General features: G+C 42.9%; 3 protein-coding genes across 14 annotated transcripts; all 3 read right to left on the bottom strand.

Moving 5' to 3' along the window:
- Positions 1–6,975: 6,975 nt before the first annotated feature.
- On the bottom strand, positions 6,976–188,562 carry herc2 (HECT and RLD domain containing E3 ubiquitin protein ligase 2). 12 transcript variants are annotated; one of them, XM_080732028.1, is made up of 93 exons: positions 188,462–188,562; positions 187,369–187,483; positions 183,629–183,722; positions 182,059–182,190; positions 168,736–168,958; positions 165,841–165,941; positions 159,078–159,219; positions 157,311–157,415; positions 156,269–156,440; positions 155,008–155,181; positions 151,648–151,665; positions 150,026–150,214; positions 146,207–146,358; positions 144,574–144,731; positions 143,701–143,814; positions 134,876–135,127; positions 133,126–133,319; positions 132,128–132,328; positions 130,776–131,004; positions 130,153–130,277; positions 129,293–129,507; positions 128,262–128,446; positions 127,590–127,745; positions 125,194–125,379; positions 122,740–122,916; positions 118,409–118,512; positions 117,335–117,485; positions 115,402–115,607; positions 114,456–114,588; positions 112,092–112,219; positions 109,231–109,263; positions 108,898–109,060; positions 107,407–107,540; positions 105,144–105,326; positions 103,377–103,513; positions 101,843–101,994; positions 100,650–100,841; positions 99,094–99,281; positions 94,592–94,784; positions 92,014–92,196; positions 90,343–90,527; positions 87,564–87,711; positions 85,986–86,182; positions 83,889–84,119; positions 81,729–81,867; positions 80,582–80,728; positions 80,101–80,243; positions 78,467–78,734; positions 77,465–77,607; positions 76,820–76,918; positions 76,502–76,670; positions 75,484–75,609; positions 74,559–74,667; positions 73,505–73,644; positions 72,667–72,857; positions 72,179–72,284; positions 71,472–71,563; positions 70,301–70,476; positions 67,230–67,341; positions 66,438–66,519; positions 62,481–62,715; positions 61,511–61,688; positions 58,479–58,560; positions 58,047–58,218; positions 57,469–57,613; positions 50,884–51,109; positions 50,117–50,288; positions 47,488–47,668; positions 46,811–46,954; positions 46,044–46,235; positions 44,256–44,409; positions 43,636–43,743; positions 41,264–41,395; positions 39,836–39,994; positions 38,892–39,010; positions 37,649–37,774; positions 36,591–36,746; positions 33,629–33,943; positions 31,680–31,894; positions 30,244–30,421; positions 29,184–29,345; positions 27,726–27,817; positions 26,334–26,473; positions 24,884–25,071; positions 23,050–23,247; positions 21,863–21,946; positions 19,462–19,603; positions 17,014–17,208; positions 15,458–15,570; positions 11,504–11,694; positions 10,644–10,749; positions 8,769–8,981; positions 6,976–7,286 (listed from the first exon to the last, which is right to left on the bottom strand). In XM_080732028.1, exons 2-93 carry the CDS (start codon positions 187,438–187,440, stop codon positions 7,014–7,016), a joined length of 14,535 nt encoding a protein of 4,844 aa, XP_080588154.1. In that variant the 5' UTR covers positions 187,441–187,483; positions 188,462–188,562; the 3' UTR covers positions 6,976–7,013. The 12 variants fall into 12 exon arrangements, with proteins under 12 accessions (XP_080588154.1, XP_080588156.1, XP_080588155.1 ...); XM_080732030.1 differs by lacking the exon at positions 109,231–109,263 and adding an exon at positions 42,177–42,201 and having other exon boundaries at positions 41,264–41,370; positions 108,898–109,093; XM_080732029.1 differs by lacking the exon at positions 109,231–109,263 and adding an exon at positions 41,929–41,953 and having other exon boundaries at positions 41,264–41,370; positions 108,898–109,093.
- Positions 188,563–192,358: 3,796 nt separating this feature from the next.
- LOC308286213 (signal recognition particle subunit SRP68-like) lies at positions 192,359–194,167 on the bottom strand (the record flags this gene model as incomplete). Its single annotated transcript, XM_080727175.1, has 1 exon — positions 192,359–194,167. The coding sequence occupies one exon, from the start codon at positions 194,165–194,167 to the stop codon at positions 192,359–192,361; it is 1,809 nt and encodes a 602-aa protein (XP_080583301.1).
- A 38,572-nt stretch (positions 194,168–232,739) lies between these two features.
- On the bottom strand, positions 232,740–233,135 carry LOC308286204 (histone H3.3 type 2-like; the record flags this gene model as incomplete). The annotated part of the gene is made up of 1 exon (XM_080727163.1): positions 232,740–233,135. One exon carries the CDS (start codon positions 233,133–233,135, stop codon positions 232,740–232,742), a length of 396 nt encoding a protein of 131 aa, XP_080583289.1.
- Positions 233,136–234,967: the final 1,832 nt, after the last annotated feature.

Below are 234,967 nucleotides of genomic sequence, written 5' to 3'. Positions count from 1 at the left end.
GGACGTTGTGGTCATTTTAACACAAAGGATAGAGGTCTCCTAGTAAGACGCCTCAGGGCGACAAGCGACGAGGTCGCGCCATGTCTTGGCCGTCTGGGCAGTGATGTATATTGGACCAGTTACCCATTATGGAGACCCCTGGTACCCATATATGGAGATCCATGTACTGTATATGGAGATATGCTGTGAGACCCCAAACATGCTTACTCAGTTTTTCGTTATGTGAAAATCCTCATACAATCATGCATACAATCTCTTTTATGCCCATACATAGAAATCCCTGTCTGAACCAGCCACCATATATGGGCATTCCCATATGAAGTCCTGTTAGATATGGGCTTGATGACACCAGGGATCTCCATATATGGGCATAAAAGAAATTCTGTTAGAGAGGTTCGCATGACATCACAACATACAATCCCTTTTATGCCCATACATGGATATCTCTGTCTGAACCAGCCAAACAGATATGGGCTGTCTTCCTCCATATATGGGCATTCCCATATGAAGTCCTGTTATTGCGACCGTAGGTCGCAGTTTAGTATGTGAACCGTCACAGCCTGACCGTATCTCTGTCTGTCTGTCTGTCTGTCTATAACGCCTGACACTGTGGTTCCCCTGACAGGTCGCAATTAGCCAGTAGCTATGCCCCTCCCCTAAAAGCTTTTGTCCAATGCTAGCTTAGCAACCGGCAGCTTGCCAAGGCTGTTGCCAAGCCAAACCTTGGCAAGCAGGAAGTTATTCTAAGCTAGCATTGGACAAAAGCTTTTTGGGAGGGGCATAGCTACTGGCTAATTAAATACAACTTAAAGACAACAAGAATATTGTTCTTTGCACAGGTTGTTGGTACATTTCTATTGACAGCACAGAAAATATATGTGCTTACAGCTGCAATCCATAACTCTGGAGAATTAAACCCGTTTTTTTAGGTAATATTTGGCCAATGTTTGACCATTTTTTTTATATTAAAGTCTGTTGATTACTACTAAAAGTCCTTAAATTGTCAATTTAGAACTGTGCAGATACCCTGTACACTTACACATACAGTATGTCGGTTTGTATACTGTTGAGTGAGAAAACAATGTTGCACATTAAGAAAATCATTAACCCCCCCCCCCCCCCCCCCCCCCCCCCGCCCCTGGGGGTCCCGAGACTCCCGACTCACAGTTTGAGAACTACTACATCATTAGGCCATGGACCTCAGAGTAAAGCCCTTGGCACACAGGCGCGTTTATCTGCAGGGATAAAACGGACAATTTCATTTTTTTAAAAGAAAACAATGATTCTCTACGACCTCATGCACACCGGATCCGAATTAGCCGTGCGACGAGTGGCTGCGGCCGTGCGTTTTTTTCTCGATCGAACCCAGTTCGATTTGTGCGTCTTGTCGCATGCGGTAAAAAACTCATCACTTTTATGACTCCTTTTGGGATCCGCAGCGCCGATTCCGCACAGCATTGCACACCAAATCCAATGCGTTTTATTCATACAGCAAACGGAAGAAACGCAACTGTCCTGTGTGCAAAGGGCTTTAGAGACCTGCAAGGCTCCATTCGAATGAACACAGACCTTTAATTAAATGGCCATTTGACTCCTAACTAATGGTTTAGCTGGGAACCCCTGGAACGCCCCCAAGCACCACATCGGCTACTCATCTCTCACTCTCTCTCTTTTTCCCGCCATCTGGAGCTGGGCGGACATGGCATTGAGAAGCACCTGACTCCCACTAGTGTAGTATTCTTTGTGATTACAGTATTCCTGAGAAAAAGAGCTAAGACTACAAAGAATGCTAATGATTTTTAAGCCAAATTAAGCCATCTTAAAACACAGGGTCTTTTTTTTTTTTTACCCTCCGCCCACTTCTCATGGAAGGCTGCACGTGTGTGTGTGTGTGTGTGTGTGTGTGTGTGTGTGTGTGTGTGTGTGTGTGATTGAGGGGGGGGTGGTGGTCTTCTCTCTCTCTCTCTCTCTCACACACACACACACACCCACCCACCCACCCTTGTTAGCACCCCAAGAGAGCTTATTAGTGGCTGATACACAAAGAATGCGTGGTGCTGTCTGTGTGTAGTATGAACAATGAGACAAATTAGAGAGAGGGTTTTAAACACTTAAACCCTGTATACTTGGTTGATCAGAGTCCCCTAAGGCAGTGGTTCTCAACCTGTGGGTCGGGACCCCCAGGGGGGTCGCCAAATTAGTTTGGGGGGTCCCCAGATGATTGACTTAATGTGCAACATTGTTTTCTCACTCAACAGTAAACAAACCAACAAGTTTTACTGTATAGAGGGTATATGTACGTTTCTAAAGTGACAATTTAAGGAGTTTTTTTACCTACCTCTAAAATGACAAATTAAACATTACCCAAATTGTCGTATTGTCAATTGTCAAAACCATGTCATACAAAATGTAATTGCCTCAACTCTTAGTGCTCGTCAGGGTGGGGGCTCCCTAGTTAAAATATGATTATTTTGGGGGTCGCACCCTGAAAAGGTTGAGAATTAACCACTGTCCTAAGGTGTCTGTACTACTAGGCCCCCGCCTTCTTTTCCATTGCACCAAATATCTTCACTGAAAACAGTCAGTGTACATGCTCTGTTGTGAGCTTGTAGATCGTCTATTTATTGTTCTCTTCTGGTTTCAACTATTGTATTGCATGTATATATTTTTATTTATTTAAAGGTGATACACCATGCATTTAAAAAGTCTTTATGTCATATTGTTTATGTCCCAAAAACGTTTTTCAAAAGGTTTGAGGCTAATTACCACTCCTGAATAGAGAGCCTCTCTCATTTTTGAATGGCTCTCAGAGCATTTCAGCTTCTCAAAAAAAATCTTTCACAATCGGCAGCAAATCTGGACAGCCTGTTTTGAGAACCCGTGGGATACTTTTAACCTTCGCCTTCTCAAAACCAGAGAAAGACACAACGGTCAGAAATGGGACTTTGTGAGGATAGAAGGTGCTAGTGGGACCCCAAAAAAAGGTTTTAAAATAGGAAAAGTGAAGTTTCATGGTGTATCACCTTTAAGACAGTGTTGATTTTTATAGCTAATTTTGATTTAGTTTTAGTTATAGTCTTTTGAATAAAATTTATTTTAGTTTTAGTCATAATTTAGTCACCTGAAAAGTATTAGTTTTCGTCTAATTTTAGTCGACTAAATCTACAGTTGATTTAGTCAACTGAAATGTATTTTGGCTGGCCTTGATGGCATCGTAATGACTGATTTTACACTTGGTTACATGCTGAAAATAGCAGATCTACAAGCTCACAACGCGCTTGTAGATCTGCTATTTTCAGCATGCAAAGCTTGAGAGCAACCAAACATAAAATGACTCTTTTCTCCACTAGTCCCTCCCTAACGTTTTAGTCTAGTTTTTATTTTGTTGACGAAATTGTCAATATGTTTAGTCTTAGTTTTAGTCATCACAGCTTAGTTTTTATTTAGTTTTCGTCAGTGAAAAAAATGCAGTCGACAAACATTTTTAGTCATAGTTTTAGTCGACGAAATCAACACTGATTTAAGACCACCACATTTCCCTACAGAAACCCATCATCTCCTTGGAGCCTGGACAGGGCAGAGTTCAACACTGAGGTAATTATGGGAGATTTCCTTAATCCCCCAGAGCTGACAGGAATGTCCCACATCATCGTACTGTGACGTATGAGATATTCCATCCAAACATTCTGTTCTAAGCCAAATCAAAAGAGTGGAGAACAGCTCAAATTGAAACGAATCTCTGACCTGACAATTGGCTCCAAATTCCTCTGAGCACATTGCAACACTAGATATTATGTTGAATCTATAGGGTTGCAATACCTCCCACAGGCAGCCAATGCATCCAAACAGTTTATTGCTATCTGATTGTATTATACAACATCAAACTCACCAATATTCACCAGGTTAGCATTCACCAGCGTTAGTTTTACTGAGGTTAGGGTTAGAGTTAGGGTTAGGTTAAGGTTAGGGTTAGGGTTAGGGACTGTAATGGAGCGCTCCCTACATCCGGTTCAGCCAATCACAAGCTTCAAAAATGGGTCCATAATCACGCGACAGGCAAAATCTTTTTCTGAAAGAGATGACTTGGAACAAGTTGGAAGCCATTTTTGTCTCGAGTGAACCAACACACTCTGGTCAAGACAGTCAGTCGTGGTATTATCACACTCTTCTAGAAAGTTCACAGGCTTGAGTTTACTTTACTTTGTATCCTATAGGCATCACTCCCTCAGTCCCTCCAGGAGATAAACACGACCGTCGTTCGTCTTCTACTGACTGGTTTGTGTTGAACTTCAGTCTTCAGCAGCGGCGGCGGACCGTACACGCAAACTACGCATGCTGTGTAGGGCCCCGCCGACCAAAAAGGCCCCCCACCGCCCCCTCCTCAGCAGAAAAGAACTACTGCTGCATGGTTAATCGTTTTCAAACCGAAATCGCGATGCGAAATCCCGCGATTAGCCACGGTTTCTCTGCGGAGTAGACTTCCCAAGCAATATGGAGACGTTTTAATTTTTGAAATCCCTTCATAATTGACTAAGGAATGGCACACCACTGAAAGTGAAAGTGAATTTGGCACAGTGGCCACTGTGCAGGACTCTGCCAGTGCGTGGGAACTAGGGGTGCTGCAGGTGTTCCAGCACCCCATGGGGAAGTTTTCATTTTTTTATTTAAATAAGAAAAGAACAAATCAAACATAGCAAAAATACGTTGCCTGTTGTTGTCGTTTTTTATTTATTCATTTATATATATATTTGTATTTATATATATATATATTTCCATTATAAAATGGATTAAAAAATTATAAAAAATATTAGGCCTATTATTTTTCAAACATAGCAAAAATACGTTGCCTGTTGTTGTCGTTTTTTATTTATTCATTTATATATATATATTTTATATATATATATATATATATATATATATATATATATATTTCCATTATAAAATGGATTAAAAAATGATAAAAAATATTAGGCCTATTATTTTTTCAGGAAGGCCCCATAGCAGAATCACGCTTAGGGCCCAGAAACGGCTCTGGTCTTCAGTCATATAGGCCCATTAAAACGACCATGCATCTTCATAAACTGTGGATGCATGAAACAAATAAGCATTCATATCACGCACAACATAAATTAAACGTGTAAATGTATTGCAATTGCACACATTAGGATGTAGCCTACTGTAACAGCAAACCTCAACAAGTGCACAAACTAAATGAACCTTGAAAACATACCTCGCTAGTCGCTACTTGCCCTCCCACGTTATCTCAGACTTGTTGAAGTGCAGCAGCCCGACTGAGGTGAAGGTCAATTAAACTTCGTCGTACGACTGGAGGTTGTATTCTTGACAAATACCTGTCTGGGGATAGCACGGCAACAATGGTGATCAAAAAAGTAAATCAAGGAACAAGATTCCTGGGCAGAAGCTCCACTTTTTTCAACAAAAGTGCCCCTCAGGACTCTTGCTGGGGCCCTCATTCAGTCCCACTTTGACTACGCTTGCACCTCATGCTACTCAAACATCAAAAAGCCACTAAAGACTAAGCTCCAAACCTCCCAAAACAAACTGATTCGACTACTTCTCGACCTGGGGCCCATGACCCATGTTTCTCCCACACATTTTGCTAGCTTAAGTTGGCTCAGCATTGAAGACAGGGTTAAACAAAAACTAAAAATGGGATTGACTTTGAAAATAGTCAACACAAATCTGCCCTCCATCCCCTCAGTACCCGCATATCTGACCAAACATCTCCAAAAACACCAGAGGGAGCGCACACAATAATCTGATAACACAAACCCATAAGACAAATATGGGTAAATTCTCCTTCTACAACACTGCCACCCAGGTGTGGAATTCCTTAACTACCTCCCTTAAAACATGTAGCTCGCTGGCATCCTTCAAAACTGCCCTGAAAACTCATCTTTCAGGAGGCCAGAGAAGGAGGTAGTTATCACGTCTCCCATAGACAGGCGAGAAGTGAGCACACACACATGCGTGCGCACACACACACGGTAGATTTGGAACTATCCGATTAACAACCTCACAACATGCCGCAATACGACAAATTATAAAAGTGAAACATTTTAACAACAAATGGTGTACAGGGGTCTGTGGCAAAACAATATATTCAGATGGGTGCCCATGGCCAAATACATGTTAATGTGGGGGGCTTTGACATAAAAAGGTTTGAGAACCACTGCTATCTCTAGCTTACACACACATTATTCCAAAAATTCAGCAGGTAACAAATTAGCATTAACAGACAACGCAAATTGGGGCCCTCAGTCTTTTTAAGTTAAATTTATTAACAGAAATGTATTAACATTTAATATGCAGGAATGAGAACCTTTCGTGATTACATGGCACAATCATATTATATACATTCTTTACGGAGACAGTGCACAAACGTTGGTGTTGGGGGAAGGGGCGACCTTAAAACGTCCCTTCAGTGGGGTTTCTGTTGACGTGAGCTGAGTGAGAAACACTGATAGTTTGCGTTTGTTTAAGTTAAAAAGGTTCTTATAAAGAAACGTCTGCAAGAAAACGATAACACTACTCATTCGTCGCACACCAAGTTTTTCTATATACAATCTAGGGACAGGTAATTCACGCAAACTGACGGGAGATATCTACCACAGTGCTAGGCTTCTTTGAGAGCCTCGAATTCTTTTTGTTTCTTTTCATCATTTAACTCTGGAAACACGACGGAAGTCTGGAAACACGAAACATGTTTCATGAAACACGAACCGACACGTGTGCAGCCGATTTCTCCCACTTTAAAGAAACTAAAAAACAATAGCAAGACCTATGTTTCTTCTCCAACATAAAAATGCTTTCAAAGCTAATTGCACGTTTTGTTTATTTTTCTTCCACCTCACGTTTTTTTGTTTGTTTTAGTCTTAGTAGAATGCAGGTATGAACGTGTGTATTTAATACGTGAGATTAACACAGTCTTTTTTTCCTTTCTTCTTTCCCCCCCCCCCCCTCAGTGGCAGTTTATTGGTTGCACCGCGAGCTCAGTGCCCGGTCAAGTAGTCTTGGGTGGAGTCCGAGGCGAAGGAGTCGGCGTCCTCGTTGTCGGAGTCCTCGCTGCTGTCGTCGGCCGCCGGCTCGCCGGACAGGGCGATGCGCGCGTAGTCGTCCGTGTCGATGGACTTGCAGAAGTGGATGGCGTACTTGAGCTTCTCCTCCAGCACCTGCTTGCACGAGTACCTGGGCAGCTTGAGCAGGAAGAAGCAGGTGTAGGACTCCGGGAGGAAGTGGTCTGGCGGGTTGTACTTATCCAGCACCTAGAGTACAGCGGAGGCAATGGAAAGAGTCACACGTTGATCCAGCCTGCATTAAAGCAGAAATAAGCAGTTTTCTGCTGAGCATAAGCAGGAATCATGCAATTGCTTATTTTTATTTTTTATTTTTATTTTATTATATTCAGGCGGCTAACAATGCTCCCTAAAAAAACCTAGTCTCTGTGGCGCTTCGAGGAGCCGCACTCTACCTCCAAAACTAATATTTTATCTGTAAGAAGCTCTGTCATTAGCAGCTCATTGGTGCATGAACCAGCCGACCAGGGCTAAAAGGATTGACAGACAGGTCAACCAATCTGAACAAGAACAAGAGGTGGTCCTGATTGGGCTGTTATTTTGGATGGGCATCCAGTTTAATCGACCAATGACAGAACTTCTCACAGATAAAAAATAATAGTTTTGGAGGCAGATTGGAGCCCCAGGAAGTGTCACACACACAACATCTTCCTAAACTTTCTTTAGGAAGCATTGTTAGCCGCCTGAATAAAATAAAATAAATTAAAAATAAAGATTTTCTTTTTTAAATAAGCAATTGCATGATTCCTGCTTATGTCAGCAGAAAACTGCTTATTTCTGCTTTAATATCGTCCTTGTCGGGTGGAACCTTGTACTGTATGTCCAAAACAGTTTGTTTTGCATTTCTCATTTTAAAAATGATCTAAACTAGTGAAAATAGCCGATCTACAAGCAGCACACAACACCTGGCACCGCGAGGCGTTGTGCGTGCTTGTAGATCTGCTATTTTCACTAGTTTTGTGCGACGGTCTTGTATGATGGAGCAGGGCTTTACTTTACGAAAAGAAACGTACAAACTTGAAACTTGGAGATACAAGGTTTCTGCCCGACAGTGACGCTATGTACATTTAGATAGGTGAACATCCACACAAAGGGTTGACTGAAAACTGTTTAACCAGTTAAACCTACAAAAACACACACAGGTGTCGTGAATGAATAGATACATAATGTTTTGGTATGCCAAATAGGGGAAATAGACGAGCTCACGCATCAGCTATTTTCCCAAAATCTTCAAATAGTTTTACATACCCGTATTTTCCGGACAATAAGGCGCACCGGACTATAAGGTGCACTGTCAATGAATGGTCTATTTTCGAACTGTTTTCATATATAAGGCGCACCGGACTATAAGGCGCACATAATAGACGCTACCGTTGCGTTATGCATCCAACAGATGGAGCTGTGCTAAAGGGAATGTCAATATCAATGAATGATCCATATATAAGGCGCACTGTAGTTTTTTGAGAAAATACGGTATTTGGGATATTTTTCTAAAACACAATCCTTATGATGGTACAAAATATTTTCAGATCAGGGATCCGCTGCGAAATACAAGTTAATTTGTGGGTCCACGACATGAAAACGTTTGACAACCACTGCCTTAATTGTGACTTGTGTGTCAAACCATCATGGCGGTGGTTTGGCGCTGGTCTGGCGCTGCGGATGGCTCACCTGCACGACAAAATCCCGCCCGCGGAAGTCAGCGATGGTCCGGGGCAGACGCGTGCGTCCCCAGACGAACCTGAGGAACAGAGACCTCTCTGTGTTGGAGAAGGACTCCATGACCTCCCAGAACCACTGGATGAGCGGCGCCGTGGGCTCCACGCCCTTGTAGGTGGCCACCGACTTCAGCAGGTGGAGAGGAATGTCAGGGCTGCCACACACCTGGAGGGAGGGAGCAACGGTTCATCATTACACCGGTGATTCTTCGATTTCAAGGACCCCCGGTTTGATATGCATCAAGCCATACATGGGCAACTTGCGGTCCGAGGGCCACATGCGGCCCGCAGGTTGATATCGGAATACTGATATATTATTTATTGTTGCGACCGTAGGTCGCATTTACGACCAAAACCTCCACCGGCTGTCCGTCTGTCTGTGAGTCAGTCACACTTTTGCCCTGCTCATATCTCCACAACCGTTGCCCCCATCCATGCCAAATTTTGCACACACACTCCTTACCTGCCAAACTACAACCTCCAAGGACCCCCGGAGCTCCAGGGACCCCCAGGTCCCTGGGGGACCCCCAGGTGTAAAAAAATGTCCCTCCGTGAGTCAGACGTCACACGTCACACTTTTGCCCTGCTCATATCTCCACAACCGTTGCACCCATCCATGTCACATTTTGCACACACACTCCTTACCTGGCAAACTACAACCTCCAAGGACCCCCAGAGCTCCAGGGACCCCCAGGTCCCTCGGGGACCCCCAGGTGTAAAAAATGACCAAATGTGCAAAAATGACCAAATGACCACCCCAACGGGGCTGCTCACGGGGAATTCCTGGGGACCACCCACTCCTGGTGCTCCAGAACGGATGCAAAAGTGGTGGCGCCCCCAGTGGAGGACCCCCTCCACTGCAGCTCACATAAAATGCCGTAACTCCGGCTAGGAGCGTCCGGGAGAGCCGGGGCCGGTACCTATTTGTCCGCCAAGGCAACGCGGAGACCCCACCCCTCATTTCTCACATGCCCCTCTTCTAGCGCCACCTTCAGGCCGATTTTTAAAACACATTTTTGGACACTGCTCCTACAGATTTTGCCCTAAAATCACGCAAATCACTACACAGCATGTCTACACTCATCTCATCAACATGGATCAGGAAGATTTTGGAAAAACACATTTTTGCCCTATTTGTGGAGATAAGCGACCTACGGTCGCTTATCTCCCGATTAGGGAGTCTTACTGGTTTTAGCTGTTCCAATAGAGGGTATGCGCAGGCATAAAGTGAATGGCAAATCGAGTGGCAAAGAGAGTTTAACGTTGTTTAATGCAATCAGTTTTCACATGGATGTGAAAACTGATATGTTGATTAATGTGCTCTGTCCCTGACAAATAAATAAATAAATAAATTGGACGTTTCTGTTTGGATGTATGGGCTGTCAAGGCCAGAAAGTAGTTTCTTGCCACTCAATAGGCTTTCCCGCATAACTTACGGGTATGATGATGATGCGCATACCCTCTATTCCAAACATGCAAACATGACCCTCATTTATTACTTCAGTCTATATTAGTAGCTTTTTTTAATGTCCAGTGTAGTTAACATGCAGTAAGTACAACTAAACGCATTTGAAGTTAAATATAAATTCTACTTTTTCCAATTCAAAAATTGAAAAAAAAATATATATATATATATATTCAGGATTCAAATAAAAAAATAGACGATCTACAAGCTCAAAACTTGTAGATTGGCTCTGGGAAGAAACGCTTTGCACCGCGTTTTTAAGCTTGCAGATCTGTTACAACGCTGTAGTACGATCATATGAAAAACACAAAAAGTTAGAATATGGCGAGAGGAGATAAGGGACAATGTGAGCAGTGTGTTTACCATGGTCTCCAGCTCGTAGCCGGTGAACAGGGAGAGCAGGGGAACAGGCACCACTCGAGCCATTCCCTCCCGCACGGCTGACACCTGCTCGTCAAACTCATGGAGCCTGCAGGGAACACGACACACACACACACTCAGTGGGGAGAAACACAGCTGCAGAGAGACATGCTAACGAATGCATGCGTGTGCGTGGGCGCACACAGACAATCTAGGCATTTAGCTGATTCCTTTATGTGCAGTAAAAATCCTAAGTGTTCATTTTAATTGTTAATCCAGGAGATATTCTGTTTTGTAGTTTGGTGACATGTGGTCCCATCCAGTGCATTTTAACTCATTGACTGCCCTATCACCAGTTTCCCCGAGTTATCCCATTGCATGTTTGACCCCCATACCAACCCCATCTTTGCATTTGAAGAAAACATAATGGCTGCTATCTTATGAATGCCTGAACGGATTTCCAGCAGGATTCTTTTGTTTGAAAGCTGTGAACAGCGTGCACACACGTAGTGCATGATCTATGCATGGGCGTGCATGATCCGTGCACTATGAATTACATGGAAGTCTATGGAGACTTGTGGCATCCTGGCACTTTGGCAGCCATTTTTAAAATGCAGCAAATGAGTTAATAATACTGTACAAATGTCTTGAGCTCCATTCCGGATATGCTGCTAGTAGCAGTAGCATACATTTCAGCTCATCTTCTTTCCCGCTACTACTGGATTAACTCTCAATGTGGTTTAGATAGATATGGAATTCAAATCATAAAGGTTATTTTAGGTGATAAGTGTTAATCACTGCACACACTCAAGACACATGTTAATTTGGTTCAACTGAAAAAAAGAAACCGCGTAGTTTCTCACCTGTAGTTTATTGCTAGGCGAACGTACTCTGCCCGGTTCTCCAGGGTGATGTGAGAGTATTTGGAGCTGAGCTGGATGTCCTGGCCGCTGGCGTTGGGCACGGTGAAGGGCAGCGTCATGGCCTCAAACTCCTCGGCCGTGGCCTCGTTGTCTCGGATGTACATCAGGCCCGGGATGAAGTCCTTATCCACCTGAGGACGCGGGAAGCACGTCAGCACTTTGTCCTTTGTGTGTGTGTGTGTGTGTGTGTGTGTGTGTGTGTGTGTGTGTGTGTGTTTGTTTGTTTGTTAGCGCAGTGGTTCTGAACCTTTTCAGGCCGCAACCCCCAAAATGATGATATTAGAACTGGGGACCCCCCCCACCCTGCACAGGCACTTGGAATTGTACAACAATTAGGTCGGGAGTGGCTTATTGTCGGTATCAGCCGGTAACACGCGGGAGTCTGTCCCCGTTACAATGCGCTAGACCCCTGGGAGATGGACTGCTGAGGTGGAGCGCCACACCTACCATCAGCTCCCAGTACTTGCCGCACGACTTGCCAAGCCGTGCTACTCATACGCTGAGTTGGCGGTGCCCGGAATCGAACCCATGACCTTGTGGGCCAAAGGCGAAAGCTCTACCGACTGAGCTACCCGGGCACTTTTTCAATTGTAGGAGTTGGCATTACATTTAGTTTGACTCAATCTATTCCATTGTGAAAATAGCCGATCTATATGCTCACAACGCCTCACGTTGCGAGGCGTTGTGAGCATGTAGATCTGCTATTTTTCACAATTTCTGCCTCCAATTTTTTTACAATTTTACCAATGTTTGACCAGACTAAAAAGTCTTACTAGTAAAGTCTTACTAAAAAGGTCTTTAAAGTCCTTAAATTGTCCATTAAGAAATGTGCAGAAACCCTGTATACACATATACTGTATGTTGGTCTGATTACTGTTGAGTGAGAAAACAATGTTAACATTTAGCTAAACATCTGGGGACCCCCCAAAATAATGTGGGTACCCCACTGGGGGTCCCGACCCGCAGGTTGAGAACCATTGTGTTTAGCGCACCAGGGTTATTATAGACGACTTCTAAAAGTAAAAGGGAAAAATAAGAGTGCCAACTGAAGTCAGAAACGAAACAGAAAAGGTACTGCAGTACTTGGGTAAATGTACTCAGTTACTTTCCGCCAGTGGCGAGCGTGTGTGCTGGTCTACACGTATGCGTCACTGCATTGTTTGGTGAACTCAAAACAGAGGAGTCCTGTGTTGTTGCCAGTCTTGTGTTGGGTTCTACTTCCTGTGTAACCTTTGTTGATGTCTCAAGGCAAGAACCGCTGAACAAACGGCATCTTTGTGAGAAAACGTTAAGACGGTCTCAGATGATTGCAGCGTGAATGCAGGAGTAGGGCTCACGCCAGCCGGGGAAATAAAAAGCCTAATTTGAGCCTGGTAAGACTACTGTAGTAACAAACCGAATTCTTTGTCCATTCTGGGGGGAAAAAAGGTACAAGCGTCATTTGGTGTAGTCATATGGAATCATTTTGCCCGCTAGATGTAGATTACTGTACATCAGGGGTTGGCAACTTCGATGACGGTGAGGGCCACAATATTTCCAATTTCACTCCAGAGGGCCACAATGCATATTGCTACGTCCTACTTTGTTATTCTAGTATTGCATAAAATAGAAGCAAAAATAGCAGATCTACAAGCTATTTTTGCTTCTTTTAAATTGGAATCCTGAATTATTTTTTGTTATTTCTTAACTCATTTAGTGCTCCAGACATGAACGGGTTAAATGTCCAGCGTGCCTCTCGCAGGCTCCATACGCAGCCATTATCTTATTTTGAAGGCCAGAAGTCCATTGCGTAAACACTTCCGGGTTGACGTCATGACGTCATTCAACGGAAGCCTTCGTCACCCCATGCCGTTGCTAAAATGGCCGATCGTTGCCTTTGTTATTATGTTATTGTAGCGAGAATCTAATGCCATCATTGGCTTTAAAAGTGTTGTTTGGAGAAAATGGACATCAAAGATGGGATCCACCGTCGGCCTCCATGTTATGGGATTACTATTTTGTGCACGTGGATCCGTGATGATGAAACTGACTGTAGGGTAGGAGAACCGGCGTTACTCTATATACAGTATTTTACGCGAGTATACTCGGGATCGGCACTCTAAATACTTGAGTATTTTTAACGAGTATACTCGGGATCAGCGTTAAATGAGTTAATTGGAATCCTGAAATGTAACATTTTGATTTAATTTCAAACGCATGTTAACTTTATGAACCTACATACAAATACATTAGACATAAAATATACATTTTAATACTACTATACTACTGATCATTAAGCTACTAATATAGACAGAATTAAAGCAGGTCATGTTTGGAATAGTAACAGCTGAAATCAATAATATATTCAGTATTCCGATATTAACCTGAGGACCGCATTAAGTGAAGGTGGGGGCCGCATGTGGCCCCCGGGCCGCCAGTTGCCCATGTATACTGTACACGACGAAAACAAATAACAGAAAATCGGTAAATAATTATCCTACTGATCTAATTATTTGTCCGATTGCTAGGCCTGGAGTGAAATCATTGAACACCAAAACTGAACCAAATCCAAAAGCACTAATAATGGCTGCTAAAGGTACTAAAGCTCCCTATAGAAGAAGGTTGACTGATCACGAGAGTCTCGACCCTTGTCAGTGAGCAATGAACTGAAGTTGTAATCTGAGCAGGAATGTACAGGAATTGTACGCCTTTTACAAAACCGACTTGCATAACTGATCATGTTAGGTAAAAAGATAAACATTCCATTCGTGCTAAAGGTGAAGGCGGCCAGAGAGAAGCCTTTTTCTTTCCCTCCTAAAAAGAACGGACGTTTATGTGTTTCCGATTATCCACTTGACATTCAAACCGCGGGAACCCCAGTGTCCCTATTTGTGTGGCTAACATTTGTGACCGAACACAGCTGAGGGCTAGTCATTGAATTTTTTTTTTTTTTTTTTTTCATTTTCATTTTTTAATTTCATTTCAAAGCTGGGAATCATGATATATTGGTTGTGAAGATTGACCCAACAGTTTTGTAGATATAGCTTATAGAGTTATGCCATGCAGAAATACCAGATCTGAGAAATTCAGCCTTTTAGATAAAATGTAACCTGCAAAATGTGAGGTTTCTCTTCACATTAATTAAAAAAAGTCTTATTTACATGCAGAGTTAAGCTCTGGCGTTTAAGTGAAATGAAGCCTGATATTTATGAAATGCTTTTGTGGCTTTATCACATTTTAGAAAAAAAAAAAAAAAAAAAAAGTAATTTCAGGGCTGGTCTAAAGCTGTGCTTTCCGAAATGACTGCCCCTCTGCTATGCTGGGACACATTTGGTTGTGAGCATGTGGTAGCGCCTGTTTTCAGGCAAAGAGATTTAGCGTGGAGGGAAATACTTGCCCGGGACCCCGGGCAACTAATTATATAGGGTTTAAGTGGTTAACTGAACAAACCCACACAAGGACTTCTGGACAGGTGTCAGGGCACGACGTGGCACGAGAAGACGTTTGGGATTGGGATAATTCCCGGTGTTGAGTCAGAGGAGCACACGCACACGCACACACACACACACACACACACACACACACACACACACACACACACACACACACACACACACACACACACACACAGTGTGCAGTATGTCATCGTTGTCGGGTGGAAACCTTGTATGTCCAAAACCGTTTGTTTTGTATTTATCATTATTAAAATGATTTAAACCAGTGAAAACAGCCGATCTACAAGCACACAACGCCTCGCACCGCGAGGCGTTGTGTGCTTGCAGATCAGCTGTTTTCACCACTTTTGTGCGACGGCATTGTATGATGAAGCAGTGTGCTTTACTCCCATTGACAAATGTGAAACTTGGCAGATACGAGGTTTCTGTCCGACAGTGACGTGATGTGTATGTACTGTACCTCACTGAGGTCAGCGATGGTGAGGTTCATGCCAGCCAGCTGCTTCCACACGGGCTCTGCCAGGTTGAGGCTCAGGGGGCTGCCCGTCCGGATGGCGATGCCCAGGAGCACTCCTGTAGGGACACCAGCATCCACCATGACACATTCCTGCCTTCATTCCTTTCATTCAATGAACTGTTCTCACTCTAGTCTCCAGCAAGATGTACGTAGAACAATGTGAACACGCACAATGTTTGTTCTTGAAGATAGCCGATCTGCAAGCTCTACACAAACCAATGCAAACATTGCAAAATCTGACACTGTGTGTTTGTTTTTCTTTTTTTTATGTCAACTTCTGTGTTGATTTTACCATTTGAATTAGGAAGTTGTGAGCTTGTAGTAGGGCATTCACCAAATATTAGAATATTCGAATATCAAAGTCACTATTCGGCGTTGTTCTCCGAAGTCGAATATTCGCTTGTTTTTTATTATTATCGTTTTCTCTTTTAAAAATATACAGTTTATAAAGCTTGGCTAGATAGGAAGTCATAAGAATGAGTTGTGAATGAATTTGTTAATGCTCTATACCAGGGGTTCTCAAACCTTTTTAGGCCGTGACCCCCCAAATAAACATATTTGAACTGGGGACTCCCACCCTGACAAGCACTTGGAATTGTGGGTATTACATTTAACGTGACTCGGTTCCGCAGATAAGTATTGTGAAAATAGCAGATCTACATGCTCACAACGCCACGCAACGCGAGGCGTTGTGAGCATGTAGATCAGCTATTTTCACAATGTTCGCCTCTTGCTTACTTAATATTTGACAGTTTGGCCAGTGCTGTAGAATATTCGACTATTCGAATACTTTGAGGTCGAATAATTCGAATACTAAAAATCACTATTCGTGAATGCCCTAGCTTGTAGATCAGATAATTTCAGCAAAGAGATTTGGATTACAGGGGAGGGAAAAGGAGGGGACCACATCTAGACCCCTAACGACGTATAAAGCGGTGTTGATTTCGTTGACTAAAACTATGACGAAAAATGTTTGTCGACTGTGTTTTTTTCACTGACAAGAACTAAATAAAAACTAAACAAAAACTAAGCTGTGGTGACTAAAACTAAGACTAAATATATTGACAATTTCGTCAACAAAATAAAAACTAGACTAAAACGTTAGGGAGGGACTGGTGGAGAAGAGAGTCATTTTATGTTTGGTTGCTCTCAGGTGTTGCATGCTGAAAATAGCCGATCTACAAGCACACAACGCGTCGTGCTGCGACGCGTTGTGAGCTTGTAGATCTGCTATTTTCACCACACAACCAAGTGTAAAATCAGTCATTATGATGCCACCAAGACCTGCCAAAATACATTTTAGTCGACTAAATCATCTGTAGATTTAGTCAACTAAAATCTTATGATATTTAGTCGACTAAAATTAGACTAAAACTAATACTTTTCAGGTGACTAAATTATGACTAAAACTAAATTACATTTTATTCAAAAGACTATGACTAAAACTAAATCAAAATTTGCTGTCAAAAACAACACTGGTATAAAGTGTTTTTGCGTACCCAGGAAGCGGAACATGTTCATGTGGAGGAGGGTCTTGGCTGCAGGGTTGAGCAGGAAGCAGTCCCTGTTGGCCCCCGACTCGTCGCGGCCGTTGGGGGTGACGATGAGCAGCGGGGTCAGGCCGTTCTGCAGCTCCTCGCACATCTCCGCGATCGACTCGCTGTAGCCGCCGCCGCAGTCGTCCACCGACTCCCCTGGTGGCAGAGACAGGGATTGCATCTCGAGACTGAACGTTTTTTTTTTTTTTTTTTGTCAGGCCAAGCAAGTCCCAATCTGTGATTTGTGAATTAACCCATTTAGACCGAGTACGCATTATTGTGTATTATTATTTTATGCTTTAACGATTGTAAAAATAGCAGATATACAAGCTCACAGCGCGGCACTGAGTGCCGCGCTGCGAGCATGTAGATCTGCCATTTTTGAAAAATCGTGAACATTTGAATTTTGACCCGATTTTGACCCGATTCTATAAGTGTCTTTTGAATCCTTCTAAGGTTTTTTTGAAAAACCTATGTTTCTATGTCAGTGGCACTCAAACTTTTTCATGTGAAGGACCCCCAAAATGATATGTATTTGGCCACGGACCCCCATCTCAAAATATTTAGTTCCACCCAGAAACAACATTTTAGTTATTAACGTTCGCTTTAAAAATACATATTCAAAGATTTGCACACATGACTTTTTCAAAAATAGCAGATCTACGAGCGCCGCGCTGCGAGCTTGTATATCTGCTATTTTTCAATAGTCAAAGCATTAAATAATTCTACGCCTAAATGGCTTCACATGAAACAGCACTAGAGGCATTATCGTTCTAAACCTACTGTATGTTCCTGGTGTTCTATGTCTCGTACAGCTTTTTTCCAAAAATATTTTTTGGACCTCCAAAAATGTATTTTGAAAAGGCAGTGAATGAGTTAATAAACACATAATTGCAACCGAAGGTCGCAGTTTACTATGAGAAATGTCACAGCTTGTCCGCGTCCGTCCGTCCTTGTAGACGTGTACAATTTTTTATGGTCTATAGGTTTCCGCTCTGACGTCACTGTGATGTCAGGGAAACCACTCTACCAGAATGGGTTTGCCTGCTCTGACATCACGCTCTGGCTTCACTGTGATGTCACACTAACAAAATCCCCTTTATGCCCATATATGGACATTATGGAGATCCCTGATGTCCAAATCACTGTGGCGCTTGTCACCCTGAGGTGTCTTACTAGTATTATGTATATTTATGTATTGTCTTGAATGTATGCATTGACCTGAGCAAAACATTTTTTCCCTTGTGGATAATAAAGACAACTAATGTAAACATGTATAGTTTGACCTACACTTTATTAAATACCTATTATATTAGTGTAGGCCTGGGCTTGACTTTACCAGCCGCATGGTGCAGAAATCAGTCATTGTCTGAATAAGAAAATGTAATCCATGAGAGATGAGATCCATGAGAGCAAAAAAAGAAAACAAGTCTGGTGAGGACATGCCCGCAGGCACATCTCACAGTGGTAATAAAAATACAACTAACAAAACAAACAACAACAACAAACTAGAGCGCTGTGGTATACAGACATCAATGTCTTGTGTAGAACACCAGAGCACACCAGGGGTTCCGTTCTGCTGATCATTCATCAGACGCGTTTACAGAATGGGGGGGGAGGTATTGTGGAAGAACAATCTCAAAGAGAACACCAGCACTCACAGAATAGTCCTTAAAGGGTATTTTTTATTTTATATTAAGGTCGGCAAGGTATGCTGCAGAGCAGCCAGCAACAACGAACGCGTTTCGGCGTTACGCCTTCATCAGCGTTGTATACTGTGGGCTTGGGAAGTGTCACATTTTATAGTGTCCTGTAGGAGCGACAACTTCCTTCGTCCGAGTAGCCAACATAATTATTATGTAGAATCCATATGCACAGGAGAGACAGGCCATAAAGCTACAATCTGGACGTTTTATGTCCATCGTCTCTCTCTGCCATCGGTCACTGCAACAACATCAGTACACATGGTGTCCAGTCCAGTGCACACACACCTACTGTCCACCACTAAGTGTCCTACCCAACACCACAGCACATCGCCGTTGTTGGGTGGAAACCTTGCATGTCCAAAACCGCTCGTTTTGTATTTATCGTTTTAAAAATGATCAAAACTAGTGAAAACAGCCGATCCACAAGCACACAACGCCTCGCGGGCGCGAGGCGTTGTGTGCTTGTAGATCTGCTGTTTTCACCAGTTTTGTGCAATACTCTCGTGCGATGAACAAGGCTTTACCTTACGGAACAACGTACAAATTTGAAACTTGGGAGATACGAGGTTTCTGCCCGACAGTGACGGTATCTAGGCCGCTGGTTGTGTTGCTACTATCGTAGGGGGATTGATTTGGAACGACCGCCCACACGGTTTCTTCTTGACACCCTGGGTGTGCGGTGTGTTGGCGGTTGGAACCTTACCCACGAACTTGACCTTCCAGACGCGGTGAGGCAGCAGCAGGCTGTCGGGGCTGAAGGAGCTCATCTTGGCACACATCTGACCGAACACGGACTTGGTCCCGTCGGGGCCCGCCAGGCCTCCTTTGCTGCGCGAACGCTTTACCTGGACGAGTGGAGAGAGAGAGAGAGAGAGAGAGAGAGAGAGAGAGAGAGAGAGAGAGAGAGAGAGAGAGAGAGAGAGAGAGAGAGAGAGAGAGACGGGGGCGTTGGGAGTGTTTTTCTTTTCTCAGCAGGGCTGTCACAATTGTTACATAATCGTCAAATCGCGATTATTTGACATAAAGCGATTATTTTTCATAATCGTCATAATCGTTTCCATGTTGAAAAATGTTCATATATTTTAAATAAAAGTCCAAAATAGTGGAAATAGCAGATCTACAAGCTCACAACGTGAGCTTGTGAGGTTGTGAGGTTGTAGATCGGCTATTTCTACTATCAATGTTCTTTTTTTAAGTATAAAGTTGTCAAATATGTCAGTAATTTCTTTGTATATTTAAGTTATGTGTCATATCTGCCATGTGCAACTTCAAAGCCTAAAAGCCAAACAGAAATGTAACTGTCAACGACAAAAACAATTAAATCGTTAATCGCAATTATTTGAGTGACAATGAATCACGTATAATGTCATAATCGTGACAGCCCTATTTCTCGGCTGACAGATTATTGTGCAAGATAAATACAGTAGCTGCGAGCAGCACTGATGGACGTGGATTTCCTGGCTTTGACAGGCCTCTCTGCAACGCTCACAGCCAGAGCTTCCAGGAGGGAGGGTGTGTGTGTGTGTGTGTGTGTGTGTGCGTGTGTGTGTGCGCATGCGTGCGTGCGTGCGTGTGTGTGTGTGTGTGTGTCTGAATATTTGGAATACCTGACCGTAGGGCTGTCACAATTATTACATAATCGTCTAATCGCGATTATTTTTCATAATCGTCATAATCGTTTCCATGTTGAAAAATGTTCATATGTATTTTTTAAAGTAAAAAATTGTGGAAATAGCAGATCTACAAGGCAAGCTCACAACGCCTCGCGTGAGCTTGTAGATCGGCTATTTCCACTATCAATGTTCTTTTTTAAGTCTAAAGTTGTCAAATATGTCCTTCATTTCTTTGTATATTTAGGTTATGTGTCATATCTACCATGTGCAATTTCAAAGCCTAAAATGTAATTGTCAACGACAAAAACACAATTAAATCGTTAATCGTACTTATTTGAGTGATGATTAATCGTCATGTAGAATGTCGACAGCCCTACCTGACCGGTTTGCCTTGTTATTTCTTTCCGTCTTTATTATTCTGCTCTTTCCTGAAAACTACAAATGATGGAAGCTTTGTCCAAAAAGTATTCCTGTGACGCGACAGAAGGACATCTCTGATAGTGACATCAAAGGAAAAAAATCACACCAGTGTGAACTGAGCGGTGGAGGCCTGCACACCTTGAGGTATATGCAGGGGTTGAGGTATACAGTATGTAGTAGAAATAAAACTATTGGAAATACTCAAGTAAAGTACAAATACCTTAAAAGGATCCCTGGCTAATACGACAAATGTGCCTTAATACATTTTTTACATTGTAGCTATAGAGGACAATTATAATGTATTAAAGCATATTTGTCGTATTAGCCAGGGATCCCTTTAAAATGATCTAATCCAACTCTCTAAAGGGCTAGTGAAATTTCTGTGGGTGTTGGACTTGTGTTGACCTCAATGACCCTTGACCGATTGACGCCTTGCTGTGTGTGTGTGTGTGTGTGTGTGTGTGTGTGTGTGTGTGTGTGTGTGTGTGTGTGTGTGTGCGCGCGCACGCGTGCGTGTGTGTGTGTGATCATAAGAGGTATTGCCAGGTTGCAAGCCAGCCAGCCAGCCAGCCAGCCATGGATATAGCGAAACAGAGGAGCAGTCTTCCACCGCTCAAAAAAAAAAGATGTTGCTTTTTATTCAACGTTTCGGTTGTTAGAACTTCATCAGGACAGACAGTAAAATTGAAGTTGAAGGGGTGTGTGTGTGTGTGTGTGTGTGTGTGTGTGTGTGTGTGTGTGTGTGTGTGTGTGTGTGTGTGTAGGTGCAGCGGCCTGGAAATGATGGCTAAGCGGAGTACAGTCTACAGATCCAGACAGAGGAACCGCTGCAGACAGAGCGGATCACACAACACACGCACCCACTCACTCACCCACCCACCCACCCACCCGTACCAAAGAGACCACATGATCATAACTCTCTCAGTGAAAAACCCTGTTAAGAGCGGCGCGCCACAGTGAGAGGCGGGGCTAGGAGTGTTGAGTACAGTAAGTCGGTAGGAGGCTCGCAAACCTTTTCATGTCCACGGGATTTGTGAAAATAGGGGGAGGGGTCACATGACCAGCGCATACCTGGATCCTGTTGAGTTCCACCACGGGTCCATGCTGTCTGTCTCTCACCATGGTGGCCTGGACCACCTTCCGGAAAGCAGCTTCCTGTTGACAAAAAGTATTAGTAGTATCTACAGGGTTCCCACACATTTTTACCAATGAATTTCCAAAACCTTTCCAGAACATTTAAACCAATTTCCAGGCCTATATAAGTCATTTAGCGCAATAATGAGTCTCTTACTCCTACACGAGTAATGCCCAAAGACAGGCAGTGTAGCACAAATAAAAAATACAATTGTAGCCAGCTTGATTCGGGTCCACTTTAGCCAGTCTTTATAGTTTTCATTTGTAAGCCACATATTATTGTGTGTGTGTGTGTGTGTGTGTGTGTGTGTGTGTGTGTGTGTGTGTGTGTGTGTGTGTGTGTGTGTGTGTGTGTGTGTTCTTTATATGGCTGCAACTATTCATTATTTTTGTAGTGATTATTTTATCAATTACTTTTTCGGTAGGCAAAAACAAGACGTGAAAAGTCAAATTGGTTTTGTTTTGATCGACCTGATCATTAAGTCTTCATGCCCTATTTTATACTTTGTCTAACACCACCACAACCCAACATACTTCATTAGGGATCTATATTTGGTCCCCTCCTTCCCCCCCACCCCCTCTAATCCAAATCTTTTTTGCTGAAAATAGCCAATCTACAAGCTACAGGCAGAATGTCAAATTCATTCCACGCAAACCATTACTAAATCGACAATATTCAATAATCCAGTGTTTCTCAACCTTTTTTCTGCATGGGCACACTTTTCATGTCCCAAGAATCCATGGGCACACCAACATAATACAGGGGTGTAAATATCGTCACTGTCGAGAAGAAACCTTGTATCTCCCAAGTTTCAAATTTGTATGCTTCTTCGCAAAGTAAAACCCTGCTTCATCATACAAGGCTGTCGCACAACAGTAGTGAAAACAGCAGATCTACAAGCACACAACGCCTCGCGAGGCGTTGTGTGCTAGTAGATCGGCTGTTTTCACTAGTTTAAATCATTTTTAAAATGATAAATACAATACTGGCTTTCAAGCAGTTTCAAGTGGCACACTTGACCCTTCTCAGGGGCACACCAAAGGTCCCCAGGCACAGAGGTTGAGAAACACTGCAATAATCAATCAAATTGATTAGTCCGATGAACCACTGCGCCTCCGCCCACCTTGCCCTGGGAGATGAGGATGCCTCGGAGCGTGTGGAAGCCCACGGAGGGTCCGTGGGCCGTCTGGCCCAGCCGGCCCTCCAGGTCGAACATGGGGATGCAGGGGCAGAAGAGCTCGGAGATGTGGTGCAGCAGCAGCAGCCGGTTCCTCAGGCCCAGGATGGAGATCTCCTGGAGGTGGTTGTACTCCATGGGCACCTGACACACACAGCCGACAAGACTATCGTTAGACTTGAACTGCTTTAACCCATTTAGGCCTAGAATTAGAAGGATTCAAAAGACACTTATAGAATCGGGTCAAAATTCTAATGTTCACGACTTTTCAAAAATAGCAGATCTACGAGCTCGCAGCGCGGCACTCGGTGCCGCGCTGTGAGCTTGTATATCTGCTATTTTTCAATAGTTAAAGCATAACATAATGAAACACAAAATGTGTACCCGTTCTAAATGGGTTAATAACACAACAAAATACTATTCAAAATATACAATATTTGATGTAATGTAAAAGGTTAGAGTTGGTGTCTTGCACAATAGCTTATCTTTTAGCAGCAGTTTACAATATATTTGCAGGTATAATGTGCAGATACAATGTCTATCCCAACAGCAGCAGTGTTCAAAAAGGAAATCAACCACATAACATTCTTCTGCACTCGGTTGCAGATGCTGTACTGCCATCTAATGGTATAAAGTATACATCTTTATAAAACATAATTATATCTTTGGCAGTGAACATTTCCATGTCAACGCCCTCCTAAAGTACAGTACGAGGCCGCTGACCCCCATTTGAAAATATATTCTGTGCCAGGGACTCCCATAAGAGAAGACGTATCCAATTTTCAAGCATAGCCGATCTACAAGCTCACAATGCGTTTTGAGCCTGTTAGATCTGCTATTTTCGAACAGCCGAAAAAGGAAATGTTTAAACTGTTCCTCATTTTGCTGGGGACCCCCACCCCCCCGGAACCCCCTCACCTCCATATGGTGATGTTATAGACTCTATAGAGCAGGGGTCTTCAGCAGGGGGTCCGGTACCCCTAGGGGGTCCTCAGAGTTACTACAGGGGGTCCTCCAAATCTTCCAATCCTTTTTATTTGAACAACTTGAACCCTACTGTCCATATTCTGAGAACTGTAGCCAAAAATAGCTGATCTACAAGCTCAAATCGCATCGTCTATTTTTGGCAAAGAGCTTTGGCGTAGAGGAGAAAAAGAGCAGACTAAGTACAGAGTGAAAGGTCATGTTTATTAAGTATTGACGGTTCAAGTGGTTAAATATCTGGAAACACAAATTGAAATGAATCCAAAATACACTGAAGATTGTGCTGTCAAACAATGAAACTATATGGAATCTATGAACAGGTTGTGGGGGTCCCTGCTTCATCTCTCTCTCAACTAAGGGTTCCTTGGTCTGAAAACGTTGAAGACCCCTGCTATAGAGGGTAGGTGCGGGGCCATTCCTAAACCTGCCATTCCTACGCACTGCCATTCCTACGGAGGCAGTGACTACCTAACCCAAACCCTAACCTCAGTAGGAATGGCAGTGGGTAGGAATGGCACATTTAGGAATGGAGAACTGACCCCGGTGCATGCATAAAGTGAATGGCAAATCGGGTGGAAAAGTGAGTGGGAAAATTAGTTTAACGGTGTTTAATGCAATCAGGTAGAACTTTTCTGTTTGAATGTATGGGCCGTCAAGGCCAGATAGGAGTTTTTTGCCACTCAGTGGGCAGTGTGCCTGACAGTGTACAAATGGAACCAAATGAACCCTCAGGGGGAGACCTTGTTTGAGAAACACTGCTCTACAGTGTTCAAAAAGCACAGGCGAGTGCCCCTACCTGGGCTGGCAGCTTGCCGGCGTTGGTGGGCTTGCTGGTGGACCAGGAGAGGGTGTGAGCCGAGCCGCAGGCCACCCGGTTGATCTTCTTGCCCTGCAGGGCGGCCACCAGCCGTGGCCTCTGGATGGCGTTGGTGGTCCCGTCACCCAGCTGGCCCTCGTCGTTGTCGCCCCACGTGTACACTTCTCCTGAGCCAAACGCAGACAACACAGCTTTCCACGCAGCCCAGACAGACACACAGTGCAACACAAGGCTAAACGGAAGCCCAAAGTGGACGACATGATTGCTGAGAAAACTGCAGTTTGAGGAATAGTGTAAAAACGTGACAGGCAAAATCCAACACTTTTAGTTTTCTGTTTCAAAAGTAAAAATTCTATATTTCTAATCACTGCTATAGAGCATCGCAGCGGAAGTGGTTTACTGGTCGCACTAAAAAATCTCCCATTCATTTTCCGCATAAACTTTTACAAAAATATTTATAACAATTATGTTAAGCCTAGAACCAAGCCATCCAGGATTGCAGTGAATCATGACGATAAAACATTTGATCCTATGTGAAAACATATTTTAATATTAAATTATTTGATATACTACATTTAATAAATGCCCTTTGTTTAGCGATTTTCAAAATGTTCTTTTCATAGAAACAAAGGTTTTATCGTCATGATTCACTGCAATCCTGGATGGCTTGGTTCTAGGCTTAACATAATCGTTATAAATATCGTTATAAATATATATATTTTCGTGAAAGTCTATGAGGAAAGTGAACGGGGTATTTTTTTAGTGAGACCAGTAAACCACGCCCACTGCGATGCTCTATAGTGTGTTTGTTAAGAAACCCGGTCCAGCTGTTCGGTAAACCGAAAATATAATTTCAGGTTAGGTCACCAATTTCATCAGGACACAGAAGTTCAGAAAACCCCATCTCCAATTTGATAGTTATTTTTTCCATTATTTGTTTTGTTTCAACACTTTGTTTTGTCTAAGGTGTATTGTATGCAGTGTTGATTTTGTCGACTAAAACTATGACGAAAAATGTTTGTCGACTGCGTTTTTTTCACTGACGAAAACTAAATAAAAACGAAATAAAAGCTAAGCTGTGATGACTAAAACTAAGACTAAATATATTGACAATTTCGTCAACAAAATAAAAACTAGACTAAAACTTAGACTTAGGGAGGGACTAGTGGAGAAGAGAGTCAGCGCGACGCGTTGTGAGCTTGTAGATCTGCTATTTTCAGTCATTACGATGCCATCAAGGCCTGCCAAAATACATTTTCGCCTAAAATCTTATGATATTTAGTCGACTAAAATTAGACAAACTAAAACTTTTCAGGTGACTAAATTATGACTAAAACTAAATGACATTGTATTCAAAAGACTATGACTAAAACTAAATCCAAATTTGCTGTCAAAAACAACACTGATTGTATGTGCTTGGAGTTCCTACCATCCTCCGTGCAGCACACGCAGTGGAGCGACCCGGTGGCGATGGCGATGACCTTCTTCCCCTGCAGGCCCTGGACCTGTCTGGGCCTGCGGACGTGGTCGTCAGAACCATGGCCCAGGCGGTGGTAGTCCCCTTTACCCCTGGGTCAGCAAACAGGCACACACGCGCACACACACACACACACACACACACACACACACACACACACACACACACACACACACACACACACACACACACACACACACACACACACACACACACACACACACACACACACACACACACACACACACACACACAAAACCATGACTCCTGTCCTCATCTCTATTAACTCATTGATTGCCAAGGCCCGAGTTTCCTGAGTTATTACAGTAGTCCCAGGCTGCCACAGGCAGAGTTTCCCGAGTTGGCAGCCATTTAAAAAAAGAAAAAAAAAAGAAGAAAAAAATGCCTAAAATGTATTAGGCATGATCGCAATCGCGAAATTGCATGTTTAGCCCCATAACAAACACATCTTTCAAAATGGCAAAATGTTTGTTTTGTCTGACTTTGAAGGCTTCTATCTCATGAATGCCTGAACGGATTTCCAAGCGGATGTTTTTGTTTGAAAGCTGTTAAAAAGTACTGCACATATATCTAGGCAAAATTGATCCGTGCACTAGAAATTTAGGAACGTGGCAGTGAGGAACTTGGCGGCCATTTTGAAAATGGCAATCAATGAGTTAAGCCTGATTTATACTTAGTTGTGCTCCGGTACAAAGACTAATTTCTGCTACTAGTCAGGGGATATTAATAATAAAACCGGGGAATAAATTCCTTACCAAACGATTTCTTCACCAATATGTTCGTAAAGGTGTCTAGTAACATATCTAACAAAGTTTGAAATTCAAAATCCCTAGGAGAATCTTTGACAGCTAGGGTAACTTTGGGTCTCATTCACTTACTATAAAGGAAAAAATGACTCCCAAACAATCTGCTTTAAGTGGGATGTGAGGTGTCCAATTAGGTGTTTTTAACTATTCTGAATCCATTGCAAGTATTTGTTTTACACGAAAAACATTCCTTGGGCTAAAAATATTATTTGACATATAATCACAATTATTTTGTCATAATCGTTTCCATGTTGAAAAATGTTCATATATTTTCAAAAATTGTGGAAATAGTCGGCTATTTCCACTATCAATGTTCTTTTTAAAGTATAAAGTTGTCAAATATGTAATTTCTTTGTATATTTAGGTTATGTGTCATATCTGCCATGTGCAACTTCAAAGCCTATAACAGAAATGTAATTGTCAACGACAAAAACACAATTAAACCGTTAATCGCAATCATTCGAGTGACAATTAATCGTCATGTAAAATGTCATAATGGTGACAGCCCTTCACATACCAGGTGTAGACAGCTCCAGACTTGGTGAGGGCCACTGAGAACTGGGAGCCACACTCCACCTTGACCACTCCCAGGCCAGTCAGAGAGTCGATCTGCAACCAAAGCATACTCAGTCGGATACTCAGCCAATCAGCTGAACCACTTTCAAAATGTCGTCCCTATTTTGGGCATGTCACTATAGGCACAAAAAAAAGCGCCTACAATTATATGCCCAAAATAGGGACACCAGGTTGAAAGTGATTAACCTCCAATATACAACAGCATATTGAGTAATATGATTACAATTAAAGGACAACTTTGTTTTTTTTTACAACTTTACAACTAGATTGTAATAAGAGAAAAGAAAAGGTGAGTGTTTAAATGTTTTCCTTGACTTCGTTGACTGTCGTTTTAGCAAGTTTAACGTGTGCGTGGGGGGCTGAGGGCATGCGTACAAGTGGCTAAAATATGTATTTTTAGACACAATAACCCGGCGATTTCTTTATTACTATTTACAGTAACACTACTAGCCCCAATAAGTCACATCTGCCCATGAAAGATTGCGGTGCATCTTGGGAATGGGCTTACTGTGTGTAAAAAGACATATTGATCCACTTGTACGCATGCCCCCAGCCACTGAAATCAAAATCATTAAAATCTCTACAGCAATAGAAAGGAGTAAATTAAAACATTTTAAACACTGATCCTTTATTTTCTCTAATTACAATCTAAAATATGGACCCTTAGTTTAAAAACATTAAAATGAGGCATTTAGCACTAGACTGTCATCTACAGAAGTGTAAGATCTGAGAAGATGACACGAACCCCAGTCAGAAAGTCAGATGAGTAGAATGCAAATGGAACAATGTACCCAAAGAAAGAAACTAGGGATACTACCAGACTATAATCGTGTGGTATGCCTAGAGGCGGGCGATATGGAAGAATACAATATCACAATATTTTCCCAAGCTGTATCATGATACACGATTTTATCACGATTCTTTTTCACATTGGTTTTTATGGTTATTTCTTATTTTACAAGTTACTTGACAAAAACTAGACTCTCTGGGTTCCTTTTGGGAGGTCTAAATTGAACTTTACAAGTATGTAACTCTGACAGAATACAAATGAAACCAAATGGACCCTTACGGGTCCATTTGGTTTCATTTGTATACTGTCAGAGTTAAGTGGAGACCTTGACATTTTAAAGTTTGAGAACTACTGATTTAGACCAAAATGCAGGTTTAAATGAATTCTGCAATGAATCTCTGTATTAACGATTAAACAGGATTTTTTTACAAGGCTCCATCAATTGTATCACGATATATACAATGTCTCTGAAAAGGCATATCATGGAGACATTGTATCGTCTCAACGATAATTATCACCATATCGCCCACCCCTAGGTATGCCCCAGAACTGTCATAAAAAAAACGCAAGGCAAAAAGTTGCAGGCTCCCGGTGGGCGGTGCGTGTTACCTTCATGGGCACCTTGCAGCCGTCGCTGCCTCCCCGGCCCAGCTTGCCGTAGTCCCCGTCTCCCCAGGACCAGACCATGTCGTCGTCCGTCAGGCACAGCGTCTGAGCGTCGCCGCTGCCGCACGCCACATCGATGACCCGGTGGCCCTGCAGCGCATCCACCTGGAGGGAACACACACACACACACACACACACACACACACACACACACACACACACACACACACACACACACACACACACACACACACACACACACACACACACACACACACACACACACACACACACACACACACACACACATTTGCTTCATCTCTCCAAAATAATCATATTTTAACTGAACCCCTCCCCCCACCACCCTGACGAGCACTAATAGTTGAGGCATTACAAGTTCTATTGTGAAAATAGCAGATCTACATGCTCACAACGCCTTGCAACAATTTCTGCCGCTAATATTTGACAATTTGGCCAATGTTTAATTTGTCATTTTAGAGGTATTAAAGGAGCCATTGTCAACTTTTTCTTGAAAAACGGATGCTAAAATAAAAATAATATTTCGAAAATATTTTATAAAAAAATAAGCTTCATATATGTGTTTCTATTAAAAAATGACCACAAAAAGCGTAACATAATGATAAAATAATCATTTTGGCCATTGTCAGACCGACACTTTGTTTACATTCTAGTCTATAGATTAGGATGTAAACAAAGTGTCGGCCCTACAATGAAAAAGTTGACTATAGCTCCTTTAAAAAGCCACTAAAAGTAAATTGTCACTTTATAAATGTGCAGATACCCTCTATACACTTAAACTTTATGTTGGTTTGTTTACTGTTGAGCGAGAAAACAATGTTGCACATTAAGTTAATCACCTGGGGACCCCCCAAAATAATTTGGGGACCCACCTGGGGGTTCTGACCCTCAGGTTGAGAACCACTGGTCCAGCAAACACAGCCAGGTTCTGTTGCCATAAATGTGGCGTGGACAAGGCCATGTTGACAACAATATTCTTATATATTTCGAGAAAATATAGTAGAATCTCGTTGGGACTACGGACCAGTTTGGGTTTGAGCTGGTCCTCGCTGTCTCCGTGGCCCAGCCGGCCGTAGCGTCCTTTGCCCCAGGTGTAGAGCTCTCCGCTGGCTGTGATGCAGGCGCTGTGCGCCCCTCCGGCCGCGATGTCCACCACCTCCACCCCCCTCAGGGACTCGATGACGCGAGGGCGATCGCATGGGCTGAAGGACAGAGAGGAGTTACGGTCACAACAACAGCACAATCCGTACCACGTCGATGATGTCATTGGTAGGCATGTTTCTGAATTGTCCACAGCCCACCTCTGACTGAGACGGAGTGAGTACAGAAATGATGCCATCTTATAGTGAGCCTTAGTACAGACCAATTATATGAAGATATGGTTGAAGACATTAAAACCAGGAAAGGACAACACCTTTTGCCATATCACGATACTCACAATCCCAGATGATAATATTGTAAATATTGTAAAAACATGTATTCTTTTATTATTTTATTTTATTTTTTCTTCTTTATAACTGCATCTTGTTTTCTTTCTTGTTATTGATGATATCCTATGCATAGTATTCTATCCGTAGGTCTTTCAATGTTATATGAGATAAAGTGGTTCCTGTGTAAATACGCCGTAAAGCTTAGTAGGATCTCCTTTAAGTTGACCTTGTACCAGTTAACTGTACTGTCATTAAACAGTTTTTGTTCCTATGTAAACTTCTAATAAAGTCTTCAATCAATCAATCAATCAATCAATCAATATGTAGTCTCTCACCAATAACGATATGGATATAATAACATCACTGTCGTGCAGAAACATTTGTATGTTCTTCGCTAAGTAAAGCCCTGCTTCTTCATACAAGGCTGTCGCACAAAAGTAGTGAAAACAGCCGATCTACAAGCACACAACGCCTCGCGGGTGCGAGGCGTACCCGCGAGGCGTTGTGTGCTTGTAGATCTGCTGTTTTCACTAGTTTAAATCATTTTTAAAATGCTAAATACAAAACGAACGGTTTCGGACATACAAGCTTTCCACCCGAAAACAACCAACTGCCCAGGCCTGCTGCTCACCTCCTGTTCCCGTGGCCCAGCTTGCCGTCCTCCGCCTCCCCCCAGGAGTACACTCACCTCCTGTTGCCGTGGCCCAGCTTGCCGTCCTCCGCCTCCCCCCAGGAGTACACTCACCTCCTGTTCCCGTGGCCCAGCTTGCCGTCCTCGGCCTCCCCCTAGGAGTACACTCACCTCCTGTTCCCGTGGCCCAGCTTGCCGTCCTCGGCCTCCCCCTAGGAGTACACTCACCTCCTGTTCCCGTGGCCCAGCTTGCCGTCCTCAGCCTCCCCCCAGGAGTACACTCACCTCCTGTTCCCGTGGCCCAGCTTGCCGTCCTCCGCCTCCCCCCAGGAGTACACTCACCTCCTGTTCCCGTGGCCCAGCTTGCCGTCCTCAGCCTCCCCCCAGGAGTACACTCACCTCCTGTTCCCGTGGCCCAGCTTGCCGTCCTCAGCCTCCCCCCAGGAGTACACCTCTCCCTCTGAGGACAGCGCCAGGCAGTGCTTCCCCCCGGAGTTCACTGCCACCTTCCTGATGAACACGTGCTGGATGGACTCCAGCAGGGTGGGGGTGGACACGGACTCTGTGCCCCCGATGCCCAGCCGCCCTCCGGCGCCGTACCCTGTGGCATACAGCTGAGGGCACACACACACAGCGCCACAGGAGAACACATCAGTATCGAACACATCGTACCCCGTGGCATACAGCTGAGGGCACACACACAGCGCCACAGGAGAACACATCAGCAGATGATATGTGGTGCATTTCCAAAGTGCTTTACAATGTGCATTTCATTCACCCGTTCACACACACTTTCACACACAGACGGCATTGGAAAGCATACAATCACTGGTGTAAAGTAAAGGGCTCTCCATACTTCGCTTGACTTGGTGTAAGTGATTTTCTTTGGTTCAAATAATGTATTATAAGAAAATAATAGAACCTTTTTAACCTATAATGTTTTGTTTTAACCAAAAACTATCACTTACCCTACTATATAAAATGTATACCGTATATAAACATCGCAATTAGATATTTTCTCAAAATCATTCAGCCGCCCTAAACCCACATTTTTCTTTTTGACTAAAACTATTGACTAAAACTGGACTAAAACCTATGTGTGGATTCGTCGACTATAACTTGACTAAAACCTTTTGAGTTCTCGTCGACTAAAACTAGACTAAAACTATCAGGGATATAAATGACTAAAATCTGACAAAAAAAAAATAAGCATTTCGTCAAAAAGACTAAGACTAAGACTAAATCTAAAATGCCCGCCAAAAACAACACTGGCAGCCAGGAAGAACTGCGGGTCGAACCGGGAACCTTCAGATTCCAAGACGGCCACTCTACCTCCTGGGCCACAGCCGCCACCTAAATGTTTTAGATTATATAAGTTCTTGACTAGTCGGCCGACTCGGCCCCTGTATTCATACTGTTGAATGAATATTGTTTTACAATAAAGAAGCAGTGTACTATGCAGCCGACTAGAGTGTGGAGATGGTGTGTACAGTATTTGTTCAAAGGCCTGTCACAATTGTTACATAATCTAACACATAAGCTACTATTTGACATAATCGCAATTATTTGGTCATAATGGTTTTCATGTTGAACATTTTTTTCATATATTTTCAAACATTTAAAAAAATAGTGGAAATAGCCGGTCTAGAAGCTCACAACGCGTCACATTGCGACACGTTGTGAGCTTGGAGATCGGCTGTTGTCAAATATGTCAGTAATTTCTTTCTATATTTAGGATATGTGTCATATCTGCCATGTGAAACTTCAAACCCTAAAAGCCAAACAGAAACGTAATTGTCAACGACAAAAAATCGTTAATCGCAATTATTTGAGTGACAATAATGAGTACCTGAGACGAATAACAGTATAAGTTCATATTTGAATGTTTTTTAATATATATATTTTTGGATTTATCAGACTGTAAACCACAAACTAGTCATTTTTAATCTGTTAAATTGTTAATGCAATCCCCCCTCATTTTGTTTAATTGTCGGTTTTAATGTTATCTGCTCCCTTTGTCTGCTGAATATTGCTTGTACGGACTTAGACTGTTGTTCCACAAACTGCTGGAGATATACTGTTTTTCCACTTTCCATAAGTATTATGTCTTATAATTCCTAATATATATGAGTTAAGTAAAAAAAAATCTAATTCAACAAAATGAGAGGAGTACATTAAGACTTTAAGAGATTAAAAACTTCTAATTTGTGGTTTACAGTCTGGTAAATCTAAAAAATATCTAAATCCGAAATTTTAAAATACAGACTTAAGAGTGTTATTCGTGTCAGGTACTCAATTAATTGTCATGTAAAATGTCATAATCGTGACAGCCCTATAATACTCCTCACCTTCCCGTCCGCGGTGACGGCGAACAGGGTCTGCTCCCCGCCGATGAGCTGCACGGGCCGCAGCGTGGCCAGGGCCTCGGTGGGGGTGGGCACCTTGACCTTGGCCCCCTCGATGCCCCCCAGCTGCCCCCGGTGGTTGTGGCCCCAGCCGTAGATGGTGCCGCTGCCGCCCGCCGAGAGCGTCCAGTCGTCGGGCCGCCGGTTCATCCACTGCACCAGCTGCTCGTCCTGCTCGCGCTTGAACAGCTCGTGGCTCTCGTGCAGGCCGTTCATGCTCTCGTGGTCGGCCATCAGCTCACGGATCTTCTTGGTGACCTTGGAGAGGATTTAGGAGTGGGCAGGTCAATTATTGATTGATTGATTGATTGATTGATTGATTGAAACCTTTATTTATTCTCGAAAAGAGCATTGAGGTTCACCCTCATTTGCAATGCTGACGAGATTACACAAACACAAAGATCAACAGTTAAGACATACAAATACACAACAACAAGAAATAAAATGAAACATCATAGGGAAATAGTAGGTTAAAAACAATTGCATACTGAGGTAGGGAGATTTAAAAGCATGTTATTAAATTGACCATAGGATATTGGAGGTAACAAACCAACATGAAGTTTAAGTGTATAGAGGGTATATGCGCATTTCTAAAGTGACAATTTAAGGACTTTTTAATACCTCTAAAATGACAAATGAAACCATTGGTCAAATTGTCAAATATTAGTGGCAGAAATTGTGAAAATAGTCGATCTACATGCTCACAACGACTCGCGTTGCGAGGCGTTGTGAGGCGTTGTGAGGCGTTGCGAGGCGTTGTGAACATGTCGATCGGCTATTTCACAGTTAAAATATGATTATTTGGGGGGGTCGCGGCCTGAAAAGGTTGAGAAGCACTGATTTATGGCGTGATAAAATGTTATACCGAATGGTATTATGGTTTTTTATGGTACTTTAGTCTATTCTTTGACATTTGGGGTTACATTAAATGACAGTTTATATTATACTGTACATTATCATATTTTCTTGTAATACATTATACAGTGTTATCTCATAGGGCCTATATGTGTTACATTGTACTTTACGTTCTGTAATGCAAGTATATTATGCAATGACAGATTAACCGATGGCACTATATGGTAATTTAGCCTATATTGTATATAAAGATGTCCAATTGAACGATGACTGCGGAAAAATGGAAAGTTTACATAAAAAGACACAAAAAAAAGTGCCTCATAAAAAGTGACACAAATTGCCTCGCATTTCTCCAAGTGCAGAGGAAATTGGATAAATGGAGTGGAAAAGGGATTACAGAAATTCTTCTGCCCAGGCCAGTGTGTGATGTCTTAACCCATTTAAGGCCTAGAATTATTGAATGCTTTAACCAGTGAAAAATAGCAGATATACAAGCTCACAGCGCGGCTGCGAGCTTGTAGATCTGCTATTTTTGAAAAAGTCGTGAAAATTTGTGCAAATCTTTGAATATATGTATTTTCAAAGCGAACGTTTGTAACTCAAATTTTGCTTCTGGGTGGTCCCTGGAACTAGATATTTTGAAATGGGGGTCCGTGGCCAAATAAATATAATTTTGGGGGTCCTTCACATGAAAAGGTTTGAGAACCACTGACACAGTAGTCTCTCAAGAACAGACTAACTGAGCTCCAGTCAAGTGAAAAGGACGTTTTCTTAGACGATGGCTGGCCAGATTGCTGACATAGAAACATAGGTTTTTTCCAAAAATCTTAGAAGGATTCAAAAGACACAAGAACTGACGCCACTGCAAGAACCGAGGGTTCGAGGGTTCTCGCAGCGCGGCACTCGGTGCCGCGCTGTGAGCTTGTATATCTGCTATTTTTTTATATTTAAAGCATAAGATATTGCGTCATAATGTGTTCAGGCCTAACATGCAAGCTGGAATGGAGAGCTCAGCCTGTTATATTTATTCTCCGTCGCGCGATGGCGTCGCTTGCCGACAAGATGGGTTCTCGTCGGCAAGGGAAGCTGTCTGTCACACAACAGATTTAGCTTTATTGACCAATTAAGGGTTTGCAGGTGTAAACAGGGTGATTTCTTTTTGTAACTTCTCCATCATTGGTAGTTTTCAGGAAATGGAGGAAGAAGAGCGAGGCAAACAGGATAGAAACAGGTCAGATGGGGTGCCCGCTGGCCTGGTGGTCAAGGCGCGTACCACATACTAGGCTATGATGCCTGCTGGCGTCGCCGGTTCGATTCCCGATCCGGACGACCTTTGCCACATGTCATTCCCCATCTCTCTCCCCATTTCCTGTCAGTCTACTGTCCTATCAATAAAGGCATAAAAAGCCCAAAAACAAATCTTAAAAAAAAAAAGAAAAAAGAAACAGGTCAGATAATCGTTAAGTTCCTGGTATGGTAAAGAGAACAATATACATACATGCATAGTGTACATAGACATGCAGTCAGATATCCCAGATATTCATGAGAATTGCAATGGTATGAGGCAGTTGTAAAGAGGCAGCATGTATGGTAATATTACTAATATGTACATGATAATATACAGTATTAAATATTGTTGCCGTCTGGCAGAAACCTCATCTCCATATTTTTTGTAAAGTCATTCCCTACTTTGTTATACTACAGTGTCGCCAAAAGTAGCGAAAATAGCCGATATCCAAGCTTAAATTGACACGTGACACATGCTTTTGCACTCTCTTTCTTTCCTAAGTCATTATTACTTATTATTTTATCTTTAGATGTGTTGTTTTCTGTTGTTCTGCTTTATTGTATATATATATCACTGCATTTTCTGTAAGGATGCCGAACAAAAATAACTTTTACTCTTACGTATGTACCTGTACAAAAGACGTAACAATAAAGTACAACCCTTGAACCTTGAACGTGTTAAGCTTATAGATCGGCAATGTCTTCCTTTTTTTTCCTGAAAAGTAACATTTTTTTACAGCGACGGCATGCAGTTTTTGCTCACCTCATCGAGGAAGGGTCTGGGCTGAGGGCTCCTCTTGTCCAGAGCTACGGCCACTCTGGAGGCGGTGCAGTAGCGGCGGAACCACGCCCACTTGTGCGTCTCCGCACAGCAGGGGAGCGTGTCCAGCTCCAGGTCGCAGGCGAGAGCCACCAACACCTGGACGCCACGAAAACATTAATGAGGCCCTGCGACAGCTCACAGCTCGTGAGTCATTACGGCAGTGTTTCTCAACCTTTTTTTCTGCATGGGCACACTTTTCATGTCCCAAGAATCCATGGGCACACCAACATAATACGGGGGTGCAAATATCATCAAGAAACCATGTACCTCCAAGTTTCAAATTTGTACGTTTCTTCGCAAAGTAAAGCCCTGCTTCATCATACAAGGCTGTCGCACAACAGTAGTGAAAACAGCAGATCTACAAGCACACAACGCCTTGCACCGCAAGGCGTTGTGTGCTTGTAGATCGGCTGTTTTCACTAGTTTAAATCATTTTTAAAATGATAAATACAATACTGGCTTTCAAGCAGTTTCAACCGTAATGATTACGGTCTCAAACATATGGCACTACCCTCTAAACAGTGGTTCTCAACCTGTGGGTCGGGACCCCTAGTGGGGTCCCCAAATTATTTTGGGGGGGTCCCCAGATGATTAACTTAATGTGAAACATTGTTTTCTCACTCAGCAGTACACAAACCAACATAAAGTTTAAGTGTATAGAGGGTATCTGCACATTTCTAAAGTGACAATTTAAGGACTTTTTAATACCTCTAAAATTACAAATTAAACATTGGCCAAATTGTCAAATATTAGAGGCAGAAATTGTGAAAATAGCCATGCTCACAACGCCTCGCAAAGCGAGGCGTTGTGAGCATGTAGATCTGCTATTTTCACAATAGAACCGTGTTATACAAAATGTAATGCCTCAACTCTTAGTGCTCGTCAGGGTGGGGGGTCCCCAGTTAAAATGTTATTATTTTTGGGGGTCACGGACTGAAAAGGTTGAGAACCACTGCTCTAAAATAAACTAAAGTAAAAGGACAACATTCTGAGCGTACCTTGAAGAAGGGGCTGTGGAGCAGCTGCTTGCCTCCCCTGACGACGGGGTCCTCGTACTCGTACTGCCTCTGCAGGGCCTCGGGTAGGCCCTTCACGAGGGCGGCCAGCGCACTGCCTGTGAAACTCTGAGAATAAAAGGGATCAAAGGTTTTCATTAAAGGTGATACACCATGAAATTTCACTTTTCCTATTTTAAAACCTTTTTTTGGGGTCCCACTAGCACCTTCTATCCTCACAAAGTCCCATTTCTGACCGTTGTGTCTTTCTCTGGTTTTGAGAAGGCGAAGGTTAAAAGTATCCCACGGGTTCTCAAAACAGGCTGTTCAGATTTGCTGCCGATTGTGACGTCATCTGCCGATTGTGACGTCATCAAAAAAAAAAAAAAAATCAAAAAAGTTTTTTTTTCAAAAAAAAATTAAAAAAAAAAAATGTTTTTCAAAAAGATTTTGAGGGGGGTGGCGCAGTTCAGGCCAAAGGTGGTACTGCAGCTGAAATGCTCTGAGAGCCATTCAAAAATGAGAGAGGCTCTCTATTCAGGAGTCGTAATTTAGCCTCAAACCTTTTGAAAAACGTTTTTTGGGACATAAACAATATGACATAAATACTTTTTAAATGCATGGTGTATCACCTTTAACCACTTTAAAACGGGCGTCAGAATTTTTAATGTCATCATAAGCGTGAAAATTCAGAGAGCGGAAAAATAGCAGATTTTGCGAGCCTGTAGATCGGCTATTTTTACTGTTCGGCACCATTATGATGAAGTATAAAATAAGTGCTTAAAAACGTGGCCGCGATGTTTGACGCGTTAGTTAGGGAACGTTAGCCGAGTCTTTGACCAATCTGGGATCTAAATGCTTACCGATAGTTTTCTTCACAAATGTGTTCATAAAGGTGTCTATCACTCCAACCTGACTCCCTTGGGAAACCTTTTGGGAGCCAATCAAAGTTGGGGTCCCATTGACTTTACTATACAGGAATATAATAAAAAGTAGCACGTGAGGGGTCAAACTAGGGTTTTTCATGATTCTGAATCCAATGCAAACATTTGTTTTGCACGAAAAACACTCCTTGAGCTAAAAACGGCGCCCATAAAACTATGGTTTAGTTATGAGTCATCACTTTTCACCTTTATGAACACAATTGTGAAGAACGATATTGGTAAGCATTTAGTTCCCAGATTGGTCAAAGACTCGGCTAACTTATAGCAGCTTGTTCCTCGACAGTGCGATGGGTGGAACTCACCATGGAGCGAGCCTCGCCTTCGCTGTCCCCCAACAGTCTGTTGATGTTGATGGACTGGCCATACTCTGTGGTCAGCAGCTTGCGCAGTCTCTGTAGGGCCCACATCCTATGACCAGCAGCTATGGAGGGGAACAAACCATTAAATCAACCAAACACGACACAACTTCATCAACTACAATCGGGATATTATCTGTACTTTTGCCATATCACTATCAAAGTATAAAATAGGGCATTTATTTATGAAAAAAAAAAATAAGATGAAAGATGGAGATACAAGGTTACTGCCAGACAGCGACGAAAAGATACAGTATATCACACTTTCTTGAACATTTCAGTCATTGTGTAATGTTTTACAAAATACATTTCTTACGGCCATCTGTGTGCTATGCATCTAGTCTCAGTGTGTTTGGCTACAACCTTTACACAACGGCTGCCGCCATTCACTTATGCTTTATTTTGAAGAGCCCTGGAAGCTTCGTGCGTGTGCACGTGTGTGTACACTGACGATCCAGGAAGGAGATCTGTTTGTTTACAAACGGTCGCGAAAACTAAAATCCTAACCGGGGCCGACCATCACGGCATAGCGTCGCCGTGAAACAAAGCGGATCTCGGCCTCCTCTGCGTTATTTGCACCTTATTCAGAGATACAGCCGTTTTTATGTTTCAGCATAGAATAGGAGTCAATGGATAATGGCCGCTCTCTCCGTTGCTTCTGGCTGCGTTGCGTCATGACGTATGCAGTTTTTTCTTTCACCAGCACCCGTAGCAAGCGTCTGTTGCCTGGTTACCAAGTTAACCCTTAACTCGTCTGTGGACGAGTTTGGCTACCGGGGCAGCCGTTGTGTTAATGGACATTCTATTAGCACATTATCCAACCAGACTTTATTGTACAGTACTGTAGATCAATGCATTTCCAATGGACCGGGCTGAAAAGTAGCTCCTACCCAGGGCACTGAGCTGTGCGCAGGCCGCCAGCGAGGCGGCCAGGCGGGGAACGATGCTCCTGTTGGAGGCAAAGTTGAGCCTGAAGTCCAGCAGACAGGTGACCAGGTCCATGGAGGGGCAGGACAGGATGCAGCGGTCTGACAGCAAGTCTTTAGGACCTGCTCACACAAGAACACAATCAATGGGTTTCATGTTGTGAAGCCGGGCTAAAACTCCAGTCCTCCAGTGTTGCAATAATAGTATTTCAAATACATTCTGAGACTTGGGTTGATTTATCCTAGCCATGGCATCTTTTATGTTATGTATGCATCCCCCCAATTAACTCTCAAATACCTGGAACGCGCCCGGGTTGCGTTAGATTTGAACCACTTTAACCATTAGTTTATGCTTTAACTATTGAAAAATAGCAGATATACAAGCTCACAGCGCGGCACCAAGTGCCGCGCTGCGAGCTTGTAGATCTGCTATTTTTGAAAAATCAAGAAAATGTGTGCAAGTCTTTGAATATCTTTGACCCGATCTTTGACCCGACTTCTAAATCCTTCTTCTAAATCATGCTGTTCTCAAACTTTTTCATGTCAAGGACGCCCAAAATCACATTTTTTCGGCCGCAGACCCTTATCTCAAAATATGTTGTTCCAGGGACCCCCCAGAAGCAGAGATTTGAGTTACAAAAGTCTGCTTTGAAAAATATACATTGAAAAATTTGCACACATTTTCACGATTTAAAAAAAAATAGCAGATCTACAAGCTCACAGCGCGGCACACATTTTTCAATAGTTAAAGCAGTCAATAATCCTAGGCCTAAATGGGTTAAATATACTGTACGTCCAGTGGTGTAAAAAGTACTTACATTCCTTACTTAAGTAAAAGTATCAATACTGCAATGTAGATGCACTCTGTTACAAGTGGAAGTCCGGCATTCACCATTTACTTGAGTAAAAGTACAAAAGTATTGGTATCAAAATGTATTAAAAGTCCCAAAAGTAAAAGTAAGCTACTCATTGTGCAGAATGTCCCATTTCTAGTTATCAAATGTATAAAAATATTTTGAAAATAGCAGATCTACGAGCTCACAATGCGATGCATTGTGAGCTTCGAGATCGGCTATTTTCAAATGGCCAAAATGTATATACAGCTGAAGTGGTTATAATGTATGTTTTGTAATAATAATACAAATCTACAAAGTAACTTAAGTTTTCAAATGAATGTAGTGGAGTAAAAGTACAATATTTGGATCCGAGATGTAGTGGAGTAGAAGTAAAAGTATTGGAAATTGGAATTACTCAAGTAAAGTACAAATAACTCAACAGTGTACTTAAGTACAGTACTTAAAGGTACTTACTAAGTAAAGGTACTTAGTTACTTGTGTACGTCGACATTAAAAAGTCAAAAGGTTTGTTAGCATGTGTTGTGAGTTTGCTCACCGGCAGCAGGCATGATGGGATAGACGGTGAAGCGCCAGCCCCAGCCGTTGACAGAGCCGTCGCTGGTGAACTTCCATTTGAGCTCATCTCCTGGGATCCTCAGCTCACTGGACCAGTCAGACCACTCCCGACCTGGAGAACAGGCTGCATGTCAGAACATAGAGCATACATGGACCAGTCGGACCACTCCCGACCTGGACAACAGGCTGCATGTCAGAACATAGAGCATACATGGACCAGTCGGACCACTCCCGACCTGGACAACAGGCTGCATGTCAGAACATAGAGCATACATGGACCAGTCGGACCACTCCCGACCTGGACAACAGGCTGCATGTCAGAACATAGAGCATACATGGACCAGTCGGACCACTCCCGACCTGGAGAACAGGCTGCATGTCAGAACATAGAGCATACATGGACCAGTCGGACCACTCCCGACCTGGACAACAGGCTGCATGTCAGAACATAGAGCATACATGGACCAGTCGGACCACTCCCGACCTGGACAACAGGCTGCATGTCAGAACATAGAGCATACATGGACCAGTCGGACCACTCCCGACCTGGACAACAGGCTGCATGTCAGAACATAGAGCATACATGGACCAGTCAGACCACTCTCGACCTGGAGACCAGGGTGCATGTCAGAACATAGAGCATACATGGACCAGTCGGACCACTCCCGACCTGGACAACAGGCTGCATGTCAGAACATAGAGCATACATGGACCAGTCAGACCACTCCCGACCTGGACAACAGGCTGCATGTCAGAACATAGAGCATACATGGACCAGTCGGACCACTCCCGACCTGGACAACAGGCTGCATGTCAGAACATAGAGCATACATGGACCAGTCAGACCACTCCCGACCTGGACAACAGGCTGCATGTCAGAACATAGAGCATACATGGACCAGTCGGACCACTCCCGACCTGGACAACAGGCCACATGTCAGAACATAGAGCATACATGGACCAGTCGGACCACTCCCGACCTGGACAACAGGCCGCACGTCAGAACATAGAGCATACATGGACCAGTCGGACCACTCCCGACCTGGACAACAGGCCGCACGTCAGAACATAGAGCATACATGGACCAGTCGGACCACTCCCGACCTGGACAACAGGCCGCATGTCAGAACATAGAGCATACATGGACCAGTCGGACCACTCCCGACCTGGACAACAGGCCGCATGTCAGAACATAGAGCATACATGGACCAGTCGGACCACTCCCGACCTGGACAACAGGCCGCATGTCAGAACATAGAGCATACATGGGCAACTGGCGGCCCGGGGGCCACATGCGGCCCCGGCCTTCACTTAATGCGGCTTGCAGGTTAATATCAGAATACTGTTATATTATTAACACATTGACCGCCATTTTAACATACCTCCGTACTCCCACCTGCCATTCGTCTCCATAGACTTCCATGTAATTGGGTGTGCACGGATCATGCACACCCATGCCTAGATAATGCACCACGTGTGTCCACATTGCTCACAGCTTTCAAACAAAAAAATCCGAATGGAAATCCGTTCAGGCATTCATGAGATAACAGCCACTATGTTTAACAAAGATGGCTGCCAAAATGGCTGCCATGCTTGAAAGATGGGGTTGCTATGGGGGTTAAACATGCAATTTCGCGATTGCTATCATGCCTACTCCATTTTTGGGGGTCAAAAAAAAATTTTGATTTTTTTTTTTTTTTTTTTTTAAATTCTCGGGACTATCGGGCCTGGCGGGGAAAGACATTGGAATAATCTCGGGACTATCGGGCCTGGCAGGGAATGAGTTAATTTCAGCTGTTATTCCAAACATGCAAACATGACCCACTTTTACTTCAGTCTATATTACTAGTACTGTATTTATAGTTGACATAGGAACATATAAATGCATTTGAAATTAAATAAATGTTTAACTTCTCAGGATTCCAATTCAAAAATAGCAAAAATAGCAGATCTACAAGCTCAAAACGCGTCGCACTGCGATGTGTTTTGAGCTTGTAGACCGGCTATTTTCTGACTGTATATGCATTGTGGCCCTCTGGAGTGTGTGTGAAAATATAGTGACCCTCTCCATCATCAAAGCTGCCCACCCTGCCCTGATATAGAGGCTCATCTACTGTACAGTATATACAAGTGATTCTCTTCTAGAACATTTTTATTTCAAGGGCCCCCAGTGTGATATGCATTAGGCCACAGAATCCAATTTAATTATATATTTTCTCAGGGACCCAAATCTGCACTAAAATCGTTTATTTAACTAGGAGAGTTGTAGACCCAAAAGGGTCCATGTGGACCCTTAGTAGTCCCTGTATCCGATATTATTTGAGATACAGTGCTTATGTGATTTCTTGTCACCTGATCGGACAGAAACGATCCTGTTGGCTCCATCCATGATTGTCAGTGGATCGTGGCGTCTCTCTGTGGAACACTGACGGTCAAATTCCACCCTAAGACCCTCTGCACCTGCAACATTTAAACAAGAACTACATAAGAATAATGGCTTTCACACCAGAACACATGAGCTGGGATTACATACAGGACTGCCACGGTGGACTGGGATCAAGCAGGCGGAAACCAATGTTGTAAATGATTCCTCTTATATAGTACCTGAGACGAATAACAGTCTAAGTCCATATTTTAAATGTTTGGATAAAGACATTTTTTTGATTTACCAGACTGTAAACCACAAACTAGAAGTTTTAAATCTGTTAAATTCTTAATGCACTCCCCCCTCATTTTGTTGAGTTAGATTTTTTTACTTAACTCATATATATTAGGAATTATAAGACATAATACTTATGGAAAGTGGAAAAACAGTATATCTCCAGCAGTTTGTGGAACAACAGTATAAGTCTGTACAAGCAATATTCAGCAGACAAACGGAGCAGATAACATAGATAGTCAAAAACAACACTGGGGTGGGGGGGAACAAAAAAACAAAAAGTAAACTTATTCTCCCCTGGAGCTTAGCGTACCTGGGATCTTGACGGTGCCGCTGGTGGAGGTGTCGTCGGTGTAGGGGTGGCTGCTCTCCACCACCACGGGCTGGGAGGACAGACGGCCGCTCTGAGAGTCCGTGGCCACGTCCTCCAGCTCCGTGACGCACAGCTCCAGCAGCATGTCGGCCACCTGCACAACAGGGGCGGCACAATGTGGGGACTGAGTTACTACAGTTTACAGTTTAGGCATTTAGCAGACGCTTTTAATCCAAAGCGACTTACAATAAGCAGATAAAACATCACAATAATAAACAAGATAATATGTCAGTACATCAACAGCAATATAACAAATGCAAAAGGATATCTATCTAGAAAAAACACAATATAATCAGTAAAGAAAAAAAGTTCTAAAAACCTAAAAACAAATGCTAACTAGCTTCATGTATGGTCATTGATTTTTCAGTAGTGCTAAGGGTTTAGGTGGAGTCTGAAAAGGTGAGTCTTCAGTCCACGGCGAAAGCTAGCGAGTGAGTCCGTTAATTGTTCTAAGTGCGACAGGGAGTTTATTCCACAACTTGGGGGCCAGGAGGGCAAACTGTCTCGGACGAGTGGATTACTAGGGCCCAAGATGGAGGGGCCCTTAATTATTTTATACTTTAGCTATTGAAAAACAGCAGATATACAAGCTCACAGCGCGGCGAGCTTGTAGATCTGCTATTTTAGAAAAATCATGAAAATGTGTGCAACTCTTTGAATATGTATTTATTTTATAAGTGGACATTTGTACCGCAAATTTTGTTTCTGGTGGGGGGGGTGTCCCTGGAACTAAATATTTGAGATGGGGGTCCGTGGCCAAATACAAATCATTTTGGGGGTCCTTCACATGAAAAGGTTTGAGCACCACTGACATAGAAACATAGCTTTTTCAAAAACCTTAGAAGGATTTGAAATATTCAAAGAACGCATGCTAATTTGGCCAATGTTTACAGTAATTTGTAATTTTAGAGGTATTAAAAAGTCCATAAATTGTAACTTTAGAAATGCCCATATAACCTCTATACACTTAAACTTTATGTTGGTTTGTTTACTGTTGTGTGAGAAAACAATGTTGCACATTAAGTTAATCATCTGGGGACCCCCCCAAAATAATTTGGGGACCCCCCCCTGGGAGTACCAACCTACAGGTTGAGAACCACTGTTCTATGTTGTTTATTCTAACTTTATTTAACCCATTTAGGCCTGAACACATTATGACGCAATATTTTATGCTTTAAATATAAAAAAATAGCAGATATATGAGCTTGTAGATCTGCTATTTTTGAAAAATCGTGAAAATTAGAATTTTGACCCGTTTCTATAAGTGTCTTTTGAATCCTTCTAAGGTTTTTTGAAAAACCTGTGTGTCAGCAATCTGGCCGGCCATCGTCAAAGAAAAGGTCCTTTTCACTTAACATTGAGCTCAGTTAGTCTGTTCTTGAGAGACTACTATGTCAGTGGTTCTCAAACCTTTTCATGTGAAGGACCCCCAAAATGATATGTATTTGGCCACAGACCCCCCATCTCAAAACATTTAGTTCCAGTGACCCCCCCCCCCCCCCCCCCCCCCCCGAAGCAAAATTTGAGTTACAAACGTTACCTTTGAAAAATACATATATTCAAAGATTTGCACACATTTTCACGACTTTTTCCAAAAATAGCAGATCTACAAGCTCGCAGCGCGGCACTCGGTGCCGCGCTGTGAGCTTGTATATCTGCTATTTTTCCAATAGTTAAAGCATTCAATGATCCCAGGCCTAAAATGGGTTAAATAAATAAGTGCATTACCTGTGGATAGGCCGTGCCCATGCCAGACAGCACAGCAGACAGCACGTCTCGGCCCTTGTCTCCAGAGCGCAGGGACACGGCCAGCTTCAACAGGTCCACCATCACACGCGTGTCGTCGGGCACCAGCAGGCTGGTGAACTCGTCCAGGTACTGGGGCTCCGGACCCACCACCTTGTTCTGACTCTCAGAGTCCTGGTACAGCATGTCCAAAACATCATGAAATGTTCAAGGAGTGAGTTAGGTTTGATTGGTGTTGCCTGGCCCTGCATGAGCTTGAGCTATCAATAACAGGACAAATTGATGTCTATAATACATGATTGGATTAGGGATGGGACAATATACGATATCATTTTTTCACTCTTTACCAAATCTCTTTGGCAAAAAATAGCCGATCAACAAGTTCACAACGCGTCTCGCCGCGACGCGTTGTGAACTTGTAGATCTCCTATTTTTTGGCAAATGTTCCACCCCAGGATAATTGATTTTGATTATCGCCATCACATCGTAAATCGCGATTTCTTTGGTCACAATAATCGTGAAATGAAATTTTCACATCGTCCCATCCCTAGATTGGATAACTGCTATTCAATTGAACGCATGCTAAAATATGACCGACTTCGTGAGATGGCTTTAAGTACAAACACAGGGTTGACGACCAAAGACGGGTCGAGCAAAGCTCCAAGTTATGTTCATAGACATTGAAGACAAGAAATACATATAAAATATATATAAATGAATATGCGAGAACTCGCAAGATCAAAACGAACCTCTTTGGTCTTTGTCATGGTTTCAGCGATGATGCTTGCCGCTCCGGGGTCGTCAGTGACGGGGATGAAAGGTCGCGAAGACGCCCCGGACGCAGACGGAGTCACGGCCGATGACGGGGTGACAGCGTCCTCAGAGGAAGGAGGCTGAACGCAACATTGTTAATGTTAATTAACATGAATGCATATGTTTTTTAACACTTTACTTTAATTGCCTTAAATTAGCTTGATTTACCATTGTGCTCAAAATTATTCATTGTTTCATCAGATGTGCAACCTGGCCTGAGTTGACTTGCTGACTGTGATTAGAGCAGTTAGAAACATGGCAAAGTCTAAGGAATGGTCAGAAAAGTTCAGTGAAGAGATTATTGCTTTGTAAAAAAAAAGAGAAAAGGATATAAAAGAATTGCAAAGGCACTGAATGTTCAAAAAAGTACAGTTTAGAGCATAGTTCACAAGTTCTAAGTTAAAGGAACAGTGGCTACACTAATAAACCTAATTTTCAGAGGGGGTTGAATCATTTCGAGCACAACGGTATACTTAGTCTGGTCATGATTTATACCATCGTATGACGGCATCATGCCGCTAAAATATTTGGAAAATTCTGGAGAAATTGATACACCAAGTTGAAAGTGGTTAGCAGAGAGTTTTGACTTGTATGGCACAGTGACTCTCCTCACCTCTCCCTTCTTGTCCTGCCAGGGGTTGGGGCTGACCCGTTCCTCCGCCTCCGGGGGGACGGGGGGGCCTTCCTCGTCGCTCAGGGTTGAGGAGGAGTCGGATGGGGGGATGGGCGACGTGGAGGGGCACTCCACCGGCACCATCATGCAGGCTGGCATCAGGGCGCCCACCACGGCATCCCTGGGTACACCAAATACACACACACACACACACACACACACACACACACACACACACACACAGATTTTTTTTAACATAGTAGATGTAATTTCCTGTGTTCTGGTGAATTTTGGGAGTTTGATACAAAATCCAGGAGAAATCCAGGAGATTTGCCAATCCAGGAGACTCCCATAAGTCTATGAAATGAACATTTCTGTGGTGCCAAGGCCTTGTATGCTGTCTGTGGTTCTTTTAAACTGTTTTTAACTGTTCTTAACTTTAGATACATTTATTATTGTTATTTATGTACCGTTTTTAATTATGTGTTTTATGGAGCACCCCCCAACACAAGTTTTTCACAGTGCATGTACTTGTACATTCCCTTGTGACAATAAACATCTTGAATCTTGAATCTTGAAAAACACACACACACACACACACACACACACACACACACACACACACACACACACACACACACACACACACACACACACACACACACAATTAGGGCATTCACCAAATATTCAAATATTCGAATATCAATGTCACTATTCGACGTTGTTCACCGAAGTCGAATATTCTTTTTTTTTTCTCTTTAAAAAATATATAGTTTATAAAGCGTGGCTAGATAAGAAGTCATATGAATGAGTTGTCAATGCCCCTGGTGGATGAATTTGTAAATGCTCTATACCAGGGGTTCTCAAACCTTTTTAGGCCGTGACCCCCTAAATAAACATATTTGAACTGGGGACCCCCACCCTGACCAGGGTTGTCAACATTGGACTGTCAGAATCCAGGAGATTTATTTTTGGGGGGTGCGCGGAACTCCCCAACCGGGGTCTGGGGGGGGAATTTTGTGCATGTTTGATACATTTATCAGGCTTACTTTACTAGCATGTGTACAATTTCAGCCTAATATGCCAAATGTAGGAGTACAGATCTGATGACAGAAGCAAAAGGACATCTTTAATAATGATTTCTCATCTTTAAGTCATTGCTTAAGTGAATATCTGTATGATCTTTCTTGCATGCATTGCCCCCACCCCTAAAGCGGGGGGTCTGGGGGTCCTCCCCCAGATTTTTTTTAACATAGTAGATGTAATTTCCTGTGTTCTGGTGAATTTTGGGAGTTTGATACAAAATCCAGGAGAAATCCAGGAGATTTGCCAATCCAGGAGACTCCCAGGAGAGGGGTTCAAAATCCAGGAGACTCCTGGGAGATCCAGGAGAGTTGACAGGCCTGACCCTGACAAGCACTTGGAATTGTAGCTATTATATTTAATGTGACTTGGTTCCGCAGATAAATATTGTGAAAATAGCAGATCTACGTATCTGCGTTGTGAGCATGTAGATCGGCTATTTTCACAATGTTTGCCTCTTGCTTACTTAATATTTGACAGTTTGGCCAGTCCTGTCGAATATTCGACTATTCGAATACTTTGAGGTCAAATAATTTGAATACTAAAAATCACTATTCATGAATGCCCTAGTTACAATCAGTGCATCCCTGGGTATACCCAATACATACAAGTACTGTTACAATCGCTGCATCCCTGTAAATAGTGGTAATAGGCGATCTACAAGCTGACAATGTGTCACGATGCGAGCGGCTATTTCCACCGTCAATGTTCTTTTTTACGTACAAAGTTTCAAATATGTCAGTCTTTACTTTGTATATTTAGGTTACGTGTCATATCTTCCATGTGCAACTTCAAAGCCTAAAAGCCAAACAGAAATGTAATTGTCAACGACAAAAACACAATTAAATCATTAACCCATTCAGAACGGGTACACATAGTGTATTATTATTTTATGCTCTAACTATTGAAAAATAGCAGATATACAAGCTCACAGCGCGGCACCGAGTGCCGCGCTGCGAGCTTGTAGATCTGCTATTTTTTTAAAATCGTGAAAATTAGATTTTTTATCCGATTCAATAAGTGTCTTTTGAATCCTTCTAAGATTTTTTGAAAAACCTATGTTTCTATGTCAACAATCTGGCGAGCCATCATCAAAGAAAGTGTCCTTTTCACTTAACTGGAGCTCAGTTGGTCTGTTCTTGAGAGACTACTATGTCAGTGGTTCTCAAACCTTTTCATGTGAAGGACCCCCAAACTGATATTTATTTGGCCACAGACCCCCATCTCAAAATATTTAGTCCCAGGGACCCCCCCAGAAGCAAAATTTGAGTTACAACCGTTCGCTTTGAAAATACATATATTCAAAGATTTGCACACATTTTCACGACTTTTTCAAAAATAGCAGATAGATCTGCTATTTTTCACTGGTTAAAGCATTCAATAATTCTAGGCCTAAGTGGGTTAACTGCAATTATTTGAGTGACAATAATCGTCATGTTAAATGTCATACTCGTGGCAGCCCTACTGTACCTACAGTGCAGTGAACATTTATTGACTGGAGCTCGTGAGTTGAAGGAGTGAAGATGGAGTGCGTCTCCGTTCCTACCTGGCATACATGATCTGCAGCGCTGACAGAACATGGATCAAGGCCTGCTGCTTGGCCAGGTTGCCGTCCAGAGAGAGAAGGATTTTGGCCAGCGAGGGCCTGTTGGGCTTCACGCTGCTCTGACCGCTCATCTTGTTGCTCACTGCAGATGAATCACTGTCGGACTGGACGCCTGTAGAACGCCACACCGCAATGCACAGTTCACCACAGTGTATTTCAAACCAGTGTCGTTTTTGACAGCAAATTTTGATTTAGTTTTAGTCATAGTCTTTTGAATAAAATGTAATTTAGTTTTAGTCATAATTTAGTCACCTGAAAAGTTTTAGTTTTAGTCTAATTTTAGTCGACTAAATATCATAAGATTTTAGATTCGCCTATAGTTGATTTGGTCAACTCAAATATATTTTGGCAGGCCTTTCCGACCGGTAGAGGGGCACGGAATGACTGCTGGACTGAATATATCAAAACTTCTTTTGGGAAGCACAAACGTACGGGGCACACAATTGACAGGTGCTTGTGATTGACGTGTGGTGATTAATCACACCACCTGTGTGATTGTGTGCCCCCCGTACAAAAAACTCATCAATAAAGTAATCGGCAAAGAAAATAATCAACAGTGGCAGCACTGGTCTAAAGGCTACTATTTTTAATATACTATTAAGTATAATAATTCCTCATAACAAAGTCACTATTGTTTTAGAGTTAGGTTAATATGCTTTTTTATTTTTTGGTAGGAGGCTGCCTTAGAAGAAATGTAGCTGCAGTACCTAAGTAGGAGGCTCCCAGGGAGTCCCTGGCGGTCTGGAAGAGGACGGGCTCGTGCACAGAGGGCGTGGTGACGTCCACGGTGGTCCAGGCCACGCTGTGGGAGGAGCCACAGGCCACGCGGGTGATCTTCTGGCCCTCCAGGCCCTGCACCAGCGTGGGCTTCCTGTTCACCGTGGTGGTGCCGTTGCCCTGCTGCCCGTGGTCGTTGTCACCCCACGCGTACACCTGCCGGACCAAGACAGAACACTTTAACCCAGTGGTTCTCAAACTTTGAAACTTCAAGGTCTCCCCTTAACTTTGACAGTGTACAAATGACAAGACTTGTGAGGGTCAATTTAGACCCCCATAAAGGAACCTAGAGCAGTGTTTTCTCAACCTTTTTTCTGCATGGGCACACTTTTCATGTCCCAAGAATCCATGGGCACACCAACATAATACGGAGGTGTAAATATCGTCATGGTCGGGCAGAAATCTTGTTTCAAATGTGTACGTTTCTTCGCAAAGTAAAGCCCTGCTTCATCGTACAAGGCTGTCGCACAACAGTAGTGAAAACAGCAGATCTACAAGCACACAACGCCTCGCGGTGCGAGGCGTTGTGTGCTTGTAGATCTGCTGTTTTCATTAGTTTAAATCATTTTTAAAATGATAAATACAATACTGGCTTTCAAGCAGTTTCAAGGGGCACACTTGACCCTTCTCAGGGGCACACCAAAGGTCCCCAGGTACAGTGGTTGAGAAACACTGACCTAGAGAGTCCCTGAAATCCACTTTTGATAACCACTGCTTTAAGACCACAAAAACAACAACGGGAAAGAAAAACCCCTCCGAGGACAGAGAGGAAAAGAATGGTTCTGAGCCCAGTCTTGTAAAGGGGACAAACATTGAGTGACTGCCTGGGATCATAAGAGGTGATTTGCTGGAGGGTTTTGAAGTGGTGAGTGAGGTTTTTAGCTGGTCAGCAGGACCAGCTCTTTAAACAGATTACATTGTCCTGAGACATTCAGGGGACCTAGGGGACCTATTTGCCGATTGGCTGTCCATGTCACATGGTCACCGAGCTCATGATCCATTGGCCAGGCCCTCCAGATCTGTACTGCTGTAATGACATATTTTGTCCAGCAGGGAGCACCATTCCTTCACACTGAGGCGGTGCCTGTGGCCAGCCTGCTTGTGATAAATGAAACAGAAGAAAAGAGAGGTCTATACTTGAGTAAAAGTACAAAAGTATTGGCATCAAAGTACAAAATGTTTGTATGATTGCTTGTAGATCGGCTATCATTCTTTGATTTTCACAAGTCATTGTTGACATCATCATCCATTTAAGCTTTATAATTAGCTTCATACTAACATTAACATTATTTTTCTTCTTTCAATTCTAAACGTAGAGATTAGGTTATGAAAGGAAGGTGATTAGGTGATGAAAACTAGCAAAACTATAGCAGCCATTCACTTTAATCAACGCGATGCATCCAATGTAATTGTGATGAGGATGTCAAACAAACGTTAATCACGTCGTATTTAATTATACTTCATCTGTTACAGATGATTGTCCAAATAAACCGTACGTTATTTAGGGGGTCTTTATACCAGGACGATTGGAAACGCTGCCGGTCTCGTTTTGGATTTATTACCCAAAAAACGTCGCGTTTACACCTTGTTGTTGTTTCGTTTTTCTGTGTTTATACTACAAGTTGACAACGCATGAATTCAAGCAAAATGTGTCATGTTCCCAGCCTACATAGGCCTATACTGTGTATTTACCCTTCAACTATAAAATATAGGCCTATATTGTTTTTAATGAAACATGCTTTGTAATTAGGCTATGCTCCCAAATCCATATTATTATCATCTGTTCGCATATTCAATGAGTCCCGCAAAAGGAGGTTTTTAGCGAGGTGAAGTGAAACACCAACAAAAGTCACCTGGAAGATGAAGGTCGGAACATTTATAGCCTATGGAGCATATTTCTGGACATTATCTACGGGGATGGGCTATATTAAGTGAGTTCTGTCTTCTAGCTGCAACACAGAAGTATAACGCACCATGCGAGGCAACTAACGGAGTAGGCTAGCCTACAGAGGCACATATGGGTATGGTAGTCTACCATACCTTGATTACAAGGGAAAATAATAAAATGTACTTCTTAAAATAAATTCATCATGCCTGTTGCTAAGTATTGGCAACATGACTGTCTTGCATGCGTGCCTTGCACGTGCAAGACCAGACAACAGTCATGTTGCCATACCTTAGCTCTTACTGAACTGACGCACTGCACTGGGATGCGGCGCAATGGAGGATGATGTGCCGTCGCCGTTGCAAAATAAACTAACGGAATAAATTAATGAACTGACGCCATACGCCACTGGCAGTCTGTTATTTCACTGGAAGTCACAATCATAGCCTTCCGTTATGGCTTTAAGTAAATTGCCTAGTTTGGAAGCAACATGCGTGCCTTAAGAGGAGGCTAGACGCACTGGAGAGAAAAAGCGACATGATTTCTTTGACTGGAGGAGAGGGAGCGAGGATATGGAGGAAGTTTTTGTGATGGTCTCTGACTGACTGGACAGTTATGTTTATTCTGTCTGTCTGTCTGTCTGTCTGTCTGTCTGTCTGTCTGTCTGTCTGTCTGTCTGTCTGTCTGTGTCTGTCTGTCTGTCTGTCTGTCAGCAAGACTCAGCATATTACAATAACTCACTCATTACCTGAAGTCCGCTGCGTCTGTGATGTGGCGCGGTGCATGAAGAATTAATCCAGTATTTTTTGGTGAGAAGTTGAAAAAGGGGGACGCAAAATAGTCATTAATCATAGCTTTGCTTAGAATGGAATACCATAGCCTAATGGTTTAATTTAACTTTGCGGAGAGGAGAGCTGTTGCAACTCCGACAGGCCAGCTAGGGTACCAGCCCAGGTGCGACGACTTGTGCGTAATTAGACATTTTTAAAAGGCTTTCATATAGACTACTCCTGACATTTTTCAAATGAGGTTTGTGCTAATAGATCACTGGGTTATTTTCTGGGTTTGAATTAGGCCTACAACAACACAAATAATAATAATACATTTTCGGTTAGTCTGACAGACTGACACTTATATGCAGCAGGGGAAGGGGAGCAGAGGAGGGGGTGCTATGACATCATCGCACTCTCCCTCACGGCCGAATTCCGATATTACACCGTTGCGAAACTGATGCGAAACCGCAGAAATGCACTTTCAGAGCCGAATTCGGAAAAGTATCGGTTAGGGTCATGAAACCGCGTCTCCGTGTGTCAAAATGGCCGAATCAATAGTAAAAACTATCGTCTACAAAAAAATCGACCTCATGTAATGACCCCCTTAAACTGTGAGCCATTTATAGACAATATGCAGTGTTGCCCTGGGCATCGTTGTAGGCTGTAGTAGGTGATGTGTCACACCTTCTGCATACCATCTGCATTAACATATGAACTGAACGAGTATGCAAGTTGTCAATGATTTAACTCTATGACCATGATATGGGCTTTGGTGTGAAGTCATGAAAATATCGTACCCTACACAATTTACAAAAGCAACACAAAGTACATTCATTGATGAGCTGCTTCTTCCTGTCATCTGATCAGTGTCCACACAGTAGATTAATTCGAGTTGCATTTTAATATCAAATGAAACAGAGCAAAAACGATGTGCTGAATGAACCAATGCGAGTCTTTGAGAATTACAGTTAGTATCTTCACAAATAATGAGCACATTTCTAGAGACACGGTAACACATTCATTGTACTAAATGACAAGAAAGCATATATTTAGAACGATATGTAGCAGTGAAATACCACAAGATTTTGGAAAATGCCTACAATCAATACACTTATTTGAACACCTTGGTTACATTAAGTTCTGCATAATGCGTACTTTCTGCTTTTGGTACATTTCAATACAAATACTTTTTATACTTGTACTCAAGTAAATTTTGAATACAAGTCTTCCACTTGTATGATACTTAAGTAAAGAATGCGAGTACTTTTCCCACTACTGCCTAATAAGCATGCTAGTTTTAGTAAAATCAGACATCACAGATAGATTTATAGAGTAATAGGCTATATGGCAACTGTAAACTTAGCAGGAGTCCTCCAGGCTATGGGGGAAAGTAGCTGTTGGAAAAAGTACTCAAATGTTTTACACTTGTTTTTTTAAAAGTATCTTAAAAGTATCAATACTGCACTGTAGATGTACTCAGTTATAAGTAAAAGTCACACACACACACACACACACACACACACACACACACACACACACACACACACACACACACACACACACACACACACACACACACACACACACACACACACACACACACACACATACACGGGGGGGGGGGAGTGACAAAATTCATAGATCTAGAACACAGACTTCATAGATATAGAACACAGAATATGTACAGTACAGTACAGTGAGGTACAGTATACAGTACAGTAAAGTACAGTAAGGTAATACGCAGTTATTACTGTTGTTTGAGCACGCCCGAGTTTTTTCAAAACTTTTTTTTTCCAAAAAACATTTTTTTCCAAAACTTTTTTTTTTTCAAAAAACATTTTTTTTTTTTCAAAAAACATTTTTTTTTTCATCTGACCAGCTTATATATTGACTGTGTCAATTCTTGTTAAACAAGGACGTGGGAACCGTGGGGCAGGGAAGGTCAGGGTTGCTCGGGGGAGTCGAGTGGAGAGTAAATCTATCAAACCCACCACGATGGGAGGACAAACTGGCACATCTGGAAGGGTGCCACGGCCGTAAAAACAGACTGCTGTGTAACGCAGTGGGTTCTCTAACTTGTTTTAAAACATTTCAAGGACCCAGAGTTTGGTATGCATTAAGCTGCAGACCCAGAGATTTAGTCAGGGAAAACTAGCAGAATATCTGTCAAATCTGGGAATAAATTCCTTACCAAACAATTTCTTCACCAATGTGTTCGTAAAGGTGTCTAGTAACATATCTAACAAAGATTGAAATTCAACATCCCTAGCAAAATGTTTGACAGCTAGGGTAATTCTGGGTCTCATTCACTTATACACTGTACTATAAGGGGAAAAAAATCACTCCCAAAAATATGCTTTAAGTGGGATGTGAGGGGTCTAACTAGGTGTTTTTAATAATTCTGAATCCATTGCAAGCATTTGTTTTGCACGAAAAACATTCCGTGGGCCAAAAATGGACCCCATACACCTTGTGAAAAGTGACGACTCATCACTAAACCATAGTTTCTTTTGCGTCTGATTTTGGCCCAATGAATGTTTTTCGTGCAAAAAAGAAAATGCTTGCAATGGATTCAGAATAATTAAAAACACCTAGTTAGACCCCCAACATGCTACTTAAAACATATTTTTGGTACAGTGTATAGTAAGTGAATGAGACCCAGAATTACCCTAGCTGTCAAACATTTTGCTAGGGATGTTGAATTTCAATCTTTGTTAGATATGTTACTAGACACCTTTACGAACACATTGGTGAAGACATTGTTTGGTAAGGAATTTATTCCCAGGGTTTTATTAAAATTCCCTGATTAATTGTACTCATGGAAAACCAAATGGACCCGTGCCGCTGGCGGTCCCTGGTGTAATTCTGGCTCAGGCACGTGCACACATAGACATCAAAGGGGGCTTGAGCCCCTACCCTTATACCCGTCTGTAAAAAGACCATGAATGCAGTTTTTACTATGGTGAAGAAAACGCACGTGCCCTCTTTCCATGCAATACCCGAAGGCAACATTCAAGAGAATGGCCTTGTCCAAACTCTTATGTTGAAAAGAATTGCCCTCTGTGTGGAAATCCATGCCGTTACGCCACATCTCTAGTATCGACTTGATTATGCTTACAGTAGTTCAGTGTGGTATCACACACCAAAATAGCCAACCTCCAAGCTCACAACGCGTCACAGCGTGAGCTTGGAGGTCTGCTATTTTCGATATTTCCACCAAAAGCCCTTTTGGAAGTTTTAGCCCCTGCCTCTCTAAAATTCTCTGCACGTCCCTGATCAGTACCAGGGACGTGCTGGCCATTGGGAAAAGCGGGACAACTTCCGAACAGCCGGTTCATTCCCGGGACCGTCCAGGCCTGCCATTAGGAAAAATATTAAAATAAAATGTCGGCCTTCGTTCCATTTTGGGGGCTGGGCGGCCAACAAAGTAAATCGTCACTGTCGGGCAGAAACCTCGTATCTCGAAGTTTCAAATGTGTAAATTTTTTCGCAAAGCAAAGCCCTGCTTCATCACACAAGGCTGTCGCCCAAAAGTAGTGAAAACAGCAGATCTACAAGCACACAACGTCTCGCGGTGCGAGGCGTTGTGTGCTCGAAGATCGGCTGTTTTCACTATAGTTTAAATCATTTTTAAAACGGTTTTAGACATACAAGGTTTCCACCCGACAACGACGAAATATAACTCATGTAATTGGCCCACTGGCTTGTCACTTGTCATGATCTGAAATAGCAAATCTTTGAGTAGCAGCAGCGCTATGGAGAGAGATCTCTCTCTATAGCGCACAATGAGGGCCTCTACAACTCTTTTTCCCGGGCTGAATCAGGGGCCCAGCACGTCCCTGGTCAGTACTACTAACCTGTCCCGTCTCTGTGACGGCCAGGCAGTGCAGCGCCCCCACGGCAACGTGGACGATCTTCTTGCCCCGCAGCCCCTCCACCATCTGGGGCTTCCGCACGTGGACGTCTGTGCCGTGACCCAGCCGGAAGTAGTCACCTTTACCCCTGGGTTGGGAAGCAAGCAACGGTTACCCATGGGTCGTGAATCATTTGTTCTACAGCCGTGACCCGTACCAGATTGATGGTTTCGATGCGGAGTCTACCGATGTTTTAACCAATATTACACATGTAAGTGAAAAATCTTACATTTGATTGAAGTTTCTATATGAATATTTAACTTATAAGCAAACAAATAAACAAATACGTTGTTGCTTGGTAAAAAATATATAATCTGTATTTATTAGCTATTCTCAAAAATAGCTAATCTACAAGCTCACAAGGCTTCGCAACATAACATATTGTGAGCTTGCAGAACTGCTTTTTGAAAACCTTTTCACTAGTAACGAAATGTCCAAGACGCCAGGTTGAAACAGGTGAAAAATTGCCAAAATTATATATCTGCCATGGAACGACATGACTTTTACAGAAATCTTCTCACCAGGTCCACACCACTCCGGATTTGGTGAGAGCCAGGGAGAACTGGGCCCCGCACTCGATCTGACACACGGCCTGCCCGTTGAGCCGCTCGATGTTCTGGGGGATGTTGCAGCCCTCGCTGCCTCCGCGGCCCAGCTTCCCAAAGTCCCCGTCCCCCCAGGAGAACACCAGACCTGGAAGAGGCACAAGAAAAAAATACTTTTTAATTAATATCTTGTAGATATGTTGTCCGGGGATAGGGATGTTAATGTTTAAGTAGCCTGGCATGACCAGATTAATATCACTGTGTAGATATTAGTCTGGAACTTTGGTGTGGAAGATTCATTTCCTAGAGGCGGTTACAAACAAATTCAAACGTCACATAAAAAAAAGTGGGCTCTGATTGGTCACCCACAACTCTGGGGTGAGCGAAATGTTACGTTAAGAGCAGTACCTTCATCAGTGAGGGCCAGTGTTTGAGCGTCGCGGCTCCCACAAGCCACCTGAATGACCCGGTGACCCAGAAGCACCTTCACCTGCAACACAAAGACATCAACTAATGCCATGCCCTCCATTTATACAATATTTAATGTGCGTCCGGCTTTACATTGTACAATGCAGAATATAAATCAGATAGAATAGACTCTAAGGCAGGTGATCGCAGACAGCCACACAACTAATAGGTCTTCGTTGCATGGTCAAGCCATTCGGTACCGTACATCCATTATATACTGTGTGTTTCACAAACATAAGGCTGCATCCCATTTTGGGTTGCGGTCGTGTTATGGGTCGCAAGTAAGTATCCTAATTCAAAGATTAAAAAAATATCTCAAAAGGATTTCAGGAGAAAACCTCCATAGGGCCGCGCTGTATATGCGCAACCCTTCCGCAACTGTGATGCGCGTCATCACATTCGTGCGTGACATGAATATGACCCGGATGGAGTTAGCTTCCATTACCTACAGTATAGGATAACGCTAATGTTAGAAGACCATTATTCGGCCATTTAGCCGTAAAAAAGGTTTTTTTCTCTTCCATAAAAACATAGATTTGAGAAAAAGAGGTTGAACGTCAGCTGGATTCAATGGAGAAAATCGGCGGCGCGATGCTCTCAGTGTCTAATATGAACAAACCGCGGTCAATGGACGGCATGAATGGGAGGCCCCGACGTTACGGTAAGGCCTAACACTGCTAATGTAAAAACAGTGCCGGTCCCGGACTAGTCCGGGAAAGGCACATCAGATTGCGGAGGCCATTCCCGAAGTAGTCCGGGTCTCCGGGAAAGGCATCAAAAGAGTTAAGTAAGTACTGTATCACATCACAATGCATCCCAAACTATTTTGATTGATTCCCAATTGTCTTAATAAGTTTGGGTCCCTGGGAGGGTAACATGTCATTAGGTCGAACACCCTTTGGATCGACCACCGAACTCTAACCCAAACCCTAATCCTAACCTCAGTAAAACTATGCCTAACTCTAACCCTAAACCTAACCTCAGTAACCTGCCGACGCTCGCGGGTGATTATCTAACCTGCCGACGCTGTTCGACCCAACGGGAGTTCGACCTATGGGGCAGTCCCCCCCTGGGAGACAACAAATTTCTCTTTTGGGTCTCGAGCTGAAAAAGTCTGGAAACCCCTGATCTATACAGTAGATGCAGATGTACTAATACCTAGGGATGGGTACTGAAATTCGGTACCGGGACAGAACCGATAAGGACATGACGGTTCCTGGGTACCCAAAAAATATATTTACTTTCGGTACTGCTTATCGGTTCCTAGACGCACCATTAAAAAAAAATCACACCCGTGTGAAGTGGAGCTGTGTGTGTGTGTGTGTGTGTGTGTGTGTGTGTGTGTGTGTGTGTGTGTGTGTGTGTGTGTGTGTGTGTGTGTGTGTGTGTGTGGATCATGTGTACCGATTTTTGTGACAATTGAAGAAAATATGTAGGAAAAGGAGCAAAAAGTGTGTTTTGGAGAAAATTCAAGATGGCGGAAAATCTATCATGGCGCAAATGGGCGTGGCCTATATGGGGAGATGCCTCATGACCCAAGGAATCCAGGGAAAAAATATTTTTAATTTTCCGAACTACGGTTCAAGAGTTACAGGCCAAAACGTAAAGTGGGGTGTTATAGCGCCACCATGAGGCCAAATGACACAATTATTTTTTATTTAATCCTTGAAATCATTATGAACCTCCTCTCCAAGTCTTGAAACTGTAGCCCCTGTGGTTTGCGAGAGACAAATAATTGAATGTGAGTTTTTGCGATTCCCATTCTAAGTCAATGGGGAAAATTAATTCACTAATAAATTAATATCAATTAAACTATAGAACCTTTCTCTTAGAAAAGTAATAGCCCACGATTCCCGAGTAAGCCGGTCGATTTGACATATGGCGCGAGTGTTTGGTGGCAAAACTGTGGGACTAGTGGCGTGCCGAAGTTTAGGAAGTTCAGGCTACATACACACAGACACACACACACACAGACAGACAGACAGACACACACACAGACCCACACAGCCACGTATAGGGAGCCTGTGTTTCACACAGCTCCAAAAAAAAGATGTGCTATCCGTTCAAAAAAAGGCTTCATGATTACATTTTATATATCTTTTGACTATCTGTCAGGACCTGTCCCCGGTTCCCGAGGCTAAACTAATGTGAGTTACGTTACAACTTGTATTCCTCCAAACACACACAGACACACAAGCACACACACAATCGGGGGACAATTTCGTTGCCACTCAGTCAACAACAACACTGACTGGCAGCGGTAGCGATGCTAGCAACATTAGCAGCCCAGCCACCAGTACAGCTGAGCCCCGTATAGCCACAGAGAGACCTGAGATGGAGACGAAACATTTATGACAGCGTGGGATTCATCTGAAAGACTGTACGGCAACAGCTCTTGTGTGAATGCGGACCCCCGTGCGACACTGGGTGTCTGTGAGTCCGACTGCGTCTCTCTCGCTCGCTCGTCGAGTTGTGTTCTGTTGTCAAATCTAAGCTGGCAAATCTAACACTTCCGGTGGCCGATCTCTTCAGAATAAGATATGTTGCGCTAGCAGCAATAAGACTTCCAGATTTCTTAAGGCAATAAGACTTCCAGACGGTGGTCGACTTCTTAATCTCTTCAGAATAAGAGTATCCCAGGAGACATTGAAATATGATTTCATTTGCATGATTCATTAAAACTGTAAATTAAATGTTTAAAATTAAATTAAAAAATATGTTTTAGATGATTCATTAAAACTGTAAATTAAACATTAAAATTAAATAAAAAGATTATGTTTTTGTGTAAAAAACCAAACCATTTTGGAACCGAAATAGGAACCGTTAGAAACCGGAACCGATAAGCAGAACCGGAACCGGACTCCAAAAAATCCAAAGGATACCCATCCCTACTAATACCAGAGTACCATGAGTAAATGCTGGGCAAACGCACACACACACAAACACACACACACACACACACAGACCCCTACCAGTTTAGGCCTGAGCTGGGTGGTGTTGTCCCCGTGGCCCAGGCGGCCGTACTCGCCCAGCCCCCAGCTGTACAGCTCCCCGCTGGAGGTGATGGCTGCGCTGTGAGAGCTGCCACAGGCGATGTCCCGGATCCGCTTGGTCTTCAGGGCCTCGATCAGCCTGGGCTTGTCACAGTTCCTGTAGGAGGTGAAGATGACCACGGAGCATTAGCGCATGAGTGGTCCTCAACCTTTTCAGGCCACGACCCCCAAAATAATCATGTTTTAACTGGGGACCCCCCCACCCTGACGAGCACTAAGAGTTGAGGCATTACATTTTGTGTAACGTGGTTCTATTGTGAAAATAGCCGATCTACATGCTCACAACGCCTCGCAATAGATCGGCTAATTTCACAAGTTCTGCCTCTAATATTTAACAATTTGACCAACGTTTAATTTGTGAGAAAACAATGTTTTCTCACAGTTTTTTTTGCTCAATCTGAGTTTTTAGATATTTTAGTATTTCAGCATGCTACATCATGTCCCAAACAACAATAAAATAAGATCTGGTTTTCCCAGAGGTGAAATGGTCCTTTAAGGTATTCAATGTATGGTTTCATGTCTCACAGCATAGTTGAGGATATAGTCAATCCTGAGAAGAACTGTCTCCGGTTCTCGTCGTAAACACTGGATAGTCAGCCTATACATTATAATTTGATCTGTAATTTTGTCTGTTTTTCAGTATTCTATTGTGTTTGTGTACATTGTTATTGTTTTTAAATGTTGTTGACTACTCTATGGACCCCCTGTGTGCCTGGAATAATAACGTTTTAATTTAACCCATTCAGGTCGGGAACACATTTTGCTGTTTGGGAGGGGCTTACAGTATGTACAGTATGTAGCAACATATTTGTTTTTGTAGGCTAATTTCTGATTTAGCCCTAACCATAGGTTAGGCCTAAATGGGTTAATTGAAAGGTTTACGACGTACATTCTGCTGAAGTGTCCCAGCTTGCCGTCGTCGCCCTCGCCCCAGGAGAAGACCCGTCCGTCCACGGTGAGGGCCATGGCGTGGCGCCCTCCCGAGTGCACCGCCACCTTCTTCACCACGTAGTTACTGAGGGCCGTGATCTGCCGGGGGATGGGGATGGTCCCGCTGGACAGGCCCAGGCCCAGCCTGCCGTTGGTGGCCTCTCCGCACGCAAACACCTTCCCTTCCACCGTCACTGGAACAGCAAGTTAACCCATTTAGACCGGGAACACATTATTACTTTAACCATTGTAATTAGTGAAAAATAGCAGATATACAAGCTGCGAACTTGTAGAACTGCCATTTTTGAAAAACCATGGACATTTGTGAAAGTCACATTTTTGACCCGATTCTATATCCTAATCAGGGTTTCCGCTAGGCATTTTTGGGGCCGGCCACCGTGGCCGGCAGGATTATATTTTACCGGCCAATCAATTAATTTATCGGCCATATTATATTGAACGTCACACGTGTTTGCAGATGAGATACTGTATGTGCATGGTGCACATAATAATAACCCCATTTTATGTTAGCGCTGGGCTTCCTTAATTGCTCTTTATCACAGATGCAATTGCAATCTGTTCCTGAGTTAACAAAATAATATCCTAACTACTTATGTTATGTAGTAGTATAAAGAAGTGAATAGGTTAAAATGGGCGCGCAACACAAGCGAACCGTTTGCGCGCCCTGCCACACAGTACGTGGCCTACAAATTAATAAGTTAATTGTATGATTTTGGCTTCACCGTCTCATTAAACCTTAATATGCAAACACACAACATTTGTTTTGTTTTGTTAATGTTATGTTGGTGCAAGGAAGGTTACTAACTTGCCTCTGTTGCTTTGACCACGATGGGATCACATCCATGCGATCAGAAAGTCATTATAATATCCACGATTCCACAGAGTTCGGGTCCCTTTTTCATTATCGTCTACTCTGGGTCCAGCTTGGTCTAGAACCCCAGTTCTGTTCTGATTATAACACTAAAACCACGCTGTAGACCTCCGTGAGGTGCCAACTTGATAGCCTTACATTAATGCGCTCCTGCAGGACTTCTGCATTGTGACGGGGGGATGTCTGCAGGGCTCCCTGCAGACATCCCCCCGTCACAATGCAGAAGTCCTGCAGGAGCGCATTAATGTAAGGCTACCAACTTGACGGAGCTGTGAAACGTGATGTGTGCTTCTCCGTAAGGCCGTGTGCGTGTCTAAAATAGCAGACATACAAGCTCACAGCGATGCGCGTTTCGACTTGTTGTGAGCTTGAAGCTCCTATGCACGTAACATAGAGATGGGATTTATGGCTATTTGAAGTGAGCCGGATCTCTGGGATCCGTTCCTTTCAAAGAGCCGTTCAAAAGACTAGCGTGCTTTTCCCACTACAGTGAACCGTTCATTTCAAAGAGCCGTTCAAAAGACTTGATTTGTTCGCGAAAGTCCCACCTCTAACAGCGCAGCATGAAGCAGCTCCGCTGTCGTCAGACTCACAGAAGACAGAACATGATACAAATTTAAAATTATGATAGGTTTTAATGGTTGTAGCTTTACTACTTTAGACAAATAATTATGTGAATAATAAGATTAAATGATAAAATAGCCTAAGAGGCATTTTCCCAGCCGGCCACGGTGGCCGGTGGACTTTATAATTACCGGCCAATGAAACATTTAACCGGCCAATGGCCGGTAAATACCGGCTAACGGAATCTCTGATCCTAATAGGTTTCCGAAATGCCTATGTTTCTATTAGGGATGTCACCGAATAATCGATTTTCGAATATTCGTTCCATTAATCAATATTCGATTTTAATATTTCATAATCGAAAATCAAAAAAAAAGATTTTTTTTTTTTTTTCGTTTTTTTTTTTTTTTTTTAAATACTATTTTTTTGGCTTAGTTAGTTAGTTTAAACCAAAATATAGAATATAGGCTAACAATAGTATTAATGATAATAGTAAATGGCCATTGATTTATTATTCACACCAGCACCAACTGTAAACTGTGTAGAGTGAAGGAGCACAGCAGAGTGGCAGCTGCCTGCTACACACTCTCCTCCCCCCCTGTCTCAGACACAGGTGTGATTGATTCAGGCTTGATTGTTTGGTACTTGGTGGCCATCATCAAAGAAAAGGGAAAACAGCGCCCTCTGTATTGTAAAGCATCACAAAATCTGTTCTTGAGAGATTAGGTGAACAGTACACTGGCACACTAAAAAGAAAGATGAAGAGTAGTAGTTAGGCTACCAATTACCTGAAGAGCCATGTTGTACATATGTAAATGTGCATTGAAATCCAGAAGGAAAAAACGTTTTTTTTTTTTTTTTTTTTTTTTTTATAAAAAAAAAATAATAATAATTAATTATCGATTTTCGAATAATATTCGAATATTGCTATAGAATAATCGATTTTGATAAAGGTCCATTTTTGACATCCCTAGTTTCTATGTCAGTGGTGCTCAAAACATTCTCATGTGAAGGACCCCCAAAATGATATGTATTTGGCCATGGCCATCATACAACACTGATGAAGGCTTGACGCCGAAACGTTGTGCTTTACTCTGTGGCGTGCCATGCCAACTTGTAAACTTAAATAAAAGTGCCTTAAATGACGATTTTCTGTGAGTGCCGGTATTCTCTTTTAGAGATGTTCTTGTAAAAGTTACTTTCCCGACCGTGCACCCAGTTAAAAATGCTCAGAGAAGTGGAGATGAATTGGAGTTGTGCTTGCTTCCTTGATGTAAAGATGTTTTTGGCCATGGACCCGCATCTCATAATATTTACTTCCAGGGACCCCCAGAAGCAAATTTTAGAGTTACAACTGTTCACTTAAAAAATACATATAATCAAAGATTTTCACAAATTTTCACAACTTTTCAAAAATAGCTGATCTACAAGCTCGTAGTGCGGCACTCTGTGCGCACTATGTGAGCTTGTGTATCTGCTATTTTTCAATAGCTAAAGTATAAAATAATTACACGTCTTAATGGACGTACAGACATACGAAGTACAGACATACGTGCTGAACACACATTATTTTTCTTTATTTGACAGCAATAGTGGTGAGAGCCAGGAAACACAGAGAGAGAGAGTAGGGGAATGACAATCGGCAAACGGCCCGTCAGTCTGGGAATCAAACTAGGGAGTGGGTCAGGGTCGCTAGAGCTGGACTGGGTTGCCCCAAAGTAACCACTTTGAACATGGCAGCCCTGTTTTGGGCATGCCATTTTGTTCATAAAAAATAAAAAATAAAATAAGCTAAAATAGCTGATCTACAAACTCACCGCGTGTTGAATCATGAGACGTGAGCTTATAGATAGGCTAATTTCGCAATTGGTTAAGTGTTTAGACTAGAGCAGCGGTCTTCAATGTTTTCAGGCGCCAGGGACCCCCAAACCGATGGGGAGATTGAGCAGGGACCCCCTACCACCTCGTAGGGTTGGGAGGCCGGGGCTACAACATATTTTTATTTTAAACATACATGTAAGGTAGACTACAGCGAGCAGGGTGGCACTACCATTTCTAAACATAGTACTTAATATTATCAACAATTTGCACAGTAATCATGTATGCAAGCTATTCAAAATGGACAGAATCATGATTTATTCTTAAAAAGATTGAAAATAAAAAATAAAATAAAAAATAACAATTTCGTGGACCCCATGCAGTACCTCCGCGGAACCCCTAGGCGTCACGGACCCCCTGTTGAAGACCTCTGGAATAGAGGAAGCGTGACAATGCAACATAGTGAATATTGACCCTTAAGTAAGGTCCATAAGTAAGTATTGTGATAACACACAACACGCGTGTGTGTGCACACACACACGCGCGCGTGCACGCACACAAGGGGGCATTTTCCAAGGAACATGAGCCCACAGGGTTCCTCAAAGACACCATGGTTTATGCATACTGTTGAGACCCACTCACCTGCAAACAGGCTCTTGGAGCCTCCGGCCACTTGGACCACATTGAGTGCAGACAGGGTTTCAGAGAAGGAAGGCACCTTTATCTGTGAACGACACCCCAAACGGTCCCAAGATGAGTGGACAGAAGAGGGCTTTATTAGGAGAGATCATCATGCAGCCATGTCATAACACAGTGGTTCTCAACCTTTTCATCATGCAGCCATGTCATAACACAGTGGTTCTCAACCTTTTCATCATGCAGCCATGTCATAACACAGTGGTTCTCAACCTTTTCATCATGCAGCCATGTCATAACACAGTGGTTCTCAACCTTTTCATCATGCAGCCATGTCATAACACAGTGGTTCTCAACCCTTTTCAGGCTACGGCCCCCAAATTAATCATATTTTAACAGGGGACCCCCCCACCCTGCCAAGCACTAAGAGTTGAGGAATTACATTTTGTATAACATGGTTCTATTGTGAAAATAGCCGATCTACATGCTCACAACGCCTCGCGTTGCGAGGTGTTGTGAGCATGTAGATCTGCTATTTTCACAATTTCTGCCTCTAATATTTGACGATTTGGCCAAAGTTTAATTTGACATTTTAAAGATATTTAAAAGTCCTTGAATTGTCACTTTGGAAATGTGCAGATACCCTCTATATATACTTAAACTTAATGATGGTTTGTTTACTGTTGAGAGAGAAAACAATGTTGCGCATTAAGTTAATCATCTGGGGACCCCCAAAATAATGTGGGGTCCCCATGCACCCACAGGTTGAGAACCACTGTATAACTGTACAGGCTGTACCTTCGATCCTTTGAGGCCTCCCAGCTGGTCCTTGTCGTTCAACCCCCACACAAACACCTTGGTCCTGATGGTGGCGGACGACTCCAAACCTGACAACTTCTTCCTGGCAAGACTGGGATGGAGAAAGGAGACACACGCTTAAAGCTGCAATCCATAAGACTGGGATGGAGAAAGGAGACACGCGCTTAAAGCTGCAACCCATATCCACGTGTTTCTGAATAACACGTTATTTTAACTCATTCCCTGCCAGGCCCGATAGTCCCGAGATTATTCCAATGTCTTTCCCCGCCAGGCCCGATAGTCCAGAGAATTAAAAAAAAATGGAGTAGGCATGATAGCAATCGCGAAATTGCATGTTTAACCCCCATAGCAACCCCATCTTTCAAGCATGGCAGCCATTTTGGCAGCCATCTTTGTTAAACATAGTGGCTGTTATCTCATGAATGCCTGAACGGATTTCCATTCGGATTTTTTTGTTTGAAAGCTGTGAGCAATGTGGACACACGTGGTGCATTATCTAGGCATGGGTGTGCATGATCCGTGCACACCCAATTACATGGAAGTCTATGGAGACGAATGGCAGGTGGGAGTACGGAGGTATGTTAAAATGGCGGTCAATGTGTTAAACAAGCTCACAACATGCGACCATTGTGACAAAGATAATTGCGATTAGACGATCATGTAATAATTGTGACAGGCCTACTGACAGGTGGTACTGCCTGCAGGTCAAAGTTCAATTTCTCCCCTGATCAAGCAGCCGTGCTCTTTTAGGTCAATGACAGAAATGTTGGCACTCGAATGGGGGACCGGATTTGAATCCTGGTTTACACATCACAGATACACATCGCAGATACACATCGCAGATACACATCACAGATACACATCGCAGATACACATCACAGATACACATCACAGATACACATCGCAGATACACATCACACATATACATCGCAGATACACATCACACATACACATCACAGATACACATCACAGATACACATCGCAGATACACATCGCAGATACACATCACAGATACACATCACAGATACACATCGCAGATACACATCACAGATACACATCGCAGATACACATCACACATACACATCACAGATACACATCACAGATACACATCACAGATACACATCGCAGATACACATCACAGATACACATCGCAGATACACATCGCAGATACACATCACACATACACATCGCAGATACACATCGCAGATACACATCACACATACACATCACAGATACACATCACACATACACATCACAGATACACATCACAGATACACATCGCAGATACACATCACAGATACACATCACACATACACATCACACATACACATCACAGATACACATCACAGATACACATCACAGATACACATGGCAGGTGCCTGACGACATGCAGCAGAGAAGCACCTTAGTCATTCATTTTAACCAGTGATCAGTATCAATTAGCAGTTGGGGACAATTTGCCACTATTTTGTGGAATAGTGAGAGACGCGCGTCCTATAACCGCTGGGATCACTAGCCTATAAATGGCCATTGCAGATGTTTCTTTGAATTCTTTGAATTCGCCCGGTGACACTTCCCAAGGCCCGCCGACAAATCCCTGCTTCCGAGAATCACCTGCAGGGACGTGCTGGCCATTGGGAAAAGCGGGACAACTCCTGAACGGCCGGTTAATTCCCAGCCGGTCCAGGCCGGCCATTAGGAAAAAAAAATAAAATAAAATGTCGGCCTTTGTTCCACTTTGGGGGCTGGGCGGCCAACAAAGTAAATCGTCACTGTCGGGCAGAAACCTCGTATCTCCAAGTTTCAAATTTGTAATTTTTTTCGCAAAGCAAAGCCCTGCTTCATCATACAAGGCTGTCGCACAAAAGTAGTGAAAACAGCAGATCTACAAGCACACAACGTCTCACGGTGCGAGGCGTTGTGTGCTTGTAGATCGGCTGTTTTAACTAGTTTAAGTCATTTTAAAAAATGATAAATACAAAACAAACAATTTAGGACATACAAGGTTTCCACCCGACAACGACGAAATATAACTCATGTAATTGGCCCACTGGCTTGTCACTTGTCATGATCTGAAATGTCAAATCTTTGAGTAGCAGCAGCGCTATAGAGAGAGATCTCTCTCTATAGCGCGCAATGAGGGCCTGTACAACTCTTTTTCCCGGGCTGAATCAGGGGCCCAGCATGTCCCTGATCACCTGGCTCCATGTGAACCCACGGCACACAGGGCAGCTGGTCCGAAATGTCACTGACTCCCCGGAGGACAATCGCTGTGTTTGTCAAACTGCCATGGCTCAAGCCACGGTCAGGACCAGCCACGAGCGCTGGCACAAAAAAAAACCCTGGTTTGCTCCCCACTGCTGGCAAACAGCAGAAGGAGCTTAACAAGGTAAATACATTCAACTTTCTCTCAGTGGCGTCAGTTCAGAAAAAGCTAAGGTATGGCAACATGACTGGTGTCTTGCATGCGCGCGAAGGACACCAGTCATGTTGCCATACCTTGGCTTAGCAACAAGGCATGATAGATTTATTTTAAGAAGTACATTCTATTTTTCCTACGGTTTCTTGGGCTGGATATGGCAGCCTGGAATGGTTGTTCAAGTGCAGCTAAACTTGGCATGTTAGTAAACGAAACGTGCCACAATTAACAATAATGAATTGCACCTGTGCAGCTAACTTGCGGTCCCCTGGGAATATAGGCTACCATTTTGTCAAGATGGGGAGAATACAAGTGTGGAGAATATAATTATAATACCTTGTTAAAGTGACCATTTTGTTACATTTTGCATTTGTAGTTATTTTACTGTAATTTAACAACATAATAACCAGAACAGATAGACAAAGAGACATTCATGGATTTACATTTAAAAGTAACTTCTATTTTCCCCCCTGGACCCAGGGTATGGCAGCTGCATACCCATGCCATACCCAATTGACACCCCTGCTTTCTCTCTCTCTCACACACACAGTCCTTCAAGGGAGACAAACACAGGGTACACACTACACAGATGAGACATCTGGTACATATGTACTGGCGGGTCCAACCCTACCTCCCGGTGGCCGCTTTGTCATCGTCATCTTCCTCGTTGTCGGAGGCCAGGAAAGGGACGGTGGCCAGGTCTTCGTCCTCCGCTCGGATGCGCCCCACAATGCCGAGGCTGTGGATCTTGCAGTCTATGCCGGAGCTGCGGCACTGCTTGATGGCGATCTCCATGTATCTGTGATACTGGGAGGAGATGAAGAACAGGCCAGCTAAGGAAAAAGGTTTCGTTGCTAATTGCGTGTTACAGTAGGAGGTTTAACCCATTTACGCCTGAAAAATATCAAAAACAAATCCTCTAAATCCTAACCCATGTATGTAAAGTATTTGACCAGAGACCCCCATCTGAAAAGAATTTGTTCCAGGGACCAGGAGAAAGAAGGATTTGCATTTCAAATGTCTGCTTTAAAACATACACATTTGCACACATTTTCACGATTTTTCAAAAATAGCAGATCTACAAGCTCGCAGCGCGGCACCAAGTGCCGCTCTGTGAGCTTGTAGATCTGCTATTTTTTAATAGTTAAAACATAAAATAATGGTTAAAGTGGTGAAACAGATATGGGTACCCAGTTGGCACTGTTAAACCTGGCATCTATTTTGGTCATGTCATTATAGGCTAAATCTTTTAAAGCGTTTTCAATGAATGGAGAATTGTACGTATGAAATACGGCTTAAAGCTGCAATCTGTGACTTTCATGTCTGCATCAGTTCCATTTGAGCTTCGTGCAATACCACTCTTCAACCAGTAGGTGTCCTACCTGACCACATGGTCTACTCTAAATGTCTCCATAGAAGAGTTAGTGTTAGTTATATTTTTTTAACATACTTTACATACAGATTATTTAACCCATTTAGACCTGAGGCAAAAAAAAAAAAAAAAAAAAAACACCTTCAAAAGTTTTCTGAAATTCTAGCACACAACGCCTCACGGTGCGAGACGTGTGCTTGTAGATCGGCTGTTTTCACTGGTTTAGTTAATTTTTTAAATGATAAAATACAAAACTTACGGTTTTGGTCATACAAGGTTTCCACCCGACAACGACGATATACAACATCAACTACAGGGGTTCCCGGATTGAAAGGTATAGTTACGTATTGGTGTTCCAGATCTAAATGGGCTAAAAACAAAAGTTATGGATAGCAGCTTTAAGTGGTTAAGTCCACTTCATTCACGGTACCTCAGTGCAGTCGTTGAGAAGAGGGACGGTGGTGTCTGTGGGGTTAATGTTGATCGTCTTCAACTCGATCAAGTTGTTCAGAGAGCTGCCACCTAAATAATACAAAATAATAACAAAAAGGGTAACATGTAATTAGGGGTGGGCCATATGGTGATAATTATATATCGTTGAGAAGATACAATGTCTCCACGATATGCCTTTTCAGAGGTATCGTATATATCGTGATACAATTGAGGGAGCCTTGTAAAAAATCCTGTTTAAGCGTTAATACAGAGATTCATTGCAGAATTCAATTTAAACCTGCATTTTGGTCTAAATCAGTAGTTCTCAAACTTTAAAATGTCAAGGTCTCCCCTTAACTCTAACGGTATACAAATGAAGCCAAATGGACCAGTAAGGGTCCATTTGGTTTCATTTGTATACTGTCAGAGTTACATACTTGTAAAGTTCAATTTAGACCTACCAAAAGGAACCCAGAGTCTAATTTATGTCAAGTAACTTGAAAAATAACGATAAAAACCAACGTGAAAAAGAATCGTGATAAAATCCTGTATCGTGATACAGCTTGGGAAAATATCGTTGATATTGTATTTTTCCATATCGCCCACCCCTACATGTAATGATATACACAAGATAGGCCAATAGGGAAGTAAGAATAGTGTAACAAGTCTGGGGGATTATGAGGGCGAAACCCCTCGATTCCTTACCCGACACGACCACCAGTGATGGCATGTAGCTGCTGTCCGCTGGATCCACCACCATCTTCAGCTTGTGGACCAGAACATCTGGAAAGAGCTCCAGACGAATCCAGTGCTGCAGAGAGAGAGAGAGACGACAGCACCCTCAACCACTTAAACCCTATACAACGTTAATACAGAGATTAATACAGAAAAAATAGCAGATCTACAAGCTCAAAACGCGTTGCGATGCGATGCGTTGTGAGCTTGTAGATCGGCTATTTTTTGGTGAAAAAAAAGACTGTATCAAGTACGTTTATTAAAAGTACCTTTTACCAGTTCACCAAAGTGGTACCGGCTATGCAGCTCGGCAAATAAAAGGTGAATTGAACCCAGTGCATGACGGAGGACGATATCATGATAAATTACATTTCCACTATAGGATTATCGTGAGTGTTTTTTTATCACGATAAACGATAATATCGCGTATGTTCCCATCCCTAGTTGGGATGTCCTACCTTCCCCTGGGATCCGGAGGACTGCCAGCATTGGTCGCTGCAGTCGATGAGGCGCGAGGCCTGGTTGACGGAGGACGACACGTTGAGGCTCTTGACGGCGCGGGACCATTCGTCGATCAGCATCCCGCGCTGGCTGCTGTGGTGTTTCTTCAGCTGTTTACCAGAGCGGCCGCAGAACGTCGGAGACTGGCCTGGTGGTGGAGACATGACACAGGTTTGATACCCGCAAGAGGAGCCAGCACTTAAAGTTATACTATGCAACTTTTTCAATTAAACAAAATCTTAAATTTGATCTAACTATTAAATCGCTAAAGTTTTAGAACACCCACTCCGTGAATTTCAGCTCCTAAAGCCTTCTGTAAATATGTTTTCTATGATTCTGGCGAAAAACGGCCGAAAAAAGCAGACGCGACCGCGGTTTGCTATATAGCTACTGACCACTAGTTGAGCAACTTACACAGTATAGCTTTAACCACTTTCAAATCTGGCCTATTTTGGGAGTCATTATAGCAGAAAATATTGAACATTCAAGTTCAAAGATACGACAGCAAAAACAATCTACAAGCTCGCAATGCGACTTTCTTGAGACTGACACTTGTCTTGCATCATACTGCTATGCATCATATGACCAAGTATATAGGGCTTAAGATGTTAACTATAACAACAGCATCATCTTAACAAATACAGTACTGTAGCTCCAGAGGAACCGCTATTTTGCAGATTTTACTCTTTTCATATTTCGTATATTTTGGCCTTTTTTTCTATATTCTACCGCCTTCTTATCTTCTGACGCGGTTTCCTGGATTCCTCAGGCAGTTTCAGTGAACACGTGACTCACCTGGCTCGTTGATTCTCCCGAAGGAATGCCGGGTGTTGTGTTTGCGCGTCTTGAAGCAGTTTTCGCAGAAGTCGAAGTCGTCGCAGTTCCTGCATTTGAACCGGGGGCCGTTGATGGGGAACATTTGGCAGCCGTCGCACCTGATGAAAACAAGGTGATTTGATTGTAGAGATGGGACCATATGAAAAGGTCATGATGTCACAACTATTGTGACTGAGGAAATTGCGATTTACGATGTTATAGCGATATAAAAAATATCCCCAACATCCATAATCCTGGGGTGGAGATCACCGTGAGATTGTAGATCAGCTATTTTTTGTCAAAGAGATTTGGTTAGACGGTTGGAAAAAAAAGACTGTATCAAGTACGTTTTACCAATTATAGGGGCCTTTTCCACCAAAAGAACCTTGGTTCAAGAACCGGTGCCGTTCAACTTTCTTGGAACCTTGGTTAGTTCTTGCAAAAAGCTCACCTCTGGTTCATCCCATAGGCTGGAGAAAGAACCGCGGTTCTTTGTCGGTGGAAAAGCACCCATAGAGGGTTGAGTAGTACCAGATATGCAGCTTGGCAAATAAAAGGTGATTCCTGTGCATGACGGAGGATAATTTCACGATAAATTTTTATCTCCACGATACGATTATCGTCCCATCCCTAAGGCCATGGCTACACGGAGCTGGATATTTCTGAAGCTAGACATTTTTTTGTGCTGTTGGGGCTTGCAGCCACATGAAGCTGGATATTTCGGCCGCAAAGCTGGATATTTTTTAAACCGGATAAATAAGTGAAGACATTGAAAAATATCCAATTCACTGGATCCGTGTAGACATGGAACCCGAATATCTCTGAAGACTTTACTGTGTGTGTGCTTGTTAGACCTAGATATCTTTGTCGTGTGGACCTAGATATTATTTTTTTTGGATATCTGAAAAACCGGGATATATGAAATATCCAGCTCCGTGTAGCCATGGCCTCAATTGTCAAGGTGAGGTGATTTCAAAGAGGGAACCTGGTGGTTAATGGGTGAACACTATGAATAACAGAGAACCCCTCCTACCTGACTCCAGGGTGAACGCTTGGCACCAGCTCCATCTCAGACAGCAGCCCAGTCCAGTGGGACTGCTGGGGGAAGTCCACGATCACGTCCTTCCCGTTGGCACTGAAAGCTGAACCCAATCCAACACGTAGTTTTAGTCGCAGGTAGGGCTGTCACCATTATTATGACATTTTACCTGACGATTAATTGTCACACAAATAATTGCCATTAACGATTTAATTGTGTTTTTTTTTTGTCGCTGAACACTGGAGTATACGAATACAAATGACATTTCTGTTTGGCTTTGAAGTTGCACAGGGCAGATACAAAGGAATGACTGGCATATTTAATGACTTTATTCTTTATACATTTATAGTGGAAATAGCAGATATACAAGCTCACAACGCATTGCGATGCGTTGTGAGCTTGCAGATCTACTATTTCCACTACTTTTTGAAAGCGTTTGAAACTGTATGAACATTTCTCAACATGGAAATAATTATGCAAAATAATTGCGATTACCTCAAATAAGTGCGATTAGATGATCATGAAATAATTTGGACAGGCCTAGTCGCAGGCACTGCCTGTAAATCTGAAAATCCACCCTCTCAGAGCAATTGTGTGAATGAATTAACATCTATTGAGAAAGGATGTGGTATTTTTGTTTTATTGTGTGTCGTTGATTCTTGGTATCAATTGATTCCTTTGGTTTTAATCCATCTGTCATGTTTCTGTCAAATTAGAAATGGCAAGTTTGTCTGAATAAAAACATCTTTACGAAAAATAAAATAATGTTAATTCAACAATTCAGTTCAGTTCAGTCAGAAGCCGTTATACAGCCGATAAATCCAGTCACGTAGCCTTTTTCTCATCATACAGATGATGACAGATACAAAAATAGGAGAGCATAACCCGGTTCTTAAACGCTGAGATGGGTTTACGGTACCTTTTACAACTCCGACACTCCTGTGCGTCACCGAGCCCCACTTGTACTTTGGCGTCGTCACCGTGGGTTTGACCCTCACTTTGTCACCGATCTTGATATGTGACGGGGAACTCTGTGGTGGGAATCCTGGAGGACCACAGCGTAAATGACATCACTTGGGATTCAAAAAGGCAAGCAGCCTTCAGAGGCATTTAAAAAATGACCATTCAGGGACTGTTCAGGGAAGACACAACAAACAAGCGCTCCCTTATCCACCTCTTTCCGCGGGAATTTACTGGAGAATTTTTTGCACCACACTTCCGGTTAACAGCAGACATACAAGCTCACGTCGCGTCGCAGATGCAACCGTTGTGAGCTTGTAGATCACACTCGGAAGCTCCGTGCAACTTCTGCGCAATGCACGATGGGATGTTGGAAAGTTGTGGATACGACTTATAGGTTAGATCAGAAGCCATGTTTACTAATCCCATATCGTCTCTGTCAGGCAGAAGGAAACCTTGTATGTCTAAACTTTTTTTTTTTTTTATTATGTAAGAAAATTACCTGTACTTGTTATTTAGTCACACGTTCTGGTTAACAGGGTTCCCACACATTTTTACGAATGAATTTCCAAAACATTTCCAAAACTTTTCCAGAATATTAAACTCAATTTCCAGGACTATATAACAATCATTCAGTGCAATAACGAGTCTCTTACTCCTATGTGCAATGCCCAAAGACAGGCAATGTAGCAAAAATAAAGCGTGCTTGCCACAAAATGGACCTTGGCGTGCATGCGGATCGTGCACGATGGACACGCACTCACCCACTGACGTCAAAAGGTAAGAAAATCGTGTCAGGAAACCCTCAAATTCTTTTTTTTTTTTTAAATAGCCGGTCTAAGCAAAAATAGCATGTATACAAGCTCATAGCGCGGCACTCTATGAGCTTGTATATCTGCTATTTTTGAATAGCCAAAGTATACAAAATAATGGTTAAAGTGGTTACGTGACACAGAGTTAATAATCCCAAGGCTTACCAAGGAGCTCAGTGTGGATGTAACGGACCCAGTATGTGCCTCCCTTCTGCTGCCAGTCACACTGCACGTTCAGGTCGTGAAGGCCGTCCCTGTCCAGCTTGATCACTTTGCCCGCGTCTCCCTCATACACCTCCTCATACGTCCGGCAGCACTTCACCATCATGCCCACCTGCACAGAGACCACCCAACCGGCTGTCAGTCACACTATGAATAATTTCTGCAGAAACGCTTTGCCTGGATGCTCCGATTTTACGCCAAGTTGAAATGGTTTGTGCTGCAGCTTCCTGAGCCGTTCACAAGGCGGTTGGTTGCTCTCACCTGAATGTTCTCTCTCACGTACACGGCGTAATCGTCGTTGGACTGGAAGTCCGATCTCTTCTTGAACGTCTGGCTCTCTGTAACCACCGCTCCCGCAGGCTGACCAGACAGGAAACATTACACATTCAGACATCATCCTTTTTTTTTACAACGACAACTGGACAGGATGATAGGGCTGTCCCGATCATTACATTTTACTTTACAAATATCTTTTTGTTTTGTTTTACATGGAAACGATTATGACGATTTTGCAAAATAATAATAGATAATCAGGCGATTACGTAATAACTGACAAGCCTTCAGGCTGAGTGAGAGGTGACATAACTCAGTGGTTCTCAACCTTTTCAGGCCGCGACCCCCTATATAATCATATTTTAACTGGGGACCCCCCCCACCCTGATGGGCACTAAGAGTTAAGGCATTATATTTTGTATAACACGGTTCTAGTTGCGAGGCGTTGTGAGCATGTAGATCGGCTATTTTCACAATTTCTGCCCCTAATATTTGACAATTTGGCCAATGTTTCATTTGTGTTGAGTGAGAAAACAATGTTGCACATTAAGTTAATCATCTGGAGACCCCCCAACATCATTTGGGGACCCATCTGGGGGGTTTATGTTTATGATAGAGGTCTTAAGGTCTTACCGTGGGGAAGACTGGCTCCACCTCCTCCATCTCCTCCAGCACCTCTTCATCAGAGTACTCGTCTGACACCGTGTCGGCGTCGGACAGCTCAGTGACCTGGATGTCAGGGTGGTCCAGCAGCCAACCCACCAGGGCCTCCACGCCTGCAAAGCACGTCCACACAGGCACAGAATGAGACTATATCACTGTGTGATGTCTTCTAGCAACTGCCTGGCATGTGTTATCACCACTAACTAGTCCCCTGATAAAATTAAATAAAAAGTATCATCTCAGATGAGAGATTTTCAGACCAAAATCCTTTGGTCCTCTCCTAGTGGTGGCAGGTGGCTAATGCCTGCTAGCAAAGAGAGTACAGGACATAATGTAATAATACAAATGTTGCCCTAAAATCCTGCAAAGAGGTACACAGTATGTCTAGAGTCCTGTCATCAACATGGATCTGTCCCATGTGGCGCCACCATCAGGCCGATTTTTTTCAAACACATTTTTGGACACAGCTCCTACAGATTTTGCCCTAAAATCACACAAAGCGGTACACAGTATGTCTACTTACAGGCTTATTTGTGTATACATGTGACCTGACGGTTGCTTATCTCCCGATTAGGGAGTCTTTCTGGTTATAAAAATGTGTTTAAAGCTATCTAAAGGTCTACAAGAAATGATACGATGAAAATGTCATCATTAAAGGTCTTTGCACACTGCTGCGTTTCGGAGCGTGCAAATACAAAAAAATCAACCTCACGTTATGTCAGTCACGTTTGCACACTGCCGCCCGTTTCGCGCACCACTCGGTCCCTTGCTCTCTCTATCTCTCTCTCTCTTTCCTTGCCCTGAAAAACGCATTTCGCAACGAAAAACACAGCAGTGTGCAAAGGCCTTAACAGTGGAAACTGCAACATTGATGAATTGGAAACAAGCTAAGTGAACAGTTATAGCGTATCCCTACAGTCACACTATCATGAACACCATAATGAACTTGTGTCGTAGGACCCCAGCCAGTACCTGGCACCCCAGAGGCGCTGCCCGTCGTCCCAGACAGAGACTTGAGGGCAAACTCGATGTTCTTCCTCTGGAAGCCCATATCCATCAGCTGTAGGACGATGGGCAGAGGGGGGGTGGGGGAGCTCTTCTGCTTCTTCTGCCGGGGCGGCCTGATGTGCTGCACCGTGACGGGGGTGGTGGCCTCGCTGGAGCTGCTCTCCTCGAACAGCGGAGAGGAGGGGTGCGTGGACTCCACGGCCAGGTACTGGCACACCGCCAAGGCTGCGGCCTGCGCGTACAAACACGTGCGTTAATGGTTGGCGGGTGAGAGAGTTACGGAAACGAGGAACTACCTGAAAAAGGTGTGCAACTCAAGGTTCAGGTTTCACATACTTGGCAATAAAGCTCCGCTCCGTGATTTGTTTTATCACATTCATTCTTGAAGCGGTTGAACTCTAACTGGAAATAAGTCTTGAATTATTGTACATCTTGACTCATTTACCGCCCCTCCCGATTGTCCCGATAAAATCCCTTTGTTCCTCTCTGCCGGTCCCGATAATCCCGAGAGATTAATATGCTTTAATCACTATAAAACATTAAACAGTAAAATCGCTGTTTTATCGGTAATCGGTGCCTAATCGCCCGTCCGGAAGTGCTTCCGATCAGTTTCCGTATCCGGTCTGGGGCGGGACTATTGCGCAACTACCATTAGCTTCCGTGTAAACAGTAGGAGACGGAGCTCAGCGATAGAAAGGTATTTTTTCAAGCGGATTTTTGTATTTTAAAGCTGGGATCGACTCTATACACACATGGAACATGATCTGTGCACAGATGGTGCGCGATGTGCACGCACGTCCCCACGTTAAACGGTAAGGACGACGCTGTGATTTGTTTTATCATATTCATTCTTCAACCGGTTGAACTCTACCTGGAAATAAGTCTTGAATTATTGTACATCTTAACACAATGGAAGCCAAGGTTTCTAACATTTCTAGCTGTTGCTGCTGCCGTCGTTCACTTACGCTTTAATTTTGAAGAGCCTCGGAAGCTTTGTGCGTTCTTTGCACCTTATTCATAGATAAAGCTGTTTTTATGTTTCAGCCTAGAATGGAAGTGTATGCAGCCTAGATCCTCCATTTTGTTTCTGTGCGTATGGACCAGGGTCTTTCACAGGGTACACAGAACGGATGCAGCTGCACGTAACCAAGTTAACCCTTTGTCTCGTTGAGGGACGAGACAACTTAGTTTTGGCACAGCGACCTCCAGTGGCCGTATCTCGTTACTGAACGAGTTTGGCCCCCAAGTTGTTAAAATACCACCTCCGTTCTTACGCCCATGTTTAGAAACATTACCAGAAACATAAAGAAACGTTTTACAGCCATAAAACAAAGTACAAATACAAATTTGTATCAACTAAAGAATGAAAACCTACTGCCGTTTATTCTTTTGGTGGCAGGGTCACCCCTTTGTCTACGCTTGATTACAATTGAATTTGAACTTTATTCATGTCCTGTGTGTGTTTATTCTTTTGGTGACAGGGTCACCCCTTTGTCTACGCTTGATTACAATTGAATTTGAACTTTATTCATGTCCTGTGTGTGTGACTAAGGAATACACACAGGATCTGAGTGTTTGGGTCCGTCCCACAGACTCACCTCCAGCTCCTGCCTGTCGAAGATGGCCTTGATGGGGGAGGGCTGGGTGGCGGCAGTGAGCAGCTGCTGCAGGAGGATGAGGGGGGGCAGGGGACCCTCTGGAGACAAGTCTCCCACGTCTGGAGACGACACCACTGGGTCCTCTGTTGGAAGAACACAGGACAGAGAGGACTGACTGCTACTGCACTTCAGCTTTTCTAAACTTTTACCTTTTGAGTCATCGACACAGCTCCCTGCAAACCTCCGAACTTTCTACCAAACTGTCCTCGATACATTTCTGGCACATCTGGCACACACAATAAAAGAATATATCACGAGCACCTTGAATGGACTACACCCAAAGCCTAAACCTAACCCTTACCCTGTACTCGAAATATCGAGATTTTGCCGTTTGTTATTATCACCTTGCCGGACTTCATTTCCGCCAAGAAGTGAGCTACAGCCTTTATTCTCCCTGGCGCTGTGTGATTGATTCTCTTACCACTGGGGTTGGGTCCTGTGTCCTGGACGGCCGGCTGGGACAGGATCTGTCTGAGTTTGTCCTGGTGAGAAAGCAGGGCCCGTGCTGCCTTGAGAATGTACAGTCTGAGCTGCTGGCAGCGGAGCAAGAGGATGTCCACCTGGTCTACTGAACACACACACACACAAACACAGACAGTAGAAAACAGTAGAAAAGAAATAAGAAATAGAGAATATAAAAGGTTTAAACTAATTCTAGGGTAGACCTACTCTATTGTGGACCGACAAGTCCTACATGATCACATGACTTCAACCACTGTTTCAATTGACCTTTAAAAGCTGAAAAAGTGGGGATCTCCCTTAGGGGCCTTTTCCACCGGCAAAGAACCGGTTCCAGAACCAGTGCCGGTTCAACTTTCTTGGGAACCTTGGTTCGTACTTGTGAACTGTTTCCACCAGATTAAACCATGATTGAACCAGAGGAACCAAGGATTTTGTGGTTCCCGTTCGGAACCAACTTTTACGGTTCTGAACCAACTCCGGTTCTCGGTGGAAAAGCGCACCTCTGGTTCATCCCATAGGCGGGAGAAAGAACCAGAACCGGTTCTTTGCCGGTGGAAAAGGCCCTTTGGTGTGACAGGGAGCTCGTTCCACTATTGACAACCTTTAATGGACAGGACATTTTGACTAAAGGCAGAATTTCTGCCACTTATTATTTTATTTTTTTAAGGAATCCTGAGGATCCCTGGAACCAACTTAGGGGCCTTTTCCACCAAAAGAACCTTGGTTCAAGAACCCCTGCCGTTCAACTTTCTTGGAACCTTGGTTCGTTGTTGCGAACCGGCCGCGAACCGGCTTGCTTTCCACCAGATTGAACCAGATTGAACCAAGGATTTTGTGGTTCCCGTTCCGAACCAACTTTTACGGTTAGGAACCAACTCGGTTCTCTGTGGAAAAGCTCACCTCTGGTTCATCCCATAGGCGGGAGAAAGAACCCGAACCGGTTCTTTGCCGGTCGAAAGACAAAAGACACTTAACCTTTAACAGTCCCCGGCCCCCTGTGCACTCATCTGAGCTATCTGAGCAGCCATCTGCTGTGTGAAGCAGTAAAAGTCATTTGCCCTCCCCCTCCCCGGGGACCAGAAAACACTCCCTTTCCTGTCCTGTACCTGTGAGACCTCGGCTGAGGGACTTCTTCATGCGTTGTTTCTCCAGCTTGCTGCCTGCTAGGTTGACCAGCTGAGCCCACACTGCCAGCATGGGCTCCGTGAAGGGCAGGTTCTGCACACTGAAGGACACCACAGGCAGCTAAATGGAAAACAAACACATGTCATGGCATCAGCACGGAGGTCCAAACGTGCAACATGCATGTTTTGTGACTCACATAAAGGTACGTATGATGAGCAGGGCTCTGCAATAATTCCAGTTTACCAATATGATGTAGGCCTGTCCTCTAAAAATCGACGCGTCGTTTTAAGCCCCCGGAATCGACGCCAATTGTTTGAGTCGAGCCTCAAAAATATATAATTTTTTTTATCACACCAGTATACTGTGGTGCGGTATGAGAGCGCTGGACTGTGACTGTCATGTAATTCTTATTGAGTTCATACTTCCTACTACTAGAATAAAATCAGTTCACGTGACTTGAAAGTTGCCTTGATCATATAACAGGGAGCTCTTATTTTGAAGTTAACCGCTTGGAAAGGAAATGCGTCGACGAGTTGTTATTCTACTTGAGAGCTGGCCAAAGAAGCAGCAGAGCCAGTGCGATGCGCTTTCACTTTCACTGCCGTGGGTGTGTGGTGGTTGGACTCAGGCTGAGGAATAGCGACGGGCGAACTGTTTTCTTTTTATTATCTCGCACCAGATCGGCAACATAGCTCTTTTGATACAGCAGCGGTGCTCTGAGAAAATACAACTTGTGGAAATAATACACGACATGCTGTCAAAGAGATGCATTATTCTCTCCTCCGTTGTTCTACTCTGCTCCACAATTCACAATTACGCACGGCAAATTACGCACGGCTGGACGCAATCTTATCTTCATTAATGTCCAGTGTCCACCGCTATCATGTCTCAATATGCACGGTAGTTCATGGATCTAATTCACTTTAAAGGCTTAAAACATATTGCTGTTTTATTGTATTACGTTGACGTGGTTTAAAAGCTTAAAGCACCACTTTTTTTTCTCTTTTTTTTACATAAACGATTCGTCGACGCGTCGGATTAACCCCCGCGACTCGAATCGACTTGATAAATCCTGCGTCGAGGACAGCCCTAATATGATGATGTCTTTTTTTTTTTTTTAAGATTTGTTTTTGGGCTTTTTATGCCTTTATTGATAGGACAGTAGACTGACAGGAAATGGGGAGAGAGATGGGGAATGACATGTGGCAAAGGTCGTCCGGATCGGGAATCGAACCAGCGACACCAGCAGGCATCATAGCCTAATATGTGGTATGCGCCTTGACCACCAGGCCAGCGGGCGCCCCATATGATGATGTCTTTAATGGAAAGTATCAATATTGGATTACTGAAAATGTGTTTGATGTATCTTTCAAAGACAGAGAGTTCCCTCTCTCTGTTGCTTTTCTCAAACCTGTGTTATTCATAAGATTGGCTGCAGTAAATAAATACTTATAGTATTAAACATGAGGGTCTATAGATCAGTTGTGTATTTAACCACATGAACACTTGCATCCCCATTTGGGGCGTGTCATTATTGTCAGCACGACAACATTTGGCGACAATAGTAGATCTACAAGCTCACAACATGTTGTGGCGTGACGTGTTCTAAGCTTGTAGATCTGCTATTTTCGGTGAAAAGATTTATTGTATGTGTAAAAAAAGGATGGGGCAGAGTACAGACCCCTGGGGGAACTTTAGAGAAATAGCATGGAGACTACAGACATTTGGTAGATATATTTTGAGATAGATATTAGCACTGACTGAATGCTTCACTGTCTTCGCATACATACAGTACAGTATGTGATGTTAAAGTTACATTTCAAGTAGTATGTCGCCCAATAAATGTATGCAATGCATCACAAAAAAGCTGATGTTAAAGTAATGCTGATAGAAGACACACATTAGATTGGAAAAAGAAATCGTTGAAAATGCTTAGAAATTAATTCCCTCATTTTCCACAAACTTTAACACTCTTACGAATCACAAACTATCAGGGATTTTTTTCAGTAGGGCTGTCACGATTATGACATTTTACATGACGATTAATGCGATTAACAATTTAATTGTGTTTTTGTTGTTGACAATTACAATTCTGTTTGCGGCAAATGACTTTGCCCGGCCCCACACGAACACCTGCGTACCGGTTTGAGTTGGCTAAGCAGGCACACACGGCAGGTCCGCATCTCGTGGAACTGGACGGTGATGCGTCCTTTTGGCGTGATCCGCGTGACCGTTCCCTCTCCGTACTCCTCGTGGACCACCTGACCTCCCAGCCTGAGCCGCCCGTCGATCCCCCCGATCACAGCCAGCACGGCCATCAGGCTGCCCACCCGGGGACCCTCCGACTCCGGGAAATACTCCTCCAGGAAACACTGTGAAAAGAGCAGTAGAGGGAGGGGTCTTGTGTTCATAGAAATCACAGAAACAGGAGACAGGCCCTATGTAAGGGTGGGCGATATAGTGATAATTATCGTTGAGAGGATACAATGTCTCCACAATATGCCTTTTTAGACGTATCATATATATCGTGACACAATTGAGGGAGCCTAGTAAAAAAATCCTGTTTAATCGTTAATACAGAGATTCATTGCAGAATTCAATTTAAACCTGCATTTTGGTCTAAATCAGAACTTCTCAAACTTTAAAATGTCAAGGTCTCCACTTAACTCTGACAGTATACAAATGAAACCAAATGGACCCATAAGGGTCCATTTGGTTTCATTTGTATACTGTCAGAGTTACATACTTGTAAAGTTCAATTTAGACCTCCCAAAAAGAACCCAGAGAGTCTAGTTTTTGTCAAGTAACTTGAAAAATAACCATAAAAACCAACGTGAAAAAGAATCGTGATAAAATCGTGTATTGTGATACAGCTTGGGAAAATATTGTGATAATGTATTTTTACTTATCGCCCACCCATAGCCCTATGGGCCTCATTGCTCGGCAAGGCTTACTTACTTAAAGGAGTAGTTAAAAGGGAGTTTTAGAAGACAATAATTTCAATAATTACGCCCATTGATTCCGGATGGGGACCCAAATGCATTTGGGTCCCCATCCTCAATCAATGGGGGTAAATATACTATAATCAAATTTTTGTCTTATGAATGCGAAAAATACAAAAGAATATTTTCGAACTCAAGTCTTCATGGCATGAGTAATCAGTAGAAAAAAAAGTAATTTTGGGGGAGAACTATTCCTTTAAGCCCTAACCTAGCCATAACTTATTACTCTTGTAGAGTGCTTTTATGTCGAATGCAAAGTATAAGGTGCTCACCGCATTGACCAAACTGTTCTCTAGCAAACAGGCAACACTGCGACATGTGTCAGTCCTAACCCACATTTTGGTCAAATTATATTATTGCTCGTTGAGCAGAAAAGTGATGACAAACTATTTTAGTTTGACAGTTTGTCTGAATGTTACTCTTATCAGAAGTTGTCCACCAGAGGGTGCTAAAGTATCTCAACTATGCACAATAATGTCAAAATTGTGGAGCAGTCTACATCTTCTGTATGAAAGTTAAATATAGAAATTACAGTACATGTGTCATTATAACCATTATTTTCAGCTATACCAATTGTACTAATCTTACTAGATGTTACACATTATGTCCGACTCCCTGACTCAAAGCCCAGTTGTTCTAGATCAGGGGTTCCCAAACTTTTTTGTCTCAGGGCACCCCATAAATATTTTTTTAATCCGAGGCACCCCTACATTATCATTTTCACTCCCAGCAGCTTATATTTATAGCATATCGTCGTTGCTGGGTGGAAACCTTGTATGTGCAAAACCGTTTGTTTTGTATTTATCATCTATAAAATGTACTGAACTAGTGAAAACAGACGATCTACAAGCACACAACGCCTCGCATCGGCTGTTTATACTAGTTTTGTGCGACAGTCTTGTATGATGAAGCAGGGCTTTGCTTTACTAAAAGACGTACACATTTGAAACATGGAGATACCAGGTTTCAGCCCGACAGTGACGATATTTTAGTGATTATGTTGTGAGGAAAACATTGAGATAACAGCCATTTTGGTTAGAACTGACTGAAAATAACTTTGTACTTCAAGTTTAAAATGATACTAAATATTTTTTTAACTGTCCAAATAAATTCCAAATATTATCAAAGTATCTCGCGGCACCCCTGGACAGCCATCACGGCACCCCAGGGTGCCCCGTCACCCACTTTGAAAACCCCTGTTCTAGATACAGTTTCAGATGACATGTCGATGCTTACGGCCTCAGACTGGCGTCCCGCCATGACGTCAGTGATGGAGCTGAGCTGGGTGTTGATGTAGTCGTTGATCAGGCCGTTCCATTGGCCCAGGGAGTGCAGGGTGCGCAGGACGGCCACGATCTCCTCCGCCAGCGTGCTGCTGTGAGTGGCTGTGAGGGAGGCCTGGGGGCGGGACTTCCTCCGTCGCAGGGAGCCCTCTGTGGCGGGCGGAGAGCAGAGGTTTGACAGACGTAGATGTATAGATTCCACATATCTGTGCATGTGCGCGTCTTTCCCATCCCAAGAACCATCTGCCCAATACCCTTCACAAAGTGCAGTGTCGAGTGTGAAGTTGGTCAGATCAGTGGTTCCATCACAATTACATTCAAATCAGAGCAAAAAAAACATATGTAATGGGTATTCTATAACTAGAATAGTCTCGTGTAGCCAGACGACTATTCCACAATCTCCGATTGCTATATAGAGTCTGGAACTGCAGCTTCTGAAATCCGAGTAACGGAAGCTGGCATTTCCGTTCCAAAAATATAATTTCTGCTAAGCAGCAAGCTAAATAATGCTTAGATGACTTTTATTTCGATAAGGATAAATGTGCGGGATTGTGCGTGATGGTAAAAACTTAACAGAAGTAGGGAGGAGGCTTCACTTCCGCTTTATCCCATACTCATGATTAAAAACTTCCGTCTCCCAGACTGTATAACGGGAGCAAATTGTGGAAGTCAACAGTCTGGCCACGCGAGACTATTCTATAACTAACGTTGGGCTGGTGTGTGTACCTCTGAGCAGAGCTAGGTCAGAGGAGCAGTTTAACCCATTTAGGCCTGAACACATTATGACGCAATATTTTATGCTTTAAATATAAAACTAGACCAGGTCAACCTGGTTGTGCCAGACCCCCTGTCTGTCATCATCATTTATGACATCATGCCTTTTGTAGGCATGTCATCATCATGTCATCATCATATATACCCTTTATATAGAAAAGGGACAGACCGACATTTGCTTATGTAGGCCTACCCATTTCATGGGTCTGGCAAAAATAGCAGATATACAAGCTCACAGCGCGGCACCGAGTGCCGCGCCGCGAGCTTGTAGATCTGCTATTTTTGAAAAATCGTGAAAATTAGAATTTTGACCCGATTCTATAAGTGTCTTTTGAATCCTTCTACGATTTTTGGAGAAAACCCTATGTTTCTATGTCAGCAATCTGGCAAGCCATCGTCAACGAAAAGGTCCTTTTCACTTCAACTGGAGCTCAGTTAGTCTGTTTTTGAGAGACTACTATGTCAGTGGTTCTCAAACCTTTTCATGTGAAGGACCCCCAAAATGATATCTATTTGGCCACGGACCCTCATCTCAAAATATTTAGTTCCAGGGACCACCCAGAAGCAAAATTTGAGTTACAAACGTTCGCTTTGAAAATACATATATTCAAAGATTTGCACACATTTTCACGACTTTTTCAAAAATAGCAGGTCTACAAGCTCGCAGCGCGGCACTCGGTGCCGCGCTGTGAGCTTGTAGATCTGCTATTTTTCACTGGTTAAAGCATTCAATAATTCTAGGCCTAAATGAACCTACCTCTGAGCAGAGGCAGGTCAGAGGAGCAGGTGCTCAGCAGGCTGCCCAGGAAGCCAAACAGCTTCTCCACCAGGAACTTCATGTCCTGAGAGCGCTCCATCTTGTCCCAGGACGGCAGCACCGCCTGCAGCAGCCGCAGCGCCAGGATCTGTCCAGAACACACACGTTGGTCAGGGACAGGGATGGGACGATATGAACGTTTCATGTCGCGATTATTGGGACAAAAGACATCGCGGTTCACGATATTATCGCGATGATCAAAATATCCCCGACATCCATTATCCTGTGGGCGGAACGTTTGCCAAAAAATAGCAGATCTACAAGCTCACAACGCGTCACAACGGCTATTTTTTTGGCAAAGAGATTTGGTAGAGAGTGAAATAAAGACTTTATCAAGTACAAACCCTCTATAATTTGACCAATTATAGTACAAACCCTCTATAATTTGACCAATTATAGATGGTTTAAATGGTACCGGATATGCAGATCTGCAAATAAAAGATGAATTGATCCCAGTGCTTGACAGAGGATAATTTCACAATAAATTTAAATCTCCACGATACGATTATTGTGAATGTTTTTTATCACGATAAACGATAATATCGATTATCGTCCCATCCCTAGTCAGGGATGCCAGCGGCACAAAGTCTTCATTTAACTCTGAGAGAGTACAACATGGAACCAAATGGACTTGATTCTATTTGTACTGTACACTTACAGACTTACAGACCCGAAAGGGTCCATTTGGTTCCATTTCGTACACCCTCACAGCTAAATTAACAGCGGACTTTAACGTATCGCAGAAAGGATCTTCCTCTTAGCACATTCCCTGCCATTTAACAATACCTTCGTACTCTCATATGCCCCTGGTCTCCATAGACTTCCATGTAATTCATAGTGCACGGATCATGCACACCCATGTCTAGATAATGCACCACGGGTGTCCACATTGCTCACAGCTTTCAAACAAAAAAATCCGAATGGAAATCCGTTCAGGCATTCATGAGATAGCAGCCATTATGTTTTCCTAAAATGTAAACAAAGATGGCTGCCATGTTTGAAAGATGGGGTTGCTATGGGGGTTAAACATGCAATTTCGCGATTGCTATCATGCCTACTACATTTTTTGGGGTAAAATCTTTTTTTTTTAAACAAAAAAAAAAAGTGAAATTCTCTGGAATATCGGGCCTGGCAGGGAAAGACATTGAAATAATCTCGGGACTATCGGGCCAGGCATGCAATGAGTTAGTATGCATTTAGTTGTGCGCTATCAAGTATTTTGATATAAGATGTATTCTCGTATTTTTGTGTGTGAGATCAAAGAAAGTGTGCCCATATTTCCAACAACAGCTGTGAACTAGTAAATGTTTAATAAATATGACAGGATCCACCAATTTCTTCTATGATTATACAGCTACAGTACTGTACACTATGGCTTTATGCCAGTTTCATTCTGGTTGCCCTCTAGTAGTCTATCTGATGTAAGGCCTCTTCATCTAGTCATAAAGAGACTTCAGGTGCTGTACTGCTCAAGGACCTCTATCTTCAATACTAACTTTGAATAAACCCTCGATCACGCTATCACAACTAGTAAACACCAGATGGCTTAGCCTTGCATAAAATGAGGTTCAGGATCAACTCACATAACAGATGTCATCTCTATAGAACAGTAAAGCATGCATAACGTGTAGCAAACATCGACAATCTATCGTGATGATGTTTCAAGATGTACATTCAAAATCTGATGTTGCTGGATTGCATGTACAGTTCAGACGTCAGTGAATAACCCGTATTGATTTCTGTAAGACCATGTGTAGACTGTGTGCACTTCATTTACTGTCCATAGGGAGGACAAAAGGCCCTTGTGGACAATCTGAAATTTAAACTATTGGACGTTCTCCCATAATAAGAACACAGCCTTCCTCTGTTCGTCTGTGGAGAGACACTGACTGAATGCTTCACTGTCTTCTCATACATACAGTACAGTATGTGATGTTAAAGTTACATTTCAAGTAGTATGTCGCCCAATAAATGTAGGCAATTCATCACAAAAAAGCTGATGTTAAAGTAATGCTGATAAAAGACACAAATTAGATTGGAAAAAGAAATCGTTGAAAATGCTTAGAAATTCCCTCATTTTCCACAAACTTTAACACTCTTACGAATCACAAACTATCAGGGATTTCTTTCAGTAGGGCTGTCACGATTATGAAATTTTACATGACGATTAATGCGATTAACAATTTAATTGTGTTTTTGTGGTTGACAATTACATTTCTGTTTGACTTGTAGGCTTTGAAGTTGCACATGGCAGATATGACACATAACCTAAATGACTGACATATTTGACAACTTTATACTTAGAGGGGTACTGTCACCTAAAGGGGTGTCTTAAAATATGAGTTAATATTTTTATGATGTCATTGTGGGAATGCGCAATTATAAGCCAATCAAATTAATTGACTGTACTTAAAACTACTTACTGTACTGGTCAGCTGTTGTTGGGGAGCGAGGGGCAGATTACACTGTGACTGTGAGTTTTAGACTATTTCAGACCGTTTTCAGAGAGACCACATGACCTACTGTATCATACTATTATAATTTCGGGGCGTGTCAGCGGGCCTTTAAAACATTGATAGTGGAAATAGGCGATCTGCTATTTCCACTATTTGGGAAAATGTTTGAAAATATCTGACTTTTTTTTTATGACAAAATAATCGCAATGAAACGATCATGTAATAAATGTGACAGGCCTAGACACATGTTCCGTTGAAGCCACCTGTCTTTGCAGCGTGATGGCGTTGAAGGACTGGTGTCCCTCCACGATGCGGATGAGGAGGCCGATCCAGGCCGACGTGCTGAGGGTGCTGCACATCTGTGGCATCAGAGCCATGCTGCGGATGAAGCCCAGCGTGCACCAGCTCCTGTGCTGCTCCCGAGACACCAGCCTGTGGGACGGGCAGCCTGAAGACAGGGAGAGGGGACACGTTAACGAGACACCAGCCTGTGGGACGGGCATCCTGAAGACAGGGAGAAGGGACATGTTAACGAGACACCAGCCTGTGGGACGGGCAGCCTGAAGACAGGGAGAGGAGACACGTTAAAGAGACACCAGCCTGTGGGACGGGCAGCCTGAAGACAGGGAGAGGAGACACGTTAAAGAGATACCAGCCTGTGGGACGGGCAGCCTGGAGACAGGGAGAAGGGGACACGTTAAAGAGACACCAGCCTGTGGGACGGGCAGCCTGAAGACAGGGAGAGGAGACACGTTAAAGAGATACCAGCCTGTGGGACGGGCAGCCTGGAGACAGGGAGAGGGGACACGTTAAAGAGACACCAGCCTGTGGGACGGGCAGCCTGAAGACAGGGAGAGGAGACACGTTAAAGAGACACCAGCCTGTGGGACGGGCAGCCTGGAGACAGGGAGAGGGACACGTTAAAGAGACACCAGCCTGTGGGACGGGCAGCCTGGAGACAGGGAGAGGGACACGTTAAAGAGACACCAGCCTGTGGGACGGGCAGCCTGAAGACAGGGAGAGGGGACACGTTAAAGAGACACCAGCCTGTGGGACGGGCAGCCTGGAGACAGGGAGAGGGGACACGTTAAAGAGACACCAGCCTGTGGGACGGGCAGCCTGGAGACAGGGAGAGGGGACACGTTAAAGAGACACCAGCCTGTGGGACGGGCAGCCTGAAGACAGGGAGAGGAGACACGTTAAAGAGACACCAGCCTGTGGGACGGGCAGCCTGAAGACAGGGAGAGGAGACACGTTAAAGAGACACCAGCCTGTGGGACGGGCAGCCTGGAGACAGGGAGAGGAGACACGTTAAAGAGACACCAGCCTGTGGGACGGGCAGCCTGGAGACAGGGAGAGGGGACACGTTAAAGAGACACCAGCCTGTGGGACGGGCAGCCTGAAGACAGGGAGAGGGGACACGTTATGGTCCGTCGCACGCCAGAGGTGGCCAACCTACAAGCTCACAACACGCCGTGTCCGCCGCGTTGTCAGCTTGTAGGTCAGCTGTTTTCGCTGTGCGAGTAAATATCAACCGGGCTTTAGAACGAGAGCACTACCCATAACTGTGGGTAAATCATATATTATATATCATACATTTTGGTGACTATAACCACTTTCAACCTGTCACCCCTATTTTGGGCAAATCATTCTAAGTGAAAATTGTAAAGACATAGTCAAAATCTTAAAGAAGTGAAAATAGCTGACACAACAAGTTCAGTCTGAATAAAAGCAGAATCTTGACAAAAAAATTACCTTTAAATAAAATAAAATAATTGGTGTTACCGCAGTCATTTTGACCCAAGTCTGTGCTTGCAATATTTAATATAATAATTAACCAATGTGTATTGACATTCCAGATTTCACATGCAGTATGTGAAAAATACAGCGACAAATAATAAAACAATAACCCAAAGGAGAGTTCAATGTGTTACCTGACTTGTCGTTGGCTCCGCTCTCCACCAGCACTCTGAGCAGCCCACAGAGGGTGCGCGTGGCGTCTGTCTGCAGCACCTCTGCATAGATGCCCGCCGACAGGGACAGGGTCTTCAGCAGGTTGACTGTACTGGTCAGCATCATGGCCGTGGGGTGGTTGCTCTTCTCCACTGGCTCCCCTTCTGGAGAGCAGAGACAGATAGATAGATACCTTTATTATCCCACGGGGGAAATTCAGTTGCCCAGAGGCAGCACAGCAGTTAAGGTTACAAGTTACAGAGAAGTAAGAAAAGAAAAGAGTACTGTAGTGTACAGTCCAAAGAGCAAGCACAAAAAAAAAGATAAATAAAACATAAAGTGTCGAAAGCTATTGCAAAAAAAGGAAGAAGAATAAATACATAAAGTGACCACGAAATATTCAACGACAAAACACGGAAAAAAGATATAGAAAAACAGAAAAAAACGAGAACCCTAAAAAGGTGCCAAGCCTGGCAATAATAATAGTCCAAAAAAATTGAAGAAAGGACGGGGAAAAGGTAAGAAAAAACGAAAAACAAAGAAAAACTGCTGAGCTGAAACTAAGCAGCGACTGCCCACGAAGAAGCGCGCGGTCAGAGACTAAACTAATCAGCATTCATTCTGCCTAGATCTGATAATGGGACTATGGCCTGCTGGGTGCTGGTGCCATACACCAAGAATAGACGTTCTACGGGCTATTTTTTAGTATAATTCTTATCTTCATTTTTATCTTCATATAACTGGTCCTCACTAATGCTCCTTAAAAGAAGGTACACTATCTCATTAACCCATTTAAGCCTAGAATTATTGAATGCTTTAACCAGTGAAAAATTGCAGATATACAAGCTCACAGCGTGGCACTCGGTGCCGCGCTGCGAGCTTGTAGATCTGCTATTTTTGAAAAAGTTGTGAAAATGTGTGCAAATCTTTGAATATATGTATTTTTAAAGCGAACGTTTGTAACTCAAATTTTGCTTCTGGGTGGTCCCTGGAACTAAATATTTTGAGATGGGGGTCCGTGGACAAATACATATCATTTTGGGGGTCCTTCGCATGAAAAAGTTTGAGAACCACTGACATGGTAGTCTTTCAAGAACAGACCAACTGAGCTCCAGTTATGTGAAAAGAACCTTTTCTTTGACGATGGCAAGCCAGATCGAAACATAGGTTTTTCAAAAAACCTTAGAAGGATTCAAAAGACACTTATAGATTTTTATACTCAATAATGTGTACCCGTTCTGAACGGGTTAAAAGAAGGTACACTATCTCATTAAAGGCCTCTCTTCCTGCAAAGAATCCATGACATGACACCATAGCGTCATGTCCAGGAGGTGTACTTGTACTTGTATCAAGCTGCTTTATGCTACAGAAACAGAAACCTGGCGTACAGTATGGGCCACATGGCTCGGGAACGTTTGGTTCCCGAGGCTACTTACTGACTTAAAGGCCTGTCTAAGAGTCCTGGTAGGCAGGCATGGTGTTTACAGAATAAAGGCCTGTCTAAGAGTCCTGGTAGGCAGGCATGGTGTTTACAGAATTAAGTGTGGCAGAACAGAAACATATTGTTACTGGAATTCACGGAATATTACACTTGCACTGAACAGTAGGGCATTCACGAATAGTGATTTTTAGTATTCGAATTATTCAACCTCTAAGTATTCGAATAGTCGAATATTCGACAGGACTGGCCAAACTAACTGTCAAATATTAAGTAAGCAAGAGGCAAACATTGTGAAAATAGCCGATCTACATGCTCACAACGCCTCGCAGATATTTATCTGTGGAACCGAGTCACATTAATACCTACAATTCCAAGTGCTTGTCAGGGTGTAGGTCCCCAGTTTAAATATGTTTATTTTGGGAGTCACGGCCTAAAAAGGTTTGAGAAGCCCTGGTATAGAGCATTAACAAATTCATCCACCGCATTGACAAAAAAAAAAAAAGAAAAACAAATATTCGACTTCGGTGAACAACGTCGAATAGTGACTTTGATATTCGAATATTTCGAATATTCGGTGAATGCCCTAGTGAACAGTAGATGAAGGAAAACGACGTCGAGGGGGATAAATGTGACTGGGCATGAGACTGGGGCAGTCATTTCGGAAGCCACTACTTTAGACCACAGCTGAAATTACATTTTCTTTTTTTTTCTTTTTTCTAAAATGTGATAAAGCCACAAAAGCATGTAATAAATATCAGGCTACATTTCACTTAAACACCAGAGCTTAACTCTGCGTGTAAATAAGACTTTTTTAAATTAATGTGAGAGATCGGGACATAATTCTGTTGGTTCTCCCAAATTTAGAACTTGAATATCTCAAAAGTAGTATTTCAGCATGGCATCATTCTATAAGCCATATCTTCAAAACTGTTGGGTCAATCTCCACAACCAATATATCATTTTGTAGCTATGATTCCCAGCTTTCAAATGAAATGAGAAAATTAAAATGAAAAAAATTCAATGACTAGCCGTCAGCCGCACTGGGACACAAATGGAGGGCAGATGTTGGTGTGTGAGCACAGATCAAGTTTTTCATTTTGATTTGGCAGTGTGCCGACCTGTGTCGTCCTCTGTGTCAGAGTCCTCTGTGGCGGGCTGGGTGGCGGGCGGAGGCTCTGCCAGTTTGAGGTCATACTTCCCCTCCTTGCCCATGCGGTAGGAGTTGGTGCTGCTGGTGTCCCACTGGACCCGGATCCACCCGTCCTCGCCCAGCTCCCCGATGACCCGACCCAGCCCAGGCGCCGGCCCGTCCTGTAGCCAAGAGCATTGTGTCAATTATGTTGTTGAAAACTGTGGCGACAAAATGTTCGTCAAATCGCTCTGAAATGGATCCCAACAATATCGTTCACCACTTTTGTTTGTCATTCAAGTTGTGTTGTGGTAAATCTTTTGGTAATCTTTATCGTTGTCGTTCTTGGCCCATTCATCCAGTAATTATCAGTGAAACACTGGTTCGTTCAAGTATTAACCAAGCTATAAGCTCACTAATGCTATTCATCTACAGCAGTGGTTCTCAAAGGGGACTCCAGGGACTCTGTGGGTTCCTTTATACAGTAGGGGTCTAAATTGACCCATACAAGTCTGTAAACTCTGACACAAATTTGTACACTGTCAGAGTTAAAGAGGTGGTGCCATGATTTCCCCCCCCATATAAAACATGATTATCAGGTATTATGATTATACTAGGAGGAAGATCTTTTCCAAAAAAGTATACAGAAAGAGTTAGAATTGGGTTTTTATTCATTAACTCTCCTACTGCCAGATTATTAGGGCCCGAGCACACACAGTGTGAGAGGACCCTATTGTAATTGCAAAGATTCTTATTATTATTATTCTTCCCCCTAAAGAATCGCGTTTTTGAGGCGCAAAACGTACTCCAAAAGTTGCGCAACTTTGCAAGCACATCACAAGTGGCGAAAAATTACCTAATAAAAAAAAATGAAAGGGGGCGTGGCCTAATTGCGCAACAGCGCCCCCTACAAAATTTCAACGCAACAGCCCCACTATACGGTTTCACCCACAAGTACGAAATTCGGTACACATCTGTATCATGTCCGGACTCACAGAAAAGTCTCTTGGCGCCATGTCCGAAACCAAACAGGAAGTCAGCCATTTTGACTAATTAGTGGCGTTTTGGTGTATTTTTGGCCGTTTTCACGTGTCGCACTTTAACAAACTCCTCCTAGGGGGTTAATCGGATCAACTTCAAGTTCGCTCGGGATACTCAAGACACCTTAACGATGAAAAGTTGTGCGAATCGTGAGTTTTCGTAAAACGGCGTGCCCGTATCGAAGGGTCAAACTTCCTTCACCAAACAGGAAGTGCCCCCTCTTCTGATTGGTCCTTACTTGATTGTTCCTTTTTTTGGCTGTTACTCATCAACCGTTTATCGTACAGAGTTGTGGGTGGTATCATATGACTTGATTAAGAGTCCTTAACCTTAATTGACGCTTCCTTCGCCAAACAGGAAGTGCCCTTCACCAAACAGGAAGTGCCTCTATAACTCATGAACCGTTTGTCGTACAGACTCGCGGCTGGTGTCATAATTTTTTTTTTCTCAAAAAAAAAATTTTCTCAAATTTTTTTTTTCTCAAATTTTTTTTTCTCAATTTTTTTTTCTCAAATCTTTTTTTTCTCAAAACTTTTTTTTTCTCAATTTTTTTTTTCTCAAATTTTTTTTTCTCAAAACATTTTTTTTTCTCAAAACTTTTTTTTTCTCAAAAAACTTTTTTTCGATACGGCGTGCCCGTATCGAAGGGTCAAACTTCCTTCACCAAACAGGAAGTGCCCCCTCTTCTGATTGGTCCTTACTTGATTGTTCCTTTTTTTGGCTGTTACTCATCAACCGTTTATCGTACAGAGTTGTGGGTGGTATCATATGACTTGATTAAGAGTCCTTAACCTTAATTGACGCTTCCTTCGCCAAACAGGAAGTGCCCTTCACCAAACAGGAAGTGCCTCTATAACTCATGAACCGTTTGTCGTACAGACTCGCGGCTGGTGTCATAATTTTTTTTTTCTCAAAAAAAAATTTTTCTCAAATTTTTTTTTTTCTCAAATTTTTTTTCTCAATTTTTTTTTCTCAAATCTTTTTTTTCTCAAAACTTTTTTTTTCTCAATTTTTTTTTTCTCAAATTTTTTTTTCTCAAAACATTTTTTTTTCTCAAAACTTTTTTTTTCTCAAAAAACTTTTTTTTAATAATAATTCCCGAAAGTAAATCGCGTTTTTGAGGCGCCAAACGTACTCCAAAAGTTGTGTAACTTTTTACGCACATCAGAAGTGGCAAAAAATTACGTAATTAAAAAATAATAAAAGGGGGCGTGGCCTAATGGCGCAACAGCGCCCCCTACAATATTTCAACGCAACAGCCCCACTATACGGTTTCACCCACAAGTACGAAAATCGGTACACACCTGTATCATGTCCGGACTCACTGAAAAGTCTCTTGTCGCCATGTCCGAAACCAAACAGGAAGTCAGCCATTTTGACTAATTTGTGGCGTTTTGGTGTATTTTTGGCCGTTTTCACGTGTCGCACTTTAACGAACTCCTCCTAGGGGGTTAATCGGATCAACTTCAAGTTCGCTCGGCATACTCAAGACACCTTAACGATGAAAAGTTGTGCGAATCGTGAGTTTTCGTAAAACGGCGTGCACGTGGCGAAGCGTCAAACTTCCTTCGCCAAACAGGAAGTACCCTTCGCCAAACAGGAAGTGCCTCTATAACTCATGAACCGTTTGTCGTACAGACTCGCGGCTGGTGTCATAATTTTTTTTTTCTCAAAAATTTTTTTTTTTCTCAAAAACATTTTTTTTTTCTCAAAAACATTTTTTTTTTCTCAAAAACATTTTTTTTCTCAAAATTTTTTTTTTCTCAAAAAATTTTTTTTCTCAAATTTTTTTTTTCTCAAAACATTTTTTTTTCTCAAAACATTTTTTTTTCTCAAAATTTTTTTTCTCAAATTTTTTTTTCTCAATTTTTTTTTCTCAAAGCATTTTTTTTCTCAAAACATTTTTTTTTCTCAAAATTAGTTTTTTCTCAAAATCTTTTTTTCTCAAAATTTAAAAAAAACTTTTTTTCTCAAAAAACTTTTTTTTTCTCAAAAAACTTTTTTTTTCTCACAAAACTATTTTTTTCTCACAAAACTATTTTTTCTCAAAAAACTATCGTTAAAGTGCAACCCGTGATAACGGCCAAAAATGCGCCAAAACGCCACTAATTGGTCGAAATGGCTGACTTCCTGTTTGGTTTCTGATTGGCTGCTGGCCTTGTGACGTGGGTAGAGCTGCGAGGGCCCGGGCATCGCTGCTTGCAGCTTTAATTTATTTATTTATTGGGTCTGGTGCCATCAAAAAGCGGCTTACCTTTGCGACGTTATAGTAGATAGACAGACATTTATTTTTTTTTTTTTTTTTTATTGTGCAATAGTGCACTTTGGTCTGCCAGGCAGCAGAGGGCGGCGTCATGCGAGAATGAATGTGAATTTGCCTGTTATGTGTTGAAGAAGAAGAAGACCAGTCACTGGCCACAGAGCCTTACAGCCAGAGGAAATCAACAAGGAAGTGAATTGTGCTCCGTTGATCTAACGCATAATGGATTTTTTACACCATCACCGCGGAAAATGTGTTTACAGTAGACGGCCGCGCGACCCCTCATCAGCTTACAGTCATCAGACGAACGAACCGAACGAGCGCCGTATTGGCATCGAGGTTCTGTAAAAAATGGGGCGAACGTTAACGTTCAAAGCGTGGGGAGAGTTAAGTTCATTAGTTCATTAAGTATGCATGGATGGCATGGTGGGTGGTGACCCAGCTGATATAGCCACACCCCACAGTGTTGGGTGAATGGTAAATAGGGGAGGAGTTGATACTGTGACATACTTAGTATCTGTGTTTTTTAACTGACACTTTTCACCACAAGGCGGCAGCCTCCAAGAGAAAACAAACAAATACTAAGAGAATACATCATTTCTCAAAAAAAAACACATAAGTACTTTCAACCTCCTAGACACATGAAAAACAGAAAAAGTACAAAACTATGGCACCTTCTCTTTAAGGGGAGACCTTGAAATTTGAAATGTTTGAGAAACACTGATCTACAGTTAATGTAGTCTGGGATCACTTCACTTTACAGGGTTTGATCCGGTCGGGAGCGGAAACCACTTTACGTCATGTTGTAGTCCTAGACGGACTACGCTTTGGCCGGAACTATCAACCGGATTCAGTTTTAACCCAAAATATTCCCCTGCACCCAAGGACATACTTTTAGGGCCGACCTAATAAACACCTTGATGAGGCGTAGTTTTGCTTTCGAAAAATTCGTTTGGTATGTGCATCTTTTAATCCAACTCGTAGCGACTGGCAAGACTACGTAGCATTTCCAGCATTTTAAAAGGGATTGGGGAAACAAACGGAGGGAACCAAATCAAAGCGACGCCGCTTCTAGTGGTTTCCGCGCTTTAGGCGGAAACCAAACGCTCTGTTGTGAACGAACACCAGGCTCTCTCTCGGGAGAAAGCCTGGTAGGCGAGGTTACAGTTAATGTATTTAATCCAACTGACCTGATCTCCCCATTTCCAGTCCAGTCCTCTCATGACTCGGGTGCCGATCTTCATCATGGCGGCCAGCTCTGGGCCGGAGGCGGGCAGCGGGGCCGGAGCGGCCTCCTTCCTGGACTCCTCCAGGACGGTGGCCGAGCCTCCGTGTGCACAGAGACTCTGGTCCTCATCACTGCTGTCTGTGCTGGGACCTGAGGACAAAACCAAACCACGGCATGTGATGATCCTCCTCTGGTCCTTCACAGTGAACGATAACATACTGTACAACAACGTGAATACCTGAAGATGGGTTGTGTTCTTTTTTTACACTGGAAAATGCTGCGTCGTCTTTTGATCGGTTGATTTGGTCTCAGGGCCGATGCATACTCCACTTTTAGAGCATAATTTATTTCGGTTCGGTTTGGGGAGTCACAAAATCTCTTCGTGGCACCGAACAGCTGAATTAATGACGGTACCCGCTCCCCCAAACCTCTGAATGACGTCATACTGTGGTTTGGACAGAGCTGAACCGAAATAAATTTGTCTCTAAAAGTGGAGTATGAATCAGCCCTTAGTCATTGATTAGTTGTTTTTGCTTTTTCCCCATACAATTATCCAGTAGCTATGCCCCTCCCCTAAAAGCTTTTGTCCAATGCTAGCTTAGCAACTGGCAGCTTGCCAAGGCTGTTGCCAAGGCAAACCTTGGCAAGCAGGAAGTTATTCTAAGCTAGCATTGGACAAAAGCTTTTTGGGAGGGGCATAGCTACTGGATAATTCTCTTTTAAAACAAAATTATTGTAAACTCCAGATGCAACCCTTAAAGGAGTTGTTCACCCCCAAATATGACTTTTTTACTATTGATTACTCATGCCAGGGAGAGTTCAATAAAACAAATTGTAATTTTCACATTCCTAAGACAAAAACAAAGGTCATATATAATACATGCATGTATTGTAAGCTAATTATTGTCTTAGGAATGTGACAAATACAAAAAAATATTATTGAACTCAAGTCTCCATGGCATGAGTAATCAATAGAAGAAAAAAAAAAGGTAATTTTGGGGGTGAACTACTCCAGTCTATATATCTTTCAATAGCCAGTAGCAATTGTGAAATCATCAAATCAGAATGTTCAGTTCTCAATCTCATCAACCTGCTGGTCTCTGCATAACTAAGTATGCAACAAACTGAGTAAACCAAACTGATTTGTCCACAAATTCCTACAGTTTGACTATTAGTCAACTAAGAACTTCTTTAGTCAAGGATGTCCCTCGAATTTAATGTAATGCTGCAGTAATGCGATGCAAAGTGTCTTGTTCGCAGTCTTTTGCGTTAAATGTCTTCTTGTTGGACTGCCACAATACAAGATGTCGAAGAAAAACCTTATGTACTGCCAAGTGTACACTTGGCAGTTAAGTGAGTGTGATGTCTCTGTAAGTGGAGCATTGCTTACCGATGAGCCTGAGTATGCTCTGTGTGAGGGTTAGACGCTCACCGATGAGCCTGAGTATGCTCTGTGTGAGGGCCAGCATGCTTACCGATGAGCCTGAGTATGCTCTGTGTGAGGGCCAGCATGCTTACCGATGAGCCTGAGTATGCTCTGTGTGAGGGCCAGCATGCCGGAGTTGAGCAGCAGGCTGAGGCTGTTGGCTCCGTGCTTCAGGGACAGCATGTGGATCATGGCCAGGAGGAAGCGGGCCTGTGGAATGGTGCCGAGACTCGGGCCTGCCGGGTTCTCGTTGGTGATGGTCTGCAGGGGAACGGGTTGCACGCCTGGTGCAAGAGGGCAAAGATTCACATGGACGTGCTTTAGCTTGGGTTATCTTCTGATGAGGCAGCTACGGGTATATGATAACCAGTTATGTACGGTACAGTAGATCAGTGGTTCTCAACCTTTTCAGGGCGCGACCCCCAAAATAATCATATTTTAACTGGGGAACCCCCCACCCTGACGAACACTAAGAGTTGAGGCATTACATTTTGTATAACATGGTTCTATGGTGAAAATAGCAGATCTACATGCTCACAACGCCTCGCGTTGCGAGCATGTAGATCGGCTATTTTCACAATTTCTGAAGACTTAAACCTTATGTTGTTTGTTTACTGTTGAGAGAGAAAACAACGTTGCACATTAAGTTAATAGTTCTACTGCCATATTTATTATGTATTTATTTGTGCTGGTGCCATCAAAAAGTAGCTTACCTTTGCGATGTTATAGAAAATTATCTATGGATTATTTCGAAACATAATCTTTTTCAATGGACACAAATATCTGTACTGTAGCCAAACTGACGGCAGGGGGAGCCTTATGCAAGGAATGAATGTGCTTTCCGTCGTTCAGAGCGTAGAAATGCATTTTCTAGATCAGGTCCACAGAATACAGCCAGGAAGTGATTTGGGACTCCATTGATGTTTTCGTGTGGTGGAAATTTGAGAGCAGTGTTACGGGAGATGTTTTTACTGTACACACCCGCGCGACCCCTGTAATCAGCTTACAGTGCTCAAACAAGGTAAAAGAACGAGCATTCGTATTGGCTTTGCGCTGCCGTCAGAATTGGGACAAGCGTTAACGTTCGAAGCAGTAAAAGAGCTAATCATCTGGGGACCCCCTCAAAAATAATGTGGGGGCCCCCCTGGGGGTCCCGACCCACAGGTTGAGAACCACTGCACAACAACTACGATTACCAGCTACTGTAAGTACATAAGATTGCCAGCTATGTATATGTGACCAGTTTATTTATGAACTATGTTGTCTACCGAGGCCTGCTGCTCACCCAGCTCTTTGAACTTGACGCTGGCCTCCAGTAGGATGTTGCGGACGTTCATGATGGCCCAGGAGTACAGCTTGCCGAAGGTCACCTCCAGCAGCATGCGGTTGAACGGGGGGATCAGATCCACGTCCTTCAGGCAGTCTGACAGAGGCTCGCTGGCAGCCACGGATCAAACATTAGAACGGCTCATCGCCACAGGCTTAACCGACATAGCTGCTTTCATTATGTCATTAACAGCGTTTTATTTGGCCGAGCAGACATGCGTTAAGAGAATTTTAGTTACCAAAGCTTTTGTTGGAAAATGTATGCTACATCTGGACTATGATTTGGCCAATTCCCACTATTACACTGACATCCGTACTAGGTTTTCCAAAGTTTCAAAAATAACAAAAAAAAGCCGTTCCACAAGCTTATAAATCGACTACTATTTGTTGTACAACTAAGTACAGGGGTTGACACTAAGGTCTCAGAGGCACTTGCCTGTCGGGCAAAGTACAGGTCATGTTCTACTTGCCCAAAGGTCATGCCCACTTGCCCGAAAAGTAAATCGTCCATTATAAAATGATAGCTAAGATTTTAATTACTGCTCAATTTAACACTTATTTCTTTACTTTCTGGGGCTGTGCAATAAAAAATGTCATACTGTACCTTGATACTTAAATACCAAATACCTACCTACATACTGTAGCTATGATTGAATGTCTATGGTTTCACACTTGTTATTTTACATTTTTAAATGTAGCAACAGTAAAAACAGCACATTATAGGTAAAAAGTGCTCTTATTTTACATTCCACAGACCAGAAGAAAGAGTGCGCTGGCCATGTTCAGGTGTTTAGACAGATATCTGGTGTTGTGTTTATAGACGGTTGCATCCCCTCTCAAATGAGCACTTGCCCGGTCGGGCAACCTGAAAGCAAACTTCACCTGCCCAAAGGTTTTATTTACCTGCCGGGGGCAGGTGGGCAAGCCTTAGTGTCAATGCCTCTAAGTATATACAGTACTGTAAGCAGGGTTCCCACACATCTTTACCAATTACTTTCCAAAACTTTTCCAGAATATTTAACCCGATTTCCAGGACTATATAACAATAATTCGGCTCAATAACGAGTCGCTTACTCCTATGTGGAGTGACCCACGAAATAATAATATTTGAACTGGGGACCCGGGCACTCTGACGAGCACTAAGAGTAGAAGAATTTTGTATAACACGGTTTTATTGTGAAAATAGACGATCTACATGCTCACAAGCATGTAGATCTGCTATTTTCACAATTTCTGCCTCTAATATTTGACAATTTGGCCAATGTTTAATTTGTAATTTCAGATGTATTAACAAAATCAATAACCAAAGACAATGCATAGCTATTTTTCCAGGACCTTCCAGGACCCTTAAACTTTTCCAGTACTGGAAAAATATTTTTCTAATTTCAAAATATTTCCAGGAATTTCATGACCGTGGGAACCTTGTGTAAGGTTTGGGTAATTAGAGTGCTTAGACAAATAGTATGATGTAAAGTGAAAGCCTGTTGACCTACCCGATGTTGGTCCCTTCTGGTATGACCCTCTGCCAGCCACACAGCATGGCGTACTGCACCGAGGGCAGCAGGAAGCTCTTGGAGGCCAGCTTCAGCATGGTGTCAATGCCCTCCAGACGAACCTCCGCCCGCTCCAGCTGTGGGGTGACGAGAGGCAGGCATGTTTAACAACTCTGTCTGGGATCCTTCAAATTTTAAGGTCTTCCCTTAACTCTGATAGTGTACAAATGGAACCAAATGGACCGTTCCATTTGTACACTGTCAGAGTTACAGACTTGTATGGGTCAATTTAGACGCCCACAAAGGAACCCACAGAGTCCCTAGAAATCCAATCTGAGAACCACTGATTTAGAAGGCTACTAACGAATCTCCTCTCCTCTCTGCCCCCCCACCCAACTAAACCATGTATCTTGCACAAAAATGAATTTCACCCACTGATTTACACCTGTAAACCTGTGATGTGACCTACAAACGGATAGATTTAGAGTCAGGCTTCAGCTATATATTTGTAGTTTATTTGCTGCATTTACTTTTAGTGAGTTTCTTTTTGTAGAGATCGTCACATATTCCTAGTGTGTATGTGCTAAATTATATATGCAAATTTCCTCTATTATAGGATCAGGAACGAGTACCTGTACATCAGAGGGATGATGTTAGATGTTTTGGAGATAAAGCCAGAGAGGCCAGACTGTGATGGTTATATCGGTAGAGGGATGTTGAGGTTGGAACTGACAGGCGATTTATGGATGTAGTGAAAGAGGACATGAAGTTAGTTGGTGTGAGAGAAGAGGAGGCAGAGGACAGGGTGAGATGGAGGTACAGTAGATGAAAGGAAAAGAAGAAGAAGATATCTACGTGTATATTTATTGATTGGAACTGAAGCCAACTCTGCAGAAGTCTCTAGACGGGTGCTACACCAAAATGTTACCTGTAGTGCTCAACATCAGCAAGAGTACACGTTACTAACAAGAATCTGTATACTGGAATATTAAGGGTGAGCAATAAAATAGCAGCCAGGAGAATGAGACTTGCAGGACACTGTCAAAGACACCAGGAGCTGCCAGCCAGCAACACATGGGCACCGGTCACGAGGACGTCCCACACTAACATATGTGGATGTACTCAAGAAAGACGCAGGAGAGAAACGGGATGACTGGAAGCGAGGATGGAGGGCTCGTCTGAGGCAGGGGCATAGTACTGCCGATTTAAAATGACTCCAATACGGAACTAAAACTTCCTATGTTTGGCCGCTAGTTGCACTGTTTTCCCCCCCGGCCGATCGCAAAAAGTATTGTTCTCCATTGGATCCCATTCATTTCCCCCTTTCGTTTTCAAACCTTAATTAACATTTTCATGAATACTGTATGGTTCCTATCGCTAGTTAAAAATTGCCTTTCAATCACCATCATATTCGTTTTGTCGAAATGTGGTCCAATTTATTTTAAAATAAATGATAAAGTTGCGGGGGGGCGTGGCCAACTAAACTGATACCAGCCGGCTGTGTTCTTCTTCGTGTGCTGTATTTCGGGAGGCTCCGACCACATTCTCCCATGTATCCCTGCGGTGCACATGACCGTTGGCAGCCAATAGCATCTCTGATGCCTTTACAATTCTATGATGGCTACACCCATTCCAAGGGGTAGAATAGGGCCATTTGCGTGGCATAGAAACCAATGGCTTCGCATCGTCCATATTTTTCTACAGTCTATGGTCTGAGGACGACCTAGAGAGATTGACTCAAATGAAGTGTTTTTAGATGAAGCTCACCTGTTTCAGGAGACACTTCCTCATCTTCTCCACGTCGAGAGGTTCTTCTTTCAGTGCAAACTCCACTATGGTGGCCATGAGGCTGGACTGAGAGAAGATGCCCTGAACGCTGTGCTTCAGCCACCTGTACTTCTGAACACTGTTCACCGTGTTGTTGTTCAGGAGAGGATGCCACTTGTCCTGCTGTGAAAACATCAAAGTAACAATGTTAGGTTTCACCGTTACATTGTTCTGGGTCAGTGGTTCTCAACCTTGTCAGGCTGCGACCCCCAAAAATAATAACATTTTAACTGGGGACCCCCCCACCCTGACGAGCACTAAGAGTTGAGGCATTACATTTCGTATAACACGGTTCTAGTGTGCAAATAGCAGATCTACATGCTCACATGTTGCGAGGCGTTGTGAGCATGTAGATCGGCTATTTTCACAATTTCTGCCTCTAATACTTGACAATTTGGCCAATGTTTGGCCAATTTGTCATTTAAATTGTCACTTGTGTGCAGATGCCCTCTATACACTTAAACGTTATGTTGGTTTGTTTACTGTTGAGTGAGGAAACAACGTTGCACATTAAGTTAATCATCTGGGGACCCCCCAAAATAATTTGGCGACCCCCCTGGGGGTCCCGAGCCACAGGTTGAGAACCACTGTTCTAGGTAAGAAATTGTATGCAAGAATAATTTGCCTCAAACACGAAAATGGGAAACATTATGGCATGTAAATCCTTGAATGTGATGACACCTTATGCAAGGACTAATTCATCACCTTCGCTGATGGACAGGTATCAAGAACATGTTCATTAGTAACACAGCCTAAAGACCGATCACACCTTCAGTGTTGACAGATAACGCTGAATTACCAGGTCCTCGACCAGTAAGACTCCCTAATCGGGAGATAAGCGACCAACGGTCGCTTATCTCCACAAATAGGCCAAAAAAATTGTTTTACCAATTATCAAGACATACGGGCAGTTGACAGTTTGCCATAGTTACTCATTGAAGTTGAATCTCCATATATGGAGATAACCTACGCATCACACTAAGTCTGACCTCACCAGCCCATATTTGGGCATGAGCAACTTATGTCTCCATATATGGAGATATGATGACATCACACAGTCCTCAGCCGATGATGTGGCGTGATGTCATACAATACACAAACGAGCCCTACAGTATAAAGGGGCAATTCTTGCCAGGAAAGAAGCATTTCTTCGACTCAGACCTTATCGCCAGGGTTGGCTTATAGCAGCTGTCGGTAGGACCATATATGGATTCTGTTAGTGTGGATCTCCTAACAGGGCATCATCTGGGATACAATCCCTTTTATGCCCATATATGGAGATCCCTAACAGAATCCCTTTCATGCCCATATATGGAGATCCCTAACAGAATCCCTTTTATGCCCATATATGGAGATCCCTAACAGCATCCCTTTTATGCCCATATATGGAGATCACTAACAGCTAACAGAATCCCTTTTATGCCCATATATGGAGATCCCTAACAGAATCCCTTTTATGCCCATATATGGAGATCCCTAACAGAATCCCTTTTATGCCCATATATGGAGATTCCTAACAGAATCCCTTTTATGCCCATATATGGAGATCCCTAACAGAATCCCTTTTATGCCCATATATGGAGATCCCTAACAGAATCCCTTTTATGCCCATATATGGAGATCCCTAACAGAATCCCTTGTATGCCCATATATGGAGATCCCTAACAGAATCCCTTTTATGCCCATATATGGAGATCCCTAACAGAATCCCTTTTATGCCCATATATTATGGAGAAATCCCTGCTCTGAGTATCTGACATCAGTGTGATGTCACCTGTTTATGCCCATATATGGAGATCCCTGCTCTGCATATCTGGTTGCTATGGTAAACAGTTGGTTGCTAGGGTAAAAAAACATGGTTGCTATGGTAAACAGTTGGTTGCTAGGGTAAACAGTTGGTTGCTAGGGTAAAACCATGGTTGCTAAGGTGGTTGCTAACGTACACTAACAAACCAGCAACAACAGACTGTTGCCACAGCAACGTACACAAAGGTTTGTGTACACATGTGGTGTGATGTCATACTGATGCGGAGATATGAGCAGGGCAAAGGTGTGACGTGTGACGTGTGACCGACCGACCGACCGACCGACCGACCGACCGACCGACCGACGGTGGAGGTTTTCATAGTAAACTGCTCCCTGACGGTCGCAATAAACACATAATGCCAAAACTAAAAAAGACCCAGAGAAAGGGAACACGCACCTTGGGTGTTTTGCTAGTGGGTGATTTCCTGTCGCCAGGTGTGGGGTTGACGGGGACGTTCAGCTCCTCTTCATTGGTCCCTTCATTCTCCAGCTTTGGCTCCTCCAAGTCAGCAGACTCTGACTTTTTAGGCACTGAAGTTGAAGGCAATCCAACACATCAATGTCGACAAACAACAACAACTTCATTGTATTGGATATTGAGATTTGGCCCATGAGGCTAATGCAACCATGTGGTCCATCTCTACTGGCGATATCCCTATAGTTACCACTCAAACCCTATATATCGTCGTTGTCGGGTGGAAACCTCGTATGTCCAAGTTTCAAATTTGTACGTTCTTTCGCAAAGTTATCCCTGCTTCATCATACAAGGCCGTCGCACAAAAGTAGGGAAAACAGCAGATCTACAAGCACACAACGCCTCGCGGTGCGAGGCGTTGTGTGCTTGTAGATCGGCTGTTTTCACTAGTTTAAATCATCTTGAAAATGGTGAATGCAAAACGAACGGTTTTGGACATAAAAGGTTTCCACCCGACAACGACGATATAGTAGTTGACTGGAGTCCCCAGCGACACTGTCGGTGCCTTCCTTTTTACGCTTGGCTCTACACTACATATCTTTGTAGAAAATAGCCAATCTACAAGCTCATATTGTAGAAGGGCCATGTTGGCCTCAGAATAGGGGTGATAGTTTTCAAGTGGTTAACAACCCATTTAGACCTGAGGCCCATTCTACAGATCGTCTCTGTCGGGTGGAAACCTAATATGTCCAAAAATATCACTTATCAGGATTCAAATTAAAAAAATAGCAAAAGTAGCAGATCAACAAGCTCAAAACATGTCGATTCGTGCCACGCTTCGAGCTTGTAGATCTGCTGCTTTAGATCATTTTGTCTTGTATGATGAGGTAGGGCACTAATTTACGAGAAAAAAACACAAAAATGTTAGAAAATGAAGATGGCGACAGCAACAAAATGCCTTCTAAATCCTAACAAATTTCTGAAAAATGTTGCTACGATGTATAGCTAAGATCTAAAAAATGCCACAGAATGGTTTCCAAGTCTAAAATGGATAATATATAAGACAAGATGGGTTCACTGGGTAATGGGTACCAGAGCACACGAGCGGAGTGGAGTGAAGACAAAAGCCGCTCCGCGCTCCAGAGGGCTCTTGTCCCACTCGATCGTCGCTCTGGTCGGCCACCGGGCCGCTCCGCTCCCCGCCGCTCAACTAGATTTCCGCATCTCTCGCTCCGCGCTCGCTTCACGCTCCGCTCAGGGCCGTCAATCAGAGTCAAAAAAGTAGTTTCCTACCATGCCACTGTTTTGTTGGAAACATGCGGTGCGCGGCCCCAAAAGGATCGGCTCGGAGCGGAGGAGGGTCGGCGCTCAGACCCATTATAAAAGTCGCTCGCTCACGCTCAACTAAAAAACGTCTCGCTCCGCTCCCCACACCGCTCGCGCTCCACTCCGCTCGTATGCTCTGATGGGTACCTCTTTTTTTCCGGCGATCCCTGATGAGTTTCCGCGTGATCCTCTTCCAGCGGGGCTGCGAGCTCAGCAGCTTCAGCTTGGACACGATGGACAGGTCGTTGCTCACGGCCGGACGCAGCTCGTTGAACAGGAAGCGCAGTCGCTCGATGACCGGGGCGCACACCTCCTTGTAGGACCGCCCCTGCTCCTGGTGGGTCTGAGGGTCCAAGCATATCATTAACACATTAAAAGATGACCGGGGCGCACACCTCCTTGTAGGACCGCCCCTGCTCCTGGTGGGTCTGAGGGTCCAAGCATATCATTAACACATTAAAAGATGACCGGGGCGCACACCTCCTTATAGGACCGCCCCTGCTCCTGGTGGGTCTGAGGGTCCAAGCATATCATTAACACATTAAAAGATGACCGGGGCGCACACCTCCTTGTAGGACCGCCCCTGCTCCTGGTGGGTCTGAGGGTCCAAGCATATCATTAACACATTAAAAGATGACCGGGGCGCACACCTCCTTGTAGGACCGCCCCTGCTCCTGGTGGGTCTGAGGGTCCAAGCATATCATTAACACATTAAAAGATGACCGGGGCGCACACCTCCTTGTAGGACCGCCCCTGCTCCTGGTGGGTCTGAGGGTCCAAGCATATCATTAACACATTAAAAGATGACCGGGGCGCACACCTCCTTATAGGACCGCCCCTGCTCCTGGTGGGTCTGAGGATCCAAGCATATCATTAACACATTAAAAGATGACCGGGGCGCACACCTCCTTGTAGGACCGCCCCTGCTCCTGGTGGGTCTGAGGATCCAAGCACATCATTAACACATTAAAAGATGACCGGGGCGCACACCTCCTTGTAGGACCGCCCCTGCTCCTGGTGGGTCTGAGGATCCAAGCACATCATTAACACATTAAAAGATGACCGGGGCGCACACCTCCTTATAGGACCGCCCCTGCTCCTGGTGGGTCTGAGGATCCAAGCACATCATTAACACATTAAAAGATGACCGGGGCGCACACCTCCTTATAGGACCGCCCCTGCTCCTGGTGGGTCTGGGGGTCCAAGCTCATCATTTAGCACTTTCAGTTAAAGATGTGATGACACGCCCCGACAAATCTACATTATGAGACAGTAGGTCACGTGGTCTTTCTACAAACAGTCTGAAATGGGGGCAGGACCGTATCACAGAGTGACTGCGTAGTAATGAATTTATACTTCGTCCGTCGTATGCGCACATAGAAAATAGACGATTTACAAGCTCACACCGCGTCGCGAGCTTGTAGCACGGCTATTTTCTGTGTATGAGCCGGGGCTGAACAGTCAACATCTACGTGCTTCTAGTGGAAGAGACGGCAGGACATGGCCGCTAAAAGTGTTCCAGAGCACGGGAGGAGAATGTTGGACCCTCCATACTAATCTCTGACAGCTTGTTTGTAGAAGACTTTTTTTAGCGGTAAATATGCCATGAAGTTATTTGTTGATAACCTGACCCTTTCAGTACAGTAACTGCAATAAATTAATTTGATTGGCTAATATTATAGATGATGTCAAGTTGGGAATATGCCCAACTAGACGATTTACCTTTTTTTCATAACCACTTTTTTTTTTAGATTAGTTTTTTTTGGGGCTTTTATGCTTTTATTGGATAGGACAGGAAAATGGGGGGAAAGATGGGGAGTGACATGCGGCAAAGGTCGTCCGGTTCGGGAATCGAACCGGCGACGCCACCAGGCATCCATGCCTATGTGGCAATGCCTAAGTGGTATGCGCCTAACCTCGCCTACCAGGCTTTCAGAGAGAAAGCCTGGTGTTCGTTCACAACAGGCCGTTTGGTTTCCGCCTAAAGCGCGGAAACCACTAGAAGAAGCGGCGTCGCTTTGATTTGGTTCCCACCGTTTGTTTCCCCAATCCCTATTAAAATGCTCGAGTAGCCTAGTGTGGTCTTGCCGGTCGCTAAAAGTTGGACTAAAACATGCATATACCAAACTAATTTTTCAAAAGCGAAACTACTCCGCATCAAGGAGTTTATTAGGTAGGCCATAAAATTATGTCCTTGAGCGCAGGGGAATTATTTTGGGTTAAATCTGTTTCCGGTGGATAGTTCCGGACAAATTGTAGTCCTTGAGTACTACAACATGACGTTTTGTGGTTTCCGCTCCAGACCGGTTACAAACCCGAAAAGTGAAGTGATCCCAGACTAGTATGCGCCTGGACCAGTAGGCCAGCGGGCACCCCGTCATAACCACTTTAAGGTCACAGCACAACGCCAAAATGTGCAAAATATGTGTTGTAAGAGAATAACAAATCTCAGTGTACCTCAAACTAGGTTTTGGTCATAAAATTACACCTTGAAGTGGTCATTAATTTGGTGGCAGCTTAGGCCTTTTTAGCCTAGAAACTGAATTAAAGACCTGTCCCCACCAAGTATGAAACATTGGTGTACAGCAGTACGTAAACACTGTGTCGTGCAAAATCGTGTTTTCTTACAAAGCAACAAGTCCTTTAAAGCCATGCTACTCCTTGTATAACAAATCAGTTACACAGAAGCTGGCTCCCTCACGTCATTAAAGATTCAGAAGAGCACTCGTATTACTGCGCCATCATCCTTAGACATTGGACAGCTCTCAAGCCAGATCTATACTTAGTCGTACTATAGAGCGTCGCAGCGGAAGTGGATTCCTGGGGTCACTTAATATTCCCCATTCATTTTCGCCATAGACTTTTACAAATATATTTATAACAATTATGTTAAGCCTCGAACCAAGCCATCCAGGATGGAGGTGAATCATGATCATATAACCTTTGATCCTATGTGAAAACTTATTTTAATATTACATTATTTGATATACTACATTTAATAACTACCCTTTGTTTAGCGATTTTCAAAATGTTCTTTTCATAGAAAAAAAGGTTATATGATCATGATTCACCTCCATCCTGGATGGCTTGGTTCGAGGCTTAACATAATTGTTATAAATATTTTTGTAAAAGTCTATGGCGAAAATGAATGGAGAATATTAAGTGACCCCAGGAATCCACTTCCGCTGCGATGCTCTATGGTGTCCTGTGTTGAAAATAGTCAATCTACAAACTCGCAACGTGTCATGATGCGACAGGTTGTGAGCTTGTAGATCTGCCATTATGGGCACAGGACACGCACGACAAGTATAAATCAGAGTTGACAAACACACACACCGTACCTTGATTAAAGAGCACTTGGCCTGGTACACCATGCGGCACACGTCAATCACAGATTTGGGGAGGGACCGCTGCTTCCCCTGGTCCACACCCAAGGCACACTGATTGACAAGTGAGAGTGCAACATGACCTGTGGAACACATAGATAGCATGTTGTTAAGACCAGTGGTTCTCAACCTGTGGGTCCCCAAATTATTTTGGGGGGTCCCCAGATGATTAACTTAATGTGCAACATTGTTTTCTCTCTCAACAGTAAACAAACCAACATAAAGTTTAAGTGTATAGCGCTCTACACATTTCTAAAGTGACAAATTAAGGACTTTGTAATACCTCTAAAATGACAAATTAAACATTGGCCAAATTGTCAAATATTAGAGGCAGAAATTGTGAAAATAGACGATCTACATGCTCACAACGCCTCGCAACGCATTTAGATCTGCTATTTTCACAATAGAACCATGTTATACAAAATGCAATGTCTCAAGTTCAACTCTTAGTGCTCGCCAGGGTGGGGGGGTCCCCAGTTCATATATGATTATTTTGGGGGTCACGGCCTGAAAAGGTTGAGGACCACTGGTTTAGACAGATGCTGGGGTTCATTGTTTACCTGGTATCCTAGTTTCCTGAGGTTCTCTTTGCATTATATTTGTGTGATTATGACTTTGTTTATTCTAAATCGCTCTGGATAAGAGTGTCTGCTAAATGCCTACATTTTAAATTGTAACAAGTGTTCTGTCTGCGAACGAGAAAGCATACACTTGATGCCTGCTACTGTACATAGCTTAACTCATTAAAAGCCAACCCCGCGATGTCGCGGGAAAAGTAATAGAGTATCTATAGTGCCATCCACGCGATGTCGCGGGAAAAGTAATAGAGTATCTATAGTGCCATCCACGCGATGTCGCGGGAAAAGTAATAGAGTATCTATAGTGCCATCCACGCGATGTCGCGGGAAAAGTAATATATTACTGTAACGGCGAGTAAAAATACCTAGTACAATGGCCGACGCTCCGGAGACGAAATCCGCGCTGATTTGTCATCATCACGGCTCCACGAGCACACAATAGTCATCCCATAACATTGAGGTGGACGGCCGATCTCATCTTTAATGTCCATTATCTCAAAACTACACTTTAGAAGCTAGGATGGAGGCAGATGCTCGCTTATTTTACACAGTTATAAAAGCTCCCGGTCGGCCATTACACAACTCCACGTGGACACGCATCGGTTCCGGCGCACGATCCGATGACGTCAGACCGGAAGTACTTCCGGTCTAGACTTCTGGCCTTCAAAATAAGACAGCGGCCGTTAATGGGGCCGGGAGGGGGCACTCTGGACCCCCTAATCCGTTAATGTCCTGGGCTCAGAATGAGTTAACAAGGTGGTTATAGATATGGAACGGTTTGTTATTGTTTTTTCCTAGAAGAGAACATTTTGGTTGAGAGACAAATAGATAAAGCAAAAAGGTTGTGTCTTACAGTGTGTATGGCAGGTAATTTATTTATTTTGAGCCATCCCATGAATCCCACCATAGCTAAATTTGTAAAAATCGCATTCATAAAATTGCTGTTCTGAAATGTTGATTCACGTATACACGTATCGCAATACCTACGTGTGTGTGTGTGTGTGTGTGTGTGTGTGTGTGTGTGTGTGTGTGTGTGTGCGTGTGGGTGTGTGCGTGTGTGTGTGTGTGTGTGTGTGTGTGTGTGTGTGTGTGTGTGTGTGTGTGTGTGTGTGCGTGCTATAGTTTACCCAGATCTTGGTGTTTGAGGATGCTATAGTTTACCCAGATCTTGGTGTTCGAGGATGCTATAGTTTACCCAGGTCTTGGTGTTTGAGGATGCTATAGTTTACCCAGATCTTGGTGTTTGAGGATGCTATAGTTTACCCAGATCTTGGTGTTTGAGGATGCTATAGTTTACCCAGATCTTGGTGTTTGAGGATGCTATAGTTTACCCAGATCTTGGTGTTTGAGGATGCTATAGTTTACCCAGATCTTGGTGTTTGAGGATGCTATAGTTTACCCAGATCTTGGTGTTTGAGGATGCTATAGTTTACCCAGATCTTGGTGTTTGAGGATGCTATAGTTTACCCAGATCTTGGTGTTTGAGGATGCTATAGTTTACCCAGATCTTGGTGTTTGAGGATGCTATAGTTTACCCAGATCTTGGTGTTTGAGGATGCTATAGTTTACCCAGATCTTGGTGTTTGAGGATGCTATAGTTTACCCAGATCTTGGTGTTTGAGGATGCTATAGTTTTACCCAGATCTTGGTGTTTGAGGATGCTATAGTTTACCCAGATCTTGGTGTTTGAGGATGCTATAGTTTTACCCAGATCTTGGTGTTTGAGGATGCTATAGTTTACCCAGATCTTGGTGTTTGAGCAGGCAGCAGAGCAGCAGGCGGCCGACCTCCTCAACAGGATGCTCCAGTGGGAAGGTGATGGGGGTGATGAGGTGATACTGCTTACAACAACGCTCGATTTGGCATAGGAAGTCCTGCAACGGACAATACACACACGAAAAAGGCAACGTGTAAAACGCTTGCTTGTCATTCCAGACTGCAACCCCAAAGTGAAGGCAAGGGGTGTCCCGCCCTCTTCTCACAGTAAAATGTATGGAAGAGATAACTTTTCCGTAATCGTTTAACATCTGTCTCACTTTTAGATTTTAACCGTTATTTTATACTTTAGGTATTCAGAAATAGCAGCTAATAGCACGGCACCGCGTGCTGCGCTATGAGCTTGTAGATCTGCTATTTTTGAAAAATCATATAAATGTGTGCAAATCATTGAATATATATTTTTCAAACTGTAACTCTAAACTTTGCTTCTGGGGGTCCCCGGAACAAAAGATTTTGAGATGGGGGTCCGCTGCCAAATTCATATAATTCTAGGGGTCCTTGACATTAACCACCACTGATAAACGGAAAACCATTAGGATTTAGAAGACATTTTCAGGTATTCTTCAGGTCTTAAGGACTTTGCACACAGACACGTTTTTTTTTTTCACAGTGAAAAAACTGAAGATTTCATTTTTTTAAAGAAAACAATGATTCTCTATGACCTCATCCAATTTACCATGCAGCAGGTGGCTGCGGCAGTGCGTTTTTCCCCCCCCGATCGAACCCAGTTCGATACGTGCGTCTTGTCGCATGCGGAAAAAAACTCATTGACTCCTTTTATGACTCCTTTTCGGATCCGCAGTGTGGATTCCGCACAGCCTTGCACACCAAATCCAATGTGTTTTAATCATGCAGAAAATTGCGCCGGTGTGCAAAGCTCTTTAATTGGTTAACTGCCACATACACACCTTCACAGTGTGGTCCTGAGTGTTGTTATCAGCGATGGCCTGCAGGAAGGGCTGTGCGTGGTCACTGAGGGTGATCCTGCGGGAGTACAGCTTGGTCTTGTCTGGGTTGGTGGAGCTGCAGTGGTCCTCGTCCTTCTCCTCGTTGTAGTTGTAGTGGATCTGACTGGTCTGGAGGCCCCCGGAGAAGATGGACGACTGGAGCCACTCTGGAGGAGGCATGGGGAGGGGGGGCATGAAACAGGTATGAGTGAGTGAGTGAGTGAGTGAGTGAGTGAGTGAGTGAGTGAGTGAGTGAGTGAGATATACACGTAGATTGTGGTGATGAAGAATCTGAATAACTGCCACAGGAATCTACATCTTTCTCTGGCAACTACTTTATTGCTACATCACGTGTGAATAAAAACAACAACAAAAAGAATGTCTTTTCCTCAAGTTTTCAAAAACCTAAAAGCTCACAACGCATCACATCTCGACCCGTAGATCGGCTAGATGGAGCATAATTCTGCTATTTGTGAAATGCTGTATAAAATGGGTTAATGAGACTAAACGATTTAGTTCATTATAAGAAATCTATTATTATTATTTTTCTGTGGCGATTCACTGATAAAATATACACGTGTTTACATTTATACAAATAAATAAAAGCACTTCTCGTTTTGACACTTTTGTTGCTATCAATTAAATCCCTTTGAAGGTCCGCGATGCCATGGTCTCCATAGACTTCCATGTAATTCATAGTGCACGGATCATGCACTCCCATGCCTAGATCATGCACCACGTGTGTGCACGCTGTTCACAGCTTTCAAACAAAAATATCCGCTTGGAAATCCGTTCAGGCATTCATGAGATATCAGCCATTATGTTTTTACATTATGTAAACAAACATGGCTGGCATGTTTGAAAGATGTGGTTGGTATGGGGGTTAAACATGCAATTTCGCGATCGCGATCATGCCTAATGCATTTCTTTTGGTCCGAAAAATGTTTTCTTCAAAAACGGCCAAAACTCGGGGAAACTCGGGATTGGCACCAAACAGGTTAATCTAATACAGGGGTGGGCAACTTTGATGATGGCGAGGGCCACTATATTTCCACCTTGAGGGCCACATTGCATATTGCTACAGTACATCATACTTTGTCATTCTAGTATCTCATACAAAAGAAGCAAAAATAGCAGATCTACAAGCTCAAAACGCATTGCGCTGCGAAGCGTTTTGAGCTTGTAGATCAGCTATTTTTGCTTCTTTTGAATTGGAATACTGAATTATTTTTTGTTATTTTTTAATTGGAATCCTGAAATAAACATTATGATTTAATTTCAAACACATTTGGTTAGGTAGGTAAGAGGTAGGTAACTTAGGTAGGAGCGCAACCAGCCAAGAGCTGTATCCCCGATGCCAACCCAATTTTTCAGGCGGTCAATTAAAATAGAGTGATCCACGGTGTCAAACTCAGAGCTAAGATCTAAAAGTAATAAAATCGAACAGTCTCCATCGTCAGCAGCACGAAGAAGGTCATTTGTGACCTTTAAAATAGTTGTTTCCGTGCTGTGACAGGCACGGAAGCCAGATTGAAAATCCTCAAATACATTATTAAAATTCATAAAAGAGATCAACTGATTGGACACAATCTTTTCTAAAATTTTGGATAAAAATGACAAGTTAGAGATAGGCCTAAAATTATCTAAAACTGAGGGGTCCAAAGTTGGCTTCTTGAGGAGGGGTTTGATTAGAGCAGCTTTAAGACTGGAAGGGAACAGACCAGTGGACAGAGAGCAATTGATAATAGTTAAAATATTAGGTCCAATTATATGTAAAATCTCTTTAAAAAATCTAGTTGGGATAGGATCCAGGGTGCAGGTAGAGGATTTCATGTGGGATATAATATCCCCTGTAGTGTGCATGTAAGCCAAAGCGGACTCTTGGTGAACTCACTGGCACATTCTATCTCCATGGCGGACAGCGGGGTGCTCATGGTCAGGTAGGAGGCGTGCAGACCCAGCAGCAGCCCCAGGTTCCTCTCCGTGTCGATGAGGGGCGAGGACAGACTGCTGAGGTCTGGGGTCGTCACCGTCTCCTGGTTGGGCTGGGGACGACAAGGGGCAGTTAGAGAGACCATAAACTGCTTCTGGAGAACATGTTAACCCATTTAGGCCTAGAATTATTTGAATGCTTTAACCAGTGAAAAATAGCAGATATACAAGCTCACAGCGCGGCACAGAGTGCCGCGCTGCAAGCTTGTAGATCTGCTATTTTTTTTAAAGTCGTGTGTGCAAATCTTTGAATATATGTATTTTTAAAGCAAACGTTTGTAACTCAAATTTTGCTTCTGGGTGGTCCCTGGAACTAAATATTTTGAGATGGGGGGTCCGTGGCCAAATAAATATCATATTGGGGGTCCTTGACATGAAAAGGTTTGAGAACCACTGACATAGTAGTCTCTCAAGAACAGACTAACTGAGCTCCAGTTAAGTGAAAAGGACCCTTTCTTTGACGATGGATTGCTGACATACTGTATAGAAACATAGGTTTTTCAAAAAACCTTAGAAGGATTCAAAAGACACTTCTGTTCGTGCCCCAAAAATGTGGAACGCCCTTCCCAAGAGCATCCGACAAGCGGATACTATTACATCCTTCAAATCTAACCTTAAAACATATCTGTTTAGAAAGGCATTCCCCCCCCCTGCCCCATTAAATTTGCACATTTTATTTGTTGAACTTTGTATACATTTTGTGGATAGATCTGTTGTTTTTATTATTTTGAACTTTGTATACATTTTGTTGATGGATTTGTTGTTGTTTTTATGTTGCATCCTTTAAGTATGGCCTTTTTACCTTAGAAGGTGCTATATAAATAAAGTTATTATTATTATTATTATTATAGAATCGGGTCAAAATTCTAATTTTCAAGATTTTTCAAAAATAGCAGATCTACAAGCTCGCAGCGCGCTGTGAGCTTGTATATCTGCTATTTTTCAATAGTTAAAGCATAAAATAATGCCTCCGTACCTCCATGTATTGGCCGACGCAGAAGGCCTGCATGGATTCCCTGGTATCCTCGAACTGCAAGGCAGCTTCCAGTGCCACCACAGGGTCCTCTCCCGCGAACTGGGCTGTAAAACAAACATACTCTATTAGAAGCTTCCAGTGCCACCACAGGGTCCTCTCCCGCGAACTGGGCTGTAAAACAAACACACTCTGTTAGAAGAATCATGGCTTTTAAACATTTATCATCAATGTATTAGCAGACATCCCAAGTCTCCCGGATGTTGCGGGAGTCTCCCGGAAATCAGCGTCTCCTCCCGGACACCCGCGATCGAGTGGCACTAAACCTCCCGGAAATCCCGGCCGCTCCCGCAAGTGCTTGCCATATCCGCCTGGATCCGGTCTGGAACCGGATCTGCGACCCGTGATGCAAATAAATGTGTTCTCATTCGTCGTCAAACTGTCAATCTTGCAGCCTGTGCGACGCACGGCAGCCTGCAGGCAGGCTGTTGTGTGTGTGTCACTGTGAGAGTGACAGAACTTTCTCCCAAATAGGTAAGAAATACATCATGCTATAAATTAACCTGATTATATTAAGCCTAAAATGGTTCGGCCGCCGTGCAGAACCGTTTTTAACGTTTTTTAACCATTTTTAACCGTAGAAAAATTAGTAAAATCAGAGAAAAAAAAACGATATTTTTTCGCGCGCACGTGCACAGGGGACCTCCCGGAAATGCTGATCTCAAAGTTGGGATGTCTGTATTAGTTGAGTCTCTTCGTCTTGTGCAAAATGTCTGCAGTGCAAACCTGCTCTGAATCACACAAGGTGATGAGCCACGCAACTCAACTATGCACACGTCTAGGTTTCCTTTATGTCGACTAGGTGCGACTACTTAAACGCCGAAGTCAAAACTAAGCAATGTATCCTAGGACTCAAAGTCTTTATACACCGGGAACCATGACAAATCAACACTCCGAAAATGCATCTGCAAATGTTTCGCATCAAGCTATTCATATAGTTGACCCCTCATTCATACAGTTTGATGCTTTTATTTGTGGTGAAAATTGTGCCGAATAAGAATTGTGTCGCTGGTATTGCTGCGTAACTTTGCCGTTCTGTGGATATACTTGTGAGTCACAAGTATGACACAAACAACAGCTCAAAAATATATATTTTCGTCCCAAAAAACAACGCCCCCGGTGTGTTACTGTAGGCCCTTTTTTAAATCCACAAATATTTGTATCATAATAAGATTATAGCAATGCTATTGGGGAGAGTAGTGTCATTACGACGTTCGATAGTTCGAAGTCACATTCGTCCGACGGTGGTGAATGCTAACCTGGTGAAATGCTAACCTGCCGACGCTCAGTAAAACTATGCCTAAACCTAACCCTAAAACCCTAACCCTTAGTCAGCCTAACGGGACATCGAAATATCGAGATTTGACCATACTTTTGAACCATGCCCCACAATATATGGTGACAATTTCATTTCAGAAGCTCCCTACAGATCAGATCAAAATGTCAACTGGAACCATATGATACGATTGGATTTAAAGCAGTGTTGATTTTGTCGACTAAAACTATGACAAAAAATTTGTGTTGACTGTGTTTTTTTCACTGACGAAAACTAAATAAAAACGAAATAAAAACTAAGCTGTGATGACTAAAACCAGAGATGGGAAGTAACGAAGTACAAATACTTCGTTACTGTAACGAAGTACATTTTTCAGTACTTTGTACTTTACTGAGTATTTATTTTTCTGGGTACTTTTTACTTTTATCCGTTACATTTTCACACAAGTATCTGTACTTTTACTCCGTTACATTTTCAAAACAGGCTCGCTACTTTGGTTTTAAATGAATGTTGTGCCGCTGCACGGCAGATGAAACGAAACAATAAAATACTCAAGTAGAAATACCAGTAGCATTGTCGTAAGCGGATCCATGCTGGAGTTCAGGGAACTCCAGCATGTTATGCTATGTTCAGTCGTAAGACGGTGGTGCGCATCGAAAATAGCAGATCTATAAGCTCACAGCGCTGCTAACCGCGACGCATTGTGAATTTGTAAGTCTGCTGCAGGTCTGCTGACACCATTTCCGCATACAACGTCTCACAGCCAATCAATGACTCCTATTTCACGCATCCCTCTCTGTGATTGGATGGGATACTGTCCGGCTGTTGTTGTTGTTATTCAACGTGAAGAAAGTTGGGTGAAAACAGTGGCTATTTATTACGTTTCTGTTGGGAAATAAAAGCCAATAATCTGATTTAGGAACGCTGTATCTGCCTTTGATTACAATGGCAGCACTGATAAGTTTAACACCAACAAATAGGTTCAGTGGCGATTATGGAATATTTACAACATCTGAAAGGAAAACTGCACACAACACAAGGCAGAAGGAGATATGCATGATGAAGGCTTACACACGCTATTTCTACAAAACGGTAAGCAAAAGGCAGTCCTTATAAAGTGGCTTGTTTAAGCCATTGGTTCTCAAAGTGGGGTCCGGGGACCTACAGGCGTCCTTGAGGGAGTTCCAACCCAGGGGGTCCCCAGCTAAATGATAGTTAAGAAACCAAATGGACCCTTATGGATCTGTAGAGTGTACACAATTGAAATACACCCCCTTGCAGCTAAATGCTAGTTTGGAAACAAATGTACAATGGGTCTGTAACTCTCACAGTGTACACTCCCAGAGTTAAATTAACATTGATTTTACCCAATAAATGGGGGTCCGTAGCCTAATGCATGTCAAACTGGGGGTCCTTGGAATTAAAATGGTTGAGCAGTGATGCTTGGTGGTCCATGGGCTAAGTAATAAGTGTCATTTTGGGTGTCCTTGACATGAAAAAGGGGTGTAACTTGGTGGGCGCTGGTGCTTCTCACTTGTTTAGCCTCGGATCAAGACAGTCTTGTATCGAGGCTGGTTATGGATTGTTATGAGTAAAACGTGATTTTATTTATTTTTTGATGGGAGAACGGAAGCTGGTCGTTCTCAGCAATACATCTATTTCTTATATATGCCTACAGTACAGTATATGTACATTATACATTTGGCCATTGCTTAAAAAGTACCAGTCATTTGGATATAAAGCTATTAGTTTTTCTTTATTTTGTTAGTAGGAATACTTTTGCCTTCTGTGTACTGTGCCTGTCTATGAATAGGATGGGGAAGGTGTACGCTATACTGTATTTTAACATGGTGGTACTTGGAGAGACAAATATTTTCTGAGTGGTACTGGTAAAAAAAATAAGGTTGAGAAACTGATCTAACCTATTATATTTTCTGAACATGCAGTAGTTTGTGTGAATTACAGTATGTGTACAAGTGGACTATTGTGTTATACAGTATGTGATTCTTTAAAATTAGATATTTTATGATAAAACTGTTAACAGTCATAATAAATTGACTAACTGAAAGTAAATAGTAGTTACTTTTAAAATTGCAGTAATCGAATTGCGTTACTGACTACAATTTTTTGGGATCGTGGGATATGTATAGGCCTATATATTTTTTATATAAGTGGTACTCAGTCTAAAAAGGTAGAAAACCTTTGCTGTATTTAGATTTCACATCATAGTTTGGAAACCAATCCTGGGCCAGTTTTTGGTGGGGATCTTTTAAGTTTATTATCCTTCAAATTCTATTGGCTTTGCACAGAAACATACGGTAAAAATACTTTTACTTTTACTTTAAAAGTACTTTTCAAAGCCTGTACTTTTTACTTTTTACTTGAGTAATTATCTGAATGGAGTACTTTTACTTTTACCAAAGTCGTTTTTTTCACAAGTACTTTTACTTCTACTTAAGTACGGAATGCGAGTACTTTTCCCATCTCTGACTAAAACTAAGACTAAATATATTGACAATTTCGTCAACAAAATAAAAACTAGACTAAAACGTTAGGGAGGGACTAGTGCTGAAGAGAGTCATTTTATGTTTGGTTGCTCTCAGCTGAAAATAGCAGATATACAAGCTCACAACGTGTCGCGCTGCGACGCGTTGTGAGCTTGTAGATCGGCTATTTCAAGCACGCAACCAAGTGTAAAATCAGTCATTACGATGCCATCAAGGCCTGCCAAAATACATTTTAGTTGACTAAATCAACTGTAGATTTAGTTGCCTAAAATCGTATATTTAGTCGCCTAAAATCTTATGATATTTAGTCGACTAAAACCACAACTTTTCAGGTGACTAAATTATGACTAAAACTAAATTACATTTTATTCAAAAGACTATGACTAAAACAAAATCAACATTTTCTGTCAAAAACAACACTGCTACAGATCAGATCAAATGTCAGCTGGAACCATATGATACGATTGGATTTAAAGGCCTTCAGGTCCTACCCAGGATGCTGTTCCCGGCCAGGGACTGGGACTGGGCCTGGAAGTCTTTGATGTCGTAGACCTTGCCCTCGATGACCGTCCAGAAGCCGCCGTCCTTGTTGTGGTTCTCCAGGTCGGCCTTGCGGATGAGGGACACCTCCTCATTGTTCCTGGAGCTCTGACCCGAGAAGAACGAGCCTGGAACCAGGTAGAGCAGGGGAAGGTTACAGTCAAATCCGTTCTCAACATTTGCCCATCCTCACAACCTAATCAGAATGGGGTAGTGTGTGTGTGTGTGTGTATGTATGTGCATCTGCAACTCCACGTTCAGCAGTTGTTCAATTGTCTAAAAAACATAATACAAAAATCAATAACGCATATTCCTTGCTGACCATCAACTTTTCCACCTTCATTGGCCTCATGGTGGCGCTATAACAGCCCAGTTTACGTTTTGGCCTGTAACTGTTGAACCGTAGGTCGGATTAAAATTATTTTTTCCCTGGATTCCTTGGGTCAAGACGCATCTCCCGATATAGGCCACGCCCATTTGCGCCAGGATAGATTTTCCGCCATCTTGAATTTTCTCCAAAACACACTTTTTGCTCCTTTTCCAACATATTTTCGTCAAATGTCTTAAAAACCGGTATACATGATCTATGAAGCCATGCGATAAATATAGTCAAAGGATATTTCGATAGTCCATACCGTTCGTTCGGAACGCGCTTCCAAAGTTAGCGGGAGGGGCCCGTTTCGCAAACAATAGCCATAAATCACAAACAATAGGTCGAGTCAACACTGAATTTCAACCACAGGTCAGGGGTGGCATACTCAACGAATCCCCAAAAGCATTTCCACTTCGACCCCTAGGGGGCGTCACAAACGCGCGAAACGTAACCGTTTCGTGCCAGAACGCGTTTTTCACAGGGGCCGATCCTCTCACAACGAAACGCAGACGACTTGGCGGATGGTCTCACAGTCCAAACCGCTACACAAGGTCGCGCATGGCGGTGAAGGCCGCGCAGCGGCCTGAACTCTAGACTTTTGCGGCCCAAAGGGCCGCAAACTTCTAGTCCAAATTATTAGGAGCAGTGGACTCTAATTTGCCTGGCTCCAACCAATAGACCCGCCCACTCTCTGAGTGGACTGCTTCTCTTGGTCTGGAAGTGGCATATGACGCGCCTCTTTCTATCGGTGTCTTGGCGCACCGACCATTGGCGACCAATGAAATCAATGCAAGACGGAGGAGGGGTGGGTCTAACTTTTGAAAATCAACAGAAACAGTGGAGGGAGGGGTGGCTCACCAGAGATCTTAACACATCGGGTGCCCCTGGATTGCCCCATTTATCCCCTCTTGCTGCCAAGGCCCACCACCATTGTATTGAATCCGGCCCTGCTGCGTCAATGCATGCGTCATGACGTCACTTGGTCACATGAGCACAGACAGGATGTTATTGTGTAACTTACTGTATGGGCCAGTGTTGATCATAGCTGTTCATTGCCGATCAAAATTTGGACATTTTGCCGCACCACGCCACAGTTTTAGCCATAAAACAAACATCAGAGATAAAGGGCGTTAAAGATGGGGAAATGCATTGGAGTATACGGAGAAAAACGGCCGCGCGATGCTCTCAGCGTCGACTCGAAACGACTAGCGGCTAATAGGCTACATCCAGGCGCAGCCCCGACCTAACGGTGAGATTTAAAGTTAATACTGTAAATACAGTAAACACGTCAACGCGTCGTGGAACTCCAGAGACATCAAAGAGATTGGCGTGTAGACACCTCGTGGGCACCCGCTGAGTTAATTGCTCCCTTTGAACTTCAAAGGGGTTTTGAACTGCAGTCATTGATTGAGCCATACAAGTGTAAATAGCTCGTTAGTGCTTCACTCTAATCAATGAAACATCAAAGACAACAACTTGATTCCTGTCATACAGGGGGAGGGGGAATGTTTTGTGTACACAAGTCAAACACAACCCCTCCCACCAGATCTCTAGTTTTAAATCCCCTCCCCTTTTAAATCAAATAGAATAGGGACAACTTCAGACTCAAGCTCCAGCGCAGAGTCTGAAATCAGGCTAGACTCTAATGGCTTTATTGTCAGAATTTGCATTAGTTTACATTTTCTCCAAAGTCATGAATTTACCAGTATACTTTGGAAAATGGTCAGCAGTAAGCATACTGTTGGTATGGTCCTTTAAGGCAGTGGTTCTCAACCTTTTCCAGTGGCGACCCCCAAAATAATCATACTTTAACTGTAGCGACGCCCGGGGCTCACGCTCATCTCGTTTCCAGACGTCTCCAATTTGTTTAATGTATGAAGTGAACTCACAATGACACACATTACGGCAATTTTCACAATTTCTGCCTCTAATATTTGACAATTTGGCCAATGTGTAATTTGTAAATTTTTAGGTAGTTTCAAGAAAGCCTGACAACACGGAGCTCTAGGCCTGAGTTAGGAGTTTTTTTTACCCATAATGCCCGGCCAGGCCAGGTCCTCGTTGTCGTCCCTCTCGTGTCCCGGGGACAGGTGGTTGTAGCGGTCCAGGTGCTCCAGGAGACCGGCCAGCAGAGGGATGGAGCCTGTCTCCTGCATCAGGCCCGCGTCCATGGTGAGGAGCAGGACGATGGACACCACCAGCTCAGGCAGGAGGACGCCTAGATGACAAGAACCATGTCATGGTTTATTGTAGAGAAGTGGTTCTAAAACGTTGAACCCATTTATACCGGGTACGCATATCTGTGTCGCCACTTTAACCATTATTTCATGCTTTAACTATTAAAAAAATAGCAGATATACAAGCTCACAGCGCGGCACCGAGTGCCGCGCTGCGAGCTTGCAGATCTGCTATTTTTGAAAAATCGTGAAAATGTGTGCAAATCTTTGCACTAACTAGCATTGACTGCTTTGGTCTCTTTTTTGTAAGACACTTTATGTATATATACTTATATTTAATTTGCCCCCTCTATTGATGCACCTTCTCTTTTTGGAGCTGTGTGAAACACAGGCTCCCTATACGTGGCTGTGTGGGTCTGTGTGTGTGTGTGTGTGTGTCTGTCTGTGTGTATGTAGCCTGAACTTCCTAAACTTCGGCACGCCACTAGTCCCACAGTTTTGCCACCACACACTCGCGCCATATGTCAAATCGACCGGCTTACTCGGGAATCGTGGGCTATTACTTTTCTAAGAGAAAGGTTCTATAGTTTAATTGATATTAATTTATTAGTGAATTAATTTTCCCCATTGACTTATAATGGGAATCGCAAAAACTCACATTCAATTATTTGTCTCTCGCAAACCATAGGGGCTAGAGTTTCAAGACTTGGAGAGGAGGTTCATAATGATTTCAAGGATTAAATAAAAAATCACACCCGTGTGAAGTGGAGCTGTGTGTGTGTGTGTGTGTGTGTGTGTGTGTGTGTGTGTGTGTGTGTGTGTGTGTGTGTGTGTGTGTGGATCATGTGTACCGATTTTTGTGACATTTGAAGAAAATATGTAGGAAAAGGAGCAAAAAGTGTGTTTTGGAGAAAATTCAAGATGGCGGAAAATCTATCATGGCGCAAATGGGCGTGGCCTATATGGGGAGATGCGTCATGACCCAAGGAATCCAGGGAAATTTTTTTTTTTTTTTTTTCCGACCTACGGTTCAAGAGTTACAGGCCAAAACGTAAAGTGGGGTGTTATGGCGCCACCATGCGGCCAAATGACACAATTATTTTTTATTTAATCCTTGAAATCATTATGAACCTCCTCTCCAAGTCTTGAAACTCTAGCCCCTATGGTTTGCGAGAGACAAATAATTGAATGTGAGTTTTTGCGATTCCCATTATAAGTCAATGGGGAAAATTTATTCACTAATAAATTAATATCAATTAAACTATAGAACCTTTCTCTTAGAAAAGTAATAGCCCACGATTCCCGAGTAAGCCGGTCGATTTGACATATGGCGCGAGTGTGTGGTGGCAAAACTGTGGGACTAGTGGCGTGCCGAAGTTTAGGAAGTTCAGGCTACATACAGACACACAGACAGACAGACAGACACACAGACAGACAGACAGACCCATACGGCCACGTATAGGGAGCCTGTGCTTCACACAGCTCCAAAAATAATTGTGTCATTTGGCCGCATGGTGGCGCCATAACACCCCACTTTACGTTTTGGCCTGTAACTCTTGAACCGTAGGTCGGAAAATTAAAAATATTTTTTCCCTGGATTCCTTGGGTCATGACGCATCTCCCCATATAGGCCACGCCCATTTGCGCCATGATAGATTTTCCGCCATCTTGAATTTTCTCCAAAACACACTTTTTGCTCCTTTTCCTACATATTTTCTTCAAATGTCACAAAAATCGGTACACATGATCCACACACACACACACACACACACACACACACACACACACACACACACACACACACACACACACACACACACACACACACACACACACACACACACACACACACACACACACACACACTTTCAAATGGGGGTCCGTGGTCAAAAGTATCTAATTCTAGGGGGTCCATGACAAGTTTTTCAGAAAACCGTTATGATCTAGAAGACTAGAAGAAGTGCATGATTAGGCCTCGGACACCCTTACAGGGTTCCCACACATTTGACAATTTGGCCAATGTTTAAATTGACATTTCAGAGGTATTAACAAAATCAATAACCAAAGACAATGCATAGCTATTTCTTCCAGGACTTTCCAGGACCCTTGATCAATTCCAAAACTTTTCCAGTACTGGAAAAATATTTTTCTAATTTCAAAATATTTCCAGGAATTTCATGACCGTGGGAACCCTGCCCTTAACTCGGAGAGTGTATATAATATCGCACAAAAGATATCTGAGGGGAATTACCAGTCAGATCTCCCTCAATGACGCGGGACACTTCGGCAAAGTGGCGATGGCCAGTGAAGGCGATACTCGTGGCTACGGGGAGGATGTCTCCAATGTGAGTGCACAGCAGGGCGATGTACTTCTTCAACAGGGAGCCCACGCCCAAGAGCTCTGGGTCTGTAGCAAGAAGGATGGCAGGAAATAAACCACACATGGAGTCATAGACATTCCTGCAAGTGGAACCCAATTCTGTAAGTCCAGAAGAGTAGGGCTGCCAGGATTATGACATTTTACATGACGATTAATTGTCACTCAAATAATTGCGTTTAACAATCTAATTGTGTTTTTGTCTTGGACAATTCTGTTTGGCTTGTAGGCTTTGAAGTTGCACATGGCAGATATGACACATAACCTAAATATACAAAGACATTACTGACATATTTGACAACTTTATACTTAAGAACATACTTAAGAACATTGATAGTGGAAATAGCCGATCTACAAGCTCGCAACGCGTTGGGAGCGTGTAGATCTGCTAATTTTGAAAATGTATGAAAACATGTACATTTGGAAACGATTATGACAAATTAACCGCGATTATGTTAAATAATTGCGATTAGAGACGATTATTATGTAATCATTGTGACAGCCCTACAGAAGGGTAAATTGTATTAACACCAGTATGACACTTACTGTATCCGTTGGTGTTCTCTGTGCCGTTGACCCCCAGATACAGCTTGCTGACCAGTAGCCTCTGGAATCGCAGCAGCAGGTCCAGAGATGCAGAGCGCTCCTTGCTGACCTGCTCCGCGTCTAAACAGTTGGAGATACGGCGAGCCACGTCCTTCAGCCTTGCGATTGTCTGGGAGGCGATGTTCCTGCGGATGACGTCACCTCTGTTAACATTGCTAGAAGCTAATCGCAGCGCTGGCTGTTCATCGTGGCTCAGAATGTCCTACAAGGTGGGTCATGAACTTGAACATAATCATATCGCCCCTAGGAATGCAAATTATCGATTATAATTCATTAATTGATAGTTGATAACTTTATAGATTAATGAATTGATAAGCAAAGTTTTTTAGGACCAAATGGAAAGTTCTTGTCCGAAACCAAAAATTAGTGCAGAAACATAATTGCCTTGATGTACAGTATATAACATTAACAAGCGTCAATGAGCTTCAGCAGGACACAGACACACACACACCTCCCCATTGCAGTTCTCTAGTCTATGGAGTGTCTCATTTCTCTGCAAAAGCCCTTGAATATGATGGCATATGATTAAGGATTACTGTGATTATGTTAAACTCACACACACCATACCTTTAACTTTCACTAGGCAAAAATAATAATAATAAAACGATTAATTATAATTGTTTATTTTAATCAAATAATTTCTTAACAGCAATTAATCGATAGATCAGGGGTCTTCAAAAAGGGGTCCAGGACCCTCAGAGTTACTACAAGGGGTCCTCCAAATCTTTGTGTGATAGAAACCTTTTTTTCTTTAACCACTAGCTTTTTTCCCCATCCATATTCTGAGAGATTAGCCAAAAATAGCAAATCTACAAAATAAACTGACGATCGTGCTGTCAAACAATGAAACTATATGGTATCTATGGGTTATGGGGGTCCCTGCTTCATCTTTCTCTCGACTAAGGGGTCCTGAAAACGTTGAAGACCCCTGTTAACATCCCTAATCGCCCCAGTCAAAGATGCGGGTGTACCTCAGTAGCTGCTGCACCAGCTGCACCAGCGGCAGGCTCTGCTTGCCGGCCGACTCGTAGATCCCCGTGTTGATGAGGTCTTTGTCCAGCATGGCGCGGCAGCGGTGCATGGTGGAGGCATTGGCCTCCTGCTCGTCTATCTCCTTCTCCTTCTGCGCCTCCTTTTTGGCCTCAATGTCCTGGTGTGAGGAAGATGATTTAACCAGTAAGACTCCCTAATCGGGACATAAGCAACCGTCACGTTGCATACACAAACTTTAGAAGGCAGTCGTAGCCAATCAGGAGGGACTATGGGAAATGGGACAGATCCATGTTGATGACATGACTTTAGAGATACTGTGTACCGCTTTGCATGATTTTAGGTCAAAATCTGTAGGAGCAGTGTGTGTTTAGCAAGAATCTGCCTCATGGTGGTGCTAGAAGAGAGCTGTGTGAGAAATGAGAAACGGGTGGAGGTTGTGGTTTGGCAGCCAAGGAGTGTGTGTGCAAAGTTTGGCATGGATAGGGCCAACGGTGGCGGAGATATGAGTAGGGGCAAAGTGTGACTTGACGTGACTGACTGACTGACAGACTGACTGACTGACAGTCGGTGGAGCTTTTCCCTAGGGTCCCTGTTCTGGACATGATATGCAAACTTTGGCCAAAATAGCAGATCTACAAGTTCTGAGTGCAATTTCAGTTAAGTTTCTTTACACTGTATTGCCAGTCAGAATACACAGAATCACCTAAGGGTGACATGATTCCAGTGAGGGTCATTCCGGTGTCATGCTACTGCCACAGGGCCGTGGTTTCTAAGAGGATGAACAGAAGAGTCAGTGTATTATGAATAAATCATGTGACTCATGCATCAACGCACTGACCTGGATCTCGGCGGTGATGGCTGCGTTCAGCGCAGACTCCAGCCCTCCGTCTGCCATCAGGCTGCTGACCAACAGGTCGATCATGAAGCGGCGCCCGGGGCTCACGCTCATCTCGTTTCCAGACGCTGAGGAAAGACCAACGTGTTAGTGACTGCTTCGTCGCCAAGTTGTTTAATGCAGTCGTTCTCAAACTTTGAAATGTGAGGGTCTCCCCTTAACTTTGACAGTGTACAAATGGAACCAAATGGACCCGCTTCTGTTTGTACACTGTCAAAGTTACAGACTTGTAAGCGTCAATTTAGACCCTCATAAAGGAACCTAGAGAGTCCCTGAAATCCACTTTGAGAAGCACTGGTTTAATGTATGAACTCATAATAATTACATTTGTTTCTTTGTTTTCCTTGAGAGAATATGAACTGGTAAAATGTCTAATTATTTCTACAGAATAATAATTCACAGCAGTTTTGTCCCCAGTACATTTCAAAACAACAAGAGATCGCCTACTTTCAGCTAAGACGTTTGGTGTACAAGGAAAAAAGGAGAGGGCCATGCATACCTGGGGGAACCCATTCAGTGAAGCACTAGCTTTTTTCCCCCGTGTCATAACAGCTTCAAGTGTTCACCTGCGTTGGGTAGGAGTGAGGACAGAGCTCTGGCTCTCTCCTCAGCGGTGGGCAGCAGCACAGACCAGCCGCTCTGGAGGACGGCCTGGGCGGCCGATTGCACCGAGTTGAGCACCCCGGCGTTGCTGGCCAGCATCACCACCGTCTGCTTCAGGTTGTTGAGCAGCCCGCTGCCCAGGCCCAGGCCCAGCTCCTCTGGGTCCACCTGGTTACTGATGGACGCGTGGAGCTGGAAGAGGGTGGAACAACTGGTTGAACTTAAGCAGAAATAAGCAGTTTTCTGCTGACATAAGCAGGAATCATGCAATTGCTCATTTTAAAAAAATATTTACATTTTATTTTATTCAGGCGGCTAACGATGCTTCCTAAAGAAATGTTGTGTGTGACACCTCCTGGGGCCACAATCTGCCTCCAAAACTATTATTTTTATCTGTGAGAAGTTCTGTCATTGGTCCATTAAACTGGGTGCCCATCCAAAATAACAGACCAATAAGGACCGCCTCTTGTTCTTGTTCAGATTGGTTGACCTGTCTGTCAATCCTTTTAGCCCCGGTCGGCTGGTTCATGACCAATGAGCTGCTAGTGACAGAGATTCTTACAGATAAAATATTAGTTTTGGAGGCAGACTGCGGCTCCTAGAAGCGCCACAGAGACTAGATTTTTTTAGGGAGCATTGTTAGCCGCCTGAATATAATAAAATAAAAATAAAAAATAAAAATAAGCAATTGCATTATTCCTGCTTATGTCAGCAGAAAACTGCTTATTTCTGCTTCAAGGCACTTTCACACAGAAGTCCGATGTCATTTTTAATTTGATCTGTGATCTTGGGTCGGCGCATGAGCCTTCCCATAGGAGGAAATGCTGACTGGACGAACTTAGACAAACACAGGAGGATTGAAACCCCTAGTTCCCACCTTTAATCTGACTAAACCTAACCTGGTGGTAGAAACACAGTAGGGATGGGACGATAATCGATATCATCGTTTATTGTGATTGTGAAAACACAATAATTGTATCGTGGAGATTTTAATTTATCGTGAAATTGTCCTCCGTCATGCACTGGGCTCCGTCATGCACTGGGATCAATTCACCTCATATATACCACTTAAACCGTCTATAATTAGTGAAACGACCGGGAAATAACGTACTTGATACAGTCTTTTTTTTTCACTCTCTACCAAATGTCTTTGCTCGCAGCGCGGCACTCGGTGCCGCGCTGTGAGCTTGTATATCTGCTATTTTTCAATAGTTAAAGCATAAAATAAGATACACAATAATGTGTACCCTTTCTAAATGGGTTCAACTTCTGACTAAACATAAGTTTGGCAGTAGAAACGCAGCTCTTGTCTAACCTGCAGTCGGAGCAGGTTGAGCGTGGCCACCACCATGCACTCCTTCTCCTGTGGAGGAGGCCAGTCGGAGCTGCCGTCCATCCCCTCGCTGACCTGGCGCAGGAGCAGATCCAGCTGCTCAAAGGTCATGGGGCACACGTCCACCACGAAGGGCACCCTCTGCCCCACCGACCACTCCGAGCACGAGGACCAGGCGAAGCTCTGCCAAAAACACATGGGGTGGGGGGGGGGGATGTTCAAGTATTTTCGTGTAGCACAGATGGCTGCTGGAGCAGGGAGGTTTTGAAGGTGTTGCCGTGATTTTATTTGGGCCTAGTTAAAGGTTCTACACCATGCATTTAAAAATAATTTATATAACATTGTTTGTGTCCCAAAAATGTTTTTCAAAAGGTTTGAGGCTAAATTACCACTCCTGAAGAGCCCCTGTCATTTCTGCCTGGCTTTCAGAGCATTTGCAGTACCACCTTGTCCTGAGTGGGAGGACTGCGCTATTGAGCCAGTTTTGGCCCCACACTCCTCCCCACCTCCTGCTCAGCAGGCCTGCCCACCCCTCCCCAACCCTCTCCCAGCTCCTCCTGCCTCCTTCTCAGGCCTGCCCACCCCTCCCCAACCCTCTCCCAGCTACTCCTCAGCACAGCGGTAGCAGTAGGCCCCGATTGTGATGTTACAATATCGGCGCTAAAATCAGACGGCCCGTTCTGAGACCTGCTTACATAGATCTGCCCATAAACTGAGAAAGACACAATGGTCAGAAATAGGACTTTGTGAGGATAGAACGTGCTGGTAGGACACCAAAAAAATACATACAAATTGGATAAAATGAAAATTCATGGTGTAGTCCCTTTAACCCATTAAAGTGGCAAAAATGTAACGCAACACAGATGCGTTCCAGGTCTAAAGAGTGTGTAACGTATGTGAGGGGTTGGTAAAAGTATTTTTAGTGTATCATAGATGGCGTGCTGGGGGGGGATTAGCGACTGCAGCCAGGTTGTGTTTACCTGTCCCGGGCCGCAGGAGATGCCCACAATGTGTTTGGAGTTGAGCCCCGGCAGTGCTTTGGGCTGCTTCTTGTTGGAGAACAGCGTGTCAAAGTGCTGCAGCTTGTCGTTGCTGCCCCAGCTGTGCACCTCCCCGTCCTCCGTCAGAGCCAGGCAGTGTGTGGAACCCACAGCGATGTCCACCACCTTCTTCCCTGTCGTGGGAGAGAAAAGAAAGTTACATTACAAGCTCAACTTTACCATCATGTCATTATAATACAACAAATGACTATTGTGTGGCCAGACAGGTCTGAGGTCTGCTGTGGAAACTGGACAACAGGGGCATTGCTGCCTAACCCATTTAGGCCTAACCTATAGTTAGGCCCAAATCAGAAATTAGCCTACAAAAACAAATATGTTGATACATACTGTACATGTACTGTAAGCCCCTCCCATACACTAAAATGTGTACCCGGCCTGAATGGGCTAATAGACCCCATGGACAGTCATTTGGGATCAATATAAGTAGGAAAATGAGCCTACATGTATGTTATTTAGTGCGGAGTTGTCCTTTAACCACACATGAATCCTAGCAACCCTGTTATCAGTCAAACATTTGGTGAAAATAGCAGATGCGAGCTACTGTGTACACAGAATGTGTACCCAGTGATCTCTTGTGTATACATTGTACATACAGGATAACAGTACATATTATACACCAACAATGTACGGGACATATATGGGCGCATCAGCTGTTCAGAAAGCTGACAGCCTGTTGAAAGAAACGGTTACTGAGACGGGTGGTGTACGAGTTGATGCTCCGGGAGTGTTTTATTTACATAAAAGAACACAAGCTATCCTTTTTGCAGCGAGTGATGTAAATGTTATGAAACTGTGGTAGTTCTGTGCCAATGATTTCTGTTGCTGCCTTTAAAAGGCCTTTGTAGCAGTCTGTGGCCCTGATATGAGCAAACATGTTGCTAAACCAGGCAGAGAGAGGGCTAATATTACCGCTGCTACCAGGTGCATTCTGGGGGAAATTGGCACACAATTATGTGCCAAAATGTTTGACGTCGAGACGTAATGACGTCACGAACGACGTCGACGTCCATTGAACCCTATTGTAGACACCAGCGGCGCGCTCTAATGCTCGTGCATGTACTGTACCCCAACTGAAGTTCTAGCTTTGGCCAGTAGGGCGGCCGCTTCAATGTTTACAAGCCGTTCTGGGGGCTTGGTGCACACACACAGACTAGAGCATAGGTCTTCAACAAGGGGTCCGGGACCCCTAGGGGGTCCTCAGAGTTACTACAGGGGGTCCTTCAAATCTTTGTGTGAGAGAAACTTTTTTTTCCTTTTTTATATTAACCACTTGAACCCTAGTGTCCTTATTCTGAGAACTTTAGCCAAAAATAGCAGATCTACAAGCTCACAACGCCTCGCACTGCGAGGCGTTGTGAGCTTGTAGATCAGCTATTTTCGGCAAAGAGATTTGGTGTAGAGGAGAAAAAGAGCAGACTAAGTACAGAGTGAAAGGTCAAGTTTATTAAGTATTGACGGTTCAAGTGGTTAAATATCTGAAAACACAAATTGACATGAATCCAAAATACATGGATGATTGTGCTGTCAAACGATGAAACTATATGGAATCTATGAACAGGTTGTGGGGGTCCCTCCCTGCTTAATCTCTCTCTCAACTAAGGGGTCCTCGGCCTGAAAACGTTGAAGACCCCTGTACTAGAGGGTTCCCCGTCGTCACGGACTCACTCACCCTGCAAGCTGTCGAGCAACTTGGGATAGCGGACGTGCTCGTCCGTGCCGTGGCCCAGGCGCTGGTTGTCCCCTTTGCCCCAGGTGTACACCTGGCCGTCCTTGGCGAGCGCCACAGAGAACTGGCTGCCGCAGCACACCTTCACGATGTCCAGGTCCTGCAGCTTCTCCACCAGCTTGGGCGTCTTGCAGCCGTCGCTGCCACCGCGGCCCAGCTTGCCGTAGTCGCCGTCGCCCCACGACCAGACCTGACCTGCGGTCCCAGGGAGAGAGAGAGAGAGAGGACGATGTTTGAATGGCAAAAAAAACCTAACCCATTCAGAACGGGGTACACATTATTGTGGGCTCGCCTGGAAGGCGAGCACACGTATGTTATCTTCATTATTGTGGGCTCGCCTGGAAGGCGAGCACACGTATGTTATCTTCATTATTTATTTATTTGTTTATTGTGGGCTCGCCTGGAAGGCGAGCACACGTATGTTATCTTCATTATTTATTTATTTGTTTATTGTGGGCTCGCCTGGAAGGCGAGCACACGTATGTTATCTTCATTATTTATCTATCAGTCAGTCAGTCAGTATCCTCAAAACTTTGGCGCGATTCATCTCTTAAACGCTTACACCTTTCAACACCATTCAAATTTTTATGTGTTCAGCTTACTGAGGACACGTGTGCTTGTACTTTTGGTTTTGAAATGTTTTGTAGTTTAATTATAAAAAAATAAAAATGTTTAACTTTAAGCACCCAATGCATTTCCAATGGGTTTAGTGAGTGGGGAGAGAGTGAGACAGAGGAAAGGGACCCATGTTTATATTAAGTCGCTGTGGCTGCAATATTCACACTTCAGATATGCTATTTATATCAATGCGTTCACACAGGTCTGCTGTCTGATTTGATCCAAATGTCTAAGCTGTGTGATGTATAAAACTATAGTTATAGTTAAAACTATAAATAAATGTCCCTCTCCACTCTACTGATTGACACAGCTGTGATTAAAGGCTTGGCTGTCATTGGCTGTTCTGTGGTGATGTAGCCTTACATAAGTCGGACCTGCAGTGACAATGCGAAAGTCTCGGCAGAGACGTCTTAATGTAAGGCTAGTGGTGCTGCAAAGTAACCAAGTACATTTACTCAAGTATATACAAACAAGTACTTGTACCTACAGTACAATTTTTAGGTACTTTTACTCTAATTTCCATTTTTGTTACTTATACTCTACTATAAATACAGCATTTGACAGCTTCAGTTACTTTTTATTTAGCAGATTTTATTATTAATAATAATAATAATTATTAACACGCACGCACGCACGCACGCACGCACGCACGCACGCACACACGCACACACACACGCATACACACACACTGACACACAAACAACTGTTACTGTGTTACTGTGGAGACGTTTGCTTGTATTTGTCTTTGACACATGTTTTGTAGTGTTTTAGAAATTTAACTTAAAAAGAATAAGGTTCCCGGGCGATGGGCTTTACAGTATATATCCTAGAACCCGCAGGGGCACTCTGTGTGGTTGTTGTTGGTTGTCAGGGAGATATCACAACCAATGCATTTCCAAATCAGACGATCAACCGAAGTGGACCCACCTGGCAAAACCACACCCCAAACACTTTAAAAGCCATGAATTTCAGCCTGTCTGCATTTGAATCCTAGTATATCCCATATGCATTTGGATCAGCATGTCCCGTACTGTATACCAACTTTTACTTTACACTTTTGTTACTTATACTCCACTGCAATTGCATTTGGCAGCTTTAGTTACTTGTTACTTTGCAGATTTTATTATTAATACAAAACATACGGTAGATGAATCACGTAGAAGCTGATCTACAATGTGACATTGCGACATGTTGTGATCTTGTAGATCTGCTGTTTTTAAAAAGCTTGTCAATATTAGGACCATCTGCGTACTATTACTTTGATGTGGTTTGCTGGTTTGCAAAGTGTAGTTCAGGGACCCCTAGGACACACACACACACACACACACACACACACACACACACACACACACACACACACACACACACACACACACACACACACACACACACACACACACACACACACACACACACACACACACACACACACACACACACACACACACACACACACACACACACACACACAGGTTCCCCATCTTTCTTCCCAGGCTTTAAACAGCCATAACTTCAGTTCCCAACATGCTACTGGTCTCGAACTTTTGTTGTTGGTTACCCGTCCACATTATATTTTAATTTTATTTTGATTTAATTGTCCATACCTTTAAAGGACCAGGTCACCTCTGGGACAACCAGATCTTATTTTATTGTTGTGTGGGACACGATCAACACAATCCTGTAATTTCTTGTGTTCAATCTGTGTTTTTAGATATTTTATTATTTCAGCATGCTACAACTGGTCATATGATGCTTTGTAGCATGATATTGCATCATCTCATGCATCATATGATGCAAAATGCATCATATGACCAGTTGTAGCATACTGAAATACTAAAATATCTAAAAACACAGATTGAACACAAAAAATAACTCAACATTGTGTTGATCGTGTCCCCACACAACAATAAAATAAGATCTGGTTGTCCCAAAGGTGACCTGGTCCTTTAAGTTCATGTAATAACACTGCTTGTCTACATTGTATTTGCATTACCATTTTACGTCAGTAAAATGAAAGAGAGCATTGCCTGGGAACTTGACACTTTTACTATTATTGTTTTGGGTTGGAATCGAGCCCACACTGTTTCGAAGGAACAGTATTTCTAGTTTATAGCTATATGTGTATCTCCTCAAAACTTTGGCGCGATTCATCTCCTAAACGCTTACACCTTTCAACACCATTCAAATTTTTATGTGTTCAGCTTACTGAGGACACGTGTGCTTGTATTTTTCTTTTTGAAATGTTTTGTAGTATAATTATAAAAAAATAAAAATGTTTAACTTTAAGCACCCAATGCATTTCCAATGGGTTAGTGAGTGGGGAGAGAGTGTAGACAGAGGAAAGGGACCCATGTTTATGTTAAGGCGCTGTGGCTGTAATGTTCACACTTCAGATATGCTATTTATATCAATGCGTTCACACAGGTCTGCTCTCTGATTTGATCCACATATCTAAGCTGTGTGATGTATATATTCTGAGTTAAAACTATAAGTGTCTATAAATGTCCCTCTCCACTCTAATGATTGACACAGCTGTGATTAAAGGCCTGTCTGTCATTGGCTGTTCTGTGGTGCTGTAGCCTTACATAAGTCGAACCTGCAGTGACTTCCGCATTCTGGCTTTGGGATAGCTGCAGCCCCAACGTCACAATGCGAAAGTCTTGGCAGAATGCGTCTTAATGTAAGGCTAGTGGTGCTGCAAAGTAACCAAGTACATTTACTCAAGTATATACAAGTACTTGTACCTACAGTACAATTTTTAGGTACTTTTACTCTCATTTCCATTTTTGTTACTTATACTCTACTATAAATACAACATTTGACAGCTTCAGTTACTTGTTATTTTGCAGATTTTATTATTAATTATAATAATAATTATTAACACGCACGCACACACACACACACACACACACACACACACACACACACACACACACACACACACACACACACACACACACACACACACACACACACACACACACACACACACACACACACACACACACACACACACACACACACAAACAGCTGTTACTGTGTTACTGTGGAGACGTTTGCTTGTATTTGTCTTTGACACATGTTTTGTAGTGTTTTAGAAATTTAACTTAAAAAGAATAAGGTTCCCGGGCGATGGGATTTACAGTATATATCCTAGAACCCGCAGGGACACTCTGTGTGGTTGTTGTTGGTTGTCAGGGAGATATCACAACCAATGCATTTCCAAATCAGACGATCAACCGAAGTGGACCCACCTGGCAAAACCACACCCCAAACACTTTAAAAGCCATGAATTGCAGCCTGTCTGCATTTGGATCCTAGTATATCCCATATGCATTTGGATCAGCATGTCCCGTACTGTATACCAACTTTTACTTTACACTTTTGTTACTTATACTCCACTGCAATTGCATTTGGCAGCTTTAGTTACTTGTTACTTTGCAGATTGTATTATTAATACATAACATACGGTAGATGAATCACTCTAATTGTAAGAAGCTGATCTACAATGTGACATTGCGACATGTTGTGATCTTGTAGATCTGCTGTTTTTAAAAAGCTTGTCAATATTAGGACCATCTGCGTACTATTACTTTGATGTGGTTTGCTGGTTTGCAAAGTGTGGTTCAGGTACCCCTGAGGACACACACACACACAGGTCCCCCCTCTTTCTTCCCAGGCTTTAAACAGCCATAACTTCAGTTCCCAACATGCTACTGGTCTCAAACTTCTGTTGTTTGTTTACCCGTCCACATTATATTTTAATTTTATTTTGATTTAATTGTCCATACTGTTAAAGGACCAGGTCACCTCTGGGACAACCAGATCTTATTTTATTGTTGTGTGGGACACGATCAACACAATCCTGAGTAATTTCTTGTGTTCAATCTGTGTTTTTAGATATTTTAGTATTTCAGCATGCTACAACTGGTCATATGATGCTTTGTAGCATGATATTGCATCATCTCATGCATCATATGATGCAAAATGCATCATATAATAATAATAATAATAATAATAAAACTTTATTTGTATAGCACCTTTCATGACATGAAATGCAGCTCAAAGTGCTTTACAGAGCATAAAATGAAGCACACGTGCTTAACAGAGAAAAAGTAAAATAGAAATAAAAAATACATAAAAAAGAGATAAGTAAAATGATTACAATAAAGCAAGAAAAAATAAAAGCATAGAACATTGAAGAACAATTTCAGAGCCGTGCGGACGTCAATAGCAGCATAGGGATTAAAAAATTTAGCTAAAAGCAAGAGTAAAGAAATAGGTCTTGAGCTGTGCTTTAAAGCTATCCACCGAGGCTGCCTGTCTTAGGTGTAGTGGTAGTTTATTCCAAGCTGTCGGCAGAAAGCTGCTTCACCATATTTTTTATATGTCATTGTTGGCACCTCAAGTAGGTCTGCACTAGAGGACCTGAGTGGGCGGGTTGGAACATATCTATGCAGGCAGTTATAGAGGTACGAAGGTGCCAGACCATTTAGAGCTTTATAAACAAGTAAAAGAATTTTAAAATCAATCCTAAAAACAACCGGGAGCCAGTGTAGCGACGCTAAAACTGGAGTAATATGTTCTCTTATCTTAGTTTTTGTTAAAACTCTGGCTGCTGCATTTTGAACAAGTTGTAATCTGTCAGTTGTTTTCTTTGGCAGACCAGAGAGAAGTGCGTTGCAGTAATCAAGCCGAGAGAAAACAAAAGCGTGGATCAGCGTTTTTGCATCGTTCAGCGACAGATAGGCTCTAATTCGCGCAATATTTCTAAGGTGAAAGAATATGACCAGTTATAGCATACTGAAATACTAAAATATCTAAAAACACAGATTGAACACAAAAAATAACTCAACATTGTGTTGATCGTGTCCCACACAACAATAAAATAAGATCTGGTTGTCCCAAAGGTGACCTGGTCCTTTAAGTTCATGTAATAATACTGCTTGTCTACATTGTATTTGCATTACCATTTTACGTCAGTAAAATGAAAGAGAGCATTGCCTGGGAACTTGATACTTTTACTATTATTGTTTTGGGTTGGAAGCGAGCCCACACTGTTTCGAAGGAACAGTATTTCTAGTTTATTTATTTATCTATCAGTCAGTCAGTATCTCCTCAAAACTTTGGCGCGCTTCATCTCTTAAACGCTTACACCTTTCAACACCATTCAAATTTTTATGTGTTCAGCTTACTGAGGACAAGTGTGCGTGTATTTTTCTTTTTGAAATGTTTTGTAGTATAATTATAAAAAAATAAAAATGTTTAACTTTAAGCACCCAATGCATTTCCAATGGGTTTAGTGAGTGGGGACAGCGTGAGACAGAGGAAAGGGACCCATGTTTATATTAAGGCGCTGTGGCTGCAATATTCACACTTCAGATATGCTATTTATATCAATGCGTTCACACAGGTCTGCTCTCTGATTTGATCCAAATATCTAAGCTGTGTGATGTATAAAACTATAGTTATAGTTAAAACTATAAATAAATGTCCCTCTCCACTCTACTGATTACACAGCTGTGATCAAGAATCAAGTCCGGGCGATGGGATGTAAATCCCATAGCCATATATCCTAGAGCCCGCAGGGACAGTCAGCCATATTAGTGGTTGTTGTTGGTTGTCAGGGAGATATCAAAACCAATGCATTTCCAAGTCAGATCCACAAACACAATAAAAGCCATGCTCCACTCCTCAGTCTGGAGTGGCCACATAGAAGAACGCCTTGGTTAAAGACATAGTGGAGGACAGATGTGATCTGGGATTGTTAGCCTACAGTATATGCACTCAATATACTCCACTACAGTTGGAGTCCATTTGACAGTTGCTGGTTCCCAAACACAGAATCAAAAATGTAGATCTAGAACACATAGAATATGTACAGTACAGTAAGGTTCAGTAGAGTACAGTAAAAGTACAGTAAGGTTCAGTAGAGTACAGTAAAGTACAGTAAGGTACAGAAAGGTACAGTACAGAAAGGTACAGTAGAGTACAGTACAGTAAGGTACAGTAAAGTACAATACAGTACAGTAAGGTACAGTAGAGTACAGTAAAGTACAGTAGAGTACAGTAAGGTACAGTAGAGTACAGTAAAGTACAGTATAGTAAGGTACAGTAGAGTACAGTACAGTAAGGTACAGTACGGCACAGTAGAGTACAGTACAGTATAGTACAGTAAGGTACAGTAGAGTACAGTAAAGTACAGTACAGTAAGGTACAGTACAGTAAGGTACAGTAGAGTACAGTAAAGTACAGTAAGGTACAGTACAGTAGAGTAGAGTAAAGTACAGTACAGTAAGGTACAGTAAGTTACAGTAGAGTACAGTAAAGTACAGTAAGGTACAGCAGAGTACAGTAAAGTACAGTACTGTAAGGTACAGTACAGTACAGTAGTGTACAGTAAAGTACAGTAAAGTACAGTAACGTACAGCACAGTAAGGTACAGCAAGATACAGTAGTGTACAGTAAAGTACAGTACAGTAAAGTACAATACAGTACAGTAAGGTACAGTAGAGTACAGTAAAGTACAGTAGAGTACAGTAAGGTACAGTAGAGTACAGTAAAGTACAGTATAGTAAGGTACAGTAGAGTACAGTACAGTAAGTTACAGTACGGCATAGTAGAGTACAGTACAGTATAGTACAGTAAGGTACAGTAGAGTACAGTTAAGTACAGTACAGTAAGGTACAGTAAGGTACAGTACAGTACAGTAAGGTACAGTAGAGTACAGTAAAGTACAGTACAGTAAGGTACAGTAGAGTACAGTAAAGTACAGTAAGTTACAGTAGAGTACAGTAAAGTACAGTAAGGTAGAGTACAGTAAAGTACAGTAAGTTACAGTACAGTACAGTACAGTACAGTACAGTACAGTAAGGTGCAGTACAGTATAGTAAGGTACAGTACAATACTGTAGGGTACTGTACCTTACAGTACCTTAAAGTATCCTATTTGTTGGGTTGGAATCGAGCCCACACTGTTTCGAAGGAACAGTATTTCTAGTTGTGTATCATTATTTTATGCTTTAACTATTGAAAAATAGCAGATATACAAGCTCACAGCGCGGCACCGAGTGCCGCGCTGCGAGCTTGTAGATCTGCTATTTTTGAAAAATCGTGAAAATTAGAATTCTGACCCGATTCTATAAGTGTCTTTTGAATCCTAAGATTTAAAAAAAAAAAACCTATGTTTCTATGTCAGCAATCTGGTTAGCCATCGTCAAAGAAAAGGTCCTTTTCACTTAACTGGAGCTCAGTTAGTCTGTTCTTGAGAGACTACTATATCAGTGGTTCTCAAACCTTTTCATGTGAAGGACCTCCAAAATGATATTTATTTGGCCACAGACCCGCATCTCAAAATATTTAGTTCCAGGGACCACCCAGAAGCAAAATTTGAGTTACAAACGTTCGCCTTGAAAATACATATAGTCAAAGATTTGCACACATTTTCACGACTTTTTCAAAAATAGCAGATATACAAGCTCGCAGCGCGGCACTCGGTGCCACGCTGTGAGCTTGTATATCTGCTATTTTTCACTGGTTAAAGCATTCAATAATTCTAGGCCTAAATGGGTGCCGACGACACTCGCACACGCCAAACAATTTGATGTGATCTGAGTGCAGACGACGCGTTCGACGCATCTGATAAGGGTTTATATTAAACTCTGATTTACTGTCTGGGGCAGCCGCGGCTGAAGAGAAACACTCCAATTCCCAGAATGCAACGGGAGATACCGTGATCAGAAAATCCGGTTTTCCATACAGGCCAGTGTTATGAGTGGATTTATGGATTTAGTGGATTTATCTCGTAATCTAACTCCAGATCACGTTCATGTTTAAAACGAGCCCTTCTCTTCCGGCCGTTACAAAAGCACTGATTGTAATTTTTCTGCTCTGAGTGAAAGAAAATACTATCGCTCGGAAATTCTGGAAATACTCGGATAACATTTATTCAGATTACTTTTACTCTGATCCTCCAAAATAATGAAAAATCTATAAAATAGCGTGGCACTCGGCGATTAAATCATTGTTTAATCAAAGGCACTCAGTGTGTTAAGACTTAGCAATCTGAGCTATAGACCAGTGGTTCCCCACTTTGGAAGCCACTGTCCTAGACGGACTCTAGTCGACACGTCCATTCTCTCTCCTACTCACCATTTTCTGTCACGGCCAGAGTTTGTGCATCGCCGCTGCCACACGCCACATCCAGCACCTTCAGTCCCTTCAGTGCTGTCACCAGCATGGGCGTGGTCTGGTCCTCACTGGAGCCTGTCAAGACAATCAAGGACAAATTCCCCGTCAGCATCACAGTTGTGGACTCATTCGGGATATACTGGTTATATTTGGGCCACTCTAGCCGAGTGGGTCGTCCCAGTTTCGTCCCGTGTTCGCCCCCCGGCTCGGCTCGCCCAGTTTAACTCATTCACTACCATCGTCGAGATATGACAGATTATTGTTTTATCTCTGTTTAATCTAGTCCTCGCTCTTGTCACACCTCTGAACACTGTATCCGGTTCCTGCTAAGCCAGGCTAGACCTTCTTTTGTATCCGGAGATTTTGATCTACTGTACATCCGGGTCAATGTTGTTGACGGGCAAAAAGGGTCATTATCTCCAAAAATAGTTTTTCCCCTGGGTTTTTACAGTAGGCAATCCACATTCAAACAAGCCAATCACGGTCAAATTATTTTTTCTTTTCAGCGTTACAAGAGATCCTCCCCGTACACGGTCAACGCAGGTTTTTCGACATCGTATAACACACGCGCACCGCGTGCACGCCTGCAGATGATAGAAATATATGGTAAGAGCCTGGCAGTAGGGACTGAGTGAATGAGTTAATCACTTTCAAAAGTTTTTGAAAATGTAAAAGAAAATAGCAGATCTATAAGCTTGTGATGCATTGTGATGTGAAGCCTTGTGAGCTTGTAGATAGGCTACTTTCACTATCTTTGTGTGACCTTCTTGAATGATGACGTAGGTAGGGCATTAATGGGCATCCAAAGTTGAAATATGGTGATATGAGGTTTACCGTGGCCCAGGCGTCCGTAGTTCCCTCTGCCCCAGGTGTAGAGCTCCCCGTCGGCCGTGATGGCAGCGCTGTAGGTGCTGCCGCAGGCGATGTGCACCACCTGCTTCCCCGCCTGCTTCCCGTTGAAGGCCGCGATCATGGCAGGCTCCTCCAGATACCTGGGATTGGAAATCAAATGGTCACGGAACCTCCATTTGCAAAGTTATTTGTTTTGTCAACTTTTCTCCATGTGGCGTTTACTGGTTTGGAGGAGGGTATAGTCATTACAGGTGTTACATCGTCCTTACAGCGTTTTTTTTTTTCCGATGCCAATTACGTCCAGGAACGTGATCAAGAATTACCGCGGTGAGACGCCACGGCCCCGTTATCACGTCCAGGGACGTGTTACCTGGTTACCAGGTAAACGGGTGCTGCGGCGGCCGCTGGTGAGCGAAAAAACAATAATCACCATAGGCTCCTATTCATTGCTGCTGCAAAGAAACGGCGTTATCTCGGAATCTACTTCCAATAAAGTGCAGTGAATGGCGGCCCTCTGTATCCAAATAATTACAAAAATAATGGCATTCCAAGTGCTAATGAATTCGCCCCCCAAAAGTAATTTCTTCAAACTGTTGTGTCATAAGTACACAGAACGCGAAAATTACACCGCGATAAAGCACAAACTGGAAAACAAGCCACATCATCAGCCTAGGGTTGAACCCCCTTTAAATGCTGCCCGTAAGGACGTAAGCATTTCCAGTAGAATTCTGTCTCATAGTGAAGAATGTGCATGAGTATCAGCATCAGTATGACTTCCAGTGTTGATTTCGTCGACTAAAACTATGACGACATTTTTTTTTTAACTGTGATGACTAAAACTAAGACTAAATATATTGACAATTTCGTCAACAAAATAAAAACTAGACTAAAACGTTAGGGAGGGACTAGTGGAGAAGAGAGTCATTTTATGTTTGGTTGCTCTCAGGTGTTGCATGCTGAAAATAGCAGATCTACAAGATCGGCTATTTTCAGCACACAACCAAGTGTCATTACGATGCCATCAAGGCCTGCCAAAATACATTTTAGTCGACTAAATCAACTGTAGATTTAGTCAACTAAAATCTTATGATATTTAGTCGACTAAAATTAGACTAAAACTAAAACTTTTCAGGTGACTAAATTATGACTAAAACTAAAATACATTTTATTCAAAAGACTATGACTAAAACTAAATCAAAATTTGCTGTCAAAAACAACACTGTCATGGAACCTCCATTTGCAAAGTTCTTTGTTTTGTCAACTTTTCTCCATGTGGCGTTTACTGGTTTGGAGGAGGGTATATTCATTACAGGTGTTACATCGTCCTTACAGCGTTTTTTTTTTTTTTTTTTTTCATTTAATGAATTCGCCCCCGAAAAATATATTTCTTCAAACTGTCGTGTCATAAGTACACAGAATGCGAAAATTACACAGCGATAAAGCACGAACTGGAAAACAAGCTACAACATCATCAGCCTAGGGTTGAACCCCCTTTAAATGCTGCCTGTAAGGACGTACGCATTTCCAGTAGAATTCCGTCTTATAGTGAAGAACGTGCATGAGTATCAGCATCAGTATCACCGGGCGTTTCTCTTTCCATTGACCAGTTTCTTACGTGGTGTCCCCGTGTCCGAGGCGGCCGCCGTCTCCGCAGCCCCAGGAGAACACCTCCCCGTTGGCGGACAGGGCCAGGTAGTGCTGCCCGTCGGGGTGAGCCGCCAGCTTCACGATCTTCCTGGAGCTCAGAGCGTGGACCAGCATGGGAGACTGCAACAACACAGTGCACTGCCGTCAGCAAGACAGCAACACACCACGTACAGTAGACCAGGGGTTCTCACCATCAGCAACACACCACATACAGTAGACCAGGGGTTCTCAAACTCTTACATTACACGGTCTCCTCTTAACTCTGACAGTATACAAATGGAACCGAATGGACCCGTTAGGGTCCATTCGGTTCCATTTTTATACTGTTAGAGTTACAGACTTGTATGGGTCAATTTAGACCCCCATAAAGGAACCCACAGAGTCCCCAGATTCCACTTTGAGAGAGTGACTTTAGGTTTTTCACGACAATGGTATCGGCAAATCGTGCAGCCGATGTGTCCTGAAACTCGTTACAAATGTTCCAAAAATAGCAGAACTACAAGCCCACAACATGCCGCGACATGTTACAAGCTTGTAAGCTATTTTTGAAAAAATTGTAAGGGCCCGGTCAGAATATTCACGATATTCCTGGCCATTCTATGGAGGCTGCCATTTTCCTTTTACAGAGGGCGCTGGAGCATTTTTAAACATCTTTTCACTTCCTCCCAAGTCGAAGAACAAGAGATCCCAAGGAAGTGACAGGGAATTGTCTGTTGCCAGATATTGCCAGAGACAAGCGGCCAGGTCTATGAATAATAAGCCCAATAGAATTAACTAGGTTCAGTTTTACTACTTTACATTTGAAAATAGCAGATCAGCAAGCTCACAATGTGTCAGATTGTGACACATTGTGAGCTTGTATATTTGCTATTTAAAAAATATAGAGGAAAGAAAAAACGAAAATAATTTGAATATTTTTGAAACATTTTAACAACACAAATCTGTGTGGCGGTCCCTGGCACCACATATTTTTCAGATGGGGGTCTGCGACTGTGGACAAATCTGTTAATCTGGGGTCCTTGATATGAAAAGATTTGGGAACCACTGGTTTAAAAAATATTAGAAAGTAAGCCTAATAAACAACGACACCAATTGCTTATTATAAGCAGACATGGCAACACCGGTTCATTCAGAGCCAAGAGCCCAGAGCGCCTCTACTGACACTTTAATGCAAGGACACAGGAAACCAAATGATGTTTTTTATTTTCTTTCAGGATATGAACAGGAAGCCGGGGGCGGGGCCAGGAATATCGTGAATAGAGCCAACCGAAATGGAGACAGAACGGATTTCCCTTTGAGAGCCATCCACAAGTTTCCTGTGTCCCATGAGCCCTTGCGTGAAATGTGGGCATCACTTCCTGTTCCTCTTAGCTGTTTCTTTCCGACTGGTCTCGCGTAGCCAGACAACTATTCCACAATCTCCGAATGCTATATAGAGTCTGGAACTACAGCTCCTGAAGAGTAATGGAAACTGGCATTTCCGTTCAAGAAAATATATTTTATATGCTTAGATGATTTTTATTTATATTAGGATAAATGTGCGCGATGTGAGACGGAAACGGAAGTGAGGAGGAGGCTTTAACCGGGTACTCATCATCCTACGTTATTCCAGACTGTATGGCGGGAGCATTTGCAAATCGCGGAATCAACAGTCTGGCCACGCCAGACTACATTATGACTGGTTGCTGTTGCTGCTGTGAGCCTGTGGCACCTGAATCTCTGCATGGTGATTACATGGTCGGTGCTTTGTTAAATGATTTGAATCAGCTGTGTGTGGAGGAAGTGAAGCCCACATTAAAGGAGTAGTTCACCCCCAAAATGACTTTTTTTCTATTGATTACTCATGCCATGGAGAGTAGAGTTCAATAATATCTTTTGGTTTTTGTCACATTCCTAAGACAAAAATGTGAGAACAATAAATTTACCCCCATTCGTTCCGGATGGGGACCCGTTTCGAAACGGGTCCCCATCCAGAATCAATGGGGGTTAATTTACTTGAATCAAATTTTTGTCTTAACTCTTTGAGTGCCAATCCCGAACTAGTTCGGCTTTATTAGCGTATCGTAGAGTGCCGATCCCGAACAAGTTCGGCTTTTAAAAAAAAAAAAAAAAAATTTTTTTTTTTTTTTTAATTTTTTTGATTTTTTTTTTTTTTTTTTGGACCCCATCAAATCTGGTGAACATGATTTCAATCGCGATTTTGCATGTTCCACCCCCATACAACCCCATCTAACATACAGGGCAGCCATTTTTGTTTACATTACATGTAAAACATAATGGCGATTATCTCAAGAATGCCTGAACGGATTTCCAATCGGATTATTTTGTTTGAAAGCTGTGAACAAACTGCACAAATCCACTCCAATGCAATCCAGGATTGCATTGGATTTTTTAGAGCTCATTCTTCTCTGTTTTTTTCCCATGCATGAGGTGTGCAAGGTTTAATCATGGCTAAGTTGACGAAAATAAGGCTTCTAAAATGCTTGGTAGCCAATAGCTAACTTCAAGCTAACTTCATCCTCTTCCTGTACATGCACAAAGGAAAGTGTTCAGGCAAGTCATGGCTCCAGGGCTTGGGCATGCATTACCAGCATATCTCTATTATTCTCTGGTCACTGGGCGCCCTCTAGTGGTGATAGGCTGGCACTCAATGAGTTAAGAATGTGACAAAAACCAAAAAATATTATTGAACTCTACTCTCCAAGGCATGAGTAATCAATAGAAAAAATCACACCCGTGTGAACTGAGCGGTGGTCGTGGAGGCTGTGCAACAGCACTACTGGGTGGGTGCAGCGGGGTTAGTGTGCTTTACAATGCTGTAGTTTCTTCACACACTCTAATTTATTTGACCCTAAAACATTGTTTGTTAATAATAATAATAATACTTGACCACACATGCTGACCCACCCTTCCCCCCTGTGTGTGTGTGTGTGTGTGTGTGTGTGTGTGTGTGTGTGTGTGTGTGTGTGTGTGTGTGTGTGTGTGTGTGTGTGTGTGTGTGTGTGTGTGTGTGAGAGAACAACAGCGCCCCTCCCTTAACATGTGTGGTCAGAAAAGGTACTGCAGCCTTGAGGCTACATACAGACACGGACGGACGGCCGGACACACACACGGCCACGTATAGGAGACGGTGTGACCACCGCTCAAAAAGTCATTTTGGGGGTGAACTACTCCTTTAACGCCCCATTTCCCCCAGTAAACTCCTTGGGGAAACTTGTGGAAAGGTCCTTGTAAGCTTTGCTTGTGGTGTGAGCAGGCATGATGAATAGACTGGTACCAGTGTGGTGCTCTTGTAGTTCTGGGTGTAAACGTATAAATGGACTGGTACCAGTGTGGTGCTCTTGTAGTTCTGGGTGTAAACGTATAAATGGACTGGTACCAGTGTGGTGCTCTTGTAGTTCTGGGTGTAAACGTATAAATGGACTGGTACCAGTGTGGTGCTCTTGTAGTTCTGGGTGTAAACGTATAATTAGACTGGTACCAGTGTGGTGCTCTTGTAGTTCTGGGTGTAAACGTATAATTAGACTGGTACCAGTGTGGTGCTCTTGTAGTTCTGGGTGTAAACGTATAAATAGACTGGTACCAGTGTGGTGCTCTTGTAGTTCTGGGTGTAAACGTATAAATAGACTGGTACCAGTGTGGTGCTCTTGTAGTTCTGGGTGTAAACGTATAAATAGACTGGTACCAGTGTGGTGCTCTTGTAGTTCTGGGTGTAAACGTATAAATAGACTGGTACCAGTGTGGTGCTCTTGTAGTTCTGGGTGTAAACGTATAAATAGACTGGTACCAGTGTGGTGCTCTTGTAGTTCTGGGTGTAAACGGCACCGCTGCTAGACAGGATCAGGAAGCCCTTCTCTGAGCAGACGATCTGGTTGACTCCCAGGCTGGACAGGCCCTTGCACTGGATGGGGCCGTTGACGTTAGCATAGAGCTTCCAACCCAGCAGACCCCAGGCTATGACCTCCTGCAGGGTGCCCTGCAACACAAGCACATGAACACAGAGAGAGTGTGTCTTAAAGGAGCTATAGTCAACTTTTTCTTGAAAAACGGGATGCTAAAATAAAAATAATGTTTCGAAAATATTTTATAAAAAAATAAGCTTCATATATGTGTTTCAATTAAAAAATGGCCACAAAAAGCAGAAAAATAATGATAAAATAATCATTTTGGCCCTTTGTTTACATTTACGGGCCCTGTAAATGTAAACAAAGGACCAAAATGATTATTTTATCATTATTTTTCCGCTTTTTGTGGTCATTTTTTAATTGAAACACATATATGAAGCTTATTTTTTTATAAAATATTTTTGAAACATTATTTTTATTTTAGCATCCGTTTTTCAAGAAAAAGTTGACTATAGCTCCTTTAACTCTCAAATACCTGGAACGCGCCCGAGTCGCGTTAGATTTGAACCACTTTAACCATTATTTTATGCTTTAACTATTGAAAAATAGCAGATATACAAGCTCACAGCGCGGCACTCGGTGGAGCTTGTAGATCTGCTATTTTTGAAAAAACGTGAAAATGTGTGCAAGTCTTTGAATATATTTGACCCGATCTTTGACCGACTTCTAAATGAGCAGTGGTGGCTGAGTGGTTAGTGTCCACACCTAGGACTCCGGAGGCCCCAGAGGTCGCAGGTACGATTCCCCACTCCAGCTCCAACTCCTCTAAATCATGCTGTTCTCAAACCTTTTCATGTGAAGGACCCCCAAAATTACAGGTATTTGGCCACAGACCCCCATCTCAAAATATGTTGTTCCAGGGACCACCCAGAAGCAAATATTTGAGTTACAAATGTTCGCTTTTAAGTAGATATATTATATTCAAAGACTTGCAAAAAAATAATGATTTTTTAGAAATAGCAGATCTACAAGCTCGCAGCGCGGCACTCGGTACCGCGCTGTGAGCTTGTATATCTGCTATTTTTCAATAGTTAAAGCAGTCAATAATCCTAGGCCTAAATGGGTTAATGCAGCAGGGTTCTCAACATGTGGTCAGGAGACCGGCCAGGGGTCATTGAAGGGGTTCCAGGGGGTCCCCAGCGAAATGCAAAATAATGTAACCGTTTTAACCCTACTACTGCTACTGTGTCGCAAGACAAATTTCTGCAAAAACTGACAATTAAATAATATTGCATCATACTATATTAAACTGAAAAGCTGTTTGGCCAGAAAAGGTGCTCTGATGAGTGCCTTCTAAAAGCAGCCGCTATGCGGTCACCTTTTGGTCATTTCTCATAGGTTTAATGTCACAAGGAGGCACTGTGTGCCCCGCCTAATACAGTACATCAGAGGTCAGACTTACAGTGTTACAGTGCACAGCACTTTTCAAGGAACTCAAAGAAAATATGACAAAATGTGACTAAAAACAGTTGACAACCTTAAGGATAGAAAGAGATGTATTTACCTGTATACTGCCGTGATCCTCCAATAAAGCACAAAGACAGAAAAGGTCATTAGTATCAATACGGCTCCTATTATATTTAACAATCCTATTTGTACAGTCTACAGAAATATGAATCGTATGTGAAGCTATTGTATCCATACATCAACTTGTGACAGGCCACCACCAGCTACGCCAAATAAAGCTATAGAACATGCTCCTCTGAGACAAACCCTTTTGGGCAGGACGTGCTGGGCCCCTGATCTACAAGCACACAACGCCTCGCACCGCGAGGCGTTGTGTGCTTGTAGATAGGCTGTTTTCACTACTTTTGTGCGACGGCCTTGTATAATGAAGCAGGGCTTTGATTTGCGAAAAGATCTACAAATTTTAAACTTGGAGATAGGAGAATGGAACGAAGGCTGACATTTTATTTAATTTCTTTTCCAAATGGCCCGCCTGCAACTGGCCGGGAATGAACCGGCCGTTCGGGAGTTGTCCCTCTTTTCCCAATGGCCAGCACGTCCCTGCTTTTGGGTGTAAATTTGATCGAAGAGGGAACATGGAAGTGAGGGAACAGCCTACTGAGGTGGACCATGCTGGAACCATTCAATTCCAGTCGTAGATTAATGGCTATTTTCAGCCCGCGATACCGGCAGGCCACTAAGTACTAGGGTTGGGACGATAAGCCATATATTATCGTTTATCGTGATTAAAAAAAACATGATAATCCAGGGATTGACACTAACGGTTGCCCGACTGCCCGGGGCAAGTAAAAAAAGAGGTCGGGCAGGTGAAGTTTGCAACTGGGTTGCCCGACAGGGCAAGTGCACATTTTGAGTTACAATAATGAGATATGTGCCTACTTGAACAGGGCTAGTGTTCCGTCTCTCTCGACTATCTCACTCTCGCTCCCCCCCCCTCCCAAGTCCATCCCTCCACACACACACACACACACACACACACACACACACACACACACACACACACACTGAACGAACGTGCAGCCAGTGGCTCATATAGACTGTAAAAGCAGTGGCTATTTGAGCTAGCAGTCGAAAACAGCTAATCTACAAGGCGTACAAATTCACATTATGCTAAAGCATTGCCAGATTAATGCACACGTTTTACGGTGGGGAGAAAGTGAAAGAAGACGGAACTATTCCCGTAAAACTGCCAAAATCTATAGCAAAGGCTGCTGAAGAAGGAGCGCTTGGGCGCTAAAGCGCTAAAAATGTCCACGAATCGTCTATTTTCCGTGCGAAGCGTCTAATATTTCCGTGCTATCAACAGTGCCTTTACGATGTTTCCCTCCCCGTTGGTAGCCAGCCACACACATCCACACACTATTGAGCTACATAATGCATTTAATCATGAGCAGCATGTGTGTCACTGTGTCCACTGCAGTCTGTTAGCGTTCTGTGCTAAGATAGATAAGTACATCTCCAACTCGTCTGCTGTCAAGTGTTGCCAGGTTTTGTTTCTGAGAGAGAAACAAGCAACCAGGTCTATGATTATTATTTTTGTCTCCACCAGCCGAAGGCTGAGGGAGAGTATGTTTTCCCCTCCGTCCGTCCGTCCGTCCGTGCGTCCGTCCGTCCGTCCGTTTGTCCGTTACCAGCTAATCTCCGGCGCCGTTGGCCCGGTCGCTGCCAAACTGTGCACACACACTCCCTCGATACCAATTCAGAACCTCTGCCCCAAATATTTCACATGGGCCTGTTCTAGCGCCACCAGGAGGCCGACTTTTGCAAAACTAACTTTTGCCAGTACTCCTACAGATTTTGTCCAAAAATCACGTAAATCAGTAGACAGTATCTCTACAGTCATGTGATCAACATGGATGTGTCAGATTTTCCATATTCCATCCTGATTGGCTAAAACTGGCTTTCAAAGTTTGCAGGATTGGTCAGTTTTGAATAAAATGCCTGAAATCCTGAACGCAGTGTGCGATTTTGGTGAAATTGTGCATGCACATTCCCAATAGGCAGAGGAATAAATGCCACTTAAGAAAAATCAAATCAGCCTCATGGTGGCGCTATAACAGGCCGATTCATGTTTTCACCTATAACTCCACCGATTAGTGTCAAACTTTGTATGCGCACTCCTTAGAGGCCAAGGTAAAACCTTTTCCCTGCATTTTTTACATCAGCCTTTTATAGCGCCATCAGGAGGCCGACTTATGTAAAACACATTTTTGGATTTACACTACAACATTTTCAAATCAGCCTCATGGTGGCGCCATGAAAGGTCTAAGATTGGTGAAGAACACATGCCACCCTTTTTACATTGGCTTATTATAGCACCACCAGGACGCCTGGCCTGGTGGAGACCTGTGCTCGGAAGAGCACTGCTTCTAGTTTATTATTATTTTTATTTTGTGTGTGTCTGTGTGTGTGTGTGTGGGGGGGGGGCAAGTGGCCAAGACCTGAGGGCAAGTAGATCATGACCTGTACTTGCCCGACGGGCAAGTGCCTCTGAGACCTTAGTGTCAACCCCTGATAATCGTATCGCAGAGATTTAATTTATCGTGAAAGCGTCCTCCGTCATGCACTGAGATCAATTCACCTTTTATTTGCCGAGCAGCATATCCAGTACCATTTTTAAACCCTCTATTGGTAAAAACATACGTACTTTTTTCACTCTCTACCAAATCACTTTGCCAAAAAAATAGCCGATCTACAAGCTCGGCGCGTTGCGACACGTTGTGAGCTTGTAGATCTGCTATTTTTTGGCAAATGTTCTTCCTCAGGATAATGGATGTTGAGGATATTTTTTATTATCGCGATAATATCGTAAATCACGATTTCTTTGGTCACAATAATCGTGATATGAAATCTTAATTATCGTCCCATCCCTATCTAGGCCACTAAGTACAAATGAAGCATAAAGCAGGGTTCCTACACATTTTTACCATTTCATTTCCAAAACTTTTCCAAAACTTTTCCAGAATATTTAACCCAATTTCCAGGACCATATAACAATAATTCAGCTCAATAACAGGTCACTTACTCCTATGCGCAATGCCCAAAGACAGGTAGTGTAGTGTTTTCGGACCCCCGAAATAATCATGTTTTAACTGGGGACCCTGGCACCCTGACGAGCACTAAGAGTTGAGGAATTTTGTATAACACGCTATTTTCACAATTTCTATCTCTAATATTTGACAATTTGGCCCATGTTTAATTTGCCATTTCAGAGGTATTAACAAAATCAATAACCAAAGACAATAGATAGCTATTTTTTCCAGGACCTTCCATGCAGGACCCTTGATACATTCCAAAACTTTTCCAGTACTGGAAAAAATATTTTTCTAATTTAAAAATATTTCCAGGAATTTCATGACCGTGGGAACCCTGATAAAGATGTTGTGTGTTGGCACACCTTGTGCGAGGTGGGGGAGCTGCAGTGCGGGGGGCTGCACGGAGCCGCCAGGCGGTCCAGGTGAGCCATGATCACCACCGCCGTCTGTCGCAGGTCAATGGCCAGCTCGTTGTCCTGGGGCAGAGTCAGGTAGCGCAGGAAACTCTCGTTGGGAGTCAGGGGGGCTGTGAGGATCTGGAGGGGGAGGGGGACAACAACACATGTCTCTGGAGCAGGGGTCTTCAACATTTACAGGCCAAGGACCCCTTGGCTGAGAGAGAGATGAAGCAGGGAGGGGACCCCCCCACTACATATCGTATAAAATGTGTTGCAGATGTTCATCTTTGAATATATGTATTTTTAAAGCGAACGTTTGTAACTCAAATTTAGCTTCTGGGGGGGTCCCTGGAACTAAATATGGGGGTAAATAATGGGGGTCCTTCACATGAAAAGGTTTGAGCACCACTGACGTAGCAGTCTCTCAAGAACAGCTCCAGTTAAGTGAAAAGGACCTTTTCTTTGACGATGGCTGGCCAGATTGCTGACATGGAAACAGGTTTGGATTCAAAAGACACTTATAGAATCGGGGTTAAAATTCTAATTTTCACGATTTCTCAATAATAGCAGATCTACAAGCTCGCAGCACGGCACTCGGTGCCACGCTGTGAGCTTGTATATCTGCTATTTTTCAATAGTTAAAGCATAAAACGATGATACACCATAATGTGTACCCGTTCTGAATGGATTTAAAGCAGAAATAAGCAGTTTTCTGCTGACATAAGCAGGAATCATGCAATTGCTTATTTTTCATTTTTTATTTTTATTTTATTATATTCAGGCTGCGAACAATGCTCCCTAAAAAAATCTAGTCTCTGTGGTGCTTCTAGGAGCCGCAGTCTACCTCCAAAACTATTATTTTATCTGTAAGAATCTCTGTCACTAGCAGCTCATTGGTACATGAACCAGCTGACCGGGGCTAAAAGGATTGACAGACAGGTCAACCAATCTGAACAAACCTGATTGGTCTGTTATTTTGGATGGGCACCCAGTTTAATCGACCAATGACAGAACTTCTCACAGATAAAAATAATAGTTTTGGAGGCAGATTGTGGCCCCAGGAAGTGTCACACACACAACATTTCTTTAGGAAGCATTGTTAGCCGCCTGAATAAAATAAAATTAAAATATATTTTTTTAAATAAGCAATTGCACGATTCCTGCTTATGTCAGCAGAAAACTGCTTATTTAGAGGCTTTATTAGTAGAGGCGAGTGAAGGTTCACCTGGATCTCCTCCTCGGGCGCCGCCTCCTCCTTGCAGCTGTGGATGTTGGTGAAGCGCTGCAGGAGGGGCAGCAGGGGGGCGCTGGTCCCCTGGGTGGAGCGCTCGTTGTCCATCTCTCTGGTCCCGCTGTCCCACAGCCGCAGCAGCAGCAGCACAGCTGACAGGATCTGACTGCAATAGGGTAATAAATAATAATAACAACCTGCACAGAATGTCTTGACAGAAAGTAGCTCATAACATGCCTATGGTGGATTTTTATGAAACAAAAACTTTGCAGATAGAAAGAGGATAATTCAAGTTTTCAGTACAGCCACAATGTTGGTGAGTTAACTTTGTTCAATACAATCAGATAGGACTTTTCTGTTTGGATGTATGGGCTGTCAATGGCAGAAATTAGTTTTTTGCCACGCAGTAGGCTTGTTCCCACATGACTTCCAGCAACAGTGATGTCACGCGCATACCCTCTATTAACTCTTATACTGCTTTGGACGTTCCTGTTCGCCCCAATTCTCAAGAGACCTCCGCGCCAATACGGCGCTCGTTCGCGTTCGTTCGTTTACCTTGTTGATGTCCTTAAGCTGATGAGGGGTCGCGCCGCCGTGTACTGTAAACACATTTTCCGCGGTGATAGTGTAAAAAATCCATTATGTGTTAACATCAACGGAGACCAATTCACTTCCTTGTTGATTTCTCTGGCTGTGAGGCTCTGTGGCCAGTGACTGCTCTGAATGCACGGCAACACATAACAGGCAAATTCACATTCATTCTCGCATGACGACGCCCTCTGCTGCCTGGCAGACCAAAGGGCACTATTGCACAATCAAAAAAATAATAATAATAATAAAATAAATAAATGTCTATCTATCTACTATAACGTCGCAAAGGTAAGCCGCTTTTTGATGGCACCAGACCCAATAAATAAATAAATAATCTGGCAGTAGGAGAGTTAATTTTTTTTTTTTTGTTTGGGTCCCAGGGAGACAACAAAATTAGCTTCTGGGTTGAGAAGCACTGGTATAGGCGAGTGAGACCTGAGCGTACCTGAGTGTGCCTCTCTGAACGGCCAGCTCCAGCAGAATGGCCAGGGCCAGGTGCTGGTCCTGCAGGGGAATGTTGCCTTTGACACTGGCACTTCCATGCACATCACTGGAGTGGACCCCCAAGAGACAAAACACAGCAAATGACACATTAGGCTGTGCCTACACAAAAAGAAATCCTGTGTTCATTTAACTCTGAGAGTGTACAAATAATTTAAATCTTGGTGCAGTGGTGGCCTAAAGGTTATAGCAGCGCGTTTGTAACCGCTAGGGTTTTCATGGTTCGATATCTCGGACGGGCAGAAACAGATCTGGGTGGGGGAGTGAATGGTCACCATTCAACCCCTCCAGTGGAGCTGTTCCGTGGACAACAGCATAAAGCGTCATTCCCAACGGGCACGATAAAGATAACAGCATAACGACATGTCGGCGTTCACATCATTTATATCGGCGTTATCGTTGTGGGTATCTTCGTCTTTATCTTTATCGTGCCCAGTGGGAATGACTGGGCAGATGTTTAACATCTGTGTGGTTGTGATCGTGTTGCTGTAAAAGCGCTATAGTGCTCAGCACCAGTGTTACTTTTTTCAGCAAATTTTGATTTAGTCTGTCTTTTGAATAACACACCACTTGGTCTTAGTCTTCTGAAATTGTTTTAGTCTAGTCTAGTCTTAGTCGACTAAATATCACAATATTTTAGTCTTAGTCTTTTGGGATTAGTCTTAGTCTTTTAGCCTTTGTCTTTTACGATAAGTCTTTTAGGCTAAATATAACCACATAACTCGTCTTCTACTACCTGTTACTTGGTCAAAATAAACCATACATAAAAGATGTATTTGGCTATAATTTCATTGCAGTTACATACCAGTGTTATTTTTTACAGCCATTAGTCTTAGATTTAGATTTATTCTTAGTCTTTTGAATAACACACATAATAGTCTTAGTCTTCTGAAATTGTTTTAGTCTAGTCTAGCGTTATCGACAAAATATCAAAATCTTGTAGTCTTTTAGTCTTAGTCGACAAAATTAACCCTTTCCAAGCCACGGGGAGCCCCTTAATATTAAAACCGTACTATATCGGACTTCCTAGGGGGGGAGGGGCAGCCAATCGTCTTTTCCCGTACTTTCCCGTATTTACCGAAATAAATGATTTTCATCCGAAAATCGGCGATCGTCTAACCTTCCCTAGTCACCACTCGTCCATCGGTGGCTCGTGGCTGCTCTGACATGAACAGAAGTGACTCTCATGGCGTTTCCTTCTTCAGCCTTCCTTACTCCCACCCACTTGTTGTTTGGAGTGCTAGGTGCTAGGCTATCCAAAGTGGACACATCGACTGTTCAGTCTATATGCATGGATCGTTATGCGCGCGGATCACGCACGCGAAACGCACGGGGAGATCGATGCTCGGCCAAAACCACCACTTTATCCCAACGGAGATCGAGAAAATCACGGTGAGCTAATGACCTGGTGGAAAAAGGGGTGGAAGGAGGGGCGGCGGGCTCATGTTTATAAACATAATATTATGGTCTCAGATCACAATAAAATAATAGAAATTTCACGGCTAATCTACCAACCACCATTCTATTTCGGACGGCAAAGTGTTAACACTGCTCAGCACCTTCGCTGGGTAAATAAAAGACAAATAATAAATAACCCTTGTGGGTCTATTTGTACAATCTCAGAGTTGTTTGTGACTTAGGGAAACACAGAACAAATGGATGAATTACAGTGCACCAAGAATCTCGTAAAACAAAGCGGTTATTTGCAGACCTGAGGAATTTGGTTGCCCTCTCAACAACCTCCAGCCACACTGAAGACACGGTTCCTTCATCGAACAGCGTGGCCTCTGGCAGAGCACGCAGTGCGTCCAGAGACTCCTGGAGAAGCTCGCTGCACAGATCTGCATCATCGCCTGTACAGAGGAACCAAGATGTAAGAAGAACAGACTCCAAAGATACCACATCAGCAGCAGTGTATCGATTACTGATTATGGGTGGAAACCTTGTTGTATATCCAAAACAGTTCCTTTTTTACTATCATTTTTAAATAGTCAGAATATCCGGTCTACAAGCTCACAGTGCATCGCATTGTGGCGCATAGTGAACTTGCTTAAAACAGCAACATTATAGAAATAATTTGAGGACTCTAAACTTCAGGAATAAGAGAGTCACACTCTCTAGCGCAGCCTTAACCCATTTAGGCCTAGAATTATTGAATGCTTTAACCAGTGAAAAATAGCAGATATACAAGCTCACAGCGCGGCACAGAGTGCAGCGCTGTGAGCTTGTAGATCTTCTATTTTTGAAAAAGTCGTGAAACTGGGTGCAAATCTTTGAATACATGTATTATCAAAGTGAACGTTTGTAACTCAGATTTTGCTTCTGGGGGGTCCCTGGAACTAGATATTTTGAGATGGGGGTCCGTGGCCAAATAAATATAATTTTGGAGGTCCTTCACATGAAAAGGTTTGAGAACCACTGGCATAGCGGTCTCTCAAGAACAGACGAACTGAGCTCCATTTAAGTGAAAAGGACCTTTTCTTTGACGATGGCTGGCCAGATTGCCGACATAGAAACATAGGGTTTTCAAAAAACCTTAGAAGGATTCAAAAGACACTTATAGAATCGGGTCAAAATTCTAATTTTCACGATTTTTCAAAAATAGCAGATCTACAAGCTCGCAGCGCGGCACTCGGTGACGCGTTCTAAATGGGTTAGACCATTTAAAACTGTTATTCCTACAGTACATGTGAAATGTGACATGACAGACTTACAGCATGACACATAATGAGAAGCAACAGCAGCAGTCAACTTAAATGTCCTGTTCTACCCCGGATTTGGCTCTCCTGTGAAAGTGCTGACATTGTTACCACTGAGCTAACAGAGGCTTGCTCTGGGGAGAAATTACATTTTGACCTTCAAGGTTAACATAATTTTGTGTCAAACCAGAAACAGGATTGTGTCAAACGTTGTGTCCAACCTTGACACAGGATCTAAATGTCTCAATAGAGCATACGTTTCTTTGTATTACATACTCTACCACACTGCTTGGAAAAAATAACATTTTATTCACTTGAAAACATGACATAATAGAGCTTTAATATGAACTGTATACCAACAAAAATAAAAGCATGTTTTTAACTGAGTTATTGCGATGTGAATCATGGTGAATTCTCGTGAAAACACATGGCAAAATCTACTTGAAGGGCCAATGGAGTTAGTCATTGTGTGGCCAATACATCACAATAACAAAGTATGATACCACAGAAAAACTAAATTCTGTTCAATTATGATAATCTGTATAATCTCCAAAATGAGATGCGTGCTCAACTCATGATCCCATTCTAACCCTAAAGTTAGAATTTTGAGCTGGATCATTATAGACTGCACTCCAAGTTGATATGACTATTTCTTGCCACAAGGACATTTCAGGCAGGATGCCAGTCCTCAGGGTGTGAACTGGCAATTTAAATTTGCTTGTGAAATTGCCAATGTCCATGCTGTGAAGCATCTGTGTCGCAAAACATTGTCAATTTGCAGTGCTGTCCTCGCATTCTTTATCATTATTAATCTGTACGATCACAACATTTAACCCATTTAGGCCTAGGAATTATTGAATGGTTTAACCAGTGAAAAATAGCAGATATACAAGCTCACAGCGCTGCGAGCTTGTAGATCTGCTATTTTTGAAGAAGTCGTGAAAATGTGTGCAAATCTTTGAATACATGTATTTTCAAAGCGAATGTTTGTAACTCAAATTTTGCTTCTGGGGGTCCCTGGAACTAGATATTTTGAAATGGGGGTCCGTGGCCAAATAAATATCATTTTGGGGGTCCTTCACAAGGTTTGAGCACCACTGACATAGTAGTCTCTCAAGAACAGACTAACTGAGCTCCAGTTAAGTGAAAAGGACCTTTTCTTTGACGATGGCTGGCCAGATTGCTGACATAAAAAACATAGGTTTTTCAAAAAACCTTAGAAGGATTCAAAAGACACTTATAGAATCGGGCCAAAATTCAAATTTTCACGATTTTTCAAAAATAGCAGATATACAAGCTCGCAGTGCGGCACTCGGTGCCGCGCTGTGAGCTTGTATATCTGCTATTTTTCAATAGCTAAAGCATTCAATAATTCTAGGCCTTATTCATCTGGACCATCTCAAATGTAAGCGTGAAGCCTTTCTCTACAGAACGCCTCATGTGTCCGTGGTCGCGTCGGCAGTTTTACCATTGTTTTGGAACAGGCTGTGTAATGGATTAGCCTGTTTTAGAATGGCCCTTAACCTTGCATGGTTATGAGCACTGCAGCGAGGAAAGGAGACTAATGAATGACAAACATACTGCTAAGCTCAGTTTGCATCCACCCCTCAAGAATACATCTTTGAATTCACTGCAGTTGGTCACCAAACCATAACTAATTATTCAAAGGCTTGATTTCTAGCAGACATACAGTACATGCTCGCAACACGTCACGCTGCGCTGCATTCTGAGATTGTAGATAATTGTTTCTTTGTTTCGTACACAACACCGGCATGCAACCTAGTATACAATAAGTAGACCAGTGGTTCTCAACCTTTTCAGAACGCGACTCCCAAAATAATCATATTTTAACTGGGGAGCCCCTCACCCTGACGAGCACTTAGGCCATGGCTACACAGAGCCTGATATTTCTGAAGCTAGACATTTGTTTGTGCTGTTGGGGCTTGCAGCCTCACGAAGCTGGATATTTCGACTGTGAAACTGGGTATTTTTTAAACCGGATAAATACGTGGAGAGATTGAAAAATATCCGATTCACTGGATCCGTGTAGACAGGGAACCCGGATATCTTTATCTTTATCTTTATATCCAGATAGACTTTACTGTGTGTGTGCTTGTTAGACCTAGATATCTTTGTCGTGTGGACCTACATATTTTTCTATGTGGATATCCAGCTCCGTGTAGCCATGGCCTAAGAGTTGAGGCATTACATTTTGTATAACACAGTTTTATTGTGAAAATAGCAGATCTACACGCTCACAACGCCTCGCAAATCAGCTATTTTCACAATTTCTGCCTCTAATATTGGACAATTTAATTTGCAATTTTAGAGGTATTAAAGAGTCTATAAATTGTCACTTTAGAAATGTGCACATACCCTCTATACACTTAAACGTTATGTTGGTTTGTTTACTGTTGAGTGAGAAAACAATGTTGCACATTAAGCTAATTTGGGGACCCCCCTGGGGGTGCCAACCCACAGTTTGAGAACCACTGAAGTATACTACCCAGTACAGTAGATCAGACGTACGGCTTTGCATAGCGGGTCCAGCGATACTCTGGACTTGCAAAGGCGAGAATAATTCTGCAAAGACTGGGGCCGGTTGGAGGGTGTGTGTGATTCCACATAATCAGCTAGAAATGTGTGTATTCAGCAGGTGATAGGTGGGGAAAAAAACCTCCAGACAGACATAGTGAGAGTGGATTTCTGCTACGCCTCTGTTATTTCTACAGTACATTCCAGGAATGTAGCCAGACAGGGGGGCCAAGGCCCAGGCTCAATTGTATGTTTGTGTGCGTGTGCGTGTTTGTGTGTGTGTGCAGGGGCGTCACAAGGGGTAGGAAAGTGGGACTGAGTTACCAGGGCCCAAGTTGGAGGTGCCCTAGTAACTTTAGCTATTGAAAAATAGCAGATATACAAGCTCGCAGCTCGGCACTTTGAAAAGTCGTGAAAATGTGTGCCACTGACATGGAAACATGGGTTTCTTGCACACATTTTCACAATAAAAAAAATAAATAGCAGATCTACAAGCTCGCAGCGCGGCACTCGGTGCCGCGCTGTGAGCTTGTAAATCTGCTATTTTTCAATAGTTAACATTCATGGGGGGCCCGCAGTGAATCCTTGTACCCAGGGCCCAGAACACACGTGTGTGTGTGTGTGTGTGTGTGTGTGTGTGTGTGTGTGTGTGTGTGTGTGTGTGTGTGTGTGTGTGTGTGTGTGTGTGTGTGCGCGCGCGCCCTTCTCATGTTACAGGAAAGCCTACAGCGGGACGGACAGCCAGGCACTTTGTTCCCACCCGGTCCCCAGGGACCGGCTACACTCAGCAACACATCAGCATGTGAAAGAAGTGTACATATGAAACAAAGCATCTCTACTGTCCTCCCTTCTTTAACACAAAAGGTACTGTACACACACCACAGATTGGAACCATGTGTTTGGATTCATGTAAAAAGGAAGAGAAAAAAAACTAACGTTTCAAACACATACTCCAAGCTACCTTCAAACTACCCCAAGGGGATCCTGAGAGTTACTACAGGGGGTCCTCCAAATCTTTGAGGGATATACAATACATATATATATTTGTATTAACCACTTGAACCCTAGTGTCCATATTCTGAGAAATTCTGAAAAATAGAAGATCTACAAGCTCACAACGCCTCGCACTGCGCCACTGCGAGGCGTTGTGAGCTTGTAGATCTTCTATTTTTGGCAAAGAGCTTTGGTGTATTGGGGAAAAAGAGCAGAGTGAAAGGTCAAGTTTATTAAGTATTGACGGTTCAAGTGGTTAAATATCTGAAAACGCGAATTGACATGAATCCAAAATACACTGATGAAACAATGAAACTATATGGAATCTATGAACAGGTTGTGGGGTCCCTGCTTCATCTCTCTCTCAACTAAGGGGTCCTTGGCCTGAAAACATCTCTCTCTCAACTAAGGGGTCCTTGGCCTGAAAACGTTGAAGACCCCCGCACTAAAAAGACCTGCAAATTAAACAAAGCACGTCACATAACCTTTACCCAACACAATGATCAAATTTAGCATCTGCAAGTTATTGACCTCCTGGGTCAGTGAAAGGCAAGCTCTCCATCCATAAATGGGAAAAGTATCCTATTGCAGTGGACCTCTGTCTCTGCTGTAGTCCGGGTTCAAGGGCGCTTTCTTCCCAGCCGGGTCCCCCCTCAACCCTAAGCAATAAAGGGGGGTGGATTATCAAATCAAAGGCCTGTAACACAACCTCGCCAGTGCAAATGAGGAGACTCCGACCTTGGCGTCTTCAGGGAGGCTTTATGAATAGATGGACAGGACATGCTGACTGTCACCAGGGACATGCTGGCCATTGGGGAAAGCGGGACAACTCCCGAACGGCCGGTTCATTCCGGGTCGGTCCAGGCCGGCCATTAGGGAAAAAATAAAATGTCGGCCTTCGTTCCATTTTGGGGGCTGGGCGGCCAACAAAGTAAATCGTCACTTTCGGGCAGAAACCTCGTATCTCCAAGTTTCAAATTTGTAGATTTTTTCGCAAAGCCCTGCTTCATTATACAAGGCCGTCTCACAAAAGTAGTGAAAACAGCAGATCTACAAGCCACAACGCCTCTCGGTGCGAGGCGCTGTGTGCTTGTAGATCGGCTGTTTTTAAAATGATAAATACAAAACAAACGGTTTTTGGACATACAAGGTTTCCACCCGACAACGACCAAATATTACTCATGTACAATAATTGGCCCACTGGCTTGTCACTTGTCATGATCTGAAATGGCAAATCTTTGAGTAGCAGCAGCAGCGCTATAGAGAGAGATCTCTCTCTATAGCGCACAATGAGGGCCTCTCCAACTCTTTTTTCCCGGGCTGAATCAGGGGCCCAGCACGTCCCTGACTGTCACCCAGGGCTCAGTAAACCCCCCCCCCCTCCCTTCCACCGCTGACCCCGTCCTCCAAAAGGTCACCCAGTTCCTCATCCAGCAGACACCACACAGTCCCTGTCAGCCTCCCGACGAAGTGTTGCGCAAATGTGCCGCGTTGTTTACCCCGGACAGCGTGTGACAGTGTTGTGACACACGCAACGCTCTCCAAACAGCTGGTGAGCCAACCGTTAAGAGACAGCAGCTGTCAGCGGCTACCGCTCCGTACGCTCCACGGGCGTCACAAGGGGGGGGGGGGGGGGGGGGGGGGGTGGGACTGAGTTACTAGGGCCCCCCAGGGTGGAGGGGCCTTAATTATTTAGCTATTGAAAAATAGCAGATATACAAGCTCATATACGAGCTTGTAGATCTGCCATTTTTTTGAAACGTTGTGAGAATGTGTGCAAATCTTTAAATATTTTTTTAAGCGAACATTAGTAACTCAAATTTTTCTTCACTCTGTAGTTCTGGGGGGTCCCTGGCTGGAACTCAATATTTTGAGATGGGGGTCCGTGGCCAAATGCATATCATTTTCACATGAAAAGGTTTGATCACCACCTACATAGGTTTTTCAAAAAAAACCTTAGAAGGATTTGAAATATTCAAAGCACTTGCAAACATTTTCACGATTGTTCAAAAATAGCAGATCTGCAAGCTCGCAGCGCTCGCAGCGCTCAGCAGCTCACAGCGCGGCACCGAGTGCCGCGCTGTGAGCTTGTATATCTGCTATTTTTCACCGGTTAAAGCACAAAACGTTGAGTGAATCCTTGCACGTACCCAGGGCCCAGAATGTTGGTGCGACACCCCTGGCCTGCGCACAACAACAACCCCAGACTCCTCCTGGCTTTTTGAGTTATTCTGGAAATGTGCTCACCTGACCTCCAGGCTCGGCGCAGGAAGGCAAAGGCAAAGGACAGCGCGGCCCTGGAGCCCACTCTGGCCAGGCCTTCAACTCCTTTACTGACCGGACGAGGGCTGGAAGCACACAGGGACAACACAGGCTTAGGGTTAGATAGATAGATAGATAGATAGATAGATAGATAGATAGATGGAGCCCACTCTGGCCAGGCCTTCAACACCTTTACTGACCGGACGAGGACTGGAAGCACACAGGGACAACACAGGCAGGATCAGGGCTGGCCATGAGGGCACCATCAAACATATCACCATGGGACTATGATAAATGATTGCAATTAGACGATTATGTAATAATTGTGACAGGCCTACATGGGACCAAATACCTCAATATCACTAATGTGACAAAAATGCAGGGATGACTTTATTGGTGCTTTCTTAAAGCTATACTGTGTAAGTTGCTCAACTAGTGGTCAGAGCTGTATAGCAAACCGCGGTCGCGTCCGCGTCTTTCGGCCGCGGACCGGGCCTCTCGCCACCGCGTCCGCCTGCAGCTCGCCGAGATCTATCTTTAGAGGGGTCCCTGGTTCCTGTGCGTTCAGGCATTCCGGAGAAACTGACTCCTTCACCCGAGTATGTTGTTGTTATGTTGAGGCAAGCTACTTCCTGAGAAGTCAGCAAGATGCGCCTGTGATTGGCCGGTAGTGTACCATGTGTTTATGATCGGCGATATGATTGGCCAACGTATACACATGATGCAGATGACGTCATTTTGCCGCGAAATTCTCCCCCCCTCATGGCTCACTTGAACCCTTGCGTCTCTATTCCAGGGGAAACAATCACAGAAAATAGCCGATCTAAACTCACAGGCTTGTGTGGGTAATGTAGATCACCTATTTTCAGGCCTAGTATAGTGCCCAGTGAGACCCACAGTCAACTATGTACCTGCAGTATATCTTGTTTAAGAGGCTAAAAACTGATTTGTGAGTCTACAAACAATACTGTTAGTAACGCTACGTTTTATTGTGGGCTGGCCCACACCGTATAGCGAAGTTGTGCGCCAAAACCAGTAGGCAATCTACAGGCTAACAAGTTGTGGGCTTGTAAGACTGGCTATTTTCGGCACCTGACACTGGCGCGCAACAAAGTATAAGACCGGGAACGCATCTGTGTCACATAACCATTTTAACCATTCTTTTTTAAACTTTGGATATTCAACCGCTGCGCTATGGGCTTGTTATATCTACTATTTTTGAAGAAGCTGTGAAAAATTTAGCAAATCTTTTAATATACTGTATATTCTTTTAAAGTGAACATTTGTAACTCAAATCTTTGCTTCTGGGGGGTCCCTGGAACAAAATATTTTGAGTTGGGGGTCCGCGGTCAACTACATATAATTACAACTTTGAGCACCACAGATTGGGCTGCCACGTTTAAGACATTTTACATGACGATTAATTGTCTCTGAAATAATTGCGATTTACAATTTAAAGGAGCTATAGTCAACTTTTTCATTGTAGGGCCGACACTTTGTTTACATCCTAGTCTATAGACTAGAATGTAAACAAAGTGTCGTTCTGGCAATGGCCAAAATGATTATTTTATCATTATTTTACGCTTTTTGTGGTCATTTTTGAATAGAAACACATATATGAAGCTTATCTTTTTATAAAATATTTTCGAAACATTATTTTTATTTTAGCATCCGTTTTTCAAGAAAAAGTTGACTATAGCTCCTTTAATTGCGATTTTGTCGTTGACAATTACATTTCTGTTTGGCTTTTAGGCTTTGAAGTTGCACATGGCAGATATGACACATAACCTAAATATACAAAGTTAAAGGAGCTATAGTCAACTTTTTCTTGAAAAACGGATGCTAAAATAAAAATGTTTCGAAAATATTTTATAAAAAAAATAAGCATACATGTGTTTCAATTAAAAAATGACCAGAAAAAGCGTAAAATAATGATAAAATAATCATTTTGGCCATTGTCGGGCCGACACTTTGTTTACATCCTAGTCTAACACTACATCCTAGTCTAACACTATCAAAGAATAGACTAGAATGTAAACAAAGTGTCGGTCTGACAATGGCCAAAATGATTATTTTATCATTATTTTACGCTTTTTGTGGTCATTTTTGAATAGAAACACATGTATGAAGCTTATTTTTTTATAAAATATTTTCAAGAAAAAATTGACTATAGCTCCTTTAACACATCGGATGCCCACGTGGTGTCTACAAGTCAATTTCTTTGATGTCGCTGGAGGCCCACGACGCGTTTGACGCGTTGTACAGTAAACTATGCTGTACTGTAGCTACTGCACTTGGCTACCGCGGTGATGAAACAAACTCCATTTCCCAACATGCAGCGCGCAATTACGTCACCCGGACATGCTGTGTGTCTCGTTGACTTCCTGTTTAGCGGCTGCACAAAAATGCTGTTTTCTCCGGATTCTCTTCCTTTTTTCATTTTTTTCTCAAAACGGCAGCCTCTTCTACATGCCGTAACACAAACACTGTGGCTTAGAAATGATAAAAAACGGTCCTGACTGAAAGAAAAGATTTTCGCGAAATGAACAGGACATACTCGGATTACATTTACTCGGATTACTTTTCTCGCCAGTACTCTCGCCGGTAGGTAAAATGCCGCGTTGCCATGGGCACCAGCAAATTAAGACAATAGCATCCACGTGGGCATCCGATGTGTTAAGACTGACATATTTGAAACTTTATACTTAAAAAAGAACATTGATAGTGGAAAAATGTTTTCAGCAATTATGACAAATAATTGTGATTAAACCATTATGTAATAATCGTGACAGCCCTAACCACTGATAAAGAAACGTTTTTTCAGAACACCATTAGGATTTAGAAGAGATTTTTAGGTATTTCTGGGGTTCTTGGGTTCACCTCTTATTGTCGGTGGCGGGCTGCGGCGGGGTGGGCGGGCCCTTCCAGCGGACCTTGTACTTCTCCTCCATCATGCTGTGGCTCAGGGAGATGAGGTAGCGCTCCAGGATGACCAGGCGCTGCCGGAGGCGCTGTGCCGACAGCGTGCTCTTGGCCATCTGGGCCGACAGCTTCTGCTGGTCGTCAACCAGCACCATCAGACACTCCTTCAGCTCCACCTCGTCTACACACACGCACACGCACGCACAAACACACACACGGACACGGACACACACACACACACACACACACACACACACACACACACACACACACACACACACACACACACACACACACACACACACACACACACACACACACACACACACACACACACACACACACACACACACACAGACAGACAGACGTGAAGAGAATGTTAGAGAGGCAGGGGCTGACATTTCTAAAAGGGCCTTTTGGTGAAAATATTGAAAATAGCAGACCTCCAAGCTCGTGAGCTTGGAGTTTGTGAGCTTGGAGCTTGGGGGTCCCCAGTTAAAATATGATTATTTTGGGGGTCACCAGTTAAAATATGATTATTTTGGGGGTCCCCAGTTAAAATATGATTATTTTGGGGGTCACGGCCTGAAAAGGTTGAGGACCACTGGTCTAAAAAAAAATCGAACCTCTGTTCGAAGTGGAGCTGTGTGTGTGTGTGTGTGTGTGTGTGTGTGTGTGTGTGTGTGTGTGTGTGTGTGTAGCACCTCTCTGGTCACCCAGGATCATGTGTACCGATTTTTGTGACATTTGAAGAAAATATGTAGGAAAAGGTGCAAAAAGTGTGTTTTGGAGAAAATTCAAGATGGCGGAAAATCTATCCTGGCGCAAATGGGCGTGGCCTATATGGGGAGATGCGTCTTGACCCAAGGAATCCAGGGAAAAAAGAATTTTAATTTTCCGATCTACGGTTCAAGAGTTACGGGGCAAAACGCAAAGTGGGCCGTTATAGCGCCACCATGAGGCCGAGTGATGTAATTTTTTTTGGATTCATTCTTAAAATCATTATGAATCTCCTCTCCGAGGTTTGAAACTGTAGCTCCTATGGTTTACGAGAGAAAAATACTTGAATGTGAGTTTTTGCAATTCCCATTATAAGTCAATGGGGAAAATTAATTCACTAATAAATTAATATCAATTAAACTATAGAACCTTTCTCTTAGCAAGTTACTAGCAGACGATTCCCGAGTAAGCCGGTCGATTTGACATATGGCGCGAGTGTGTGGTGCAAATACTGTGGGAGGAGTAGCGTGCCAAACTTTGAGGCTACATACAGACAGACAGACAGACAGACAGACAGACGGACACACACACGGCCACGTATAGGGAGCTTGTGTTCCACACAAGGGGGGGGGGGGGGGGGCGGGTACCATCATTAATTCGGCTGTTTGTCTCTAAAAGTGGAGTATGAATCGGCCCTAATTCTGGGCATATCATACTAGGCGAACATACTGTTATTACGGACTGCAGCTTTATTTTGAATCCCATATCTAACCACACACACACACACACACACACACACACGCACACGCACACGCACACGCACACGCACACGCACACACACACACACACACACACACACACTAATATTTAATGTGCTCTGGCAGATGCAGACGGAAGTCACAATAAAAAACATACCAGTTGTAGTTTAATCAGTGCCAAATTAAACAATGGTTTCAAAATGAGTTAGCAGCAGCAGACTTCCGCATGAGTAGTAGTCCACGACTAAATGAAATTCCTTAGTGAGATTTAATCTTTGCTCACACAGTAGCTTGTGTTGTTGAGTCTCAGTCATGTCATTCAGAGTCACGTTATGTAATGCCACAGGCCTCACACAGCCCTGTGAAATTATAATGTCTGCACCACTGGGACACATAAACAGTGATTTCTGACTGTTGTTAAATGCAAAAGTGTACCTACAGTATCACCCAAAGCATGGGATGCATGCAACAATGTGTCATTTAGAACTAGTATTTTATCATGCTTTTTGTGATCTTTAGGTCTATAATAATTGGGATGCGATAAAATGCCACATAATTGAAGCCAACTATAAAATTTACCCCCCAAGCACCACTGCTGCATAAAAACATCTTGTGCTCAGAGAAAACAAACAAGGGCGAAGACAAGGGCACAGGGTGCATGATACAGAAAATAACACACATATAAAATGTATTAAAGGAAAACAAGAAAAAATAAAAGAGGATGCTCAGGGCTCTGTTTTTTCCTTTCTTTTAATCTTATAACTGCCTAAAATAAAGAACATTGAGAAACAACTACAAGTAAATAATGTTCTTGTAGACTGAAAAGCCATTTCAGGCTTTTCATTTACAGTATCATCATAATTGTGATGATATCTGCAAACGTGGCTGGCTTTGCCTCACTAGCGCAGTTGCCTTTCAGGGCCAAGTCATCAAAACTCACTTAAGGTCATTAACACTCGCCTTGAGGTCATTAGTAGGGGTGTAACGATACATTTTAACCACGATACGATACGCATCACGATACATGGTTAACCATACGATACATGGACGATATTGGTTCATTCATGGTGATACGATACGATTCAATGATTTAAAATCGATATAGCAACTATTTAGCAAAAAAATGAAAACTGTAAAACGTGTAAAAAATCTATTATGGAAATAAACGCTGTGATTATCTAGCAAATACATGGACATTATATTTCAACACATATGGACAAACCCACCTTGACATGAACACAGAGATTACACACATTTATCGATAGACCAAGAGTATCTATATGGAATGGAAAGGTAATTAGACCCCTCTTTTTCATTTTCTCCCTTAAAATTGCCAAATACAAGGCACAAATATCCATACAATCAAGTATTTGCATTGCAAAACGATTCGATACCGATTACCTCATTTTAAAATGATACGATACAAAGCCAAAACGGTACGATATTTTGCTTTTGCATTATCGTTATAGTAGATCATTGCAAATTAAAATCAATTTTTCGATTCAGTTACTATATTGTTACACGCCTAGTCATTAGCGATTGCCTTAATGCAATTACTGAGCCATGATGAACACTCTCGTCTCTCTCTACCCACAGACACCACCCTTCAACTCACAGCCAATCCATTGTTTGAAGGCATAAGAGAGAAAAAAATGCTATAATATCCCTATATAATACAGGGGAGGACAAGACAGGCAAAAATAGCAGATATGAAAATCCACTTAAGCTTTATGTAAGCCAGACTGGCTAACCCTCTCCACGTGCCCTGAAGTTCAGTGAGCTGCACTGCTCTGCTGCCAGCTGCCCGTGGCTGTATACATTCTCCTGCCAGGGAAAAGTGTCTCGCTATTCATTATGCATTACCCACGGCTCCATAAAAAATAACTAAAGCTTGAACACTGAGTCGCAGAGACGCAGACACATTCACAGGGGCATATACAGGGACGTGCTGGCCATTGGGAAAAGCGGGACAACTCCCGAACGGCCGGTTCATTCCCGGCCAGTCCAGGCTGGCCATTAGGAAAAGAATACAAATAAAATGTCGTCCTTCGTTCCATTTTGGCGGCTGGGCGGCCAACAAAGTAAATCGTCACTTCAAATTTGTAATTTTTTTCGCAAAGCAAAGCCCTGCTTCATTCATCACAAGGACGTCTCACAAAAGTAGTGAAAACAGCAGATCTACAAGCACACAACGCCTCGTGGTGCGAGGCGTTGTGTGCTGGTAGATCGGCTGTTTTCACTAGTTTAAATCATTTTTAAAATGATAAATACAAAACAAACGGTTTTGGACATACAAGGTTTCCACCCGACAACGACGAAATATAACTATGTAATTGGCCCACTGGCTTGTCACTTTGTCACAAATCTTTGAGTGGCAGCAGCAGCGCTATTGAGAAAGATCTCTCTCTATAGCACGCAATGAGGGCCTCTCCAACTCTTTTTCCCGGGCTGAATCAGGGGCCCAGCACGTCCCTGGGCATATACTCCATATGGTATCTTCACTGTGGGATGGAAACCTTGTGCCGGTTTGTCCGAAACCGTTACTTTTTAGGAAATGGAAAGAAGAACCCAGTGTTACAATGGATCCAATGAAAGAAGAACCCAGTGTTACAATGGATCCAATGAAAGAAGAACCCAGTGTTACAATGGATCCAATGAAAGAAGAACCCAGTGTTACAATGGATCCAATGAAAGAAGAACCCAGTGTTACAATGGATCCAATGAAAGAAGAACCCAGTGTTACAATGGATCCAATGAAAGAAGAACCCAGTGTTACAATGGATCCAATGAAAGAAGAACCCAGTGTTACAATGGATCCAATGAAAGAAGAACCCAGTGTTACAATGGATCCAATGAAAGAAGAACCCAGTGTTACAATGGATCCAATGAAAGAACCCAGTGTTACAATGGATCCAATGAAAGAAGAACCCAGTGTTACAATGGATCCAATGTATTTACTTAGTCATAAGCTCTTGTTAATACTTTTCATTGGTTATTAAACCCACAGACAGACTTAACCACTTTCAGCTGGCGTCTCTATTTTGGGCATGTCATTAGTAGGAGAAAATGTTAAACGACAAAAATTAAAAAAAATCACACTCGTGTGAACTGAGTGGTGTGTGTGTGTGTGTGTGTGTGTGTGTGTGTGTGTGTGTGTGTGTGTGTGTGTGTGTGTGTGTGTGTGTTTGTGTGTGAGTGTGCCTGGCCTATGCCTGGCCTATCCTGAACAACAGCGCCCCTCCCTTAACATGTGTGGTCAGAAAAGGTTACTGCAGGCTACATACCCGGAGACAGACAGACAAACAGACAAACAGACAGACAGACAGACAGACCCACACACACGGCCACGTATAGGAGCGTTGTGACCACCGCTCAAAAATATCCAAACTCACAGCGTGTTGCACCGGCAACGTGCTGTGAGCTTGCAGATCAGCTATTTTCACCTTTTCTTTTTCGTAAAACATTGGCAAAGACAGAGTGAAAAAAAGACTATTTCATACATATATTATAAGTACCAGTTATAGAGGGTTTAAGTGGTACCGGATATGCAGCTCGGCAAATAAAAGGTCAATTGATCCCAGTGCATAACGGGAGGACGATATGACGATAAATTAAATCTCCACCACACAATTATCGTGAGTGTTTTTTATCACGCTAAACGATAATATCACGTATCGTCCCATCCCTACTGCTACGGTGATTGCGTCATAGAAGCTGTACTTCCTCCTAGCGAAGCTGTCCTGAATAACCGTAAAGTCCCTAATAGCACGGCCCTGTGGTGGAGGAGGGACCCCTGGTTCCCCTAATGCCACGGCCCTGTGGTGGAGGAGGGACCCCTGGTTCTGGAACAATAGCTCATGCCTGGGCGTTACGGGTTGATGGTGTGGAACAGACTGCTGACACCTACACATTCTACGCATCCCGAGCACTCAGTGGGAGAACAGGAAGTAGGGTACGACGTTTGAAACCAAAAATATCAATGGCAGAGCAGAGCACTTGCGCATAAAAGCAATCTTAATTGTGCCCCACTGCACTCTCATGCACTCGGACCAGTAGAGAGCTGTGTGTGTGTGTGTGTGTGTGTGTGTGTGTGTGTGTGTGTGTGTGTGTGTGTGTGTGTGTGTGTGTGTGTGTGGGGGGGGGGGGGGGGGGGGGGGGGTGTCTTGTGGGCACAGATCTAATGGCAACATTCTGGGCTTAAATCTGACTCGTGACCTTTTTAACAGATGTCTCTCCCGTCACTCTTTCCTGCTGTGATATCCAATAGAGCAGAAACACCTCAAAGAAATAACCTTGAAAACACACGCACGCACGCGCACGCACACGCGCACACGCGCACGCACAGACACACAGACACACGCAGACGCACGCACGCACGCACAGACACTCGCAGACGCAGACGCAGGCACACGCACACGCACACACACACACACACACACACACACACACACACACACACACACACACACACACACACACACACACACACACACACACACGGGGGTACCCTTGCACTCAGGCAGTTAACACGTTTAACTACATAACTGTAACCCAGGTTGAGAGTACTGGCACTCACTGTCCCTTCTAAATAAAGCAAAACGTGCTATAATAATAGCTTTTATAAACACACACATGACTCTAATGACTATAATAATAGCTTTTATAAACACACACATGACTCTAATGACTATAATAATAGCTTTTATAAACACACACATGACTCTAATGACTATAATAATAGCTTTTATAAACACACACATGACTCTAATGACTATAATAATAGCTTTTATAAACACACACATGACTCTAATGACTATAATAATAGCTTTTATAAACACACACATGACTCTAATGACTATAATAATAGCTTTTATAAACACACACATAACTCTCCGATGGGGCTGTCACAATTTATTACACTAGAAGCTGGGCCGCCCTTTGGGCGGCCCAGCGTCTAGTCGGCGACCTGGCCAACTCGGGAACGATGTAAATAGGGAATGAATCCCCCCGCCCTTTAATGCAAACCCCATTATACCTGTTGTCATAGAACCCGTTTTGACCATCTGTTTGCCTGTGTCCATTTATGCCCATATATGGAGATATCTGTATCTGTCTGTCTGTCGGCGTCCATTTTATGTCCAATATGGAGATCACTGCAGATATAGTTCTGGGTCCATTTTATGCCCATATGCCCATATATGGAGATATCTGTCTATTTGTGTCCATTTTATGCCCATATATGGAGATCTCTGTATCTGTCCGTCTGTGTCCCTTTATGCCCGTATATGGAGATATCTGTTTATCTGCGTCCATTTTATGCCCATATATGAGATCTCTGTCGCTTTTAGTTTGTTTCTTCTTTAAGCAGAATACACAGCCTGCTTAAATCTGCATCATTCAAGTCATCCTCCCAGTCCCACGCTTTGTCGCTTGTCTTATGTTTGTTTTTGTCTCTTTTATTTTCTTTTTTGGAGCGGACCCCATGAATGCCCCATCCTTTAATGCAAACCCCAATATACCTGTTGTCATAGGACCCGTTTTGACCATCTGTTAGCCTTTGTCCCCACCCTTTAATGCAAACCCCAATATACCTGTTGTCATAGGACCCGTTTTGACCATCTGTTTGCCTTTGTCCCCTTATGCCCATATATGGAGATCTCTGCACACACAGTACCGGTTGCGGAAAACTCTGATGTCAGACATCAGCTCCGCATTCGGGGATTCATTTTATGCCTATATCTGGAGAAAGCGTGTGCCGGTGGGAAGAACGGTTCTCGAGATTCACATACATACATACACATTCACAGAGATTTTTTGTTGACTCATGTGGCGTACGTGATGTCACAGCCTTTTATGAAGTGATGTCACAATGAGTCAGCGCTTGCGCCGATTTCCTCCGGAACAGCCTGATGTCAACAATCAGCTCCGCATAAGGAGATTCCGAACGTTTTGCGCCGGTTTCGGAAAACCGCGAGCCGGGTCGGGTCGAGGCCCTGCACTGCACTCCGCGCGGCGGCGGGGAACGCGCGTGCCGAATCTGAAGCCGGTGGGATGAACGGTTCTCGAGATACGTGGATTACAAACAAACAGACAGAGATTTGTCGCATTTATAGATAGATAATCGTCTAATCGCAATTATTTTGTGATAATCGTCATAATCGTTTACATGTTGAAAAATGTTTATATATGTTCAACATTTAAAAGAATAGTGGAAATAGCAGATCTACAAGCTCACAACGCGTCGCGTTGCGACGCGTTGTGAGCTTGTAGATCGGCTATTTCCACAATCAATGTTCTTTTTCAAGAATAGAGTTGTCATTTCTTTGTCTATTTAGGTTATGTGTCATATCTGCCAAGTGCAACTTAAAAAAAAAGCCTACAAGCCAAACAGAAATGTAATTGTCAGCGACAAAAACACAATTAAATTGTTATTAATCGCAATTATTTGAGTGACAATTAATTGACACGTAAAATGTCATAATCCCTAACCCTCTTCGACACTGTGACTCAACTAAAGCTGCATATCAACCACCAAAACAACCATGTAGTCCAGTATCTGGCTTAAAGTCCTGTTCGCAATTTGGTGTTAGGGGAGTTTCTCACCTGAACTGAGTCAGTGGGTCCCTAGACATGAAAAATCACAGAGGTGCTCGTCCGCCATAGTGCCAGGAATGGCGCAATGGCCAAATCAAATATGGCTGCCATCGGCTATGATGAAAATCCAACTTTTCTGTTTCTGGGTGTATATGCACATGTAATACCTCTATTTGGACCAATTGTGGTGTGGGGAATTCATTTCTGATATTGTTTTGACCATTTTGGGTGATTTGGACCTCAAAAAGTCATGGTCAAGGTCATTTTGCTATTCCGAAGACCGTGGGCCATAACTTGGCCATTGTTAGGAGTAAAAACAGGTGCAGTAGGTCTAAATCAACTAATGCTGACATGTATAATTCATTTCTGACATTGTTTTGACCATTAAGGATCATCTTGTCTTTGAAATATCAATGTCAATGCCATTTTTCAAAAACGATTTTGTTCATTACTTGCATTTCTATAGTATTTTGTGTAAGTTTGTTACTATTTTATAGTAAGTTTGTTTTGTTTATAACAAAAGACATACTAGTGAGAAATACAACAAGTAAGCATCCACATTTAACTTTAAATTGGGGTTTAAAATGGGTGTTTAAATGAGCAAATAAGACAAATAAAATTACACAACAAAATCACACACAAAATTAAATAACAATTTCCCTCAAAGTGCACCATCTTGGGATTGTGTGCATGCAAGTTAGTATGAGGTGTTTTTACAGGATGGATTTGGCATTGTTCCATGGCAAAATATGATGCACAGAACTCCATCAGTGTCGAGTGTCTTGCTTCAGACATGGCAGGAGTGTACTAAAGTCAAAGTGCTCCTTCCATCCATCAGAGCTTGACATTGACTTTTTGAGGCAGTTGTCCTTTGGACAAGTATATTTCCCATTCACTTGTCCGGAGACAAAAGTCACTTGTCCGGATAAAAATTTCATACATTGAAATAATAACAAAAGGACGGCTAATGACCCCCCTTGCTCCCTCCACTCCATAGTATGGGCACTTGTCCCGGACAACAGGACAAGCCTTTATGTCATGCCCTGTTCCATGTTCCATTGGTTCTAGTCTTTCCTCAGGTTCCCTGGCTGTTCAAGCAGGTGGCAATAAATGCGCTAGAAAGGTGCCTTGTTGGTCTCAGCAGTTGTACTTCTCTGCTACCAATACTGTGTCTTCTTCTGTCAAGGTCTTTGCCTCTCCAAAGTTTGTTAGACATTGTACTCGGTCAGAAGCCATAACTACATGTTTAATCCTCACCTGGCCCATGCAGTCATCTCCTGTCTCCAAGGCATATGTGCCTTGATCACTGTCTTGGCTAGTGGTGCTCCAAGATGAGACTGCTTGATGCAGTGCAAGTGAGTCTCACCAGTGCCATACTGCTGCCAGATCTCCTTCATCCCCAGTGCTTGGAAATATGGGGTGTAGTATAGAAGTAATGTGAAGGAGACAACAACTCTCTGGGGTCCGCTCATAGTTCCGACATCCCATTATTCATTAGGTTAGTGAAGGTTAGGGATAGGCTTAGTTATAATGGAGGCTGTACATGCACCAGGTGACAGCCTCCTCAATCCTATTCAAGATGTCTGGGATCTCTTCTCCACTAGCGACATCATCAACAGAGACAACAGAGCTGATAATGGTAAATGGACTGCATTTACAGTATATAGCGCTCTTCTCCAAAGCGCTGTACAATGTATTTCACATTCACCCATTAACACACACATTCACACATACATTCACACCAAGAAACCATGCAAGGTGCTCATCGGGAGCAGTTAGGGGTTCAGTGTCTTGCTTAAGGACACTTCGACAAATAAGCAGGAGGAGACATAAATCGACCCTGGAACCTTCAGATTCCAAGGCAGCCGTTCTACCTACATCGCCACAAGCTTGAATGGACACCAGCTGGAGAGCTGTTTGTTCTCCTCAGACACCCAGAATTTGTAAAGTTGATGAGGGATGGGTGCGTCTATCGACTCTGTTATCTCTGATGATGATGAGTGGCTCCCTGCAAAAGGGGCTGGAGGTGAAGAGATCCCAAAGATTGAACTAGATTGAGGAGGCTGTCACCAAGCTGCTGGTACATGTGGAGTCAACTGGCCCTATTATAACTAAACCTACCCATAACCCTAACCTAATGGAGGGAATAATGGGTCGCCAGGATTATGAGTGGACCCCAGAGAGTTGTCGTAGTGATACTTCCAAGCACTGGGGATTAAGTAGATCTGGTAGCAGTATGGCACTAGGTGTGCAGCGGCACATGCTTCTACAGCATCAAGCAGTCTCTCATCTTGGAGCACCACTAGCCAAGACAGTGATCAGGGGACATATGCCTTGGAAACTGGAGATGACTGCATGGGCCAGGTGGGGACTAAGCATGCAGCTATGGCTTCTGACCGAATACAATATCTAACAAACTTTGGAGAGGCAAAGACCTTGACAGAACAAGACAGCATTGGTAGCAGAGAAGTACAACTGCTGCCTGAGACCAACAAGGCACCTTTCTAGTGCATGTCCACCTGCTTGCAACAGCCAAAGAACCTGAGGAAAGACTAGAACCAATGGAACATGGACGGATGCAAGGAACACTTCGACTCTCGAGGATATGGCTGCCTTGCTGAATACATCCTGTAAAAACACATCATACTAACTTGGATGCACACAATCCCAATATGGTGCACTTTGAGGGAAATTGTTATTTAATTTTGTGTGTGCTTTTGTTGTGTGATTTTATTTGTCACTTTTATTCGTAAATAGTCTTATTTGCTCATTTAAACACCCATTTAAAACCCCCCTTTAAAGTTAAATGTGGATGTTTACTTGTTGTATTTCCCACTAGTATGTCTTTTGTTATAAACAAAACAAACTTACTATAAAATAGTAACAAACTTACAAAAAATACTATGAAAGTGCAAGTAATGAACAAAATCGTTTTTAGAAAATGGCCTTGACATTGATATTTCAAAGACAAGATGATCCTTAATGGTCAAAACAATGTCAGAAATGAATTATACATGTCAGCATTAGTTGATTTAGACCTACTGCACCTGTTTTTACTCCTAACAATGGCCAAGTTATGGCCCGCGGTCTTCTGAATAGCAAAATGACCTTGACCATGACCTTTTGAGGTCCAAATCGCCCAAAATGGTCAAAACAATATCAGAAATGAATTCCCCACACCACAATTAGTCCAAATAGAGGTATTACATGTGCATATACACCCAGAAACAGAAAAGTTGGATTTTCATCATAGCCGATGGCAGCCATATTTGATTTGGCCATTGCGCCATTCCTGGCACTATGGCGGACGAGCACCTCTGTGATTTTTCATGTCTAGGGACCCACTGACTCAGTTCAGGTGAGAAACTCCCCTAACACCAAATTGCGAACAGGACTTTAAGCGAGATACTGTATTAATGCCTGCAATTGATAAGGACACTGAGCTCTCACAGGTGCCCCCCCCCCCACACACACACACACATGCACACACACCATATGCTTATCTCCTACCAGCAGAGCATAGCGTCACTGTTGGGCAGAAACCTTGCATCTCCACGTTTCAAATTTGTACATCTTTTTCGCAAAGTAAAGCCCTGCTTCATCACACAAGGCCGTCGCACAAAAGTAGTGAAAACAGCAGATCTACAAGCACGCCGCGAGGCGTTGTGTGCTTGTAGATCAGCTGTTTTCACTAGTTTAAATCGTTTTAAAAATGATGAATACAAAACAAACAGTTTTGGACATACAAGGTTTCCACCCGACAACGACGACGGTCCCACCCGGTCCTCCTGCCAGTAAACATGAGGCTACAGCAAAAAAGTCATGACGCGACCCAGTGTTGGATCACATCACAGCGGGCCGGTGGCCACCCAGATTACCGCCGGATCCTGAGGGGGTAAAAATAACCATTCTGACCGGCACACACCGTGTGTGTGTGTGTGTGTGTGTGTGTGTGTGTGTGTGTGTGTGTGTGTGTGTGTGTGTGTGTGTGTGTGTGTGTGTGTGTGTGTGTGTGTGTGTGTGTGTGTAGACACTTGAGCTTGCACACACTTCACGTGCCAGGGGAAAGAGGCAGAGGGGTCCAACTGACAGACAAAAGAAGCTGGACTGTGTTTGAAATAAAAAGGGCCCTGTATCATGTTTGGATGCAGCGGACGCAGGTGCTGTGAGCAGTCGCTGAGGTAGTCACTATAGGATGGGACGATACGCGATATGATTGTTTATCGTTATAAAATCAAACCTCGGTTCGAAGTGGAGTGGTGAATCTGAGCGTGCGTGCGTGCTTGCGTGCGTGCGTGCGTGTGTGCGTGCGTGCGTGTGTGTGTGTTGAGTGTGCCTGGCCTGCTAAACAGCACCCCTCCTTTAACATGTGTGTTGTGTGTGGCCACTAGAGGTATTGCCAGGCTACAGACATAGCCAGCCAGCCACATAGCCAGCCAGCCAGCCACCCACAGACATACCTGTCTATTGGGAGTGCTTTCACCACTCCAAAAAGAACACTCAAGATAATCTTATCGTGGAGATTTAATTTATTGTGATATCGTCCTCCGTCATGCACTGGGATCGATTCACCTTTTATTTGGCGAGCTGCATATCCGGTACCACTTAAATTCTCTATAATTGCTAAAAAGGTACTTATAATATAAGTATTTTTTTCCACTCTCTATCAAATGTTTTTGCCAAAGAATAGACGATCTAAAATCTTGTAGATCTGCTATTTTTTGGCAAATGTTCCGCCCCAGGATAATGGATTTTGATTATCGTGATAATACCATAAATCGCGATTTCTTTTATGACAATAATGGACCCTATTCACGTCCCGCCCACTCAGCAACTTCCTGGTGCTGACGTCAGGCTTTGAAGGGGAAACCCTACTAAAAGCCCTTAGAGTTAACACAGAAATCGCTAATTTAAAGCAATTTCCGAATAGTAAAGTATAAAAAAAGACGGCTAGCATGATCAAGAACACAAGATAGTAAAAGCCACAAAGCATTATAATTTACTTTACAGTTCGAAATAATTATTTGTTGGCTTTAAGTCCAGCGATTTCTGTGTTAGTTTACCCTTCAAAGCTGATGTCAGCACCAGGAAGTTGCGATATAAAACACAATCACATCGTCCCGTCCCTAGTCGGCACCGCACCGAGGTACTAGTCACTGCGCTTTGACTCGTGCATTTCAAAATGATAAGAACACACAGGACGGCTCACCCGGCTGCCGGCCCCAGTCCCACGTCTCGATGATGGAGTGATGGACGGACGTGGACGCCTCCTCTTCCTCCTTCTTCTCCTTGTCGTTGGACTCGTCCTTCTTCTGGGCGCCAAAGCAGTCGGTGCAGTCTTCTGCAGAGATGGAAGGGCGTTTCAGGCATTAGATGCATACTGCGCTATGTGGTCGTGTCTCTTACAGCAGTGTTTCTCAACCTTTTTTCTGCATGGGCACACTTTTCATGTCCCAAGAATCCATGGGCACACTAACATAATACGGGTGGGGAAATATTGTCAGTCAGGAAGAAACCTTGTATCTCCAAGTTTCAAATTTGTATGTTTCTTCGCAAAGTAAAGCCCTGCTTCATCATACAAGGCTGTTGCACAACAGTAGTGAAAACAGCAGATCTACAAGCACACAACAACTCGCACCGCGAGGCGTTGTGTGCTTGTAGATCGGCTGTTACTGCACTAGTTTAAATCATTTTTAAAATGATAAATACAATACTGGCTTTCAAGCAGTTTCAAGGGGCACACCTGACCCTTCTCAGGGGTACACCAAAGGTCCCCAGGCACAGAGGTTGAGAAACACTGTCTTACAGTGTTGTCACGATGCTTGATTTCTAACTTCGATATAATATTTTGAAAAAATATCGATACTCGATACCATTTTCGATACCACGCAACCACAGCGATTTTAGTGCAAAAATGTTTATTTTTATTTAAAGAAAAATACAGAACCTGTTGAGGTAGATGGTAGTGCACTTTTTAAAGGTCTGCCTTTGATGTTTTCACATTCTAAGTACAAACAAGGCTGTGCAATATATATATATATATATATATATATATATATATATATATATATATAATGATTATAATTACATCTAACGATGCTTCTCCTCCATTCACGTTTGGTGAATGTAGCCTTGGCCAGGAAAATTTGATGTCTTCAGGTGGTTACCATCGATCATAAGGTGTTTCGACCCACAAACCACAACACCCTACTGATGGCCGGGTCGGCAGTGGTGGCCAAATCACTGCCCATCTCCTCCTCCTAACCAAGGCTAAACTCCCCTCTCCTGCTCTATTAGTTTTTTCCCAACAAGAGGCTTCTCTGGGGAGGTATTGGGTGGGTCCCTCCTGAGGTCTTGAGGTGACACAGGTTATATATATATATAGTAACAACTGCCCATTACACAGTGTTCCATGAACAATTCAAAATAATAATTACACTTTTTAACATGAATGAAAACAATAGTAGCCTACAATTTATAGATTTCTTTTATAAACATTTATTTTTGTTTTTCTCTTTGAATCAGGCCTTTAAAATGAACTAGGAATAAGCCAAAGTAGGAAGGATACACATAAAAAGTAACGTTGGTGTAAACCAACGAGAGAGGTAGAAACTGAGTATCAATAGTATCGATATTATGGAAAAGTCATATGGAAAAGCGATACTATATTCAAAATCGATACTTTTTGATAAATCGACATTTTTGACAACACTACTCTCTTATCAAGTTTTCACGGAAAGGCTTTTTCACGGCGTTGATATAAAACGGGAGCCTCGTACCTGGGTGAGCCGACTCCTCTCCGTTGAACGATATCTCCTCGTCCTTCACCATCTCGTTCCACATCTCGCTCAGTCCCTCTGGAGAGAACGCTCGCTGCAAGAGAGCACAAAACAAATGAGCATTAATTACACTTTAACCAAACATTTTCTGTAAATAGTATTTTGTGAACAATTTGCACTGTATACACTAGGGCATTCACCAAATATTCGAATATTCGAATATCAAAGTCACTATTCGACGTTGTTCACCGAAGTCGAATATTCGCTTTTTTATTTTTTTATTGTTTTCTCTTTAAAAAAGATATAGTTTATAAAGCTTGGCTAGATAGGAAGTCATAAGAATGAGTTGTCAATGCCCCTGGTGGATGAATTTGTTAATGCTCTATACCAGGGGTTCCCAAACCTTTTTAGGCTGTGACCCCCAAAATAAACATATTTTAACTGGGGACCCCCACCCTGACAAGCACTTGGAATTGTAGGTATTACATAAATGTGACTCGGTTCCGCAGATAGATATTGTGAAAATAGCAGACCTACATGCTCACAACGCCTCACAACTATTTTCACAATGTTCGCCTCTTGCTTACTTAATATTTGACAATTTGGCCAGTCCTGTCGAATATTCGACTATTCGAATACTTTGAGGTAGAATAATTAGAATACTAAAAATCACTATTCGTGAATGCCCGAGTATACACACTGCAGTGCACAGAGCGGACAATGGAATCCAGTGAGACTGTGTTATAAGACTGACATGACTATGAATCAAAGCATTGCTATGAATATTTGAGGAATCTCAGAATCCAATTAGTAAAATATATAAGTTTACACAGTCTAATACTACTACACAGCTATCATGAAAACTATCTCAACTGATCCAAAGATAATAATCTCAGATACGGAAATCCTCTCAAGATAGCATGGACTGTCCTCCTAACTGAACGAAGGAGGCCTACCGTACAAACAATTAGCTCAGAGAATGTTGTCCTCCTTCTTATAGTAGTCTGTAGTAAATAAACAGTACCAGTAAAAACATTCCCCCACACTACATTGCTTCACATGGGAACAGGGGCGTTACAAGGGGGGGGGGGGGGGGGGGGGGCAGTGGGACTGAGTTACTAGGGCCCAAGGTGGAGGGGCCTTACTTATTTTATATACTTTAGCTATTGAAAAATTGCAGATCTACAAGCTCACAGCGTGGCGCTGCAAGCTTGTAGATCTGCTATTTTTGAAAAAGTCGTGAAAATGTGTGCAAATCTTTGAATATATGTATTTTTTAAGCAAACATTCGTAACTCAAATTTTGCTTCTGGGGGGTCCCTGGAACTAAATATTTTGAGATGAGGTTCTGTGGCCAAATAGCCTACATATCATTTTGGGGGGCCTTCACATGAAAAGCTTTGAGCACCAGTGACAAAAAAAAAAAAAAAAAAAAAAAATAGCAGATCTACAAGCTTGCAGCGCGGCACACTTGTGCTGCACTGTGAGCTTGTAGATCTGCTATTTTTCAATAGTTAAAGCACAAAATAATGCGTCCCCAGTCTAAATGGGTTAAACCTCCTCCTCCCCCTATGAAGAACATGCATGGGGGCCCCGCAGTGAATCCTTGTACCCAGGGCCCAGAATTTGGTGCGACACCCCTGCATGGGAACACTACAGGGCAGAAATCCAACTCGTACTTTCCAAGGATCTTGGTTTCAAATATCAGCAACATGTCAACTCAAACATGACACTGGACATGCAACACTCTGGCTGTATTGCCATGGTTGCGATGGAGACAGCCCTAATAGTAGGATATTGATACACATCTCTCCACCCCACGTTAAACTCTCACTTAGCCATTCCGATCGATGTTATCGGGGTGAGTTGCAGCCAATCAGAACCGGTTCTAGGGAGACCGAGAATGACTCAAACCACCCAAAGAAATGAACCATCAAACAGGACTGATTTGGCAACTTCAGCCCAGGCAGTAAGTCGGGAAAGGTCAAATGTGCATTGATTCTCTGTCTGTCAGCATAATTTCAAAAATAGCAGATCTACAAGGTCACAACATAATGCAGTGCAGCACGCAGTTATTTGTGAAGAGCGGCAACAGCCTCTTTTCCATTATAAAGTGACTGTAGTCAATAATGGCAGACACAGAAGTTCTGTGTCAGAACAATCTATTTTATTAATTGTTTTGCCCTTCTTTTAGCCAGTCCGACAATTTGCAGTCCTCTCTCTCACTCACACACTCTCACACTCTCACACACTCACACACACACACACACACACACACACACACACACACACACACACACACACACACACCCCTTATGGACATTCCCTAAGATGGCAAATATCAAAGCAATTCTTTTACAAGTGTACCCACATGCAGAGATGGCATGTACAACAGTGCAAGTGGTGGTATTTTAGCATTTTACAGCTGAAACAAGTATCCATGGACATGTCAAAGGAACATCCAATTTCCAAAATAAAAAACATCTTGGTGGTTTCACACACACACACACACACACACACACACACACACACACACACACACACACACACACACACACAGACTACCTGACTGACTTGTTTTCAATTGTTCTTGCAACTGGTGAAAACAGAGAAGATGTGTGTGTGTGCTGAGGTTGGCTGTATTTTGGATTCCTACAGATCTTAGTCATGGTGTGTAATGTAATGCCCCATTCTTGCGTCATTATGTTGTGTTTACATCTTTGTAACAGAATGGCACGGGGGGGAGACACCTCTACTCCCTTTCACCACCATAACAACTCTGTAAGTCTAATAGCCTGTTCTAAGAAAGCCATGAAGAGAACAGAATGACTATAATCTAATAACGGCAACAAGCATCACTCAGAATTGTTTTGCGATATGAGAGGTCAGATGTCTAAAAACAACCGACTCTCTTGTGCATTTCCATCATCACAGATAAAGATGACTTCTACTGGCAAAGTTGCTGTCACATGATAAGCTAATAACACTGACAAGTTCTAATAGTAAAATGGCCAGAGGTAACCATTAGAACTCGACAAGTGACGTGACATTTCCATGCAACTGAATGTGTGACTATGTAATTACTACTTATACATCATGAGTCTTCAACAGGGGGTCCGGGACCCCTAGGGGGTCCACAGTTACTACAGGGGGTCCTCCAAATCTTTGAGCGATAGAAAGTTTTTTCCTCCTTTTTTATATTATATAATATATCCATATCCATATATACATATTCCGTGAACTTTAGCCAAAAATAGCAGATCTACAAGCTCACAACGCCTCGCAGGGCGAGACGTTGTGAGCTTGTAGATCGGCTATTTTTGGCAAAGAGCTTTGGTGTAGTAGAGGGGGAAAAGAGCAGACTAAATACAGAGTGAAAGGTCAAGTTTATTAAGTATTGACGGTTCAAGTGGTTAAATATCTGAAAACACAAATTGACATGAATCCAAGATACACTGATGATTGTGCTGTCAAACAATGAAACTATATGGAATCTATGAACAGGTTGTGGGGGTCCCTGCTTCATCTCTGTCTCAACTAAGGGGTCCTTGGCCTGAAAACGTTGAAGACCCCTGAACACAGACACTAACATTCCATAGGATCATCACTTGATCTTGGAATCCAGTCAACTGACCGACATGCTATAGGCCTATGCTGTTCTATTTTTTGTTTTGTTTTATGCAAATATGACATGAAAAGTCTTTCATATGAAACCACCCCTGCATGTGAAGGTCAACTTACCTGCAAGTCTATCTTCAGCCATTTGTCATGAAATCTTAGCTGAGCATCGAGGGTAAAAGATGGAGGAGGCATCTTTCCCTCTCCTCTCTCTCCTGGCTGCAAACGCAGCCTATACCTGCAAGAGGACAAAGCAGCAAGTGTCACATTGACAACGTCCTTTGCCACAACATACAGTAGTAGGGGTCCACTTGTTTTGGGTGTCCTTCTCACAGATATAACCTGCTTGAATCAAATATGAGTTGTCATAACATAGCTATGTGACATGCACTGGAACGGCTATACCTGATTAGCTACTAGTACACAGCCTTCTGAGACTCGCCTGTTCTGCCTGCTGTGCACATTTAAGAATTCATCATTTTTTTTTAACTAACCCGATTTCTATTTGTTCAAGTAAGTGGCAACGTTGAGTGGTTAATTATGTGTGACATTAACTGGTGATTGCTATAGTAACAACATTACACAACTGCTTGGGGGTAAAAAGAAATACCACACAGATGTTTACCCCCCACACACACAGGAGCAAAACAACCATCATCACTGTGAAATCGATTAACCCATGCCATCAATCGATCAACCGGTGAGGTTATAAGTTATAACGCTATCGGTGCACTGACATTGATGTTATAGTGGCAGGATAAGGACAGACACAACACACCGCATCATTCAGTGGCTAAAAAACCTCCACGTTAGCCTGCGATGCTAACTAGCCTGCTCGTTAGCCAGAGGCGTCAATTTGGGTATGGCAAAGCTATGGCAGCTGCCATACCTTGGCTACAGGGGGGAAATAATAAAATGTACTGTAATCGTGCCTGTTGCTAAAGGTACGGCAACGTGACTGGTGTCTTGCACGCGCGACACCAGTCATGTTGCCATACCTTAGCTTGTTTCTGAACCGACGCCGCTGTCGTTAGCCAACCGTCGCTACATGTACAGGCAGCAACCTGCTATATCTGCTCCCATCATCATATCATGCGCTCCTCATATCGGCGTTATTATGACATGGTCCCCGGTGACATGCAGCGCGTGGGAGCGTCCCGCAACGCGCCGGTCTCGCGGCGTGATCATAAGCGTAGGACAACGGCGGATATTTGACCTGTAGAGGCTTTTCTTTCTGCTGTTTCTCTCGTCCCTTTCCTTCAGCCGCTGCGGTGCTGCTGCATTATAGCGAGCCCTTCATGTTGCTTTGCTTTCTCCTCCTCTGTGTGACTGTGACTGACAGAGTCGTGGACCTGCGCACTGCGCGCAAGAGCCATGGAAACAAATGACGTACGTCTGACTGACTGTGTAGCTTGGTGGTTGCGTTCGGTGCGCTTCGTTTGTGTCGCGGGATAGTGACATTTTTAGAACATGTCTTTCTTGTGTTTTTCGGGTTTGCAATTCCAGGTTTACGATGCTATAACTCGGCTACTAACTCGGTTGCGTTGTTGCAGTTTATTCGTTATGGGGATAGTGATGAACAAGCTGCTGTGGAGAGCATCGCTCCCTCTCCTCTGCAGCCCCCTCTCTCTCTCTCTCTCTCTCTCTCTCTCTCTCTCTCTCTCTCTCTGACTCTGCTGTGGCCAGCAGTGTGGTCAACAACACAGACGAATGGTCCTTTTTTAAAGGACGCTCCTACTTATTTTGAATGGGAGACCAATTTACTCTCACAAATAAATTATTTATCCTATTGTTTTGAAATAATAATATGGTATATGAAAACTATAGGATCTGCCTTGTGACTGCTTGTCCTGCCGTGAAACAGAACTACCTTTTCATTGCCCACAGCCCCATAGAGCAGACAGTTGCTCTGTAGAACACTACCATCTGCTGGACATTATGTGAAGTACATGCAACTCCAGAGAAAAATTACCTATTCACACACTACAAAGGTGGCGAAACATCATGCCCTGAAAGATTTTGTAGATTGTGTCAAGATATTAAATAGCAGATACAAGCCTGCATCTGGATAGATGATAATGTCTTAAACACACACACTCACGCACGCACGCACGCACCCACGCACGCACTCACACACACAGACAGACACACACACACACACACACACACACACACACACACACAAACAGAAAGATTTAAACCAAAACTAGATAGATGAAATTCTGGGAAATTGCAAGTGTGGTTGCCATGATAAATGAATTCCATCTTACCATTTGAAATTTACCCATTCAATGATTCAAGTCAAAGGGGAAAATTAATTCACTAATAAACCAGTAAGACTCCCTAATCGGGAGATAAGCGACGGTTGGTCGCTTATCTCCTGTCACACTGCTGACATCAGTATGACATCACACCGTACACAAATGACCCTTATATAAGACCGGCATTATCTACCGACAGATTAGTAACAAGATGTCAAAATCATTGAAGGTTTACCCTTATAACCAACTGTTTACCATAGCAACCATGTTTTTTACCTTAGCAACCAACTGTTTACCCTAGCAACCAACTTTTTACCACAGCAACCATGTTTTTTTTACCCTAGCAACCAACTGTTTACCCTAGCAACCAATTGTTTACCATAGCAACCATGTTTTCTTACCCTAGCAACCAACTGTTTACCCTAGCAACCAACTGTTTACCATAGCAACCATGTTTTTTACAGGGCCTGGGATTGATGACATCAGAAATCTCCATATATGGGCATGAAAGGGATTTTGTTTCTGGAAATATGTCTGTGGGGTGCCACATTTGGAATAAAACACTTACATCACACATCTGGATATCCATACAGCCCATCTAGTTTGCCTGTGTCCATTTATGCCCATATATCTGATGACATTGGGACAATGATCTCCATATATGGGCGTAAAACTTATGTTAATTAGTAAAGCCTGGGGATCTCCATATATGGGCATGAGGGGTACCCTAAAAGGGCATCATCTGGGAATAGCAAATATAGTTATCCTAGAAAGTGAAAATCTTACATCAAAGGCCATAACTACCTACCTACCACCATACTGCATTCCTCATTAAACTACCTACCAGTAAGATGCCTAAGGGAGAAAAGCAAAGGGCGAGGTTGCACCATTTCTTGGTCTTCTGGCCAGTGATGTATATCGGACCATTTAACCATATATGGAGACATCTGGTACCCAAAGATATTCACAGATATGGGCTTAATATTGATGACATAAGGGATCTCCATATATGGGCGTAAAAGGGATTTGGTTCCCCTGGCATCACAGGGATCTCCATATATGGGCATAAAATGGATTTGGTTACCCTGGCAACACGGGGATCTCCATATCTCCATATATGGGCATAAAAGGGATTTGGTTCCCCTGGCATCACAGGGATCTCCATATATGGGCATAAAAGGGATTTGGTTCCCCTGACATTACAGTGATGTCAGTGGCTGGTTCTACAGAGGGGATCTCCATTTATGGGCATAAAAGGGAATGTATGTATGATGATGTCAGATATCATAGACGTCATAGGACTTTCACATAACGAATAACTGAGTAAGCATGTAAACCCGTAAAATCTATATTTGGGCATGGCTGATTTATGACCTCATCATGATGACACGAGCAAACACAGCTGAATTGTATAAATGATCAGTGCAGAAACCAACAGAAGTATTTGACCAAGACTCTTCGATTTAAACATCAACAAAGGTGTGACGTTTGTTGATGGTCACGTGTGACGTGTGACGGACGGACGGACGGACGGACGGACGGACGGACGGCCGGTGGAGGTTTTCATAGTAAACTGCTCCCTGACGGTCGCAATTAATGGCCTCTTGGCCATATATGGAGATCTCTGTGTCAGTCTTTGTCCCCTTTATGCCCATATATGGAGATCCCTGATGTCATCAATATTATAAGCCCATATCTTGGAATGCCCATAGCCTATTATGGACATAGGCTACTGTGTCAGTCTCCGTCATGTGGTTTATCAAGTCAGACATCTGTCATCTGCTTATTTGGACATTTCCCCATTCAAGTCAATGGAGAAAATGTATTCACTAATGTCGATTTGACATCCTCAAGTGCGTGCCACCTAAACTGTGGGAGGAGTACGTACTCAGCACGGAAAAAAATAAAGTTTATCTGGAATCTATCAGTATCGGCCCCCCACTTTATAACCGCAGATGGTTTCCATAGTCATCATTACTGTAGTCTTCCAATGTTGAATTGGGGTTAAGGGGGGACCAGCCTACGGGCAGGCAGACCTCTGACATAATTCAGACTATAATACAGACAGAGTGAAATGTAGGAGCGATTTGCACCGCTCAAAACATTTTAATTATTATAAGAGAAAATAAAAACATTAAAATTGCATTTGTTGTAGACAGATGTGTTTTGAAAAGCGATGACTCTGCATGCCCGCCTAAGAACCATGGGCTGGACATTCCAGAGCAAAGGTGCCCATGCAGGCTGTGCACAGGTTCACTGGGTTTCAGCAAGTCCACAATGTAACTGGGAGCCAGTCCATCAGGGACGTGCTGGCCATTGGGAAAAGCAGGACAACTCCCGTCCCTGCAGTCCAATTAATGATGTGTTCACTTCATTGATGAATGCCCAACCTTCAAACCTCCGTTACCTCCCCAATGGAGCCAGAGGCCTCATTGAACTTGATGACGATACCACTTCTTGGCTGAGATTTTTTGGATATGGCTTTTTTGTTATTGCCCAAGTACAGGGAGTTAGTCCAAGCGAGATGAAATGAAAGCATCACGGGACGCTTAATGAAATTAATTCATAAATAGCACCGCTCACTTCACACTGGGTGTGTTTTTTTTATTATAAAAAAAACCTTTGATATATATATATATTTTTTTTAAATATATATTTTAAATACAGGAAAAGAAAATTGGATTTTTAATCGAGCCGTGACCCATAAAAATGTATCCGACCCACTGTTCGGGAAGAGTACACATCTACCACTTGAGGCAGTCAAAAGCCAACGATAAAAAGTATATCAAGTTGCCTCAATTAATTGGCTTGGGTCACTGTACGAAATATCCAGCCCTTTGCCGAGGCTCAATTTAGTTACCAAAGCCGAAGATGCCCTTGATGTAGCCTGTCAGACCTCCCTGGCCTTTCTGCTCCATCTTGTCATCCTGGCTCTTCTGCTCCGGCTTATCTGCCTTGTCCTTCTGCTTCATCACCTTGTCGTTCAACGGTGGGAACGCCAAATGTTTGAGTGCTAGGTCAAAGAACAAGGGTGTGCAGGGGATTGCCTGGAAGTCAGGAGGGAAGTGGACCAGATTGGCCTGCTTGTGGACGAGAGTATGGTCGAGGTTGAAGGTCTCCAAACATTCACTGAGGGGCCTGTTGTCTTTCACCTTTTGCTGGGATGGAACCTCAGCAGTCTCGTCGATATCTAAAATGGCAGAAGCCTGAAGTGAATACTTTTCAGCGTCGACATCAGCAATGAGTTCCTGAACATCAGGGAGGTCCACCAGACTGTTGTTGAGGCTCTTGGACTTGGACTGGATCTCTCTGGCATATTTCAGCACTCTCTCGTACAACACCAAAGCCTCACTCCACTTCTTCACCACCACATAGGACTGGGCTATGAAGAAACACCTGTATGCCTTATAGACCAGCATTTTAAGGGCCACCTCCCTCTGAAAGGTGTTGTCCTCCTCCACCCCCGGCAGGGTCGACAGCTCGGCTAGACTCTGCAGGATGATGTCATACAGGCGGATGAGGTCCTGGGGGCGAGGGCCCCTCTTGTTGTCAACAGCTTGAGGCTCCTTCAGTTTAACTTGGAGCGTTTTGGCCATGTTCTCATTTCTCTTCACCACAGTACACAGCTTGATGTAGGTCAAGTAGCTGTGCAGAAACTGCAGGTTGGATACCTTGCCACTGTGTGGATCAGGACCCCTCTCGCGCTGCTTTGCCTCGGCCTTGAGCTCCTCTCTCACAGCCTGGATGGTATCTCTGCACTCGGACAACAGGGTCTCATACAGGTGTTCTTTGGTCTCTTCATTTGTTGCCTGAGCAATGGCAGCCTCGTTATCTGCCAGGCCCAGGAGGAAGATGCGGACCCTTTCAACCTTCACAGGCACCGAGCGCTCTCGCCATTCTACCTCACTCATGGTGGCCGCCTGCTTGGCCCTCATCTGGGTAATCAGAGCCTCTATTTTCTCAGCCATAAAGCCTCCGCCTCCCCCAGTCAGTCTCATTTGCATCAGCTCATTGATGGCATTCTGGTCACCGATGTTGTATGCACAGTAGCGAATGTTGGGTGAGATTTCCTCCACGCGCTGACGATACAGCACTGCCTGCTCCTCAGTGAAAGCACTTGCTAGCTTCTCGTAGATCGTCTTGCACTTGTTGAAGGCCTCCACAGCAGGCGTCCAATGCTGCAGCTCAAATTCCACCATGCCAGTCAGGTAGGCAGTGTAGGCCTGTGCCTCCAGCTTGGTCCTGGCGTCGACACGGGGACAGTCACAGAGCTTTTCCAGCCTCTCGCCGTGTTTGGCAGCCTTACGCAACCGCGCCAGTGAGTGAAAGCGCTTACGGGGCTCTGTTATGGCTTCTTGCTTCAGCTCCATGGCATAACTCCATGACCGCTCTGCCTCCATCAGAACGATTAGTAGATACATACTTTGAGACAGCGCCTCAACAGTCATCTTTTTCTCTGTGAACTTGTGTCTGTTTGTGAAGCCCAGGGTTTTACGCAGGCGACGCAGGCGACATAGTCGGTGGGAACAGTATCTTCTGTAACTCTGGTAGTCTCCATGCCTGAGACCATGTTGCTGCTGGGAATCCTTGATTATCTTGATTATAGAACTATTTTCATCCAGCGTGGCCAGTTTGGCCTCATTCTTTTTTTCTGCGGCCATTTTCTGAACGCTAGTCAGCTGCACATGCATCCTGTAATGTCAATATCAAGGGGTGGACAGCATGTGTATGTGATTTAAATCTTTGTTGTCTGTGACATCACACTGACATCAAATGACCACTACCACCGATCTGATGGATATACTCATAGGCACATATTGATGACATCAGTATGACGACGCTCAATGTGTCATCATCGCATCAGTAAACTAAAACAGGAATCTCCATATATGGGCATAAAAGGGACAAGGACTGACAGAAACATAAATCTCCATATATAGAGATATATAGAGATTAAGCACTTATTTCAAAATAAGATAAAAAATAAAGGTTTTATCTCCATGTGAATGAATGAATGACCTTTGTTCTCATATACACTTTTTTTGGATTGACTGTATATTATTTACCACATTTATAGTGGGGATATAGATTGTTTATTTTAATCTACTGTGTGCTACTGTGTGAGAGTAGCAGACAGTTTTTCTTTCAATAAAATAAATAAAATTGACAACTGCAAAAAGTTTAAAGGACAACTTTGTTTTTTTTTACAACAAGGTTTCATATTTTAGCATATTATTAAATTATATAAATAACAACTACGTTTAATGTAGATATATATCTGTTTTTATTCAAATTGATTCATTTCTTAATGTAAATACTACTACTGCTAATAATACTAACTTGCAAGATATTCAAAGTATAATAAAGAATACATCATGGATTATAGTAACACTGTAAAATAAATTCCAACATGAAGAAAATAGATCTGCGATACAAACACAACACAATTTTATACAAAAATATGTTTTCATCAGGAATTTGAAAGAAATACTTCTAAATGAGTAACATTTGATCAGAAACCAGCTTGTAGAATACAAATCGTATTCATAATCATAGAATAAAAATCATAGATCTAAAACCAATGGCAGTCGGCAGTAAGTTACTGGAGTCTGCCTTAGTTTTGAGTTGGGTTTTGTCTAAACTGCAATTTTTAACTCTAAAACAGTCATCATTAACTACTAATTTTTCACCAAAAATGCAGTTACTGCACTCTGGCTTTGTATAGGGAAGAATACTTGTTATACAAAAACTTGCCATGCATATCATCATTATGTAATACAATATTTACAAAAAAAGAAAGAAAAACACTCATTACATGGCATGGAGGCATACACTATCTTCTAAGCGCCAGCATACAGTAGCTAATTTGTCTTATAAAATCGTCTAAAGTTTTGTTGGTAAGGATTTATTTCTTTTTTCTTGTTTTAACAAAGATAGGTGCTTCTCAATGGAAAAGGTTGTATATACAGTAGCAATGAAATTAACTACAGATTATTCAAAACATTTTTGTTTCAAACATTGTTTGTTTCAACATTATTTTCTAAAGTGAATGGTGATAGAGAGGTTAACTAAGTCAAAATTTGCAGGAAAAACAATACAACAAAAGAATAAGGCCAATAATAATCCCACTAAGACTGTTAAGGCTCATTCATACTAGGGTGAAGTGAGTGAGTAGCTCCTCACTTTTTTAGGTGATGGGGAGATGAGGTGATGGGGTGAAAGTAAAAGCAGGGAGATGTGTCTGGGTTTGCGGTGAAGCGCTCTTCACCGCTGATAATGACGTAATGTTGTAGTTTTCTGACTTAAGAAGACTACACCGCGGTGAACTGCTCTTCACCTTCTCTGGAGTATGAATGAGCCTTTAGTCTCATCCTAAGGTGGTCCAGGTTGGGCGTCATCTTGGAGCTCAGCTGTGATGTCAGGGTTGGTGTCCACGTCATCATACACCTGCTGTGGATCCTCTACCTCATAGATCACTGCATCTGTACACACACACACACACACACACACACACACACACACACACACACACACACACACACACACACACACACACACACACACACACACACACACACACACACACACACACACACACACACACACACACTTATTATTATAATTATTCATTGCATGTTTTCATAAAGATAACAGTAACAGCACATAACATAAGCAAACTCTGCACATACTTTGTGTGCTCATATCTTCGACTGGGTATGGACTAGTTATTGTCTCCACCAGCCGAAGGCATGGGGGAGAGTATGTTTTCCCCTCCGTCCGTCCGTCCGTCCGTCCGTCCGTCCGTCCTCTGCCCTAAATTTTTCAAATGGGCCTTTTCTAGCGCCACCTAGTGGCCGATGTTCGCAAAACACATTTCTGTGCACTACTCTTACAGATTTTGTCCAAAAATCGTACAAATCGGTAGGCAGTATCTCGACAGTCATGTGATCGACACGGATCTGTCCGATTTTGCATATTCCATCCTGATTGGCTAAGATTGGCTTCCAAAGTTTGTAGGATTGAGCCGTTTTGAACAAAATGCCTCAAATCCCAAACGCAAAGTGCAATTATCCCTAGAGGCCAAGAAAAAACCCTTTCCCTGCATTTTTCACATCAGCCTTTTATAGCGCCACCAGGAGGCCGGCTTATGTAAAACACAATTTTTCCTATTATTCCTTGAGATTTTATCCAAAAATCATGCAAATCGGTACACAGTATCTCTATAGTCATGTGATCAAGTCCGACCCGTCTGATATTTCATATTCCATACTAATTGGCTAATATTGGCTTCCAAAGTTTGCGGGATTGCTCAGTTTTTGAACAAAATGCTTCAAAACATCAACGCAGCTTGCGATTACCGTGGAATTTGCCACACATGTTCCCACTATGTCAAGGAATAAATGCTACCCTTTTCATGTTGGCCTTTTATAGCGCCACCAGCAGGTAGACTTTAGGAAAACACATTTTTGGAACACAATGCCTCAAATCATGCATGCAGTGTCCGATTGCCATGAAAGGTCTAAGGTGAAGAACATATTCCAGCCTTTTTACATTGGCCTATTATACAGTAGCACCACCAGGACGCATGGCCTGGTGGAGACCTGTGCTCGGAAGAGCACTGCTTCTAGTTACTCATTGTGTGCTTTGATTGATTGATTGATTGATTGATTGATTGAAGACATTTATTAGCAGTTTGCAATAGAAAAATAAATACAGTTTCATGACAGCACAAATCACTGGTACAAGGTCAACTAAAAGGATATCCTAGTAAGCTTTACGGCATCACTTTAAAAGACAGACAGAACATTGAAAGACAGACGGAGTAAACATAAAGATAAAAGTAACAGTGACTCCAACTTTCCTGCATGTTGAGTGTTGGTGTGGAGAGGTTTTGGGCTGTGGACCACGGTCACTTCCTCCTCATGGATGACATCATAAGACAAGGAGGAAGTACTTCCTGCAGGGTTCACAGTGACCTCTGCCCTCTCTGACCTCCATCCTGCTTTCAACATGACAAGAACATACAGTAGAACTAGAACTCTAAACAACATGACAAGAACATACAGTAGAACTAGAACTCTAAACAACATGACAAGAACATACAGTAGAACTAGAACTCTAAACAACATGACAAGAACATACAGTAGAACTAGAACTCTAAACAACATGACAAGAACATACAGTAGAACTAGAACTCTAAACATCATGACAAGAACATACAGTAGAACTAGAACTCTAAACAACATGACAAGAACATACAGTAGAACTAGAACTCTAAACAACATGACAAGAACATACAGTAGAACTAGAACTCTAAACAACATGACAAGAACATACAGTAGAACTAGAACTCTAAACAACATGACAAGAACATACAGTAGCAGAACTAAAAAATAAAACTATCATTTCAACATGATAAGAACATAGCAGCACCAGAATTCTAAACAAAAACAACTATCCTAGCCTGCCAATTCAAATAACAAAATACACATTGACGAGTTTACTAAAAGCCCTGTTATACAGTCTTACGTACTGTATTATACAGTACAGTGGTGTTATACTGTGCAGTGTTATGCCCTTTATTGCATGCGTATCACTGTCTGATGAGAACGTAAATATCACTCACCAAGTTGACGCAAGACTTTCATTTCATTGGCAGTGATGCCAATCTCCTCATATTCATGGCCTGGGACAACCGGGCTCTCCGGCTCTGCAGGCGTGCTCTCTAATGATTCAGCTATGACTGCTGCATACGTACACAATGGTATTTACTAGTTAACATGATGTTTAGACAGATGCATGGTTCATTGTGAATGGTAAATGTTTCATTTATATTGTGCTTTTTATCCAAAGCGCTTTACAATGATTGTGCATTCATACACCAATGGCAGAGGAAACCATGCAACCACCAACCAGCACATCAGGAGCAATTTAATTAGGGGTTCAGAGTCTTGCTCAAGAACACTTCAACACTAACTCTGGGGGAGCCTGGGACCAAGTTCGATCCCAGGCTCCTGGCTCTACCAGCCGCTCTACTGGCCACTCTACCCCTGAGCTGCTGCCGCTCCATTGTTTACCAGGTATCTTCTTAAAATTAACAGAAAGTTATTTAGATATCATGTTGTTTAGACAGATGGGAGGTACAGTATAATGTTAGAATCCTAGTTTCTATTACTATTTACCCTGTCATTGTTGACTAGTGTTGTTGATGCTGCTTACTCTGATCTCACTCTTAAGCAGCTCTGGATAAGAGGTTTCATTTCATTTAAATATCACTCACCAAGTTGATCCAAGACTTTCATTTCATTTGCAGTGATGCCAATCTCCTCATATTCAACACCTTCATCCCCTTCGTCTTTTTGTGAAGATTGTCTTACTAGATGACAACACAATTAGAAAACTACTGGTGAAAAAATATATATTTTTTTACTGTTTTATATGCAGCATTAATGTAATAATAATAATTATTATTATTATATAGGATGACAATGTTTTCACAACATGTCACGCACGCAGACACACATTCACACATTCACACGCACACGCACACCATTGACATAACAGAGTATAGGAGGCTATTGACACAGTTCATATAAAAGAGAACCAGTAAGACTCCCTAATCGGGAGATAAGCGACCGTTGGTCGCTTATCTCCACAAATATCACAACCTCCACCTCTCACGTCATACGGGTAGCCATAGTTACACCTGGAATGTTGAATCTCCATATATGGAGATAACCTACGCATCACACAAAGTCTGACCTCACCAGCCCATACTTGGGCATGGACGACTTATATCTCCATATACGGAGATGGCCATATATGGAGATACGATGACATCACAGAGTCCACAGCTGATGATGTGGCGTGATGTCATACAATACACAAACAAGCCCTATATAAAGGGGCAATTCTCACCAGGGAAGAGAGCATTGCCTGGAATGTTGAATCTCCATATATGGAGATAACCTACGCATCACACAAAGTCTGACCTCACCAGCCCATACTTGGGCATGGACGACTTATATCTCCATATACGGAGATGGCCATATATGGAGATACGATGACATCACAGAGTCCACAGCTGATGATGTGGCGTGATGTCATACAATAAACAAACAAGCCCTATATACTGATGCGATACGATTACATCACAGAGTCCACAGCTGATGATGTGGCGTGATGTCATACAATAAACAAACAAGCCCTATATACTGATGCGGAGATATGAGCAGGGCAAAGGTGTGACGTGTGACCGACCGACGGACGGAGGGCCGGTGGAGGTTTTCATAGTAAACTGCTCCCTGACGGTCGCAACTACTACTACCAGTAAGACTCCCTAATCGGGAGATAAGCGACCGTTGGTCGCTTATCTCCACAAATATCACAACCTCCACCTCTCACGTCATACGGGTAGCCATAGTTACACCTGGAATGTTGAATCTCCATATATGGAGATAACCTACGCATCACACAAAGTCTGACCTCACCAGCCCATACTTGGGCATGGACGACTTATATCTCCATATACGGAGATGGCCATATATGGAGATACGATGACATCACAGAGTCCACAGCTGATGATGTGGCGTGATGTCATACAATACACAAACAAGCCCTATATAAAGGGGCAATTCTCACCAGGGAAGAGAGCATTGCCTGGAATGTTGAATCTCCATATATGGAGATAACCTACGCATCACACAAAGTCTGACCTCACCAGCCCATACTTGGGCATGGACGACTTATATCTCCATATACGGAGATGGCCATATATGGAGATACGATGACATCACAGAGTCCACAGCTGATGATGTGGCGTGATGTCATACAATAAACAAACAAGCCCTATATACTGATGCGATACGATGACATCACAGAGTCCACAGCTGATGATGTGGCGTGATGTCATACAATAAACAAACAAGCCCTATATACTGATGCCGAGATATGAGCAGGGCAAAGGTGTGACGTGTGACCGACCGACCGACCGACCGACCGACCGACCGACCGACCGACCGACCGACCGACGGACGGCCGGTGGAGGTTTTCATAGTAAACTGCTCCCTGACGGTCGCAATAATTATACTATGACAACCACTTAAATAGATTACATGAACATAACGTTACTCACGGTTAACAGTGGCATGTGTTCTTCTCACACACAGGCTGAGGAGAATCAGCAGCAGCACAATCACAAGGACTGTGACAATCCTGGTGACCTCTTTAAGAACAAAATCTGAAAATGACTTTAGTTAATTTACATTTTGTTTTATGAATAAAACAAACTTTTTTTAATCTAAAAGAATATAAAAGATTGTAAAAAAGAAAAGTACAAGCAAAACTCTAGCTCAATTATCTCTCAAAGAATGTGGCTGGAGTAGAATGCCAGAAAAAGTGGCGGAATAAACCAGTAAGACTCCCTAATCGGGAGATAAGCGACCGTTGGTCGCTTATCTCCTGTCACACTGCTGACATCAGTATGACATCACACCGTACACAAATGACCATTATATAAGACCGGCATTATCTACCGACAGATTAGTAACAAGATGTCAAAATCATTGAAGGTTTACCCTACTAACCAACTGTTTACCCAATTATCAAGACATACGGGCAGTTGACAGTTTGCCATGGTTACTCATTGAAGTTGAATCTCCATATATGGAGCCGATGATGTGATGATGTGGTGATGTGGCGTGATGTCATACAATACCCAAACGAGCCCTACAGTATAAAGGGGCAATTCTTGCCAGGAAAGAAGCATTTCTTCGACTCAGACCTTATCGCCAGGGTTGGCTTATAGCAGCTGTCGGTAGATAATGCCGGTCTTATATACTCATTGAAGTTAAATCTCCATATATGGAGATAACCTACGCATCACACTAAGTCTGACCTCACCAGCCCATATTTGGGCATGAGCAACTTATGTCTCCATATATGGAGATATGATGACATCACACAGTCCTGGGATACAATCCCTTTTATGCCCATATATGGATGGAGATCCCTAACAGAATCCCTTTTATGCCCATATATGGAGATCCCTGCTCTGAGTATCTGACTGAATCCCTTTTATGCCCATATATGGAGATCCCTGCTCTGAGTATCTGACATCACTAATCCCTTTTATGCCCATACATGGAGATCCCTAACAGAATCCCCTTTATGCCCATATATGGAGATCCCTGCTCTGAGTATCTGACTGAATCCCTTTTATGCCCATATATGGAGATCCCTGCTCTGAGTAACTGACATCACTAATCCCTTTATGCCCATATATGGAGATCCCTAACAGAATCCCTTTTATGCCCATATATGAAGATCCCTGCTCTGAGTATCTGACATCACTGCGATGTCACCTGTGATGTCACAGTGACACATCACCACAGTATCAGGCGTTACACGTATACATATATACCAGTAAGACTCCCTAATCGGGAGATAAGCGACCGTTGGTCGCTTATCTCCACAAATAGGCCAAAAGTTTGTTTTACCAATTATTACACTCTATGTGAACATTTACATCAACAAATCCCAAGTACTATGCAGAACGACCCATTTCAAGTTTTTAATGTACAACAATATTTAGAAAATAGGTCTACAAGCTGACAGTCCTCGTCCCTTATATTCCCATAGGTTATATGGAGATCTCAGTGTTTGTCAGTCCTTGTTCATTTATGCCCATATATGGACATCTCTATATCTACTGTAACAGTCCTTGTCCCTTTATGCCCATATATGGAGATCTCTTAACTGTAAGTCCTTGTCCCTTTTATGCCCATATATGGATATTCCTGATGTCATCAGTATATGAACATATATGGGCTTTCTGATATGCCCATATATGGAGATCTCTTAACTGTAAGCCCTTGTCCCTTTTATGCCCATATATGGATATCCCTGATGTCATCCGTATATGCCCATATATGGGCTTTCTAATATGCCCATATATGGAGATCTCTGTATCTCCATATATGGGTATAAAAGGATACTTCAGGTCTGACATCAGGTTTGTTTATATTGGGTTGCTAGGTTTGACATCACAAACTCTATGGGCCATCTGACCTAGAAATCTATATTTGGGCATAGATGACTCATCGTGACCTCATCACACGTCGACCGCACGTGTGACGTGCGGTCGACCGCACGTGTGACCGACGGACGGCCGGTGGAGGTTTTCATACTAAACTGCGACCTTACGGTCGCAACCAGCAACAACTGACTGTTGCCACAGCAACGTACACCAGGGAAGAGAGCATTGCCTGGAATGTTGAATCTCCATATATGGAGATAACCTACGCATCACACAAAGTCTGACCTCACCAGCCCATACTTGGGCATGGACGACTTATATCTCCATATACGGAGATGGCCATATATGGAGATACGATGACATCACAGAGTCCACAGCTGATGATGTGGCGTGATGTCATACAATAAACAAACAAGCCCTATATACTGATGCGGAGATATGAGCAGGGCAAAGGTGTGACGTGTGACGTGTGACCGACCGACCGACCGACCGACCGACCGACCGACCGACCGACCGACGGCCGGTGGAGGTTTTCATAGTAAACTGCTCCCTGACGGTCGCAATAAAGACGAATACATATATATTGGGTAGTTAGTGTTCACTCATCAGTGTGTAGGACAGGTAAAATCACAACAAATGAAAGGAAAGGAAAAGGAAAAAATACTAATTTAGTTTGACAGTATAAGTTGTTACTGCTGATGAAAGTAGTGGTGCCTTCACTATAGATTAGTGAACTGCTTATGAAAGTATATTGTATGTACCTGGAGGAGGAGGAGGAGGAGGTGGAGGTGTAGTAGGAGGAGAATATCCATCACAATAGATCTCAGCTGGTTGGACATTCTTACAAGACTTCCAGTGGACACAGTCTCTGATGTTCAAATCCTCTTTTGTGCAAACCAGAGTCATTTCCAGGTCCTAAAGTCAAAATCAAAACCTACTATGTTTGATAGTTTTTTCCACCATGTTTTCAGTCAGGAATGTCACAAAAAAACATCTTTCACACAAAATAATGTACAGAAGAGACTGGAGTGACGAGGTGCCTTATGATGTCAATGTGACTTAAAAGACAAAACAAAACAGTTGTTTACCTCCACTGTGGAGTTCACATCTGTCTTAATGTTCTCCATGACTTCACCACAACGAAGCCCCTTGCACAGCTGGTTCTTAATGTCCTTTGTTACATTTAGGGGACACACGTGGTGTTCCCACTCATCTTGGTATTGGATAATAAGTCTGCCTCCACACTTCTCTGTGGTTCTGAACCAGATACCACCTGTAACAAGTGAAATGAAAAACTCTGCTTTATTTCCTGTCATGTGGAAACACTGCTGCATCCAAACTTTTTCAAATGAAACTAAAAACTGATCTGGTCTCAATTCCAAGACATTGTCTATTATGTCTGAAAATGTGGAAAAAAGACCATGGGTTCAATTGATGTAAAATCCAAAAAATATCCTACAGGCCCTACTCCTATACTGTATAGACTTCAATGTCCAAAATGCCTGTTTTACAGAAAATGTATTTCTCTCTTTTTTCATTAGAAAATAATACATCAGTAAAGAATACTGACGTAAAAGATAGTGTCAAAAATAATCTGATATAGAATACAGTAGCTACTACAGTATATAACATACAACATGCTAAAATGACAGAGCCTTCTTCTGCAGATATTCTTTAGAAAAACAAATCATAAGAGTGTCTCTTATCACAGGTAAATAAAAGCATTGACCTGAACAGTAGACAGACACCGGTCCTCCAGCACACTGACTCAGGACCGTCTCACACTGCCCAAGACTGGACTCAGAGCCCAGGCAACGGACGTGGTGGTAAACATCTGACCCAGTTCTTCCATGTTGTTTAAAGAGCAGACCATGGCCACAGCCCGTCTCTTGGCAAACTATGTGTGAATGTTGGTGATCCCAGTGGTCACTGCACACCCTGGTGGCAGCGAACCACACATCACCAGAGCAGTAGCTCTCTGGTAGGCTAACCCCAGTGTTATCTGGGAAAACAGAAACAACAACAAATTAACAAAAAAATAAATAAAGAAAAAAGAAACTCAATCCCACAACCACACAGATGCGATAGCTCTGAAAAAGAAAATGTTATGTGGTCATAGAGGTGTCAATCAAACCATTTACTTGAAATATAGAATCCATTGTGACTGATGATGCCAAGATATCCCTCATCCAATAATGATTAATACAAAAATAACATGTCTTTTGTCTTGTGTTGACATTAAATCAAATTTTAAACACATTACCTTCTTGTTTGTTATTAAAACCTATTGTGTAAAAATGGGCTTGAAAAATCCTGGGTGTCAATTAATTTGATTAAAATGTGTTGTTGTTTTATTTTTTGATTACACGTCTTGCTAATACTATTTATTACCATTGGAGATATAGTAGTAATAATTGTCATTACCCTGGCATCGGAGGTAGACCCCTTGGTTCCAGGAGGTTGTATTTACGAGGAGGACCCCTTGGTTCCCGGAGGTTGTATTTTCGAGGTGAACCCCTTGGTTCCAGGAGGTTGTATTTTGGAGGTGGACCCCTTGGTTCCAGGAGGTTGTATTTTCGAGGTCGACCCCTTGGTTCCTGGAGGTTGTATTTTCACTCTCACAGTCCCAAATGGTCTTTGGGTTCTTCACATGGCTACAGTTGAAGCTCTTCTCCCACAGATCAGAGGAACTATTTAATTCTGTATGGCTTTTATAACGACCAAGGTTCAGATGACGGCACAGTTTGTCTCCCTCTTTTTCTGTCCAGCCATGGCTAGAAACCATTCTGGATCCATTCTGGCTGTGAACAATCACTTGTCCCTCAAAGTAGTTGTACAGTTTTGGACCTTGTAATCTGATCTTCTGCCAGTCTAAGATGAGAAGTAGCAGAGACAGAGAATAGTAGATGAAAACCAACAAATATGAATGCTTGTCTTAGTTCAAGAGATTGTAATAAAATCACATCATACTAGTCCACATTCACCAATTGGCTGTTACTGTAACACGTTTTAGTTTATGTCAAAATGCACAGTATCTGTACAACACCTATTAGTTTAAGTCAGTTGGAATCAGATGAAAGCATTTAAAACCTACCAGAACACTGGAGACCACCCAGAGTGCATTGTCCTTTGTCCTGTAAAGTAACGTTACAGTCTGCCAGCTTGTTGCTGTTTGCAGGACAACTCAGTCCTGACACCACTTCAGGTGGACTTTGTGGTAAAGGTCCAAAGAATTCAACAGGCTCTCCGGTCTCTCCACATCGCAGCTCTCTGCAGATGGTATTTTGGACATCGGTGTCATTCAGGGTTTCTTTACAGACAGGGTGTCGTTGACCTCGGTAGAATATCTTCACATTTCCAGAACAATGATCTCTGGAATCCTTGAAATCGGCCTTGACACTGGCTGCATGGAAACAGTATTGAAAAAAGAAACTGTGAAATCTTTTTCTATGCATGTACCGTACAGAGATAGCATAATGTCACAGGTAAAACTAAAATTACATTAGCATAAGTACTACTGAAATTACATTAGTGTATATATTATACAGCCTACACCAATGTCTAAAAGCTGCACGTCGGAATGTCAGAACTCTCTGACGAAACGTTTGTCGGTCGGAGACAATATGGAAAGGCCTTTAAGTTTAAGGCATAAGAGCTGGTACTTAAGACAATCAAAATACAGCCCTTAGTGTCTTCATGTCTTACTGGTTGATGTTCTGTGAAAAGCATTCTGAATAGCCTTGTTGTTGAAATGCAATACAAATAAACATTCCTTGTCTATAACAATCTACAAACAAATGAGTATTCTAATCTTTGTGTAGGTTTACCCTGGCAAACAACGAAGGCCTGCTTGTCACAGTTGGTCTGTCGTTCTGCTTTCACGATGATGCTCTCAGTCAGGTTGGTGGTGTGATTGGTCGGGTACATTGCCAGGATGGTCACATTCCCCTTGATGTTCTGCTCGATACCGGTGAAGGCAGCTCCACAGCCCAGGTCTTTACACAGCATTTCAGAATTAGCTTCAGTCCAGGTGTGTGCACACACACCCCCACAGCCTGCATGGGTGCACACCTGCACTGTCCCCCAACACTGCTCTGACAGCGCTGCCGTAATAGTACCTGTTGAAATACAAGTTAAAATCAAACAGAAAATAGTGAGGACATCTTACCAAACTATGTTCTGTAGAATACTCATTGTGGGGAAGAAATAAAGGCACCATGATGAATAGAAAATCAAACTAATCACACACAACAGCAACATTACAGCAACGTTACAAGGGTAAAACATTACCTGAACATTCCACCAAAGCGAGGCTCTGATTGGATGATGTTGTGTTGTCCTTTGGACAGTGGAAGAGTGATGTCTCTGTGGAGGAGCAGTTGTACGTCTCACTCCAAACATCATTCTCCATTCTAGGATCTCCAGAAGGAACGTGAGGGAACAGGGTGACATTAGTGGCGTTCCCACAATGCATTTGTAGACACACCACATCAGCAGTGTGGTTCCACGTCTCATTGGTCCCTGAGAGCCAGTAGTCCTTCCCAGCATGCTCTACTGCCACCTGGCCAGAGCAGTGTGTTCCATTCCTCATGAACACCACCTTGTGGTCTGAAAAGAGGAGGAATTATTAGGGAAATTATATTAGTATGTGTGCTTTACTACAGACTGGTTCCACTTTCTTTTCTTTCCAGAACTCTTGACTCATATGTTGTCTCTACCCTGCTTTCTCTCATTCTCCCACAGAACACCTGCTGGCTCCCAACCAGTCAGGATTCAAACCAGCCCACTCCGCTGAAACAGCACTTCTCAAAGTCAGGAAGCACTCCATGCTGCCACGGCTGTCTTCCACTCTGCATTCCTGATTCTTATAAACCTACTGTATAAGCACAATTAACTAGGGATTTCTGACCATCCCATAACTTGGACATCACTTTTTGTCTTTGCATTGATGGTTTATCGCCTTGTAGTATGCTTACTTACGGAATGGACATTATGTTTCCCCACTATTTATATTTGTTTATTGTTATCTTATTTTTGAGTCAGAATGAAGCTAATTACGGAACATTCATATTAATGTTAGACACTGACTAAAGCTTACAATAAATTACAAACAAAACAACCCCCAACACCTGCAATAATATACAAAACTACAATAATGAATCATCATTATCTTACTTTCACAGATGACATGAGCCTTGGAAGTGCATGGGACAGAGTCATTGTACTTGGCCTTGCAGTGCAACAGTGACATCTCAGAGCCATTACAGTTGACATTGTCAAGAATTCCATGCTGTCCAGTGCTGGTGGTGCTGGAGGTACTGGTGTAAATCACCTGCAAGAAGAAATTCAAGGTATTCTGAATTAAATTAAATTTAAGTGGTCCGAATGGGAGTATAACAGGCTCTACCTTCCCCAAAGTGTATCACAGCCCTGCTACACTCCTACCGAGCTACCAGGACCTCCAGGTGACCTAGGTATTTGACATTGTGGAGCAGTATCTCATAGTATTTGAGAAATTGAAAAGAACCAATAAAGTGTCTTTTTAATTTACATGCACCCAGCAATATATCATTTTCATACAGACATGTGGTTGCAAGCAAATGGGAAAAGTGGGGCATGGACACTTTTCTGCCAAGGAGAGATTTTGGTCAAAACAAATGCTTACAAAGATTCAGAATCATGATAAACACTTAGTATGACCCCTCATAAGCTGCTTCAAACAGAATTAAAGGTTGCAGGTATCCCAACTTTCAGCAGCTGTCACAGGTTCCAATACGAAGTTCCACATTTTGAAATGTGTTACAAACATAATGATGAACACATTTCTTGGAATTTTGGCCATGGTTCATTCTGTATATTTGCTGACTACTGATGAACCAACTGAAATATACTGAAAATGCCAGTACACTGTAAAATAATTAACGTGAATTTAAAGTGTAAAAATCGACCTGTAAGGTCTTTGTGTCTGTGTCACAGAAAGTTATTAATTTCATATTAACCATAAAGAATGAGAGCTCACCTTGCCACAGCCCAACTCTCTGCAAACCACTTCTCCATCATTTATGTCCCAGTCTGAACCACACACAGGCTGCAGACCCATAGAACTATTGATGTAAACTGAACCAGAACAGTTACTGGGACTGTGGTTGTCCAGGAGAATTATGTTGATGTTTTCTGTTGAAACATTAAGGGATTTTACTGGGGGGGATTTAATTACGGAATGGACATTATGTTTCTCCACTATTTATATTTGTTAATTGTTATCTTATTTTTGAGTCAGAATGAAGCAAATGCTACTTTTTACAGAACATTCATATTAATGTTAGACATTGACTAAAGCTTACAATAAATTACAAACAAAACAACCCCCAACACCTTCAATAATATACAAAACTACAATAATTAATCATCATTATTTTACTTTCACAGATGACATGAGCCTTGGAAGTGCATGGGACAGAGTCATTGTACTTGGCCTTGCAGTGCCACAGTGATGTCTCAGAGCCATTACAGTTGACATTGTCCAGAATTCCATGCTGTCCAGTGCTGTTGGTGGTACTGGTGTAAATCACCTGCAAGAAGAAATTCAAGGTATTCTGAATTAAATGTTAGGTGGTCCGAATGGGAGTATAGCAGGCTCTACCTTCCCCAAAGTGTATCACAGCCCTGCTACACTCCTACCGAGCTACCAGGCCCTCCAGGTGACCTAGACATTTGACATTGTGGAGCAGTATCTCATAGTATTTGAGAAATTGAAAAGAACCAATAAAGTGTCTTTTTAATTTACCCACCCAGCAATATATCATTTTCACACAGACATGTGGTTGCAAGCAAATGGGAAAAGTAGGGCATGGACACTTTTCTGCCAAGGAGAGATTTTGGTCAAAACAAATGCTTGCAAAGATTCAGAATCATGATAAACACTTAGTATGACTCATAAGCTGCTTCAAACAGAATTAAAGGTTGCAGGTATCCCAACTTTCAGCAGCTGTCACAGGTTCCAATACAAAGTTCCACATTTTTAAATGTGTTACAAACATATTGTTGAACACATTTCTTGGAACTTTGGCCATGGTTCATTCTGTATATTTGCTGACTACTGACAAACCAAAACTGAAATATACTGGAAATGCCAGTACACTGTAAACTTTAAAGTGTAAAAATCAACCTGTAAGGTCTTTGTGTGTGTGCCACAGATAAGTTATTCATTTCATATTAACCATAAAGAATGAGAGCTCACCTTGCCACAGCCCAACTCTCTGCAAACCACTTCTCCATCATTTATGTCCCAGTCTGAACCACACACAGGCTGCAGACCCATAGAACTATTGATGTAAACTGAACCAGAACAGTTACTGGGACTGTGGTTGGCCATGAGAGTTATGTTGATCTTTTCTGTTGAAACATTAAGGGATTTTAAATGATACAATTAATACATAAAGAAAATAGTTATGTCTAATAGATTTTGTATCATCTTTGAAGTCATAGAAATGATTGACCAAAAGCTGTATCCCCAAAAAATGATACAAAATACTTAACAAGACTGGAAAAAGGAGTTGACTCCTTTTTCCAATACAGTTGCTGTGCTGAAACTATGTGATGTATGAATATTCATGTTACCTGAGCAGTTCAGTGTCGGTGGAACCGATTGGCTCCTGTCACAGGTAAAGTTGTGTGTGACACTGACTCCACATCTCAGTTGTTTGCACATCATATCAGCTGTTATGTTGGTGTTTTCATTGCAGGTAATATTCCACATGTCACCCTCCTCCACCACCAAGGTTCCAGAACAGACATTGTCCCCGTCTTGGAGGCGTAACATGGGGTGATCTGTTAATATAGATATTTATGTGAAAATGTAGCACGACTTTGGCATTGAATATTAGAACATTCATTGAACAGTGCACAATGCAAAGTATTTTGTGTATCATGTGTGTGCCTGTGTATGCATGAATACTGTATACTGTATGTGTGTGCATGCGTGTATTTGTGTACATCTGAATAAACATGTAGAGATGCATGCAACTTGCTGATGAAGACTGTATGCCGAAAAGCATCAGAATAAAGAAAATTGTTGACTGAATTCAGTCTTGCAAACAGAGTGTCACTTCTTTCCACACATGCATGCATGTCATGTCTGTATCTGTGGTTTGCAACAGACAGCTGTTGGAGATGAGAGCGCAGATGGAAACCACAGTGAGGTAAACAAACATACCTGAACATGTGACGAAAGCAGGTTTAGAGCATCTATGGGTCTGAGGGTCTTTAGGGTCACACTGCCACAGATGGTCTTCATTTCTGGTGCCGGTACAATTAATAACCTTCTTGCCTTTGGAGGTGAATCCCTCTGGTGATGTCATTTTGGCCGGGTCAGGAACATCTTTTGCGATGCCACATTTGAGGTTGTTGCACACAAGGTCAGCCTGTTCCTTTCCTTTATGTCAGAGGAAACCAGCATATTTTAATTGGAATTGTATGAGAAATACTATCACTGCTGCTGCTATTGCTACTACTACTACTACTAATTATAATAAATATTAACATACCAGACTGGACAGAATTCTGAAAATAAAGTGGGAAAGGGAATAATTTCATGCTGTTCAATCAAGGTAGTGTAACTCTTACCCCAGTTGTCAGAACAAACATAGTGTTGTGAATTTTCCTCATTTGACGTTGTGTTGAACTGGACAGCTCCGGCACATTTAAAACCATCCAAACTTATTTCAACCTTATCTATAAGTTGGAAAGAAAGAAAGACGGTTCTGCTCTGGTATCTAGGGAGTGTGCTTGAGATTAGCTGTTCACAGACAGACGCCGGGTACACACACAGGCACGGACAGACAGACAGACAGACAGACAGACAGACAGACAGACAGACAGACAGACAGACAGACAGGGTGCAAAACCAGCTATGCCTTTCAGCCGGAAGAAGACAACAAAGTGATGATGTTGATACTGAGGTGTGTTCTTACCTGAACATGTGATCCATTTAACTGAGTCCTGAGTGGATTCATTGACCCCCCAGTCACTGAAGTTCTGGTTGGAGACATTGACCCCCCAGTCACTGAAGTTCTGGCAGTTCCACAGCTGATCCTCTGTCCCGTTACAGTTCACACCATTGATCCAGACCTTAACAAGAATATTAGTTATATTGTGTTTAATTCTATACATGCAGGTACAGTTCCCATTATTGATCCTCACCTTGTCAGGTATGTTGGTTATATTGTGTTTCATTATGAATGAAGATCCATTTCCAGCCTGTCCACAGCCAACGCTCCTACACACCACATCTTCATTGTTCTGGCTCCAGTTGTCATGACCAACGAGGCCCCATTCAGAGTCATGATAGATTTCAATGTAACCCTGGCATGGGTTGGTGCCACCTTTAAGGATCAGCCTGGTCATATCTGCATGGTTGCACTTCATGTTAAATGTACAGGATACACTTGGTATAGGTCTACATACACATGATAGTCTACAAAGTGAGGTCCATTGAGGAGATCACTTTGGCAACCATCCTGAAAACTTATTTTCTGTTTACTAAAGACCTGGAGAGACGTTGAGACCACTGTTACTGAACAAAAACTCTATAGCAATGACTAATAGAATATAGAGCTATTTAACACTGTTACTGAACAAACACTCTATAGCAGTGACTAATAGAATATAGAGCTATTTAACACTGTTACTGAACAAACACTCTATAGCAATGACTAATAGAATATGGAGCTATTTAACACTGTTACTGAACAAACACTCTATAGCAGTGACTAATTACCTTCAGTAATTATGATCCTACTCCTACCACTTGAAATAATTTCTGCTAGAACATTGTTTCATTTTAAAAGCAAACTAAACCATGTCTTTTTTCCACAAGCATTCATCTGTAGGATACTTTAAAGTGGGTGATTAAAGAGAAATGTTTAATTTATTAATCATTGTATGATTGCCTCAAAGGCTACCACAGTATTAATTAGTGTGGTTGCCCTGCATTACACAATTACTTTTTTATTTTATTCATGAAAATCCTAGCTTTTTAGGATTTTTTTTAGGAAAATAATAATAATGAAGGGACCCATAAAAATGTGTCCATGACCCACAGATGGGTGCAGGAACCAGTGGTGTACAGTATATACTATAGCAACATTATGTTTTATTTATTAATATATATATTTTTTTATTGGCCTAAATGGGTAAAAAAAAAAAAAACACCATAAACGTAATGTCAAATCAACCCCACATTTTAATAGCATGTTTATGGGCATATACAGAGTGCACTGCCAAAGGTGCTTTATCATTTGACCATAGGGGGCGCCAAAATGTGAAATATTGTTAAATGTTGAACCTGGCAAGGCTGAAAGAAAGAAAGAAAGAAAGAAAGAAAGAAAGAAAGAAAGAAAGAAAGCTGATTAGTTTGATCTCACCTGTCACTTCCATCCAGCTCTGTGGTGACTCTCCAAGGCCAGAGATGAGACACTTGTAGAATCCTTCATCAGACTTGTTAGCATTGTGGATGGTCATCTGTCCTGTAGACTCAGCCCTGAGGAGGAATCCATCTTTATAGAAATCAGCTGGGAGGTTGGAGGATGTTTGTCTCCATGATGCCAGGTGTCTGCAGTGCAGTGTGACATCACTTCCTTGCATCACAGGAAGTACAGGACTCTGCAGGATCACACCTCCATCTAAAATGTACAACAGTAAACAAGGAAATATTTAAATCGTTTTTTGACCCTGAGGTCATCATTTAATGTCATGCCTGTATGTGTATGTGCTTTAATTTGTGTAGGAATGTGTGTGAATGAAGGGATGCAGGGTGCCTGGCTGATGGAGGAGGAAAATAACGTACTAACTTTGATTTATAGTGTTTATTACATTAACCCTTTAAGGGCTCCACAAATGTCTTCTAAATCCTAACAGCTTTCTGAAAAATCAATGTTTCTTCTCAAACTTTTTCATGTCTAGGACCCACAAAAGTATGCAGTAGGCCTATGTATTTGGACACGGACCCCCATCTCAAAACATTCTGTTGCAGGGACCCTCAGACTCATTACATGTACAGTATATATACAGTAATTATATTGATTGTACCAGAGATGGTAATGTTGATGGTCTGGCTGAGTTGTCCTGACTGGGACTGACACCAATAAACACCACTGTCCTGATGAAACGACGGCCAGATGTAACAGTACGACCCTCCTACACAGAATCACAATGAAAAGAAAGAGCATTCACTTTAAATCAGTCAGTCAGTCAGTCAGTCAGTCAGTCAGTCAGTCAGTCAGTCAGAATGTCTGTCCATACCGTAGTATTTTCCTCCCCAATGTCCCCATCCATTGCCGCAGGTTCCTTCCACCCCCTCACTGGTCAGTCTTCTCACAGACCATCCCAGCATAGACTTCCCTTCCTCCTCACATCTCAGTATGATGTGCTCACGTTCAAAGAACTGAAATCTTTCAGGTCTGACTCTCACTGACACTGTATGGAGAGAGAGAGCGAGAGAGAGAGAGAGAGAGAGAGAGAGAGAGAGAGAGAGAGAGAGAGAGAGAGAGAGAGAGATGTAGATACATTCCACCTGTTGACATGATGTGTTGTGATCACATGTGAGTACTGTAGTTCTCTGTCACTGTAAATAACAACATGATCATTAGATGACAGAACAACAGCAACACATCTGACTCAGGCCTGGAATGTCATCACAATCACAATCAACGTTATTGTTACATCACACTTACAGCTGTAAAAACATGGTTGCAACAAGATTTTTTTTTTTTTTGTTATTTCCACAAAAAGAGAAAGGTAAGAAGAAGAGTGGGCAGAGAGATAAATAGTATATGTGTCCTATAAGTACCTGGTCCTCACTTGGCCTTTGATGTTGTGATTATTGAGGGCACAAAGGTCAAATGCAAGAGCAAGTTTTGTTTGAACTTTTCCAATTTCATTCTCTTTCACATTGTGTTGTTGTATAAATAATCAGCTAAAGTGTTCCCTGATTAATGTAAATACTAGACACTATCTAGTAGACTGGTCACCTATGCTCTGTCATGAGGGCCGGGGAAGGAATATCAGTGCATGTTCATACAACACAGTGGTGGAACAGCAGTGGATGGACAGACAGACAGACAGACAGACAGACAGACAGACAGACAGACAGACAGACAGACAGACAGACAGACAGACAGACAGACATATGGACAGACAGACACAGATATTTGGGGTTTTCTGTCTGACTGAATTGCCACTTGGCTCTGCACACCTGCAAGTCACATGACCACACAGACACACGCACACACACACACACACACACACACACACACACACACACACACACACACACACACACACACACACACACACACACACACAAACACCACTGCCAGTGCGTTCAGATAATAGGAAACAGCCAGCTAAGTGCATAGGCTACAGGGCAGAACATTGCTACATACGTTGTAGCAATACAATGCACACATGTTGGCATAGGAAACAACAACTCCTCCAAATTGAGCGTCTTCCTATAATAGCTGATACAGAGCAGGACCTTGCTAACTGTTTGGCCCTCCTTTTGGAGAGGCCGGCCATTTGAAGGTCCCTCACGACCAACCTGTACAAGTGCCCTACCAAAGATAAAAACACTAAAGTTTACATCTGTAGCCTAGCGTGCACACAGACACGCACACATATAGATCGTATCTACTCTACACCCACTCATCAGATGCTATGCATTGTGGGATGTGTGGTCTGAGAGATGATAGAAAGCCTTGCAAGGCCGTTTTCACAGAACTACAGTTTCCACAACATGATTCTATAAGCTGTGTTTTTATAAAACTGGTGGCTCGAACTGCAAAACCAATATTTAATATGATAGCTATATGATTCCTGAAGTCAGAAATAAAAGACGAAAAACATTTAAAAAATACCTAATGATCCACAGATGATGCATACATTATCATTTCAAAATTCAACAACAGGTCATGTACTGTACACAGTACATGACAGTTGAAATGGAACATTTTCAAAGATATTTTCAAATAAATTAATGTTGAAGTAAAAGTTGTGACTTGCCTTCTGATCTCCCAGGGCTGCAGGCTGCTATGCAGAGCAGCAGCATCAGGAAGGAGCTCATTGTAGCTCCTGACTAGACTGACACTGAAACACACTGATCACTGAGCTTTATAATGACTAGACTGACACTGACACACACTGATCACTGAGCTTTATAATGACTAGACTGACACTGACACACACTGATCACTGAGCTTTATAATGACTAGACTGACACTGACACACACTGATCACTGAGCTTTATAACATACACTGCTGGAGGGAGGGACGCCTCAATCAACCTCATGGAAAGAATCTGATATAACATACGTCAGGGTGACCACACGTTTTTTTGCAGAGAGCATAATCTGCATAGTGGAAAGAGAGCTTCCCTCAAACTGTAGACGAGGTGTGTGGTCAAATATCACCATATCATGTCATGTCATGTCATGTCATGTCATGTCATGTCATGTCATGCCCTGCAATATGCAATGCCATATCACATGCCATGCCAAGCCAGTTATCATAACTCCTTCTGTTCGAAATATGTATTATGCTTGTATGTTAGTCTGATGGGCACACATGTGGATGGCAAGTCTTAGGGAGGATACAGTTGATTATGAATATAATTATTGTTGTCAACGTTTAATAACATCCTTGAAGCTGAACATAAGGGAGTGATGTACACTACGTACAGTCTAGGGCAGGGGTCGCAACTTTTTGATGTGAAGTGCCAAGTTTTCATTTTCTTGATAGTCAGTGTGCCATGAACATTACGTTTAATTATGACACCACATCAACATTAAATAATTCCAACTGATTTTGATTTTTTTCACATCAGGATGTAGGCCTAATGATCATTAGACTCGATCATTAGATTAACAATAATCCTCCCTTCTCCCACACTCCCTGCCCAGTCAGAGTTAGGAGTTTGAATGAATGTAGATTTATGTGCAGGATTTCTATACAGATGTGAGGGTACTTAGTTTAACTGATTAAACATTTTTGAATATTTAATTTTAGAAGAAAAAAACCCTTCTCACACCTATGCCAGTGTGCCAGTGATCACCCTCCCCTGTGCCAATGTTGGCACCCGTGCCTAAGGTTACCTACCCCTACAGTCTATAGAATCACTATCACCATGATGAATGCATTTTCAGTAATAACAATAATAATAACTACACTCAAATTCACAGCTTGGTGCTATAGACTTGCATGAAATACTGTAAATTAAGGAGTCATGTGAGAGTAGCTCAGTCTATTTTAATGAATAGTGGATATTAACCAGCATCATGGGCCTCAGTCTATTTTTGGAGTGTTTCTTTTCCTGTGAAGATAGCTGTGCCTTGGTGCAGGTGTGTGTGGTCTGTGGTTACAGACAGTAGCTTACACCAGTGCTTCTCAAACTCCTTCAAGTCAAGGACCCCTAAATGAATGTGCATCTGAAAATATGTTTGTACCAGGGACCCCCATACCAGGTTTGTGGTGTAAAAAAAAAAGTAAAAAAAAAAAAAAAAAAAAAAAAAAAGCTAAATACAAATATTTTGTTGGGGAAGCCCACTCTTTGAGAACCCCTGCATTAGACCACAGACCACCATAACTGTGAGAGTGTACAAATAGAACCAACGGGTCCATTTGGTTTTATTTGTACACTCGTGAGTTATGAGCTTCTCTACAACTTGTGACCTGACGTGACAGTATACCCACTACCACCCATTCAACAGCAGACTGACGTGACAGTGTACCCACTACCACCCATTACCACCCATTCAACGGCAGATTCTTTCCAACGCTTACCGCCGTTGACGTCGATGCGGTGGAGAGTTGCCTTAAAGGTGGGTTTACCTGAAAACTCATAAACCACAGGGTGTTTTGACATCTTTGCTGAGATATTTTGTTTTAGTCAAGCAGAAAAAAGGTTTCCATAATGGGAAGGATTTATCTTGAGAAGTGTGTTGGTCTAAACAACCGTCATCCATCTTCGTCATGGTGTTTGGCTGCAGGGTTGTTGTTTCATGTCATGTCAAATGTGCAGGTTGGGGACAGCAATGAAGTGACACTTATCTGTCCCCTGGTTATGACACTCTGGGCATGACAATTTAGGCTGATTCGGTGTGTGTTTTCTACTCCAATCCAATCCACTTTATCCCATTTAGGTTGGGAATGCTTTTTTGTTTTTTTTTACCGTGTTTATAATCGGTCTCAGTCCTAAATGGGTTAATTTTATTTCATAGCACATTTTACAACAGAGGTTTATAAAGTGCTGCACAGAAAATCAAAAGCTTAATACACTGTATACGTTAAAAACACAGAAAAACAACAGCAAAATCACACTGTAAAAAAAATATACAAAATAAACAACAAAGGACACAAATCACTGGTATCCAAGGTCTTACGAGTGGCACCACCGCCTGGTTCGGGAACTGTACAGTAGCTGAACAAAAAGCACTGCAAAGAGTGGTGCGTACGGCGCAGCGCATTGTGGGGGGTGAGCTTCCTTCGCTCCAGGAGTTACACGGAAGGCGATGTGCAGCTAAGGCCGTGAGCATCATTAAGGACACTTACCACCCCAGCCATGGCCTGTTCAAACCGCTGCGGAACCCTCGGCCAGGCAAGCGATACCGTAGCATAGGGAGCAGTACCACTAGACTCTGGAAGAGCTTTTATCCAGCAACAATGAGAATGCTGAATGAGAGCTAGGCTGAACTGGATCTGTTTTCATGCACTGACTAACTGATCTGATCGGTTTTATGTTTTTATTGGACTTTTAGAGATACATTTATAACTCTTAATTATTAAGCACATGAGCCACTTTCTTTTCTGCACTTTACTCCTATCCTTAATTGAGCTTGAAACTGCATTGATGGGCCTGCACAATTAAGAGTTTCACCCATGTTCTTGAATGTGATGTGACAATAAAGTTTGATTCTGATTCTGATTCTGATTCTAAAGTTGGGACTGTGCTGCCGGCTACACGAATCTGGATATTTCTGAAGCTGGACATTTCTTTATGCGATTGGGGCTTGCAGCCACACGAAGCTGGATATTTAGGCCGCGAAACTGGATACTTTTGAAACCGGATAAATAAGTGAAGATATTGAAACATAATCTGATTCACTGGATCCGTGTAGGCATGGAACACGGATATCTCTGAAGACTTTACTGTCTGTGTGCTTGTCCCCCTAGTGGAGGTCTGGGGACCCAGATTATTTTAGACCTAGATATCTTTGTCGTGTGGACCTAGATATTTTTCTATGTAGATCTGGGGTGTATGAAATATCCAGATTTGTCTGGCCTAGGCCTTAAGGCGAGCTTTAAGGCTAGTTTGACATGGGAGGGGAGCACATTCCATAATGTGGGGCTACGGCAGAAAAGGCTCGGTCACCTCTGGTCTTTAAACAGGTCTTCTGTGTGACATTAAGCTTCAGCTTGTAAATGGATAAAATCATGGCAGGCTGCATAAGAGTGGCCTTATTTAAAACTACAGCAGAGCAGGGTAAAACATAACACTGGCCTTTTTTTAAACTACAGCAACGTAAAACCATGGCAGGCTGCATAACACTGTTCTTATTTAAAACTACAGCAGAGCAGGGTAAAAACATAACACTGGGATTTTTAAAACTACAGCAGGGTAAAAACATGGCAGGCTGCATAACACTGGCCTTATTTAAAACTACAGCAGGGTAAAAACATGGCAGGCTGCATATCACTGCTCTTGTCCACCAGTAACCAGTGTCACATGATCACATCCCATGAGGCCTTGCGTGAATAGAGGGTATGTGCATGACATCATCATACCAAGAAGTTACGCGGGAACGCCTACTGAGTGAAAAAAAAAAATCACACCCGTGTGAAGTGGAGCTGTGTGTGTGTGTGTGTGTGTGTGTGTGTGTGTGTGTGTGTGTGTGTGTGTGTGTGTGTGTGTGTAGATCATGTGTACCGATTTTTGTGACATTTGAAGAAAATATGTAGGAAAAGGAGCAAAAAGTGTGTTTTGGAGAAAATTCAAGATGGCGGAAAATCTATCCTGGGGAGATGCGTCTTGACCCAAGGAATCCAGGGAAAAAAGAATTTTAATTTTCCGATCTACGGTTCAAGAGCTACGGGGCAAAACGTAAAGTGGGCCGTTATAGCGCCACCATGAGGCCGAGTGATGTAATTATTTTTCGATTCATTCTTAAAATCATTATGAATCTCCTCTCCGAGGTTTGAAACTGTAGCTCCTATGGTTTACGAGAGAAAAATACTTGAAAGTGATTTCTTGCATTGTCCCATTATAAGTCAATGGGGACAATTAAGCGTCGTTTTTTGCCGATTACGTCGGCATGGTAAGGCGGATCGGAACGAAACGAAAGGTAATAGAACACCATTCCCGGCCGAGCCGCACATTTTGATGTATATATTGCGCGAGTGGCGTAAATGGTGCGGCACTAGTTACGCGCCGAAGTCAGGCTGAGTCAGGCTACATACACACACACACACACACACACACACACAGACACACAGACACACAGACACACAGACCCACACAGCCACGTATAGGGAGCCTGTGTTTCACACAGCTCCAAAAAAAAGAAAAGTCTGTTTGAGTCATGAGGAGTCAGCAGGGGTCAGGAGGAGTGAGGAGTCAGGAAGTTTCCCAACGAGTGCTTGAGTGGCATATGATGGCTTGAGTGGCGCTGAGTGGCAAACGATGCATACCCTCTATAATGGGCATAACGTCCTGTTGTCGGTCATTCAGTTTATTTCAATGATCCATCCACCCACCCATCCATCCATCCATCCATCCATCCATCCATCCATCTTCAACCGCTTATCCGGAGTTACAAACTTATTATGGTCATTCAGGGCTATATTTGTGTTTTTGATTATGTTATTGGACATTTTGTAAGTTTAATTATGACAAAATGTCCACCACAACCCAGCATGGTGATGATCCCTGTCCATTTCCTGCAGGGAGGGACATAACAGCCCTCAAGCCCTCATAGACTTCACATGAAGGTGAGCCTAGAAGTCAGTGAGTCTATCAGTCTATCATGCTCACACATTGACCCTTATTGGCTCTGCTCTGGACTCACCTATGAAAATCTAACACACTTTTACTTTTTTATTAACCTGAACTGGAAAACAAACTACAAAACCAGCCTGGAGTTTCATGCCTCTTTGTACACTTTACTATAGAGACTGTATGTGATGTCTGACAATAATAAACACTTTACTATAGAGACTGTATGTGATGTCTGACAATAATACACTTTACTATAGAGACTGTATGTGATGTCTGACAATAATACACTTTACTTTACTGTTAATCATGGTTATTTTGGCAACAATAATGGTGACAAAAGTTCTTGAGATACAGCATATAGGTGCACCTGAGTCTGTGAAGGTACCTATATGCTGTATCTCATGAACTGTAATAGATACAGACACATACTTGGTACCAGAATATCCGCAATGCCCAACTTTATATTCAACTTTAACACATTTATGGGTCTTAAAATCAATGCATTTAGAGTTTTAAAGGAAAAGACATGTTTTCGGACGGACATCTTGGATTTCAGGGGCCGCCATCTTTGATTTTCAAGTGGCCCGGTTTCTTAAATCGAAGAGTGGCCTCCAAAGATGATGTGTACCAATTTTCAGGCTTGTATCACCAAGTGAACGGTTATTCTCTTAAAAACAAACAAAGCTGATCTCTTCAGTCAGGACTCTTCTTCTGCTGAACCCTCAAAGCAGAAGCTTCTCAAGGAGGAATGTCAGTACACCACTAAGTGAAAATTTCCAAATTGGGCCCAAGTGTCAATATTTTTGTGGCCACCATTACTTTTCAGCACTGCTATGCATGGAGTTCAACAGAGCTTCACAGGTTGCCACTGGAACCCTCTCCCACTACTCCATGACAACATCACAGAGCTGGTGGATGTTAGAGAACTTGCACTCCTCCACCTTCCATTTGAGGAAATCCAAGATGTCCGTCCGAAAACATGTCTTTTTCTTTAAAACTCTAAATGCATTGATTTTAAGACCCATACATGTATTAAAGTTATAGTCATTGACGAGTTTACTAAAAGCCCTGTTATACAGTCTTACGTACTGTATTATACAGTACAGTGGTGTTATACTGTGCAGTGTTATGCCCTTTGTCATAGTGAGACTGGGTTAGATAATGCATGTGTATCACTTCGAGATGAGAATGTAAATATCACTCACCAAGTTGATGCAAGACTTTCATTTCATTTGCAGTGATGCCAATCTCCTCATATTCATGGCCTGGGACAACCGGGCTCTCCGGCTCTGCAGGCGTGCTCTCTAATGATTCAGCTATGACCGCTGCATACGTACACAATGGTATTTACTAGTTAACATGATGTTTAGACTGATGCATGGTTCATTGTAAATGGTAAATGTTTAATTTATATTGTGCTTTTTATCCAAAGCCTTTACAATGATTGTGCATTCATACACCAATGGCAGAGGAAACCATGCAACATATAACCAGCAGATCAGGAGCAATTTAATTAGGGGTTCAGAGTCTTAATAACTCGGGGGGAGCCCGGGATTGAGTTCGATCCCAGGCTCCTGGCTCTACCAGCCGCTCTACCAGCCACTCTACCCCTGAGCTACTGTCGTTCCATTGTTTACCCGGTATCCCAGAGTTTAGAATTAACAGAAAGTTATTTAGATATCATGTTGTTTAGACAGATCCAAGTTTCATTGTTGGAATCCTATAGTTTCTATTACCAGTAAGACTCCCTAATCGGGAGATAAGCGACCGTCAGGTCGAATACATAAACTTTAGAAGGCAATGGTAGGCAATCAGGAGGGAATATGGGAAATGGGACAGATCCATGTTGATGACATGACTTTTTACCATGTCGTAGTTGACTAGAGTTGATGCTGCTTACTTTGATCTCACTCTTAAGCAGCTCTGGATAAGAGGTTTCATTTAACACTTTGAATGCCAGCCCCCCCTGGCCCCCGTCCCTTACCAGTGCCACCATTAGGTCCCATTCATTCTGCCCCGATTCCAGGGAATATATTGAAAATGATCCGATATTCACATCGGAACAAAAATGGGAGGTTTGGTAAAAGAGGATTTTTTTTTTTACCAAAAAAAATTTGGAGTGATTTCGGTGAGCGGTTTTGGAGATAGGTGCTCGAGAGTGCGCACTGCGCAAACCAGTCAATAACCTCAGAAATCTAGATTCTGAGATATTTGAGTTCAAAGAAAAAAAACTTTAGGAAGCCATAGCGACAAATTGGTAAATGCTAACGGAACACAAGTACCCTTGACAGAAAGAATAGCATGCCTACTTTATTTTCTGCAAAAAAAGTGAAAAAAATATTGTACCATCGTCTAGTTTCAAGGGGGCAAAGTGAAAAAGTATGAAATGACTCAGAAGGTGGAAATTGCCTTACATTTTGATAGAACTATGCACTGTGAATTCACTGTGTTTTTACCTGGTCTAGAAGGTCAGGAAGACAAAAAGTCAGAAAAGCGATGTCAACCTTTTATTTTATGGCAACATCGAACCCTAACCCTGGTGAGTACCTCACACATCCAGCATGAACATATTTATGTTCAACAATATTTACAAATATTTCCAAAAAAAAAATCACAAATATGACTTCACAAAAATAAAATATAACTGGATAAAAGTAAAATAAAATAAATGTGCAGCAAGTAAAGAATAAATAAAATAATATAAAAGTCAAAAAAAGGCATTCAACAAGCCAACATTCAGGAGTCAAAGGCACCACAAATCAAGGTCAAAGATGGTACTGTTCACCGTGTGTGTGTGTGTGTGTGTGTGTGTGTGTGTGTGTGTGTGTGTGTGTGTGTGTGTGTGTGTGTGTGTGTGTGTGTGTGTGTGTGTGTGTGTGTGCGCGTGCGTGTGTGTGTACCTCAGGTGCCTCAAAATGGCCTGGTACCTGTTCCTTGCCATTGTTCTGGGAAAGTACGGCATGGCAATGTTTTTTTGACCACTGCATGGCAATCTCCGGCTTGTGAACGATAGCTGTGAGGAAGAGAAGTCCCAGAAAGTTCTTCAGCTCCCCTAGAGTGACATTGGTCCAGGCAGCGAACCTACAGTGTGTATGACCTATGCCTGACTCCTCCGCTCTCGCTATCTCCGCCATCATACTGTCCTCTGCGTTGTCATTGGTCTGGTTGCAGATCGGGCTCCCATCCTTCCTCCATCCAGTCAGACTCCACGGGCCCTGATATGATAGAAATAAATACAAAATACTAAATGAACGTGCTTCTGTATAATTTGTATGTTCTTTAGCAAAGGCTGTCGCACAAAAGTAGTGAAAACAGCAGATCTACAAGCGAGGCGTTGTGTGCTTGTAGATCGGCTGTTTTCACTAGTCTAAATAATTTCAAATGTATATATGTATATATACGTGGCCACTGAATTCTATAGGCTCTGCTTTGATACAAATTTGATACAGATTTGAGATCGATTTGATAGATTATTATGTCACACACACACACACACACACACACACACACACACACACACACACACACACACACACACACACACACACACACACACACACACTGATTGTATTACTAAACTATCTATCTAGGTATACACACACAATAAAAAACTAAACTATAAAGAAATGTATTCTTACTGGAAGAAGTTGGAGGAACTTCATACACCTACTACAAACCATGGATTGACATCTAGACCTACTGCACATACAGTATGAAACAGAGCTGATACCTTTATGTACTATGAGGAAAATAATGCTGCTATTTGTACCCTGTATATATATAAAATGACAATGCGACATAGCTCTGTTTGAACAATGCTGTACCCCCTCCAACTGTATATTTTCAACTGTTTTTTTTATTGTATGTGTGATACTTGCTTTGGCAATGTAAACGTATGTTTTCTCATGCCAATAACGCTCCTTTGAATTGAATTGTATATTACCAAATGCACCCTACGTGGAAAAAAAACAATAGCAGGTCAGGCTTATTGACATCGGTTATTGATTGATTGAAGAATGTATTACAAGCTTGCATTAGAGTAGACCTACAGATTCATGGCTCATTTCCACAGGAACACACTTTATGCATATCATACAGTGGTGTGTTCTAGATTTTTTTTGAGGGCATACGATCAGCTACTATTCGTTTGGCCAGGGCAGACGCTATAGTACATAATCCCTATCAAATACGCTACTTTGAAAGGTTCACGAGGGCAGACGCCGTTCATATTTTATTGTTCCTCCATCACGGAGGTATAGAGGCCGGCGCCTGGCGGCGCCGTGCCTGCGAGGGTGTCCCAAGTCGGGCGAGGTGTGGAGGGTAGTCCCCGGTGAGTCCCCAGAACACAGCACTGATCTCATATAACATTGAAAGACAGACAGACGTATAGAACATATTGAAACGTAAAAAGCATAGCTTTATAATGCTTACCCGGTTCGCTGATCGCAGCACACCTCAGCAGTGCTTCCTTCAGGGCAGGGGGAGACAGAGCACCGCAGCGACCGGGTCGTCCTCCTTGGCTAAGTCCACGCACGGCCTCATTTGGGTGTATTAGCGCCCGCTGCAACTCCGCTCTCCGGGGCCATACCTATCGGTGCAGCCGGTGGGCGCCGTAAGATGATACACTGCTCCAAACAGCCTGCCTCCGGTCCGGCTCCGGTCCGTCCATTTTACAAAATGGACGGCCCCAACCTACAAAGAAACTAGCCCTTCCCTTCCCCCACTCCTCCTAGGTAAAACATCTACCTTCCGATCTCTCTCTCTATCTCTATCTCTCTAAATAATACTACATCTAATGATTTTATAACTAATTCTAGCTCATTCTCTCAATATATCTCTCTCTCCCTCTGATTGCTGTGTGTCCGGACGGTAAAAGTCACTGAATTCTTTGAGACCCTTGTTTCTGGGGGGAACCGGCCAATCAGCATGCTTGAATTTGGTCACATAAGCGTGTGATGTCATGCAGGGGCGTCAATTGGGTATGGCAGGGGTATGCAGCTGCCATACCTTGACAGGGGGAAATAATAAAAATGTACTTTTCATCGTGCCTGTTGCTAAGGTATGGCAACATGACTGGTGTCTTCACCAGACACCAGTCATGTTGCCATACCTTAGCTTGTTCTGAACTGACGCCACTGAATTGTCATGCATGACGACCGTCCCATCGTCCAAAAGGGCTGTATCTTGGTTACCGCATAGATCCAACACTGTACTACTGTAATATGAAAAAAAAGCATCTGGCGTCATATGACGCCAATATTATTTTCTGGCATCATTGCCAAGTGCGTGTCTGACGTCATATGACGCCCTGGCACTCAAAGTGTTAATTTAAATATCACTCACCAAGTTGATCCAAGACTTTCATTTCATTTGCAGTGATGCCAATCTCCTCATATTCAACACCTTCATCCCCTTCGTCTTTTTGTGAAGATTGTCTTACTAGATGACAACACAATTAGAAAACTACTGGTGAAAAAATATATATATTTTTTACTGTTTTATATGCAGCATTAATGTAATAATAATAATAATTATTATTATATAGGATGACAATGTTTTCACAACATGTCACGCACGCAGACACACATTCACACGCACACGCACACCATTGACATAACAGATTATAGGAGGCTATTGACACAGTTCATATAAAAGAGAATAATTATACTATGACAACCACTTAAATAGATTACATGAATTTAACATTACTCACGGTTAACAGAGGCATGTGTTCTTCTCACACACAGGCTGAGGAGAATCAGCAGCAGCACAATCACAAGGACTGTGACAATCCTGGTGACCTCTTTAAGAACAAAATCTGAAATTGACTTTGTGTAGTTAATTTACATGTTGTTGGATGAATAAAACAAACTTTTTTTAATCTAAAAGAATATAAAAGATTGTAAAAAAAGAAAAGTACAAGAAAAACTCTAGCTCAATTCTCTCTCAAAGAATGTGGCTGGAGTAGAATGCCAGAAAAAGTGGCGGAATAAATAAAGAAGAAAACATATATATTGGGTAGTTAGTGTTCACTAGTGTTCACTCATCAGTGTGTAGGACAGGTAAAGTCACAACAAATGAAAGGAAAGGAAAAGGAAAAAATACTGATTTAGTTTGACAGTATGAGTTGTTACTGCTGATGAAAGTAGTGGTGCCTTCACTATAGATTAGTGAACTGCTTATGAAAGTATATTGTATGTACCTGGAGGAGGAAGAAGGAAATCACAATAGATCTCAGCTGGTTTAACATTCTTACATTGTCTCTGATGTTCAAATGATCTTTTGTGCAAACCAGAGTCATTTCCAGGTCCTAAAGTCAAAATCAAAACCTACTTTTTAGTGTTTGATAGTTTTTCCCACCTTGCTTTCAGACAGGAATGTCAAACAAAAACATCTTTCACACAAAATAATGCACAGAACGCAGTGATGAGCTGTCTTATTATTATGACGTCAATGTGATTTAAAAAACAAAGCAGACAAAACAGTTGTTTACCTCCACTGTGGAGTTCACATCTGTCTTAATGTTCTCCTTGACTTCACCACAACCAAGCTCCTTGCACAGCTGGTTCTTAATGTCCTTTGTTACATTTAGAGGACACACATGGTGCTCCCACTCATCATGGAATTGGACACTTGTGCCTCCGCACTCCTCTGTGGTTGTGAACCTGATGCTGTCTGTAACAAGTGAAATGAAAAACTGTGCTTTATTTCCTGTCATGTGGAAACACTGCTGCATCCAAACTTTTGAACATCAAATGAAAATAAAAAACTGAAAATATCCCATAGACCCTACTCCTACTGTATAGGTCTTTATCCACTTCAATGTTCAAAAAGCATATTTTACAGAAAATGGATTTCTTCTCTTTTTTCATTAGAACATAACACATCAGTAAACAATACTGAAGTAAAAGATTGTGTCAAAATAACAACCTGATATAGAATATAGTAGCCACTACAGTATACTGTATGACATACAACATGTTAAAATGATAGAGCCTTCTTCTGCAGACAACATGGAAGAACTGCATCAGATGTTTACCACGTCCGTTGCCTGGGCTCTGAGTCCAGTCTTGGGCAGTGTGAGACAGTCCTGAGTCAGTGTGCTGGAGGACCGGTGTCTGTCTACTGTTCAGGTCAATGCTTTTATTTACATGAGATAAGAGACACTCTTATGATTTGTTTTTGTAAAAAATGTCTGCAGAAGAAGGCTCTATCATTTTAACATGTTGTATGTCATACAGTATACTGTAGTGGCTACTATATTCTATATCAGGTTGTTATTTTGACACAATCTTTTACTTCAGTATTGTTTACTGATTGTTTACTGATGACCAACATTCACACATAGTTTGCCAAGAGAAGGACTGTGGCCGTGCTGTGTTCTTTAAACAACATGGAAGAACTGCATCAGATGTTTACCACGTCCGTTGCCTGGGCTCTGAGTCCAGTCTTGGGCAGTGTGAGACAGTCCTGGGTCAGTGTGCCCACAACATGGCGAGGCAACGCCGCACTGAAGTAGTTGGGGTGCCCCCACTGGCCCACTAATTGTCGGCCCATCTGGGCATATGTGGACATCTAATCTTTGTGTACTGTAGGTTTACCCTCCTGGCAAACAACGAAGGCCGTCTTGTCACAGTTGGTCTGTGGTTCTGGTTTCACGATGATGCTCTCAGTCAGGTCGGTGGTGTGATTGGTCGGGTACATTGCCAGGATGGTCACATTCCCCTTGATGTTCTGCTCGATACCGGTGAAGGCAGCTCCACAGCCCAGGTCTTTACACAGCATTTCAGAATTAGCTTCAGTCCAGGTGTGTGCACACACACCCCCACAGCCTGCATGGGTGCACACCTGCACTGTCCCCCAACACTGCTCTGACAGCGCTGCAGTAATAGTACCTGTTGAAATACACGTTAAAATCAAACAGAAAATAGTGAGGACATCTTACTGAACTATATTCTGTAGAATACTCATAGTGGGGAAGAAATAAAGATATCATGATAAATGGAAAATCAAACTAATCACACACAACAGCAACATTACAGCAACGTTACAAGGGTAAAACATTACCTGAACATTCCACCAAAGCGAGGCTCTGATTGGATGATGTTGTGTTGTCCTTTGGACAGTGGAAGAGTGACGTCTCTGTGGAGGAGCAGTTGTACGTCTCACTCCAAACATCATTCTCCATTCTAGGATCTCCAGAAGGAACGTGAGAGAACAGGGTGACATTAGTGGCGTTCCCACAATGCATTTGTAGACACGCCACATCAGCAGTGTGGTTCCACGTCTGATTGGTCCCTGAGAGCCAGTAGTCCTTCCCAGCATGCTCTACTGCTACCTGGCCAGAGCAGTGTGTTCCATTCCTCATGAACACCACATTGGGGTCTGAAAAGAGGAGGAATTATTAGGGAAACAAATGTGTGCTTTACTAGAGACTGGTTCCACTGCTTTCCTGTCTTTCCAAAAGTCTTGACTCATATACCCTTCTCTGGGGGCCGCCATTCAGTAGACACTAAAGTAATGATGACTAAATAAGCTTACAAACAAAACATCCACCAAACTCCTGCAATAATATACAATACTACAATAAAGAATCATCATTATACTTTCACAGATGACATGAGCCTTGGAAGTGCATGGGGCAGAGTCATTGTACTTGGCCTTGCAGTGCCACAGTGACGTCTCAGAGCCATTACAGTTGACATTGTCCAGTATTCCATGTTGTCCAGTGATGGTGGTGCTGGTGTAAATCACCTCCAAGAAGATATTCAAGGTATTTATGAATACACAAACTTATTAAAGATTGAGAGCTCACCTTGCCAAATATGAGTTATTCATGTCATATTAACCATACAGAATGAGAGCTCACAGATAAGTTATTCATTATTAACCATAAAGAATCAGAGCTCACCTTGCCACAGCCCAACTCTCTGCAAACCACTTCTCCATCATTTATGTCCCAGTCTGAACCACACACAGGCTGCAGACCCATAGAACTATTGATGTAAACTGAACCAGAACAGTCACTGTGACTGTGGTTGGCTAAGAGAGTTATGTTGATATTTTCTGTAGAGACATTAATGGATTTCACATAAAGAAACAAGTTCTGTTACAGTTTTGGATCATCTTTGAAGTCACAGAAATTACTGATATACGGAGTCTAAACTGCTTAAATATGCATCCCAAATGATACAAAATACAGACAATAAAAGACTGGAAAAAGGAGATGACTCTTTTTCAATCCAGTTGCTGTGAAACTATGTGATGTATGACTATTCATGTTACCTGAGCAGTTCAGTGTCGGTGGGACCGATTGGCTCCTATCACAGGTAAAGTTGTGTGTGACACTGACTCCACATCTCAGTTGTTTGCACATCATATCAGCTGTTATGTTGGTGTTTTCATTGCAGGTAATATTCCACATGTCACCCTCCTCCACCACCAAGGTTCCAGAACAGACGTTGTCCCCGTCTTGAAGGCGTAACATGGGGTGATCTGTTAACATACACCTTTATGTGAAAATGTACCATGACTTTGGCACTGAATACTATAACATTCATTGAACAGTGCACAATGCATAATATTTTGTGTATTGTGTGTGTGCCTGAATAGCGCACTTCACAGCACGAATGCACAGAGTGCTTTACAGATATACAATAAAAAAAGTAAGCTCTACAGTTGCAGAATAACAGATACACAATAAAAAAAAATAAAAAGTAAGCTCTACAGTTGCAGAGAAGACACCAATCAATAAAAAGAGAATAAATTAAAAACACCCAACAGTAAAACAGAGAATACCCACGAACAAAAGAACAGTAAAATCAGGGATGCCTAATAAGTGACCAAAGGCCTGTCTGAACATGTGTGTTTTAAGATGCCTCTTAAAGGAAGCCTCTGAGGGGGCCGTTTTTAGGTCCAGGGGGAGGGCGTTCCAGAGCTTTGGGGCTATCGCCTCAAAGGCTCAGTCGCCCTTAGTTACTATTGGTCCAAGGGACCTCAAGGAGGTGCTTATCTGCTGATCTGAGTGAGCGAGTGGTAGGGTTGGGACAGATAATTTCTGTAATGAATTGCTCTAAAAGTAAAAGTGGGGACTTTGAAATGGATCCTGTAGTGTATCGGGAGCCATTCTTGGAAATTGTGAGTGTGGCGACAAAAACTGCTTTTGATGTTGAGGGCTGCTGCATTTACTTTGGGTTGATACTTACCTGTTATAAGTGTATCTACTGTTTGTTTCTAACTTACTTGAATACATATCATTGTTTAAGTTTGATTACCTGTATATTGGGTTAATACTTTACCTGTATACTTGCTTTGGTTAACCTGTGTGTGTATATTATGTCAGCTTCATACGCACGCGCAGTAATGTTTTAACTGCCATCCATGGTTTGACCACCACTAGGCGAAGGCTGCTTCAATGCTCTACCGTGTTTCTGGGCAGAACGTGTATTAGAGATATGTCAATGTGAGGTTAGAAACAGCGCCGGTCACATGGTTCATGTTAACTCAAAATGTCACTTTTCCCTCATATACTCAAGAGGTAATATACCAGTAAGACTCCCTAATCGTAGAGAGCGGACAGCCCCGCCCCCAGCTATTCATTTGTGGCAGTGGGGTTTGAAGCGCCCGGAAGACTGCCGGAAGTAGTAGAACTTGCCTAAAAATCAAACCTTGGTTCGAAGTGAAGCGGTGAATCTGTATTCTTTGTGTTCTAGATCTATACATTCTGTGATCTATACTTTCTATGTGCTTTAGTTCTAGTTCTGAATGAATGAATGACTGTCTGGAGAGCCAAATTGTCATGTGAAGCTTGGCCAATCCTCAATTCTTCATTCTGGACATGCACGGGACATGTACGGGACAGACATTCAATCTCATTCAATCTGATGCATGGGACAGGTACGGGACAGACAGAGCCACACCTTGGAAGCGGCTTTCACCGCTTCAACATTTTTTGCCAATTTTGTGGAAGTGAGGCACCGAGCAGGCGCAATAGCGTTGAACTGCACTCCCAGGTTAGACCACCAGGCTATGGCTGCTTCAACGTTCTACCGTGGTTCTGGGTGCTTGCATAGACTACAAAGCATTCTGTAAATGTCCGGTTCGCGCTTTGTCACTATTCGCCAAGGTGGTGCCCCTAGAGGCAGAAACAAAGAAGTACAATCACATTGATGACATCAAGAATCTCCATATAAAAGTGACAGAGAAGCCCTACAGACAGATATGGAAATCTCCATATATGAGCATAAAAAAAGACAGATAGATACAGAGACTTACGAGTTTATCTCTATCTCGGGTTTTAATCGATATTGGATCCAATCAACTTTCCACTCGCACCGCACACCAAAATAAATTAAAAAAAAAATCACACCCAATGTGAAGTGAGCGGTGGTCGTGCTTGCATAACGTCTTCAGACTAGGATTTGAGTCTAGGATGTACAGGCTATGCTACACACACACGTTTTGCTATGGCAAAACGCTGAGGAAAAAGGCTACAGACATACGACATATGACATCACTAGACAAACATGATGCTATGTACACACATTTTACTATGGCAAAACGCTGAGGAAAAAGGCTACAGACACACGCAGAGCCACTCTTAGGAGCGGTTTACCACCGCTCAATAAAAATAAAAACTCGCACAAAAAAAAAAAAATGCTACTTGAATGTCCTCATGTTCCTCAGGCAGGGGCAGGGCCTCATCTTCTGTTAGAGCTGTATTCTGAAATGAAGAAATGTACATATTGTCCTGTCCCTTTTGAAATCTACCTTTTCAATAGCCTATCTTTAACCACTTACAAACATGGGCATCGCTATTTTGGGCAAATCTCCAATTGATATTCAACAATAGCGAAAATCTACATTCTACAACATCTCAGAGCGCATCTTGATGTGACTCGTATAGTAGCCTATACGAGTATACCTTAGTGGTTAAGAACTTGTTGAGGGATGTGATCTGCTGTGCAGAGAGGAGATCAAAAGCCTCCTCATTTTTCCAAGTCGTGTAATCTTCTGCCTTGTCTTCTACTTGTCTTCTGCCTTGTCTTCTACCTATTCTCAGCCTCTATACTTTCCTCAGTCTCATCAAGAATACAGGAAGGTTAGGAGCAGTTGGAAACAGAAAGAATATTGGAAAATAGTCATTTCAAGCTCAATCCCCGCGAATGCGTCGTGCCAGTTGCATGTCTTTGGGCATTATGGTGACACGCTTTTCGTGAATGGCTAACAGATTGGTGTCCTCAAACAAGTCCACAAGATAGGCCTCGCTTGCCTCCTGCAAAGCACCAATGGCTGAACTTTGGAAACGCAGATCATGCTTGAAGTCCTGGGCAATCTCTCTCACTAGGCGCTGGAAGGGCAGCCTGCGAAGCAGCAGCTGAGTGGACTTTTGGTAATGACGGATTTCACGCAGGGCCACGGTACCAGGCTTGTAACGTTTCTGCTTCCTGCTCCCACCTTCGGAAGGGTCCAACCTGCGGCCAGACTTACTGTACTGCTTCCGTGGGGCTTTGCCCCCGGTCCTATGAGTCTGCTTTACACGAGCCATGGTCGTTATAGATACAAACCTACGTTGAATATATACAAAACTTAACCTGATGAAAATGTTCCTCCAAAACTATTGTTTAAATGAGCAAGCATGTAACATTCTCATCTTTTATGCTCTACAGTAGATGAATTGAATGACAACACCCCTCCAAAGCATTATGATTGGACAGTGTCATCAGTAAGATTTCGATTCAGCCAGAGTTTGGAAGCCAACATTTGTACACCATGGCTTCTACGGGGAAAGCCGTACAAGAAAGTGTACGTGTCCAAGACTCCAGGTCCAGTGTAATCTCTCAAACTTGGACCATTCAGTGCCACATCTCTTTGCATGCCAGTATGCAGAATATATTTTCATATTCACTGTGTCAATACGGTGTCATCAACATGACATTGTAGATCGACATGGAGGCGATCCCATTATTAGACCCTGTCTTGCCATATCACAGTTTAGACAGTGGAGTATGTGGAGTATGAATCGACCCTAAGAAGATGTCAGTTTACATTTTTGAGCGGTGGTAAACCGCTCCATAGAGTGGCTGTGCGTGTGTCTGTAGCCTTTTTCCTCAGCGTTTTGCCATAGTAAAATGTGTGTACGTAGCATCATGTTTGTCTAGTGATGTCATATGTCGTATGTCTGTAGCCTTTTTCCTCAGCATTTTGCCATAGCAAAACGTGTGTGTGTAGCATAGCCTGTACATCCTAGACTCAAATCCTAGTCTGAAGACGTTATGCAAGCACGACCACCGCTCACGTCACATTGGGTGTGATTTTTTTAAGTTTATTACACTTAATGGGCAAAGCCACTGTTGTGTTGTATAATGTCATGTGTTTTGTTGAACAGATTGAGAAATGGAATATCCCTTCAGTTTCATTAATGCGTTATTATGCAGGAAATAAATAACGGATTGGAACAAATGTGGTTTTATTCAAAGACCACATGAGACTGACACAGTATGTCCATATATGGGCATTCCCAGAAGTGGTGAATGTAGAGGATAAGAGCGTCTCCAACGTGCCCAGCCAGAATAGAGATGGGGACAACAAAGACCAAGACCCACCGGGCCCCAACTGTTACTACAACAAGTCCAAGTCATTCTTCGACCAAATCTCCTCCTACGATGACACCAGGAAGGCCAATGACAAATCGGGGAAACGGAGACAGGCCTGGGCAGAGGTGAGACGGCTGAACTCTGAGACGTTCAGCCTCCCCTCGCGGCAGAACCGAGGCCACGGAGGTTGCAGTGACAGAAGTCACTCTAACAGCCGAGGGTCCGCTGGTGCTCCCCATGGAGGCGGTGGCTATAGGGGAGGGTACAGAAGCAGCCACGGAGACCGGGGGTTTGCAGACTTACCAGAGTACAGGAAGGACAACAAAGCGTCAGCATAGTACAACTTGAGGAAGAATCAGTGGAAAGGTCCCGGTGCACAAAAGGTTGTTAAGTTGGTTCTTGTTTCTATTTTACAGATGTAGATGTAGTTTTTTTTTTCCTCAGCATTTTGCCATAGTAAAATGTGTGTGCGTAGCATCATGTTTGTCTAGTGATGTCATATGTCGTGTATGTCTGTAGCCTTTTTCCTCAGCGTTTTGCCATAGCAAAACGTGTGTGTGTAGCATAGCCTGTACATCCTAGACTTAAATCCTAGTCTGAGGATGTTATGCAAGCATGACCACCGCTCACTTCACATTGGGTGTGATTTTTATATATTAAATGCATATATTAATATTTTGTAAATTATCAACGGAGAGGAAAACTAGACCAGGTCAACCTGGTTGTGCCAGACCCCCTGTCTGTCATCATCATTTATGACATCATGCCTTTTGTAGGCATGTCA

Source organism: Nannobrachium achirus, assembly GCF_963921795.1.
Source record: "Nannobrachium achirus genome assembly, chromosome: 1".
Taxonomy (NCBI): domain Eukaryota; kingdom Metazoa; phylum Chordata; class Actinopteri; order Myctophiformes; family Myctophidae; genus Nannobrachium; species Nannobrachium achirus.
The sequence above is the reverse complement of the archived record's forward strand: the minus strand, read 5'-3'. Positions and strand labels throughout refer to the sequence as shown.

Excerpts from the sequence above, each read along its gene's own strand:
- herc2 (XM_080732028.1), bottom strand. The coding sequence starts at position 187,440 with ATGCCTCCTCCATCTTTTACCCTCGATGCTCAGCTAAGATTTCATGAC. Across the intron at positions 99,282-100,649 it reads GAGCATACTCAGGCTCATCG|GTCCCAGCACAGACAGCAGT; the intron begins GTAAGCATGCTG and ends TTTTGTCCTCAG. Across the intron at positions 33,944-36,590 it reads CCAGACCCTTCCTCGATGAG|GTCACCAAGAAGATCCGTGA; the intron begins GTGAGCAAAAAC and ends ATCCTCTCCAAG.